The sequence below is a fragment of the Heteronotia binoei genome, chromosome 21 (genome assembly GCF_032191835.1).
Source record: "Heteronotia binoei isolate CCM8104 ecotype False Entrance Well chromosome 21, APGP_CSIRO_Hbin_v1, whole genome shotgun sequence".
NCBI classification, from domain to species: Eukaryota; Metazoa; Chordata; class Lepidosauria; order Squamata; family Gekkonidae; genus Heteronotia; species Heteronotia binoei.
In genome coordinates, this window is record NC_083243.1 from 52,930,401 (window position 1) to 53,193,842 (window position 263,442).

At 43.5% G+C, this 263,442-nt stretch overlaps 7 protein-coding genes and 2 long non-coding RNA genes across 13 annotated transcripts in view; 7 read left to right on the top strand and 2 right to left on the bottom strand.

The window, feature by feature from the left end:
• Window positions 1-1,606, top strand: part of LOC132590301 (uncharacterized) — a 14,603-nt gene extending 12,997 nt beyond the window's left edge. Inside the window, exons 2-3 of the long non-coding RNA XR_009556662.1 lie at window positions 322-402; window positions 1,452-1,606. This is a non-coding gene — a long non-coding RNA (uncharacterized LOC132590301). The remainder of the gene's footprint in view (window positions 1-321; window positions 403-1,451) is intronic.
• Window positions 1,607-30,604: 28,998 nt separating this feature from the next.
• TMED10 (transmembrane p24 trafficking protein 10) lies at window positions 30,605-61,067 on the top strand. The gene is made up of 5 exons (XM_060263341.1): window positions 30,605-30,979; window positions 40,184-40,304; window positions 46,311-46,384; window positions 59,319-59,445; window positions 60,680-61,067. The coding sequence occupies exons 1-5, from the start codon at window positions 30,740-30,742 to the stop codon at window positions 60,799-60,801; spliced, it is 684 nt and encodes a 227-aa protein (XP_060119324.1). The 5' UTR covers window positions 30,605-30,739; the 3' UTR covers window positions 60,802-61,067.
• Window positions 61,068-82,361: 21,294 nt separating this feature from the next.
• On the top strand, window positions 82,362-132,186 carry NEK9 (NIMA related kinase 9). Of its 2 annotated transcripts, XM_060261405.1 has the most exons (22): window positions 82,364-82,817; window positions 91,456-91,633; window positions 92,642-92,697; window positions 93,778-93,848; window positions 95,878-95,983; window positions 100,772-100,903; window positions 102,264-102,374; window positions 102,784-102,848; window positions 104,728-104,778; window positions 107,818-108,010; window positions 109,443-109,587; window positions 110,254-110,454; window positions 110,853-110,899; window positions 111,308-111,463; window positions 112,285-112,393; window positions 112,978-113,139; window positions 113,509-113,679; window positions 113,851-113,913; window positions 122,973-123,166; window positions 127,592-127,756; window positions 128,812-129,021; window positions 129,706-132,186. In XM_060261405.1, the coding sequence occupies exons 1-22, from the start codon at window positions 82,626-82,628 to the stop codon at window positions 129,829-129,831; spliced, it is 2,904 nt and encodes a 967-aa protein (XP_060117388.1). In that variant the 5' UTR covers window positions 82,364-82,625; the 3' UTR covers window positions 129,832-132,186. The 2 variants fall into 2 exon arrangements, with proteins under 2 accessions (XP_060117389.1, XP_060117388.1); XM_060261406.1 differs by lacking the exons at window positions 127,592-127,756; window positions 128,812-129,021; window positions 129,706-132,186 and adding an exon at window positions 124,173-124,303 and having other exon boundaries at window positions 82,362-82,817.
• Window positions 132,187-144,730: 12,544 nt separating this feature from the next.
• On the bottom strand, window positions 144,731-154,150 carry ZC2HC1C (zinc finger C2HC-type containing 1C). Of its 2 annotated transcripts, none has more exons than XM_060261263.1 (3): window positions 153,653-154,150; window positions 147,230-148,494; window positions 144,731-146,191 (listed from the first exon to the last, which is right to left on the bottom strand). In XM_060261263.1, the coding sequence occupies exons 2-3, from the start codon at window positions 148,484-148,486 to the stop codon at window positions 145,880-145,882; spliced, it is 1,569 nt and encodes a 522-aa protein (XP_060117246.1). In that variant the 5' UTR covers window positions 148,487-148,494; window positions 153,653-154,150; the 3' UTR covers window positions 144,731-145,879. The 2 variants fall into 2 exon arrangements, with proteins under 2 accessions (XP_060117246.1, XP_060117245.1); XM_060261262.1 differs by having other exon boundaries at window positions 153,538-154,105.
• Window positions 154,147-155,606, top strand: ACYP1 (acylphosphatase 1). Its single transcript, XM_060261264.1, has 2 exons — window positions 154,147-154,504; window positions 154,943-155,606. The coding sequence occupies exons 1-2, from the start codon at window positions 154,265-154,267 to the stop codon at window positions 155,156-155,158; spliced, it is 456 nt and encodes a 151-aa protein (XP_060117247.1). The 5' UTR covers window positions 154,147-154,264; the 3' UTR covers window positions 155,159-155,606.
• A 5,932-nt stretch (window positions 155,607-161,538) lies between these two features.
• Window positions 161,539-195,714, top strand: MLH3 (mutL homolog 3). Its single transcript, XM_060263170.1, has 12 exons — window positions 161,539-164,817; window positions 167,280-167,378; window positions 173,927-173,997; window positions 175,140-175,244; window positions 177,969-178,041; window positions 184,559-184,630; window positions 185,435-185,543; window positions 190,360-190,519; window positions 191,014-191,037; window positions 192,045-192,123; window positions 192,626-192,777; window positions 194,841-195,714. The coding sequence occupies exons 1-12, from the start codon at window positions 161,604-161,606 to the stop codon at window positions 194,925-194,927; spliced, it is 4,245 nt and encodes a 1,414-aa protein (XP_060119153.1). The 5' UTR covers window positions 161,539-161,603; the 3' UTR covers window positions 194,928-195,714.
• Window positions 195,715-195,720: 6 nt separating this feature from the next.
• On the bottom strand, window positions 195,721-206,528 carry EIF2B2 (eukaryotic translation initiation factor 2B subunit beta). Its single transcript, XM_060263169.1, has 8 exons — window positions 206,186-206,528; window positions 202,738-202,858; window positions 201,138-201,286; window positions 200,041-200,204; window positions 199,224-199,319; window positions 198,334-198,471; window positions 197,853-197,919; window positions 195,721-196,011 (listed from the first exon to the last, which is right to left on the bottom strand). Exons 1-8 carry the CDS (start codon window positions 206,346-206,348, stop codon window positions 195,854-195,856), a joined length of 1,056 nt encoding a protein of 351 aa, XP_060119152.1. The 5' UTR covers window positions 206,349-206,528; the 3' UTR covers window positions 195,721-195,853.
• A 13,679-nt stretch (window positions 206,529-220,207) lies between these two features.
• LOC132590210 (uncharacterized) lies at window positions 220,208-220,753 on the top strand. Its single transcript, XR_009556648.1, has 2 exons — window positions 220,208-220,313; window positions 220,448-220,753. It is a non-coding gene; the product is annotated as an uncharacterized LOC132590210 (long non-coding RNA).
• Window positions 220,754-238,406: 17,653 nt separating this feature from the next.
• Window positions 238,407-249,096, top strand: PGF (placental growth factor). Of its 3 annotated transcripts, none has more exons than XM_060261930.1 (7): window positions 238,407-238,488; window positions 243,653-243,695; window positions 245,101-245,297; window positions 246,013-246,089; window positions 247,290-247,319; window positions 247,408-247,488; window positions 248,727-249,096. In XM_060261930.1, the coding sequence occupies exons 1-6, from the start codon at window positions 238,432-238,434 to the stop codon at window positions 247,475-247,477; spliced, it is 474 nt and encodes a 157-aa protein (XP_060117913.1). In that variant the 5' UTR covers window positions 238,407-238,431; the 3' UTR covers window positions 247,478-247,488; window positions 248,727-249,096. The 3 variants fall into 3 exon arrangements, with proteins under 3 accessions (XP_060117913.1, XP_060117912.1, XP_060117915.1); XM_060261929.1 differs by having other exon boundaries at window positions 247,408-247,484; XM_060261932.1 differs by having other exon boundaries at window positions 238,409-238,488; window positions 243,656-243,695; window positions 247,408-247,484.
• Window positions 249,097-263,442: the final 14,346 nt, after the last annotated feature.

The window sequence follows — 263,442 nt, forward strand, 5'->3', positions numbered from 1 at the left end:
ACATATGTATAAGAACTCAGTACAAAAAAAATGGGATAGATAACTGTCTAAACAGGAACACTGTGCTACTCAATAGGTGGGATCTGTGATGGGCTTCTGTTTGTTCACTCACCACCATCTTTTCAGAATTGCTAGCAAACTTCCCTCCTTGTTTCTTAATTATATTGTACTGCATGTTTAATTTTTTTAAAAAGGCCACTGTACAGAAGGAATTCGTTTTTGTGAGTGTGTGTGTGTTGAAGCCAATTTTAAAACTGTGTGTGCAGCACAGAGAGCTCTGGTGTTTTAGTCATTAGAAACAATTCTTGATTCTTCCATCAGGACTCTTGATATGGCTTCCTACAGTAATTGCCTGGCTAGATAGATACTTCTCAGAGCTCACTGTCTCCTAGCAATTCCCTGGTAAGTTTCTTCCCAGCCGCTGGCTGTGTGTGACATAACCTTCCCAAGGTAAATTACCTGTTGTTCCGGAAAAAATAGACAGGAACCTCAGTACACTTAAATAGTAATAATTTGTATTATAATCTAGCCTGATCTTTCTGTGTCATAAATATGTGACTAGGAGAGCCAGTTTGGTGTAGTGGTTAAGTGTGCGGACTCTTACCTGGGAGAACCAGGTTTGATTCCCCACTCCTCCACTTGCACCTGCTGGCATGGCCTTGGGTTAGCCATAGCTCTGGCAGAGGTTGTCCTTGAAAGGACAGCTGCTGTGAGAGCCCTCTCCAGCCCCACCCACCTCACAGGGTGTCTGTTGTGTGGGAGGAAGGTAAAGGAGATTGTGAGCCGCTCTGAGACTCTTCGGAGTGGAGGGCGGGATATAAATCCAATATCTTCTTCTTCTTTCTCATAAGTAGGAGTTTGACAAGAATAAAATTGTCCTGTGTTATACCAAAGTTTCCCAGTTTGTATGGAAAGTATGATATTACAGTTATGGCCCCTTTAAAACACCTAAATGGTATTATATTATGTGCCCTTAAATATCTCATGAGGGAATATGGGTTTTGTCAGGGAAATTACTGGAACTGTAATAGGGACAAGAGTGATCTTAGCCAGAGATGAAATCTAAGAAGCTCCTGTGCTCAGAGGGAAAGTACATTGACAGAATTAAAGCTTTTAAATATATACTGCATTTTGTTTGTAATGTGCTTGTTTTAGCTTCAGAGAGGCTGCTGTGTTTTTACTTGAATAGAATATGGCTCATTCACTCCTAGCATTAAAGCAACATCATACTATTGCCACTGATTAATGTAATTGCTCCTTTACTGTGATTCACAAAGGCTGTTTGATACCATAGAAACCATTTGGAGCCATAATGGTATTTTGTGTATGGGAAATTTATTCAGTGAAGATTTGTAAATTGTGTTTTTGGTAGCTGGGCAGAACTTGAGCTTCTTTTAAAAACGCAGATCTTTCCATTTGGGTTGATATGACAAATCTTTATGTCTTTTCAGATGTTGCTTGGAATTTCACTGTGGAAATGATTGGATTTTTATAGAACCTGGTGTTCATCTTCCTGCTTTCTCTGCAGTCCCACATGGAAACTGTGTTTCCACAGGCCCACAACACAAAAGTGCTAGCAAGCTTTTAAAAGAATTTTCTAGAGTTCCAAGAGTACTCTTCCTCTTCACTATGTAGCGAGCGCTCTTTCCCATCCAAATGTCATGTGATGTGGGAGGGGCAAGAACTCTTCCCTCACTTCTCTTTTTGCTGCTGGTAAGACATCTCAGCAAGAATTGAGTTTTTTCTCTGAGGATTTAAAATTTTTTTTCCTCAGAAATCACTTCAGATGGCTTTATTTAAAAAGTGTGGTCAATGTGGAGACAAAATGGCTCTAAACAATGAGTATTTATCTTGCTTATTATGCCTCGGAGAAGGCAATAACACTGCCATGCCGGGCTTGCTGCCACCTCACACTCAAGGTGAGAGAAGGCAGAGTGGCATGTTTAAAAGCAGCTCTTTGGGAAAAAGCTCTAGCTGTGTTGGAGAAAACACCTAGAAAAAGATGAGCAAAAAACATCCAAGGGCACCATCGGTGAACTCTGCTCTGACCTTATTACTTTAGCCTACAGGATATTCCTCTGTATCCTGTTGACTTCCAAACCACTGGCAAAAAAAAATCTAAAAATAAATCCAAACACACAACCTGCACCTTGCCACACAGATCTATGTCTCCAGAAGGCAGGCTGCCTCCTCAGTGCTAGCAATCTCCATTGATGCTGGCAATCAGTATCGCCTTGGTGCCAATCCAAATTACTGGCTCAACATCAGCCTCATTTGATGACTCGGAAATGTGCATCACTGCTGTCCAAAACAGCATCAATTTCACCATTGTTCACCAATGATGCACTTTGACTTCAGCATTTATTTATTTATTTTTCGCACTTATATCCCGCCCTCCCCGCCGAAGCAGGCTCAGGGCAGCTAACAACATTTTAACATCAATAAAACAGTAAACAAGCAATTAAAATAATCAATTATCATTAGGGTTTGTAGAATCTTTTGGGCTCAAGTGCCGTGTTCTACTGGAGAAAGTTTTTCTTCCAGACGTTTCGTTCTCAGCTGTGGAGAACATCCTCAGTGGCGTTGCAGCCGGAGCAGGCGCTCTGACCTTCTTGGCTGCTGTGCATTGAGTGAGGAGAAGGTCAGAGCGCCTGCTCCGGCTGCAACGCCACTGAGGATGTTCTCCACAGCTGAGAACGAAACATCTGAAAGAAAAACTTTCTCCAGTAGAACACGGCACTCGAGCCCGAAAGATTCTACAAACCCTAATGATGTTACCAGCCGTGAAAACCTGAAATCTTTGATAATTATCAGTTAAGCAGTTAAAACAATTTAAAATAGTTTAAAAGTATTAATACAATTTTAAAACAATTTTTGGTGCTAAGGTTAATACAGTGCATTCAGTAGAGTTGGCCATCTATATAGTTTGGCTGAAGGCCAGTCGAAATAATGTTGTTTTGCAGGACTTGCGGAACTGGGTGAGGTCCCGCAAGGCCGTGACATCTTCTGGGAGTTGGTTCCACCAGTGGAGGTCCACTATTGAGAAGGCTCTTTCTCTGGTAGCCTTTAATCTCGCCTCCCTCAGCCCGGGGATTGACAATAGGTTTTGCGATCCAGATCTAAGTACCCTCTGGGGAACATGTGGGGAGAGACGGTCCCTAAAGTAGGCAGGTCCTCGGCCATATAGGGCTTTAAAGGTAATAACCAACACCTTGTAGCGAATCCGGAATACTATTGGCAGCCAGTGCAGCCTCTGCAGCCCCGGCTATATGTGGTCCCGCATAGAGAAACCCAATAACAGCCTGGCTGCCGCATTCTGCACCAGCGGCAGTTTCCAGATTCGGGACATGGGCAGCCCCATGTAGAGGGCATTACAGTAGTCTAGTCTTGAGGTGACTGTTGCATGGATGACCATTGCTAAGTCGCTGTGTTCTAGGAAAGGGACCAACTGTCGTGCCCGCCTAAGGTGGAAAAAGGTGGATCTCACAGTGGCTGCTATCTGGGCCTCCATAGCCAATGTGGGCTCCAGTAGCACCCCCAAGCTTCTGACTTTGGGTGCCGATATCAATGGCGCCCCATCAAAAGCTGGTAAAGGGATTTCCCTTCCCAGGCCACTGCAGCTCAGACAAAGGACCTCTGTTTTCATTGGATTCAGCTTCAGACGACTCAACCTGAGCCACCCTGCCACAGCTTGCAGCGCCAGGGCTGGATTTTCTGGGGCAGAGGTAGGCCGGCCATCCATCAGCAGATAGAGCTGAGCGTACTGATGGCAACCCAGTCCAAATCTCCGGACAATCTGGGCAAGGGGGCATATATAGATATTAAACAACATCGGGGGAGCACCGCCCCCTGAGGCACCCCACAGTTAAGTGGATATCTCTGGGATGATTGTCCCCCAATCGCCACCCTTTGTCCCTGACCATGGAGGAAAGAGGAGAGCCATTGCAGGGCCAACCCCTGAATCCCTGCGTCAGCGAGGCAGTGAACCAGCAACTGATGGTCGACCATGTCGAATGCTGCCAACAGGTCCAACAACAACAGTACTGCTGACCCACCTCGATCCAGTTGTCACTGAAGATCCACTAAGACGACCAGCACTGTCTCCATCCCATGGCCTTGGCGAAAGCCGAACTGGTGTGGGTCTAGGATGGAAGCGTCCTCCAGAAAGCTCCGTAACTGCAGCGCTACTGCCCTCTCAATGATTTTACCCCAAAAGGGTAAATTTGAGACCGGCCAATAGTATGCCAATTCGGCCGGGTCTAATGTTGGTTTCTTCAAGAGGGGATGGACTATTGCCTCTTTGAGGGGCCTTGGGAAAAGCCCCTCCGAGAGGGACCTATTTACAATATCCCGCACAGGATATTGAAGCTCCATCTGGCACGCTTTAATCAGCCAGGATGGGCAAGGGTCCAGATCACATGTTGTTGGACGTACAGTTGCGAGGATTCTGTCAGCTTCCTCCAAGCTGAGTGTTGTAAAACTGTCTAAAGCTGATCTGGAAAACAGGCGCGGAGCCTCGAACTCACATACTGTTTCAATTGTGGCAGGGAGGTTGCGGCGGAGTGACAAGACTTTATCCGCGAAGAAAGTTGCAAAAGCCTCACAGCTAATATCCAATTCCCTACAATTTGGTCTGCCTTGTGGCAGAGTTGTAAGAGTCCGAATAATACTAAATAATTGGACCGGGCATGAGTTCGCAGATGCAATCTTGACTTCATTCTTTGTGGCTTTGACTGCCATCTCATAGGATCTCATATACTCTCTATAAGATGTTCTGGTTGCTTCATCATGAGTCCGCCGCCACTGCCTCTCTAGCTGTCTGAGCCTCCGTTTCATCATCCACAGATCCGTGTTATACCATGGTGCCATCTTTGAATGGGGGCACAGAGGGCACCGGGGAGTGATCTCATCAATGTCCATGGTGAGCTGATTTTGTCATGACTCAACCATGTCATCGAGCAAGTCGCCAGGGGGCCAGGGATCCCACAGTTCCTTCTGGAACCATATTGGGTCCATTAGGTTCCGTGTGTGAGCTAAAATATGCTCATCGCCTAAACGGGTTTGGGGAGGCACATCCACACGGGCCTTCAGGACATAGTGATCCAACCATGGCACTGCATCAGCAGCAATTCGGGTCACTGTAACCTCCGACGCAAAGATCAAATCCAGCATGTGCCCGGCCTGGTGTGTGGGTGTAGTTACAAATTGAGAGAGTCCTAGCATAGCCATGAATGACACTAGGTCCGTCGCCTGATTAGAATTCAAGTCATCGGCATGGACGTTGAAATCAACCAGGATTAAAAGCCTTGGGTGTTCCAACGCCCAGCCTGTTGCGGCCTCCATCAGGGACGATAAGGCTCTGGCTGGTGAGTTAGGCGATCGGTAATCCAGCCAGATCGCCAAACCCTCTCCAACATCCCACTTCAGACCTGCACATTCAATGCCGTCGATCTCTGGAGTCGGGAGAGCCCAGAAGGAGTAAGCCTCCCGTATGAATAGTGCCATTCCTCCCCCCCCCGCCCCCCAGTCTGTGGCTGGTGGAAGACTGAGTACCCTTGGGGGGCCACTTGGGAGAGGGCTACCGTCTCCCCATCACGTACCCAGGTCTCAGTCACGCATGCCAGGTCCATATCCTGTTCACTCAGGAAATCACGAAGGATTGAGGCCTTATTGTTTATGGACCTGGCATTGCATAGCACCAGTGACGGAGGCGAGTAATTCAACCTGGCCCCACCCCCTGTCACCCTTGGGATGGGACACAGACTGGAAGGGGGTCGAGCACCCGCATGTCTCAGCCACCTTTCATCACCGAGGCCCCAATGCCCTCTCCATCGAAGAGGTGTCATTGATCACCGACATCCTCAGATGTCAACATTTTAGATGAGCCAACATTGAAATGGGATAGAAGGAAAAACACAACAACCAATCAGAGCCCGTCATGGTTCCTGTTCCTAATTGTGTTTTTCCTTCAGTGGGGTACATGAGACACATCCCATCCTCTACCATGGTATGCTTCCCAGTCTTCCAGATGCAGCAGTTGGAAGTGTGCCTCGTCTAAGCATCTCTTTACTGCAGATGCTCCATCACACTTCACTGGTTCCAAGGTTGATGCTGATGGGGACTCTGATTCTGAATCTGAAAAACCTCCATGCCATCTCAGATGACATTGTTGGGGAGCCTTCAGCACTCTTGGCAACAGATGATCTAAAACTCTATTCTGATCAAATCACAGAACCCCAGTCCAAGGACCCGATTATGCAGGTTCTGTTCAATTCAGAGTGTGGTCCAGTAGCCCCTCCTACATACCTGCTTGGTCTAAGCCAACATCAACTCTAGCTTCCTCCTAAAACTGTGAGATCCTGTATAAAGTAAAAGATTACTGGATCTACCTGTTCCATCATCCTAAAGTGAACTCTTTGGCAACCAAGGTCCTTCCCACAAGCCAGCTCTTGTTCCTCACCCATAGATAAAGAAGGCTGCAAGCTTGACTACACTGGACAAAAAGTCTCTTCATCAGGGGCAATGGACTGAGGGTAGTGAATTTAATGGCCATCATGGGCTGTAATCGGATGCTTCTCTGGAAGAGAATGGCCCAAGTTGTAGGTCTAACCCATGATTAAAATAAACCTTTAGCTAAGGTGCTAATTGCAGAAGACCAAAAATTGGGGAAGCAGCAATGCTTCCAGGCATGATATTGACTGCCATAATAGGGCTATGGGCTACGGCCTAGTGATGAGAAGATATTCCTGGTTGAAGTCCTCAGCACTTCCACCAGTTACAAAAGCTAAAATAGAAGATCTGCCTTTTGACAGGAAAGATCAAACAGATTATCAGTTTCAGTGATCAAACAGATGAGGTCCTAGAGTGTATACATAAATATAATCTCACTGCTAAATCCTTGGGCACCGCTTCTGGTATCACTTCCAGCCCTTAATATAAGCAAAGGTAACTGGCCAAGGGCAACACAGAAGTTTAACTATGCCAGGCCATTGAGGCAGACAGAGTTTAAATACCAAAATCAATGGTGTCAACACTCATCCAGGTCCCCAGCACAACCAGGGGAGGAGACAAACTACACAGAGGGGGAATCAACCTCCCAAGCCCTCTGGGGAACAACAGGTTCTGACCTACCCTGACTAGCAGGGGAGAATGTGTTTTACAAGTTACAGTTTGGATTTATCGATGACAACTGGGTGTTATCAATAATAAAGCATAGTTGTTTATTGGAATTCCAATGATTACCTCCTTGCCAACTGCCTTCTATCCTACCACCGTACTCTGTCTTGGTAACTTCCAGTGAAATTGCTGCCTTGCCGCAAAAATGTGCAATCTCAAAGGCTGCCCCAGACTCCAATCTCTGGGGATTCTACTCCAAATATGATAGATAAGAAAGGAGGTAGAAAGAGACCTGTTTTAGATCTCAGGGCATTTAATAAATATTTACATGTGCCAAAGTTTAGGATGCTTTCCTTGCAGGATGTTATCCCCTTATTGTAAAATGATCTTTGGTTTGCCATTATTGACCTAAAGGACATGTACTTCCATATTGCTATTCATATTGTCTGTAGAAAATATATTAGGTTTATACATGAGGGCGCAGTGTATGAGTACTACACGGCATTGCCCTTTGGATTAGAATCAGCCTCAAAAGTATTCACAAAATGTATGTCTGTGGTGGTCTCATATTTAAGACTACAGGGATGTAGTCTGTACCCTTATTTAGATGACTGCCTTTTTGTTTCCAACTCACTGGAGAGTCTTCAGTCCTCTGGATCTTGCTCTGCAGACATGACTAAAATTCTTTGACTCCTTATTAATGAGAACAAATCCTATTCTATGCCTAATCAACGTATAGGATTTATAGGTGCATTTCTAAATTTCAAGAAAGGGAAGGCATTCTTATCCTTTGCAAAGGCAAAACAAATTCAGGTTCTGGTCCAGAGAGTCAAGGCGTGTAGAGTTCAGTCAGTGAAGACTATCCATAGGTGGCTTACATGGCCTCTACCATTGCAGTTACTACGTATTCTAGGCTTTTCATGAGGCCTCTTCAAAACTGGTTTATCAGGGCACACCATCCCCAAATGGATGCAGATTGGTAAAACTCTTGATTCGCAGGTCAGTTATACAATCCCTGACATGGTGGTCGAAACTCAAACTTCCTTGGGATCCCAACCTTATGAGTTACAAGTCTATACAGACAGCTCACTAACATGTTGGGGAGCACATTGTGGCTGTCATACAGTACAGGGCCTATGGTCCTGAAATGAATCAAGGTTACATATGAAAGTTTTGGAACTTAGAACGGTGGGACATGCTCTTTCTTCTTTTACAGACTTACTCCAGGGTGATTAAGTTCTTCTTGCTAAGACAATACCACTGCAAAATACTACATAAACAAACAGGGAGGCACAGGGTCCACCCAGTTATGTGGGGAGGCAAGGCACATCTGGACATAGGCTATCCAGCACAAAGTACACCTTACAGCTATTCATAGAGCAGGATACTACAACACTGTAGTGGACAGAGATCTCAGATTCCAGAGGTTTACTAAATTTGTACCTGCCCAATATATTCCCCATTCCTCAATGGAGCTTATCGTACTGTCAAAACATATAGACAAACATTTGAGCCTATGGCAACTTGCAACCTGTCTTTTCCAGGGGTCATTTTGTAGAAAAAAAGATGCCAGAACTCATTAGCATAACTGAGTTGCATATGCTACACACCCCTGACATCACCATAACATGAGGGATGTTCTGGGGATGTGATGAGCTTATTACCTTGAGAAATGCACTTCATTTCTAAAACCAGCCATTGTCAGGAATAATCCAGGGTGAGTTAATGGCTATGATTATTCAATGGAAGGAGGGATGAGGGGGGCAGTTCACCTTCTGTAGTGAGATACTTTTTTCAGGCAGGGGAAAGAGCAATAGATGAAGAGCGTGTTTCTTCCCCCCACCCCCAATTTACCTCAAACAGCCAGCCCCTTTCCTGTTCACAGCAGCAGCCCCTGTGCCCAAGGCGGCACTTGTGACCTGTGGCCGCCACTCTAAACTGGACAAAGGTGGAGACAGGGCTGGTAGTACCCACCCCCCCAGCAACAATCGGCTTTCCTGACACCCCATCCACCAGCTCACACACCCATGCACCTGCTGCCACCTCCAGACAGTGCTGGCCTGGTGAAGAGTATCATACTGCTGATGGGGAGACAGCTCTCAAACACACATGCGCATGAAGACACACACGCAGATCCTCCTCCATGGTAAGTGAACTTGCTATTCTCCCTTGTGGGACTGCACAGAAACCACCAAGATGAAAAAGGGGTTGCACTTACCAGTAACCTTTATTCATCTAGTAGTTTTATGTGCAGGCACATATCCCTCTTTCCTGTCCCTGCTTTGGGTTTCTCATTGTCTGTGCTTATTGCTTATGGCAGCACAAGAAGAACTGAGGGAAGAGAACTCACCCCTAGTCCCACATCATGCAACTTTTGGGTGGGAAACATCACTCTAAGTACTGAAGGGAGGGGAATCTAGCTCCTCTCCATGGCAGGCTTGTGGAGGTACAGTTCCCATGTGTGCCTACACAGAAGACCACTTGATGAATAAAGGTTACAGGTAAGTGCAACACCTTTTAAAATATCTTGCCTTGCTTGCTTGTAAAAGCTCAAAACCTTTGGTAATGCTCTTAACATGTGTGTTTTCATGGAGTATTTTTTAGGTTTACATATTTAACTGGTAAGGTGTACTTCTTGGTCTGAGTAGCAAATTGATGCTTTGTGCAATTTGTGGGACTTCTTCCCCAGTTAAATACTAATATGTTTTCTATGCAGCTTCATTTTAATTGGCATTTCATCATGTCTTTATATTGTAACTTACTCCCAAAAAGTACAGATGGTAGTAGATTGCACCTAACAAAAAGCCAGGACAAAAGACCATCTGCAAAATGCTGCTTTTCTGTCTGTAAAGAGAATGGATAATCCAAATGATACACATTCAGCACTCCAGTATGCATACACGCATTTCGTACTATTCAGCCTCTATGAGAAAAAACAGGTGGAAATATTTGGTGCTGATTGACTGCATATAAGCCAAAGAGAGAAAGCATACAGAGCAATGTGGGTCATGGCTAGATGCTTTATATAACCCAGAGCCACAGAGAAAACCAAAATAGCTACCTCCCTGCTGCTCAGCTAGTCTCCTCCATCAAATGTGGATAAAATTAGAGCAGGCAGTGACGCTTACCTACGTCTGCACAGGGACTCCAGGGAGATAGAGAAAGTCAGGCTCAGAGCTCTGCCATTAGTGGCATAGGCTGCCAGAGTATTGAAGCTGAAACTGCCAGTAGGGCAAATGTATGTGAACCTTTGTGGTGATGGGGAAGGTTAAGAGAACATGTAAATGGCTGCTAGTGATTTATTTTTGAAAAATTCAGGAGATATACTCCATTTGTATGAAATCATATCTATTAAATGTTCCCTTCTGGAGATATTTTTGAATTACTGCTATAATTTTGTATTAAACCTACATTTGCAATACTTGTCTCAATACAACACACAGATTTCTTAGATGGTGAAGTAGATAGGGAGGTAGTGTAAATCAGCAGAAGCCCCTCATCTGTGCTCCAGAAAAGTGATCCATGGAACTGGGTAAAGGTTCTGACTAGTTCAGGCCTTGAAACTTTAAATTGTATAATTTTGAAAAAGGCCAGAGTGCACTGAATATAAGAGAACAAAATGTCCAGGCTGGAACGAAGATTAGATATTCAGATCCATATTTAGGCATGTAAATAAGCTTCAGGCTGATTTTCCCCCCAGAGATATTGGTCGCAGTTCTCATTGACTTGAAAAGGGCAATGATCAGTGCTTTGGAAAATGAGGCCAAAGCATATTTAAGGACCTATATATGGCTTTTAAGTGTCTAACATCAAGCTTATACTTTGCATATTTTGGTATTAGTGTCCTTTGAATAGCCTTGTAGTCTCAGAATGGAATGTGAAGTTTGTAGGGCTGCCAGGTCAAACTCAGAAAATATCTGGGGTCTTTGGAGGTGGAGCTAGGAGACTTTCCCATCCCCTAAATTAAATAAAAATACAGCAGTGCAGTTCCCCTGAATACAGTCTTCATTTCCTCAGCCCCAGCAGCTGGCTACACTTTCACTAAATGAAAGTGAACACACACACACAAAACAGCCAAAATAAACACAGTTTGTGAGCATACACTTTTATGATCTCACTGGGGCAATTTACTCACAAGCTGTTGAATGTAACCTGCTGTATTTCCACCAACTTCAGCAAACTAACACAGGAAAACAAAAGGTTCTAGTTTACCCTTTACTATGCAAGCGACTTCTAAAAGAAATGTAAAACAAATTAAATGACTGGGCTGGCTTCCCCTCTATTCTCCCAGCTTCACTGGCTCTGGGAACAGCCACTTGGCTCTGCCAGCTCATCCTGCCCCTATCCAGCCTTGCTTCTAGTGAAATTTAAAGACACACACACCTAAGTTTCCAGGCTTCTTCTAAGCCTTTCAAAATGGAAAGGCACATTGTGGTTGTTGGGGCTCTGCCAGCCAGCTAGCTGGCTATGGAGAGGAGTCTGCAAACCCGTGGGATCCCCTGCTGGGACCTGGGGACTGGCAAGCCTAGCTGTGGTACAGATCTGAATTTGATAAGGTTGCCAGGTGTGACTCAGGAAATATCTGGATGCTTTGGGGGTGGAGCCAGGAGCAAGGTTGTGACAAGCACGATTGAACTCTGAAGGAGTACTCCTTTTAAATGCATTCCCTCTATTAGAAATAATGGTGGATGGTGGCACCTTCTTTTGGGGCTCATAGAATTGGGCCACCTGGTCCAATCTTTTGAAACCAGATGCTGTGCTGAACATTTGGTGCCTCTACCCCCAGAGCCCCAGATATCCATGGATTGATTCTCCATTAGACAGTATGGGGACCTGCCTTCAAGGGATATAATGGAGAGCCCAGCAAGACATTTAACACACCCACGCCCACACACTTTCTTTCAAATACATTTTATTGTAATTTTACATAATATATAGAATACAGATATGACATGAAGAACTGGTGTATAATATCACATTATACTTATTGCAGATAACCCAAAAACATTTACAAATAATATGAGACAACTGAACCATAAATACAATCAAATTTAGAAATGAGAAATGAAAATAAAATAGTACTGAAAATCCCTGTGTTTTTGACCTCTAATCACTTTGTTAGCCAAAATGTAAACTCTACCACAAAGAAAGGTCATTAACTATATCTGGAATAACTTCTTGTGAAATGTGATATTCTAGAATAGGAAACCATATAGCATAGAAGCTGGAAGAATAGAGAGGACTTTCTAGTTGGTTAATATTGTCAGAGATTTTGGCCATTATATAAGTGCTCCAGAGTTTCTTGTGCCAGAGGTTTAGATCAGGAGATTTAGTAGATTTCCATCTGATGGCCACAGCAGAGCGAGCAGCTGATAAAAAGAAGGAGACTGTCTCTTTTTTATGCAATGGATGTGTAGAATCAAGCCCCCCAGTTATCAGTAGTTGATCAGGAGTATAGGCAATAGTTACATTAGTAATTTCTTTATTTTTTTTCCAAAATTTTCTCCCCAAAGCCACGTAATTTAGGGCAGAGAGCCCAACAATGAAGGCAATCACCCTGAGATCCACAGTTTTTCCAACAGAGGTTTCACTGTGGGTAGCATATGTGCCAACTTTGTTGCTGTTAAGTACCAAAAAGAAAGCAGCTTAAATGATTGTATTTTTATTTCTGCCACAGTAGATTTGAAAGGTGGTGAGGACCAAACTTCTTCCCATTGATCCTTTGTGATTTTGCACTCACAGTATTTATCCCAAAAAGATTAATCTTAGATTAAGAATCTTAGATTCGTCCCAGGAGTTCATAGCTGAATATATTAATGAGACCAGATGTTTTTTTTCAGTGACTGAGCATGCTTAATAACTAGTTTGAGGTTTGTCATAGGCTGTTCAGCAATAGTTGTGAGTTTGATTTGGGCACACATGTGATTTAATTGGAGGTATTACCACCATGGGATTGTAGCCCCTAATTTAGTTTCAAGATCAGCTTTAGATATTAATAAGTTCTTGGAAAGAAGATAATGTAAAGAAGCTACTCCCTTGGTTTTCCATTGATGAAAGTGATTGTTATTGAAAGCAAGAGGTTAATAAAAGTCTGAAATCTCGAGATGGGTGGAAGTAACTTGGCTCTGTATCGATCCCAGATTGCTAGCATTGTTGTTAAGAATGGGTTGGAGTAAGAAGATTTGGGACGTTCTGATGCTTTTTGCTAGATTATTTCTTGGATGCTAAAGTTCTCTGTAAATGATTTCGGCATTGTAATCCAGTCCATGTGAAAATGTGGAATTAGCATTTTAATCACATTGGAGAGATGCACAGCAGAGTAATATGCAGCAAGATCCGGGAAACTGACACCCACACACTTTCTGATAACCCTGAAGCCTCCAAACCAGGGGATCCCCAACTGGGGTTAGCAATCTTAAATTAGATTTTTTGGGGGGTGGGGGGTGGGGGGAACAGATAAATAAGAGTACAAAACTGTCAAAGTGCACTGTTAGAGCTCAAATATTCAGGGGGATCAGACACAACCATACCCAACAAGTCTGCCTCTGTGCCTACCACATTTTTTAACATCTCTCCCTGCCTCTAATCTTGGATGTGGGTGTCCCTTTCAGACCCTGACAAACTGGCTCTATAAATCAGCCCCAAAATTTAGGAGCCAGACCCCTATCAGCCTTCAGGATTTTGTAATTTAATCTTCACATTTTTCATAATTTTATTAAAACTATGACATAAGGATTGCAGCATATAAATAAAAGGTGCCATCACCACAACAAAAAGTGAACCTTTATCTCTTAATTTCTCCCCAATTTCTCATAATTTCATTATTGCTTTATAAAGCTGTGTCTAATGGAATATCGGAAACAATCTGGAAAGCAGCTGTTTAAGAAATGAATTCATGTATCACCTTTGAATAATGTAAAATTAAAATGCCAACAAGCATGGAGTGTGGACAAAGACAAGTGAGGAGTAGCTTTGCTATTGCTCTGCTTGGAACCATGGTGGGATTGCCCCTGTGTTTGTAAGCCCATTACAAGTGTTCAGAATAGGGTTGCCAAGTCCAATTCAATAAATATCTGGGGGCTTTGGAGGTGGAGCCAGGAAACTTTGGGGGTGGAGCCAGGAGCAAGGGTGTGACAAGCGTAATTGAACTCCAAAGGAAGTTCTGGCCATCACATTTAAAGGGACCACACACCTTTTAAATGCCTTCCTTCCAAAGGAAATGATGAATGATAGGGTCACTTTTGGGGGGGGGGGCTCATAGAATTGGACCCCCCAGTCCAAACTTTTTGAAACTTAGGGGGTATTTTGGGGAGAGGCACTGGATGCTATACTGAAAATTTGGTCCATCTACCTCAAAAAAACAGCCCCCCCCGAGCCCCAGATACCCACAGATCAATTCTCCATTATTTCCTATGGGAATAAGTCTCCAAAGGGAATAATGGAGTGCCCAGCAGACATTTCCTTTCCCTCCTCTTGCTTTCTGATGACCTGAAGTGGGGGGGCCTCCAAACCTCTCCTCTAGAGTACTGACAACTGTGTAATGATGAACTGATTTTGCCACACTTTCGGAAAAAATTAAATGCTTGGACTACATGTGCCATTAAGAGAATAGTGTACATAATAAATGTGCATGCTGCAAGCTGTACATCAGATCCTCGATAAGGGCAGTCCATACAAGAATATGTGAGCATCGGTCTCGTCTGAAAAATCAAAAAATTGGGGCTCCCCTCTGCCAACATTTTATTGATGCCCATCATTCCGCTAATGATTTCTCTTTCTTAGTGTTGGAAAAATTTGATGCCCACCCTTTGGACGAACAGATATTCAGAAACACTTACCTAAGTTTTGACTTAGCAGTATTTTTGTAAAGTATAGTTTTGGGTTCTATTAATATTTGAAGTATATCACCTCTTTTGTCATTATAATGATATGATAAGGAATTGTAGCAAGGAAATTATCTTGCATTTGTAAAAGACCATGTCATATTGTTGATTGTTATATGAGAAATTGTAACAAAAAATTGTACCTCTTTAAAACAAAGTAATAGGGACAGCTGCAACCATTTGAGTATGTAACCTTTAAGAAGGGTGATTCTAGTAAGTTTCAACAGAGGGACGTTTCCAGCTGAGAAACTTTGATGCAAGTTCAATAGCAGAAATAATTAGACTGGAGTCCCCATTGATTAAAATACGATGTTTTAGGTGAGTAGCTGGGTAATGGTAGGGTTGATTTTTGTAAGAAGGTCAGAGTTTGACATTAGCTATTTTATGTTGCGTCAGGAGGAGCCGTTAAGCAGTAAAATGCTAAGAGATGTGTGATTGACAAAGAAGAAGCCTCGGATAAGGGCTTCTTCACAGGGGGCAATTGCAATTAAAGTAAATGTATGGCATAAAAATGCAACAAAACAAATTCTGATGTGGAATGATAAATAAGTTTTATATTTCTACTGAGGGTTGCTAAGAGGCACTACAGTAAAATAATTGCTGAAAATACCAAGTAGCCCCGTGACGGCTCTGGTTTAGGAGTGCTGACAACCCAATAGTCAGACTCCTGTGTAAAATCAGAACATCATACACACACTGATAGCTGAGGGGTTGAAGTTTGGTTATCAGAGGGGAGATCCAGGACAGACAAAGGCTTCAAACAAAAAGGGGCTTGACTCTGAAGCTGTGTGTTAGTGATAGAACCCTGAGGGAGAATCAGAGTCCAGGGGTCTGGAAGCAGGGTCTGAGGTGGACCTTCAGGGAAAACCAGTACCTCAGGGCTTGAAGTGCTTTTGAGTGTGTGAGACAGTATAGTACCAACCAAATTTATACTGGGCACAGCTGATTTTTGATTTTATTTTGTTTTTTTCCAAACTTAGGATAACCTAAGCTTCAGTTCATTCGTTTGAAGGCTCGGCCAGCCTTGATAAGCACCCAGTGGAAGCTCTGTGGTTTTCTTTGTATACTGTTAAGTTCTGCCAACTGATTTACTTTATTCCTTCATTTTATTTCTGTAAATACATTCCTATCCCCTGCCTTTGAAAAACCAATAAACCTTTTCTTTTGGTTTTAAAAATTAAAAACTTGTGTGTGCGCCACTTTCTGCTCAGGGTGTTTCTGTCAGTCGGCCAGGCTGATCTATGAGGAGAAACATTTTTATTAAGTGACTGCCTGGGCTGGGAAGAAGCCTCGGATAAGGGGGCAATTACAATTAAAGTACATGTATGGCATAAAAATGCAACAAAACAAATTCTGATGTGGAATGATAAATAAGTTTTGTATTTCTACTGAGGGTTGCTAAGAGGCACTACAGTAAAATAATTGCTGAAAATACCAAGTAGCACCGTGAAAATTTTGAAATGCCATGGCAGCCTGTCAGCTAGGGTTGCCAATCCCCAGTTGGGGGCAGGGGATTTCCTGGTTTGGAGACCTTCCCCCCACTTCAGAGTTATCAGAAAGTGGGGGGGAGGGAAATGTCTGCTGGGCACGCCATTATACCTTATGGAGACCGGTTCCCATAGGGCATAATGGAGAATTGATCTGGGGCTGAGGGGGGCGGGGGTTACTGGTTTGTTTATTTTTTTGGTAGAGGCACCAAATTTTCAGCATAGTATCTGGTGCCTCTCCTCAAAAATACCCTCCAAGTTTCAAAAAGATTGGACCACGGGATCCAATTATATGAGCCCCAAAAGAAGGTGTCTCTATCCTTCATTATTTCCAAATGAAGGGAAGGAATTTAAAAGACATGCAGTCCCTTTAAATATAATGGCTAGAATTCCCTTTGGAGTTCAATCGTGTTTGTCACACCCTTCCTTCTAGCTCCAACCCTAAACTCTCCCAGCTCTACCCCCAAAGTCCCCAGATATTTCCTGAATCAGACCTGGCAACCCTACCATCACCTGGGATTTGCTAAGTCCAACCTTGTTTATTTCTGCTAGTTGTTTTCTTTCCTTTGGAATCAGTGCTGTCTCAACTACAGCATAAGATCAGATGTTTGGCTGGAACTCTTAAGGATGGCTTAAGTAACCACAACCAGCTTGTTGCCTTGGACTGAGCCAGCTAGAGCCTCTGTTGTGTTTATCTGTTTGGCTTAAGGCTTCTGTTGGTAGAGAACCAGATACTCCCATAGGAAGCTCACAAATGGATGAAGATAAACATCCTAATTTCTATTCAATGAAAGATTAAAGAAGTTGGGGTTTTTAGGAATATGTATTTATTTGTTTATTTATCTATACACACATACCTAATTTTTCTATTCAATGGGGACCCAAAGCAACTTACAGTATTGTTCTTCTCTCCCCACTTTTTACGCTTAGAACAATTGCCTTATGAAGAAGGTCAGTCTGAAAGAACGAACCTGACTGGCTCAAGGTCACCCAGTGAGCTTCCATGGCAGAGTAGGGCTTCAGACATGGCTATTCCAGATCCTAGTCAACATTCCTCAACAGCATACCACTTTGGCTTTGATGATGAAGTGGAGGCCTGATAGAGAATTAAACAATTATGAACATGGGGAGCGGGGGGAGAACTCTCTCTTCTTTTTACACACATGAGAATTTGGAGTCATCTAGGATTGTATTCCCAGCATCTAGTAATCTATTGAGCTTCTGAATAAAGAATTTTTGTTGTTGGGTATCTGCCTCATAACAAAGTTGACATGGTGATCATGGAGACCATTTACTGTGCCAACTTTATCCCAGTGTTGGGCCTTGCAGCATGGTTACCTTCCAAGTCAGTATTCCTGGAAGGGCTGCCAATTCCAGATTGTGAAATTTCTGGAGATTTGGAAGTGGCACCTGGGGAGGGGAGGGAGCTCAAAGTGGATATGATACCATCCTGCAAAGCTGCCGTTTTGTCTGGGGTAAATAATCTCTGTGTTCTGGAGATTGCTTGTAATTTGCTCCACTTGGAGATTGGCAACCCTAATTACTGCCCCACACAGCAAGCTAGCATTGAAGTGGAAATCAGAATGACAGCTTCCAGGTTGTAGGTTCAGGTATCAGGTGCTTGACATAGCCACACTGTTTGTCCACAGGTACACTGAAGTTCTTCTATAATTTCAACTGATCCCTTACACTAAAAAGATTGGTTTCCCTGGAGAAAATGACAGCTCCAGAGGGTAGATCCTGTAGGCATCACAGCGCTGCTGAGCTTCTTCCCCTTTTCAAACTCCAGAATCTTCAGGCTGAGTCCCCAAATCTCCAGAAATGTCTCAACCTGGATCTGGCAACCCTAGCTGAAAACTATCTCACCAGCCACATCTGTTTGGTTGCTGTTGACAACATTCCAACATGGCAGTCTGGCAGCAATCAGGCATCAATAATGGCCTGAGAGCTGGAGTGCTGTAAGGTTAGGAGAGGCCCAAATTCAGATCAGCCCAAACTACCTGACAGGGGTGTTGTGAGGATGAAATGGGTGAGAGAAAAATCATATACACTGCCCTGGACTTCTTGGAGGAATGGTGGACAAAGTGAGTATAATTGCAGTTTCACAATGCTGTTTGCAATATATTTACCAGACTAGCTAATAGCTATTGATAAATCCACCCTCCAGTATTTTTCTTTATGTGTACCTACTGAACCTAGCAGCCATCATTGTACTTTGGTGGAATCAAGTGGATGACTCCAAGTTATCAGGTCTCTGAGAGAAGAGAGTTATTTCTTTTTCCTCATAGTATACATTTTGTATAAGCCTCTTTTTATATCCCCATCTTGTGTCTTTCTTGCTCTCTTTCTTTCTTTCTAACAAAAAGCCCCCAAATCTCATTGAAGAAAAGGCGCTTGGAAAGGCATTGATTTCTGTGCCTAACTTATTTTCTTTAGCCCTATAGTGTACTACATGTGCTCAAATGGATTTTGCAGATTTTTCAAGTACTACAAAAAAACCTCCATATCTGTTTTACCAGAGGTGAAAATTGGATGAGTCTCTATAGCAGTGGTGGCGAACCTATGGCACGGGTGCCAGAGGCGGCACTCGGAGCCCTCTCTGTAGGCACGCCCACTCCCTCCCCTCTCCCCCGTGCATGAGGCTCTGGAGTCATATCTCATTGAAGCTTCTCCTCTCCCCAAACTCAGGCTCCTTCCCTCCTGATCCAAGGTTTCCCAGCAAGCTGCCAGGGCAGAGTAGGCATATAAATCAGGACCTTTCAGATCTGATTTGGACACCCTAACCACCAGCTCCTACTAAGCATGCTATATTTTAATGTATTCTTTTTTCCTAATGGCAAACTAGAATGATGTTTATAATGTATGTTACATGTTCAAAAGTAAATTAGGTGGACAGGAACACCTCTGGGAAAGGCATGTTCTCAGTTTAACCCAGATCTGCAAGCAACAGAGCAATGAACAGCCTCCATTTATTGCCTTATGACACTCTCACCATCATGCTCCCATTCTGACATGTTACTATTTTGTTGGTTTCCTAATCAAATGCTATCCAGACCAAATGTTCTTTCAGTTTGTTAATTTCACTGTGAGTTGTTTTTTCTAAACTAAAACCTCAGTATTCAGGTTAACTTGCTGTGTTGGCACTTTGCGATAAATAAGTGGGTTTTGGGTTGCAGTTTGGGGACTCGGTCTCTAAAAGGTTCGCCATCACTGCTCTATAGTATATACTACCAGCAGCAACCCCTCTTTCAAACAGCCATCAACCCTCTGGGGCAAAATCCCCCAAGCCCTCATGTCCCTCTCAAAACACAAGGAAGTCTCTGACTAGTTTCTATTATTCCAAGTGCTAAACTATATTTGTTGGTGGAAAAAGTAGCAAGAGGATTATTCATACAGTACAGCCTAATTTAGTGGAGGGTCTTTCCAGACAATGTGGTTTTTGGGGAGGGGTGGCTGTCAATGCCACTCAGCATGTTCTTCCATTGTGGAGGGATTACTGCTACCTAGCATTCAATCCACAAAATGCAGTTGCTTAGAAACAGCTAATTCTTGTTAAAGTGTGAAAATCACACTTGTTCTGTGAGGATGGTGGCTGAACCTATTTATTTATTTTGGGAATGTGCATCTCCACAGGGTCTCATGGACATTCAAAGTGGCTTACAACAAATAATAATATTTAATAAATCATGATATCACAACTGCCAAAAATAGGTACCAAGAGCTCAAAGCATTGAAACAGCCTAAAAATAGCATATCAGCAGTAGCTAAAATAGCCTCACAATTTCAGCCTCCTCACCCCATGCTTGCTGGAATACAAAAGTCTTTACCAGTTCTGAAAGATAAAAATAGGCCTGACCCGCTAAACCTTTGTAAAGAAGATTCCATTGCAAAAAGTGCCATTGTAATAATTAGTTCTGTTAATCTGACTTTAGATGGAAAATCATTTTGGAATGACGCCCCTTCAAAGATCTGTGGGAACAGGGAGTCCCACAAGCACTTAATGGATGATGTATGCAACAAGGTGTATCATGTGTTCCTCCCAGGCTTTTTGAATGCTCTACCATTGCAAAAAGGCTTTTTGTATTTTGTGTTATTTCAAAAGCATGCAAGCAAGGTTTTACTTTCTCTCATAAGTATCAAGTATCAGGTGCTTGATGTAGCCACACTGTCTGTTCACAGATACACTAGAGTTTCCTGAGGCTAATTTGCAAACATCCTTAAGCAGTTCCCAGGGACACCATGGTTCAGTTAAGATTCCCAGGTGTATGCATATGCATATGAGTGCTTAAAGATGTGGAATTATCATTGAACTTTAAATGGGAAGCATTAGTGTACCTGCACAAATAGTTAACTGTGTGAAGAGGCCCTCCAGACTCCAGATCCTCTGAGCTGCAAGTAGCCTACTGTTTGACTTCTGCCAGAGTTCCCTCCTTCCCCACAGTAGTGTCTGTCCCAAGCCTACAGCCATTCAAGATTCACACCATTTTTTTTTACAAAATGGATTGCTGCCACAGAAAAGTCAGTGACCTATTGTGAATTTACTTGTCCAATCCAGCAATAATGCAGCACCATGAAGGCCCAAAAATATTAGCTCATCCCTAGAGTTGCCTGTGGATGATGATCAGATAGACTATAAAGGTGATAATTAGCGCATGTTTTAAGGGAAGGAAGATCTATTTTTATCTTGACGTTCCTCCAAGGAACTCAGGGTGGTATACATAGTTCTCACCACTTCATCTTTTTTGAATAATTTAGATTTATATCCCACCCTTCTCTCCGAATCAGAGTCTCAGAGCAGCTCACAATCTCCTTTATCTTCTTCCCCCACAACAGACACCCTGTGATGTGGGTGGGTCTGAGAGGGCTCTCACAGCAGCTGCCCTCTCAAGGACAACTCCTACAGAGCTATGGCTGACCCAAGGCCATTCCAGCAGCTGCAAGTGGAGGAGTGAGGAATCAAACCCAGTTCTCCCAGATAAGAGTCTGCACACTTAACCACTACACCACACTACATCTTCTTAGCAGCCTTTTAAGGTAAGTTAGGCTGAGAGACAGTGACTTGCCTAAGGTCACCCAGTGAGTTTTATGGCTGAGTGGTGATCTGATCACAGGTCTTCCAGGTCCTAGTCCATTCACTGAAGCACACAGGCACTCTCTACATTTGTGGTTATGCTTTTTGTGCAATTGAAGTTTAGGAAACGATAATCTCATGTTTTTGGAGAAGCAAACAATTATTGTATCATGATCACATTGGAAGCCATGCTGTTTCCCTGGTGGAACTATCTTCTGAGAAGCTAGCAGTGGTCCAGCCTAGGCAGCAGCAGTCTCCTGGGACACCCTGATGGGTGAGACAGCTGCCAGGAGAAACAGACATCACAGTCACAGAAACCAAGTCCCAGTATGAGTTGCCAGCATGTCCTACATCTGTCTGAAAATATGGAGGGAAGGTAAATGTAGGGATGCCAGCCTCCAGGAGGGACCAGGGTATCCCCCTGAATTACAGCTCACCTCCAGACTACATAGATCAGTTGCCCTGGAGAAAATGAATGCTTTGGAGGGTGAACTCTGTGGCATTGTACCCCTTTTGAGGTCCCTGCCCTCCTCAGGCTCCAAATCTCCAGGATATTCCCAACCTGAATCTGGCAGCCTTCTTCCCCCCATCCCCTGCCAGTGTTCAAGGGGAGGTGGCAACCTTAGGTGAATGACAGGGTCAGATCGACAAGAGGGGTGCAGTGGGTGGCAGGAAGGGAGCAGGGTATGTCTTTCTATACAACATCTCTGCCCGCATGCAGACAGGTCTTGCAGAGCTCAGCTAGGCTAGCATTTGGTGTTATGACAAATGATGATTTAGCAGCTCATGGCCTTGTTCAGCAATACGGTTGTCTGTCCCATTGTCAAAAAGGAGGGTTTAATTGGTTGAGATTTGAATGTAAGCAAGGCCTGTGGTTGGATCAGAATTTTTTCCACCAACACCAAGTATGTTTCCCCAATTCATAGTGTTTCCAGGTGTTTCCCCTCCCCCATTATATAGGGGGAAAGGGTTTTTGGTCCCTTAGTAACCTAAAGAGGAACTGGAGAGTGTGAATGCCTCACTCTTCAAGGCTGGTGCATATTTCTTCTTCCCAAATTTGGTCCTTAAACCCTCAAAATAACTCCCTATGGCATCTGGTGCTTCCTGCACAAAGAGGAAGTAGAGGCCCTGATAGATTCAGCCAGAATAGCACTCTGTCTGCCATCCAAGGGGATTTCAATGTTGATAATTCTCTTGGAAATCCCCCTTACCCCCTCCTGCTGCCCCACTAGTCTGGGTGACTAAGTGCAATCTGCAGACATGTCTGCAAAGCACCTTCAAGTGCCATTGTGCCATGCTTTGCCCCTCCTCGTCAGTGGCACTGGTAACTTGAGGTGCTTCTCCTTGCCATCCCACATCATAACTCCCTCTTACATCTTACTCCTGTTTGTCTGCCATGGCCACTACTGCTTGTCAGACTTCAGGTAAGATAATCTCCATTGATGCACCTGTGATATGCCTGTTGTTTTAGAATTAATCTGAAAGGTCTTCCCCTTCCTGTTGTCTCTGAGGATCCTTCAGATACATTTTTTGCCTCAAGAGAAAATGCATTCCAAGTACACAGACAAAATAAGATCCAGTTCTAGGTTCCGTTGAAGCACTGGATCTGCTTCAAAGTTATGACCTTCAAGTAGGGTTGCCAGGTTTGTGTTGGAAAATACCTGGAGACTTTGGGGGTGGATCTGGGAGAGGGGAGGGGAGGGGCCTCAGCATGGTAGAATGCCATAGAGTCTGCCCTTCAAAGCAGCCATTTTCTCCAGGGGAGCTGATATCTGACAGCTGAAGATCAGTTGTAAAAGCGGGAGATCTCCAGGCCCCACCTTCAAGGCCCTTAGCAGTCAGGGACCCACATATCTTTAGGACTGCCTCTCTCAGTATGCCCCTGGAAGAGCATTACACTCTGTGAATAAGAACCACCTGTTGGTCCCCAGCCCAAGAGAGATCTGGCCTTGTTGGCCCTGGCACCTACCTGATGGAACTCCCTGCCTGAAGACATTTGCACCCTACAGGATTTATTACCTTTCCATAGGACTTGCAAGGCAGAGATGTTCTGCCAGGCATCGAGGACAGCAGTAGTCTGGCACACTCACATCCTGGCCTCCTCCCATCACCTCCCCACATTCCCTCTACCCCAGTGGGTGCTGAAATTTTATATCACTATCTTGGACGGCATATTGTTTTATTATTGATGCTTAATATTTTTTGTTATTTATTGTATTTTTCCCTGATGTAAGCCATCATGAGTCCTTGTCACAGGCAAGGGCAGTTGACAAATTGAATTCAATAAACAAACAAACAAACAAGACAGTTCTGAAACAGTGGACAATCTGTTGATAGGCTGAAAGCTTTATTGGGACTTGTGTGACAGGAGTGCCTTCCAGATTTAATCCAGAGAACCTTCTCCAACATGGGGAAGGCCAGTAATCCTTGCCCCTGCCCTGAAACCTCCAAAGATTTGCAGATGGGGTTGCAAGAAATATTAGCTCTTCCAAGTAGTTATTGTCACCAGAAGAAGCAAGACAGAGATGCAATTCGGTGCTTCTCCCCATCTAAATTTAATTCAGTTTACCTCCCTCTGCACATATCTGTATTGTATGTATATGAGTGTAAAGCTAATTTCTAGGCAATAGCTAAGGATTACGTTTTGGGGGAGGGAAAAGGCTGGTTTGAATGCCATCACTCAATAGAACTACCAGCTGTAAATTTTTGAGAGGGCTCGTATCCCCTTAAGGGTTGACTAGGCTAGAATAAGCCAGAGGTCAGTGTTGCCACCAGGCCTTGAATTCAGCAGGAGCTCACAGGAGCACAGTTCCTGAACTTTTCTGATGGCACCCCTCCTCCCCACCTACCTACCTTGTCCATTGAATAGTAGGTGCAGCTGAATAACAGGTGCAGTCCATTGAATAGTAGGTGCAGCTCTCCTTTCTTGCATCAGGTTGCTTTTGGCTGGTTGGGGGGGTGGCATATGTTAATGAGTTATGCTAATGAGCTCCGCCACCTATTTTTCTACAAAATGACCCCTGGTTGCCACTAAATTTACTCATTTGTTTTGGGGCCTAGGGGCAAAGCATTTTATTGCTTGCTAGGTGGGCTTCACAAATCTCTCTAAAGAGGCTTCATTCCAGAACACCATGCTAACAATAGCTGGTATGCATTAATTTTCTCACTTGTTCTCTTTTCAGTGTTCTGTTGTTTTAAAGGCATTTGGGAGCAAACCTGGTTTGGCTGGTGGTCAGTAATTGGATGGGAGACCACCAAAGAAGACCAGGGTTGCTATGAGGAGGAAGACAATGGCAAACCACCTCTGCTCATCTCTAAGCTGCAATGTCACATGGATGGGGTTGCCATAAGTTGGTTGCAGCTCAATAGCACAGTCTTCTTTTTACCTCAAACCAATTTAGCTGGTGTCTGGCTCTCCTTACGGAACTTCAGAATGCAGAAGTACCCCATCTGGTCTAAGTCACACTTATTGTGGTTTGGATGAGGCACCAAATGCTAGAGAAGTCTTACTTTAGAAAGGATATTAATACTGCTTCTCTCCATGTGCCACCCCAGTTTTCTGTGCCTTCCTCATGTGCGCTGGGGGGGGGGGAGACTTCCTGTGCTTGTTCAGTGCTTCCCATTCCTTCCTTTCACATACTGATCTCTTTAGCGTATGAATACAGTCTGCTGACTCATCAGTATTCATCAAGTTAACTTCTCTTTTCCCTAGAGGAATATTTAAAATAACTGGACATTCAGACTGCCACACTTACTGTTTGTGAAAAAACATCTAATAGATACCCTGTTTTCAAGTCTCCTAAAGCACCAGTGAGACCCCAGACACCAGATCTGCCCTGATTTTGAAAGTGCAAAATGTTATTTTCCTCTCTCTGTCTAGACAAAGCACAAGTTGTTAAAAAGGGAATATTAACTAACATACCCCTCCACCTCTTGGTTGGTGGATGCAATATAGAATGTAGCCCTTCAGTACTACCTGTAGTATAGTCTATCTTGGTATGTGATGTCGAAGTGTACTGTCTATGCATGATTATTTGTATCCTGTGAGTGATTTCAGTTAGATTGCTGAGGTTTTAATCTAATATACATTTATTGTGAGTTTCATTAAACTCATTTGGGACTTCTAATTAAATATCATCAGGAACGAACTGCATAGATTGTAATGCCGAACTGTGGCTTGGATTTCCATCCATGGAGCACACTTTCTCGCCTCACCCATCCCATAGAAGCCCCCAATCTTGTTGCTAGGGGACATGGGATCCCCAAGAATAGCATTTTGGAGGGCATTTTGGGACCGACTGGGAGGGAGGAAATGAGATAGTCAAACACACTTTGTTGGTTCCAAGCCTATGTCTGCCTAGTAGAGCAGTCCTAAGCAAAGTCCCCTGTGTAAGCACCAGTCGTTTCCGACTCTGGGGTGATGTAGCTTTCACGTTTTCACAGCAGACCTTTACCGGGTGGTTTGCCAGTCATCTACACTTTCCCCCCAGCAAAGTGACACCCTTCTAATGGACTTATTGCACTGCACACCAGTGTGCACTGAAACTGGGCAGAATGGGCTAATGAATTCAGATTCATGACAATAGCCATTATAACTGAAGGGTGTCCTTACAAGCTGTTTTGGGTACAGTAACTTTAAAATGCATATAATTTTTCTGAAGTTTTTTGCTGTTAAGTTGCAGTGAACTTAAGGCAACATCATAGTGTTTTCAAGGCAAGAGATGTTCAGAGGTGGTTTGCCATTGCCTGCCTCTGCATAGTGACCCTGATATTCCTGGATGGTCTCACATCCAAATACAGATAAAGGCTGAGATCTGATGAGATTGGGCTAGCCTGGACTATCAAGGTCAGGGCAAAGTCATGATAGGTGCTGGGAAAAGCGTGGTGGCTGTGTTGGAAGTTAGAAAGTGAAGCCTGATAGAGCGGCAAACCCCACTGGATACCTAGATGGTGATGTTTCCGTAAGATGTGTGCTTGGGATCTGAACCTGCTGAAGAATCTTGAACATCTAGTAAGGGATCCTTACAGTTGGAAGCACAATGGGAGTCATAATCTGAAGTATTCCATGCCTTCCTGTGCTATGAAAGCTTGTTCTGAGGGTCAGATAACACATGCCTGTTATTTCCTTTGATATTAAAAAGCTGCTTGTGGGGAGTTTAGATCAGGGTTAACATACTGGTATCTCTACTGTAATTTGGTCATAAAGTGGAGATAATAAAACTGAAACCTTGTATTTTATCATTCCAGATCATTTAATCAATGGCTATATTTGTGAATTTAATCACTTATTATATGTTCATTTGAGACATGGTGGTAAATTGTGTAGTATTGCATCCCCGAGCAATTAGATGCTGACTATGCTGAGAAGTATACTTCATTTTTGTAATTCCAGAGCAGTTTAGTTTCCATTATGTTGACCTACCTGGAAGAATCAATCTAACCTTACAGGAAACAAATCAGTCATTTAGTATTCAGTGCAGAAATTCTTTTTGAAGTTAACTTTTGGTTGATTTGGGTCAGAATCCTACAAAATAATGTATATCCACAGCCAGATGTGGCTTTGAAGTTCACATGGCTGAGTAGGCAAGCTAATATTAAACTGCTTAGAAATTTGCTTGTTTAGCAATGAGTATGGCAGCAGTTTAAAACCAAAACCAGTTTAGGCTGCAGATCCTATGTGCCAATACAACTTTGCAGGATGGCATAACCTTTTGGATTTTTCAGGGTTGGCTTTAGGTTTTTATGAGCATAGAATGTCCATGCTTCCCTCCCTCCACCAATTATGGCTACACTGAAAGGAGCAGAGTACAACTTAATCACACTCTTTTGAACACTATTAGTGCTGGCAGATCTAAAATGAACATGAAAGAAGTATAAGTGCCAAGTTCTACATCTCAATAACAGAAATGAGAAACACACATATTGGGTGGGGGATGCTTTTCTGGGTAGCAGTGTGTGAACAGGATCTTGGGGTATGGGTGGACCATAAGTTAAATATGAACAGCCAATGTAATGCGACAAAAAAGGTAAATGCCATCTTGGGTTGTATCAACAGAGGCGTAACTTCCAGATCGCAAGATGTCATCGTTCTGCTGTACTCTGCACTGGTCAGGCCATACCTGGAGTGTTGTATGCAGTTCTGGAGGCCTCACTTCAAGAAGGACATGGACAGAATGGAGTGGGTACAAAGGAGAGGATTATCAGGGGCCTGGAGACCAAGCCCTATGAGGAAAGGCTGAGGGACTTGGGAATGTTAAATCTGGAGAAGAGGAGGTTGAGGGGGAACATGATTGCTCTCTGTAAGTATTTGAAGGACTGTCACTTAGAGGAGGGCAGGGAGCTGTTCCTGTTGGCAGCAGAGGAGAGGACTCGTAATAATGGATTTAAATTAAGTGTGGGAAGGTATCGACTGGATATTAGGAACTGTTTTAATTGTAAGAGTTGTTTGGCAGTGGAATCAGCTACTGAGGGAGATGGTGAACTCCTCCTCACTGGCAATCTTTAAGTAGCAACTGGATGAACACTGGTCAGGGATGCTCTAGGCTGATCCTGCATTGAGCAGGGGGTTGGATTAGATGGCCTGTATGGCCCCTTCCAGTTCTGTGATTCTATGCCCTCTCCATCACTCCTTCCATCAGAAATCTGGAAGGTATGATATGGAAACAATAGAGCCAATAGGCTGCAAAAGAGCTGTGTAACTTCAGAAGTCCCTTCCAAAGGGAAGTGGGAGATCACTGGAGTCTCTTGGTTGATTTCCCACTTCCTGATGAGAGGGGTGCCTGGTGAGACTCAAAACAAGACTGATGCTTCTTTCCTGCTACCAAATCTGAGATTGCTGAAGTGGCCCCTGTGATACAACAGGGTTCTATTGGATGATCTGGGAGGAGCAGCAACTTGACTTCAAGGTGAATTTTCTCTGAGCTGCCCTGACCAGTGTCTAGACTATGCCAATTCCTGACAATGGACCTGTGATTCCCCTCACTACCAAATGCTAAAGTCAAGGCAGATCTCCTAGCTAAAGAGGTTATCTGTAGCATCCTTAACAAACTAAGATATAAACTGAATGCCTGTGCAGCTCGTCTATATCAGTCTTTTTTTCTCTTTGCTATTGTGAAGGCTGTTTCACAAAAGCTTCTAAGCTCATAGATTTGTTTACGGACAGATGTGAGCCTCAGACTTGGATTTCCTCCCCCATAACTTATTAACATTCTTGAATGAGCAAAATAATATGTACATTGCAAAAAACAGTGAAAAGATGATGGGGGAGGGTCCTGACTGACATAAGCATTTAGCTGCATAGACTGGTTTATATTAAAGGTCCTATACTTGGTAAAGGCAAGAGTTATGAGCACAGGACTGCTTCCTCTCATGCTTCATCTATAATTCATATCCCTACACTGTGAGTGAACTGATCCAGAGCCACTACAAAATTCACAAGATAAATAAGAAAACAGCATAAATCTTCAGTTTAATTTTCTGAATTATAGTTTAGTTTAATTTTAAACACACAGACTGCACGTACAAAATGAGAGAACACCACGTGCAAGGTAAAAGTAATGATGCAGCATTGCACATTAAAAACTTAGATGAAGGATGAAAATTGGTAGTGGTGTATATTTTACCAAACAGTCTTCCAAAGGAAAGACCACCAGGTCAGATACTAATCAAGAACAGTGATTCCTGTCTTCATTTTGTGGCCTGCCTTTCCTGTAGTGCCTTCTTCTGCCTGCTGTAATAAGTAGCACTTCAAGTTGGCTTTTCTGGTGGTAGGGCAAGCTTGCTGTAGCATTAGGCACTTGTTTAAACAACAGGTGCTGTGGTCTCTTAAGTTGACAACTACTAATTACATATTATTTATTTAACTGCCAACAGTATTACAGCTTATATTATCTCTGTGTGTGGTTCCCAGAATATTAGATCTTTTATGTTTAACAGGAGCACAAAATGTCACAAAACCACTAATGTTAAGAATGATAATACTTCCATTATAAATGCAACTGTGAACTCTCTCAGCCACAGAAATCAGGCAGTTACCAATATGCTGTTGGTTGCCACAAGGAAACTTTGCTGGCTGTACTGCAAAGGGAATTGCAAGCTTAGCTAGGATACACCTATATCTGTATAAATAAGAATCAACAAATAGCAAATGCTGGATCAGACCAATGGTCCACTCCATGTAATCTAGCAGTGTTTCAAACAGTGGCCCACACAGGACTGGCAGACAACAGCCTTCACCTGATGACTGCTCCCTAGTATCTGTCAATTAGAGGTTGAACCTCTCTGTTTGCCCTAAACACATTTACTGTTGCAACTAGACAACAGCTAGTGGACAAAGCCCCATTGATACCAAACTAATTTTAGAATTTAAGTTGGTCTGAAGCAACAGAACAAAGTTTGAGTCCCGTTGTGGCACCTTTAAGACCAACCAAGTTTAATTCCAAGTATAAGGTTTTGTGTGCATCTGATGAAGTGTGCATACACACAAAAGCTTATATCCAGAATTAAACTTTGTTGGTCTTAAAAGGTGCCACAATGGGACTCACTCTAGGATTTCAAATCCAGAAGAGTAGCCAGAATAGGCTGCATCCACACATAGTTGCATATTTGTGCTCTCTACCAAAACAATTCATAACTGGACTTGCCTTGTCTAAAAGGAACATAATCGCTCTACTGCAAGAAGAGCTCAGTATGCAAATGTGTGAATGCATAGTCTGATTAAACAGATAATCAGCGTCACCTTAAAGGAATAATTTTCTCAAATACTTTAGTCAACATGCCACTGGATTTTTAGATTCGCATATTTAGGCGCAGGCTCCTGTAGCTGACAGTTTTAGTTCGGTTACTCTAAAGAACGTGCAATCTTTTACTGAGATTTGGTTTCACTTAGCGTGTACTCCACTACCCCGATTTCCGAAAAGAGGCATATTCTTTCATTCTTGTCGCCTCTCTTCAGGGCTCGGGTCTGGACGTCAAAAGAGCAATGTCCTGATTGCTACACCTTTCCCCACAGAGGTGAGGGAGGAGGCCTAATGCAATCCCCCCCTGCTCAGCCACCCTCACATTCCGCGCAGAGGCCTACCCGGCCTCCTTCCCTTCCTCGCGCAAGCCACGCCGGGTCACGTGGTACGGGCCGGGGCGGAGACAGAAAGCCCGGCCTGCGTCGGTCTGTCGGACCAGCCGCCATGCTGTTGCTCTCGGAGCCCGGCGGCCGCCCCCGTGCCAGGCCGGCCTTCGTCCCGCTCCTCTTGCCTTTCGTCCTTCTCTTACTGCTGCCGGGGCCTGTGCGGCCTATCTCTTTTCAGCTGCCGGGCAAAGCCCGCAAATGCCTACGGGAGGAGATCCACCGCGACACGCTAGTCACCGGCGAGTACGAAGTCGCCCCGCCACCGGGATCCGCTACCGGCCCGTCTGCCGATCTAAAGGTGCAAGGCAGCGAGCGGCGGGGGGGGGGGAGTGGGGAGAGGGGGGTGGGAGAGGCATGCCTTTTCTCTCAGAAGAGGCGGCAGCGGTTCTGTTGTGCTCATCGTGCGCCGTCCCGCGTTTCCCCGCCGCCGGTGGGCGTGGAGTCGTGTCTGGAGGCGGTGCGTGGGCTTCTTCAGCCGTTTGTTATCGACCACAGTTTGGCCTTCCCGGACCTTCCGCTTCTTGGGACACGTCAGCCTGACTTGCATCTCCTGATAAGGCTGCCATACGGAAGGAGGAAATAGGCCCAGCCCTCGCTTGTGTGTGTGTTCGCGGGGATTGAATGGGGTGCAGAATGACGCCAGGCGCCCACTCGGGCTGCTTTCCCTTGTCTCCTGTGCAACAGGTTGCCTTCCATGTTTGGAGCGCTCTCAGTGAATCTCGCTGTCGCCTCTACTCATTTGTCCATCTTGATTCCCCCACCGCACTCGCTTGTTCTCCACAGGATGCTCTCACTTCCGCGTAACAGCTACAACGTCAGAGTTTTTAACACGCCCGAACAGAAAGAGGGTCTAAGGTTAACCCTCAGAATAAGTGGCCTGGGGAGTTTCGACCCAGATAGAAGATAGTGGGAGTTTGTTCACATCAAAGAGAATACAGGAGAACGATTGTGGGGTTGCTTGATGAGTAATAATGCTTAGCATTTATACAGCCCTTTTTAGTGCTACAGGAACACTGTTGAAATGGTCGTAAAAAATATTACAATGGGGCATAATGCTGATGAGGGACTGGGAATTTGCATAAAGCCACCTAGTGCTCTGAGAGGCAATATGTGCCCCAGGAGCTTTCGGCTTTGTAAAGGAGTGGGTAGGAATTTCTAGTGATAAGAATATGAAATGGAGGCAATACTACAAAGACACTGCCATCTGCTTTATGAAAATCTGGAGCAGTTACCTGTGCCCTTGTATATAAGGACAAAACACCTAGTTACAAAGAACAAGGGCTGGTGGTAGGGTTGCCAAGTCCAATTCAAGACATATTTGGGGGTGGAGCCAGGAGACATTGGGGGTGGAGCCAGGAGCAAGGGTGTGACAAGCATAATTGAACTTCAAGGGAGTTCTGGCCATCACATTTAAAGGGATCACACATCTTTTAAATCCCTTCCCTCCATAGGAAATATGAAGGATAGGGGCACCTTCTTTTGGGGCTCACAGAATTGGACCCCCTGGTCCAGTCTTTTTGAAACTTGGGGGGTATTTTGGGGAGAGGTACTGGATGCTATGCTGCAAATCTGGTGCCTCAACCTCAAAAAACAGCCCCCCCCAGATACCCACGGATCAATTCTCTATTATTTCCTATGAGAATAAGTCTCCATAGGGAATAATAGAGTTCCCTCCCCTCCCCCCGTTTTCTCTCTCTCACTTACACACAGGCTTAACTGTCTCTGGTGCAAGTGGGCAGCCTGTTGGTCTGAAGCAATAGAACAAAGCAGGAGTCTCTGGTGCCTCCACAACGAGGTCGGGAAAGTACACACACACTCACTTGTCGGAAAGGAAAGCAAAACAAACGGGCTGCGCTCTCACGTGCTAACCCTTCCCAATGAAGTACTTCCTGCTCCAATTTAAAGGCACACACACGTTTTAAAACTGGACCCTTTTGCAGGTCTTGCCCAAGATGTACAGGGTGGCTGTGGGGGAGGAGCTTCCCTGCCGGCCGCTTGTCTGGGGACAGGGGAAAGCCTATAAAACTGGGGAATCTCCCTCTGGGACCTGGGGATTGGGAAGCCTAGCTGGTGGGACTGAAAATTGTAGCTCCATTTTAAGCCTTCATCCCTCCTGTTAACAGTTCAATTTACCCCATTTCATATCATTAGTATGTTGTATGTTCCCTTGCTAGAAGCCAGTAATGTGAAATGGAAAAGAAAATCCTGAGTGCATGTTGGTGGAGGGGAAGACTAAATTAGGCTGCTTTTAAAAACAGATTTCCTGTGTTCTTTGTGGTGTATAACTTTGCCATTTTAATTTTAAATAAATTATATTCTCTGTTTCTCTTTGCTTAAGGCTGCTTTCAATTTTTAAAAAAGTTGTAGCTCTTCTCAGTGGGCTGTGTACTTTGCAACTCATTCATCCCCTGAGTAATTCTGTAGAGAAGTTTTAAGTTTAGAGGTAGTGGTCCTTGATGCCCCTGAGGAGCTTCTCAACCAGAAAGATAATTCCAGATGAGGGTAGCTAGTTAGTTTGTGGCAGCAAAATGGAACAAGAGTCCAGCAACATCCTAAAGACCAACAAAATTTATACCACTATAAGTTTCATGAGTCAGATTGCATGTTCAGTTCTGAAGTGCTCATAGATAATGGAATGGGCAATGGTTGAACTAGCGATCATCAGGAAGTTCAGACCACCTCTCTGCGAGGCCTCAACAGGGATGTGGCATTTCTTACTTAGTATAGATTCTAATACTAAGTATATCTTTACAGATGTTAATTAGTTTGGCTATACTTGGGATAGGCAACCCCTGGCATGTGTGCTGTTTTGTTTGCTGGCATATCACCATCTTTCCAGAGAGCCATTACCAGTTTTTCAGAACTTGGTCCAGAAAGGTTGCCTACCCCAAGTCTAGTCCTACCTTTCACGGTTTGATATCAGTCCTTCTTCTTTGTGTATCTGTCAGTGCTTTGGAGGGATCCTCGTCCACTCTGAGTAGATTAGTTACTTGTTTGATTGGATATTGTTTTAAATTGGACTTATTTCTTAATACCTAATATGCACACACTTTTGTCCTCTCTGTAGTTCAGAGTATGAATACATCTGCTTAAATGGCTAAACTTTTGTGCATCTCATTAAGTAAGTTCTGACTCATGGAAGCATATGCTGAAATCGATTTTGTCAATCTTTAAGGTCCTACTGGACTACAGTTTTATTTTGCCTAAAAAAAAACATTAATTGAACCATACTATTTTAGGACCAACCTGACATCCTGTTTTGTGTTGCTACGCATGGGTCCCATATACTGTCAGAGTTCAGGTAATGACTGTCTGATGCATGCCATCCCTTCCTGCCTGTCTCTTCCCCCCACCCATGGCATTTCTTCTCTTAATAATTGAAAGAAAGTCCAAACTAGACAAGTGTCAGATCAGTGACAGGTTTCTTGTGCACTCTTCTGTTCATAAAGGTTGATTCTAATCTTAAAAAGTAGAGGTGCTTCTCATTCTGGACCCAGAGTGGCCAAACTGCAGCTTGGGAGGCACATGCGGCTCTTTCACACACATTGTGTGACTCCCAGAGGTTGAGGAGGAACTTAATGCAGGCTTACTCTCAAGTAAGCGTGCTTAGCATCATGATCTCAGTCAGCCTCTTGAGTGCTGACCTAGACACAGGCAACTGTTTCTGCCAAAGCAGGGAAGGAGGAGGAAATAGGCAGACTTGCAAGCTTTTCACCACCACTGAGGTCGCCTGGAGACTTAGAGCGGGCAAAGTGAGTGCATGAACTGAGGGATCCACTGGAAGAAAGGAGGAACAGAATTAAAGAACAGTTCTTGTAGGAGCTGCATTTACTAACCTTGGTGTCAAGGCATAATGATGCAAACTTTGGTCAGTGATTTATATGGTACAGATGTGTTTCCTTCTCCCACTGATGCCAAAAATAATCCCCTAACCTTTCCCTATGCCAGTCTTATGGGGACTGTTATTCCCAGCTTTTGTTTTTTTTTTTAAAGTGTCCTTCTAGCATAGTCATGTTGTAAAGTGCATTCATATATAATTTATTTTTCTGTGCAAAGAAAGTATCAAGCGTTTAATGAAGACGTGTGTAATATTTGTTCATATTTTTGGCTCTCAAACATCTGATGTTTATTCTATGTGGTTCTTAGATTAAGCAAGTTTTGCCACTCCTGTTCTGGACAGTATTAGGGCAGGGGTCCCCAACCTTTATAGGCCTGTGGGCACCTTTGGAGTTCTGACTCTTGTGGGTGCTACCACAAAGTCGCTGCTATAGAAAATGGAGGCAGCCACAAAATGGCTGATACAGCTTACCTTCACTCACACAGTGAAGATTCTTGTGCTGTAGGATCTCCAACAGTTACCTTGTGGTTTTCCTCCCAATTTTTATAATTTTATTACAGATTAATTCACCTTTCAGTTACAAACAATAAAATGTCAAGCTGTCTTAATACAAGAGTGATAATTGTCATTTAGAAGAAGAAGAAGATATTGGATTTATATCCCGCCCTATACTCCGAATCTCAGAGTGGCTTACAATCTCCTTTATCTTCTTCCCCCACAACAGACACCCTGTGTGAGGTGGCTGGAGCTGAGAGAGTTCTCACAGCAGCTGCCCTTTCAAGGACAACTCCTATGAGAGCCATGGCTGACCCAAGGCCATTCCAGCAGCTGCAAGTGGAGGAGTGGGGAATCAAACCCGGTTCTCACAGATAAGAGTCTGCGCACTTAACCACTACACCAACTGGCTCTCAAAGTTATTATTTACAAAGTTAATAAGAAAAAAGCATTACAACAATTAACCAGTCTGTAATTTACTTTGCTAAATTATCATAACTTAAAAGGGATAACTCCCTATCCCAATATTATCAAGTGTACAGTCAATATAAATCAAAACAAATCAAATCCAAACAAATCCCGGGGAAACATAATACTAGATGTTGAAGCACAGCTTCTATATTATCGTAAGGAATTTAAACATTATGCTATAAAAACAAGTCAAAGTAACAAAATGTCTTTATAAATTCTATGTTTGGTAATAGAATTAACAAAAAGCGGGTCATTATCTAGTTTTTCAAGAACTGGAAGCCATACAGCGACATAGTCAGAATATGCTTGGTAGGGATCTGGCTGATTCAAACCTGTGGAGATCTTATCCATTACTATATTATCCCAGATTTTAGAAAACCAGGAGTCTAATAGTTAATTTATGAGCTGGCTGCTGAAACTGAGTAGCTCATGTAATCTCTAGATTCAGAAGATTCAAGCAAATATCACCAAAATGTCTGCTCTGTCGTCCCCCCCCCCCCCCGTGCTTTTTAGTTGATGGCTTCATTTCTTGTCCACTTCCTATTCCATATTCTGTTCCTAGGACAGAACCAAACTTGGTAATTTGCTGGGAGAATAGTTCAGTAAATTATTCAGAAGCAGTCTTATTAAAGAAAAGTTTGCTAACCTCTATTCCATACTCTGATTTTAGAGCCCAAGAAACACTGAAAATAAAATGGTTTAATGTTTATAAAATGCTTTCAGCTGTGTGTGTTTTAAAGTGACAATAGCTTGGTGGTGATAGATTGATTTCCCCACCCCTCAGTTTTTGTTGAGTTAGTTTCCTGAAGTTTCTATACCCACCTCTCATATTCTCCAAAATTGACACCAACCTCCTTCCAGAACCTTAGATAGCAGTAGGGTGTGTGTGTGACTGAATGGTATTAAGGTTGTTTATTCTTTGCAATTTAGGTTCAGTAATAACCTAATTTTTAGGATTGTTGTGGCACTTTAAGGACATATTTTTATTTTTGTTTATTTGGAACATTTTTATGCAGCTTTTCCAGAAACCTGCCAGAGGCAGCTTACACAATAAAAGTAATAAAAACAAAACATTAAAAGAAGGTAAAATCCAACATTAAAAACCCTCATCCCATCTTAGAAACATAATCATAGGAACAGACCCAGACAGTTTAAAATGGTTTCCAAGCCAAAGTGGTGTTAAAAAAACAACCACCAGTCAATCAATTTTGACATAAACTTTCTAGATTAGAGCTCACTTCACCAAATTTACATTTTTTAATTTAAAACATTATACTGTTTTCCACCCAGTTTAAGGTCCCTGAGGCAGTGAATAATCAAAATGTTAAAGCAGCACGCGCACACACAGGGCTTTTCTTGAGCAGGAACACAGTTCCAGCTGGCTTGGCACTAGTGGGTGTGGCCTAATATGCAAAAGAGTTCCTGCTGGGCTTTTTCTACAGAAAAGCCCTGCATGAAGCAATGGTGATGTCAGGGGGTGATGCCTAATATGCAAATGAGTTCCTGTTGGACTTTTTCTACAAAAAAGCCCTGTGTGGAACAGTAGTGATGTCAGGGGGTGTGGTCTAATATGGAAATGAGTTCCTGCTGGGCTTTTTCTGCAAAAAAAAGCTGTGTGTATGTATACATACACGTATATATGACAGATGGTCTCACATTCTAGCTGTATCAGACATTCTAGTCTTTAAGGCACTACTGGACTCTTACTCTTTTCTGTTGCTACAGACAAGCACAGCTACCCATCTTGATCTATACATACATATGTATCTGAAGCAAATCCTCTGCAGGTCCGTAGCTACGATGGGCCCCCCAGAGTCCTGGCCCCACCACTTTAACACCAGTTCAAGGGTTCCAGCCCCACCACTTTTTAAAAAGAAAGGGAGAAGGCAAGTAGCCATGCTGCCCCCACTACCACAAATCCTGAAGAAAATCATCCAACAGAGCCTCCCCCCACACACACCCTGAGTTTGACCAGGCCTCAGAGCAAAAAGCTAGAGGAGGAGGAGGAGGGTGGACTCAGGAGCCAAGAGCTAGTCACAGCTTTTCTCTAGCCTTCAAAAGCAGCACCAGCGACTGAGGCTTGGTGGCAACAAGCTGGGGCTGCCCAGAGCTGCTCTCAGTCCTTCCTTCTGCTTGAAGATGGGGCTCTGGGGAAAGCTGGCAAAGCACAGTCAGGCAGGAGCTGCTGGAAGGTTTCCATTCATCCATACAGGAAGTAACACAGGAGCCTGGATTTTTCCTTCCTGGATTATTTATTATGTATTTATTATTTCTAAGTAAGTATAATTGGTGCCCTATACAAAAAATGTGCCCTATTAAAAAAATCCTGTCCATGGCCCTGGTCCTCTGAAGATGAACAGATGTTGGGTAGGTTTGTATGGGAGCAGGCAGCCCTTCAGGTATTCTGGCACCTGGTGTAACAAGACTGGAGTGATATGGTACCTACAACCCAATCCAGTCAACATTCTGGCCACCACATTCTGTACCAATTGTAGCTTCTAGACCAGAAGTCCATTCTTCTAGACCAGAAGTGGCCAAACTTGCTTAAAGTAAGAGTCACATAGAATAAGCATCAGATAGTTGAGAACTGCAAGGCATGAATGTCAGATATTTGATAGCCGGGAGGGAGGAAGGCAGGTGAATAGACTGGGGGGGGGGAGAAGTGGAAAGGAAGCAACTTTAACTTTAAATGCGTTCTCCAAGCTGCAGGCTGGCTTGGCGTGGATAAGTGATTTAAAGAGAGAAATTCCTTCTCCAAGCCAGCCAATAGGGCGGAGAGGGCTTTGAGAGCCACACACTATGTATGAAAGAGCCACATGTGACTCCTGAGCCATAGTTTGGCCACACTTGTTCTACTCTCTACATAAGAGAGCTGGTTTGGTGTAGTGGTTAAGTGCATTGGCTCTAATATGGGACAACTGGGTTTGATTCCCCACTCCTCTACTTGCAGCTGCTGGATGGAATGACTTTGGGTTAGCCACAGTTCTCGCAGAGCTGTTCTCTCAAGAGCAGTTACTGAAAGAGCTCTCTCAGCCTCACCTACCTCACAGGGTGTCTGTTGTGGAGAGAGGAAGGGAAGGAGATTGTAAGGTGCTCTGAGACTCTGTGTGAAAGGTGGGGTATAAATCCAGTCTCCTCTTCATCATGCATCTCTAGTTCATAGACTTCTATACAAAAATGAAAATGTGTTTGTCTTTTTAAGACGTGGCATTACTCCTCCTGTTTGTTTCTGCTGCATAAGCCTAACAGGGCTGCCCCTGAGAATTTATAATCTAAATCATTACCATGGCAGTACATCATCCCTGCTTAAATACACATAGCCTAGGGGTGCTCCGTAATGCTGGTAGGTGAAAGCTTAGTCTTGTTTTAAAATTCACTTCCTGCAGATGGCTACACTGTTACATTGAGTTCTGTACACCACAGGTTAGGAACCTGTGGTTGGATCTTGACTTCGGTATCTACTTACTAGTATCTCCAGAGCATCAATTGTGCTTGTTCACCAGGAATGACATATCTCAAGGCAGATGAATTGAGGACAACTCACGCAGGTGCTTGTCTGTCAGAGCTAAGTACCCTAGTTAACCTAGTGATTACAACTAGTCCCCTCCCCCAAACAACCGCTGTATGAATTCTCTTGTCCAGAACAGCATTTGTTTGGCACAGCTTCTGGCTGGGATAAAAATTTTCATAATTGTTCTTTGTTAGCATGCCATTTTTGTTGTCTTCATGGTAGCTCATCGCTGTGTTGTCTGCTCTCTGATTGTGACATATTGGCACTAACAGTTGCGCTTTCTGTTCTGGAGGAATGTACCAAATGTGCCAGTTGACTTCATACCGGAGGTTCTTTAATGGCTTTCGTCCCACTTGATCCCAGTCACATGTGGGCTCTTATTGTTCAAGCCAACAGTGTGGGGAAGAGAGTTGCACTTGTGGAGGAGGATGTTACTGCACATAATGCTGAAAGCATTGTAGAACATCTTTCAGGCTGGTTGCTCCCCCACAATTGTGTAGGCTGACTCTTCACAATTTGCCCTTCATGTGCTTAGTTTTGTGGCAGTGTTCCTGGCTGTATATCAGCTAGTCATTTGTTGCCAAAAGAAAAAGGAAATAGAGCTGACCTGATCTAAGATCTGCTTCTGAGCATATTTCAGCTGATGTTGGGAAAGAATTTGCTGCATCTGATTGATGCCTTCTCTGTACAAAAAGCATAGTGATCCTCTAATAAATGAGATTTATGCTATTAATATGCTTCCAGTGATCCTGTAAAGCCTGCTTTGTTTGTAAAAGTGCAAACGTAGCATCTCCTTGAATGATTGGTTTCAATTATGCAATTATTGCCTGGCTACTGTAACTCAAAGCTTGCTGTCCTTAGAACCTGCTGTTAATTTTCAGTTAGTTGAGTAAATTTTGTGACAGAGTTCTCTTTAGCTTCTTTTAAAAGAAGGCAGAGGTTCCCTTCTGTTTCAGTGAATGCTTGTATGGGAATGCTTTCAAGTTAATTTGTAAGAAGCAAATGTGGCAGAGACATTTTTGACAACCTTAATTGATCTGAAATTTAAAATTGAAGTGAAAAATCACATCTTCAGCTATAATTGGGGCAAGGGAAGCACAGAAATGAAATGTCCCCAGTGTTTTAGAAATGCCTTATTGCTGTTCTATTAACCAGGTTGCTTTTCCCACTCTTTATTGCTGCTGCAGATTACTGACTCGGCTGGGCATACACTCTATGCCAAGGAGGATGCTACTAAAGGCAAATTTGCTTTCACCACAGAGGACTATGACATGTTTGAAGTCTGCTTCGAGAGCAAGCTTCCTGTGGGTGAGTGTGAAAAGGCCCCAGTTAGATGCTCCTGGTCTGCTTTATTTCTTCTTTCTCTTTGGCCTTCATTTAGTACATTTTAAGAGAGTAAAGGTTGACTCTGGCTGAGGGTATTCATTTTTGCCAAGTGCTTTGGCATCTTTTGGATTGTAAGAGAGCATTTAATCCCAGGAGATTCATTTCCTAATGTTACTGGTGAAAGCCAGTTGCTGCATTCCTTCCCAGAAGTGCTTGCCTTTTGAGCAGTGGAGAAATCAGAATTGGACTGTAATGTAGGGTGAGGAGCAAGGTGATCCCAGAAGGGCACTTGTGGCTGTGACAGGAACATAAATCTCTGGATGAAGGAAACCCCTTGATGTCTTTCACATCAGATGAAGATATGCAGTCCTGCTGGAATTTTATTGAAAAGAGTGCCTGGAATCACAAAAGATCTGCCTGCACACATTTAAAATGACATGGGGTGGGCACAGCCAATTTGCTCCATATTCTCAGTCAGCAAACAGTGGAGGCGAAAAGGGGCATCATTCGCTGTGCTAATTATGATTTATTCTGAAGCCTTTGATCCTTTTGTTCATGCCATGCACAGATGGGATCTCTCCCTCTTTACATTGATCCTTCAGTACTTGAGACTGGGAAGATCCTGTTTTCCCCTTGCCATTCATTCTTTTGCTGTGTGGGACCTCAGTCTGGAGGTTAGTCTGTGTCATGTTGTCTGGAGTCACTAACTGTTGTGCTCATGCTCTGGTGGGCCAAAGTGTCCCTATTCCAGCACTGGTGCAGTGCCTACTCCTTGAAGGCAGAACATGATCTCTTAATTGTTTGCTAGCACACATGGCTGTAGCAGCTAAAGATGCCTTGCATTGGTGCACTCTGTCTTCACAGAAAGGGGGAAGTGTGCAATATGTTTGTGGCATACGAAACGGTGGGGACAATTGCCTAACAAACCCTGTAGCTGACATTTCCTGTGGAAGTGACGCATTTGCCCTTCTTCCTTCTGCATATTTAAGTTGAAGTTCAGGGTAAATATTCCATACTATGTTGTTAATGGGCAGCCTTTGCTTTTTTGCTGAGGCTTTGCCAAAAATGACTTTTTCTCTATGTATCATCTCAAACTCCCATGCCACATGATTTTTGTGTTGTGACCCCACAAAGTGGGGTAGTGACACTGAATGCCTTAAACAATGTACAGTGTACTCCATTGGTGTGCAATGCATTATGGCCCTTTGGAGGATAGTAACCTCCTTGACTGAGATTGCATATTCCTTGGGGACAGAATCTGGATTTAATGGGAATACTCGTTTGAGTGTGCTTTGCCATTTGAAGGGGTATCACTGAATTGTCCATTCTCCAAGTGTACATTTGTGTTTCATGCATTAGTAATTTCTATATCATTGTAGTGCCACATAATAGAGCCTGTATAAGTTGGGATGTTCTTCAATTACATAACAGTTTTTTTTGCCATCTGGATTGTCATGGATGATTTACTGAGAGAATTAGGTATGGTTCAGAGCCTGTGTTGATCAGCATCAGTGCTATTTCTCCCTAAATATAGGTATTTCTACAGCTAACAGAAATTACAGATATCCCAATCCTCATAAATTCTTCTTTGCTGGCCATAATTGCTTGTTTATGGGGCCAATTAACCACTTGATTGCTGCTTACCAACTTTATCTATTAAATCTCCTCAGAGGTGATCAAGTTGAGTTGAGCACCCATTGCCTCAAAGCTGTGCAGGTAATTTATGCTGTGGTTTATACTCAGTGCCATTTATACTGGCTTTTTCTTCCCTGCAGCTTCTATGCCTGTATACGGAGGAACTCTTCTATGCGGCAGGGTTTTGGCACTGAGCATAGCCTGTGCATATAGCACATTATACTGTTAGCTACATGATTTCTGTACTTGAAAGTTTGCTTCTCGAAAGCTTTAAACCAAGCTTTTTTGCCATAAATTCAGACTGATCCTTTCTGTGGAGCTGACCTTCTAAAAAGAAGGTCAAGTTGATGAAGAGTGTCATGTTCTGAGGAATTTAATCCCAAGCAGTTTACTCATTCACCTCTTCGTGGTGCTGCAAAGTTTTTGACCTGCTGCTGAGAAGATGCTGTGGCAGCAATAGTTGTACAGTTGCATCTGCCTTGGAGAAGGCATTTGGGCCGTTGGGCCAGGTGGGACCAGAGTAACTGAGGTTTCTCAAGCACTTAGCCACAGAAATGGGGAAGAGGAAGTGAAAGGCACTGTGTTTTGCTCAGAGCCCTCTGCAAAGGGAAAAGTCAGCATGCCAGACTGTGGGAGTGCCTCTTAATGAGTTTACGGCTAGCAGAGAGCTGTTCTCTTGCATTATTTTGCTCTTGGAACCCAAGTGCATTAGCAGTTCTCCAATTGTAGGTTTTCCAGCTTCTTGCAAGTATGTGTAGAAGACCCAAGTATGAAGGTAGCATATGCCTGATACTTTTGTTGGGTCATCTGCTAATTACAGTTTTATATCATTTAGACCAGATTCTTTTTAAAGTTAGCTGATGTGTAAAAATTTGTTTTTAATAGCAACCACATTTTTGGAGTTAAATATAGAGCATTCCTTTATTTGTATTTCTCCCAGTTTGGGCTTGCCTGAAGTTGTATGAATCTTTCTTAAAGGTCTGTCCCACATAATGTGAAATCGTTTTGTACTTTTCAACAAATCTTGACCTAAGTTATTTATAAAAGGGTCAAGCACCTTTTATCACTAGATCCAATTTTCATCTGTGAATTTCAGTCCTCCAATTTTGCTGAATTCCTGGGTCAAATTAGAGTTAAGGGGAAGCAGATTCACCACTAAAGTGGCAAGTTCAGATTGCCTCATCAGTCTGTACTCATTGGCCCTGTTTTTACACCGCCCATTGCCTTCAGATTAGCTGCAGGCAGGGTTTGTGCAAGAAAGTTATGCAAACTAGTTTTCATATAAATCCTGTGTTCAAATTGTAGGGCAGCTCATTTTGCAATGATGGTAGAACTTGTTCAGACAAGAGAGGGGCTTTGTTCAGATGTCACAGTAGACTCTAATTAACCTGAGGTTGTGCAGGAGCAGAGGCTCACATGAACCCCCCCCCCCCCCGCCGCCAATCATGCAATGCATGATTAAGGATTTCTTGTTTGAAAGAAGCTCTGGCTTCATGAGACCCAGGAAAGCAGGAATCCAGCTGAATCAGTTTATTTACTTGTCATTATGGTTGCCAAGTCCAATTCAAGAAACACCTGGTAACTTTGGGGGTGGAGCCAGGAGACATTAGGAGTGGAGCCAGGAGCAAGGTTGTGAAAAGCATAATTGAACACCGAAGGGAATTCTGGCCATCACATTTAAAGGGACCACACACCTTTTAAATGCCTTCCCTCCATTGGAAATAATGGATAGGGGCGCCTTCTTTGGGGGCTCATGGAAGTGAACCCCTGGTTCAATCCTTTTGAAACTTGGAGGGCATTTTGGGAAGAGGCACCAGATGCTATGCTGAAAATTTGGTGCCTCTACCTCAAAAGACAACCGCCACAGAGCCCCAGATACCTGCAGATAAATTCTCCATTAAACTCTGAGAATCGGTTTCCATAGGGAATAATGGAGTTTGCAGCAGGCATTTCCCTCCCCTCCCCCCTTTTCCTGATGACCCTGAAGTGGGGGGAGGGCCTCCAAACCAGTGGATCCCCTGCCCCCACCTGGGGATTGGCAACTCTACTTGACGTAGGCTATATTAACATGGGTTACAATCCTAGCGATGAGAGGGTGGTATAGTTTCAAACCAAGAACCCTTAATTGTGCTTTGCATGAGAAGAGAAAGGCAGCACAGGGTTGCCAACAAGCCATGTTTAAGCACATTTCAACTTTAGTGGACTTTGTTGTGATACCTGACTGCAGCTACTGTTATAAATGCTTCTCTTTTGAAGTGTCAGGGAACATTGGTGTGTTATACTAGGCACTTTCCTGCCAAGCGCAGCTTGCTTGTTTATCCATGTTTTAATTGATTGTTTTTGCTGAGTCAGCCTCACATTAGAAAGTTTCTGAAGTGATGGCATATGCTTCTGAGGCTTCTTGTTATTTTATCTTTTTAAAATCTATTTCCAGTCAGTTCTTGCTATTGTTGCCATGAGTTTGGCAACAGTATAGCTCAAATGCAATTCTTTATATCAGTTTCCTCCATCTCAGCCTGAAAACCCAAAGCTTTATCAAAGTTTTGCCTGTGTCATTTGTAAGTGTATTACTTGTCAGTAAAATGAAAATGTCCAGATGTTCTATAGACTACATAGCCTGCTTAGCTGTAATGGTCATTTAAAGCTAGCATAGAAACTGATGGTTGTGAAGTGTGGTGGCTGGAGTGTTCAACAGTTATGAAAACTACACCTTGGATGTTGGAGCAGCACCATGGGAAGTTCTCCCTCACACACACTAAACACTGGCATTTCTTTTCCCTCCCCCAACACTGGATCTACTGTACTGTGCTGCCACCTTCCTGTGAAAACAAATCCTTCTTGGTTTGGGGAAGGAGAGGAGTGGCTGGGTATTACGTGAGACATCAGCATGGACCTAATTTGTGTGGGTGGAGGGGTGCCAGGTCAGTTTACATTATGCTCAGTGTGATTTGCTTCTTAGTAAATATACATAGGATCAGGCTGCAATTGAGACTTCTAAAAAGTTGCTCTCTTTTAATTTAGACCTTTTGTTTGTTCTCTTTTAATTTAGACCTTCTTGTTTGACTGGTGGAGAGCCACAGTCACAATTACTATCAAGGAAAAGAGCCATAGTTATTGGCACAAGACCTGCAACTCAGAAAAGTTTGCAGTTTACCCGTTGCATTCGAACCACCCGCCAACCGCAAGCTGCATCAGGCAAGAGTCTTGCCCACTTTCCTGAGAGATGGGGCTGGTGCCACTCTGGGGAGCACTGGTCAGGAGAGCCTGCACCATTGAGTATCACTGCCCTAAAACTTACTTTCAGAGGCAGGATTAAATCTTAAAGAACAATAACTGAGCTAACATATTTTAGAATGGAGTATCTGGGAATAAACCAAGTCCAAGGAGCATTTGTTTAATTTACAAAGGAAGGATGAACAGAGGTAATACGAATTGATAAAGACTTTGGGGCATAAAAGAACTGGTAAACAGCAGGAGGAAAGATAAGCCCACAGTACAAGACCAGGACAGGTAATACTACCAGCTCAGTCATTCAGGCATGAGCACTGAAAAACTCATTTTGTGTTGAAATGAGGCAGTTCAGTGAAATTCTTTCCTCAGAGCACCGTAATAGGAAACTATTCATTCAAAACATTTTTATGCCACCTTTCCACCAGAAACATAAAAACAAATTGCTGATCTGGCTTGGTAGCCTGGAGGCAAGCCATTGGTAGGGAAGGAAGAAATCGGGAGGAGGAAAGGGACAAATGGAAAAGGTGAGAGTTCAGGCAGCCAATACTGGCACTACAGCAGTGACACAATTTTTTCCCATTCCTAGATCCTATCCCACTCTGTATTCTATATATAGGTCTTGGTACATTGTCGCTAAATGCTAGTTTAGTCTGCTGGCTGACATCTAACTTAATAATTCATCTGTGGCTACTTCTTTCATCTCTTCAATTCAGTCTTCCTTTCTGGAGTTCTGTGTGCATTTCCATTTGAATAGAATTAATCTTTTAGCTTCCTCCAACTGTTCTGAATCCAAATAGTTTGTATATTTCCTTATTACTGGTGAGGGGAAGGGGAGGGCACTAGGAAATCACAGGGCTTTGTGTCCAACACACTTCACATGGTTAGTTGCGGGCGGCTTGTTCTTATTAGTTTTGGGAGCTCTTCCTTCAGCCAATTCTGTCTGCAGATTTTTTCCTCCCTATGATTTTTAGGCACAGCTGGGCTGTCTTTCCAGCCATCCAGGGACTTGTATGGGAGGAGAACTGCAAATCCTTCCCTAATGCGGTGGGGTGGGGTGAGGGGCTGGGAATTTCCTGGCAGGCTGAGTGCTACATACAATGAATCCTTTCATTGCACTTCCAGGAACCGGGCGGATGCCAGACCAGCTCGTGACCTTGAACATGAAGCACGGAGTGGAAGCAAAAAACTATGAGGAGGTACATCCCTGCTTGCTGCCTGTGATCTTTTCCTAGCACTCACGTGATACTGTATGTGGCCCTGGGGCTCACAGTGAGAAAGCTGCTTTCTCAGCCATTATGACAGCCTGCCTACACTCTAATTTAGATCTCATCTGGTGGAGCTTTAAGAAGTCACTACTCCATTGAGGGGACAGGGTCATGCTCAAGGAGATATTTTTCAGCAGGAAGCAGATTTATATAGAAAATGGTTATTTATTCCATTGTGCAGTCAGAAAGCTTAAATCGGAAAGAGGATAATAATGTAGATTCAGCACACACTTTGCTATAGAAATATTAAAATCGTTTCAGTGGCACTTCTGTGTTTTAAAAAAAGTAAGTCACACAAACATTACTGGGAAGCAGGTTCTTGTATTACAAAGTTATGTGTAACATCCACCAGCACTTTTAAAAGATTAGATCTCTAATGCAATTAAAGCACAATATTTGGTAGGAATTATCTCTAAGCTATTTCTTGAACTCAAAGGCAGCCTATCCTTTAGCCCCTCCCCCGTTTCTTGACACATTGGACATCTTACTATTTTGAGATGCTGAACTTGTTTCCATATGAACATACTGTGAGTCAGTCTAGTAGCTTACCTTGTCCAGTGTTGGCTACTCTGATTGTGGCTAAGCGTTCAGGCCAAGGATTTTCCTTATTCGACTAAGATTCTTTAACAAGAAATACCAGGGGTTGTTCTTGGGACTTTGTGCATGCAGCGTGAGTGCTGCATCAGTGCACTTTCCCCCCTTTTATTCTTTTTTTAAAAACTTAATTTGTATTAATGGAATATATATACTTATTATGCTATACAAAACAAGAAAACCAGAAGTGAAATCAAAACTGACAGTTCTCCATAACACATTTCTACAAGCCTCTCCAACAGTTCCAGCTTGATATGAGATTACTGTGAAATAATTTATAAGTTAAGTACCACCTTGCAAACATTTTAGAATTCTGCATCTTTAAGATAGTTGACCTAGTTTTATATAATGACATCTTTTATTTAGATTTCCCACAATATTTCTTTCATTTGTGTTGCACATTCCTTTTGCCATATTTGTTGTTGGTGAGTTGGCTGCAACCATAAGTTAGGATTAAACTCCATATATAATTTAGATACTACCCCTTTTGTATTTATGATTCTGTTTTTAATAAGATTTCAAAATTAGTGTTAATCCTTAAATATCACTGGGATTATATTGTGTAGAGCAGAGGTGTCAAACGTATGGCCTGTGGGCCTAATCTGGCCCATTCAGGGGTCTTATCTGATCCACCAGCAGCCTCTCCCGCCCCCTTGTTGGTGCTCTGCTGTACAACCACTGAGCTTTCAACGGTTTTTCTTCCCAACCTCAGCTTACTTTTATCGTTCCCATTTCCATCATGCCCCTCTCCTTTTTCTGTCATTAGCTTCCTTCCCATATCAGCTTCTGACCTGAAGATGAGCAGCCAATTGGGCAAAGGCTAGGAGGGGAAGGGAGGGTTGGCTGGGAACATCCCAGCCAATCCCCATGCAGAAGGAGCTGCAGTGCTGGATGAGGAGTGGCCGAGGTGCACATGGAGTGCCTAAGGCCAGCAGAGATTGTTGTGGTGCCCCCCCTCGCCTCCTGACCCGGGGAAGGGATGGAGCCCAGCTCAACCGCGCCACACACTGGATGCACCTCCCTCCCTCAGCCCAGACAGTCCTCCACCATGGGAGGGAGGGAGAGAAGAAGGCTGGCTGGATTGGCTGGCTGCTGCATGGATGCCCTGGGAAGGTTTCTCCAAGCTGGATCTTGTGCCCTCACCAGGCAGCCAGCTTCCCCCAAATTGAGCCTGCCCCCCCACTATTTTATGGGCACTCTGACTGGGGACTGATTAGGTGAGGTATAAACGCCTTGATAAATAAATCCGACTCATATGCATAGCATTGCTTTGTAGCTTGCTTCTGTTGGTCTTGAGATGGTTGAAAGGCACTGAAGCCCCCCTGCTTGGCTTCAAGAAAAATATCCTCCGCTTCTTTTAGACACAAGTATAAAGAGAAAAGGGAGAGAAAGCTAGTCCTAGAAAGCTGGAAACTTCTTGGAGATGTGGGGGGGGTAGAGACTAATGCAAGAGAGTCCACTCTCCAAAGTAGCCATTTACTCCAGGTTGATGCTCTGTATTCCTGGGGCTTGGAGGGCAATAATAATAATAATAATAATATAATAATAAAATTTTATTTATATCCCGCCCTCCCCGCCAAGGCAGGCTCAGGGCGGCTGTGGGAGAGTTTCTGGAGTTCTGGTCCCATTGGGGAACCTCCTGATGGCACTGGGACACAAAGGCCTGGACTAGATGGGCTATTGGCCTGATCCAGCTTGGGTTCTTTTATGTTCTAACCCAATTTACTGCAGCAGTGGGGGAGAAAATAGAAAACTTTTAAATTAGGGATGATTAGGAAAGGGATTGAGAATGAAAAAACTGATATTGTAATGTCCGTGTATATAGGGTGGCCTCATTTAGACTCAGGGAACCTGGTTGGCCACTGTGTGAGACAGAATGCTGGACTAGATGGACCTGATCGAGCAGGGCTTATGCTTTTATGTTTAAGGCATGTTTGTATTTTGAGTAAAAAAGATTGTGAAATAGGTTTACCTGTGTCTTATAAAATTTATATGTCTGGTACCCCATGCGGAAGCTGGGTTTCAGGTAGCCAGCTTGAAGTTGACTCAGCCTTCCATCATTCCGAGGTTGGTAAAATGAGTACCCAGTTTGCTTGGGGGGGGGGGGAAGTGTAGATGACTGGGGAAGTCAATGGCAAACCACCCCGTAAAAAGTCTGCCTTGAAAACGTGAAAGCAGCGTCACCCCAGAGTCAGAAATGACTGGTGCTTGCACAGGGGACTACCTTTACCTTTACCTCATGTTACATTTTATGGCACACATGGCCCAGCCCAACAAAGTGACATTTATGTCAGAACTGGCCCTCATAACAAATAAGTTTGACACCCTGCACTGTGATGTAATTGGCTGTGAGCCATGAGATTTGTATTTTATGTTGACTTTCTAGTTGAGAAATTGTACTCAACTTGCCGTTAATAGTAACATCTATGAGTCTAAAAATGTTATTGTCTCTCCATATTCTAAATTCCGATATGGATTCTCCCGGGACAAACCATCATTGGCTCAGGAATGCCATTACAGGTAAGGTGGAGGGGCTGAACATTTCCTGTATTTATCCCACAGAGACAGTGTATGTCACACACAAAAAAGGATTTGATAGGTTGTGTTTGAGGCTGTCAGTTTGTCCCACCCATCCAGAGGTATTCATGCAAGAAAACCTTAGATCTATAAGATTATTTAATTTGAATCCATGGTTTTTCTTTTGTTGGTGCTGCATATAAAATTATGTATTTTAACTGAGATGTAAAATATTTTTTTTCCAGAATAGGTGCTTCCAAACCACCCAACTTTGAGGATCTTGACAATGAATTAGATTCTAGGTTTCTCCCACATTTTCTAAAATCTTTTTGTTGTATTGATATGGGGAGGTTTTGAAAAAAACCCCAAAAATGTTGGAAGCAGAAAAGATTTAATCAAATTAGTTTTTTCTAAAAAGGACAATTTAAGTTTTGACCAATCTAAAATTTCATTTTTCAGTTCATTGTATAATGGGGTATAATCAGGGCCTTTTTTGTAGAGTAGAATAGGGCTTGTTCTAGAAGGGTTCTGCCAACTTCAATATTTCCAACCTTATATAGAGTTCCATTTCTGTAGAGAAGTAGGTCGGAAGACTGACTCCATCTATACCTTCATTGTGAAGATTTTTAGATGTTTTATTTATTCAAGTGTGTCAGTTGAAAAATCAAGTAGGATAAGGACCCTGTGACCATTGTATTGCAGTGAGCCTCTCAGTCTTGCCTCTTTAAGTATTCTGTGTACGTGGATAAATGAACTGGGCAAGAATATCTCAAGGTCTCCCTTTACGAGCCGGTCCAAGTGGTCCCAAACGTGTTGCCCTCACAATTGGCGGTGCCATACTTTCTTCCAATGAAAGTTCTCTTGCCAGCCATGAGGACACAAATATAGCCAAGTCCTTATTCTCTTTCACACCCTCTTCCACACCGCAAAATTTCAAATTTAGACTCCGCCATCTGGTCTCTAAAGCAGTAATCCAGTTCATCATTGAAGAGTCAGTGTCCTTTTTTTTAATGCCTGTTTGTAACGAGAGGCTCAATTCTGCTGTTTTTTCAGCCATCTCAGAAGTCACAGTCAGTTCTTCACTCATTTCAGCCAGTTTGGTATTAATAAGCAGTATATAGTCATTAATTGCATCTTTGAAGTATTTATGTGTGTCCTGATAAAGTAAGATAAGATAATCAGATAAATAATAAAAGCCCAAGCATGGTGGCAATTCTCAGGATTTTTATTGGATGGATGTGGCTTGAGCAGGATTGGCTCACACACTCTCTGTCGTGCCAGTCTGCTCTCATTGCAAACTTCATACACTGTACTTCATAGATGATGGTGTGTGTGTGTGTCTATGATATAATCTCTGTTAGAGAAGAAATCATATATAAAGCATTCCTAAAGTATTCCTAAGCATTTATCACATCTTGGATAGCTTGGATCCCTTTGTGTCTGCTCAGACCTACATGTGCATAAGGAACGTAGAGATATATTTAGATTTGAGTCCAGTAGGACAGAGACCAACAAGAGTTTCAGGATATAAGCTTTCAAGAGTCAAAGTTCCCTTTGTCAGACACAGTGGAGAGAAAGGGAGCATTGACTTTCGAAGCCTTATACCCTGAAACTGTTGTTGGTCACTAAGGTCCTACCAGACTTCAGTCTCTACACTCTGAAACTGCCCTTTTCCCCTGAATGAAATGGTTTATTCAAGTAAGGTTTCAACAAATTATACAGATTTTCAAGAATGTTTCAAAATTAAACTTCTGAAGTAATGGAAAAGGAAAGGTCCCCTGTGCAAGAAGCACCAGTTGTTTCTGACTCTGGGGTGACGTTGCTTTCACGTTTTCATGACAGACTTTTTACAGGGTGGTTTGCCGTTGCCTTTCCGAGTCATCTACACTTTCCCCCAGTAAGCTGGGTACTCATTTTACCAACCTCGGAAAAATGGAAGGCTGAGTCAACCTCAAGCCGGCTACCTGAAAACCCAACTTCCGCTGGGGATCGAACTCAGGTCGTGAGCAGAGTTTAGGACTGCAGTACTGCAGTTTTAACACTCTGCGCACTTCTGTGTTACTCTGAAACTATTTTCATAAAGATATATTGTTGCTAGCTCTTTATTATTAACCCTATCAAGGTTCCAATTGCACTAAACCACTAAATACAGATGCTTGTGTAGGGTAACCTATGGTAGCTTGAATTTGTACGATTTTGTTTCTAGTTCATCCCAGACCCACATTCCTGTTTCATTACTGGCTGTCTTGGTGCTAAAACTTCCTATGTGCACAAACACTAGGAACATACATAATGAAACATGAGTTCACTGGCACCTTAAATTTCATCCAGCATAAATTTTCGTGAGTCAGAGCTCATTTAATTAGAGGCATGAAATGTTCAGCCAGTAGGCGGATGTATGCAGACGATGAAATATCAGTTCCATAGTGTACTTGTAAAGAGTTGCAGTGCCTTGCTGTCTACCTATACTGGATGGAAGGAACTAGTCAGATCAGTTTGGCTACATTTATTAAACCTGTCCACAGTTGCTAGTACCAAAGGGTGATGATTTGTGAACATATGAAGCTGCCTTATACTGAATCAGACCACTGATCTATCAAAATTAGTATTATCTACTCAGACTAGGAGTGATGAGGAAGACTCCAGAGTCTTTCTCATAACTACCCAAACTGATCCCTCTAACTTAGAGATGCTGGAGATTGAGCCCAGGACCTTCTGCATGTAAAGCAGATGCTCTATTGCTGAGCCATGGCCCTTCCCTGCACTACAGCCTTGTCCTAAAGTTTTCCTCCTTTTTTCTCATTGCTGTTAAGAACTCTTTAAATGAGGAGCAGTGCTGAGGCCACAAAGAAGAAAGAGAGAGCCCCTTGCACATCCATCCGGGAGATGGATGGGAGAGGCTGGAAGGGAGAGTGAGAGACTTGGCACTCTCACGACAGCACAGTTTTTTAACTTGCCAGAGAGAAGAATAACTTGTGCAGAGTCAGCAGGCTGGCATGTATGCTTTGTTATGAAATTGAATTTTGTTTGTGTTCTAGTCGTATGCTGAGACTTGTAGGGCTCTCCAGAAACAATCAGATTTTGCTTGCCACAGTTATGGCTGTGTAGCTGCTTAGGCAGTTTTCTTATTCTTTGGCACTAAAATGTAAGGGCTGTTATTGAGAAGATGTACTGTAAAATTGCTGAAGTATAAAAGCCTGTAACTTTTGTGATTGCTGAGGTTTGGTTGCCCCCTTGTGGACCTACAACAAACAGTCACTACTGTTATAAATTTACTGTCTTGTGTTTCTTTTACATATTTATTTTATTTGTTATTTCTAGTCTACTTTGGGTGGATCATGAAAAGTTATGGTTGGTTTTAAATGAGTGTGCCACTTTTTATTGTTTTGATGTGCAGCCTGTATTCTGGACAAGAGGCTACTGTTAGGACAGAATATGTAAAAACAGACTGGCAGGGGTATCGGATAAAGATAGATATATCTGTATGCACAATGTATCATAAGGAAAGCTTGATTAGATTTAAATGAAACTGGAGTGAAAATCGATTGAAGGAACAATGAAATATGCAGATGATACCACATTACTGACTGAAAACAGTGAAAACTTGAAATAACAATTACTGAAGGTTAAACAGAAAGTGTCAGAGTAGAATTGCAGAGAAGACAAAAAGTAATGATTGCTGAGGAATTACACAACTTTAAGGTTGACAATAAAGAAATTGAAATTGTTCATTTTTTTGTTCCTTGGCTTAATCATCGAACAAAAGAGGAGACTGCAACCAAGAAATTGGAAGGCAGTTGAGACTAGGCTCCTCAAGCGTGTGTCACCGGTGACCAAGATAATTCATACTATAGTTTTCACATACTATGGATGTGAAAGTTGGACAGTAAGGAAAGTTTATAGGAAGAAAGTGAATTCCTTTGAAATGTGGTGCTGACTGAGAGTAGTTTTATGTAGACACAGACTGCCAGAAAGACAAATAAGTGGGCTGTAGACCAATTCAGGTCTGAACTCTCCCTAGAAGCTAAAATGACCAAACTGAGGCTATTGTACTTTGCTTACTGAAAAATATAACAATGCTAGGAAAAGTTGAAGGCAGCAAGAAAAGAGAAAGACCAAACATGAGATGGACTGACTCAATCAAGGAAGCCATGTGGGGCCCTCAGTCTGATGACCTGAGCAAGGCTGTTAATGATAGGTTGTTTTAATTCATAGGGTTGCTATAAGTCTGAATTAACTTGACAGCACTTAACCAGGCCCATAGCCAGGAAATCTTCAGTTGGGGGGCCCTGGGGAAAGTGTTTGGGCACCCCCCCCCCAAAAAAGAGATCAAGTGCACTGACTTCACAAAAATAAAAGGGGGTGGGATTCTCTGCACTTACAATGCTTTCATTCATGCAGTAAGAGCAGTGCATCATGGCCAGCTCAGGCAGCTGGGGTGAACTGCAAGCCTGTCACTCCACTGAACCTGCTCCCTTCCTGAAAGTGACGGTGCCACTGTGGCCCCTGACTGCCTACTGCCAGCTCCACTGCCTTCCATCTGAGAGGCCGTGTAGGAGACTGAGAGAGTGGGGCAGAGGAGGTGAAAGACTGATTGGCAACTCTGCATGGAGATGTGTCTCAAGCCAAGGCTGTTGGAGCCCTGGCGAGAGAGAAAAAAGCCCCGAGGCTGCTGCTGGTCTTGAGAGGGCACCTGGCAGTGCAAGGCTTGGCAGTGGCTGTTGGTGAGAGAGAGGGCTCAGGACAGAGTGAGGAGATGAAGAAGTGCAAGACTTGGTGGCAGCAGAGGCCATTGGTGAATGAGGGCAGAGTGCGAGCCTACAGGGCAGCCAGTAGTGTGAGGCTTGGAGGCAATGACAGCTCAGGGCAGAGTGAGAGCCTAGAGGGTGGGCAGCAGTGTGAGGCTTGGTGGCAGCCACTTCAGGCGAGTGAAAGAGAGCTCAGGGCAGAGTGAGAGGGTGGCCGGCCGTACAAGGCCTGGTGGTGCAACGCTTGGTGGTGGAAAAAAATTGATTGGAAAGTTGGGGGGCTGGGGAGGCCTTGGATGTGAGGCAAGGGGCGTAACTACAAGCTTGCACTTAACATACACATATAGTCCACCTTTCTCACTGGAACTCACGAAAGATTACACAGAGAAAATCAGTATAGTTAACAGGATGGGACATCCAGTAAACAATGAAATGAGATTTGGATGGTAGACATCTGAAATCAACCAGAAATCTGAAACAGAACTGAAGCATAGCATAAGTTTTAACATGATTCATTAAATGGTGCAAAAATTGCATAGTAGGACCCTATTTACAGCAACAGGCAGTATCAAGTATCTTTCTGAGCCATTTTGTTACATTTTGGATGGCGGCCTGATTACCTGTTGTAGAAAAGCCCCTTTGAATAATTCCGTGTTGCATACTTTGCAAAAAGCCAGGATAGTGGGAGCCTGACCTCCTCATGCAGGCTATTCCATAAGCTGGGGGCCAAAATGGAAAATGCATGTGTGTGGGCAGTTGTTGATTTTGCCCATTTCCAGGAGGCCTTGCTCAGATGGGCAAAGCTGTTGTCTTGGAAAATTGGGGAGAGGCAGTCTTGCAGATACAAGGGACCAAGGTTGTGAAAGGCTCTGTATATGATGGCCAATTCCTTTTTCTTCTGTTTCTTTGCTCTGGATCCTGTCCTCTGTTTTGAATCTGAACATTCTAAACCCACTGCTGTATTATCATGTTGGCTCACCAGTGGGTTTTTTTTAGGCATATGAAACTGACTTTTTCTATGACTGTTGATGTAAACACTTCATTCATGGACCATTTTTCTCACTGAGACTCAAGATAGATTACAGAGTAAGAGGACAGTGCAATAAAGCAGTATTAAATATGTACAGCAAATAGCAATAAAATGTGTACTACATGTTAAAAACAGTGCAAACAAAAAATTTGTATTGTTAAACTAGAAAACAGTGTTGCACGGATAGTATGAGTGGTGGATCTGACATGTCACTTCGTTGGGCTGAGTCATTATGTGCTATAAAATGTAACAAGGTACCAGAGTTAATAAACTTTATAAAGGTGATTTCAGATGTAGAATGGAAATAGCAGAGGAACGACAATAGCAGGCTTGATTGGATTAAGTGGATATATAGAGGGGTAGTAGGCATGGAGATACCAGCATTGGTAATGAGATAGGAAACCTAGGTCTCAGTTCCATCCAGGAGGATGCAAATAATAGACGAAAGTCTGGCATTAGAAACTACAATATTCAGTTGCTGACCTAAGAGTAGCAGTGCTCTAACAAAGGAGTTTCAAAGGTAGATTAGAAAGTGAGACTGCTGAATTGCAGTTGATAATGCATCCCCCTGGACTGAAGCAAGAGCTAGTTTTCCCTGTCTTATTACCAATGTGTACTGTTATCATTTGGCATCTGAAATCATTCCACTCTCCAAGATCCAATCCAAGTGTTCTAATTCCTAATCAGGGTCTTTTTGAAAGAAAATAAGTTGAGATAGAGAACAGAAGACAGAAAAAGCAAGGTTTTAAAAAACAACTTTTCAGAATAAGCCAAAATAATTCTCAGTGGAGATTGTACTTGTCAGAAGACTCCATCCTTCCACTCTGCCACCCTCCCTCCAAAGAAGTGTGCTTGCACACAAAAGCTTATACCTGGAATAAAATGTTGTCTTTAATCTGCCAAGGGAGTCCAACATTGTTTATTTGTTCTCTCTCTCCCCCTGTCTCCCCCCACCTTTTGTTCCCAAATGAGAAGCAGCCCTGGAGAAGCAAACAGAAGGGGTGTAGGGGAGGCAAGGAGGGAGGGAGAGAGAGAGAGACAGAGGCAGTCTTGTCTTTATATTTTCCCCACACAAAGTGGCCACGGAGCTCTGTGTGTGTGTGTGTGTGTGTGCACGCAAATGTGAGGGGGGGGGGGTGTCAGGAAGCAAAGAGCCACAGAGGGAGTTGGGGGGAAAGCAAATTACCGTGGCTGCAGCAGCAGCAGCCCAGGAAAGGAGGAAGAAAGTTGCTTGGGGGAGAGATTTGAGCCCTGTGTGGGCTGGCTATAGCCCATGGGCCACATGTTTGACACCTCTGTTTAATACATATAATAAACAATACAAGAATAAAGGAAAATGCAAACATTTTCAGACATTAAAATTAGAATATTTTATAAAAAAAATCTCCTCTTCAGTAATCTGTTTTACTGCCACCCTGTTCCTTTCGTTCAAAAACGTTCCATTCTGACTAATTCTGTTTTGCCACAACCTTTTTACCCTTTGTAAAAATGCCCTTCTGCATTATTTCACTTTACTTATTCTCTTGGAAAATAAAGGTGGGGGGAGCCTTCTGGACCTTATTTGGTAAAGTGGGAGCCACAATAGAGAAGGCATCGGTATGGGCCACTGTTGATCTTTGCCCTTTATAAGGAGGGCTTTGCTTTGATGATCAAAGCTGTTGCAGTGGAGCAAGAGCCATATGCAAAATGTTTTCTTGGACTGATAGCCACATCTTGCAACACTGATTCAAATATATGTATGTTTATTAAGTGATAAATAACATTTGAATTAGAATAAAAAGTGCCCACCAAAGAGTCTTTAATGTAGAAAAATAAATGCAGTGTGCCCACAACTCCAGAAGATTACTGCCCACTCCTCTAGATAAGTAATGATGTAGCCATGGCAACCTGAAGCAAACCAACTTTGACAAAGGAGGGACGTACACATCCTCCCTCTTCTCCTTTAATGGTTAGCACATGCAATAGAGGTAAATGAATGAGGAAATCACTCAATACTTTGCTTGTGAATCATCTCTGTGCCTTTTTACCCATTAGAAAGACACCAGATGATGGAATTAGGTTAATCAAGTAGAATACTTACTCTGTACTGTAGAAGATTTGGGGACTTGGCTGTAATTTCCAAGCAGCGGTCTTGAACCTTTTCAAACTTGGGGCCATCTTTAATCCATATAATCAACACAAGATCCACTTTTGATGTTATCATATTTGTCCATCCTCTACCTTCTCTAGTGGTATCAGTTGTAAAAGAGATTAGTGCACAAGTGGCTGCCCAGTTTTGGCAGGTGTAACTTGTTCAGACATGAACATCTTTTTTCTGCTTTCAACAAACCTACAATAATGGCCATTATTATTCTCTCCCCCCACCCAGTGGCCATTGCTTCTGTTATCATAGCTTGGTGCTTAGGTGGGCATCAGTGGGAGAGGGCTTCTGGAGTTCTGAGCCTGTTGGTATCCCTTCTGATTGCACTTGGGTTTTAGCCGCTGTGTGACACAGAGTGTTGAACTGGATGGGCCATTAGCTCAATCCAACATGGCTTCTCTTATGTTTGAACTTCTAGCACTTACTAGCATTCCTACCAAAGTAAGATTCCTACCTGCCTACTTGAGGAACCTTCTCTCCCCATATGAACCCCAGAGAGCGCTGAGGTCAGCTGGAAAGAACCAGCTGAATATCCCTGGGCCAAGGGAGGCCAGATTGAAGACTACTTGGGAACGGGCCTTCTGTATTGCAGCTCCACTACTGTGGAACCAGCTCCCGGAGGAGGTGCAGTCCCTGCAGTGTTTGGACCATTTCCGCAGGGCCTGCAAGACCTTCCTCTTTAAAATGGCCTTCACTTAATGCTGAGCCAAGATAGATTCGCTGGAAATGTTTTAGCCACTGAATTTTATAGAAGATCTGAGTTATAGCACCATAATGTTAATTTTAATATAAGTTGACTTAATGATGGTTTTATCTGATTGTAATTGTGTATTATGGTTTTACTGTGTATTGTATTTATACGTTGTGAGCCGCCCTGAGCCTGCCTCGGCGGGGAGGGCAGGATATAAATAAAAAGTTATTATTATTATAAGATTCAGGACCTTGGCTGCTTCCTTCGTCATGATCATCATCATAATATTTAATTTGTATCCCGGCGTCCCTGCCCGAGCAGGCTCAGAGTGGCTCACATAACATAAAATAATATACAAACATTACAACAGTTAAAAACAAACTGTTTACACAACATATTACAACTCACTTATATATACTATTATCATACATTCATAGTAGATGGGAAAGGGTGGAGAGGAAAGGAAGACCTTAATAGTGTTGTTATAGGGTTATGGTAACAAGCAACACTAGGAGCATCTTCAGGATATCTGAGCTAATGTTTGTTTCAGGTCCTTGCATATGACATATTTAGAGGAAAAAGTGGAATCTTTAGGTTTCATAAATACCTTCTTCCCAGATATCTTTTTGAAGGAAGTCTGTGATTGTTCACAATCATTATATTTCCTGTATTCCTGGCACTATTTTTGGAGGCATACAGAAGATCCCAGGCTCAGCACCTCTTACAGGTGTCTTCTTGGGTGGCAAGGGCTGAGAAAGACCTTTCTCTGACAGAGACTCTACTGTGCTGCTGCCAATCAGAGTAGACAATATTGAATTGAATGATCTATCTTAATATAAGGCAAGTTCATAATGTTAACTGATTTGTGTTGTGTACTACTTTGTCCCAGTGATGTAGGATTTCGGGTCACAATCCTGTCATGGCATCACGTTAGACTGAGTTTAATACAGCAAAAGGGGAGTGTTGGCCCATTGTACCTATTGAGAGTGAGGGCAAAAAAAAGGGTGTGTGTGATTGGCTACATATAATACGAAGTCGTTATACTATACCTGATTGTCATACCATAGAGAAAGGGACATCAGGGAAGGTGCTAGTGGTTGGTACCTTCTGCCTCAGTTATCTCTCTCTCTTTTTTTTTTTGCCAGATTGCTAAAGTGGAGAAGCTGAAGCCTCTGGAGCTGGAGCTACGGCGCCTAGAAGATCTTTCAGAGTCTATTGTGAATGACTTTGCCTACATGAAGCAGCGAGAGGAGGAAATGCGGGACACCAATGGTAAGTATTTATGTGCATCCCAGCTGGGGATAGGAACTTTTGTCATAATGCACACTGGATGTTAGGTCTGTTGTCTAGATGAGTGGAATAATCCACCTGCCTTTAGATATATCAACTTTCAACTTTTTAAAATACTTTCACCACTGTAAATATTTGATAACAACTTGGCTACTATGCTGATTGGCTCTAACATGTTTTACCTAACCACCTGCAGACTGCTCAGTTCCCTCTCTCTGTCTGCAGTTGAATTCTGATGTCTTCCTCTTACTGCACACAGTCAAAGCTGATCATACAAGAGAATTCAAATTCTGTATTTGGCAAAAAAAATTGGCAAAGTAGTAGATTTTATAAATATATTCATTTGCATAAATATTTTTGCTGTGAATGAATACTATTGGTAAAGTTTGGGGTGTGTGCTTCTCCTGAGTATTATGATGGGCAAAGGGTAGTATTATCCCTGGAGAATGAGAACATGAGCCTGGGAAGGAAGTATCTCCACCAGGGCTTTCTTCCATACTCTAAGCAGGGGGGTAGGGTAGTCTATAAATTTGAATTATAAATTAGAGGTGCTATAAGGGCCCTGCGGGATTTGTCGGCGTTCCGCAGGGCCTGTAAGACCGAACTGTTTAAACAGGCTTTTGTGGTTGATTGAAAATGGGCTGCCACCGGACATCCCACAGAATGCTAGCGAGCATAGGCAGAAGTCAATACCGCCTAGATTGGACTGAGACAGCGCTAATAGTTTTAAATTGATAAGTAAATTATGGTTTTATATGTTTTATTGAATTGATTGTTTTTATGATGTGAGCCGCCCTGAGTCCGCTTGCGGAGAGGGCGGGATATAAATGCAAAGTAATAAATAAATAAATAATGTATGAGAGTGGTGACAGGAATTGCATAATGGAGTTGGGTGTCATAAAGGAGGGGGCAGGTTGTCAAGCAAGGCAGAGAGGCTGTGCACATCTGAACCCTGAGGCCTTTTGTAGACACTGTCTGCTTTAGCTAGAAGAGCTAGGATTTTGACTTGCAGATTTTGTTGAATGAAAGCAAAGTGTTTTTGGATTCCATTGTGTCCATAATGCATAGAGAGCTTTCTCTATTCATTACCACCTTTTTTGGTGCCTGTTTGTTCTTATGTCAGTGCTTCAAGTGAAGAATCTGTAGAATTGAGGTGAAGGGGCTTGAGATTCTTGATGTTACTTTCAAGTGATGAGTTTTTGTTTTTTTGTTTCAGAATCAACCAACATCCGGGTATTGTACTTCAGCATCTTCTCAATGTTCTGCCTCATTGGACTGGCTACTTGGCAGGTCTTCTATCTGCGTCGCTTCTTCAAAGCCAAGAAGCTGATTGAGTAAGGGGAGAGGGCGAGTTTCTTGTCTTCGAAACCCCAGCAGAACAACACAGAGACCCAATGATGACTGTTCAGAACCACTTCAGAGTTGACCTGCCAAATGAAGCTTTCTTGCAGGAATTGGCCCCTAAGGGAAGGGAGGGAAGTACAGCACACAAAACAACAAAGAGGTTTCTGAACTGTTATTGGATACAGATGGAAGGGGGTGGGAGTTGCGGTTTTAAGTGACTGTTGGGCAAGGATGAAATAAAACATTCTTGGAGATGGTGACAGTTGGCATTTGCACTGTCTTTTCTCTCCCTTACAGGAAAAGTTAGGTGACCTTTTTCCGTATGTCACCAAACTGATTCTAGCCTCCTGAACACATTGAAGTTGTTATACTTGCAGCAATCTATTAGTTGCCACAGAGTTTTGGGAGGGAATGGCTCAGATGAATGGGAAACCAGCCTTCAGTGAAACACAACTTGTTGCAGATGTTCAGTAGCTACATTCCTGGAGAGGGGATGAAGTGGAATAAATTATTGGTTGTCAGGATATTTGATGTTTTGGTTAGGTGCAGGAAGGGCACTTAACGTGTCATATTGCTTGGAGTATGGAAGAAAACCTTGATGGAGAGACTTCGCAGGCTCTTGTTCTCATTCTCTGGGGATAATACTTCTCTTGTTCTGAAATGGTGGTACAGTGCTTGAAAGCACTTTGGATACTGTGTACAACTCTTCCCTCAATGGTAAGAAGCATCTATCTGCCAGATGCATACTTGAAATGCATGCTCAGGTTTATCCCTGTGCTTGGAAGGGGCTTGGGGGAGATGGCAACTCTCTGCTGTAATGGCCAATGTAAAATCTGCTAGAGATAGGAACAAGACTGTTTTATGGTCAGTTAAAAAACTGCATTGTATAACAAGACGTTAAATCAAGTTGCAACCAGGTAATGCAATGCATAACGGTATAAAAGAGTTGGATAGTCTGTAGATAATTTTACTATGAAACTTTAGCATGGGGAAGGGGAAGATGTGCATCTTTCTTGGGCTGTATAAGTTTCAGGGCTCGTAGCAGTGTGCCCAAATATTTTGAACATGGCATTTCTGAATCTTAAGTTGTCTTTTCCCTTGGCCCCATACAATTTACACTATAAGTTAAATAGGGGTTTTTCTGTTAAAATGTTGTGCAGTTGTCAGCAAGGTGAAACTTTTCTTAATTGCCAGCTGCATGACACCCATTTATGTGGGTAGCTTTCTGTTAGTTTCTTAAACTCTCAACAGCTCAGTGGTTCAAGAACACTGGGTCAGATGAATAGTAATAGAGGAGAAATAATTCCTTTTTTTTTTTTTGAGCTCATAATACTAACAAATATTTTAGCTGCATCATCCCCTCCCCACCCACCAACCAAGTAGCATCTTTTTCTGGAAACATTCATTTCTTGTTCTCCCTCTGAAGCTGAGGACATCTTGGTGGATTATTCCCATCATCGTTTAGGGAGGCAGGAACAATTTTTTTCCTCTTCCTGCTTGTGTCGCAGGAGTCAGCCACCTGGTCAGTTCTGTTCCTGTCTCAACAAGGAGAGCTGCTCTACTACAGCCTTCTCCTTCTAAAAGCCTTCATTTGCCTCTTTCTACTTTTTCTTATTGCCTTTTCTCTACAGTTCCTACCACTGTCCTCATACTGTCTCCTCTAAATAATTTCACTCCTTGATTTTTCATTCCTTGAAGCCTAATGACCATCTATCAGAACTGCTAGATTTGCGGTGGCCATTTTGACAGCCTGCTAGTAACCTCCACTTTAAATTTCCTCATGTCGTCAAAGTAGCCCTCAGATGGCTTTCTCTTGGAGGGAGAAATGGAAGCTCTACTCACAGTCAATGTCATCGAGCAGGACATTGGAGGAGCCAACATGTACCAAAATCAGCTTGCCCAGGCTACCTTAATAGAATCCACAGCACTGGTGGTTCAAAAGCACAAGAAAAAACACCAACTTTTGAAGCTTGTTCTAGCCCTGCAGTTTTGAGCAGCAGCCATCTTGAGCACTTGAGTTCAGAGGATGGAGGCACCTTACAGGCTCCTAGCAGCTGCTTTAAGGCCAGGGAACCCAAGGACAGTTATTTTCAACAGGAGATGGATCCAGGTTTGCCACCATCGCATCAGTTCTTAGCAGCTGAACAAAGTACCACTCTGGATGGGTAACATACCCAACCTTGAGACCCTTACTGTTCCCTCTGATTTTATGGTAGTGTTAAGGCATGGATTTCTGCCACAGCAAGGGAATGAGACCAAGCACGGCCCTTTGTGACTCTTCTTCCCCATTTCCCCAACCAGGCAGAATATTAGACCTTACGGCAAGAGCTCTCAATGGCCAACTAAGGCAGCCCAGAAAGAACCTATTAGAAAAAAAGAGATAGAGAGACCCACTGGGAGGGCTATTCAGGTAGCGTCCTGGAGGATAGAGAAGAATGGGAATTTTTGTCAGACGAGGAACAAGAAATCAGTGTTCCTGAACAAACTATTCATTTTTTCAAGACAAAGGATTAGCAATGTCTACTGGCCAAAACCTTATCAGCCTTAGAACAGAATTCTCAAGGCCAGTTCTTTTACAGCAAATGCCACTTTAGATGCCTTAACCTTCTCATCAAAGCTGATACCATGGCCTCTGCAGCAGCAGCAAGGGAAATCTTATGGCTGCACATATGGCAAACTGACCTTCATTCCAAATCTGCAGTTACTGCTTACCCATTCCAGAGTGATAGGTTATTCAGTCAGGCCCTTGACAAAATTCTAATGGAGACCAGGGATGAGAAAAGGTCAATGCCCAGGACACTCAGGCGCACCAACAGAAAGACCCTTTGGTAACAATTCCTTTTACAGGAATGGTTTTTACAGATTCCCCAGTTTGGTGTAGTGGTTAAGTGTGTGAACTCTTATCTGGTAGAGCTGGGTTTGATTCCCCACTCCTCCACTTGCAGCTGCTGGAATGGCCTTGGGTCAGCCATAGCTATTGCAGGAGTTGTCCTTGAAAGGGCAGCTGCTGTGAGAGCCCTCTCAGCCCCACCTACCTCACAGGGTGTCTGTTGTGGGTGGGGAGAAGATATAGGAAATTGTAAGCCACTCTGAGTCTCTGATTCGGAGAGAAGAGCAGGGTATAAATCTGCAGTCTTCTTATTTTGTTCTTAACGTATATTACCCAGATAACAAACATGATGCCAAAAGACCAAATTGGGGAGCCTCAAGACAAACCTTTAGCAGAGGACCATTCAATGCCTGGTTCAACAAACAGGAATGATTGGGCCAATTGTGATGGCAAATCCCCAAAGGCATGACTGTCCACTTCCAGCAGGGGAGACAGCTCCTCCAAGACTCCTGGATTGCCTTCCAAGCAGACTCCTGGGCAACAGAAGTAATCTCCATGGTGTAACCTTTGCCAGAATTCTACCTGAACAATTTCTGATTTCTCCAATCCACAAGAGCCAAGTAAAACAACAGATAATGTTCAAGGCGATCCAACACCTATTCAGTATCCAAGCAGTAGAGTTTGTACTGCAATGGGAAAAGAGGTGTGGAGTACACTCGGTCTCAAAGTCCCGCCATCCATCATGAGAAGCATTCTATTCACCAGAAACAAGAAACCCCCTTGGGAGAAACAAACCAAATTAAACACAAAATGGAGACTGATCTATAACTTATTTGATGGGACTCTCACAGATCAGAAAGAATGTGTTTTAAATAGAGGCTTGTCTGTTGTACCCGCACCATATCATGATCCAGTAGAAATTTTCATTAGAAATTTGAGATTAAGAACTTTTTTGGCAGGGTGGGGGAGGCATTAGGAAATTGTTCTTTTACCAGCTTCCACCCTGTTTCATGTTTTATACCCATGGGACCAGTGCCTCTTTCTGTTCAGGAATTTGAAAACAAACTAATGCAGGATATGGAGAAACTTGAAAAAAATACCAAACCCTATTGGTATAATTTAAACCATTTGGAAAGGGCAGCACTGAGCAGTCTAACGAAAGAACATATCGTATGAGACAACTCAACAATCAAACTTATTACATCCCATGTAGTCAGGACTAGGCATGGGCATGAACTGAACCATGAATCGTGATTCATGCACAAATTGGCCAATTTGTGGTTCAATCTGAACTGGTTCAGAATGTGGTGCTATTTCTGGTCCATTTTTCCAGACAGCCTAGCACAGATTCAATCAGTTCCTAGGCAATGTTGGGAGTGGGCTTCTGGGAGTCATAGAAATAACCCACAGCAGTTGTTGATAGCTTTATTGGCAGCTCCAGGAGCCAATCACAGAGCTTGCATTCTGCAGCACGAAGAAAAAAGAGTTAGTTGTGAGACCGGAAGCTGAGCTTTTCTGGGGGCATCTGCTTTGGGGGGGCTATAACTCGGACATTCCAAATCCACCTGAGGGCAGGTGGAGGAGATCCTGCTGATGAAGTTTCTCAGTGAGTTTGACACCAAACAAACCATGAACGCTGAACCAGGTCATAAATCCAATGAATCATGAAATGAAATTAACCATGTTTTCCCCCGGTTCATGCCCATCCCTAGTGCCCAGCCCCAGTCCATCCAAGAAGAGATTATATTTCTACTGGAGGAAGGTGAGATTATAGTTACATCCCAGCAAGAGAGAGTAAACATATTTATATAACACAAGCCCTAGAACATCTGTATTCTATTACCTTCAAGTCATAAAAGCATAAATCTTCCCCCAGGGTGACCTCCCCATTGTCTCAGGGAGCAATTCTGTGTTGAAACCCATTTTGAAGAATGTGGCCCACTTTCTTGGACTCCTTGTTTCTAACATTCCTTCTTATAATAAAGACACTACAGATATTCTCAATAAGCTAACCAATGTATCGTGTAGATGAAATAACTGATTTGCTAGATTTGATGTGACTTTCTTATACACCAGCATTCCTCCTGTAGAAGCTATAACAACCATAAAGTACTGAATAGAAACAACTACCCTCACACACATGCACACACTTCTTTCCTAATAGCTTTATCTGAAATTGTGCTTTTAAAAAATTACTTCCATGGTATAGCTATGGGATCTTGAATGGCTCCAGAGGTGGCAAATTTATACATGAGTTATTTTGAAGACAGGAAAATATATTCTTCAAGCAATCCTTTTCAGAATATATTATAAAATGGAGCTGTTATATTAACGACATTTTGTGTTATGGAAGGGAACCTTAGACCAATTACATACGTTTCACAATTGACTTGATAATAGACATACAAATGTAAAATTCGAACTACACGCAAGTAAAAAACATAAAACTTTTTGGACATCATAGTTTTCAAGGAAAACAACCAAATATTTACAAATTTATATTTAAAAAACAAACTTAAAAATTTCCTCAGATATGACAGCTGCTACCTACCATATGTGATAAATAATTTACCATTCAGTCAATTTCTCAGAATTAGGAGGAATTGTATCAAATCACAGGATTTTCAGAGTGAGACTTTAACACAGAAAATTTTGGCAGACAAAGGATACCCACAGCAAATTTTACAAACGTCTCTTATCAAGACCATGGCTAAAGATAGAAGGGAGCTTTTAAGAGATAAGAAAGTGACCTTGGAAGTAGCTTAGCATACAGTTCTATGAATGCAACTTTTAAAAAACCATTAATAAGAACTTGGAACATCCTGGATGATATTTCTGTGTGTAGTAAAAAAAAAATTGTTGCCTTTATAAAAGCAACCAGTCTAAAATATCTTTTAATACATAGCAACGCTCACCAGAAGAAGAATCTACATTCTTCTTCAGTGGGGGAAAGTCATCCATGGATTGGTTAGGTCACGCCTCCACTTGCTTGGATAGGGCTATGCAAATTTCTTTATTGTGTGGCTCTTATAGGAGGGGCCTGGGCTGACCTTCTCCAGTTTTGTATAGCCCTTCACTCAGTAGGCTGCTTGAGCTCCACTCATCAGAAAATCCACAATCTGTTTTACCAGGATCTAGTTCTCCATTAGGTCACTTTCCCTGTGGGCATTGCTGCTTCTGCAAAAATACACAATCTTAAAACATTTTAGCTATCTTATAGACAATAAACAATAAAGAATTCACAACCTGCAATCATGTGAACATGTGGTCTATGCCATCTCAGATGGATGTGGAAAACTTTACATAGGCAAAACAAACAGGCTACTTAAATTGAGACTCTGAACACAAAAGCAATATATTACATAAAAGAATTTGTGCCCTTCTGATGGAACATTTATTGGAGCACGATCGCAAACTCAGACTTTTTGGTCTGGGTTATATTTAAATGTAACAGGCAGGATGATAGAATTCTATTGAGAAAAGAAGCTGAATGGATTTTGAAACTGAAAACTGCACCCTAATGGTTAAATGAGAACATTTCCTGGCAGGTGCTCATGTAATGAGTCAAGACAAGGCCAGGCAGCTCACTTTGCTATAGCGTATATTGGGAACAGAACTTTAAGAATCCAAAAGGTAGGTATGATCAGGGGCAGCCCGACACCCCATGGCGCCCTAGGCAGACTCACTGCCTGGCGCCCCCCAAGCACTGCCGTGCCTCCCCCCTTGGCTCTGCAGCTCCCCCCCTCCCCATCGCGCCTCCTCCTCCCTCCCTTTGGACCCTTCCCCACCCCATATCAATTTCAGTGTCGGAACGGGCTCTAGCACCATGTTCCGGCTATCTAAAGCCCCCCCCCCCAAGCCAATCACTAAATCCCGGGTAAAACTGCAGCGTGGCCCCACAACTGAGTGATTGGGGAGGGGGGCTTTAGATAGCCGGAATGCGGCACTAGACCCGATTTCGGCATTGAAACACATGGGGTGGGGAAGGGTCCGAAGGGAGGGAGGAGGAGGAGGCACGGCAGGGAGGGGGGGTGGCAAAGGGAAGGGAATGGAGGGGTGGGCAGGGGAGGCATGCAAACTAGGTCTGGGGGCACCTGGGGGGAGCCCAATTTGGTGCCCCCACCCTCCCGGCGCCCTAGGCAACTGCCTAGTTTGCCTAGTGGGTGAGCCGGCCCTAGGTATGATTCTTAAACTATTTAAACAATGGATTTATTGTGATTATATAATATTTAGCAAATGTTTTCTTAATTGCACTCTGTGCATGCTCTGTTATCCTGTTTTATTAATATGTTTTAATTGCTTTTGAAATGAGATATTACACCTCAGATTTCTGAACAGTTACATCAAGTTGAAACATTTCAGAATGAAAACTCTCAGATCAATAACCAAGCCCTTCAGACCGAGGAATACCTCGCCTCGATAGATTTAACAGAAGCATATCTTCCCACAACACAGATTTCTACCATTCTGCATAGGGAAATTCCCATCTACAATACAGAGCTCTCCCATTCGAACTCTCCACTCCCTCAAGAGTTTTTCCAAAGATCTTGATTAATCCAGTCATTTGTTTAAGGGAAAAGGCATCCACATCCACCCTTACTTGGTTGATTTGTTGATCAGATTGAGTTCCAGGACCAAATCACATCAGGACATGGAGGTAACTCCATTGCTTACAAGCCCATGGATTCATCATCCATTTACAAAAAAAGCTTCTTAGCAACCAGCTCAGAGATTATAACATCTGGGGATCACAATAGGTACCAGAACGAACTGTCTTTTCCTTACAGAAAAGAATGCAAGGAAAACTAAAGGGATTTCAGAGTCCATCATCAGACACAATCCTCACGGATTATGCTGGCCATATTAACAGTTACTTCTCAAGCCCTTTCAATTTTAGATTATGAGGAAAGATCTTTCCACCCACTTACCATTATCAGTAAAATTCAGTCTGGTTTTGTGGGCAAGTATGGACAACTTTCTACAAGGAAAAAAAATACTACATCCCAGACATGAAACAAATCTTCACAGATATTAGTGTCACAGGATGGGAAGCAGTGTTAGACGAGATACCAGTTCAGGGCCTCTGGTCCAAGAACAAGACACATTTGTCCATCAGTCTAATGGAGCTCCAAGACAAAAGACTTGTCTTACTCTACACATCAGCATGTCTTGATAAGAACAAGCAACATCTTGGCCACAGCTTACCTCAACAAGCAAGGAGGGTCAAGATCATCAGTACTTCACAATGAGTCGATCAAGACTCTAGCATAGTCAGAGGAGAACTTGGCATCAATAAAAACCGAACAGATCAAGGGCTCCATAAATGTTCAGGCGGACTGCTTCAGCAGACAGACCATACAAGAGCAAGAATGGTCCCTCAGGAAGGAACCGTTTTGGCTAATCACGTCTTGCTATGGTCTTCCACTAGTGGATCTGTTTGCATCACCATCCAACCAGTAACTTGCTTGGTACTTTACAAGGTTCTTTATCCCAAGGCTGAAGTAATGGATGCCCTAAAATCTCAATGGCTGAAAGGTCTCCTCTTTGCCTTCCTTCCTGTGCTGATCATTGCCAAATCAATAGGAACAGAAGGTGAATGTAATTGTAGTGGCTCCACTGTGGCCTCACCATCCATAGTTCTCAGCCCTTCAAGAAATGGCGATCTCTCCACTTCTAACTCCCCCAATATCTCTAGACATACTTCAGTAGAGTCCTGTCTGGTACTCCCATCCAGAGTGGTTGCATTTGACTGCTTGGAGATTGAACACAACTTCCTTCAGTTAAGAGACTCTCAGAGTGTGATGAATATGCTACTAGCTTCTAGGAAACAGTCAACTATTAGAATCTATAACACTTCCTGGAAAGTGCTTAGTAGATGGAGTAGCAGACAAGGAATCAATCCAATTAACTCTCCAATTGAATCATTATTGCCCTTTTTACAAGACAGGTTGACCACTGGTCTCAAATAATTACTCTCAGAAGACAGGCTGCGGCATTATCTACAGTGTTACCACAATTTGAAGGTAACAATCTTTTTAATAATTCCTTAAGGGTGCAGCTCTCAAAAATCCTCCCCAGATACATAGATTTTCTACATGGAAGTTGCACACAGTTCTGTCTGCACTTGCCTCTCTTCAAACCAATCAGGGAGATTCCTATAAAATGGTTGAGGATTAAGATCCTTACAATATCAGTTAGAAGGATATTGGAGCTGGGTGCTTTATCAGTCAAACCAGAATTGTGCACATTTCATAAAGTGGTTATGAGAACAGACCTGACCTTTCAACCAAAGGTTAATTTGGTCTTCCACAGGTCTCAGGAAATCTGCCTTCCATCCTTTTGTCAGAAAACCAAATATCTGAAGGAAAGGTTGTGGCATACCCTGGACGTGAGAAGAGCACAAAAAACTTTCATGTGTAGGACTGAGCACATCAGAAAAAGTCAAAATTTGTCATCAGTGCTACTCAAAGCCTGCATCATCAAGCTTTACAAGTTACACAAAACTGAAGTTCCATCTGGGATTACAGCCCACTCAGTGAGGAGCACATCTGCGAACGTGGCCTTTGCTAAACATGCATCAGTAGAAGAAGTGCATAAGGGGGTAACATGGTCATCCATTTTCACCTTTGTTGGACACTATGAAATGTACACATACGATTCAGCTGATGTTGCCTTCAGCTGAAGGGTACTGCAGCATGTCCTATCTACAGAAGACAATGACTCATCCAGAACATTAGGACACTGCTTTGGTAGGTCCCACCAAGATGTCCTTCACCTCAGAGAGAGAATAGATCAATGTTCATTACTTTTTTATCTTTTGGAACATTTGGAAGCTGTTACAATTTTTTAAAAACAAAACTATGTAATAGCAATAATAGTGATGCTAGAGCAGGGATCCCCAACCCCTGGGCCGTGGACCGGTACTGGGCCGTGGCCTGTTAGCAACCGGGGCATGAGTTATATAATTATTTCATTATATATTACAATGTAGTAATAATAATAATAAGACATTAGATTTATATCCTGCCCTCCACTCCAAATTTCAGAGTCTCAGAGCGGCTCACAATCTCCTTTCCTTCCCCACAACAGTGGGGCTGAGTGAGCTCTCCCAGAAGCTGCCCTTTCAAGGACAACTCCTGCGAGAGCGATGGCTAACCCAAGGCCATTCCAGCAGGTGCAAGTGGAGGAGTGGGGAATCAAACCCGGTTCTCCCAGATAAGAGTCCGCACACTTAACCACCAAAGTGCGCAATTGTATCATCCTGAAACGATTCCCCCCCCCCCCCCCCCGGTCTGTGGAAAATTTGTCTTCCTCAAAACTGGTTCCTGGTGCCAAAAAGGTTGGAGACCACTGTGCTAGAGGGTTGTACTACATAAGACACAATTATAACTTAGATTCCTTATTTGGATCCAGTTGCAAATTGCAGTAGCTGAAGAGGGCAGGGGAAGTCTGTTTTGGAGTGGTATCCTTCCCGTTAACTACTTCGTTGCCAATCAAGAATGATGGCTTGGGTTGGTAAAGTGAGACAGTTTTGCCTCAGCTACATTGGTGTAACTTGATTCTCTCCTAACTTTTGTGGTATAATTGCTGACAAGTAGAATAGGCACTGAAAACCTGTACAGATTTATCTACAAGTATAGGATTGGGGATTTATCACTTTCCCCCTCAATAATTTTTTGGAGGGGGGGGGGATTCCTTAGAATGTGTATCTGTGAATCTCTCAAATTCTTATACCTTAATTCAGTTAACCATCCTTCCTGCATCTGTGACTTAAGCTACTTACCATTTCTACATCACTTTTCAGTGTACAAAATATGCAAAAAATTCTTAATCTATTTATTCCCCCCCACACCAGAGGTCACCAGCGTTTTAATGAGAGCTGCTTATCACCATGTTTTGTTCTGGTGCAAAAACAAGAGGGACTAGGGGGAAAAAAGGAGCAATCCACTAAGTGACAGAGAGGGGAATGTTATGAAATAAAAGCTTTAAAAATACCCAGCAGGGGGGTGCCAAATGCTCCCTCCCCAGCTTCTTCTCTTTCTGCACAACACCCCTGCACAGTAGGCTAGTGAGGGCAGGTGCCTCTCCTCCGCCTCTTGGGCTGGCAGGGGGCAACACAGGCTGTTCCCCCCTCCATCCCTCTGGCCCAGCTGGCTCTGCCCTGGCCAGCTCCAAGCAATTTCAGGGGCCAGTGGTAGTGTTGGAGGCGCTACAGGAAGATGAACTGCCTGGGGTAAGGCGGGCAGGTGGAGGAGGGCCGGAGAGGCTCTAGGCTGGGGGTTGGCTGTACCTGACAGGATGTGCTGGGATCTGGCTGCTCACTGAGGGACTAGGGGGAGGGGCAGCTGAGGTCCACATTGGGGGGGGGTGCTTTGTCTGCAAGGGCCAGCTGGCTCCTTCCCCCCACCACTCTATTGGGCACTGGTCCTGGCTTCCCCCCCTCACCCCCAGCACCACCTGCCCCGACAACTGGCATGCTTTCTGGATGGCAGTGGTCCTCTCACTGGAAGAAATGCTCTTCTCCCGAGGAAGAGGGCTGGAGTGAGAGAACTTTGCCCAGGCAAAGGAACAGCTGTGCACGCCTCATGGCCTTTCATGCCAGGTCAGCCACTTAGTTCTTCAATTAAATGACCTCCCAGTTTGTGTACCCAGTGTAACAACCTCTTTGCTAATGAATCAGGGCCAAACTATGTAACCATGGCATTTTAGAGGAGAATTTGGCCATTTAAAAATTGCTGCAAGCAGCGCTGGCAGCACTTGTTTCTCCCCTCAGTGTATTTTAAAGCAGTGAAACAGGAGGGGCTGGTTCAGCTCTTGAAAAGGCATGCACAAGGGAAACAAGATCACCAGGTGCCATTGTAGCACAGGCCCAATCAGGATCAGTGATTTTTAAAAAGGTACATTTTCCTCAATGGTATCAACAGGAACAGGCTGGACTCATGGCTGCTGATACATGTTTGGCTCTCAATTGTCATTCAAGAGCAGAATGCTATTCTAGAATCCATTTCAGAGAATAGTGCAAAAGTGGTAAAACTGTTAACTAGAAGTAAAGATGCATAGAAACTTTATGGGTGAGACAATTACGCAGCCAATGTTTCTGATCTCACAGTTAAATTAAAAGTTGCTTTTACCAGAAACCTCTAAAGATTTCTGTACATTTTTGGAAAAGGTAAATTATATGTTCATGTCTTCCAGAGTTTACATAGAGGAGCTGTGATCAGTTAGGGTTCTGCATAATAAATTGTGAAGCTCACTTCACAAGTCTGTTTGCTGTTTCCTTCATCCAACCTGCATATGGCACTTTTGTTGCTGTGTTCATTTAACACACATACAGAGGCAGCTACCAGTGCTAGGAGACAACATCAGAAGAAGATCTTGGCCCCTGTGTGACTTGGAATGTTGGACTACATTGGGCCCTGACCCAGCAGGGCTCTCATATTAATACTCCTGTTTGCAGGAACATGATCCACTTACAAGCACCATGTGATTGCAGGTATCTCCACTGAATGTTGCCCTACAACAGGGGTGGGGAACCTTTTTTCTGCCAAGGGCCATTTAGAAATTTATAACATCATTTGCAGGCCAGCAGGAACTCATTAGCATATTAGGCCACACCAATCTCCCAATTTACAGCTTAAAAAAACATGCACCACTTTAACAAATTATGTGTTTTCTTAAACTGATGTTTCTTGAGACTGAGAAATAATTCTTGAAGGAACTCTTAACCCTTCCAGAGGGATTGTGATAACTAGATACATGCTTCATCAGCCTGATAATACTATCTTTAAAGATATGTATGAATTGGACATGGGCATGGTAGATACCATTTCATCATCATACCATTCCCAATCACAATGAATGTCCCTAAAGAGAAAGAAAATGCTAACAAAGTAGTTTACGTAAGAACATAAGAGAAGCCATGTTAGATCAGGCCAATGGCCCATCCAGTGCAATACGCAGTGGCAAAAAACAAACAGGTGCCATCAGGAGGTCCACTAGTGGAGCCAGGACACTAGAAGCCCTCCCACTGTTGCCCTCTCAAACACCAATCATCTGCTAACAGACAGCTAGAGTTAGTAAATCCACACACCTGTATCAGTTCAGTCTTATTGCAGTGCAAGCTCCAACTAGCCCACTTCAGATTCCTCTTCCTGTGTTTTCATTAGCACGCAATGAATTATGCTGCAGGCGGTGTTTGATTAGATGAAGTCTAAAACCAAACCTGTCATCTTTACGAAGGGAAATTCCCAGAACCTTTATGTATGACTAGGAGTAAGGCCTGTTGTGGGGGGGGGGGGAAATAAAACGGGCTCTAGAAGGAAGCTCTGGGCAATTGCCTGCCACCCTTGCTGTCTTCCCACCCACCCAAGTGAAGGCATTAACTTCCCCCCACCTCAAGGGAAGCTTATCTCTGCTATCTAGAGAGCAGTTGTAAATCTGAATAATCTCCAGTGGTTCCCTAGGAGGAAATGGCATTGTACCTGTCTGAGGTTCCACCCCTCCTCAAACCCCACTTCTTAAATATCCACGAATTCCCTAACCTGGAGTTGGCAACCTGTGTCCTTCCCTTTATCTGCTCCTCTGACTTCAGCTTTCCATCTCCTTCCCCCTCCCTGCAGCTTCTACATAGGCTGTCTTTCTCCACAGTGGGGGGGGGAGGAACCAAATCAGCTTACATAATTCTCTTTTGCCCCCTTTGATCTGAACAACAACCCTGCAAGGCAGGTTAGGCTGGAAGTCTGTGACTGGTCTGAAATCAGTCAGCTTCCACAGCAAGGACTTGGGTCCGGCAGACCCCATGCTGAAGCCCAAACTCCTATGCCCTCCTCAAAGTCTACCACAGAATCTCCAGGAATCTCCCATCAACATGGAAAGATACCACTGAAGGCCTCTGGGCAAGTGTCTGGCATCCTTGCTGTCTTCCCAGCCACCAAAGTGAAGGCATTCACTCCCCCCCACACACACACACACCTCAAGGGGAGCTGATCTCTGGCATCTGGAGAGCAGTTGTAGTTCTGAATGATCTCCAGCCCTCACCTGGAGATTGGCAACAGTGGTTCCCATGGGGAAATTGTTGGTTTGGAGTCTATGGCATTGTACCTCTCTGAGGTCCCATACCTCCTCAAACCCTGCCCTCTCCAGGCCCAGCCCTTTAAATCTCCAGGAATTTTCTAACCTGGAGATGGCAAGCCTATATCCTTCCCCTTTATCTGCCCCTCTGACTTCAGCTTTCCATCACCTGTGCCCTCCCTGCAGCCTCTATATATAGGAAAATTAGTATTTGTTCACAGGGGGGGACCGAAGCAGTTTACAACATTCTCTCACCCGACCATCTGATCTGAACAACAACCCTGTGAGGCAGGTTAGGATGGAAGTCTATGACTGGTCTGAAATCAGTCAGCTTCTACAGCAAGGACCTGGGTCCGGCAGACCCCACTCTGAAGCCCTAACTCCTATGCCCTCCTCAAAGTCCACCACAGAATCTCCAGGAATTTCTCACCAACCTGGAACTGGCAGCCATAACCAGCACTGGGCCCAGTGAGTTCTGCCTTAGAGGCCTGTAGTGAGATCTTTCCATCCAACAGACTCTCTCTGACAAACTGTTTAATAGGGAGGAGTCATCAGTCATTACATCACCTTACAGCATTCCCCTCTCCTCTCCCTCCCTCCCTTTTATCTGAACAACAACCCGGTGAGGCAGGTTAGCTTGGTTTGAAATCACCCAGTCAAGCTTCTACAGCCCTCACTTGGAAATTGGCAACAGTGGTTTCCCAGGAGGAAAGGCCTCCCTCAGAGGCCTGTAGTGATACCTTTCATACCAACAGTCTCTCTCTGACAGACTGTTTAATAGGGAGGAGTCCTCAGCCATTATATCAGTTTACGTCATTCTCCTCTCCCCTCCCCCCTTTGATCTGAACAACAGCCCCGTGAGACGTTTTAGGCTGGTTTGAAATCCCCCAGTCAGCTTCTACAGCCCTCACCTGGAGATTGGCAACAGTGGTTCTCCAGGAGGAAAGGCCTCTCCCTCAGAGTCCATTCTGTCATATGAGCCCACTGTAGCCTAATTGGAATAGAAAGAGTGAAGAGTATTGGCAAACGGAAAGGGCCCCTCCCTGCTGTGAATTAATATTCCTTTTGCCTTAGTTGAAGAGAAGGAACCCTACTGTTTTCTCAAGAACACAGGCCCATAGCTGGGGGAGGGGGGCTGGGGGGCCGGGCACCACAAATCATTCTTCTGTTTTACACCCTCACACCTCCTTGCCTGCTCTCAGATGGACTGTCCTGGGCTTCCTATAACAGGCTCTGAGGAGAAGCAGTCCTGCTCAGTAAGCTCCCTTGTCAGGAGAGAACTGTCTCCGTCGAAGGTTAGTGGCCTTCTGCTGGGGGTTTTGCCTGATGGGGCTGGTGGTGGACGGGGGAGAGCAGACTGAGCCAATGGCATGGCAGAGACAGTGTGAGCCAATCCTGCTCAAGCCACATCCATCCAATAAAAATCCTGAGAATTGCCACCACACTTGGGCTTTTATTATTTACCTATGCTCTTCACAAGCCCTTGCTTGAAAGTTTTCAAGTAGGTAAATACTGCCATGTTCTACCTCTGGTAAACTGAAGCACAGAAGTGTGAATTAGGAATATGACTCAAGCTACGAGGAGTATACATTGTTTTATATTGCTTTTCCTCACCTATGAAAAATAAAATGAACTAGAGTTACTCAGCTAGAAAATGATTATATGCCTTACAGCTTGCTATCAAACAGACTAAAAAGTTCTCACTCATGCAAGGTGGAATAGCATTTATTTAAAAATCTTGTCCTGATATAGCAGTGGGTTCATGCTGGCATTTTTCTGTGGATATACTGCCCTTGGGTGTGCATTTGACCAACAATATCCTCAAGCTATAGGTTTAGAAGGTTTTTTTGGGGGGGGGCATTGCTATTTCCTCGTGAGATGCTTGAAGGAGAAATGGGAGGAAGGGGGATTGTAAAAGCTACTTTCTCATTGAGCAGAGAGAAATTGATAACAGTACCTTTTTAAAAAGCATTCTTCACAAATTTTGCTTGGGAATATGGAATAACTTCTTCCTATATTGGGCCACAGCAGGAAGAGCCAGCAGCAGCTTATTCCCCTATGAGGTGACAATATAATCTGTATAGAAATGAAGTATTTTACTCCCACAAGGAGCAAATTGAAAAGAGTTGTCTGTGCACCCATATATATTGAGACTTTTTGTTTCATCTACCCTGTTAGGGCAAACTGTCTTTCATGTAAAGGTTTTTGCTTCATATCTACTATCCTGTATAATTTCAGATGTCTCTTGCACAATATTATATGAACAAATGCCTCAAATTCAGGATCTTTTGTTGCAATTTGTATGGAAACAGAATGGACTAGTGATACTTTTGTTCACTGCAAATCAAGTCTGAATGATGTATTTTTGTGCAATTAAAGCTTAAGAAAAGACTTGCTGTCTATTTTGGTTCTGTTAAAGGATGTAAATCCTGATTACTTTGAACTTGTGGAAAAGATGTTAATGATGATGAGGCCTGTAGTTGTGGAAAAATGATGTGAGGGATATAATGTACATGAATTAATTTGTGACATCTTAAAGAATACATAGCAGCCTTTGAGAATACATTTTAACACATTCAGAGAAACTAAATGTTAATTGCATTTTGTTGCTTCATAGGGATTGGGTGCTTATTTTTAAATGAATTGTGTGGAATAGTCTTTTTTAAAGAAACTGTCTGACCAGCATTATTTTAAAGTGCTAATCCAGAGGACAGCTGGAACACTCAATTATTTCTATATAAAAATTTTGGAAATTTTCTGTGTGCTGTAGGTAGTGTAAGATGAATATTTGCTCAGATAACACTGGGCAAGCCTCCAGATAATTTTCAGGGGACATTTATGCTATTTAACTGAACACAATATAATATGCCTTTAATGCTTATAAAGGCCTGGGGTATTTATTTCAAATATTTATACCATATCTTTTTACAATACAAACCTTAATGTGCTGAGCAGGTTTGTGTATGTTGATGAAGCTAAGAGCAATACTGTAAAGGTACGTATTTAGACTCTTTCAAGAGGTTAAACTGTTTCAAGAGGCTAAACTCTTATTAGAGTCACTCAAGGCAGAATGGTCACAGCTGAGAATCTTTTGTAGACAACAGCAGCAGCACTTCAGTTAACTGTGATCAGTAGAAGGCAATGGTAAACCACTTCCAACCAACTCTTATCTTGAAAACCCTATCATGAGACAATCCAAAATTATAAAAGATATAGTCCTGGAAGACAGGAGCCCGAGGTTGGATGGCACTCAATCAGCTATGGGGGAAGAGCTGAGGACTAGTTATTCTTAACGATGCAGCTGGACTAAAACCAAAAGTATGTTCACTTGTTGACATGAAGAATTGCAGATTTATACCCTGCCCTGAATCAGAGACTCAGAGTGGCTTACAATCTCCTATATCTTCTACCCCCACAACAGACACCCTGTGAGGTGGGTGGGGCTGAGAGGGATGTACAGATCTGAGCCAGAATATTACAATTTCCTTCATTTTTGGCACTGCCATTATCATACTGAATCTGGTGGACAACTCTGAGGCAACCAGCTTCATTTTCTGTTGAGTTATGTCTGCCATAAACTGCCTTAGCTTCTGTTGTAAAGAGGATGGTGGGGGGAATGTTCTGGACACAATCTGGGCCAGGAAGTTCCAATTCTCATCATTTTTAACAGTGCAACTCCTATTATCATCCTGAAGCTGGTGGCCCATTTATAGAAAGCAGGGTCTTTTCCAGGCCTATTTTTGTCAGACAGACAGACATAACCTTTATTGGCATAACGTCTATTTTTGTTTTTGAGAGAGGACTCATTGGGGCCAGGGTTGCCAGCTCCAGGTTGGGAAATTCATGAAGCTTTTGTGGTAGAGTCTGAGGAGGGCAGGGTTTGGAGAGGTCCACCTTCCAAAGCAGTCATTTTCTTCAGGAGACAGATCTGTCATTTGGAGTTCAGTTGTAATTCTGGGAGATCTCCAGATGCCACCTGGAAGCTGGCAACCCTAGTTTACCTTGAAATAAATGGCTGCTTTGGAGAGTGAAGTCAATGGCATTATACCCTTTTGAGGTCTTTCTCCTCCTCAAAACCCACCCTCCTGAGGCTGCAAAATCTCCTAACCTGGAGTTGGCATTATATCATGCTGAGGCTGTTTCTGTCCCCAAACCTCATCTTCCCAAGGCACTACCCCCAAATCTCCAGGAATTTCCCAACGTGGAGCTTGCAACCCTAAGGCGGATCTGATCTCTGTAGCTGGGAGATCTGTTGTGATTTCAGGAGATCTCCAGGCCCCACCTGGAAGTCGGTAAACCTAAAAGGAGAGAAGGAAGCAGGAAAAGAGGAGAGGCTATGGGGATTTTCTGGAAAGAGGAAATAGTGGGGGAGGGGAAAATGAAATGCCTTCTGGAAGTCTTTGCAGGTTCCTTGTTATTATTTACTTCCTTTATATACAGCCTTCTTCCCCAATAGGGCCCCAAAGCAGCTTTACATCATTCTTGTATTATCCATTTTATCCTCAAAATTACCTTGTGAGGCAGGACTGTGTGTATATGACTTCCATAGCAGACCAGGGATTCAGCTCCATCTGACCCTCCCAGATCTTTTTTTTTTTTTTAACTTTAAACATTTTATTAAGGCATAAAAGTAGCTTACAATCCATAACGCAAGAAGTTTACCGTCAAGATTAACAGAAATAACATCGTAAGCTTAATAGACAGAATACAGAGCAAAAATAACCTTTAAAAACAAAATACAAACTGAAGGTAATAGTAATTATAATTATAATAACACAGTATTTGAAAATAAAATAAGATCAGGGAAAGGAAAAAGGAAGATATAATACACTTTAAATAACTTGAAATTAGCTTGTTAAGAGAATTTTATAGCAAAAGGAAATCCTTATACATTTTATTTTTAGAATAAGAGTTAGCATAAAATGGATCGGTGTCAAGCTTTTCTAGAATGGGAAGCCAAGTTGCCAGATATTTAGCGTAGGCTTGGTATGGGTCTTTGTGGTCTATGGCTGCCTGAATTTTATCCATTAAATGTGCTCCCAGACTTTAAGTAGCCAGTTGTCAAGTGTCAAATTCAATGAGTTTTTCCAGGACTGCGCAATCATGGTTTTAGCAGCTGTCAGGAGTTTAACTATCAAGGATTTTTTAGAAGATGAAAGACGGGTATCGGACCAATGATTGAGAAGTATCCTTGTTGGTTCATCTGGGATCAAGACCCCAGTTAGGGAGGAGAGATGGGCACAAATTGAGGTCCAGAATGGTCTGATTTTGGGGCAGTCCCACCAGCAATGAAAATAAGAGGCTTTGAGCCCACAGTTTCTCCAGCAGTCTGAAGAGCCTAACTGGGTCATATGGGAGAACCCCTCCCAGATCTTAATCACTTTATTTCACTGGCTCTTTGTGTGGTCACACATATGTTAATTGTGCCTGAACCCAACTCCATTAAGAGGCATAGACTGAGGATTTCTTAATTTTTATGTAAAACTCTCTAGTAACATAGAAAGCTACCTTCTCCAGTCCTCCAAGGCAACTGGCTGGCCACAGTGGGAAACACAGGCTGCAACCACACACACTAAACAATGCACTTTCCAACTGGATTTTGCCAGTTTACACAGTAAAATCCAGTTGGAAAGTGCATTGTTTAGTTTGTGTGATCACAGCCATATATAGATCACCAGTCTGAACCAGCAGGGCTCTTCCTTTGCAACACTTCTATAAAGCCTGTAGCATAAAGCATCTTCAGTGGAAGCAAACTAGTCCCATATATTTCTTTACAAATAACAACTAATTCAATTATTGTTTGTTGTTCAGTCACACAGTCGAGTCCGACTCTTTGCGACCCCATGGACAAAGTCACACCAGGCCCTCCTGTCTTCCTCCGAACCCTGCTCAAATTCGTGTTTGTTACATCAGTAACGCTGTCCAGCCATCACATCTTTTGCTGTCCCTTTCTTCTTTTGCCTTGTCTTTCCCAGCATCAGGATCTTCAGTGAGTGCTCCCTTCTCATTTGGTGGTCAAAGTATTTGAGCTTCAGCTTCATCATCTGACCTTCCAGGGAACAGTCTTGGTTGATTTCCCCTAGGACTGACTGATTGGATCTTCTTGCAATCCAAGGGACTCTCAAGATTCTTCTCCAGCACCATATTATTGTAGATTCATGCTAATTTCCCTTTTTAGTAAAAAGAATTTAGTGCTTGAATGGAGATCACAACATGTTATCACTGGCCAGTGTTTAAATTGCAAGCTGCCCTGAGTTCCTATAAGGTAGAAAGGTAGTTAATAAATGCTTTAAATAAATAAAAGAGTGTACATCAGTTATTTTAAACATTTCTATCCTGTCTCTCCCTTGAAAGGCCTGACGGAGGCTACAACACATGGACAACATTTAAAACATGCAAACCTGAATTAAAAACAAGCTGTTCTATCTTACTTTAAGCTTACATTTTATTCCCAAGCATGTGACTTGCTACAAAAAAGCAACAAATATTAAAAAGTCATTAAACAAGACAGGGAGTGTTGCTTATCCTTTGCCTGGAAACAATCATATTAACTAACACACTCACAAGAAAAAGTCAGGGAAAATTTTCAGGCCTTTTCCAGCATCTATTTATAGTTCTTTCAGAGTCTGGGATTGAATGAGTTAAGGTTCAAATTCCCTAAGAAGATCTGGGTAATTTACAGTGCCACCCAAAGCAGCAGGCATCCTATTTAATTCTGCTGCTGCTGCTGTTCACACTAACAGGGCTAGGCATCTGAAATTATACACCCCTAAATCAATCAGCTAAGAAGGGAATGACTGTGTTAAGGATACCACAGAAAAACCTGGTCCCAGCACCATGTTAAATCTACACACCTGTCAGGATTGCATACAGGATGCTTACAAGATAAAGTCTTATTGTGAGCAGAGGCCTCTTTTTCTATGAGGGTTCCGGACATTTCAAAAGCTTACATGCTGGTTTGTGTATGGGTGTGTAATTTTCATTAGTCTTAATAAAAAGATATTATGTGGCTTTTGGGTTTAGATTTCGCTGTAAACCAAGACACTCTGACTTGGATAGCCTAGGCTACCACGATCTCCTCGCATCTCAGAAACTAAGTAGCGTCGGCCGGCCCTGGTTAGTTCTTGGTTGAGAGACCACCAAAAGTCCAGGGCTGCTGACCCAGAGATGCAGGCGTGACAAACCATCTCTGAAGATCTCTTGCCTTGAAAACCCTATGGCAGGGGTGGCCAACAGTAGCTCTCCAGAAGTTTTTTGCCTACAACTCCCATCAGTCCCAGCCAGCATGGGAGTTGTAGGCAAAAAACATCTGGAGAGCTACTGTTGGCCACCCCTGCCCTACGGGGTTGCCATAAGCCAGCTGCTGCAGCTTGATGACAAAAAGAAGAACAAGAAGATCCAAGACAGCCGGCTACCTGCAGTCTAGCACTAGTTCTGTGTCACAAATACAGTGGCGACAGGCTCTGTGAGGAAGGGGCGCCTTCGCTACGAACTAAAAAACCCTCTGGTGTCCAACTCTTCCCACCAACCTTTCTCAGCCCAAAATAAAACCTCCCACCTCCCGCGCGCAACCAGCCCGTGCGGGCGTCAGCGGGGGTGGCAGGAACATTGACGTAATGGCGGTGTCGACGAAGTGGTTCCGGGTCATCGGAAGAAGCCGCCAACATGGAGCACTTGGGGGCTGAGGGGCCTCAGGGAGGCCGGTGAAGGGGTAGTACAGGGGACCCTTTTCCTGCTTTGTCTGAGGCCGGGGAAGGGGGTGCGCGCGCATGCGCACAGAATCTCTGGCGGCGACACCAGCTGGAGGAAGCTGTTCTCAGTCCGCAGCCCATCGAGGTGTCTCGTGTCCCCTGGATCCCCAGCAGGGCTGCCGACCCTCCTCACCCGTCCCAGGCAGGCAGGCTGCGCAGGAGCAGTCATGTCTTTGGGCGAGTACGAGAGGCACTGCGACTCCATCAACTCCGACTTCGGCAACGATTCGTCCAGCAGGAGCGGCCCCCGGCCTGCGCCTCCTGTCCTGGGCGGCGAGCAGGAGGAGTTGCATTATGCCCCCATCCGCATTCTGGGCCGGGGGGCCTTCGGCGAGGCCACTCTGTATCGCCGGACTGAGGTATTCGTCCCCCGTCCCTTAAAAGCATTTATCGAAGTTAGGGTGACTGCAGTCCTGGTGCACGCTTCCATGGGAGCATGTGAAGAAGTTGGGTTTTAGTTCGTGAAAGTTTATGCAAAACTGTAGATCTGAGCTTTCTGAACTTTGGCGCAGATCGGCTTCGAATGCTTATGCTGGAACAAAATGTTGTTAGTCTTTTAAGGTGCTACCGGAACTCCTGTTTATTTTTTGCAGCAACGTTGCTGCTCACCTGTAATTATTAGGTGAAAGTACACTCGGTTGAATAAAGTGAGACTTTGCTTTAAATATGCATTTTGTTGTAAACCTCTTTCATAATAATACATTTCCTTGCTACAATCCTAAATCAGACCTACCAAGACTGATGCTGTGAGATGGATAGGAGAATGGGGTTGTCACTTCTCTGTTCGAATATTTTCTCAGATGGATGGTGAACACTGCACACTTTTAATTTTTGCCTATCTTGTAGTTGATTAAACTGCAGACATTCAGGAAAATGGTGATAGTATGGTTAAGAATAATTTTACTGACCAGTTTTGGGATAAACCAAAATGTCCTTCTACAGGGACTGTTTTCCAATGCTATGTGACCTGAGTTGGGTAGCCCAGGCTAGCCTGATGTCATCAGATCTTAGAAACAAGCTAAGTGGGACCTGCCATGGTTAGTACTTGGATGGGAGACCACTGAAGTCCTGGGTTGCTATGCAGATGGCAAATCACTTCTGTTCATCTTTTGACTTGAAAACTTTACAGGGTGGCCATAAATTGGCTGTGACTTGATGGCACTTTCTACCATCACCATGTGTGCATAACTCTGGGAAGTAAGAAAGCACTTCTTGGCTCTGGAAAATGGGTACTAGAGAGAGTGAATGATACATCTTGCACAAAATTTGTGGCTGTCTCAAATATTTTGATAAAACCTTGTTGTTAAAGGGAGGTAAGGCGAGCAACATAAAAAGATTCCTGTTTGTAGAGCATCTGTGAACTTTTGCTAAGTTTCTTTGTTTGAATTTCATGAGAGGCTCCAATTTCACCCACCTTGCAGTTAGTTTTCAGTTCTAGCTTTACATTTCATAGAATCATAGAACTGGGAAACAGTGGAATTTGGATGTTTTGGGGAAAATATTGGACAAAAATGGAGGAACATTGTTTCCTGTGCTGGCAGCAAAAGAATGTCAAAATGGGAAAAGAAACAAAGAAGGCAGCTGTACAGCTGCATTATATTTCTTCAAGAATTTGCAGGCATATCACTTACAGTTCATATAGACTAATAACAAAGAATTCTCAGACTCTTGAAGTGAGCACAAATGTTAGGAAGAGAATTCAGACAAGTTTGTTAGTATAGTCTTTTTATGGCATACCCAGTTGGCTCTGTTGGATTTCGAAGAAATTCAGGTGCCAATTGGATTTGCTTTACCACAACCAATCCCTTCATTTATCTCGTTTAGTTTTTTGATGGCTTTGAGATGGTTGTATGTTGCCAAACTGCCAAATCTATAAGTGAGACTTTGCTTTAAATATGCATTTTGTTGTAAACCTCTTTCATAATAATACATTTCCTTGCTACAATCCTAAATCAGACCTACCAAGACTGATGCTGTGAGATGGATAGGAGAATGGGGTTGTCACTTCTCTGTTCGAATATTTTCTCAGATGGATGTCAGCACAAATGAAACAGTTTTCAGAGGAGGTCTCACATTTCTCCCTTGCTTACTGTTACTACCATTCATCTTCCATCTTCTTGTGCAGCCCTACATTGGGACTACACCTGTGCAGGCTGGCTGCGGATATTTTCTTTCTAGCTGAAAAACTCTAAAGAGGGGATGCCCCATCTCTTCTGAAGCTGGCACATGCATGAGATTCCCACTCAATGCACCACATGCCCCAAGAGCAGGTGCCCCCATCCCTTTACCCCATGGTCATCCAAGGGCCCCACTGCCTCCCTGGCTGGTTTCCTACTTCTAATATATTAGAAGAAATTTTTATTGTTGGTCTTTATGTTTTTTGCAATATGCTCCTCATAGTCCCTTTTTGCCTGCCTGATCACAGTCTTGCATTTGATTTGCCACAGCCTGTGTTCCCTTTTACTAATCTCACTTGGAATGGTTTTCCACCGCTTAAAGGAGTCCTTTTTACCTTTTACAGCTTCCATTACTTTGTTTGTTAACCACGCAGGCCTTTTCTTATGCCTGTTTGTGCCTTTCCTAACTTGTGGTATGTATTTTATCTGAGCTTCTAGGATTATAGTTTTAAACAGTGTCCAAGCTTCCCCAAGGGTTTTGACCGTATGTACCTTTCCTTTCAGTTTCCTCCTCACATGCCTCCTCATCTCAGTGTATTTACCCCTTTTAAAGTTAAACGTGGTTGTGGCGGTCTTTTTGGACAACTCCCTATTTATACAAACGGTGAAATCAATAACATTATGGTCACTGCTCCCAAGAGGCGCAATCACTTTTACATCTCTCACCAAGTCTTGGGCATTACTTAGGACCAAATCCAGGATCGCCCCACCCCTGCTAGGTTCTGAGACCATCTGCTCCATAGCACAGTCATTGAGAGCATCAAGAAACTCAATCTCTTTCTCTCTACCAGAACACATATTGACCCAATCAATCTGTGGGTAGTTAAAATCACCTATTACGACACAGTTTTTACGTTTAGCCGCTATCTTTAAGCCTTCCATCATATTATAATCGTCCTCTCTCTTTTGATTTGGTGGGCGATAACAAACTCCCATAGTTAAATTTCCTTTTGGGCCCTCTATTTCAACCCAAAGCATTTCTAAAAGTGAATCTAATTCTCTGACCTCAGTCTTGCTGGACCATATATCCTCTCTGACATACAGAGCCACCCCACCTCCAACCCTTCCCTCCCTATCCTTCCGATATAACTTATATCCAGGAATCACCGTGTACCACTTATTCTCCTCATCCCACCAAGTTTCTGAAATTCCCACAATGTCTATGTTTTCTCCCAACACTAAACATTCCAATTCACCAATTTTACTTCGAACACTTCTAGCATTTGCATACAAACATCTATAATTTCCCAGGCAAGCTAGGCCCGCCACCTTCCTCCTGCCACCTCTAGACTCTGGCAAACAGTCCATACTGTTTGTTACCTTCACAGTGGACAACTCTGGTCCGTTACCCGGTAGAACAACAGCAGCCAACCCTTCATCTCTTTGAGACGAGTCCTCCCGAACCAGAGACATTTCATCTCCTGTCGGCTTTCCCCCAAGATTGAGTTTAAAAACTGCTCTGCCACCTTTTTGATTTTAAGCTTTGGGAAGAAAGTTTTATGCTTTATGCACTCTAAATTTTCAAGTAATGAAGTATCAGGTGATTATGGAAAGGTACCAGCTTTTCCTTTGGAATAATGTTTCCCAGTACCTGGACAGATTGCCTGATGAATTCAAGTCCTTAGCTAAACTGATCCAGTCTAAGACCATAAAACTCTTTAAAATGAGATTAATGTGGCAGGCATGCCCCTGAGGTAGTAGCCACAGATAATTCTTCTCTGAAAGGCAGCACAACTTTGCTTCCCCTTTCTACAGGTCAGGTTGGGGTGCTTACTGTGAAAGTTTTCCAGTGCAAGGCTGATAGCCTTCATTGCGGACTACGCTCCATATTACTCTCTTGGAACTTTGTGCGGTGAAATTTGCCCATACCTACTTTTCAGATATTCTCAGGGGCAAGAGGGTGTTGATACAAACGGACAACACCACAACAGAATTTTATTTCAACAAACAAGGAGGCACAGGGTCTTGGGGGCTTTGCTTAGAAGCAGTAGCAGCTTGGGAAATAGCTATTAATATTGGAGCCCTTCCCAGGGCCATCCACATAGCAGAAACTTCAAATATAGAATCAGGGCCTATCAGACCAACTATGAATGGTCTGTTCAGTACAGATACTTTAAGGTGATTTTTGACACATGGAGATACTCAGGCAGACCTGTTTGCTATGACTGAGTCCAGGAAACCAGTCTTCTGCTTCCTAGCAGGCAGTGACCTGACTCACCTGGGGGGGGGCGCATTCCAGATCCCTTGGTCAGGTGCACTCTTTTATGTATTTCCTCCCTTCACCCTCCTAAACAGAGTTACAGGAAAGATGGTGGCCAAGCAGACTGGTGGCATCCCTTCTGATCCCACCAGATCTGGCTCTCAGAGCCATTCTGCTTAGTAGGCACAGATTGCATACCACTTCCTCCCACCCCGGACCTACTGACACACAATCCATTGCTGTATCATGATTTAACATGCTTCTTTTGATGACATGGAGGATTCGGCCATAGAGCACTCCTTTTCTCAAGGAGTAAGAGATATCTTGCTTCAGGCCTGTAAACCATCAACAAGATATTCTTATGACAGAAAATGGGCTCGTTTTAAGTCCTGGATGTCTGCTAGGGGTGAATGCCCTTTTACCTACCCATTAACATTGGTGTTGGAACACTTGTGAGCACAGACTGGTTTAGCAGTGTCTTCAGTAAAGACCCACCTAGTGGCCATTGCTGCTTTTCATTAAGAGGTACAGGGAAGTACTGTTCCTGCCCATAAGTTGGCTCAATGTTCTTTAAAGGGGATAACCAGTGTTTTCCCTCCCTACACCCCTTATTATCCCTCAATGGTCATTGTCTTTAGTATTAACCAGACTGGCGAAATCGCCCTTCAAGCCTCTAGCTTCCTGCTCTTTAGCTTTACTCTCAAGGAAGGTAGTGTTCTTAGTGACCATTACATCAGCCAGAAGAGTCAGTGAACTGGCGCCTCTGAGGGTTGGCCCACCTTTTCTCAAGATGTTTACTGAGTGTATTAAACCTGGGTTTATACTTCCTTCCTAGGGTAGTCTCCAATTTCCACTTAGCACAGAAAATTGTCCTACTAGTATTTTTCTTCCACTCCAAGCTCTGAAGCAGAAAAAGCCCTGCATACTCTGTATGTTAGGAGGCCCTCCTTTACTATATAAATAGAACCAAACTATTTCATAAAAACAAAGCACTATTTATTTGTTATTGGGGCCCCAAGAAGGGCAAAGCTGCTTCAACACAGTTCATGTCCAGATGGCTAGTTGCTGTCATTCACTCATGCTACATTGCTTCCAGAGAACTGTGTACACTTGATATGAAATCACACTCCACTCGAGCACCAAGGTTGTCTGCTGCTTTTCATTGATGAGTTCCCCTCCTGGACATCTGCAAGGCAGCATCCTGGTCAGCAGAGGACACATTCATGAAACACTATGCTGTAGACCTTCAGGCAAGGAAAGAGGCAGATATGGGATAGGCTATTCTTCTGGCTCTGTTCCAGTGAGAGGCACACCCTGCCTCCTCTAGTGAGTAGTTCACTAATGGTCCCAATGTGGAACTGCACAAGAAGACAGAAGATGAAAACAGAGTTGTGCTTACCTGTAACTGTTGTTCATTGATGTCTTCTGTGCAGACAAACATTCCTTACATCCTGCCTTGCTGTGAGCTCTCACAGGGCCTATTGTGTCATGAAAAAGGGTCTTGTGGCTTAGCAGGAACTGAGGGAAGGGGTGTCTGCCCACAGAGCATGTGATATGTTGGGCAGGCATCTCACGCATGCACTGGCTCTGAGAGGAGTCGGGCACCCCCTGGAGTTTTTTAGCTAGAAAGATAATGTCCTTGGCTGGTCTGCGGAGGTGCAGTCCTAATGTGTATCTGCACAGAAGACGTCAATGAACAACAGTTACAGGTAAGTGCGACTCTGTTTTCTGTTAAATTCTTATCGGCTGTGCTAAGTTATTACTTCAACATTTCTTATAAGGAAAGAGAATCTTGAAATATTGCTTCTCAAATAATGGTATCTTTAATATGTTATCAAAGAAAAGCTACAGAACTCTGATACAGCTCCAGGGATTTGCTGGATAAAATCGTAGAATGATGTGAAATATGAACAGTAGGGATGAAATATGGGAAAATATTGTTCTCCTTGGCCGGTGTGATATAGTTAAGAGTGGCAGACTCAGTTCTCAGTTCTGTTTCTGTTTTAACAGGGAGAGTAGCTCTACTACAGGCTTCACTTTCTCTTTGTCCTTCTAAAACTCTTCATTTGCCTCTTCCTACCAGAGCAGTGCAGTGGTTAAGAGTGGCAGATGCTAATCTGGAGAACCAGGTTTGATTTCTCACTCCACATAAAGCCAGCTGGGTTACCTTGGATCAGTCACAGTTCTCTCAGAGCTCTGTCAGATCCACCTACTTTGTGGAGTGTATGTTGTGACGAGAGGAAGGGAAGGCGATTGTAAGCCACTTTGAGATTCCTTTGGGTAGTGAAAAGTAGGGTATAAAAACCAACTCTTCTTCCTGTTTATATAAATGAGTAGCAATAGTATCTAGCACAGGGGTGTCAAACATGCGGTCCGTGGGATGTATCCAGCCCCTGCAGGGCTGGTACTTGGTCTGTGAGCAGCTGACTGTCTCCTGTGTCTTTCTTCTGGCCACTACTGCTGCTGTGTCAAAAAGCCTCTCTGAGGGGGAAGGAAAAAGACAGCACATGCACGTGCATCAGAGAAAAGCTCTCTCTAGTCTCACCTGCTTCCTCTACTGGTGCTGCTCTCTTCGAAGCCTTTCTTTCCTTCTTTGGGGAGGAAGTGAGGGGGAAGGAAAAAGATCATTCATATCCACACACCAAAGAAAAGCTCCCTCTGCTCTTTCCTTCTTCCTCCACTGGGGCTGCTGCTGTGTTGTCAAGCCTGTCTTTTGTCATTTGGAGAGAATAGTATAAGTTTTTCTGTGCATGCACAATTCTTGGGGTGGGGGGTGGAGGAGGAGGCTCCTTCAGACAAGCCCTGCTCTGCTGTTTACTTTGAGACCTGATCTCTCTCTCTCTCTCTCTCTCACTTACACACACACACACACACACACACACACACATGTTTAAAAAAAAAGGAAGGGGGCAGGAAAGAGATACATCTGGGATAAGGGTTAAATGGAAATTACTTTGACTTATTCTGAAAGGTTTTTTAAAAAAATATTAGATTTCTGTGTGCCTATCTGGGACTTAATTTTCTTTTAAAAAAAGACCCTGATTAGGAATTACAACCCTTGGATTGGATTCCATGGCTAAGTATTTAAAAATACATTTATGGTTCCATATATTCCAGTTCAACATGTGATCTCCCTCTCTCCCCTCTCACCTCCTTGACTGCCTTTCTGCACATTAACTTCACCCCCCTTTAAAAACTTTTTTATTATCATCACTAGCAGTTAAGAAATGTCCAGTCTGAAAGCAACATGCTATTTCACTTGGCGAGATCCCCCCTTTCCAATTCTAACAGATTAAAAAATAATACTAAAAGAAACCTAACAGCACAGTTTGCAATTTTTATTAGTAGAAGGAAGGAAGTGTCCAGTAGCACCTTAATGACTAACAAAATTTGTGACAAGGCATGTGATTTCATGAGTCACTGCTCACTTCTTCAGATACAGCTAGAATGTGAGCCCATCTCTTACTTGGAGAGTGAAATGATTTTAGAAGCCAAATAACAATAGCAGACTTCACAGTAAGTGAAACAAATATTACGTTCTCCAGTGGTCCCAGGAGTGGTCAGTCGTTGACTCCTGGGGCATAAAAAAGCAGTACCCCAGGGTGGGTCCAAAAGCTTCCCAGTATAAAGAGCAGCATTGGTAATGAGAGAAGAAACCTAGGTCTCCATTCAGCCCAGGAAGATGCATTGAGCCTTATCATCAGTTGCAATACAGGAGTCTCTCTTTCTAACCTCCTTCTGAAATTCCTTTGTAAGAGAGCTGCTACTCTTAGGTCAGAAACTGAATTTCTTGGAAGGTTAAAATGTCCCCTCACTGGTTTTTGAATATAGTAGTTTCTTATAGCTTTACAAAGAATAAGAATCCAGTAGCACAACATTCATGGCAGGATATGAGTTTTTGTGAGTCACTGATCACTTCTTCAGATTTATGTCCGTTTATTCTTTGCATCCTCGTGGACCAAATTGAGACCAGGTTTCCTGATTACCAATGATGTTATCTCCATTTGCCATTCAAAATCATCTGAAATATCTTTCTTTGGAGGTTTTTAAACTGAGGCTATATGGCCATCTGACAGGAATGGTGAGTTTGTAAACTTAGAAGGAGGTATTTGTGAATTTCCTGCATTGTGCAGAGGGTTGGACTAGATGACCCTGGAGGTCCCTTCCAACTCTGTAATTCTGTAATCCTTATAAAGTTTATATCTCTGGTATCTCGTGCCACGTTTTATGATACACATGGTCCAGCCTGACAAAGTGACATTTATGTCACATCTGGCCCTTGTAACAAATGAGTTTGATACCTCTGATTTAGCAACTCCAATGAGTAAAGTTTTCTGTTGTTATGGAATATAAGCTATGCCTGGATAGAGTTGTGTGAAATAACACTGTAATCTTTTTTTTAAAAGCTTATTCTGTTTGGTGATTGTTGAAAAGAAGGAGGATGCTAGTTGCAAATAGTGCATCAGAAATAGTAAAAATTTACAATCTGAACTCCATATAAATATTTTGCCAGATCTAAAGAGAATTTTTAGAGAAGTTTCTTGCAAGACATGGGTATCTCGCCTTGTGGAGCTGTGTAAGGAACAATACATTTAGCTAACCAGGGTTCTTGTATTCCAGGATGACTCACTCGTGGTGTGGAAGGAAGTGGATCTGACCAGACTCTCAGAAAAAGAGCGGCGTGATGCTTTGAATGAGATTGTTATTCTTGCTCTGCTGCAGCATGACAACATCATTGCATATTACAATCATTTCATGGATAATACCACACTGCTGATTGAACTTGAATACTGTAATGGTGAGCGCTTTCTCTCATAAACAGCAAACACCTCTTCCATCTTGGGTTCTCTGGGAAAGACAGAGCACAGAGAAAGGCTGTGTCTTGTTTATAGCTGTAGTGGCAGATCTAGAAACATAAACCAGATTAATCATGGAAGACTGTAATTTATGGTTTGTGGATAAGTAACCTAAAACATACTTGATGGGAAGCAGAAATAGCTGAAAGAGAAATGAAGCAAAAATTGGTCAGTGTCAAATACTAATAAGAGTATTTGCAGAGTAAATAAAATAGAGATTGCATTATATGAATGCTCTATTGCTCTGCAAATATTCTTTTGTTTGAAAATAAGCTTTCAATCATTGCCTAGCATCCTACACAAACTGTTGGGTATTGGTGTGGTTGGATTTGCAGTGTATGTTGCACATATATGCTTTTAGTGATCACAAAAAGACCTCGAATATATTTGAGAAAATAAAGCATAGAATTTGTGATGTAACTACTGTTCTTGAAGTTTACCTATTGAATGTGGGTTTTCCACCCCTTTTTTTTAATTCATGGTTGATTTGGGTGTTGTTTTTAGCCTACTACAGAACCTTCTAGTCTGCTTTCCTAACGAAGGGTACAAATGTTAATTAAGTGTCAATTCTTGTTATTTTGAATCTGAATTGCCTTCAAATACAGAAGACATTATAATGGGTAACATCAGAGTAGCACATTTCCTTCTTCTTAAAGGTCTTCCCTGTGAAGACAAATCTAAAAGAGAGAAGTTACTTTAAAAGTTACATATGTGTCTTGAAGAATAGCTGTTGCTGATACTGGAAGGTACATTTTTTTAAAAAAAATTATCTTCATATCTCCTCGTGCTCAGATTAGGTTACAGTCAGCAGCAGTTGAAGAACATGAGGGAAGATGGGCTTGTTTTTCACACAGAAGAGGTTTTAGGAATACAGTAAATTCTTGGAAGAATTTCTGCTAATATTGATAGAGCAATTACAATCAGTAACAAAATATTTCTCTGAATTACAGGGGGAAACCTCTATGATAAGATCTTGCGGCAGAAAGACAAGTTGTTTGATGAAGAGGTAACTTGAATGGTAGTGGGGATTATCATATATCTAGTTTGTTGTTGTGGAATTTTGCAACTTTTATGCCTTTTCAGTTTTTCTTTTCCCTTGGCCTTCAGACTGCGTTCTTTGAACAGTGCAGTCCTATGCTGTGGTGCATCTTTCTCAGTCCATTCAGGTTAGTGGACTTAGAAATGTGAAACTATGTTTAGGGTTGAACCAAAGAATAAAATTCATTGGACAGAGAAAGGTGTACCTCTGCATAGAATTGCACTGTGAATGTGCAATTACGTTTTGATGCTTGTATCCTTGTTACCAAGGGATTTATGAATCTTCCTGACTGTGATCATATAGCAAATAAGAAGTACCAGCTGTAATGTAGAATTTTGTCATTCCTACCAGAACCCTGACCTTTCTCCTTCACTTTTTATTAAAGAATAACAAAATACCTACACTCTTCAATCCAACTTTAAAACTAGTAAGCAGACAAATGCATGTTTTGTTTATTTGTCACTTTTACAGTAATTTGGTACTCAAGGCAACTTAACATTTTAAAAGCCTTCATACTGAAATGGCTAAATACAGCAGAATAAAACAAGTGTCTTTAGCTTCTAGCAAAATCCTGTGCACAAAAAAGTTTTTCATTTGCTGGTGGAAAGGAACTATATCATAAGGAAGTAAAGGGGTTCCACAAGTCAGGTGTCACAACAGAGAAGGATCTGTGCTGTACCATCTCAGATCTGGCTATAATAAGTGATAGAATATGAAACAAAGCTTCTTCAGAAGCAACTATAGAAATGCACTTTTTAAACATATGCAGGACACACACTTTATAAAGATCTCCTTGCTTTCCAACTGTCCTGGAAAGTTAGTAGCTGTCACTCCTAATTATTTTTAATATTAAGTTACCAATTTATTTAGCACTTCTCATCCTGTGTTTTGCTGACCACATGAGCAAATTTTTTTGGTAAGATTATTCTTGGAAAAAGATCACAGCACTGAGATGTTTCTAAGGGATCAGTCCCAACAGCCTGTTGATTTTCCTAGGAAAGATGCATATTTTTGTTTTGTTCATATATGAATATCCTTTCTTTGCAGATGGTGGTGTGGTACCTATTTCAGATTGTATCAGCAGTAAGCTGCATCCACAGAGAAGGAATACTTCACAGGTAATGAAGCTAGGGCTAATAGGTGTCTGGTTTCTGAAAGTAAAACCTGCCTGAAAGCCTCATTTCTCCTCATGATGCAGCACTTTACTTTGGTAAAAGCAAAGTCCGTGTTCTTGTGTTCGTGTTCTTTGAAGGACTGTCATTTTCTTCAGTTTGCCTCAGTGTTAAATGCAGTTGCTTGAGTTCCTTATTCACTGCATGCATTTACAACAGACAGGAAACTCAGAACATGGCTGCTGCAGTGTCAATAGGCCAAATATGATTTACTGAGAAAATGTTTATGCAGATGAGATCCTGGTTTTCTGTTTAAAGAACTTACAAGAAATATAAAAGCAGATGAAACAACAGCATAGAAAAGGAAATAATCTGATGGCAGCTTTTCTGTCTGAAGAATGTAGGAGCATTCCTGAGTCACTTTCCTATGAAACTCTATATAGCAAGACCATATAATGCTGAGGGAGACTGAACCCTAAGAAAATACAGACCTATTGTGAGTGAAATGATTCTCACTCCAGCTCCCCCTAGCTGCGTTTCACTCTTCAGTATTCTGATAATGCCCTGTTTTGCTTTGATCAACCCAAGTGGAAAGTGGAATTTCACAGCCGTAACTGCAAAGCAGTTTTCCTCATAAAGATGTTGTGGATATATGTTTCTTTTCTCAGTAGTAATGGAGCTTACCATAATGTTGGTAACCATTTCATTTATATTTAGCTTCTTTATAACAAGATAATAATAGCATTTAGTACAGGTAGCTTACCTCCTATCAAAGGCATATTGTTTGTAGTTAGCTCTCTGTTGACAAGGTGTACACTGTTCATATTTTAGCTTGTTCTCTTGAAAGAGTCCTACCTTTTCATAATTCTTTAGGCTAAGAGTGTCTTTTACTTTGAAGTACTTTATTGACAAAAGGCAGGCAGAAGTTCAGACCTCAGATATTCTTGTATCCTGGAGGCTCCTAGTTCTCTAAACCACTGCTGCCATTTCTTCCTCTTAAAGAAAGACTGAAGAAGTTACTATTCAAAGGCAATTTAAAACTGTTTTTTTAATTTATGTGGGCTATACTAATATTGGATTTCATTTAGATATGCATTCTTTTTTTTTATTGCTGCAGCAGAAATCTTGACAAAATACCAGCAGTATATTCTAATGGCTATGAATCAAAACAGACTAAAGCAGAATTCCAATGGCCAGAGAGCAGATCTTTTGTTGCATGAGTTCACCTTATTTTTCTACTCAAGCACACATACATTGCAATTTCAAACAGAGTTGCACATTTCTAAACCCTTTTACTGTCATGGAATGGTGTAATAGGATTGCCCTGTTAGTGTTTTTATTCTCTTTTTGATTTACTATGCACACACACACACTTTTTAAAAAGCCAGGGTAGATTAAATGATGCAAATGATTTGCTCCACATATCTGAGCATAGAAATCAAACTTCCTAATGCAGATTATGTATAGTAACACCCAAGCAGAGGAGTGTAAAGCAGTTATCCAGTCTGCCCACTATTCTAATGGTGATAGAGCATATTGCAGTGGCTTCTTTACAGAAGGTCCCAGTTAAAAAGAATCTTGGGTAGCAGTTGTTGGGAAAATCCTTTCTCTAGAGGTGCCTTATATGGAGTCAGACAATTGGTCCATGTAGCTCAATATTATCCTCTCTGCCTGGCTGTGGCTTTCCAGAATTTCAGGTAGAGAACCAACACTTGTTAATTTTAACAGGAAATAGCAAGGACAGCCTCTGGATTGGCCTGTATCTTTTAAAAAATCCTGGAAAATGTAGCTATTAATTGATATAAAATTACATGTATAGAAACATGAGTTTTATTTTTGTTTCTGTTCACATGATGTAATACAACTTGATTGTTGGGTGTTGCAGTGAAACTCAGAGAGGCTCTAAGCATGGAAAGGAATTCAGTGAAACCTGTAAGAGTAAAATTAATGAAAGATGAAGTAGCAATATGCAAGTCCTACGCATGGTGAACTGAAGAATTGCATCAAACATTACATTCTTTTTTTTCTTCTGTAGAGATATAAAGACATTGAATATCTTCCTCACTAAAGCGAACCTCATAAAACTAGGTGATTATGGTCTCGCGAAAAAGTTGAACTCTGAGTATTCCATGGCTGAGACTGTAAGTATCTGCTGTCTTGAGATATTTTTTTCCTTTTTCCATTTAGGAAGTTATATGTGTTACCAAAATTTGGGAGTCATGATGTTGGTTACTTTCCGTACTTTTCTTTTGGATTCTCTCATCAATATTTACAGACTATTTTATTGCTCAGAAGGTGCTGTTGAGAAATGTATCTTCATCATCTGCTCAGTAGATTTTTTTCTTGGTATTTGTATCTTCTTTCTAAAATTATAAATGGTTGGTTATTCTTCCTAAATATCTGTTTCTATTTTACAATCTACCTTGCTATATTTCAACAAAGGACTTTAAAGACAGACAAAACTTTATTTCCAAGTTCTTGTGGTCAAACAAAAAACCAAGATTTCATTTTAATTTAATGACGAGACCAACAAAACAGGGGGGGTTGAGTTTACCTAATTTTGAATCATATTATTTAGCTGCAAATCTAAAAAACATCTTAATGTATGCAATAAAGGATTGCACGAAAGCATGGGTAAAAATTGAAGCATCATATTTAACAGATGACCATCTATGGGAAGCCATTTGGAACACTCCTAAAGACAGATACCTTACTGTACATAATAACCCTTACTTGGCCTTGACATTAAAAATATGGGATAAGTACAAAAAAATCTTAATACCATCCACTTCCCCGATGGCAAGCTTCCTGGGGCAAGCGTGGTTTAAACCAGGACGTGCACTTGGGGATTTTAGGGTTTGGAGAGAGGCAGGAATATACCAATTCCAAAATATCATTAAGAATGGTCAAATGCTTACTAAAACACAATTGGAGACTCAATTTAAAATATTAATCCCATGGTTTCAATACCAACAAATACATTATACCCTGCACAACCCCAGAATTACAGAACTAATTGATAGGCCGCTAACAACCTTTGAAAACCTGCTGAGAAGGAACACAGAGCGAATCAAAACACTAACGTCAACTATATATAACTTAATTAACGATAAAGAGTGGTCTGGCATTACAAACCAACAGAAAGCTTGGGAAAAAGACTGTGGCATAGCTTTTTCTCGGGAACAATGGCAATCTATATGGGAATCCCCACTCTACACCACATACTCTTTAAATCTGAAACTTCAAAACTATAAACTGTATGCAAGATGGTATTTGACGCCTAAGAAACTGTTTTTGGCTCATATAAAACCAACTTCAGAATGTTGGAAAAATTGCAAGCAGGAAGGGTCGTTCATTCATTGTTGGTGGCTGTGCCCAGGAATTAACAAATTTTGGAGAGAAATTAAACTTATAATTGATAAGATTGCAGCAGATGATATACCATTTACACCTGAATCTTTTCTTTTAAATTATTGGCCTACTTTGAAACTCTCGAAACTGAGAAAGGAATTAATAACTCTCTTGTTAATGGCGGCAAAGCTACTGATTGCACAATTTTGGAAAAGAGATGCGTCCCCTACGGCACAACAATGGCTAACAAAAGTTTGGGAGGTAGCAGCTCTGGATAAATTAGCAATACAAATAAAAGCAATGGAGACACAAAGGAAAAACAACAATTTTATTGAAAAATGGTTTCCGTTCTTTAAATACATAAATTCAGAAGAAGAGCCTCAGAAATATATTCCAAAGAAATATATTGATTTTTCATATTATTGAAAACCTTATGTAACAGTTAAATTGCATATTGTTTCATCCATTGACAACCAACGCTATAAAGACTTAGAGGTAGCTTAAGGAAATTTATTTACTAATGTAATATGGATGATGTTTATTTTTTACGTTTTTAAGTTTTGTTTGTTAGTTAAAAATATAATGATAACATTGATTGTCATTGAAAAATTAATAAAAATTTAAAGTTTAAAAAAAAAAATAAATGGTTGGTTAGACTGAGATTATTTTTCTTTTTTTATATATATATATAATTTTTATTGGTTTTAAGTATAAAAGAAAAAGCATAAGCACAGATAGAAAAAAGGAAAACAAAAGGGGAGAGGGGGAGAGCATATACAGAATGGGAAAGGCGAGGGGGGAAAGGAAAAGTACAAGTATATCAATTTTAAGTCTACCTCCAAATAAAATATCCAATTCGTTCTACCTGTAAGTATAAAATTCTCCATATATTTTGCCATCTTAATCTTCCATTATAAAACATTTTTTACCAAACTATTACTGACAATACAGGTCTAGACAGTTCTTCAGCACATATAAATCTGAACAAGTCAGAGCAGTCTCAGCACAAAACTTACTACTTTGGCTTAACCTTGTTAAAAAAAACATACAAACTAATTTACCAGTTTATCACTATTCTCTTTAACAGAGACACGAAAAATTCATATCTTTATCCTTAAAAAGAAACTAAAAAGAAATACAACCTGGTATTATGTCCATTTCAATATAAACAGTTTCTCCTGACATTATTAACAAAAACAAATCTAGCAGTTTACATAACATCTGTATTGTCTACCTTTTTAACAATTAATCCGTCTCTTGTATCCCTATTGGGCTAGGAAAAACAACTTTTTATGACCCAAAAATGAAAATCTCAAACCTGTTCTTATTTAGCGTTACCTACCCAACTATCCAAAATAAAAACATTTCAGGAAACCCTTCTTACTAGAAAAAAATCAATCTCCTGAGTATGGATTAACTAGTAAAATTACCCATATCTATAACAAACATAGAAACTAATATCATTATCTACTAAAAACAAGTTCAGCAATTTGTCAAGAAATTACGTTATCTGTCTTAAAAATTAATCTAAAAAGATTATTTTGCATAAAATTCTTTTCAAAACCTTTTTGGCCCTTTAACTTTTAAATCCATATTGTTTTAAGCAAGACAGCTTCTTATAGCCAAAAAACAAACAAAAACAAAAGGGGAAAAAAAAGAAATTTCACTTAACCTTGTAATTTCACATATCAGAATTTCTTACAGAGTGCATGTCCAGCTATTCACTGAGAAAAGTCTAATTCAGGAGAGTCTTCTTTCTGAAAGATTTCCACATCATGATTTCTCACTTCTTAAAGCAGTCATCCTTCTCAAAGGAGATAAGAAAAATTCCACAGCCTTTGTTCCTCTCAACCTAGCTTGAGGCAGTCTCCATTTCTGGTCCTCTTTTTTAAATGCGCCACAAGATTCCATTTTAATTTTCTTTTGTTGATTTCCCAACAGCTCAGTCTCCCATTTCGATTCCACAGACATCACCAGGTTCTCTTTAGCACTTTGCTCATGTAAATTTAAGATTTCGCTAACTTTCAGCAAAAAAGCTGCCGTTTGCTTCTCAACCAAATCAGCCAATAAACCAAGATCTTGCCTCAGAGATTTTAAATTGCTCAAAATGACTTTTTTATAAGAAATTTCACCATTTTTCTCTGTCAGCAAACTCAGTCCATTAATCCTAATTAAACAATAGCTCAAAGTCCCAGACAGCCCGTCCTTCTCAGTCACCTCCAGCTGAAGTTTTAGATGTTAACGTGTGAATTTCAGATCAGACAGCAAGGAAAAATCACTCTAACAGGTATCTCATTTTGTTCAGACCATATTGCAGCCAAATAATAGTCTCTTTAGGAAATATCCAATTATGATCTGGGTCAATTTACATGGCCATATTCTGATTAATTCAAATTGTTTCCAGTGTTTAAAGATGTTCTTTGACTTTCCACGGTCTCATTCACAGGGAAATTAGAGACATCGATTTCTTTCCCTTCTTTTGAACTACTAAGTCAATTAGAATATAAGAAAGACCCATTAGCGTTTGACAATTGAAAGCAAACTTACTTGCATTGCAGATTTATCGTGCTTGAGATAGGAAGTTGATAGATCAAAGACTTGTTAGAGAAAAGAAAGACAAGCAGTCGAGCGTTAGTCTCTTGTTGCTGTATTAGTGGTCACGATGGGAAGAGCTTCAGAGCATGCAGGAGCAACAGCCGTTGCACCCCTGCTCCACTGTGAAAGCTTCATGCCTAAGAGACCCTTTCAGGGTCTCTTTGGGGGTGTCAGATCCGTGACACCCCTCCCCCTGCCCGATCAGGGGGAGTCGCAAGCAGGAGAGCTCACGAATCCACCTGCTAGCAAGATGACGTAGCCCAGAAGTTCTCGACTGAGATTATTTTTCACATGATGTTTCAAAACATCATAAATAGCAATATTAATTATTTCTTCCTTTTAGTATTTAATTCAGTTTTTGTGGCCTCTGCAATTTCTTGAGTCTCTCAGTCTTGGCTCCAGAAATCATTTAGTTCTCTCTCTTTAATTTGGTTAAAGTTGTAACCTGACCCCTCAGAAAGGCACAGCTGCATCATAGGTCACCTTTTGTTTCTCACAGGCCCATATTTCCTTAAAACAGCGACCCTGCTCCCTGACAGATATACCGATGTACACTTACAAATCTCTACATATCTTACATCTCTGCATAATCCGTCCTCATTGTGTCACTGGTTTCCTGTCATTTTTTGTTTACTTTGACTCATTCCTTACTCTTCATTATCTTTCCTTTTTCATGCATTCCTGTATTTATTTTAATTTTAATATTATTTAAAATGCATCTCTAGTTGGTTGAGCAAATTTGATAACTGAAAGGCAATTTGCTAGCCATCTCCCAGTCGTTAATAGGATGGTAGAACCCAGTAGTTGGTTATAACACCACACTCTTAAAATCTAAGCATGATACTTTGGAGTTGGGTGGGGGTTATATTTAAAACAGAAAACTTGCCACTCGCAGTAGTAATCTAACTCCTGCAACATAAACTATGTCTGATGATATGATAAGGATCTGGATAGCATATCTAATATTTTTTGCTTTTGTGTAGTTGGTAGGAACCCCATACTACATGTCTCCTGAGCTCTGCCAGGGAGTAAAATACAACTTCAAATCTGACATCTGGGCAGTTGGCTGTGTTGCTTTTGAGCTCCTCACACTGAAAAGAACTTTTGATGCTACAGTAAGTCACAATTATGATGCTGCATACCTTTCTTCTCGCTTAATTTTGTCTCTTGCTGTTTATGTTGGTTGGGAGAGACTAACTCAATGTTGAGAATTTATGAAGTGAGAGATCTAGATCAGGGGTATGAATCGTTCAGCCCACAGGCCTAGTCCCTAGGTCATTGCCTACTTCCTTCTCCCTCGCCTGCTTCCTTCAGTCACTATTTTTTATTTCTTCTCTGTGATGAGGCAGCTAAGCAAAGCAGCCTCTCGCCAGTTTGGTGTAGTGATGAAGTGCGTGGACTCTAATCTGGGAGAACCTGGTTTGATTCCCCACTCTTCCACTTGCAGCTGCTGGAATGGCCTTGGGTCAGCCATAGCTCTCTTAGGAATTGTCCTTGAAAGATGAGTGTGTTTTGTTGGCTTGTTATACCAGGGGCTTTCATGATCCAGTCTTTCTCAGCAGGAAAGCATGTGAACTATTTAGAAGAAGAGTAACAACAGGCCAGGATTAGGCTGAGAGTGTGTATCCAGACCAGGTTTACCGAGCACATTTCCTTTGATTTTTCTTTCACATTTTCCTTTGATTTTCTTTGGTTGATTGGGAACTTTGAATATAGACTTCCCAGATAGTAAGCTGATACTGACCCCTACGCATGGCTGTCTCTCTATTCTTGCACTGCCTCATAGAAGTTGTAATGATTTCTCTGGGGAGGATTATAGTTTTGTAGACAAACACATAGCCCTGTGCCATGGTGCCTTCACATGTTCTTGAGCAGCACATGAAGCAGCTTATGTACAATTGCTCACAATGCCCAGCCATTTAATGTTTCCTCTGAGTCTTCGGCTCAAAGCATTGGCCATGAGATTTCTGTAATGAATGTCAATAAATCAGAAGTAGGTTCGCAACTTACAGATGCACGCCTAAACAGCATACTCAAGATTGCTACAGCGCAGACATTGTCTCCAGTTTTTGATGCAATAATTCAGAGCAAAAGGTGTCAGTTATCAGAGACTGTTAAACAAAATATTACAAGCGTGCTAATGTTTTAAGCATGTTTTATTTTAAGTTTTAAAAATTCTTTAATTGTGTTTGTGCCCTTTATAAAGTTTATATCTATGTTACCTGGCATTACATTTTATGACACATGGCCCAGCCTGACAAGGTCTCATTTATGTCAAATCTGGCCCTCATAACAAATGAGTTTGACACCCTTGATCTAGATATACTAGGCATCTTTAGGGATATTGGTGCCTTTTATTGTGGTCCTGAACTCCCTTGCCACTGTCCTGCTTGCCTACTTAGAATGGTGGGTAATAGCTTGCCTTTTCAGGCAGGATTTCAGCTCCACTCAGCTTATTTCATTATTTCCTTTTAGAATCCATTGAACCTCTGTGTGAAGATTGTGCAAGGGAACCGGGCAATTGAGGTTGATTCTAGTGTGTATTCTCTGGATCTCATTCAGATGGTGCATTCCTGCCTTGATCAGGTTGGTGAGATAACTGCTCTTTGCTTTGCTTTGGTGCTGTTGCTTTGGTGTCCATAATACATGTCTGTAGTGTGGAGACTGATCTTGTATAGGCCTCAAAGATTGGGAATGTAAATTTCTTGGCATTCTGTGCCTCTGAACTCTTAATGCCTTGATTTAGTATTTTTGACTGGCCAGGAATTCTAGTAACATGGAGGCAGCTACCCCAGTGCCCTTGACTTTGGAGGCTCAATCTACAGTTTAAATATTCTAGTTAACTCTTCATTTTCTGCCTAATAGTTTAATTCTTCAGTTTTGGGGAAATGGAAAGAGATCACAAGGCTGTGATTAGCTGGTTTGCCCTAAGACTTCATTGTTAAAAAAAATGATCCCTTTCCTTAGGGAGTGACCTGTCCCTCACCTCTTTCAGGATCCTGAGAAGAGGCCTGCAGCAGATGAGCTCCTTGATTGTCCCCTTCTCAGCCAACGCAGGAGGTGAGCAATCATATATGTGTTGAACATCATGAGTATTATTTTTATCTTTAAAATTTATTTACATCATTTATATCCCATATTTCTCCCTAGTGAGGACCCAAAGCTCTATTATACCTTAGAGTCTGAAATGCTTTTTTTTTTTTACAGAAGTTAAAGGAGGGCTGTCATTAAATACTCCCCCAGAGAATGTATCTGGAAAAAGTCAGGTCTTACAATAAAAAGGGGGCTTTCTAATGGTAGTTAAAAATCTAAACACAGAATTTCAACCTTGTCTTACATTATATAAGTACAATAAGTCTCAGGCCCGTAGCCACATGGGGGAGGAGCTGTGAGAGCCCTGCCCCCTGACTTCCTGTGAGGTGTCCCTACTCAGGGCCCCCAGCCTTCCCTCCCCCACCCCTACTGCTGCTTGATGGACTGTGAGGGTGAAAAATTGGGCTGGAGGAGTGCCCAGCAGCTGCTGCTCCTCCCATGCCAACGGGTCCTTTAAATCATGCGGGAGGCTGGCACCTGCTCCTGGGCGCTCTCCCACTCGGTTTAAATCACCCAGGAGGGGGGAGATGGTCCCCACCTTTTTAGCTTTTGCTCTTGTGTCCCCTCAGGAGAAGGAGGCAGTGGGAGTGGGGGGGAGGGCTGTTTAAAACATGTGGGAGAGCACCCAGGAGCAGGCACTGGCCTCCAGTGCCCAGGAGCAGCTGCAGGCCTCCCACTGGGGGGAGAGGGCTGCTAACTTTTGTTCATGCCCCCTGAGGTCAGAAATCCTGGCTATAGGGCTGATAAGCTTTCATATGAGGATAATGCTGACCTACTTTACAGGGTTGTTGTGAGAATTACAGCAAAGTACTGTATGTGAAGTGCTTTAGAGTAGTTAGAACAATCAAAAATTCAAACTGTTTCTAATAATTGATATGTATGAGGATTTGTTAAGAACACCTTTTCAAGGTGCTAATGCATGCAAATAATAAAGTTGTAAAAAACCCCTCTCTTCCACTGCTATAATGTTAGAATTCTGTCTGGGAAACTATACATCTCTTGTAGATTCACAGTACCAAATGATGTATTCTATGATATAAATGAAAATCCATGAAATATCACTTTTGACATGAAAATTATCCAAAAGGGCAATTGTGCTGGAGCTGCATGCTGGGCAGAAAGCACAGAATTTGACACTCAGTGTTTGCTGTCAAATGGTGGGGATAGAGCATTTACAGGAGAACAGGTGTATAGGTGTGTGTTTGTTTGTGTGTGTAACTTTCCTCATTTGCCACTCCTCCTGTGTTCTCCCCAAATTGTTTTCCCAACTATATTTTCTGGAGGTAAGAAATAGATGGGGGGATGGGAATTCGAAGGACAAGTAAGGGAGGGCTAAGCACTCTTCTCCCCATCTATGCGTATCCGCTGCAAACACACTCTGGAGATCCATTGGGAGTCTGTTGTTTCCCCTAACATGTCCTTCCACTATTAGCGTACTGAAAGGAGTGTCTTGGATGACTTCTGCAAGTTAAGGGGAACATCACATGGGGCTTTTAAACTTTTTCACTCATATATCTGTACACCCTTTTCTTTAAGAGTAAAAACTTGACAGCTTATGTAAGAAACATAAATAAATGTGCTGTGTTGCACTTACACAATTTCTGCTGCTTTCTCATTCCCACTTTGTTTTCACTGACCCTCTGGGAGCAGGATTTCAGGGAGCATTGCAGGCTATAGTGGGATGGTACTGGCACTGAGGTTTGATCATATCACACCGCTGATGGTGGTGCACCAGTTTGGTTGGAGTGATTTCTCTGTGCAGCTTGTGTTGGCAAAGCATTTTCTGATCTCCAAGAAGCACAGTAGTAATAGATGGTTGTTGTTCTTTTATTCTTTCTTTTGGCAGGGAGATGGAGGAGAAAGTTGCACTGCTTAATGGCCCAAACAAGCGACCAAGGTAAGGTAGGAGGTGTTTGTCAAGTGGCACTGAAAAAAATCAGTCTCTAGTAGGGTTGCCAGCGTCTGGGTGGTGATTGGAGATTTCCTGGGATTACAGTTTATCTCCAGGCAACAGATCAGTTCCCATGGTGAAAATGGCTGCTTTGGAACGTGGACTCTATGGCATTATATTCCACTGAATTCTCTTCCCTTCCCACAGCCCACCCTCCCCAGATTCCACCCCCCAAATCTCTGCAAATTTCCCAGCAACCCTAGTTTCTAGACTTCACCCCTCACTTAATTGGAAGTGACAGTGAAATGGTGTTAGGTTTAATGATGTTTTCATTGTATGATGTTATAGGATGTGATAATTATCATTTCATAGAATTTAAGGATGTCCTGTTTACCATTCACTATTAGCCTGAAATGACTTCCCACCAAATTGCATTCTGTTTGCTTTGCCTATTAATTCAACAACTGTATGGTTTTAAAATAAATTATGTTGTAATCTGCAGTCATCCGTTATTTTTTACTTGTCTCAGGTACAAATGCTGTTGTGGTGTTTGATTTTTTTTCACCCTTTGAGGTGACAGATACTGGGAGAGAACACTTAACAATGGAGAGAGTGAAATGTGTGTAAACATTTAAAATATTCTGGATGAGGTTGCCAGACCATGTATGCTATTTCATTTGCTGTGAACGTCATTTGCCACATTGTCACCCACTTTGTGGAGATCTTCTTGGAGCTCTTCACAGTCAACCTTGGTTTTCACCATCCTGAATAATTTTGTGTCATCTGCAAACTTGGCCAATGTGCTACTCACCCCCAGTTCCAGATCATTTATGAATAAATTAAATAGTACCTGCCCCAACACCAATCCTAGTGGGACCACACTGCTTACTTCCCTCCATTGTGAGTACTGTCCATTGATTCATACTCTTTGTTTCCTGTCATTTAACCAATTTTAATCCATAAGAGAACCCATCCTCTTATCCTATAATTGCTAAGTTTACTCAGGAGTCTTTGGTGATGTACCTTGTCAAAAAGCCTTTTGAAAGTTCAAATATATAATGTCTACTGGATCACCATTGTCAATATGCTTGTTCACTTTCTTGAAGAGCTCCAAATGGTTGGTGAGGCAGGACTTCCCTTTGCAAAAGCTATGCTGATTTTCCCTCAGCAAGCTTTGTTTATCCATGTGTCCAACAATTCTTTGTTTGATTACAGTTTCTACTAATTTGCCTGGGGGAGACATTAGACTGACTGGTCTGTTATTTCCTAGTTCCCCTCTGGATACCTTTTTAAAAATTGATATAACATTTGATACTCTCCAGTCTTCTGGTACAGCAGCTGAATTTAATGATTCATATACGGGTTAGTAGATCAACTATCTCCAATTTGAGTTCCTAAGAACTCTAGGATGTATGCCATCTGGACCTAGAGATTTATTTATTAGGAATAAGACGCATTGTAGGGAAAAATGCAACAGGCTCTAGAAAGAGACTCTGGGTGAGTGCCATCCTTTGCTGTCTTCCCAGCCACCCAAGGTTATGGCCCAGTGTGGACCAAAGCATGAGGGAAGCAACTTCAGCAGGATATAATAATACAGACTCCACCCTGCAAAGCAGCCATTTTCTCCCATTGCCATCTGGAGAGCAGTTGTAATCCTAAGTGATCTCAAGCCCTCACCTGGAGATTGGCAACAATGGTTCTCCAGTAGAAAATGGCTAGTTTGGAGGGTGGAGTCTATGACATTGTACCTGAGGTCCCACCCCTCCTCAAACACCACCCTTTCCAGGCTCCAACCCTCAGATCTCCAGGAATTTCCCAACCTGGAATTGGCAACCCTATCTCCTTCCCAGTCAACCATCAGCCTACCTTTATCTGCCCCTCTGACTTCAGCTTTCCATCTCCTAACTCCTGCTAGCGGCCTCTATCTAGGAAAAAGTGCATTCTTTCTCCACAGTGGGGACCAAAGCAGCTTATATCATTCTCCTCTCCCCCTTTTGATCTGCACAACAACACTGTAAGGTAGGTTAGGCCAAAAGTCTGTGACTGATCAGAAATCACCCAGTCAGTTTCCACAGCTTCTGGGCCTGGCAGATCCTGCTCTGAAGCATTAACTGCTACATCACACTGGCTGTCATAGGGGGGACTGCTGCTGAACAGTAGCAAGCAGCCAGGCCTAGGGTAGCTAGCCTCCAAATGGAGCCTAAAGATTTGGTAGCACAACTGAACTCCAGACAACAGATCCCTCTCCCCCTGGAGAAAAAAACTGCATTGGAGGATGGACTCTATAGCATTATATTCAGCGGAGGCTCCTGCCTTCCTTAAACTCCACCACAAAATCTCTAGGAATTTCCCACCAACCTTGAACTGGCAGCCCTAGTCAGGACTGGGCCCACTGAGTTCTCCCTAAAAGGCCAAAATAGGCCTGGAAAGGGCCTCTGCCCCCACCTTTTACTGACAGAACCAAGCTTGGTTGCTTTTTTACTGAGAGAACCAAGGTTGGTTGTCTAGCAACAGCTGCTGCCTAGCATTTCCCCAGTGGCCCAATCCTCATTGTCCTGGGGCTGTTAGTGGGTGGGGAGAGGAGCAGAGTCAGCCAATGCCACGCAAATGCACTTGAGTGATGTTTGACAGACCAACCACTGATGCACACTCCATAGCCAATGGGAGAGCTGGATTGGTTATTATATTATAGATGATATCCTCAATAAGTCTAGATTTTCATCTCTGGTCACCTCAATTTGGCTCAGTTCTTAACACTCCCTGAATATAGTGACTGTGGCATGGGTACATGGCCCACACTTTCCACAGTAAACCTGGAAGCAAAAAAGTCATTGCACTTTCCTACCATCTCCCCTCTTTCTTTAGCAATCCCTTTATTCCTTTGTCATCAAAGGCCCAATTGTTTCTCTGGCTAGTTTTCCTGCTCCAGATATATTTAAAAATCTGATCTCTTAATTCTCTTCTAGCATATCTGCTGTTGTAGAACCTGGAATGGGATTTATGCTGAACAGTCTTGACTATTCCCTACTCCCTCTTGTTTTATAGATCAAGCACTATGAATGAGGCTCCCATTGCAGTGGTGACTTCGCGCAGTAGTGAAGTGTATGTGTGGGGGGGTGGAAAGTCCACTCCTCAAAAGCTGGATGTCATCAAGGGTGGCTGCAGTGCACGACAGGTCTGTGCAGGAAACACTCACTTTGCGGTGGTGACAGTGGAGAAGGAGCTCTATACATGGGTGGTAAGTAAAATGTGTTGGAAGAACTTGGGAAGCTTGGGATGGAGTGGTAGAATGAGCAGCTTTGTTTGAACCCCCTCCCAGTTTGTTAATCTAATAAGGGAAGCATTTGGGTGCATGAAGATGGTGAATGCAAGCATAAGAACATATGCATTGCATTGCACAGCTGTCCAAGCATTGTTGCACAGTCCTGAGTGGGGCTGGCTATTTGATCAGTAAATAAGATTTAACTCACTGAACAAATATTGTCAAATCATTGAGTTTATTAGAACAACTCAAAAAAAGATGCTAGCGTTATCAGCGTTGATGTTTCTAGTTATTACATAAAATGAATTGTGAAATTTTTAAGAAACGTTGCCGTGAATTATTGTAATGCTAATAAAGTTTCTGTAAATGTGAACTTAAGCATCCTTTTTGCTTTATTTCTGTACTGTTTTCATATAACTGAGATATAATTTCACATAATAGGAATTGTATGGTAACCTTATTGTCCCAGATAAAGCCAAAGTAAAAATTGCTTTTTTAAAAGTAAGGTTTTTTTTAAAAAAAGGGAAATTTTGAGGCAGACAGAAGGCCAATTCTTCCTGTTTAGAGATGGCCATATTTATGGATGTTGCTAGAGAGAGAAGCTTTACAGTGTTGCTTGCTGAAGAGTTAGGGGGCAAGCAGTCCTCTGTCCTGCCCCGGTAACAAATGAAGCCATAATGAAATAAAACGATTCAGTGGCATCCTCGGCTTCATGGAATATTTGACTGTAACCGAGAGATAGCCAGCAATCAACTGGTCAGTTGACTGGCATGTCAGCACCAGTCATAAACTGACATGTGGCCTGCCAGGCATCTCACGCCCCTTTTTTGCAACCTGTTGGCATATAAGTGATCCTAATAACATTAATGCATTCTGAGAGTCCTGTTATTTTCTGCTTAAGATTAGGCTTTTCTGTTCCCGCCTTTCAATGATAACCCCTACCTTCTGAAAATCCTCCCCCTCAAAGGTTGACCATCTGGAACAGAATCCCATGGGACACAAGGATTTTATTTATTTATTCTCCTCATTTCTACCTCACCTTTCTCCTTAGTGGAATCCCTAGATGGCTTATGCTGTTCTCCTCTCTGCCACTTTATCCTCACAGCAAAACCCAGTGAGGTATGTTTGGTTGAGAGAAAGCAAGTGATTGGTCTGAGGGCACCCAGCAATCTTCCATGACTGAGTGGGGATTTGAACCTGGGCCTCCCAGATCTTAATCCAACACGCTGACCATTACACTGCCCTGGCCATATTCACCTGCAGGTGTGTGCATGGAAGGGCATTGCAAGTATTTGCAGCCCTTTCCAGATCTCTGCAAATCCTCTATATTGTTCTTTTATTTGGTTCTGACTGGGATTTCAGGTATATGTCCTTCCGTATCCTTCACCCATACTTCTGTATTTTGCAGAACATGCAGGGAGGCACCAAGTTGCATGGCCAACTGGGGCATGGAGACAGAGCCTCATACAGGCAACCAAAGCATGTGGAAAAACTGCAGGGCAAGGCTATCCGCCAAGTGTCTTGTGGAGATGACTTTACTGTGTGCATCACAGGTGAGATGCAAATATACAGCAAAGTATATAGATTGTGGTAGAATTGAAATCTTGCATTAACTGTGAAAAAAAAGAAAACTTTTGCTAGTGAGAGAGCATAAAACATAATGACAGTGGCAAAATGACAGCCACCCTAAGCCCATTAGGGGAGGGCAGAATATAAACATGATAAAATAAATAAATAAAATGAGACAATACGTACTGAGTTATAAAGGAGCTCAGAGCTCTTTGGAGAAAGGACAGGATAAAAATGCTACATAAACATTGGTCCATCAAGGTCAGCATTGTCTGGCATCATCTCTCCAGGGTCCTAGGAGTCTCCAAGGTCACATCACTTGCCACCTGATCCTTATAGTTGGAGATGCGGGAGGTTGAACCTGGATGCCAAACAGATGCTCTACTATTGTGGCATAGCCTCATCCCATCATAGAAATAGAATCCACATATATATAGAATCCGCTAGTCCCAGCATGTAGCTGACCTAATTTGAGCTAAATGATTAGGTTATTCTAGATAATGATAGAATTAGGTTACATTATTTTTTAACTTAGCTGTGTTAAAGATGCAAATAACCTTGGGCAGCCTTTGATTTTTAGTTAAGCACATCTATTAAGTAAACTGAGGTACACTTCCTATCTAATTCATCTGGTCCTTCTTTTTTTGCAGATGAAGGTCAGGTCTTTGCCTTTGGCTCAGACTATGATGGCTGTATAGGAGTTAACAAGGCTTTTGGCTCTGAGGTTCTAGAACCTGAGCAGCTGACCTTCTTTCGGAACAATCCTGTGGAGCAGGTATCTTGTGGAAATAATCATGTGGCTGTGCTGACCCGAAACCGAGAGGTCTACACATGGGGCTGTGGAGAATACGGTTTGTGATTTCTTTTCTCTTCAGCCTTTAGTGCTGGGGGTGGAGGAATGGAACAAAGTAAATAAATAGAGACTTCAAAAGACACATACCAACGTCTCAAATTTCTGGATGGGTGTAGCTGCATAGCAATGCAATTGAAATATACTAGTTGTTGGTGACAGGATTATTTTCTGTGGAGCTGAGGTTGTAGATTTCCATCCATTCTTTAAAAATGAGCACTAGAATGGTTTTCCATCAAACATGGAATGTTGTGTCTCTGACTTTAAGAAACGTGTCAGTCCTGTTTCCTCAGAACCGGGAAGAATTGCTTGGAATTTAAATAACAGTCATTTCTCCATAATCTTGTTATTTAGCATGAGAAATAAGGGCTATGTCTGATTGTGTCTTTCCAAACACAGGACGCCTAGGGCTGGATTCAGAAGATGATTATTCCCTCCCACAGAAGGTAATACTGACTGGCCCTTTGTTATAACTTACAAGCTTTAGGCAGGTTCGCTGTATCTCCTTTCTAGAGCATTTTTCCTCTGATGGGACAGCAAAATGGCAGCTATCATATTTATATTGTTCCCTACATATTTTTGTAACTATAGAACAGTTATTTCTACAAACTTGGTAGGATAGATAGTTAAAAGTGATAAACCAATGAAAAAATAATTCTAAGATCAGTTCATTACAGTGTACTGCAAGTGTACCTTCTGAAGTATTAAGTGCATCAGTCTGTGTCTCTGCAGCTGCTGCTGTATTCTGGCTGAAGCTTTGATTTCTGCTTTACTACCATACAATATCTGGTATTCAGTTTGTGTTTTGATGTCCACTCTCTCTCTCTCATGATGTTTGATGTTGCTCTTTATAGGTGGAAATTCAGAAGACCTCCAATATTGTCTCAGTCCAGTGTGGCAGTGATGGAACTTTTCTGCTCACACAGACCGGCAAGGTCTTAGCTTGTGGTCTGAATGAATTCAACAAGCTGGGCCTGAACCAGTGCACTTCAGGGATTATTAATCATGATGTAAGCAGCACTTCTGGGATGACACTAAGAATGAGAGAGTTGTTCTCTTTGAGGGGGTTATGGGATCATTCTATCCATGAATTGTATCTTTGGAGGAAGTATGGATAGGATGGGCACAGACCTGAGCCAAACCCAAACCACAGTTTGAAAAATCGCCTCTGCCCAAACACTCACCGAGCTTTGGTTCAGTTCAGGTGTTTGGCCCTCAGTGTGCCCATGCCACTTCCAGGTGGTGTCAAGCACCGCCACAGCATGTGTGTATCATCTGGAAGTGATGCAAACACATTGCCCCAACATGTTCTCGTCACTCTAGGTGACATGGGGGTGGCGCCTAATGCCACCCAAAAGTAACACAAGTGCTTCTGGGGGCAGCATGCTTGCATCACTTCTGGATTATGTGATGTTTGGTTCAGTTTGGGCAGGGTTTTTGGCTCAGGGGTTCAGTACAGGGTCACCCGATACACAAGCCCCAAAGCAAACTGGGCTTTCCCAGTCTGTGCCTATCCCTATTATAGGATATAAATAAATGGAAAAGGCAAGGAAGTTAAAATGTGTCTGTTTTGCTTAGGATCCTGTCAGAACAATAAAAGGAAATCAGAGAGGGGAACAATTGTAATTTACCGATTCTCAGAAAGTTTATTTTAGTTTCATTTCAGTATTACTGCACACTTCTAGACAAGAAGTCTAGAATTTGATCCAAGCAGTTGAAAGGACTGATTTATATGATATCTGTTTCTGTGTGGCTAACTGAAGCATTGCACATTAACTAAAGTATTGGGTCTTGACATTAGATGTGTCATGCTGATTTCTCTCATCCTTAGGCTTACCAAGAAATTCCCTACACCACCACCTTCACTTTGGCCAAGAAGCTCTCTTTCTACAAGATCCGCACCATTGCCCCAGGAAAGACACACACAGCTGCTATAGATGGTGAGATATGCTCAAACTGCATTCATCCCTGCAATACAGTCCTACTTCCAGATAAGAGTATACTAATTTTCTGTACAGCAGATTCTGTGAAATCAGCTCCATCTTAACTTGCATATATTCAATCTGCTATGTAGCCTAGTTCTATAAACCATTGTTGATAGAATGTTCTAATTTTTACCACTGTGTCTAGAACCATCAATATTGACATTTTTTGCAGTGAGGCATACTAGGGGGTGTGATAATGTCTGCTTCTGACTGTGCCTTCTGTTCCCTTGGGTGATAAGGAATTATGTATATAGTATCACTTACTAGGCAATCTACAGTAATGGAGCTTCAGAATTTTTCAGGCACAGACCTATGTGTTCATGGAAGAGTTTCTGAAAAGACTGACACTTTAAAACATACAGTACACTTAAACTACCAGTGATGTAGCATTAATTGACACTGCAATGTAACAGGTAGTTTTTTCACTAACTTACTATGACATACACTGATGTTCCTATGGTCCAACTGATTCTCCAGCAGAGTTTAGCACCTTCCTGTCTTGATTCCTGCAATGACTCTGCGTTTGGTTTTGTTTTCAGAACGGGGCCGCCTGCTTACTTTTGGTTCCAACAAGTGTGGACAACTGGGTGTTGGAGACTATAAGAAACGTCTGGGTATTAATCTGCTTGGAGGACCCCTTGGGGGAAAGCAAGTTATCAGGGTTTCCTGTGGTGATGAGTTCACTATAGCTGCTACTGATGGTGAGTATGGCTGCTGTTGGGCTGATTTAATTTAATTTATACTCTTCCCTATCCCGCAAGAAGGCTCTGGGCAAATTACAACAAAATAGTATGCCACATAAAATATTTCTGTGGCTTGAGTTTGTAGTGTCCTAAAAATGGTTGGTTCCCTGCCTTCTTGGAGAATGGTAGCACAAAAGGGGAGCTGATTCCAGAAAACTTCTCTGACAGTGAGACCTTCCTTATACTGACAGTTTGTATTGTCAAAGTGCATATACAGTGGATGTGGACTTAATTATTAACATTTCAGAATCTAGCCATTCAAACAAAAGGAGCCTGAAACTGTATAAACTGTTAGACTTAGACTGAAAGATGTCTTCTCTTCTTTAGATAACCATATCTTTGCCTGGGGGAATGGTGGCAATGGTCGCTTAGCAATGACCCCAACAGAGAGAGCTCACAGTTCTGATATTTGCACATCGTGGCCTCGACCCATTTTTGGCTCCCTGCATTACGTTCCCGATCTGTCTTGCCGTGGCTGGCACACTATCATAATTGTTGGTAAGTAGAAGAAGCCCTGGGATCAGGAGCCTGTCCATGGATATGTGACTTCTTTAACTAAAGGTTACTTGGAAGAGTGGCCATATTCTGTCAGAGGAAATATGTCAGCACTCCCAGCTTCTTCTGAAACCTCTTCCTTTAAAAAACAACACAACCTTTCTTTCTCTACAGAAAAAGTGATAAATTCTAAAACCATCCTTCGTTCAAGTAGCAGTGGCCTGTCCATTGGGACTGGTAAGTAATCACTTTTTTTGTCCCTTTAAAGGTTCTTCTTCAATTAAGAACCCCAGGTTTTTCTTGATCTCTCCACATGCTCCAGATTACTTTGGATGTTGGAAGCTTTGGGCATCTTGTCTGTTCAAATCTAGGCAGGAGTCACCCTGTTTCTTCTCTTTGTACTTTGGCATGCATGCCAAATTAGGCTTTATGCAGGTGCATGTGGAGCACTATAACTCCATTCATTAAAAAAAAATTATTTGTATTTGCAGTCCTTAATTGCAAAAAGGAATGGCATGTAGTTTAGAAAACGCCGTCAAATTATTGAAGAGCAAAGGGAAAACAAAAGCAATAAGTACTGTGCTCTGTCTTCCTAGGTTTAAAGCTCTTGTTTTTCTTTTATGTGCTTATTTTAAGATTCTGCTCAACATTTACTTCATCCTTTTGTGCTCTCTAGGCATTCTTATGAAGGCACTTAATTTCAGCTAGGTCACATCTTAGCAGCCTGATTAGACCAGTTTGACCTGCGCTCACCTGAGTATGTGAGCTTTGCAGGGTCAGCCACAGATCTTTCACCAAGAAGAAAGACTGGGGTTGCTGCACAGAGGAAAGCAATGGCAGACCACCTTTGCTTGTCTTAGGCCCAGAATGCCTTGTGATAGGGGTTACCGTGAGTCAGTTGCAACTCAAGAGTGCATTCTTTTTCTTCATATTTTCCCAGCTGAATGTCTTTTCTCTTTTTAAATCAAAGGAGCCTTTCTCATTTAAACCCAGCAGATCCTTCTACGTATGGGGGAATGTTAATTTCCAGACTTCAGAATTTTTTTTTCATATATATGTATATATAAATTTTTATTAAATTCCAGAAAAAATTATAACAATTCCAAAATAAAAATCACATCTATGCAGAACATTACTGAAATACATCTAACAATACAAAACAAAAAAACTTTTACATCAAGTTGGTTGATAAAATGAAAATATAAACTAAAATATAAAATATAAACAAACAACCATACACATAATCAGGGTTTTTTTGAGCAGGAATGCACAGGAACACAGTTCCGGCTGGTTCTCTGTCAGGGGGTGTGGCTTAATAGGCAAATGAGTTCCTGCTGGGCCTTTTCTAGCAAAAAAGCCCTACACATAATGATTTCCAACCTGTACCTGGAGATGAAGTAAAGTCAGTAAATAGTGTTAACAGCTTTGAGTAAAGAACTTCTAGGCTTCAGAATTTGTGGGTTAAGTATTCAGTGCAGGGCTGCCTGTACAAAAATTCCTTCCCCCTCATTGCGACGCCCCTGCTCAAAACCAAATATTATCAACTTGCTGCTACTATCCACGAATAAGAAACATTAAAAAAAAGGGACAAGAGGATTGTTAAAGAACAGATTTTACTTACTTCATAATACCTATTGAAATAAGATATGGTGCAAGAAAACAACAACAAACCTGCTTCCAAATAACAACCATCTAAAACATGTCAACATTAAATGAAAAGAGACAGTTTTGAAGAAATCTAGCTCATAGTATTCTGTGAGCTTTTTGGCTACCAAACAGTTCAGTAACACTACGAAAGTCAAGTTTTGGGGCAAGTTATGCCTCTACTGCTAAGATTCCTAAAGCTGACAGATGACTTTGGCTCATTGAGGATCTTGGGGCAGTTTTGAAGTCTTGAAGTCTTATCTGCAAATCTTGCTTCACCAGTCATCTTGTAGCAATCAACAAATTCCAGGAACCTTTCCTGTATTTCATATGGACCTATTTCATTTTTGAAGTGGACATAACACAGAATGAACACAGTGTGAAAAGGGGTTCAGAGTAAGAAAAAGAGCAAGGACATGGTAGGCCCATTACGAGGGCAAGAAAGAAATTGTAACAGATAATGAAGAGAGGGCGGAACTGCTCAATTCCTACTTTTTCTCAGTCTTCTCTTCTGAGAGGAACAGTGCTCAACATGGCAAAAACAGAACATATAAGGAGGGTATGAAGTTCCAACCTAGGATCAGCATAGGGGTAGTACATAAACACCTAGTTTCTTTAAATGAAACTAAGTCCTCAGGGCCAGATGAATTGCATCCAAGGGTTCTAAAAGAGCTTGCGGATGTAATTTCTGAGCCTCTGGCTATTTTTTTTTTAAAGTCTTGGAGAACAGGAGAGGTGCCGGAAGATTGGAGGCAGGCGAATGTTGTCCCCATCTTCAAGAAGGGGAAAAAAGAGGATCTGGGTAACTACTGACCCGTCAGCTTGACATCTATACCTGGAAAAGTTTTGGAACAAATCATCAAACAGTTGGTCCTGAAACATTTAGAAAGAATGAATGTGATTACTAAGAGCCAGCATGGTTTTCTCAGGAGCAAGTCATGTCAGACTAACCTGATCTCTGTTTTTGAGAAAGTGACTACCTCGCTGGATCTGGGGGATGCTGTAGACATCGTTTATCTCGATTTCAGTAAGGCTTTTGATAAGGTTCTACATACTATCCTTGTTGACAAGTTGGTAAAATATCGTTTGGATCCTGTTACCGTTAGGTGGATCTGTAACTGGTTGACAGATCGCACCCAAAGAGTGCTTGTGAATGGTTCCTCATCCTCTTGGAGAGGAGTGACAAGTAGAGTGCCTCAGGGATCTGTACTGGGACCTGTTTTGTTCAACATCTTTATCAATGATTTGGATGAAGGAATAGAGGGAATGCTTATTAAATTTGCAGATGATACTAAATTGGGAGGGGTTGCAAACACAGAAGAAGACAGAAACAGGACACAGGATGACCTTGACAGGCTGGAAAACTGGGCTAAAACCAATATAATGAATTTTAACAGGGATAAATGTAAAGTTCTGCATTTAAGTAGGGAAAATCCAATGCATGGTTATAGAATGGGGGAGACTTGTCTTAGCAGTAGTATGTGCGAAAAGAATCTAGGGGTCTTAGTGGATCATACGCTAAACATGAGTCAACAGTGTGATGCAGTGGCTAAAAAGACAAATGCAATTTTGGACTGTATCAACAGAAGTATAGTGTCCAGATCACGTGATGTGATGATATCACTTTACTCTGCTCTGGTAAGACCTCATCTGGAGTATTGTGTTCAGTTTTGGGCACCAAAATTTAAGAAAGATATAGACAGGCAGGAACGGGTCCAGGGGAGGGCGACGAAGATAGTGAGGGGTCTGGAGACCAAGTCCTATGAGGAAAGGTTGAAGGAGCTGGGGATGTTTAGACTGGAGAGGAGGAGGCTGAGAGGTGATATGATCACCATCTTCAAGTACTTGAAGGACTTTCATATAGAGGATGGTGTGGAATTGTTTTCTGTGGCCCCAGAAGGTAGGACCAGGACCAATGGATTGAAATTAAATCAAAAGTTTCCGGCTCAACATTAGGAAGAACTTCCTGACCGTTAGATCGATTCCTCAGGGGAACAGGCTTTCTCGGGAGGTGGTGGGCTCTCCTTCCTTGGAGGTTTTTAAACAGAGGCTAGATGGCCATCTGACAGCAATGAAAATCCTGTGAATTTAGGGGGAGGTGTTTGTGAGTTTCCTGCATTGTGCAGGGGGTTGGACTAGATGACCCTAGAGGTCCCTTCCAACTCTGATTCTATGATTCTATGATTCATAGTGTGCTGAGTCTGGGGTGGCATCAACAATTATAGTATAGTATTTGGATATCTCTTTCTTTTAGGATGACCTTTTGCACATATGCAGCACAACATTCTGTACATTCATTTTGTATAGCAGCGAACAAGTAATGATACTGTAAGTGTTGATGGGCCAATTGAGAGTCTCACTCTGCTGATGTGTTCTTGAAGTATGGGATCATATTGGGTTATCAATTAAAGAATCCCAAGAAAGTTTCCATTGTTAAGATGTGCAATTTATTGAGTTTCACCCCTGATTGTTAGGCCTGTCTCCAAGAAACAATGTAACATCTAATATTCTGCACAGGATTTGTTTCCACACTGCTGCTTCAGTTTGAATTTTCTTTTGCAGTGTTGATAAACTGTATCATCACATCCCAAGCATTTCCCCAAGGTTTGCCAAGTAATTTAACAGATTTTGTGCCGTTTGGTTTCTTTTTTCTTTTCTTTTTTTTTCCAAAAGCTTTTTATTGAGCTTAATAAATGTATATACAAAGCAATCAATGACCGTATCTCCAATCATTCTTTGTGAATAAGCAAAAACAGCAGAGAGGTAATATACACAAAATACAAACAAAACACAAAAATACATAATTGGCAGCTAAATGAAAGAATAACTACTTTGTCCATATCTTGATTACATCAAATTGATAACGTCATAATATCTACCAGGTATACATGTATGCATTTGTTCTACAGGACCAAAAGAAAATTTAAGAAATGGAAGCCACTTCTTCAACAGAGATTCGTTACCCTGTGAATCGTTTGTATTGCGTAAACTATCTGCTATCTTGTCCATAGCATAGACCTCCCAGATATTGGCATACCAAGCTTTAATCGGAGGAATATTGGGAGATTTCCAAAATTGGGCCAATATCATTTTAGCAGCAGTTAGTAAAAAGGATATCAGGGATTTATTGAGAGAAGTAATAGGAATATCTTTCCAACAGTCAAGCAAAATGAGTTCTGATCTTAGGGGTAAACTATAGCCCGTGATATCCTTGATTTTTGCCGCTATTACTGCCCAAAACGACTGCACCACCGGGCATGACCATCAGCAGTGTATAAATGTGCCCTCCTTTCCACAATTTTTCCAACATTTGAAGGATTGATTTGTCACAATATGGCTTAATCTCTGAGGTGTTAAATACCACCAAAACAAAAAAATTTTAGTTTGTAATTGTATATTCAACGATTTTGAAACAAACGAAGGAGAAGACCAGATTTGTTGCCAAACATCCTCCTGAAAATAAATTGAACTATTCCTTTGCCAAATATCTTGATAGGATAACAAATCAACGGCATCAGTGCCAAGCAAACCCTTATAAATAAATGAAATCAGTCCCTTCCGCTTTAAAGGAGAAGAATATAGCAAGTGTTCAAAGAAAGTAAGAGGTCAATTGAAATTATATTTCATCGAAAGTGATGTCACTAAATTGTTAGTTTGCAAGTATTCAACCCACAGGATTTTAGTTCCACCAGTTTTTCCCTCCAAAGATTTTTTGTCAAGCATTTTTCCTTTGGACAAAATGTCCACAAACCTGTATAGGTTGTATTGTTTCCAAGTTGGAAAAGACTTGTAAAAAAACCCCGGTTGAAACCAAGAAACATCTAATAAATGAGATAGTGGAGACACTGGAGGGGCTAAAGAGAGGCGACGTTTGTCCCAAATCTGAAAAATAGCTTTAAGAAAAAGGTTGGAGAAGATATTTGGAGGTCTGTCCTTCAGAGATTCCCATAGTGTAGAATGAAATGATTTGTTATTTAGATAGGTATCTTCTAGGGCCTTCCAATCTGAATTTAAGTCAGCATCATAGTATCTAATAAGGCCACCTAAAATGGCAGCTTCATAAAATTTATGCAGATCTGGAAGAGCCAAACCACCTGAGTATTTAGAACAAATGAGAGTTGCATACCCTATTCTAGATAAGCCCTTGTTCCAAATATAACTTAAGAGTGAACAATGCCAACCCACAAATAAGTCCTCAGGAATAAGGATCCATGGCTCGAAATAAGAACAGAAATCCTTTTGGTTTCTTGATGTTGGATTTTTTTATATGACTTGATCCACTTAAGTTGACTGCAGTATCCATTAACAGAAAAAGTAGAGGTGTGCATTGGACCCAACATTTTTTTTAGTATTTTTGAAAACTCTCAGATCCCAATTCCTGGGGCAGGCTTGGCTTCTGCATTGCTTTTAAACCAAGCTGTGAGAAGAGCCAGGCCAGCTGCAGCTGAGGTGGCATGGAGCTCTCAGCTCCCGCTTCCTCAGTGGATCCTCTCTTGCGGCTCGAACTCTGTACTACCTTGGCTGGGGCTGACCCTCCCCCCAGCCGCGCCCCCCCCCCCCCCCGCTTTTATTTGGGCTCAGTTATACTGGTAGCAGTCAGATTCTCTGAATTTGTATTCAACTTAAATAATATCCCAAAAGTACTGGTAAGGTATTTTTGGGGGGTAATTTTTTTTCAGCTCAGTTTATGCTGAATGCACACCCCTAGATGAAAGTGAGGAATGACTTGATGCTGGAAGAACACTAAATAGGCAATAAGCTTGTTTGCTTTTACTCCATAACTAGTCTCAAAGGACATTTTCATCATTTTGCAATATAGCATGGAGAAGAGAAACTGAAATTGAATGATTTACTGAATCATTCAGAAAAACTGTAGGATGCCTTTCAGGACCTCACTGAACTGCTTCTTCTACCTTTGTAGATGTAGGGGTTTCATTCTGTAAAAGGCCGATATCAAAATCAAACTTCTGTGTCTTTGCAAAGGTTTTTCTTGCCACAGCCTCAGATGACTTAGTGGCTATGTTTGCCATGTCTTCTGATGGATTACTGAGTAAAGTGTGGCTAATGTTATGGTCACTTTGTCAAGTCTGCAGATTCAATAACAAGTCGATGTAGATACAAAGAAGCTAGTTTATTGATACTGGATACTTGTGGCCTGAGCCAGGGTTTGAAGAAACTAAAACCATACAGTAAATACATTGCATATAAAGATCACTTCAAAAGCATTCCTACGGGCAGGGAAATTGTGCAGGGGACATTCACACATAGATGTTACTAGTACATTCTCATGTTGATTAGGCGTAGTGGCCTTGATGTTTTACTAGGCTCCTACGACTCCCACAGGCCTGGGCTGAGAAGGTTCAGATAAGACTTTTCACACATCATTTCAAAGCAGGGAGAGCTTCTAAGAAAAGTGGGGGGAACAGTGGAGAGGCACTAGCAGCATTTGGTTCTACTTTGGTTCTACCCAGCATGCTCTCTGGTTGAGCCAGAGTTATACTCAGACTTGACACACTTGACTTCCACAGGCTACATTTAACCTGGTTGAGAAGCCAAGGCATTCCAGGGTTTTCTGTCCTTCTCTGCTTTCTTTTTCTCTTGCCACTTTTTCCTTTCACTTCTGTGCCCTAGATTTGTGGTGATCAGTGCTTTTGGACCCTATTCTATCTTACTTTCTATCCGTCTGTCTTGCAGGCTCTCACTCTCTCTATCTCATTGATTTACTTTGGAAAAGAAGGGAGAAGATTATTACAGCTAATGAATTAAATTTTTTTGCAATTGGCACTCATGGGCGCCATGGCACCCATAAGTGTGTTTCTTAGCAAGCACTTTCTTCTTTCTGAAAAGTATCTCTTTTCTGAAGCAAAGAATGAGTCTTGGCAGGTCCCACATCTACACTAACTTTAGAAAGCAACTCTAGCCCTTGGATGCTGAAATCCCACTGGCTCCAGTCCTTCTCTCCCCTCCTCTTGCCTTCTCTGCTTCCTCCTTAAACAGAAAGAAAAAGCAGGTGAGAAAAGAGAGAGAGAGACCGCCCTATCCTCCTCTGTCAGCCAGTGTAAGATTTCTGATTTTTTTTAATCAAGCATGTTGTACATTCTTAAGCTTTGCTCCAGTTAGCTGGATCCTGTCCTTGTTAACTCAAAGTGTGACTGAGTGTGATTGGGCTTACTTGCATTTAAATATGCACAGGAGGACTGCAGCCTTGAATTCCCTCCTTCAGTTCTTCTCCCAGATTCCCCTGCCCCCAAATTCATCCTGTATCCATTCCTTTCCCCAGCCTCCCCACAACCCTTGCAATTATCCTCACCCAGAATAGGGGTTGTCAACTTTTTTCTTACTAGCTTCTATTGCTGTGCCTCTCACAGCAGTTTGAACTGCAGGAGCAAGCAAGTAATAAACATTTGCTCAGTTTTTGTCAAAAGTTTCCTTGCTGACTTTTATAGATCAGGCTGCCATTAAAAGCAGAGGTGCAAACCAACCCTCTTTCTTGGTCAGTTGGCAGTCTTACCTGGAACTACTACTGCTTTTTAGACACTGATCTTTTTCCTGTGATGCTCATTTTGAGCAACTGCCTGGAAAGTTTTGGCTCTCCAGCATCACAATGTGAGTCTTAACAGCCCTGCCCCCTCTATCATATTTTTCTCTGGAACATGAGAAATCCTCCCTCACCTCTTCCACTGCATCCAGCTAAGGGTTCATTTACCAGATGACAATCTTTTTCTTGGGGTAGAGAAGCTTTTCTATGCAGCTCAGGGAATGGAGCAAACAATGGACTTTTTGCAAGGCAGAAAACGCGATGACAACAGATAACAGACTGGCTGCAGCCATGCAGATCACTGTAGGGTGAGAAAGAGCACATGATGCATGTGCTGTCTTCCTAGCATGCAAAGGGTGAGGCTGGCTGGCTACATAGGTGCAGGGAGGGAGCAGACAGAGGAAACTGAGCCAGCCCTTGGCATCTGTCTCTCCATGTATCGGGAGTGTGTGTGAGAGAGAGGGAGAGAGAGATTGCCACCCGAAGAGCAGAGACATTCCAGGGGAAGCTAAATTCTGCTGTCCAAGAGACCCTGCTTGGGGTCTGAATTTTGTCCCCTTCCCAGCAGCCCTGTTTCAGTGAGCCAGTGTAGTGTGAGGGTTAGTGTGTTAGACTAGATCTGGCTTCCACTCTGCCATGGAAGCTTGCTGGGTGATCTTGGGGCCAGTCACCCTCTCTCACCCTACCTTACAGGTTTGCTATGAGAATAAAGTGGAGAAAGGGATAACAATGTTGTAAACTGACTTGGGTCCCATTGGGGAGAGAAGTGGGGTAAATATCTCAATATAATAAAATTTGTGCAGCTTCTTGAACCACAGAAAACACCTCTTATATTCTGTTGGCTACCGTGTTTTAACACAGGAATAGTTATCCTCCATATTTAGGCTTGAATACTCCTTGGAATTTATTTACATCCTTTTGCTTGCCTTTAGAAGGTGGATTTAGGTGAACCTTGTGAGTGTCAAGAGTGCAATTTTCCAGGGTTGTTATTTTTATGCAGTTAGGGTGAAGGGACACTTCAGCTCACAGATAAGTGAGATTATCTTTTTATGTGTCATGGCTATCCTGAGAATTGACTAGAAAATTCTGCTGAAATTCTGCTGTTTTCTGCTAGTGGCACAAAACTCTACAACTGAAGGAGGAGAAGATGAGGAAAGTGAGCGAGAATCTGAGACCCCTGATTCCAGCAGAGGTTTTAGAGGAACCATGGAAGCAGACCATGGAATGGGGGATCATATCAGTTCAACAGAAGACATTGGAGATAGCAGTGCTGCTGCCAGCAGCTCTTGCCCTAGCTGGCTGCGCAAGGTAACCATTTCCAAATGGACTTTTCTGTAGTCTCTGGGGTGAGAAGATAAAAGAAAAGTGACCTTTTTCCACCAAAAGACCTAGAAGATGTGGCTGAGCGGTTCATCTCTAGACATAAATGTCTTATTTGCAGTTCTTTAAATGATCACAGGAAATTTGTTTTAGAATCACTTCTTTGGAGTCAGGCCCGTAGCCACGGGGAGGCATGGCCCCCCACCCAACCTCCCCTTGGGCCTTTATGGCCCCTCCATTCCCCGGCCCCCGTTCACTCCGGTTTGGTGGCCCCACCCCACTCTGCGGGCGCCTCCCCCCTCCCTCCCAACTCACCAACACGAGGAAACAGTGAAAAGCGAGCTTCAGGAGCTATTTCAAGGCGGCCCTCCCGCCGATTACGTGACCGGCAAGAAAAATTGCTCCGAGGCTGGCGATTCATACGCCAGCTTTCTGGCGTGCTCAGCAAGGTCAGCGCTGGTGCTGAACTTGCTGAGTGCACTAGAAAGCTGGCATATGAACCGCCGTCCTCAGAGTGGTTTTTCTCACTGGTCATGTGATCGGCAGGGGCGGGGGTCGCCTTGAAATAGCCCCTGAAGCTCACTTTTCACTGTTCCCCTGCATTGGTGAGTTGGGAGGGAGGGGGAAGGCACCCGTGGAGTGGGGTGGGGGCCGCCAAACCGGAGCGGAGAGAACGGGGGCCAGGGAATGGAGGGGCCATAAAGGCCTGGGGGGGGTAGGTGGGGAGGTTTTCTCACCAGTCATGTGATCGGCAGGGGGGGGCCGCCTTGAAATAGCCCCTGAAGCTTACTTTTCACTGTTTCCCCACGTTGGTGAGTTGGGAGGGAGGGGAGGGTGCCATGCAGAGGAGGGCGGGGCCACCAGAGTGACATGGAGAGCAAGACCAGAGCAAGGGCCACCAGAGGGGGGCCTTCATCCAAAAATTTTTTCCATGGACCCCCCCATTTGGAATTTTCTGGCTACGGGCCTGTTTGGAGTCCTTATTTTTATTAAGGTAGTAGTTGGAATTGCTTGTTGGATGAAGCTTTTTGGCTAACCTGTTCAGATCAACACAAAGCAGATCTTATTTAGGAGGATGTTCTACCTGGAATTTAAACTCAGGATCAAAAAGGAGTCCAAGGAAGGAGATTTTGCAGCTGCTCCTTTAACAGCTAATATGTATTCATAACTGATTTTTCAAATATTTCAGAGAACTCACTGACTAAATAGATTTCTGTGGTAAATTAACAGTGCTGCATTTAGGAAACTTCCAATTCTGACGCTGTGTACCTAATGTTGGCATTCATGGTATGGCTGTCTTGTCAAGAGAGGCTCAAGACTTCATGGCCTCCATGATAACCGTTGGCCCGTCTCAGAAAATACCTGGACCTATACATTGACCTGGTCACACTTTTGATCTGGTATTTTGTTCTGGGTAGAATGAATGATCTGAGGAAGATTTGATGACAGTTCTTTTGTCACAAACACTATTTGCTTGGGTTCAGACTTACAAAGATACTGGGACAATAGACAAGCTCTATTAAAATAATCTGTCTCTTTAGCCAGATGGATCTGAATGGCTTTCTGACTGCTCTAGGGGTTTTTCCTGTTGACATGATTGATGCTCCTGGTGATGCCATGAGTGAACTCTGGAATGAGGAAATGACCCCTGGCATTTGACACAATCACTCTCAGGAGCCTATCTCAGATATCAGAGCCGAGGTAGCCTGTTAGTTTACTGAGGGGATGCGGGCAATGAAGAGACAAGATAGATGGCTAGAGCAATAGTAGAGGAAGACTTGGGACAAATCCTATGAGACATGGGCTAAAGTTCATTTTGAAGCATGTTCTGTGGCAGTGATGGTGGCAAAGAAAAAAATATTTTTTACTGCCATTGGAGCTGTTCCATGTGGTCAGAGGCTTGGTGGGATCTGACCTGTAGGAAGACTCCTCAGTGGTCGACTGTGACTGTTTTGCCCAACACTTTGTAGATAAAATCTCTTGCATCCATACCAACTTGGACTCTATATTAGCAGTAGCAGAGTCAGATGGTGGCTGTGTTCCAACTTGTCCAACCATTGGGAATTTTTTCAATTTATTCATTTGAGGGATGTAAACAGGATACCTGAAGGTTTAAGGCCTATTATCTGCTCGTATGTCCCTTGCCTTCTTGGCTACTTAAATTCGGGTGCGGGGGCTGACCGACTAGATCTGAGAGGTAGTGAATGCCTCCTTAAAAGAGGTTATAGTCACCCCAGTTTTGAAACAGGCTGTGGTGCATCCACTACTAAAAATGTCTACTCTGGACCCAGGAGATTTCAGATCCCCACTGAGGCCTATGTTGCCTGCAAGGCCCCATCATGCTTCTGTACTTTTGCAAGTTCTTCATTGTCCTTTTTGATATATGACCAGAACTGCACACAGTATTCCAAGTGAGACCTCACGACCAATCTATTTAGGGGTATTAAAGCACTGGCTATTTTATTTTCAATCCCTGCCCTAATAATCCCAAGCATAAAGTTTGCCTTTTTCACTTCTGTGGCACACTTCTGTGATGTTTTCATTGAGTTATCCACTGTGATTCTAAGGTCTCTTTCAGTCTCAGCAAGTTCAGAACCCTGTAACATAAAGTTGGGATTTCTGTTCTAGTGTCCATCACCATCCACTTACCGTACCTCCCTTGAATCTTCATGCCCCATTGTTGCTCGCTTACCAATTTATGGAGATCCTCCTGGAGCTCTTCAGTCATCCTTGGTTTTCATCAGTCTGAATTTTGTGTCCTCTGCAAATATGGCTAATATACTGCTCATCTCACATTTTGAGATAATTTATGAACAAATTAGCACTGGCCACAATGATTCTTGTGGGACTCTACTGCTTATTTCCTTCCACTAAGAAAATTATCCATATATTCCTACTCTCCTTCCTGTTGTTTAACCACTTTTTAGTCCATAAGAGGCCATGTCCTCTTATCCCATATCTGCTACACTTATGCAGGAGTCTTTTGTGAGATACCTTGTCAAAAGGGTTTTGGAAGTCCAGGTACTGGGTCGCTGTTATGTACATGTTTGTTCATTTTCTCAGAGCTCCAAGTGTTTGGTGAAGCAACACTTCCCTTTGCAAAAGCCATGCTAATTTTACCTCAGTAGACTTTGTTCCTCTGTGCTTAATAATTCTATGTTTGATTACAGTTTCTACTAATTTGCCTGCGACAGGTAATTAAGGTAACTGGCCTGTGATTTCTTGGTTCTCTGCAGACCCCTTTTTAAAAAATGGTGGTGATGTAATGTTTGCTACTCTCCAGTCTTCTGGCCCAGTGGCTGAACTTACATGTACTTGTTAATAGATCAACAGTCTCACCTTAAGAAACCCTGGGTGTATGCCTTGAAGACCTGGAGACATAGAGGGTTTTCTCTATGTAGAGGGCATCTCTAGAACTTCATTGTTTTTCATCTTATTTTGACTTCTTTCTTCAGTCTTCCTTCCTGAAAATAGTGACTGCAGCCTGGGTACATGACCCACCCTTTCCACAGTGAAAATAGATGCAAGGTATTCATTTATTATTTATTTTATTGGTGGGATTTATATCCACCCATCCTGCCAAGGCAGGTTCAAATTAGCTTCTCTTTAACAGTCCTTTTATCCCTTGATCCTTCAAAGGCCCAGCTGCTTCTCTGGTTGGTCTCCTGTACTGGATATATTGAAAGTAATGCTTATTGGTTTTCTTGATGCTTTTAAAGCAGTCTGTTCCTCAAATTCTCTTTCCGCAAGCCTGATCATTGACTTACATTGCTTTTGCCAGGCCCTGTACCCCATTCCCATGCATTTAATTTCAGCAAAACTTTCATGGCTTTCTTGACATGGATTGTTACTATGTAGGCATCCTTTCAGATTTGGCAGTACCTTTCTTAACCTGGGAAATACATTCTACCAGGGTTTCAATTAGTATGGTTTTAAGCAGCTTCCAAAAACCCACAAGGGATTTGATTTTCTTGCGTTTCCTTTTCAGCTTCCTTCTGACTAGTTCCCTCATTTTTGCAAAGTTCCCTCCTTCGGAATCAAATGTTACTGTTTTGGCTTTTATGGGTAACTTACCATTGACAGGAATGCTGGACTTAATAGCACTATGGTCACTGCTCCTAGTTTGTGCAGCAACAACCTCTTGCAATTAGTAGGAAGAGAGAAAAAGGAGTCGTGAGCCAAACCTGGACTGAGGCTCAGTTTACTTCGCTATGCTCTCTATCTGCTGGTACATATACTGACTTTCAGTGTATTTATACACAGAGAGTGACTGCAGCCCTCTCAGCATTCATGGAAAGGTTTTCCAGCTTCTAGCCAGAAATCTTCATGTAACTTTGATTCTTATTCTTCAGGTAGTAGTTAACAGTGTAAAGAAATGCTGATACAGAAATCTCACACTTTCTTTATGACCAGGAGCTGGAGAATGCAGAGTTCATCCCCATGCCTGAAACACCTTCTCTTGTGAGTCTAGCCTCTTCAGGATCTGAGAAGGAGACACTTCCCTACAATGAGCTGAAGGGACTCCACTTGGCATCTCCTCCTCCTGTTGATACCAACAAGTCCACAACAGAGTCCTGGGTATTTATTTATTTATTTAGATTTATTTCCTCCCCTCCCCTCAAACTGGCTCAAGGCAGGTCACATCAATACATTAAAGCAAATAAATATCAGATAATAAAACAGTTAATTTAAATTAACAATATACCTATCATGGGTTGGCATTGTGCTGGTTGTAATATTAATGTCTTATCTGGGAATCGTTGGACCATAACCAAGTGATGTAATCTTTGGTGGTATTCTAGCATCTGAGCTGCAACAGGGAGGCCAACTGGTAGACGCCTGCCACCTCAACCATAGGCCAGGCAGAATAGCAGAGAAAGCCCTGGTTGAGGTTAAGCGAACATCTAAAGACAACCAGCAGGTGATGGACTAGTAGATCATGGCTTGTTCTACCCTGCCCATTGGAAATTTTTGGGTTTTTTCATTCTCATTTCTCATAAGATCAGAGGGAGAGGCCCTCTTGACTTTCCCACCAATCAAAGAAGCTGATCTGGTGGGCACCTGAGAAGCATGTCTTTTCAGTGATAGTCCCATGAAACAACTTCCCCAGGGAGGTGAGCCTGGCCCCCCTCACTTTCAGTGTTCAAGAGGCAGTTGAAGACAGTTTTATTTAGGACTGATTTGACTAATTTAGTTTTTATTTATTGGCAGTCCTAATTGAGACTTTAAATTGCATTCTTTGATGTGTTTCTTAATCATCCCTTCTATTGTAATCTGCCTTGAGGTCCACAAGGTAGAAAGATGGCTAATAAATGTTTTAAAAAACAAAATAAAATAAATATTCAATAGAGCTAAACAGGGTTGATGAAGGAATTTTTTAAAAATTGCAAGAGGCATTATTTCCAAAGGAGGGAATGATTCTGGTATGTGGCTGGAGAGCTGGCAACAGTTTGTCTGTGAGCAAATATTTTAGTGTACCCATTTTTCAAGAATTCTGTTTCCAGTATTTAGTATTTTGATCTGTCCCTTCTCAGCACACATGGGTTTTTTACTATGACTTGGGGCAGTCATTGGTCTTGAAGGTTTCATGCATTTGGTACATACTGACAAATTTATTCCTGAACCCTGTGTAGCAGCACCTCTTTGATACAACAGAGGCCTGCAGTGAGGGGAAGACATCTGTGGTGCCGACAGCTTGCAAGTGCAGTTTGTTGCAGGCTGAACTAGAACGACTGAATGGTTTGGTATTAAAATGCTTGGCTGACCAGAAGAAGCTGCAGCAGGAAACAGTTCGTATCAGTGCTCAGCTTCAGAGTCTCTCTAGGATGGAAGGAACACAGCTGGTAAGGATGCCTTCTGAGGAAACTGGTGGATAATGTGTCAGATGTTAAGTGTTCTTGCAGTCCACTGAAACTGATCTGGATCCAGAGGGTAGGATGTTAACAGGCTCTATATTTCTTTTGCTTGTAAAGGTTGAGTGAGATGAGGCAATAGTGGTTTGACTGTAAAATGGAAGTTTCTCTATCAGTTGTGGTCTGGGGAGCTAATGTTAGCCTGAACTTAAAGCAAGCAGAATTTTCCTTTCCATTATTCCACATTTTTCTTCCTTGCTTTTGTGTAGACCATTGTTGGGGGAAAGTTAGTATAGTAAAATAAGAATTGCTTCTCTTTTCAGCTCTTTTTTCTTATAAAGCTTCAATTAGGGAATTTAAAAGCTGGCTATGGGAAAGGACGGAATATAAATATACAGAAATAAATAAATAAATTTATGTCTATTTAATTCATTGATGTAGAGGCAGAAAGCCCAGATGAGGGAGTTTCTGAGAAACAAAACGGTTCTTGTAATACTTCCTTGACAATCTGGGCAAATGGTTGTTAGTCTTTTACTGTTTGTACATTTTGGTGCACAATAATGGAACTCAGCAGAACTGTAACTAACACATATATCCAGTTAGTGAAGTTTGTATTGTATTATGTCAATTGCACCTTTACTTTATGAGGAATTATTTTCTTGTTTATCTGAACAGTTGGAAGCTCACACCAAAGCCACACAAACAACATCTAAAGAAGAAATAGAAGCGGATCCAAAGCCTGACTTGGATTCTGACTCCTGGTGTCTCCTGGGAACTGATTCATGCCGCTTCAGTCTTTAGTCTTTTGAGTCCACTGGAATCCATTCAATTTCACAGCACACTAACAATGCAAGAGCAGCTTTCCTGACTCCAGGTCTTTTGTGAACATGGAGATTTGATTCTCCAGGACAGCATCCCTGTATGTGTGTGTGTGTGTGTGTGTGAGTGAGGGGGGCCCTCTTAAGCTATGAGCATAGGAGGAAATTAAGAGAGTGGCAGAGCTCCAAGTTCTAGCCAGGGGCACACTCCAATATCGCAACAGCAGCAAGTCCTCATATCAGCCTGCCCTTGAGGTCAAGTCACCACACCACAGGAATTGCTGTAGGCTCTTCATTCTTTCATAGCTCCCCAATGGCAGTATTGAGCTCCCAACATTAGTTGCTTCATCTTCAGGCAAGTAAAAGGAGAAAACGATGTATCAAAACTGGCTGAGCCCCAACATTGTGGTCAGGTTGAAAATGTCCTGAAAGGTTAAGGGGCAGGACCCCTGCCTCTGTGGAAGCCAGGGAAAGAGCTTGCTCTGAATGTAGATAAGAGCTCGCAAAACAGATAAATGGTAGCACTTACATCTTTTACTTCAGATGCATTTCTAGTCCTATTTCCTCCAGTCTGTACCAAACGTGTTTAAAGCTTTAACTTAAGGGATGTTTGGAAGAGGATCTCAAGCACCCATTCTTAGCACTTCCTGCTAAGCAGAAATGAACAACAACAAAAAAAACTGGCCGAAGCTTCCTGTTATCCAAGAAGAGTTCATGACAGCTGTTTAAAAGCCAGAGAAGGAATGTGTAGAATTTTAATTTAGACAGTTATTTGTTCCATCTGTTCAGCTTGATTTGAATACCAGAACTTTTCTGATTGTGTGCCTAGTTTCTTAGAAGAGCAGCTGAACGCTTCTTACTCTACGCCCTACCCCAGTTTTTGCTTCCTGTCTAGTATTTGAGCCCAGAAGGCAGCTGTGTGGGCTTTAACAATGCACTGACCAAACTACTGGCAGTGTGTGGCCATATGTCACTTCAAAGCATTTTGTATACTATCAGTAATATACTATGAAGTAACTTTGATTGCAGGATAGTCCATTTTCCCATTAAATATTGAAACTGATTCTTTTGCTAATTAGTTTGCCCAATTGATTAAAATGTGGAGTAGACATGACTCCTGGCAGGCACATCTGTGTTCTTCTCCACAATTCCTCACAGTCTAACCTAACTCTCTGGAATAGTCTCTGTACCTTGGTATTCCTTACTTTTCTTAGGGTGGGGGTATTTTATGTACGTGTGCACGTGCACCTGGACGTCATGGCGACCTTTGGTGACTGGGGGCATGGAAGATATTCAGAAAGATGGCTAAATAAAGCCTGCTTCTGGATCTGGTATTCCAAGGAGGTCTCCCATCCAAGTACTTGCCAGAATCAACCCTTTTTAGCTTCTGAGATTGGGCTTATCTGGGCTATCCAGGTCAGGGCTAGTATTGCTTACTTTTGATCTGGTCGTGGTATATTGTGGTCTTAGCCTCCCATACGCATGTCTCTAAGATCCCTAGGTACACTTCTCTTCTAGAAGCATGTTCAGGCTGATGAAATATTCTCTGGCTGGAGATGGGTGCCAGGGCATCCTAGGAATAGCACATTTTTAAAAGCTTTACCTGGTTCAGTTTTATAACAGTAAATAGAAAAGAATTAGGCTGTCTTTTCCTGTGTTCAGGCGCAAGATCAAGGAGGCTTGACTTCTTTACTATTGGAAGGAGGAGCACAAATAACCTAATGAATTCCAAATTATTCAGTAGATTGTGACATTTGATTGTTCTTTATACACAGGATCTCCTGTAAGTATTGGATTGTATAAAAGTTATACAGTAGAAAAGAACTGGGCCATGTCCAGCAAAGATTTGCTGACCTGATGGGGGTTGCTCTCCTGCAGCGCACTGCTATCTTTATTTCACAGTGCTCCATGTTTGGGAAACAAAGTGCGGTGCTCCCCTTGGAGCTACTGGAGTAGTGGATTACTATACTGAGGGGGACCTGTGCTTCACAGCGATATGTGCCTTAATAAAGGATTCACACTGTCCAATATGTGCCTGTTACAGACCACAACTTAACGCACCAACTATTTTATGTAACCAAAGAAGCATTTTAAAACAGACCTTGTTCTGGACTTAAGAGTGAAGAACAAGTGGGCCAGGGTGCCTTGGAGCGGTTTCAGACCCACATCTCTTCTCCATTCAACAGTGCTAATTATGCAGATTTTGGTCTCTTGCTAGCATTGTTATTGATTTGTTATAGTAGAATGTCTTATATCTGCACTGTCATTATATATCTTTGAGATGTTCGATGGTGGAATGGTTTGAAGTTTTCTTTTAAATAAACATTGACACTTATTAGCTTACATGTCCTGATTCTTTTTTAAAGAAGGTGATACTTGCTTACCTGTACGCCCCTGATGGCTATGTCAGTTCTGATTTTGCTAAGATGGAACAAACTTTTTCACTTTAAGTTTACTTTGTTCTAAGCTTGCCACTATTAGAAATGCTACCATGAAAGTGCCTGCATTCTCCAGTAAGAGTGTGCCTCGTTACTGCTGTACAATGTAAGCATTGTGTACCATCAGTAATCATTGCATTAACATGACAGGAGTGGCCTGTATTGGTGAGATATGTCTGCTTTAGTTGAGTTGCTTTTGATGGGGTTTTGTCTCAGACATGTAATCGAGACAGGGTTTTCTGCTTTCTGACAATACTTGGAAGCTGGGAGTGTACACTGGAGTGCAAAATGTTCCTCCTAGCTGATAAACTCTTGGGAACAAGCTGTGTGTTTGATAGGGTTGCCAAGTCCAATTTAAGAAATATCTGGGGACTTTGGGGGTGGAGCCAGGAGACTTTGGGGGTGGAGCCAAGATCAAGTCTGTGACAAGCATCATTGAACTCCAAACGGAGTTCTGGCCATCACATTGAAAGGGCCATCACCTTTTCAATGCCTTCCTTCCATAGGAAATAATGAAGGATAGGGGCACCTTCTTTTGGGGCTCATAGAATTGGATTCCCTGGTCCAATCTTTTTGAAACTTGGGAGGTATTTTGGGGAGAGACACTAGCTGTTATACTGAAAATTTGGTGCCTCTACTCCAAAAAACATCCCCCCAGAGCCCCAGATACCTGCAGATCATTTCTCCATGATTTTCTATGGGAATAAATATCCATAGGGAATAACAGAGTTCCCAGCAGACATTTCCCTCCCCTCCCCCTGCTTTCTGACGACCCTGAAGCGGGGGGAGGGCCTCTAAACTGGGGGATCCCCTGCCCCCACCTGGGGATTGGCAACCCTAGTGTTTGACAATAAAATAAACATTATGTAGCCAAATAAATGGCAGTCAAATTTGATTGTATTATTCTATTTGTATCATGTGAAGTTGTCTTATGCTGAATCAGACCATCATTCCATCAAGATCACTATTGCCTGTTCAGACTAAAAGCAGCACTCCAGGGTCTCAGGCTGAGTGAGGACTTGCATATCACTCTTGACCTGATCCTTTCTAGAGATGCTGGGAGTTGAATCTAGGACCTTCAATTACTAGAAGTCAGTGTCTACTCATAGTCCTAATATTACTTACTTTCAAATTTTGATATTTTTTTCCCCAATTTAAAATTTTAATTGAATTTTTTTGTTAAACAACAAACAAACATCCATCTTTTAACACATTGGAATAGTGCAAAAAATTATAGCCATTTCTTCTTTACAAACATAAAAGAAATATAAACAACATGCAAACAACTAACTTAAGAAAGATCAGTGTCTTACAGGATACATATCGCAGTTATCCCACAGCAAGTGGAAAAAAGCTTTTACTATACAAAGAATTATCCCTTCCTTAGCTCCAAGGCTAAGTCTTACATGAAATTCCATTGTAGAGTATGATCTATTCTATTGTATGATCTATTATCATAATATTCAAATATTTAGAAGGTATTTTCCCAACAATCGTCTCATTATTATTTATATACTCAAGAAAGAGGAACCACTTTTCAAGGAACCAATCCCCAGCTTTAGCATTTTCTTGCAGCAATATATTAGTAGCTAACTTATCCTGAATTAATATATCCCAGACTTTGTTGAACCAACAATTTAACTTAGGCACATTCAGTTTTTTCCAGCAACTGGCAATAACTATTTTTCCTGCTAACAATAACAGGGATAGTAGTTCTTTCTTCAAAACAGACCAATCAGCATTTGTCTACAAGTTTAATAAAACCGAGTCAGGTGTAGATGGAATTGTAATCCCAGTTATTTCTGTTATTTTTTCCAGCACTTCTTTCCAGAAAACATTGATCTCTGGGCACTCCCACCAGCAATGAATGAACGTGCCCAATTGGCCACAACCCTTCCAGCAATTTGGATTTTCTTTCACTTTTCCTTTAAAAAGCCTATAGGGAGTCAAATACCGCCTTGCGAAGATTTTGTAGTTTTGCAATCGAAAATAATAAGATTTGGAGTTAAATAAAGGTGATTCCCAAATTTGTTCCCATTGGTTCTCATTTATTACAATGTGGCAATCTTTCTGCCAAGCAGATTGCTGAGTTGATTTACTTGACCACACTGATTGATTTAAAAGGGTATAGATAATGGAGATTACCCCCCTAACCAAAGTACTGCCTTTGTGAAATAATTTTTCCAGAGGATTGAGAGCTCTATTAGCCATGACAATTGGTACAATTTGATGCAGAGTGTGGTGTATTTGAGTATATTGGTACCAAGGGATAGAAATTTTGAATTTGTGTTCCAACTGACCATGGGTACTCAGTTTGCCATTGGTTGTGACATCTATCAGTCTGAAAATATTATTATCCCTCCTCACCTTGAAGTGATTTATGTTCTGACCTGAGGGAAACCAGGATTGGCCCCAGAAATGCCATCAGTGGTGAGGATGCAGGAGAGAGGGTATTTCTCCATTGATCCCATAGTTGCAGTGTGTGTTTAAGAAATTGATTAGACAAAACATACTCCCTTCTGTCAGATTTAGAATTCCAAATAAATTCCTGTAATAGTACATTAGGTAGATTATTTTTTTCAATTTGTACCCAGGCTGGAGTTTCATAAGGGGAAGCGTATAATACAATATGTCTTAATTGTGCTGCTATAAAATATTTGTCAATCAAATTGATGGCCAAACCTTCCATTTTCCGAGGTTTCGCTAGCAATGAAAAAGCAATTCTTGGTCTACGTTTATTCCATAAAAAGGAAGTCCAGAGTGATTGCCAATTTGTGAAGTCTTTTTTTGGGATAGGTATAGGGAGATTTTGAAACAAAAAAAGAAGAGGAAGTAAAAAGGATTTAATAAGATCTATTTTCTCTAGAATAGAGTTCATCTTTGACCATTCCCCTAGTGTCTGTCATAGGTTTATATAACGGTCCATAGTTAACCTTATATAAGTCTGATAGATTCAGTGGAAATAATATGCCTAGATGTCTCCACGTTTTTTCAACCCATTTAAAAGGTAATATAGACTTAATAGTCTCTTGCAACTTCTGCAGAATATTGATGGGGTATATTTCTGATTTATTAAAGTTGATGGAAAAGCCTGAGTATTTACTGAATTCATCTATTTTGTCTGTAAGAGACATTAATGAATTTAAAGGGTTACTAAGATAAAACACCATATAATCGGCAAATAAACTGGCTTTATAAACAACGTTATTGAGATACCCGAGATTTCTGACGCATTCCTGATTGCATAGGCAAAGGGTTCAATTGTTAGGGCAAATAATAGAGGGGGTAAAGGACAGCTCTGACGGGTACTTCTACCAAGATGTAATTCATCTGATCTATAAAAATTAGCATTAATTTGTGTAGAAGGGGAGCTATAAACGGCAAAGATAGACTTCAAAAAACATGGTCCAGATTTCATAAACCTGAGTAGAGTTTTTAAGTAATTTACTTCCACCTTGTCAAACGCTTTTTCCGCGTCCAGAGATAAGCTTAAAGATGGTACTTTTGAAGATTTTGCTAGGTGGATCAAATTAAGTGATTTTCGGATATTGTCTGTAATAGTACGTCCTGGCATGAAGCCGGCCTGGTCTGGATGTATATAATGTGTAATAATCCGTTTCAGTCGCTCTGCAAGTAAAGAAGAAAAAAATTTAAAATCATGATTCAAAATCGAAATAGGGCGGTAGGAGGCGGGATTAAGTTTGTCTTTTCCTTGTTTATGAATTACTATCATTCGTGATTCCAACCAGCTTGGGGGGAGGCACCCCTCTTCCATGACCGAATTACAGGTGTCTAATAATGGTGTTAACAAAGAGGATTTAAAGTGTCTATAAAATTCGATCGGGAATCCATCTCTTCCCGTAGCCTTATTGTTCTTGATTTTTGAAATCACTGATGATAACTCAGTCAAGTTAAAAGGTCTGTCCAAAAAAGATGCATGCTCTTCCAAAAGGAATGCTTTGAAATCAATGGAATTTAAATAGTTTTCAATTTGGTGTGGGTCTGGATTGTTAGATTCATAAAGTTTTTTATAGAAATTAAAAAAGGTTTCAGAGATCTTTTTAGAAGATGAATGTACAACTCCCTGAGGTGTTCTAATTGCATGCACCATATTTTGCAGTCTTTTCTGTTTTGTGCGATATTTCAAAAGTCTAATTGATTTAGAGGTTTTAGTTACATATCTTTGTTTGAGATATAAAAGGGTTTTTTTGAATAGCAGAAGATTCTAACAATTCTAGTTGTTTTCTGACCTGATTTAATTTCCTCAGAGTTTTTTTACCACCGTACTTAGAATGTTTGGCCTGCAAGAAGGCAATACGGTTGTTTAAGTCCTCTATAGATTTCCTTTTGGCTTTATTACTGGCCGAGGCAATAGAGATGAGATTGCCCCGCATCACCACATTGAAGGCATCCCATACATAAGCCTGTGATACCCCACATTGGGCATTTAAAGAAAAGTAAGATTGGATTTATTCTTCTAACTTTTTGTTTATTACCTCACTTGAGAGTAGTAGTTTGTTAAGGGACCAATTCGGGCCTTTTCCGTCTGGCTGTTGAGCAAGCAGGTCACATTGTATCAAGGAGTGATCTGAAATACTACGTACCTCAATTGTAGCATTTTCAATCAAATTGATCAATGATGGAGAAACTAATAAATAATCGATTCTAGGATAAGAATTATGGACATTAGAAAAAAAGGTATAATCTTTGCTTTTAGGATTCAAAGTTCTCCACATGTCAACCAATTTACAAGAGTTGAAAACTGAATTTAGTTCTGTCAGAGACGATGAGCTTCCTTTTGGTATATTAGTGTGTTTTGATTTATCCAGCATCATATCTGCCACAAAATTTAGGTCCCCTCCCACAAGAACATTGCCCTGCTGGAAAGATTGCAGTTCCATGAAAGTTTCCCTAAGAAAATTTAGTTGTCCACTATTAGGTGCATATATTGAGGCAATAGTGGTACTGATTCCATATAAGCATTCATACCAACATTCCTCACTCTATTTGCACTCATTCATAAACTAGCGTATCACATTCATTCAGCCACTTCTCTCTGTAATCATATCAGTCGCATTGTCACCCCCACCCTTACTTCCCGATTTAAAAGACTATTTAATCTCAAGTTTTTCCCATTCAACAATTATGCTATTTAGTTAAAAGATAATCTACTAATCAGTTATATCAATCCAACTCATTCTATTAAAGACTGAAAACAAACAAGGCTCCGGAACAAACAAGGAGCTTAAAATTTTTTTTTTAATCACGAAAGCCCACCCAAAGATTTTGCAGTTAAAACAGCAACTTGGATTGGAAAAAAAGTTTCAAAAAGACATCTAGCAATGTTAATAGAACAACTTATTTAAACTCCTGTATATTATGCTGTAGAGTCTCCAGATGGTGGGTTAGCTTTAAGTATTTCCTCTTCTTCCGTGGGTGTTAATTCTAATGACAGCACCTTGAGTAGAGCTCTGCCTGAGTCCATGTCAGCCGCATTATGCAGGTAGCCGTTTTTATAAACCAAGATGTCCAACGTGGGGCTCCATCTAAATCTTATGTTTGCAGCATGCAGTTTGGAAACAAAAGGTCTTAGCTTCCTGCGCTTTTCTAGCACTTCAGGTGGTAGATCTAAAAGCGCCAGAATTTTTTTCCCTTTGTAGATCAGGGCCCCATTTATTCGCACTTCTTTTAAAATGAAGTCTCGTGTTTTGGGGAAGACAAAATGAACTAAAACGTCTCTAGGCCTCCCTCTCCTGGCCGAAGCCATTACTCCCAGTCTTTGTGGCTATACTTTGTGGCATTACTTTGTGGCATTACTCCCAGTCTTTGTGGCTATAGACATGCTTCCCGCTTCCATTTTCAGAGCTGATTTCAACCAATTTGTTATAAACGTAGCCAAGTCCATAGACCCTCCTCGCCCTCTTCCAGGCCGCGAAATTTTAAATTTGAGGCTCTAAAACGATTTTCTAATATTAGAATTCTATTTTCTAGCATAGCCTCCTTTCTTTTAAGAGTTTTCACTTCATCTTGCAGCACAATGGCCGCTTCAGCCATTTGCTCCGCTACTTTTGTAGTAACAGTGAGTTCTTCCGACATCTCCTGTACTTTAGACTGGATGAGCTTAAGGAAAGAGTCTAAAGATTCTTTAAAGAAGCGATGGATGTCTGCTTTCAGGAGATTTAGATCTCTTTTATTTAAAGGAGCGTCCTCATCTTCTACACTGGGGCTTGGTGGGCTAGAATTATTTGCTGCCATATTTAGAGCCGATCTGGTCACAGGCCTACTAACCTCTTCCAAAACGTCCGCTTTGAAGAAGTCTAAAACAGACTTTTTTCCTTTCTGAGTGGTCTTCTTTTTAGTTCTGTTATGTTGTCCCATCGAAAGCTGAATTTTCTAAGATGCCTGGTGATGTTATATTAGTCGAAATAGGGGGAATGATCAGGAGCTCGATCAGAATGCGTCTGCCATGCTTAAGCGACGCTCCGCCTTCCCCCTCTCATTTTGATATTTTTAAATGAACTTTTCCCCCCAGGATTCTACTCAGCAGCCACAAAAAATGCTGGGCTTATTGAAAACCCGTGTGAAATGAATGAAACAGCATCCATGCAATCTGTCAAAAGGCTCATTATGGAGATTCATAGATTGCAACCCTTGTGTGTAGGGCTTTTTACCATCATCCACCTATGGATAAACTACTGCTGTATTCCCATTTTCAGATAATGTCTGCCCATTTGTGTTCAGTATGTAGCTTGCAAACTGAACAGGTGAGAAGGGAAATCGTTTCATTACATTTGAGGATAAGCATTTTTATAGGACTTAATCTGAGACAGAGGTCAGTCATAAAATGTGAGAGGCAACACTTCTGAGTATGTAAAATCTTACCTTCATGTATGCAGTACTCCATTGGGCCATGTTTCAGAGAGACCAGAAATTTAACTGGCTTTGCTGGGAAAGGAGGCAGGGGTCAGAACCAGGGATGGGCACAAACTGGGGATATGGTGGGTTCATATGATTGCCTGAACCAGTTCATTGGTTTGGGAAGTGTAAAAGTCACCTGGAGTCTTCAACAGGCTCTCTTCCACCCACCCTCCAAATTTGGCAAAGATTGGATTGGAATACGGGAGGGACGGTGGCTCAATGGTAGAGCATCTGCGTGGGAAGCAGAAGGTCCCAGGTTCAATCCCTGGCATCTCCAAAAAAGGGTCCAGGCAAATAGGTGTGAAAAACCTTAGCTTGAGACCCTGGAGAGCCGCTGCCAGTCTGAGAAGACAAGACTGACTTTGATGGACCAAGGAGGGTCTGATTCAGTATAAGGCAGCTTCATATGTCCATATGTTAGTTATAGCCCCATAAAGCAGGTGCCCCCATGAAAGCTCAGCTCTTACAATAAGTAACTCTTCATGCTGCAAAGTGAAAGCAGCTGAGCCAGGATGTCTGCTCCCTCAAATGTAATGCAACGATGTAATGCAGAATGGGAGCTCTGTGACTGGCTCCTAGAGCTGCCAATCAAGCTAAGGACAAGTGCTATGGGTGTTTATAGGGCTCTGAGAAGTCCACCCCCAGTTTGCCTAGAAATTGACTAAATCAGTGCCAGGCTGTTGGGAAAAGTGAACTGCAAAAATGAACCAAATCAATCACAAAGAGCTGAACTGGTTTGTTCAAACCATAAATTGGCCCAACTTATGCATGAATCACGATTTGTGAATTGATTCATGCTCATGCCCATCCCTAGTCAGAATTTCACTTTTCTGGAATACCACACAACCGTATAACCTAGCATGTTACCATAGCTTTCACTTTGTACAAAACATGTTTCTAGATCTTATAAGCACTGTTTTATTGAAGAAATCCTAAGTAATTTATTTATTAAAACATTTATATCCCACTGTTCCTCTTGTTTCCGAGTGGCTTACAATTATAGCTAAACATCCTAACCTAAAACCAAAAGTAAAGTACCAAGACCCCAACTTCTTTTTTAAAAGATGCCGGCTCTTCAAAGTTCTGCCAAACAAGCAGGCCATGCAACCTACTGAGGATCTCCAAGGAGGTAGGCACCTCTCAACTCTTCAGAGAGTCCATTCTGCAGAGCTGGAGCCATGCTGGAAAAGGACTGGACCCTGGTCAATGCTATAATGGCCACTCTCATTGGTGGGCTAGCCAATAGATGGCTTCCTGATGGTCCACAGGAATATATGGAAGAAGACAGTCCATCAAATATGTGGGTTGTGGGCAATGTTCCCTCTAAGCCGTGAAGTCTTGTGAGCAAAAATTCTACTTTGTGAGCTACTGGCATTAAAGTTGAGCTACTGCATAAATTAGTTTGCTTTAGGGCCATTTTTCCTGAGCTGAGACAAAAATGTGAGCTGGAGGCTAAAAAATTGTGAGCTAACTCACACTAACTCAGCTTTGAGGGAATACTGGTGGTAGGTTGTAAAGTGCTTTAAAGGTCAAAATGCACCTGGAAACAGACTGGCAGCCAATGAAGCTGTTTCAAAATAGGCAACATATATTCCCTTTGGCTAGCCTGACAGTAGTTGGACTGCCTCATTCTGAACCAGTTGTAGCTTCCAAGGCATCTTTAGGAGCAGCCCCAATCCAACTGTAAGACTGCAGAAAAATGGACCAGCATGATCAGATCAGCTGAATCTAGGTAGTGAGAAAATTGGTAAGATGCAGCAAGCAGCAAGGTGGAGTCCATGAGCACCCCAAGGTCTTAATCTGCTCTGAAAAAGCCAGCATTACTCCATCTGGTACAAAAGGATTCAGTCTCTCTAGAACAGGGGTGGGAAACCTCCGTCCCAAGGGCCATCTATGGTTCTTGAGGTCATTTGGTATGGCCCTCAGGGATTGCTGGGCCGAACCAAGCCATGTGGCAGCCTCCCTGGGGCCTGGCTGGCCAGCAAGGATTGTGGGGCCCAGCCGTACTGTGCAGCAGCCTCCCAAGGGCCAGGCAGAGATCACAGGGCCCAGATGTACTGCGCGGTAGCCTCCCTGGCTAGGGTGGCCATAATGTCTGAAGGCCAGCCAGGGACACCTTTGTGGGGGGAAGGTTGGGGTGCGCGCGCGCGAAGCGTGTGCGCCGCCAGAAACAGGAAGTGACGTCACTTCCGGTGATGTCATGCCACCGCCGGAAACAGGAAGTGACATCACTTCCTGTGACATCATTTCCCGCGCGCCGCCTGCCGGAAACAGGAAGTGACATCACTTCCTGTGACATCATTTTCCCCAAATGACATCATTTTCCCCAAATGCCACTGCCGGAAACAGGAAGTGACTTCACAGCACTTCCTGTGACGTCCCCAAAAATCCCCCAAATATCACCGCCGGAAACACCAAGATTAGTTATAGAGAGGGAAAGGGGGAAATAAAGTTAAATAAAACTCTTTTTTTACTTTTTTCAAAGTGAGAAGACTAGAGAGAACGGGTTCCACGCTGAGAAGCCAGTCAGATTCCAGTGAGACTGTGCTGCATAATGCAGCCTATTTATTTTGTCCTGTTTGCTCTGTTGGCTCTATCTGCGCCACCTTCATCACTTTCGGGGTGTGGATCCCCCAGTGGGGTGGTCTCCCGACTCCCTCCGCCGGCTGTTTCTGATAGCCCTGCGCCCCCTCTTTCATTTGATATGTGTCCCGTGCGGGTGCCACCCTCCCGCCGGGAGATGCCGCAAAATGAGCCCCCTTGAGGCTTATGGTGGCAGGGCTCGGGGGAAGCGAGCTAGACTGCTGTTCTTTTGAGGGGTTATAGAGTGTTTCGAGCCCGTCCCTGTGGCATAGGTCCCATCGTTGTGTGGCCCAGGGGGCCGGCGCAGCGGCACGCTGAAGCAGCCTGTCGGTCACTTCCAGGTTCCTGTCCTGCATCTCCGCCGGGCCCCGCGTGCGGGTGGGAAAGGCGGCGAGGGAGGGAGCGTCCCTGCGCACGCGCAGGGACGCTCCCTCACTCGCCGCCTTCCCCGCCCACGCGCGGGGCCCACCGGCTCTCTGGCTGGCTAAACCGGGACCTCTAATGGTCCCGGTATAGCCAGCCTGGGAGCCGGGAATAGGGGGCCAGAAGGAGGGAAGAAAGGAAGGAGGGAGGGAAGGAAGGGAGGAGGGAGGGGAGGAGGGAAGGAAGGGAGGAGGGAGGGAGGGAAGGAAGAAAGGGAGGAGGGAGGGAAGGAAGGGAGGAGGGAGGGAAGGAAGGAAGGGAGGAGGGAGGGAAGGAAGGAGGGAGGGAAGGAAGGAAGGAAGGAAGGAAGGAAGGAAGGAAGGAAGGAAGGAAGGAAGGAAGGAAGGAAGGAAGGAAGGGAGGAGGGAGGGAGGGAAGGAAGAAAGGAAGGGAGGAGGGAGGGAAGGAGGGAAGGAAGGAAGGAGGGAGGACGGAGGGAGGGAAGGAAGACAGGAAGGAAGGGAGGAGGGAGGGAAGGAAGGAAGAAAGGAAGGAGGGAGGGAAGGAAGAAAGGAAGGAGGGAGGGAGGAAGGAGGGAGGGAAGGAAGGGAGGAAGGGAAGGAAGGAAGGGAGGAGGGAGGGAAGGAAGGAGGGAGGAAGGAGGGAGGGAAGGAAGGAAGGCCGCCCCCCCCCCACTTTCGGCCTCCTCCTTCCCTGCCTGCCCTGCTTACCTGCTTCCAGGGCGGGTGGAGGCCCGCGCGCGGGGCCTGGCGGCGGCCGGGGAGGCGGCGGAGCGGCTGGGGAGGCGGCGGAGAGGCCGGGGAGGCGGCGGAGAGGCCGGCGCTGGTCGCTGGAGGGCCTCCAGCGCCGGCCTCTCCGCCGCCTCCCCGGCCTCCGCCTGCAGTGTAGGGCCCGCGCACGGGGCCCGGCGGCGGTCACGGAGGCGGCGGAGAGGCTGGTGCTGGTTGCTGGAGGGCCTCCAGCGACCAGTGCCGGCCTCCGCCTGCAGTGGAGGCCCGCGCACGGGGCCCGGTGGCTGAGGCCGGGAAGGCGGCGGAGAGGCCGGCGCTGGTCGCTGGAGGGCCTCCAGAGACCAGTGCCGGCCTCTCCACCGCCTCCCCGGCCTCCGCCACCGCCGCCGGGCCCCGCGCGCGGGCGGGGCCCACCGGCTCTCTGGCTGGCTAAACCGGGACCTCTAATGGTCCCGGTATAGCCAGCCCGGGAGCCAAGAATAGGGGGCCAGAACCGGGACTTTCCCGGGTGCCCGGGACGGTCTGGCCACCCTAGGCCTGGCTGACCAGCCAGAATTGCTGCAGGGCCTGGAAATTACTGTCACAGTTCAGTTTGCACGTGATTATCCCAGATGGTGTGGCCTAATATGCTAATGAGTGTGTGACCTAATATGCTAATATTAGGGGATGTGGTCTAATATGCTACTGAGTTCCTGTTGGTTTTTTTCTACAAAGAAGTCTTGGACCTATGCATTTGCCTAGGGCGATGGGCCTGGTGTGTGTGTGTGTGTGCACCAGATTAGGCTTTTCCCCACATCACTTCAAATAGAAAAATAATTATTTGCATTAATTTTGCTGGCCTGAATCATTCTCCCTCTGTGGAGCACTGTTTTTTAAGCTGATACTTTTTATGGCCCATGAATGATGTTATAAATATCCATATGGCCCTTGGCAGAAATAAGGTTCCCCACCCCTGCTCTAGAATATCAGCCTTCTCAACCAGTATTACCTCTGCCTTGTCTGGATTCATCTTCAGTTTGTTCCGCCTTAGCCTCATGACCCAAGCTGCAAACCACTGGTTCAGAACCAAGATGGATGAACCTGGAGGCTTGTTCTACATACGGGTGACACCCAACCCCAAACTCACTCAGCAGCCTTAGTTTAAGAGTATGGGTGAAAGGAGAACCCTGTGGTACCCCCACAAGACAAATTCCACCTGGTTGATTCTGCAGCTCTGGTGGAGTCTCTGTGTCTGGCTAAACAACAAAAAAAGTGAAACCAATTCCATAGTCAAGCTGAGGGATAAAAACAGAGTGGTCAACTGTATCAAAGTTCAACAGGGAAGACTCTCCAGTCCATCTTTAAATGAAGATCATCCACCAGTGCAAATCCTAAACCATTAATGAAGAGAAACAGGATCTGAATTTAGGTATTTTTCATTAATTCCTCTGGAAGTAGTGTTTTCTTAGGTGGATGTAAGACAGCCACAAAAAAACCCAAGCCTGCTACTTTGTTATCTATTCTCAACACACACAGAAAACAAGGGGCAAGAGCCCACATGCCATGGAAAAAGCTGTACCAGCTTCAACTTTTGGGGATTTTGTAACTTCAGTATTTTGCAACCATTGTCATACTCTCAAGTTTCTTAAAGGCACACACTGCCTGAATCATATATCCTAAGTTTTCTCAAAATCAAGCACTTCAATGATCTCCAACGTACTTTTACAACCAGTGAGATGAAGCAGGAGCTCGTGGACACCACCTCTTTTATACCTGCCTTCTTTAAAGCGATATCAAAAATACGCATTTGGCGTTCACCTGAAAATATGAGTCAGCGAATATCTGTAGGTATTCTTTCAAATCATAAAACTTTTAAAGCTTTGCATTATATAAAGTGAGACTGGGATTTGGGAGAATGCTATGACACAGATTTTGGCAATATGGCACACTTTATAGTCTTACATTCATTAACCTGTATTTCCCCCATTGTCTGAATTACCATCTTCCATGTATAGCAAAAGTGAATTTGTTACTGGAAAAAAGTAAATATGCAAGCATTTGTCAACCATTTAGCTTTTAACACACGTGCTCCCCTTACTTGCTTTTAACACACTTGTTCCCCTTATGCTCTCCACTAACTTGATGGCACAAACATTGCTCATTCCAATGCCTACCTTCCCATGAACTATATCATTTTCCCTTTTCCTGAGGTGAGAGCTGAACTTCTCCAAATCATGCAGCCCCATCCTACAACTTTCACTCCCATTATCTCCTACAGCTGTTTTCTTACAGACTGCCTTGAAGAAGTGTTGGTTACTAGTATTTACAGGTGATCCAAAAATGGCTTTAAAACCCTGATGTGAGAAGGCAGGTATGCTGTGTTTCAAGTAGGTATTTCCTTTTCCCAGTCCAGTTATGTTTGTGACATTCTAGATAAGAATCCTCTTTACTATGGTGGCTGACCTAGGTACTTATGAGGCCTTCATTTCAGCTCTGCTTCTGGTAATGGTATTGCATAGAAGAACAAAGGATTTTTCTTCTAAACACAAGCTAAAATGACTACAAGGATTTAATGGTCTGGTGGAATTTTGGTCTTCTGAACATTTTCAGTATTATCTATGACCCAGCACATTGATCTCATGGGGCAAGAGCCAGACAAAATTCAAGTGCTTCAGCATAAAGTGCAAGAGATTCTTGTGAAAAAATGCACAGAAGAAATAACTGGGATCAGTCAGATATGGAAGATACCACCTGAGGCCTACTATACCTCTTTTAAGAAGTATTGACCCTAGTACACAACATGAGGGATTTAATAATCTACTCACAGCTTGTGGGTTTACAGACTTTACACATTTGTGGGTTTTGGTTTTTGAAGAAAAAAAAAAGCCCAAAGCCACAGCTATTAGAATGCTCTCTCCTATTTGTCCTGTCCAACTGAGGGAAATGGCAAAGGTCCTAATGAAACTACTCCAGTTGAAGTTTCCACTTGGGTCTGTTACTAGCAACGTCTCTTTTGCTGTGGTGGTGGTGGTGGTCTATTTTTAATGTTTTTGCATTTGGGAATGTGTCTCTCGGCTACCTTAGGGGCAAACTGACGTGTGCAGTATGGGCACAATTTGTAGTCTGGATTCTCCATGGGGGGTGCTGGAAGAAGGTCTGAGGTCTTCCCCCCTTTGGAGATTACTCGTTGCACCTCACGAGCCCGACGCAATGTGTTGATGAAAGACTCATGCTTCTGCCTCCAGTTGCTTTGCTTAGATTGCATACTGCCTTGCTTGGAACCATCAGTGCTTTTGGTTGAAGTTTTTTTCTGTAGTGACAAAGGGGAGAAGGAAATCCATTAGTGTAATCATGTAAATCTTTCCTGCCAGTGTTCTTGATGTGAACCCAAACCAGCTGTCATATGTGTGAAAGTGGGACATTTCTAATGCTGTAAATTCCCAATCTTTTGAAACACTTAAACAAATAGAGCCCCATGATACATGTGTATGGCATGTGGTCCCAGGAGGTATGGAGATGGGGCTTATATAGAAAAATGCTTTTTTTAAAGTCATGGTAGCTTCCTTCCATCACATTTCAGGTGTACACTTCCTCTCTAATCCAATGCCACGACTATTTATAATACCTGAATATTGTGGCTGGAGTGCAGATGAAATTACTTCAACTGGGAAGAATTAACAGAATTAACTGTGAAATTGTACAGACTTTCTGAAAGAGCAAGCTTCCTAGCTCCTCTAGTCCGCACTATAATCATATGTGAAATTTTTCTTCATTCCTATGATCCTTTGCTGTACCCTGCTAAGCTCTCAACTCAATGCTGTTTGTAACATGGTTTTACAGATTAGTTGTGGGTGACTCACCTTGATTAATTATGGCACTATGAAAGAAGCTATACAACCTATACTTCTCTAAGCTAAGTCTTGCTGTCTTGAATCAAAACCTTACTGAGACTCCAGTTAACTTTTTCAAACACTTTACTCAACCTAATGTTTGACAGTCACTATACAGAGAGCTGCATTTAAGTGGGAAACAGCATGATATAGTCTGATCTCATCAGATCATGGGAGCTAAGCAGGGACAGTACTTGGAAGGGAGACCATCAAGGAAGACTGCAGAGAAAGGCAATGCCAAACCGTATCTGCTTCTCTTCTTCCATATGCTTTAAGGATTATTCCAAGGATCAAAGAATTGAGCTGCACCTTAGTTAGATATGATGGGAACTAGAGGGTGGTCCAAAAATCATTTGAAATTACATTTTTAAGGGTGTATCAGAGATAGTTTTGCAGAACCATGGAAATCACTGTGCTTCACAGATAAGAAATAGTATACAAGTAGGTAAGTGTTTTACCTGAGAGCCCATCAAGAGATTATAGGTCTCTAATTCAGTGCCCTTTGCTCTGGCTTTACTTGAATCAAATACTTTTCTCTTGGAGCCATGATTCTTGCTGCAGATACTCATGTGCTTCTCCAACCTGGAACAGTAAAGCTTCCGTCCACAAAAATTGCATTCACCCCAGTCTTCTACACTATTTGGTGCCTCTGTGTATGGTAGTGGTGGTGCTCCCACCATACAGTCAGTCTGTCCTAAGGGGACTGCTGTTGGAGACTGGTCATGCCTGGAAGCCACCTCTGCACAAAGAGTTGCATTTTCTTGGGAAACATTTTCTCGAATTTTACTGTTGCTAGCCATCAACCGTTGTTTTTTGAGCCTTTCCATATGGAGCTCTGAGGGAACTGGGATTGTCTCTGTGGAAGCTACACGGATATTCGGAGCAGTTTTCCCAAGACCATCATTTGGCTGGGCTGTAGGTCTGGAAAGATGCCTCCAAGAGATGTCTGCTGCTTTTCTCTCAGGCATCCATAGACCTTGCTCCTTTCTTGCTTTTGCCTCTGCCTGCTGCTTCTCCCATTGGATCCTCCGGAGCTCCTCTTCTGTTCTCCTCAATTTCTCCCTGAGTAGAGCCTCCTTCCTCTGGATCTCCTGCTCCAAATTCCTACCAGCAGCCTCCAGTTTTTGAATGTACCCTGACTCTGCCCTTCTTGGATGAGAAGTTGCTCTCTTTGATTGCTCTACTGAAAAAGGAAAAGGGACTCCAATGTGCTGGGCCTTGGCTGCATGCGCTCTTCCTTTTTTCTCTGAGCTAATGCTAGGGGAAGGAGTCTCTGTAGCTTGTGGGTTTGCCACTTGCCAAGAACTAGGTATGGAACCATTCTCAGCTTTTTGATGAAAGACTGGTTTTAGTGGGTATGCCCTGTCTACACCTCTCCGCTTGGGTCTCCAGAGGGAAGATAGAGTGCTGGCTTGTTTCTTGAGATACCAGTTGTGAGGACCAGCAGACCAGAAGCCAGCATTTTCTGAAATCAGCTGGTTACTTTCTGCAGGTTCAGAACAGGAAGCACTCCGGCCTTTTTTGATACAAACATCTTTCAACTTCTTATCTTTGTTAGACAGGAGTTGTTGCTGGATATTAGTCCTCAGGTGTTCTAATCGTGGCTGTTCTCTAAAAGCCTCTGAATGACATTTCTCCTGGCTTGATGCAGGAAGATTGGGATTGGACACTATTGGATCCACACGGGAACACACAGCCAGTTGCAATTGAGCCATAGCAAATCCTGGGGAAACAGCAAAAGTCAAGTATACTGTGATTAGGTCTCTCATTCTACTGTCTTATTTCCCCCACTATATTAGGAAAATGAGATGCAAAGACTCATCAGTCCCAGGGGGGATTTATAAAAGCGTAGAGGTTGCCCCTGGCCTCCAAGAGTGATTCACAAAATACAATAATTCGGCAAGCACGGCAGCTGGCCCCTTACCTGGACCGCAGCGACCTAGCGACGGTAATCCATGCTACGGTCACCTCAAGAATAGATCACTGTAATGCTCTCTACATGGGGCTACCCCTGACGCTAACCCGGAGACTACAACTAGTGCAGAACGCTGCGGCACGGCTGTTAATGGGGCTACCACGATGGGAGCACATTCGGCCAGTGCTGAGAGAGCTGCACTGGTTGCCTGTTGTGTTCCGAGTTCGCTTCAAGGTGTTGGTATTAACCTTTAAAGCCCTTTATGGTCAGGGACCTGCCTATCTACGGGACCGCCTTTCCCCATATATCCCCCAGAGAGCACTGCGATCAGGGACAAAAAATCTGCTGTCCGCCCCTGGCCCAAAAGAAGCCAGGCTATCCGCAACAAGATCTAGGGCCTTCTCGGTGGCAGCACCAGAACTCTGGAACACCCTCCCAGAAGCTATAAGGGCCCTGCGGGATTTGTCGGCGTTCCGCAGGGCCTGTAAGACCGAACTGTTTAGGCAGGCTTTTCTGGTTGACTGAAAATGGGCTGCCACCGGACATCCTACAGAAGCTGGTGGTCATAGTCAGAACCTAATACCGCCAGACTAGACTGAGATAGCGTAATAGTTTTTAACCTATAAATGTATTATGGTTTTATATGTTTTTATGGAATTGATTGTTTTTATGATATTGTAAGCCGCCCTGAGTCCGCTTGCGGAGAGGGCGGGATATAAATATAAAGTAATAAATAAATAAATAAATAAATAAATAACTGACATATTGGAAAGATATTGAACCAGGATACCAAAGTTTGCCCAGGTGTTATTCTATCCATATCCACTCATGTGATATGACCCCGTGTAGGATCTCTCTTTATCCAGCAGGCTCTGCCCCTCCCTTCATGCACCAGATACTCAAAACAACAGAAGTAGAGACCTGCTGGATCATGTTAGTAGTAGTCCTTCTAGCCCAGCATCTTATTTTCTTCAGTGAAACACCAGGTGCCCAGAAGACCCACAGCAAGAGCACACAGGCCAAAGCCTCCATCTGTGCAGCACAAAGGAACAGGCATTCAGAAGTGTTCTGTCTTCAAGCTTAAAGATCACGTTCAGCATCTAAGACTTACAGCCATTGATGGACATATTTTCCTTGCATTTTGCCTACTCTTCTCTATGCCAGAAAACATAAACCTATGCTACAGAAGCAAGTTCCACAAGTTAGTTCCTCTTCTCAAGATTTTTCCTACACCCCAAAAATCCTTAAGCTGTCCTAAAATCTATACAAACCACGTAGAAAGTATCCCATTAGCTCTAAAAACATTGTTATGATCATATGAGACAGGTCAGATGCTGAATTTAATTTTTTGTACGAACAGATATACGGTGATCTTGTAAGAGGTTTAGTTATTGAACCCGTGCTATGACCTGATTGTTATCTGTTGAAGGCATAGTTTATGGAACTTCCCCCATTCTGGAAGGTTGGCAGTTCAATTAGAGTGGTTGGCTCTGAGAGGCTGATGGATCCAGTTGGATTCCAATTTATTTATTTATTTGATTTATATCCCGCCTTCCCCACCGAAGCAGGCTCAGGGCAGCTCACAACATAAAATCCCACAAAATTAAATTAATGAGTATTAAAATTACACATTGGATAATGAAATAGATATAAAATGATTAAAACAGTTAAAACAAAGTAAAACAGAATATTGAGTTGCTGCTATTCTGGTGGCGATGGCCTTCTTCCACTTCTCCTAAATACCGGTGCCGAGTCAATTGAATGCCAGCTGGAAGAGGACAGTCTTGCAGGCCCTGCAGAACTGCACAAGGTTCCCCAAGGACCTCACAATCTGGCAGTTGGTTCCACCAGCAGGGGGCTACAATTGAGAAGGCCCTGTCTCCTTTGGCCCAGGGATTACTAATAGATTTTGTGATCCCGATCTAAGTACTCTCTGGGGAACATGTGGGGAGAGACGGTCCCTAAGGTAGGCAGGTCCTAGGCCATACAGGGCTTTAATGGTAACAACAAGCACCTTGTAACAAATCCGGTATACTACTGGCAGCCAGTGCAGTTCCCGCAGTCCCGGCTGAATGTGCTCCCATCTGGGGAGTCCCAATAACAGCCGGGCGGCTGCATTCTGCACTAGCTGCAGCTTCTGGGTTTGGCACAAGGGCAGCCCCATGTAGAGGGCATTACAGTAGTCCAGCCTTGAGGTGACCGTTGCATGGATCACTGTTGCCAGGTCGCCGTGCTCTAGGAAGGGGACCAACTGCCTTGCCCGCCTAAGGTGGAAAAACGTGGATTTAGCAGTGGCTGCTATCTGGGCCTCCACTGTCAAGGCAGGCTCCAGTAGCACCCCCAGGCACTTGACCTTGTGCACCATTCCCAGTGGCACACCGTCAAACGCCAGTAGGGGAATTTCTCTTCCCAGACCACCACGACTCAGGCAAAGGACCTCTGCCTTCGCTGGATTGAGCTTCAATCTACTCAGCCTAAGCCATCCAACCACAGCTTGTAGTGCCAGGTCCAGATTTTCTGGGACACAATCAGGCCGGCCATCCATCAGTAGATAGAGCTGGGTGTCATCAGCATACTGGTGACAACCCAACCCATACCTCCAGGCAATCTGGGCAAGGGGGCGCATGTAGATGTTGAACAACATCGGGGAGAGCACCACCCAAGGCACCCCGCAGTCAAGCGCATGCCTCCAGGACAGTTCACCACCAATCGCCACCCTTTGTCCCCGACCATCAAGGAAGGAGGAAAGCCATTCCAAGGCCAACCCTTGAATCCCTGCGTCGGCGAGACGGCGGGTCAGCAACCAATGGTCGACCATATCAAACACTGCTGATAGGTCCAACAACATCAGTACCGCCGAGCCGCCTCGATCCAGATGCCACTGGAGGTCATCCACCATGGCAACCAGCACTGTCTCCGTCCCGTGACCTGGGTGGAAGCGTCATCCAGAAAGCTCTATAACTGTAGCGCTACTGCCCTCTCAATAATTTTACCCAAAAAGGGTAACTTTGAGACCGGCCGGTAATGTGCCAATTCGGCCAGGTCTAATGTCAATTTTTTCAGGAGAGGGAGGACCACAGCCTCTTTAAGATACCCTGAAAACATTTGAGGCCCAACAGCAGTTGTACAAACACCTTGGAATACTAGTCATATGAGGCAATCAACAAGATTGTTCTTCAATGTCCTCTTCTTCCTTCTGGGAGGAAGCCAGCCCCAAAATATGCTGTTATGCTGGGTGTCTTCAAGATGGGAAGATGGCTACACTGTTGTTGGCAGAAGACATGCCAGATCTCACAGAACCCATCTAAAAGATTATGAGGTGGCCATGTGTGTGGTATTACTGCTATCACTGCACTAGCAGAATTTTGGCCAGCTCAATTATTTAAGATAATTTTGTTGTTGAAGACCCCTAGACTGGAGTCCCATAATAAGAGAGAACTAGTAATTCGATGTTATACTTTTACATGATGATTTTTCTGACATCATCAGATATGAACCAGCTTGGATGCTAGTTTGAAACAGTACAGGTAGCAGAGGGGGTCTGGAGTCCCACTCCCATATGGTCCTTTCTGTTTGCTGTCCCTGTGAAGGTAACCACTTGCAGTCTGTTTCATTGACCCTCCTAGTCAATAAAAGTTTGCCAGGCTATACTGCCTAGATGAGGAAACCTCCAATGAAAATCATTAACATCTTATTATCTGAGGGTGTTTCTCAAGTGTGTTAATGGAGGCAGTAATATATCTTTTGTTAAGGAATCCTTTGTTCAGAAAATTCAGTCTCATTATAGGCTAGTTTTGAACCTGCCTTTTGGGGATAAGTTTATAGACACTGGTACAGAGAAACTCCAGGTCTTTCTTCAGGACCAGTTATGGAACGGAGACCGCTTTAGTGACTCTGGTGGATGATCTCTGTTTACAAGATGAGGAAAATATATGAGTGGGATAGAACTGGAGCTGTTTAATTCTATCTAGTCATAGTCTAAAGGTTGTGGCAAAAGATTCAGAATCAGCATTCTTGGAGTTACCCTGCAGAATGTCACAGTGTTCTCTGCTATCTCCATATTGTTTAATATGTATGTGAGATCATCGCTGTCTTTGGAGCTGGGCATCATCAGTGTGCTATGATAACTAGCTGTACATACCTAAGTCTCCTCAGCCACTACCTGTCTGCTGTGGTCAAGTAGCTACCAGGGAACAGACTGCAGTTTAATCCATACAAGAGAATGGTAATTCTGGTTGGCTAAACTGAAACTTTGGACAGGGCTGTGCTGCTTGCCCTTGGGAGATGAAAACTTGGAAGTGACTTTAGACAGATCCCTCTCAGTTAAAATGTAATACTCACCTTGCCCATTCTCATATCACAAAACTGAAAATATACAGCACCCATATATAATTTTATTTTGAAAACTACTGACCCCAAATGAAGTTTTTAATATAACATAAAGCTGATACTTGGTTTAAAAACCAACAAGCAATGATACAGTAACCTGAAGACAATTGCAGCAGATGTTTAAGCTACAGAAGAAGGCACAATACATTTTATTTTAAAGAGTAACATTTGGATTAATGCCTCTCAGACCCCAGTTTTAAACATTCCTAACTCTCAGTGAATGCTTCTGCAAATAAATTTGCTTCATTTATAACCTGACTCTCACCCTAGAGGGTATCTTCCCTATTGTAGCCATAAAATAACCTTGTGAAGTAGTGCATAACTGGTCCAAGGTCACCAAGCAAGCTTCCATGGCAAAGTGGGGATTCTAACATGGGTCTCTAACCACGACCCCCAAACTGGTAGAGAAGGCTACGGCTTCATTAGATATACAATCAAAACATTTCACGAAATAATGCTCACCGCAAGCACTTGGCCGTTCGGTTCTGTACAATGACCTTCCGCCCAGAAACTGAAGGATGAGATGGAGGCTCGGTAGCTATAGCAATCCTGTTTCACGACGCTGCTCCAAACATACCTTCCTCTAGTCTGTCCAACAACTGCTGCCCCGCCTGCCTGCCTGTTCTTATCCAAGCCTCGAGCCCAAGAGGGGTGACTGTTTACCGTAGTCGCCTAGCAACAAGCATGCGGGTGCTACATCCGGTTCCGCGACAATATTTCCCTCGGCTTTCGCTTTTTCCTGAACGTAATTATTCAGCCTCCATGACTCGGAATAATTCGCGGTTCTCGCCCGCATTTTACCCAAGGGGAGCCCCCCCCCCCCGGCAACTGGGCTCTATTATCACCACAGACGCCGAGGCCTCTCTAGCCTCTGGAGAAGATCGCAGCTCTATGATGACAGGAGCTAAGTGCTGAGCCGTTAGTGGCAGTTAGGCTCGTTCCGCGTGGTGGCCCTTGACTGGCTGGGAAAAGAACCACAGCTTTGTGCTGTTGGATACAGCTTGGAGCAGCCATTCATTCGGCAGGTCTCAAGGCTCCCACCCTTTATTCCGTTTATGGGGCTGCAACTATGGGCGGGGTCTAAAGGATTGTCCCACCTACACTTATTTCCTCCTCCCCCCGCTTTGCCCTTCAACCTTTCCCACCTTCTCCATGCCTGGCCTTATAGGGGGAGGCAGTCCAGAGCCTTATGTCGCCTTGGGGCTACTCAGCTGGCGTCTTTATGCCGCAATCGGTGGAGAGTGGTCGCGGGCATTCCCTGTTCCTGCACTGGAAATGGAGTTGGTCTCTGCAAGCCTTAGTCTGTCTAACTGTGGTTTTGCTTTTGATCCAGGTGGTACCTGCTATGGCTGAGGGAGACGGCCTCATTTCAGTGGATTATCAAGTGTTTGGGAAAGTCCAAGGAGTGTTTTTCCGCAAATACACACAGGTATGTGTATTCTGCCCATAGTGTTTCCAGGGCAGCCTTTCTTGCTTGGCATATGCTGCTCAACAGTGAGAATCTAACTTTGAGAGCTCTGGAGGCTTTATATGATGATTTATTTAAAACAGGGCTTTTTTTGTAGAAAAAGCCCAGCAGGAATTCGTTTGCATATTAGGCCACACCCTTGACACCAAGCCAACCGGAACGGCATTCCTGCTCAAAGAAGCCCTGATTTAAAATATTTATAGATTGTCTTTCCACAAACCACTACTACAAATATAAAATATAATGTTTTTTAAAAAGCACCAGTAAAAACAAAAATGATAGGTACAGCTTATTTACCTTGTGGTGGTTGCTGTCAAACAGAAGTTGTAGGTTGTTGCCAGTTCAGACTAATTGCAGTGTCTATTGTGTTGTACGCACCTCTGCTTTTCTTTCATTCAGGCTCAAGGGAAAAAGTTAGGTGTAGTTGGCTGGGTCCAGAATACGGACTATGGCACTGTGCAAGGACAGATCCAAGGCCCTGCTTTCAAAGTACGTCAGCTTCAAGAATGGCTTCGGAAGACGGGAAGTCCCAAGTCCAGCATTGAAAAAGCAGATTTCCGTAATGAGAAGAAAATAACCAAGTTAGAACATAATGACTTTTACATTGTAAAATAATTAAAGAACATTAAATATATGAGAAAGCATGAAACCCCATTTTCTTTTGCTATTAGCTGTAACATTCAGAGATTGCTTTAGTGTAGTGCTATATATTTTTGTTACATTGTTATTAAGTTGACTGAGCTGATATAAAGGCAAATTTGCTGTCCTGAGGATGTAATGTGCTAATATTTTTGGTATTAATAAAGACATTGCTTAAATATACATAGCCCCAATATATGTACAAAAATGAATTTGAAACACTGGGAGTGAGTCACCTGGGAGGACACAAGAGGGTTGGGATTTATTGTCATGCCATCTAAATTATGGTGTTTTTATTGTATACTATTGTTCATCCATGTTCATATATTTATTGTTTTTAGTTTTGTTTCTGTGTTCTAGTTTCAGGTTCTACGTGAGTGAGTAGTATGGCATATAAATAAATGGACGGAGGAAAAAAGAAAAATGGCCTATTCTTTACAGTGAATTTTGTCTCTAATCTGTTTATAAAAATCAGTCAACATTTTATCATGCTCATAATGACCAACAAATAGAATCAAGAGAGATAATGTTATGAAAGGGATGGGCTTAATTCTCAGTGATTGAGGGCTCATGGGACAGATGGCAGGTTTAATCTTCATTTCAGCAGTGTCCCTTTTGCTTTCTCTTGCATGAATATTTAACAGTCATTCCTAGGGCTGAAATAAAGCTCTATACATGGGAATATTCTTCTCCCTTTTGACAGTGCATGCTGCTGGGCCTATACAATATATACATAAGTGAAGCCACATTGGATCAGGCCAATTCAACACTGTCACACAGTTGCCAACCCCTCCCCCCCCAAAAAAACCAGGTGCCATCAGGAGGTCCATTAGTTGGGCTAGAACTCCAGAAGCCCTCCCACTGTTGCCCCCCCCCAAGCACCAAGAATACAGAGCATCACTGCCCCAGACATAATGTTCCATCTATACCTTGTGGCATTATTTTATTACTTTCAGTTTTCAACTATTGATGGACCTTGCTCCATATAGTTATGTAATTCCCCTCTTAAAGCTGTCTGTGCTTGTAGTTGCCACCACTTCCTATGGTAGAAAATTCCATGTGTTAATTACTCTTTGGGTGAAGAAGTACTTTATCTGTTCTAAACCTACTGCTCATGAATTTCATTGAGTGCCCAAGAGCTTTTCTATGTAAGAAAGGAACAAGTGCTTATTTCTCTATCTTCTCTATCCCATGTATAATTTTGTAAGCCTCTATCATGTTACACCTCAGTCATCATTTCTCCAAGCTAAAGAACCCTAATCTCTTTAATCTTTCTTCAAAGGGAAAGTGTTCCATTCCCTTAATAATTTTAGTTGCCCTTTTCTACACTTTTTAAAATGCTATAATGTGTTTTTTGACGTGTAACCAGAGAGCCAGTTTGGTGTAGTGGTTGAGTGCGTGGACTCTAATCTGGGAGAAGCAGATTTGATTCCCTACTCCTTCACATATGGACATTTACTCTGTGTGAATCATGCAACAGTGTTCCTTGCCAATCTCCAGCCAGCTCCCTGCTTGTGCCTATTTGTACATGCCCTGCAAAGAAGGACTCTAGATCATGTTTCTCTCCTGAGCTGCTCAGCCATGCAGATCCTGACTGCATTCCTGTCCATGGAAGCCATTAAACAGTCTCTCTGCAGGAGCCATTTTCCTATGACATCCTAAAACAATATTACTTCAGGTCTCACTGGACGCCATGAGAGTAAGGCGGGAGCCCCATGCACCTAGGACATGCCATGGAGATGCAAATGTGAAGACGGCCAAGGTTGACAATAGGCTTACTAATTTCATCTTCTCACCTACACAAAGACTTTTCCTGCCAGCCAAGGCAGTTCTTACACAATACAACTTCAGCTAGAAGAATTGTCTTGCGAAGACCAGTTCCTGTCACACAGATCATCCCATTGTGTTAGCTATGATGCTAAAGTAAATCACAATTTGGATCTAGATTGACCAATTCTTTTTCTTTGTTTAGGCTGGTTTACACTAGGTAAACCCATCATGACTTGCTAATCTTGTCAAACTCCTGGAAGCCTCCCCCTTCTGGCCCTTCTGTGACATCAGAGGTCACATGTAGTTGTGTCATGCAGTGTAATAAGTCACCTGACATCTGTCATGAGTCACCTGATACCATTGCCTGGGGACACAAATTTGGTAATAAGACCATGTGATTGGCCAGTTCAGTGTCTCGTCTTGTCCTGCCAGAGACTTGCACCCCTGAACTCTGTTTTGGACCCTTCCATACTCACCCCTCCCCTTACTGTTTTCACTGCTGGACCATTCCTTTTTCAGTCTTCAATATAGGTATAATATAAGCCCTGTATGTCTTTTCCTTATATGTTTCTCTATGTAATTTTCATCTCTATTTTTCTTAGGAATTGTGTGATTGATGAGTGATTTTATTTTCTTGTATGTTTGAATAATTTTCTAGTATGTTCCCCAGAGAGCACTGAGATCCAGCTCTCAAAATCTTTTAACAATCCCTGGGCCAAGAGAGGCTAGATTGAAGACAACCAGGGAGCAAGCCTTCTCAGCAATGGCCCCTCGATGGTGGAACCAACTTCCAGAGATGGTGCGAGCCCTGCGGGACCTGAACCAATTCCGCAGGGCTTGCAAAACATTTCTTTTTCAGCTTGCTTTTAAGACAGAACCTGGCTAAACTGATTTGTAGCCATCTAGCCATCTTATGTATGATTATGACGTATAGTATTTTATAGCACCTATTTTATCTATTTTTAACTAATTTATTTATGTAATTGATTGTATTTAAAATTGTCGTTTATATTGTTTTATTTGAATCATGGAATTCCATGTCTGTGAGCCGCCCTGAGCCCGCCTTTGACGGGGGAGGGCGGGATACAAAAATAAAGTTGTTGTTGTTGTTATTATTATTATTATTATTATTATTATTATTATTATTATTATTAATAAAACCAATTATAGTTTACCAAAATTCTCATTATTTAAAAGGAAAATTCTTGGGAGTCCACCTCCTGTATATACAGATTTTGACTCCGCTTAGTTGGTCATCTTGCCCACCAGACTAATTCCCCTACCTCATTTGAGGGCAATTTGACTTGCAATAAGGTTTTCCAATAGGTTATCTCAAGTTAATAAAAGGCTATTGAGTAACAACAGTATGTGTGTAGCAATACAGTAGTTGAACAAATTTGACTGCAACAGCACCTTTAAAGACCAAAAATATTTTTCTGGGGTAAATGTTTTTGTGAGTCTAAGCTCACTTTGTCAGATACAAACAGAATACCTTTATATCTAGGTCAGAATTTGGAGGTTGTTGCAAAGGAGGACATGTTGGAATCAGAATGCAAAGGTACAATGCAAACAATAATCAGCTTGATTAAAACTGGAGAAATACATAGAGGTGGGAACACTTAGTGTATGTCATGAGATAATACTCCTGTGTCCCTATTGAGCTAGTGTTCCGAACTTGTTAATAAATTGTAAATTTGACAATCTCGCCATTGAAATCTCCCTTTGAAGCTTCTCTGTAGGAAAACTATTACTCTTAGGTCAGCAATGGAATGTTCTGGAAAATTAATGTTTTCCCACTGGTTTCTGAGTATTGTGATTTTTAATGTCAGATTTATGCCAGTTTATTCATTCATGTAGGGAATGGCCTGTCTCTTAGATATAGAGATTAGAAGGGCATCGTTAATAACTCAAAGGAAAATGAGCAAATCCATGAATTTGAGATTATGCAGCTGGTTTTGTAAGGTCTGATTATTGTGTTGTTAAGAGTGTATATGGAGACAAAGCTGGCATCTTATTACTGCAACCCCTGGTCCCAGTCTATGTCAGTTTTAAGTGAGAAGTTGTTTAACGTTAAGGGGTAGTCTCTGTGTGGACAAGAAATGGTATAAGTAACCAATGCAGTTCTGCTAACTGCTTTCCAGTTGAAACACGCAAGGACACCACTGAATGTCCAACTTATCCTCTATTTAATAATGGTTTATAAATACATTGGGCGTATGACAGGGCTCAGTGGTATGAACTGACTCCGAGTATAAAAAGACGCAAGCAAAGATTCCACAACTTCCGTAAACAATGTATTTCATTGCTTAGCTAAAGGAACGCTGCTGTTCTACCCCAATTAGTGCATTCCACTTAAGAGCAGCTAAGTATAAGCTTCTTATCGTTGAGTGGCAACCCACCACTGTGGTGGTGTGGCTTGTAGCAGTAGCAAGATTCCGTCAAGGCATACTGACATCCCACAGAAGAAACTTTGAAGACCTCGCAGCTTTACAGTTCCCATAGTGCATTGCAAGAACACTTCAGCGCAGGCTGGGAATTGAAGTCCATCGTTGCACCTAAGCTCATTGCGCGGGTCTTTCTCCTTTCACTACACTGCAGTCCGGTGATTTACACCGTTAATAGCGCAAGCGCGTGCGTGTTTGTGGGGAGAAGCGGTCGGCTTCGTTACGGTTGGTGGGACGGTGCCCTTTTTTCCCTTGAGGAAAGCGGAGTGCAAAAGGAAAACGGGAGTTGCTGTGACTGGCTGCGCCTGGCATGAAAGGAAGGAGGAGACAGAGACCGTAACTGCTTCGACAGTAGCACAGGGTGAGCGGCTGATGGTTACCTTCCTAGCCGGTAAAGGGTGACTGTCTCAGCAGTGACTTGCTACTTCTAAGCCAGAACGAAGTTTGATGAGCATTACCCATTTTTCCTTTGGAATGGTTCCTTATCCTAACAAAGAGGAGGTGCTAATTGTGTGTGTATACAGTACTATATATATATATTCCCTTATATTTATGTTTCAACCTTTGTCATCAGGCATTAATAAATGTCCTTCTAATCTCTATATCTATCTATATATACACACATTCCAACTAACTGGAGGCACTCAATAGTTCCTTCTTTCCATGTTTCCTCCAAGGAGCTCAGGACCTTAAAGGAACTCAGGTGGGTAGCAGGTTGTTTATCCCTTTATCACAAAAACCCTGAGATCATTTACCAAGGATCACCTAGTAAGTTTAGAGTTGAAGGGGATTTGAGCCTCAGTAGCCTGCAGTACACCATTCCACAGTGGCATATCTTCTGCTCTTCCTGTTTTCTGGTCCCTGAGCCAATCACTTGTACCTTGTTATTTTTTATTTATGGGTATTGAGAGTTGTCAATATGGTGGCTCTTCAGTCGATGCATCTTATCTCTAGTGCTCCTGTTTATAAATGTGTGCACATGTACATGAATACATACAGCACATAGTCTGCCACTTCACACACTAATGAGGTATGTTTTGAATTGTTAATAACACGTGGTATGACAGTTTGCAGCACCTGAGCAAGGCTGTTAACAATAGGACATTTTGGAGGTCATTAATTCATAGGGTTGACATGCGTAGGCAGCAACTTGATGCCATATAACACACATATACACAAGACAGTTACTTCTTCCCCCCGCCCCATCCAAGTTAATCTTTTAACCTTCCTGAATTAAAACAATAGAGGATATACTGTTGCAAAGTGAAGGAATATAGCAGACAGGATGTGAAGTAAAGCCTTCTTTTATATGTAACTTTGGTAAATGTGGATGGCTCAGGCAGAACTCTTTGACATGAGAATGTTGCAAGTTGTAGTTTTCGTCTGTGAAATGTAAGGAGGCGGGCACTGGCTGTATAGGCAGGCTGCGGTTAAAACAAAATCACAATGAGGTTTGCATTGTGCTTGTCAGAAATAAGTGGGCTATTTTAACTTTAACACAAACTCTGGAAACTCTAGACACAATGGATCTGAGGAGCATAAGGCAGAATGAATTTAGTGAAATAATATCATATATTTCCCAGAACCATCCATGTACCAGCTCAATTCTTGTGGCATTCTGCATATTGCAATTATAGGTACTAGTGCTGGGTAGAAAAGGTCAAGGAGAGCATCCTCCTGAATAGATTTGGGTAAAAATAAAGGAAGTTATAGATAGTAGTGAGATGCATCAACTGATTTCTTTTGGCAGCTCATAAGGGTTATAATATTGGAAATATTCATGTTTAAATATTCATGTTGCAAATATTCAATATTTGCAATTTCAATATTGCAAATATTTATGTTGCAAATATTCATGTTTATCACTCTTAATGGTGCCATTGGACTCTAATTTTATTCTAATATTTATCACAGTTTACTTCAGAAACTGATCATTCATGGTTTCTTCATGTTCTGAAGATGATCAAGTTAGATAGAACATACAGAAATGATGGTCATCTTAGAAATGAAGAGTATTATTCTGTAGCTGTTTAACTGTTTACAGAAATGCCCATTGAAGTACTATAGAGTAAATGTTAAAGGGTTTATGAGGGCTCTGGTTAAAAATAATGTGTTTTTTTCTGTGTTTTTTTTAACAGGGGATTCATAGCATGAGAAAGCACAATGTATATCCAGTCTCCTGAGTTGTTCATCCCTCTGCTTTTGTCATGATCAAACAGTTGACTGAAAAAGTGCAAACCAGTTTGCGTTCTGGAGTGGCCATCACTTCTCTGGGGCAGTGTGTTGAAGAGCTTGTCTTCAACAGCATAGATGCCAAAGCAACATGTGTGGCCATTAGATTGGATTTGGAAACCTTTAAAATCCAGGTTGTAGATAATGGCTCTGGGATGGGAAGAGAAGACCTCTGCAAAGCAGGAAACAGATACTTTACAAGTAAATGCTACTCTGTGGAAGACCTAGAAAATTTAACATTTTATGGCTTCCGTGGAGAGGCTTTGGCAAGCATTGCAAATATGGCCAGCATAGTAGAAATCTCATCCAAGACAAATAAAATTGCAAAAACTTTTTTGAAATTATTTCATAATGGGAAAGGACTGGAAGTTTCTGAAGCAGAGTTGAATAGACCAAGTCCTGGAACAACAGTGACTGTGTACAACTTATTCCACCAATTACCTGTGCGGAGGAAATGCATGGATTCCTTACTGGAATTTGAGAGAGTAAGGCATAAAGTAGAGGCTCTTTCACTTATGCATCCCTCTGTCTCTTTTTCATTAAGAAATTATGCTTCCTGTTCTATGGCACTTCAGCTGCCCAAGACAAAAGATGTGTGCTCTCGGTTTTCTCAAATTTATGGTCTAGGTAAATCACAGAAATTGCGAGGAATATATTATAAGTCTGGAGGATTTGAGATAAGTGGCTATATCAGTTCTGAAGGGCATTACAATAAAAATATTCAGTTTTTGTATGTGAATAATAGACTGGTATTAAAAACAAGACTGCATAAGCTAATTGATTTTTTATTAAGAAAACAAAGTGTTATATGTAAAACAAAAAGTGTACCTGTCACTTCAAGTCCTGCTCATCATCGTTCTGGTCCAGAGCTGTATGGAATCTTTGTTCTGAATATAAAGTGCCAGCATGATGAATATGATGTGTGTTTGGAACCTGCAAAAACTCTAATAGAGTTTCGCAGTTGGGATGCTCTTCTACTTTTCATTGAAGAGGGAGTGAAAGCTTTCTTAAAACGAGAACATCTGTTTATTGAGCCATGTGGTGAAGATGTTAAAGAATTTAATGAAAACAATGGCTTTTGTTTGGGTTCTGCTATGGCTTTACATCCTTCTTTTCCTGAGGAGAAATACACGCAGGAGAATTTCAAGAAAGCTTGTGATAATATTGTGGATTCTTATGAAATGTTTAATCTGCAGTCAAAGTCTGTTAGAAGGAAAATATCTCTTGAAAAGGAGACATCAGATCACAGAGGACCCACTAACAATATGAAAGAAACAGGTGCTTTCCCAGATTTGGCTATCAGTGAGCCAGTACATGAAAGCAGCAGTAAAGTGGCAAATCCTCTGCCCAGCAAAAATGGCACCACTCTTGATCTTCCAAAATTGAGTCACCTGCACAAAGAGCCAAATGTATGTGTTGATCCACAGACTGAGGTCATAAATTCCAAGTGTGGGCAGAACTTGTCAGATGCTGTAGAAATAGACAGTAATAGTAGGATGGTGCTTTGTTCTGAGAAGTCTGGCAAAAACACAAACAACCTGCATGATCCAGCCTTTCAGGAAACTAGCCCCAGCTCTGCAGCTGTTGGACACTTTGTTAACATGAGAGATATTAACGTATGCAAACATCAGTTTCCCTTTAAATGTGCTTTGGTGGGAAAATACAGGATGGCAGAAGAGGAAAGAGAGCCTCCTATGGGGTTAAATTCTCATGGGTTAAATTCCCATGAAGCAGCAGCAATGGAACAAGAATCTTTAAAGTTATGTTCTACAGGCCTTATAGTGCACCTGATGCAAAGTCAGCCACCAGATAAAACAGTGGACATTAACCACTCATCTAACATACTGCCTGTACTAGGTCCAGTGAGTGCCAGGGATGTATTTGACAAAAAACTCACATTTCCAAGTCCTAAAGAATGTTTTAGGATAACTAAAGGAGGTATGTACACAGAAAATGGCTATGAAAGCAAGGCAATTGAGCATATGTCAGACCAAAAGAATTTGATGGATTTATTTCCTGAAGTTGGCAGTGGTGACTTTGCGACACATTCTGTCAAAGAACTGAGTTCCATTACTCCATCCAGTTCTGTTCATAATGTGGATGGTGCAACCTCAAGAAAGCAAATGCCTGAGAATTTAACTAGATTTGGGCACTGTGCCATTGCAAAACTAAGCTTGCATCCAAAATTAGGTTCATTAGATAGATTCAGGCGACATTATGGGAACATAAAGAATACACAGTCAGAAAAGGCAGATGAGTTTGCAGCCCCAGGCTGCGTTGGGTCTCTCATTGATAAAAATAAAAATATTGAACACTCAGGTATTTGTGACATCCCAGCTAAAGAGCATGTTGGATGTAATAATAAAGACCACAATTGCCATCTTCCCATGGAAAAGTCTCAGTTCTGCTCTGAAGAAAGCAGAAAAACATATGTAAGAGAGAGCCCTCTGACCCTGACAGATTACTCTCAAAGCAGAACAAAAGCTCCAAGAAGCTCTGGATTCACAGGAACACTTGCCTCCAAAGTGTCAAAAATGAAGGGAAGCCTTAAAGAAACTATACATTTAGAACCCAGAGGGCAACCTTTTGAACAAACCCAATTGTATTCAAGCCCCCCAAATGAAGGCAGCTGTGGTCTCACATCTGAAAATAACCTTTTGCAAAGTAACTATTCTATATCTCAATTATCCACAAGAGAAGTAGGGACAAAGAGCCAGAGTTTTGCTCCATGCTTTCCTGTGCAAAGTAATCCTATGGAGATCTCTAACACAAGAGCAGTGGATATGGAAAGTACTGTCAGCCTTTGTTTCATTGACACCGATGGAGACTATGTAGTTTCCCAAAAGAGAAAACTGGCATCGACCAATGAAGAGGTATGTCCTGAAGACACCTGTGAAGATACAAGTGTTATGGATGAATCTTCACTGCAAAATGTGAACACCTGTGATCGTATAGTGGTCCTCTCAAGTAGCAGTGAAGGTGCTGTAGATGATGCAAATCCATCTGAGAATGTGGAGTTACAGAGTCATCTTTCTGAGTGGTTTGATCAGTTCGATACATCCTTGGGTAGGACAGTATACGTCAACAGAATGACTGGACTGAGCACCTACAGCGCTCCTCCTAGTGAGGAACCTAAAGCTGTATGTACTAAAGATATAAGTACAATGGCTGTAAATGTCATGGAGAATGGTAAGTTCACAGCATAATTGTGGGAGCAATTCTAAGCAGGCCTCCTCAGAACAAAGTCTCATTTTTTTCAATGGGGTTTACTCTCAGGGAAAAGATTTTAGAATTGCAGCTTTTGTGTTTCATCTGCTGGATTGTCTTCTCTGGTAGGTCCCTGGAAGAGCCTTGTGTTCCACTGGTAACAACACTCTGGTGATCCCTGGTGGTCTGGCTGTCATTGACCAGGTGGAGCTTTCTGCCAGATGATATCATGCCCCTGTAGGACTTGATGCAATTCCACAAGGCCTGTAAGGCAGAGATGATCCATCAGGTTTTTAGATGAGGGCAGCAACAGTTTATTAACTGACTGGCACCTTTCTCTTTCCCCCCCTATCCCCAAGACACTTTGTAAGTTTCTTTCTCCCCCCCCCCCCCCCCCGCAGCCCCACAGGATGCCCTGGTAGTTCAGGATTCAAAGAAAGCCCATAGGGCTCCATCTGAATTTTTACAATTTTAGCTAATTTGTGTGTTTTTAATTTTATGTGCTTTAACTATGTTGTAAATTGCTCAGAGCCTGGTCTGAGCTGGGATGTGGCAATTAATTAAGTACAAATAATAATAATAATCTACCACATATAGAATGTTCTTGCAGACTTCAAGTGGTTAAGGGCAATAGCATAAACTGGGTATCCTATAGAACTGTTTAGTACATTTTTATCCCGCTCTTCATCCAAGGAGCTGAGGGCAGTATACATAATTTCCCCCCTCTTCATGATCATGAGATGTAGTTAAAGCTTAAAGAGAGTGACTGGCCCGGTCACCCAATGAACTTCCATGGCAGAGGCAATTCAAACCTGGGTTGCCTAGATCCTAGTCCAACATCCTAGCCACTTCACCACAGAGGCTCTAAATCCTGTGGGGTTCATGCTGTAAGTTTCTACTAGTAAAAGTGTCATTTTGTGCTTTTGTTTCAAGAACTCTTTAGCCCTCCCATGGAAGATAACAAAGTCAGTTTAAATACACAGGAATTTTGGGCACTGGGATTCTATTGTAGTGTTTCTTAAACTTCCCAAGCTTGCTTCTAAACTTGCTCTGCATTTTGCCCCCCATCTCTTCAGTAAGCAAGCATATATACGTGGGTGTGTGTGTAAAGATGTGGAGCACTAATCCAATATTGGCGTTAGTTAGGATTGCCAACCTCCTGTTGGAGTCTGGAGTTCTTCCAGCATTACAACTAATCTCCAAGCTACAGAAATCAGTTCTCCTGGAGAAAACAGCAACTTTGGAGGGTGGGATTTATGATATTATACTCAGGGCTTTTTTTGCAGCAGGAACTCCTTTGCTTATTAGGCCACACACCCCTGATGTAGCCAATCCCTCCTGGATAACAGTAGGCCCTGTAAGAACAGCCCTGTAAATCTTGGAGGATTCACTACATAAGGAGGGTGTGGCCTAATATGCAAAGGAGTTCCTGCTACAAAAAAAGCCCTGATTCCCCAAATCCCACCCTCTCCGCAGCACTGCCCCCAAATCTCCAGGAATTTCCCAGGCCAGAGCTGGCGACCAACATTAATAGAGGCCATAGTATCTCTCACCATTTGAAAGCAATGGAGGTGGAAACTGCCATCAAGTCATGATTAACAAATGTTCACTGCATTGCTAAATCTCTGCTGCTAGGAGGAAAATAACTCCATGTTTGAAGAACTGCAGATTTATACCCCACCCTTCTCCCTGAATCAGAGACTCAAAGCAGCTTACAATCTTCCATGTCTTTTCTCCCCATAACAGACACCCTGTGAGGTGGGTGGGGCTGAGAGGGCTCTCCCAGCAGCTGTCCTTTCAAGGACAACTGCTGCCAGAGCTATGGCTGACTCAAGGCCATACCAGCAGCTGCAAGTGGAGGAGTGGGGAATCAAACCCGGTTCTCCCAGATAAGAGCCTGCGCGCTTAACCACTACACCAAACTGGTTTGCCAGTTTCAAACCATGGTATTGGAAACTACTAGGGCTGCCAGGTCTGTGCTGGAAATACCTGGAGACTTTGGGGGGTGGAGCCAGGAGAGGGTGGGGTTTGGGAAGGGGAGGGGCCTCAGCATGGTACAATCCCATAGAGGCCACCCTTCAAAGCAGCCATTTTCTCCAGGGGAGCTGATCTCTGCCAGTTGGAGATCAGTTGTAAAAGTGGGAGATCTCCAGGCCCCACTTGGATGTCGGCAGCCCTAGAAACTACTGTCCTATTTCATATGAACATTTAATGTGCACTTTTCCTTTGTAACTGTTTGATAATTTATAACACATTGCCTGTAACTTTATTTCTTCATTGTAAGGCATTGAAATAGGTGTAATTCTGTTCTGGGTCTTTTAGGGTTTTTTTTTTTCCAGAGCTAACCACAGTTTGATCTTTTAATAGTAAGAATAACAGGATGAATTTGCAGACTTGTGTCTGTAAGAGCATATACAGAAGTAATTCTTTCATTGGCTATTTAGGGTTCCAGTACACATGTCATCCTTTTAGAAGTGAGTTTATTGTTCCTTTCCTTCCGAGACCTCAGAAAGAGAGGCATTTGCAGAGCCAAGACTTCAGAGGTAGGCCCAGTTTGCCAGGACATAGAGTACTATGTTAAATAAAAACAAATTAAAGAAGGCTGCCAGCTGTCCCAACAGGAACTTGGAATTACTCTAGGTCTGTTAACAATGAGACTTATATGATTCACTTAATGTGTGAAATTGGAAATAACTCTCTTAGGTCAAAGTCAATTATTGATTGAGCGTGGATAGTGTGAGATGCCCAGTTCTATGTAAAACGCTATCTGTGGTTTGAAGAGAAATGACTTAATCTCCTCTTCTGATTGTTCTTTCATTCTAGGCTGAAAATGGCAACAGATGTAATTTTTAAGATCCAAGCAAAATTGAATTATTGTTCTGGTATGCTCTTTTTTCCAGTGGGAACAGAATGGGCAGCTGACTTTGAGTCCTGTTAGGGCATGATGAGTTGTACTAAAACACAGACTGGTCAAAGAACCAGATGCCATTTTAACAACCCTCTCCAAAGCTTACTGATTCCAAAGATGTAGTCATATTAGCCTACTTTAGGCATAATAACAGAGACTCTTGTGGCACCTGAAAGACAGCAAAGTTGGCAAAGAGACTTGTGAGCCAGAGCCCAGTTCATCAAATGCATGAAGTGTCACATTCAGTTGGCAACAAGATTTCATCCCAAAGCTGCAAACAACACGAGGCAGTGGTTGTGATAGGGAGTTATTACAAAGAATGCCCGGAAGGCCAGGTTTCCTAAGGTAAGGGCATGGTCTGTTACATTGCAGAGCTCACATTAAAATGAAACCCAGTGGAAAGAGTAAATGATTTACACATAATGGGCATGGTCCTTGCTTAGTAAAAGGTAAAGGTAGTCCCCTATGCAAGCACCAGTCATTTCTGACTCTGGGGTCGCATCACAACGTTTTCACAGCAGACTTTTTATGGGGTGGTTTGCCATTGTTTTCCCCTGTCATCTACACCCCCAGCAAGCTGGGTACTCATTTTACTGATCTCGGAAGGATGGAAGACTGAGTTAACCTTGAGCCAGCTATCTGAACCCAGCTTCTGCTGGGATCAAACTCAGGTTGTGAGCAGGGCTTGGACTGCAGTATTACAGCTTACTACTCTGCACCACAGGGCTGTCTCTTACCTGTTGATAAATTGGATTTATTTATTTTATTTTATTTTATTTATTTAGAATTTATATCCCGCCCTTCCCACCAGTGGCTCAGGGCGGCTTCCAACAGATCCCACATAAAATTAACAATATTTAAACATATAAGGGAATGACGATTTAAAACAGGTAAAACAGGTAAAACCATAAATATTAATAAATATTCAGAATATATATAAAAAAGAAATCTGGCAAGTTGTATTAAATTCTCAAGCTAGGTATGGGCTAGCCGGAAGAGGGTCGTCTTACAGGCCCTGCGGAACTGAACAAGGTCCCGCAGGGCCCTCACCTCTTCCGGCAACTGATTCCACCATGTAGGGGCCATAACAGAGAAAGCCCTTTCTCTGGTGGATTTCAAGCGGGCTTCTTTCGGCCCAGGGACAGTAAGGAGATTTTGTGTTCCCGACCTCAGTACTCTCTGGGGTACATGCGGGGAAAGACGGTCCTTCAGGTAGACAGGTCCCAAGCCATATAGGGCTTTAAAGGTGATAACCAGCACCTTGTACCGGACTCGGTATGTCACTGTAAGCCAGTGCAGGGTCCGGAGACCCGGCTGAATGTGTCCCCACTTTGGGAGACCCAGTAACAGCCGGGCCGCGGCGTTCTGCACCAGCTGCAATTTCCGAGTTCGTGACAGGGGCAGCCCCATGTAGAGGGCATTACAGTAGTCCAACCTCGAGGTGACCGTAGCATGGATCACTGTTGCTAGGTCGTCGCGCTCCAGGAAGGGGGCCAACTGCCTTGCCCGCCTAAGGTGAAAAAACGCGGACTTGGCAACGGCTGCTATCTGAGCCTCCATCTTTAAGGACGGCTCCAATAACACCCCCAAGCTCTTGACCCTGTCTGCCGCTACCAGCGGCGCACCGTCAAAGGCTGGTAGGGGGATTCCCCTTCCCAGGCTGCGGCGACCCAGGCAAAGGACCTCTGTCTTCGTGGGATTAAGCTTCAGCCCGCTCAGTCTGAGCCACTCAGCCACGGCATGTAATGCCCGATCTAGATTTTCTGGGGCGTGGGTCGGCTGGCCGTCCATCAGTAGATAGAGCTGGGTGTCATCAGCGTACTGGTGACACCCTAGCCCGTGCCTTCGGGCAATCTGGGCAAGAGGCTTCATATAGACGTTAAATAACATCGGGGAGAGGACTGCCCCTTGGGGCACACCACAGTCGAGAGTGCACCTCTGGGACAGCTCCCCCCCAACTGCGACCCTTTGTCCCCGACCTTCCAGGAAAGAGGAGAGCCACTGTAAGGCCAACCCCTGAATCCCTGCGTCGGCGAGGCAGCCCTTCAGTAGCCGATGGTCGACCGTGTCGAACGCAGCCGACAGGTCTAACAGCATCAGCACCGCCGAGCCGCCCCGATCCAGATGCCGTTGAAGGTCATCTACTAGGGCGACCAGCACCGTCTCCGTCCCGTATCCCGGGCGAAAGCCGGACTGAAATGGGTCAAGGACGGAAGCATCCTCCAGGAAAGTCTGTAGCTGCATCGCCACTGCCCTCTCAATAAGTTTGCCCAGAAAGGGCAAATTTGAGACTGGCCGATAGTGTGCCAATTGGGTCGGATCTAAAGATGGTTTCTTTAAGAGGGGGCGGACCACTGCCTCTTTGAGCGGCGTTGGAAAATGCCCTTCCGTCAGGGATCTATTTATGATATCCCGTATAAGATATCTAAGGTCACCCTGGCAGGATTTAATAAGGCAGGAAGGGCATGGGTCCAATTTACAAGTAGTTGGGCGAGCAGATAAGAGAATCCTGTCAACTTCCTCCAGGCTGAGGGGGTCGAAGCCATCCAGCGTATAATCCGAAGACAGGCTTGGGGCCTCGATTTCGCTAACTGTCTCAAAGTTGGCAGGGGGGTCGGGGCGGAGTGACGCGATTTTGTCCACAAAAAATTTCGCAAAAGCCTCACAGCCTATTTCCAATTCAATAGAATTTAGTCTGCCTTGCGGCAGCATTATAAGTCCTCTAATTATATCGAACAATTGTGCCGGGCACGAAGTTGCAGACGCAATCTTAGCCCCAAAGAACGCTTTCTTTGCGGCTTTGATTGCCATCTCGTAGGCTTTTAAATTCTCTCTTTAAGATGTTCGGGTCACTTCATCTCGAGTACGCCGCCATTGCCTCTCCAGTCGTCTGAGTCCTCGCTTTTGTTGCTGCAGCTCCTGGTTGAACCAGGGCGACGGCTTCGAGCGGGGACGCAGAGGGCGCTTTTGTGCGACCTCCTCAATAGCCCTGGCGAGCCCATCGTTCCAGGACTCTACCAGATCATCCAGGGAGTCGCCAGTAGGCCAGGTGTTCCGAAGGGCCGTTAGGAACCGTTCCGGGTCCATCAGGCTCCGCGGGTGAGCTAAAATTCGCTCTCCGCCTAAACAGGTTTTGGGTGACACCCCCATACGAGCCTTAAGGGCAAAGTGATCTGACCATGGCACTGCTTCCATTGCAATATCAGTCACTGATATTCCGGCTGCAAAGACCAGGTCCAACATGTGCCCCGCCTGATGAGTGGGCGTTGTAATAACCTGGGAGAGTCCTAGTGTCGCCATGGATGACACCAGGTCCGTCGCCTGGCTGGAGGCCGCGTCGTCAGCATGGACATTGAAGTCACCCAAGACCAAAAGCCTTGGGTGCTCCAACGCCCAGCCCGCCGCAGCCTCCACCAGGGACGGTAAGGCGCTGGCCGGTGCGTTAGGCGGTCGGTACACTAGCCAGATCGCCAACCCCTCCCCAACATCCCACATCAGGACGACACATTCTATGCCTGGAATCTCTGGGGCCGGAAGAGCCCTGAAGGAGTAAGCCTCTCGTATGAGAAGTGCCACCCCTCCCCCCCGCCCGCTAGTCCGTGACTGGTGGAAGACCGAGTATCCCGGGGGAACGGTCTGGGAGAGAGCTACCGTCTCCCCCTCACGCACCCAGGTCTCGGTCACGCAAGCCAGGTCCATGTCCTGCTCAGCCAAAAATTCTCGCAGGACAGCGGTCTTATTATTAATGGACCTGGCGTTGCATAGCACCAGTGACGGAGGCGAGTAATTCAACCTGGCCTTACTACTTGTCACCGTCGGGATGGGACGGAGGCTGGAAGGGGGTCGATCACTATTATGTCTCGATCTCCTTCCCTTATAATTCTGCCTCGTCCCACCGTCGTATCTTCCCCTCCCCAGGAGTACTGGAATCCCTAGGCCTGTCATCTTTTGTTAATGTTCCCTAGTCCGGTGGAACCGTTAAAGCTACCCTCTTCTCCTCACCTCTCCTTCCAGTCGATCTATCTATTTATCTAAATTAATTAAACTACTCTACCAATTACTATATAGCTATTTAATTAACTCATATCTTACTTCTCAATCATTAGCTAAAAATCAAATTAATTTAATCTAAAAGCTCATTAATTGTAAAAACCCTCCTTATAAATCTTTCCTTAATTAATTTGCCACCAATTAATTTTCAGATCCCCAGCTCGTTAATTATAAAACCCTCCCAGTAAATTCTACCCTAATTAACTTGCTGCTAATCAACTTTCCCTTTAGCCAATAATCAACCTCTTAAATAGCCTATAGAACCAAACCAATCATGCCATTAAGTTGGCAATTTAGATCTGCTGGGGTGAGGGGTTAGTGCAGGGGATGTAAACAATTGAGTAAAGTGCAGTAGTTTTAAAGTGCTGAAGTCTATAAAGTGCTGTGATCTTATTTTCGAGTCTTTGTCTTTATCTTCGGGCGTGCTGAACTCCATGTGGAGCTTGTTCTTTAAAGTGGTGCAGGAGGAGTAGACAGCTCAATAGGAGGGACGTTGGGATGGTCTTATAATGACTATGTGGCCGGTCGGTGGACCCGGGCGACCACTGCGCAATCTCAGGGGGCCCGGAGGGGTGTTAGCCCCCCCGCGTCTTCTTCGTCACGCAGGCTCCGCCCCGGTCAGCAATCAGTTCGGCCCCTTTCGATATTATCTGGGCCCTTCGGCCACCCGTCGAGTCCCAACGCAATGCCCCACAACCACTCCCACACTGGGAAGGGAGGGGGGACACGTCCCAAACTTCGTCGCCACACACGGCTCGTCCAAAGCTGACTGTGGTCTCCTCCGGCCCCCAGCTCAAGTCTGCGGCTCGGCTCCCCAGTTTCTGCCTCCGCCTCACAGCCTCCGCCACGTTCGGCCACGGCCGGCTCGGCTCGCTCCTCCTCCCGCCCGCGGCAGTCCACGCCGCCCACCGCTCTCCGCCCAGTTCCCCGGCGCGGTGCGGCTCGGCCCGGCCCCACAGCAGGTCAGCAAGCCGCTGCAGCTCACGTTGCCCGCCGCCGCTCCCCGCTCACTCCGCGGCCCAGCGTGGCCCGACTCCGCGGCCCTGGCGTGGCCCGGCTCAGTCCGGCACCGTAGCTGGCTAGGAGCACCGTCCCCTGTCAGTCACGCAGTTCGCCTCGCCCGCCGCCGCTCTCCACTCCACTCCACGGCTCGGAGCGGCGCGGCGCGGCCCAGCACCACAGCACCCGGGAAGGTTTTCGATAGAAAAGCGGGATGCTAGGACTTGAAATTTCCCCTCACTTTCCTCAGCTGCAACTGTAACTGCAAGTCACTCACAGGTAGCTTAGCTTGTTTATTTGTGTGGCGGTGAAAAGCTGTTGTCTCGAGGAGCTCCGGCGTTAGGGCTCCTCCACCGCCGCCATCTTGCCAGCAAAAAAAATGGATTAATAGGATAACCGAATAACCTACATAAAAACCTGTAAGGAAGAACAACTATTGTTTGTAATGAACTAACCATCTCAAGTTAAGCCCAAATTTGATAGTATCAGAGAATTGCAGCAGTTTTGTTTTGGTCTATTTTGTTCTATTATTAAGTGTCCATGGAGAATCAAATGCTCACTTGTTCTTTTTTAATGTCTGATATGTTCATCTGTTCTCTTGCATAGAGACTGTCCAGTTTGACAATGTAAATGACAGAAAGCATTACTGTCACATGATAGCAGGTATCGCATTATGGAATGTGTTGGTCAATGAGCCCTTGATGGTATACCTAATGTTATGGTGTCATGTGATGTTACTTCAATGAAGATAGACGTGGCTTTGCAGTTTATTGTAGGAGAGGTTGCTTTAGAATAGGTAGGGGTGTAACTTTAAGCAAGGATCAGCAGCCCCCAAAGCTTGTGAAAAGGGATGTCATCTTCCAGATATAGATCCAAAATGATGCACCAGACAAGTTTTACCAGTGACATTCTGAGTTGTAAGGTGTCTGGTGAGATAACCAAAAATCTAATTAAACACTTCTCCCCTCCCCTCTCTAAAGTACAATGTGTGCCTAGTCTGTATATTTGCAATGAAAAAAATTTTGTAGATGCATTTCAAACTTGATAGCATAATCAGTTTTCTTTTATGCAAGAGAACATGTCAGGTGTGAAGCAGCCTTAAAAAGTTAAGATTGTATGTGTGTTCTATTCTAGATGCACAAGGAGAATCTCTCCAGTCTGTGTTTTCAGAGTGGGACAATCCTGTGTTTGCTCACTGCCCAGAGGTGAGTTGTATTAGGTAGTCATGATTTGGGGGGAACTATTTAATGTTTGTATTATGTTGTGACTTGTGTGCCAAGGGATTCTCCCCCCTCTCCCATGAATCGTATACAAGCCTTTTTTAATGATGATCACTGTATTTTTAAAGTTATTTTAAGTTAAGTTAGTGCTATTTTGCTTAGAGGGTTTTTTTTAAAACGGGGAAGTCAAAGTGCTTGTGTAAGCCCCACTTACATTGTTGAGCCAACACTCTTAAGTTGAAGAGAAAGCACTGCCCTCTAAAATATTTTTCCCCCATCTGGAAATTAAAAAGTTCAGAGTAGTGTGTTGCTACCTTTTGACATTACATGGGAATGTGGTTACTACTGCATGTCAGTTCATACTGCTGACACTGGTGTGTTCCTCTGGTTTACAGAATATTTAGCCAACATTAGAGCCTTCTCTGCTTTCAGAAGAGCTTTTTGCATTGGAGGAAGTTCCTTGCACTACAGGAACACAAAATTCAGGCACAGCAGAATGAGCTGTAGGATCCAACTAACTAATGACTATGTACTGTAATTTTAAATTATGTTCCTTTTACTCATGAGAGATACTGTCTTTATTTTTATTATATTTACAGTATTTGCTGCTGAATCAAATTGAGATTAATGGAACTCATTCCCAAACAACTTTAATATAGATGTGCTTGTAAATGTACAACATTTGTGTTTATGTGCACATTAATATTTTTTACTTGACGACATTGATTTTTCTTTTAAAAAGATTTTAGTATTCAAGTAACTTCACCCTCAATAGGTGTTACCTTTAATATGCTTACCTTCATTAAGTGAGAATGTAGAGTAACAGCTAAGTATCCAACCACTATGGTTATTTTTGAAGCCCTGCTTTGGGTAACCATGCCATCTGAGGCTAGACAGTTGACAACCCAAGAAAGGGACTTTTTTGTTGTGGCACCAAGATTATGGAATTCCCTCTCCAAGGAGATTTGTCCCCTTCTGCCCCCTTCTATTATGGTCTTCTACCAGCAGGCGAAAACTAGACCATTTCTCCTGTTCATGTTCTTGAGTCTTTTGTGTGTGTGTGTGTATGTACACACACACATACATATCTGTGGGCATCCTAAGATGATTTTTTACATTCTTTATAGGTTGCTCTTGATGTGAGCAGTGGGCAGGCTGATAACCTTGCTGTGAAAATCCATAATATCTTGTATCCTTACCGGTTCACCAAGGACATGATTGAGTCAATGCAGGTAAGCTTCCTAGCATATGCTTAAATGGTACTACTGCAGCTGTCACTAGAAAAATAACATTGTCTTCATTGTTGTTGAGCTGTAGATTGGTACAGCCACAGATCTTCTCATTCACTTGCACATCCTCTGTGATAAATGCTATCATGTACCAGAAATTTTGCCATTTATACTGGCAAAACTCGACTGTGTCTATGGAAGAAAAGAAATGGACACAAATCAGACCTTACTAAGGAAAACACAGAAACAAGTGAATGAACATTTCACAGTGCAATCCTAACAAGGGTTGTGCACTTATAAATCCATTGTGAGCTTAGAGGGGGGTGTTTATGGTTAAGGTTGTGCTGTCTGTTCTCCTGGATATTCAGTAACAGATTTAAAAGTTGCCATATTTAAGCAAAGAAATTTCCAAGGGCAGCTTCAGTGTGAAGCTGCTGAATTGGTATTGATATGCAGATTTGACACTATCAGACTTGAGCTCAGTAAGAACTAGGAATGAGTAATTCACTACAAAAGTTACTGAAGCTCTTTAGAGTTTTAAATATACTGTTCATATTATTTGCCAGCTTGTCACAGGTGATCTGTACCCACTCTCAGTGGGTTGTTCTTTTGACTGGTACTTGTTCTTTGTTCTGCAAAATAATGCAACATGCTGATGTCCTGTTGCTGGGTCTTCTGGCTTTGCTATTCAGTTACGCTTTCCTCTGCCCCTTTCGTTTCTTCTTTGCCTCCTAACTGCTTATGCCATAATCAGTTGTTCATATCCTGGACGGTTTCAGCCCCCTCAGCCTGGAGGAAGTCGACAGGATTCTCTCATCTGCCCGCCCAACAACTTGCAAATTGGACCCATGCCCTTCCTGGCTTATTAAATCTTGCCAGGGGGATCTCAGATATCCTATACGGGATATCATAAACAGATCCCTAACGGAAGGGCTTTTTCCGGCGCCCCTTAAAGAGACCGTGGTCCGGCCCCTCTTTAAAAAACCATCTTTAGACCCGGCCCAATTGGCACACTATAGGCCGGTCTCAAACCTGCCCTTTTTGGGCAAACTTATTGAGAGGGCAGTGGCGAGGCAGCTACAGACTTTCCTGGAGGACGCTTCCATCCTTGACCCACTTCAGTCCGGCTTCCGCCCAGGTCACGGGACGGAGACGGTGTTGGTTGCCCTGGTGGATGACCTTCAACGGCATCTGGATCGGGGTGGCTCGGCAGTACTGATGTTGTTGGACCTATCGGCGGCGTTCGATACGGTCGACCATCGGCTGCTGACTTGCCGCCTTGCTGACGCGGGGATTCAGGGGTTGGCCTTGCAGTGGCTTTCCTCCTTCCTTGAAGGTCGGGGACAAAGGGTCGCGATTGGGGGGGAACTGTCCCAGAGGCGCTCACTTAACTGTGGGGTGCCCCAGGGAGCGGTTCTCTCCCCGATGTTGTTTAACATCTATATGCGACCTCTTGCCCAGATTGCCCGAAGGTATGGGCTGGGGTGTCACCAGTATGCTGATGACACCCAGCTCTATCTACTTATGGACGGCCGACCGGTCTGCGCCCCAGAAAACCTGGACCGGGCACTACAGGCCATGGCTGAGTGGCTCAGACTGAGTGGACTGACATTGAATCCTGCGAAGACAGAGGTCCTTTGTTTGGGCCGTCGGGGACCGGGAGGGGAAATCCCTCTGCCAGCTTTTGACGGTGTACCGCTGAGGCCAGCGGACAGGGTCAGGAGCCTGGGGGTGCTATTGGAGCCGTCCCTAAAGATGGAGGCTCAGATAGCGGCCACTGCCAAGTCCGCGTTTTTTCATCTTAGACGGGCAAGGCAGTTGGCCCCCTTCCTGGCCCCCGACGACCTAGCAACAGTGATCCATGCCACGGTCACCTCGAGGTTGGATTACTGCAATGCCCTCTACATGGGGCTGCCCCTGTGCCGGACCCGGAAATTGCAGCTAGTGCAGAATGCCGCGGCCCGGCTGTTACTGGGCCTCCCAAGGTGGGGGCACATCCGGCCGGGCCTTCGGGCTCTGCACTGGCTTCCAATAATATACCGAGTCCGGTACAAGGTGCTGGTCATCACCTTTAAAGCCCTATATGGCCTGGGACCTGCCTACCTGAGGGACCGTCTCCCCCCACACGTTCCCCAGAGAGCACTGAGGTCTGGCACTCAAAATCTGCTCATCATCCCCGGGCCCAAGGAAGTGCGTCTCAAGGCAACTAGAGACAGGGCCTTTTCCACAATGGCCCCTATGTGGTGGAACCAGCTACCGGAAGAGGTGAGGGCCCTGCGGGACCTTGCTCAGTTCCGCGGGGCCTGTAAGACAGCCCTCTTCCGGTTAGCCTATGCCTGATGAGATAATGTAGCTACCAGATCTTTGTGTTTATACTGTATAGTTTAATGTTTAATTTTAAGGTTTTTAGGTTTTAATTGTCTGATTTTAGAGGTAATAACTTGCTCTGATTTTACTGTTTTATTGTTTTATTGTTGTTGTAAGCCGCCCTGAGCCACTTGTGGGAAGGGCGGGATAGAAGTCACCAAATAAATAAATAAATAAATAAATAAAATATCTAAGGTACCACAAGACTTTTTGTTGTTTTGACTGCAGCAGGCTAGCCCAACTATCTCTACACAACAAATTGTTAGATATTTAGACAGCTTTAAAGTCTTTTTGTTGAATGATTATATCGTTAATATTTGGAAATTTTAATCAATAATGATTAATTTTCATGTTTTACAGGTCCTTAATCAAGTGGACAATAAATTTATTGCTTGTTTAATCAACACTAGGCCAGGTGAAAACAAGGAGATGGGTAAGAGTTCTATCCCCTTAAAATTAATAGGGATTAAACTTTTTAAATTAAACTTTTAATATCAAATCAGCCCAATGGTCCATCTTCCTTAATATTTTTGTTTCTTTGCCATTTTAGCCCATGCCATTTGCTTTGGATGTGCTAGTATGCACAAGATTTGAATTGTGATTTGTGATCTTTAAAAAAGAGTACTTAACTAAAAACCCCAACAATGTGAATTGTGCTATACAAATTGCAAAATATGTTGCTTCCAAAGCTCTAAAAATGTTATTAAAAATAACCAGTGCCATCCAGCAAATGCACTGTTGGTGTCAGTTCAGAACTGGATAAGTAGAGCAGGACCATGTAAAGTAGCTTGAGAAGCTGTGTAAATTCATTTATCATGTCGAGTGGTAAAATGTTGGCTAACATTGAGTAGATGGTGTAGTGGATAGAGTGCTGGACTGGGAAATCTCTTGTTCAGTTCTCCAGTCAACAAAAGAATTATTTGGGTAACCATGACCAAGTCTCTGTCTTGAAGCCCCTGGGGCCCTCAACCCCTGAGGACTCCACTTTTTGGCATGGCTTGTTTCCCCGTTTTGTATATGCATTCACTTCTGTGTAGGCCTAGGTTTGGTAAAAGGAGCCTGAATTAAACTAGTTTCAAAAAGGTAGTGAGTCACTCCAAGAAAAGAATGCAGGGCAGACCCGTAGCTATTCGGCCTGTGGGGGCACTGCCCCCAAATTCCATTAGCTCTCCCCCAAATTCCAGGGGGGCCTCTGGGGTGCAGTCTGCTTTTTTCCTTTTTTTTTGCCATGGCTGAGCTGGCAAAGCATCATCAGTGGCAGCCGAAGCCAGGAGATCTGGGCAGGGCACAGTGCACTGCAGCTGCAAAAGCAGCAGACAGAGAGGAGGGAGGCAGAGAAAGCTGTGTGGAATGTGGAGGGGGGCTGCTGGAAGTCAGGGGCAGTGCCCCCACAGACCCCAATGGCTATGGGCCTGCCCTCCACTCTCCACTTTCCCAGCATGTGCTTAGAAACTGCATTGTCTTTCCATAATACTGACACCCCTCCTCAGGTTCGTATAGCACATAGCTGTAACATATTTTAACATTGCATATCACACATGTTCCACAGTAACATTAATACACAGTTTACATTTACATATTGCTTTCACATTTTTCATTGCTTTCAGATGTACAGTTATTACCATTCATATTATTACTTCCTTTTATTATTATATTGCCTCAGTGACTCTGTGTTAGCACACACATTTAGTTCTGCACTTTAATTTTGTTCCAGTAGTTGCATTCTTATCAGTTTGGCAGTTTGCTTATGTGGCCTCCCCCGGCTCATCCTTTTTCCTCTGGCCGCTCCATGGGAGCACATACCGTATAGTTTATAGTATAATAGCACACTCTTTTTTCCCAACTTTGAGCTTACCAGCACTCACATCATTCTTTGGTGCTTATACATTAGTTTGACACTCTGAATTTATTTATTGCAGTTACATTCTCAGTTTAGTTCTTTAATTAATACATTTGTAGCAGCCAGCATTGCCTTTTTCTGTAGTTGCCCATCAGTTAAACGCTTAATTTTGTATAGCCATTTGCACCCGATTACATGCTTCCCGGCTGGCAACTCTGCAGGTGTAAACACATTGTTTTCAGTCAGAGAATTAAACTCATTTTGCATGGCTTGTAGCCACCCTGTGCGCTCCTGACTGTTTAAAGCTAATACATCTTCATAGCATTGAGGTTCTATAGTATGCACGTGGTTTATGTCAGTGTTATAGCCATACCGTTTCGGTGGTATACCTTTGTTTTCTCTAGCAGACACTCTGACCTCAGGCGTTTTGCACCTTACATTTTCAGAGCTTTCCTGCTTTATAATGTCTGAACTGCCAACTATTTCCTCTCTCTGTCTCAGTGAGGGAGCTTCTCTATTTGCATCCCTTTGCCCCTCCTCACTTTGTAGAGATAGCTGTAACTCAACACTCTTAGGCATTTCATTGGCATGAATTCTAGACCAGTTTTCATCCTCACAGAATGAAGCTGCTCTACTCAGCCTTACCATATCATTTGTGTCCACAAACCAATATGCTTTCATGCCATTCTGATAGCCTACAAATAATAGCTTTCTGGCTCTGGCTCCCCCTTTCCTCCTCTTGTCTAGAGGAATATTCACCCACGCCTTAGACCCAAAGATTCTAAGGTAGTCAAGGTTTGGCTTTTTTCCATACAGTACTCTGTATGGTATATCATCCAGAGCCTGAGTCCATAATCTATTAGTAACAAAACAAGCTGTTTTCAATGCTTCTCCCCAATATGCCAATTTGAGTGCACTGTCTGCCAGTAGGGATGACACATGGTTTGTAAAGTGCCTCCTTTTTGCTCCACAACACCATTTTCGGCTGGAGAGGAGACGTTGGCAACTCGGTGATTAATGCCTTCCTCTCTTAGCCAAGCTTCAAACTGCTTGCCAATAAATTCACCTCCCCATATCACTTTGGAGAGCTGCTATTTTGCAGTTTAACTGCCTTTGTACTCTTTTTGCCCAGTACCGGAAGGTTGGAAACACATCACATTTTTGCTTAATTGCATACACCCACGCAAAGCGACTGTAGTCGTCCACTATGATTAAACCATATCTATTCTTCGATACACTGGGTGCATACGGCCCCACCACATCTGCATGCACTAATTGGAGTGGCCTCTCGGACACGCAGTCATCTTTTTAGCTACTGGGAATGCTTTGGACTTTGCCTCTTTACATATATTGCAGTCTAGGAACACATTACATGCATCAACCTTTTCCCCTTGCAATATGGCTAGTGTCTTATTGATGGTATTAAATCTTGCATGACCCAGATGTCTGTGCCATCTATGAATGCACCTACTGTGGGGTTGCTTATTCCACACTGTCTGTGCCCTTCCCACCGTCTGGTCTAATACATAAACATTTTCATTCAATACGCCCTTTTCCAACAGTTTACCTTCTTTCAGTATCTTACAGCCATTAACATCAAAGAATACTGTGAAACCAGCTGCTGCTAACACTGAGACGCTTAACAAGCTTGTCTCCAAAGCTGGCACACACAGTACATTAGCAAAGGTATGCTTTAGTCCTGAAAAATGCACCGTGCCTTGGCAAAGCGCGTCAGCCTCCCAGCCGTCTGCTAGGCTTACAGTTTTTAGACTTGCCAGCTAAGTGTCCTGCAACAGTTCCTCCTTGCAACAAAACATCTGCATTGCTCCAGAGTCTATAATCCATGGCACACTCTGTAGCCCTGAGCCAGTTCTCACCAGAGTTGCTTGCTGCGTCCTTGAAGACGGCTGCTGGCCTCTCCTTTGCTGGGGACAACTCCTCCGCAAATGCCTGGCTTGCCCGCAGATGTAACATTTTTTATTTTTAACTTGTAAAGCTCTCTCCTCTGGCTCTGCCTGCCAGCTGGAAACGACTCTCCCAGGCTTCTGCTTACACTCCGTCGGCTTTTCCCTCCGGTCATGGTCAGCCTGCTCTTTGCATTACAGCTGCCTCTGGTCTTCAGCCAGGAGCTTTCCCATTATGTACGGCAAAGTCAGTATCTGCATCCTGGCCCTCAAACGCCATTAAGAGCATGTCAAACCTCTCATGCAGAGAGCTGAGGATTAGGTAGACCTTGTCCTCATCAGGCATAGCTCTCCTCCACTGCTCTAACTCCTGGAAACACAGAGACATACCGTCGAGGTGGTCCCTCATCGACTCCCTGGCCAGCATTCGTTTCCTGTACAGCTTCCGAGTTAGAGATATCAGCAAGCCTGCTGACTTCTGGACATACACGGCCTTGAGGGCTTCCCAAGCCTCCTTCGCATTCTGGTGCCCTTGAACATGCACCAGCTGGTCGTCAGACACACTCAGGATGATTGTGGCAAGAGCCTTCTGGTCCTGGACGGTCTCTGCCGGTGTGGGATCCTTGGGAGGAGCAGACACACAGTCCCATAGCCCCTCTCGCCTGAGGAAATGCTCAAGCCTCAACGACCAAACATTGTAGTTGGTGGTAGTTAGTTTATACACCAGGACAGTAGCTGCTGCTGTAGCCATCCTGCTCAGCCTCCGATGTTCAGCCACTGCTGGTCCTCTCCTCCAAGACAGCTTCTGGAGCACCTCAGCGTCCTTCTTCACCACCTCTCTCAGAGCTTACAGGCGCAGCGGAAGCGTGCTGGGCCCATAACCCTGTTGATGCGCCTGTGTTTGGCGAGGGTGGTCTTAGGTGACGCAAAGAATGAAGGCTTGCACACAGCAGTGGTAAAACTACTATATACAATTTATTTACACCTCCACTCTCCAAACTGACAGAATGCTCCGCTGCAACTCCACCATACATAACCCACACACAGTAAAGTGTCTCTGTACATTTATACAATTCATCTCCCCAGGTGACCAATCAGCTTGCTGCTGAGTCATGCTGACATTGTCCAGGCTGATGCAATCTGGCAAGCAGCCACCTCCTGTCACCTAGATGATCTATCTGACAGATCAGTTACTTTCACTTTTCCAGCATGTGCTTAGAAACTGCATTGTCTTTCCATAATACTGACACCCTTCTGGCTGCAAAGTGCCAGGGTGGGGGAGAGGGAAGTGGAAGGAAACCCCCCTGTTTGCACACAAAGCGCAGTCCCTTTTTGACTCCAAAGTTTTAGGGTTGGCTGCTTCAACTTGGCCACTTTCAGAGCCTCCGGCTTTTGCTCCTACCCCAGAAAGCTTTTGAGAAGTGGCAAGCCCTGTAGTGGATGGGAAAGGGTGTCCCCGACTTTTTAAAAAGCCCCAACTTTTAAAATCCTGACTGTGCCTCTGATGCAGGGCAACTCCTATATCAGTCATGCAAATACCCACCCTAAAAGAGGTTCATTAGGGGACCATTTTCCACCAAGGCCCTTGGAGCCTCTTCCCATCTGAAGAACAGAGCAGTGGCTCATGAAAGTTCATTACGTGCCACAAATTTTGTTAGTCTTTTAGGTGCTACTCAGGGCCAGTGTGCCCACTAGATGATCTTACGCCACCCCACCCCCACTGGCAATTCAAATCATATGAGAAGAGCAGCAGGAGCAGCCACACATGCCTTCCTGCAGGATTTAAAGACCCCACAGACCAGCTGGTCGGTGGGCTCTTTAAATGGAGGGGGAGGCCAGCACAGCTGCTTCAGCTGGTGCCTCTGCATGATTGGGAGAGTGCCTACAAGCAGGTGCAGGTCTCCCGGGTGATGTAAAGACCCTGTGATCAGCTGATTGGCGGGACCTTTCACTGGCACAGGGAAGGCAGTGGCTGCTCTTGGGTGCCCTCTCACATGAATTAAATTGCCCAGGAGGGAGGGGGCAGCCCCTGCCCTCCCAGCCTACAGTACCAGAAAGCCTAGCACCGGCCCTGGTGCTACTGGACTTTGCTACTGCTACAAACACACTAACTTGGTTACCCATCTTTATCTGTCTTCCCAGATAATTTGATCCTAACTAATGACTCAAACTTTCCAAACACCCAAACTTTCCAAACAATAAGCAATGGACCTATTCTGACAATTTCTCAGCTGTCTCAGTGACTGGACAGGAAGATTCCTGCCCTTCCTCAATCATGATAAGTGCCCAGTCACAGATAGTTACCTATTTAACTTTCAGATCTCATCAAGGGAACATTTTTGATATTCTCATGGCACAAGGGGAATACTGCTTTCCACAATACAGATATGAATTTCCTTTCAGGCTGGCTCATCTTTAAAACATTGAATTTTTATTTTTTCCACATTCCAATGCAAACATCCCATCCCCTCATTAATCCTGGCAAAAGTGTAAAGAATAACCCGCAGTTCATTTATGTAGCTGGTTTGGAATGCATCCTGTTGCCTCAGCCTCTCGGTTGGCCTCTCACTTTCTCTGCTTCACAGACCTGCCTCCATGTTGTGTTCCCCTGCCCGGTCAGTGTATTCCCCTAACACTCCTTCCTCACTGCTGAGGACAAACTCCACCCCCACTTCTCTCCAGGAGTAGGCTCATATTTCTTGTTTTCCTTCTTTTAATTTTATTCTCCACTAGGTTGACAGTTTTTACTAGGGAAAGATTCTTGTGTGTAACTTACTGCATTGCTCTTTCCTTTCTGTGTTTTTCATTGCCATTTTTCTATTTGCATAGATTAATTTAGTCTCTTTTGTTGTTAATAAAAACCCTTTCTGATTAAGAGTTTTTTCCCTTGTTTCCCTTGTTTAAGAGTCCTTTTCCCCTTGTTTTTCCTGGCATTGATCTGAATTTGGACCTTGTTATACACAGGTTTAAGATCCCAAATATATTAAAAAACCCTAAATACATGGGTTTTTTTCCTGTACTAGTAGAGGGGGGTAGCTTTGCACATTACATCCCTGACATGTGGAGTTTGATTTGGATAACTCTCTCTCTTTCATCCTAGCATAACCTCACAAGGTGGGAATAAAGTAAAATGAAAACTGTAATACATTTGTACAAAAAAGTATAGTAGAAATAAAGGTGATGATCTCCTTTTTTCACATTTCCAGATGGAAAACTACTTGTGCTGGTGGATCAACATGCCATCCATGAGCGCATCCGTCTTGAGCAGCTTATCACAGGTACAGGTTCAGTTAAGGGAGCATAGTGTCTTCATTCCTGAGAAAAGCACATGGTGGAAGTACAAACTATCTGATTAGTTGTGAGGACCATGTAATTAATTGCAGAGAATGGAAATATGGCATTAGTTTGATTTAGTACTTGCTCAGGGATGACCAGTGCACCCTCCCCCCAGCGACAGCAAAGTGTCTACTGGTTTCTTTTGTTCCCTCTTTATGCATCATATTTTTAGCATAATGCAAATTGCTTAAACTGCCTACAAGGGATGCAGCTGCTTCAAGCCTTAGGAAATTCTGGCCAGAACTTTATAATACTCAGCAGCAGTCCATTGTGCATGTAACAGTTCATTGACCTCTTTGTCAACAAGAGCTATGAATTTCCAACAGAGAAGAGTCCAAGAGAAACTGCTCTGAGTTGTGACTTGGCAGCATAACTGCTAAAGAATGTGAAATGCCCTCTGGGACTGAGGGAAGTGTTTGTTGAAGAGTTTAGTAAGAGAGTCACACACTTCTAATAGTTCACACTGTTGTATTGTGAGGTGGTCATTTGTTGAAGGAAATGTTGTAATAAATGTTGCTTATTAGGATGACTGCAATTGACACTGGCTGGGAATCTGTGTGTGTTACTGAAGGCAGAGAATATTTCTATTTCTGTTTCTTATTATCAGTTGCCAGAGAATGTGACTATTTCTTATTGCATACATGTGCTGTGTTCCCAACTTAAGAGATATGCTGGGGACAGACATTGAGGATGATTCCTGTATGCTTGTTAAAAAAAAAAACCCAATGCATTTGTTCTGCCCTCAGATTCCTATGAGAAGCAATCTGAAGCACCAGGTAAGAAGAAGTTGCTGACTTCCACTGTGTGCCCACCACTGGAGATTGAGATAACAGAGGAGCAGCGAAGGCTCTTATGGTTAGTACTAGCCACAGTGTTAAATATATTGGCTGTATCTTCAGTTCCAGTGCTGGAGTTTTTCCTAGTGCTGGAGTTTTTCCCAGTATGTGCTGGAAAGATTAGGCGGTTCATCAGTTGCAGTGTGAAAGAGAAAAACGAAGGGCCAAGAGAGTTAGTCGTTGGAAAGAAGCTCTGGAAAGCCGACTGAAAAGAAGGGTCGGGGAGCATGTTGTCAGCTTTCTAATGTTTAAATGGATGTCAGGAAAAAAGAGGGGGGATTAATTGTTCATTCTGCCTTCCGAAGATAGTACAATAAGTTCACGTGGGCAGAGGGATGTCTAGTTAAGCACTAGAGAAAAGGCTTTAAATAAGAGCACCTAGAGATTTTCCTGTTATTTGGGTGCCAATTGCCATGATTCTTCTCTGAACTACCTTACAACATGATTTCCATTTGCTGTCTTTCTGTGGTTTCTTTGTTATTCCTTTGTGTTTCTCAGATCAGATCAAAAATTGTTTACGAATTCATGGAGAAACAATGAGGAAACCACAGAAGGGACAACAAATGGAAAAAAGACGTTGTAAAGAAGACTAGAGAAATGCCCCTTCATTTCAGCACCCAACCTGTGGGAAAATCTTCATGTGAAATGCCCCAATATATTTAACAGCCCAAGGAAAATGTAAAATCCTGTTATTCAGAGATTTTCCCAAAAAATGAGAATCCTTAAATTATGCGTTGTGAATATTGGGGTAATTGATTTTTGACAAGTTTTTTTACTGGGAGAAAAACAGTGTGGTATAGCCCAGTCTTCCTGGGTCTTGGAAGCTAAGTAGAAGCTAAGTAGAGCCTAAGTTGGTACTTGGATGGGAGACTACCAAGGAAGACTCTACAGGGATGGTAATGACAAACCAAAGCTGCTTCTTACTTCCCTTGAAAGCCATTGCTGGGGTCACCATAAATCAGTTACAACTTGTTGGCATGTACATACATAAGCATTTTCTTCCTCAACCCTGAATATAAGTTTGAATGCTTTTCTCCCATTTCATTGTATCTGAAGAAGTGTGTGTGTGCCCACAAAAGCATATACCTTGCATGCCAGGTCCATTAATAATAAGACCTCTGTCCTCCGAGAGTTTTTACTCAAGCAGGACATGGATCTGGCTTGCGTGACTGAGACCTGGGTTCAAGAGGGAGATACGGTGGCCCTCTCACAAACAGCTCCCCCGGATTACTCAGTCTTTCACCAATCGCGGATTAGCGGGCGGGGGGAGGAGTGGCGTTCATACGAGAGGCTTACTCCTCTAGGGTGCTCCCGGCCCCAAAGATCGAAGGCATTGAATGTGCCGGTCTGGCGTGGGAAGTTGGCGATTTGGCTGGTGTACCATTCGCCTAGCGCACCAGCCAGCGCCTTACTGTCCCTGCTCGAGGCTGTGGCAGGCTGGGCATTGGAGCACCCAAGGCTGGTGATCCTGGGTGACTTCAACGTCCATGCTGATGACCCGGCCTCCAGTTTGGCGACGGACCTAGTGTCATCCATGGCGACGCTAGGGCTCTCTCAATTTGTTACATCTTCCACGCACCAGGCCGGGCACATGTTAGACCTGATCTTTGCGGCCGGGGTTATGGTGGACGATATAATCGCAGAAGTGGTGCCATGGTCGGACCACCTCACCCTCAGGGCTCGTGTGGATGCTCCATGCCAAACCTGTCTAGGCAACGAGCGCATTATGGCTTGCCCGCGGAACCAGATGGATCCGGAACGGTTCCAAATGGCTCTGCGGGATCTCTGACCCTCTGGTGATTCCCTCGATGACCTGGTTGAGACCTGGCATAGCCGGCTCTCCAGGGCCATTGATGAGATCACAACTCGATGCCCTTTGCAACCTCGGACTAAGCTGGCGCCGTGGTATACCCCAGAACTACGCCAGCTGAAACAGGGCCTCAGACGGCTAGAGAGGCAATGGCGGCGTACTCGTGACGAAGCGACTAGAGCATCTTATAGGAAGTTTATGAGGTCCTATGAGATGGCAGTCAAGGCCACAAAGAAAACGTACTTTGCGGCTAAGATTGCGTCTGCAAATTCGTGCCCGGCACAATTGTTTAGGACAATTCGGAACATTACTACATTGTCACAAGGCAAACCAAATGTTAAGGAATTAGAGATAGGCTGTGAGGCATTTGCGAAATTTTTTGCAGACAAAGTCCAGTCGCTCCGCCGCGACTGCCCTGCCATATTAGATACAGTATGCGAACTCGAGGCTCCGTGCCTGTCTTCTGGTTTGACTATGGACCATTTTGACCTGCTCGGCCTAGAGGAAGTTGACAGAATCCTCTCTACTGCACGCCCAACAACTTGCGATCTGGACCCGTGCCCCTCCTGGCTAATTAAAGCTTGCCAGGAGGAGCTGAGATGTCCTATACGGGACATCATAAATAGATCTCTTTCGGGGGGTTCTTTTCCAATCCCTCTGAAAGAGGCAGTGGTCCGCCCCCTCCTGAAAAAAGCTACATCAGATCCGGCCGAATTGGCTCATTACCGGCCAGTCTCAAACTTGGCCTTTTTGGGCAAAGTCATAGAGAAGGCTGTGGCGTTGCAGCTACAGAGTTTCCTGGATGACACTTCCACTTTAGATCCATTCCAGTCCGGCTTCCGCCCGGGCCATGGGACAGAGACAGTATTGGTCGCCCTCATGGATGATCTCCGGCGACATCTGGACCGAGGCGGTGCGGCAGTATTGCTGTTGTTAGCCCTTTCGACTGCGTTCGATATGGTCGACTACCGGCTGCTGACCCGCCGCCTCGCCGACACAGGGATTCAGGGGTTAGCCTTGCAGTGGCTTTCCTCTTTCCTGGAGGGCCGGGGACAAAGGGTGGGGATTGGGGGAGAGCTGTCCCAGAGACACCTACTTAATTGTGGGGTGCCTCAGGGGGCAGTTCTCTCCCCGATGTTATTTAACATCTATATGCGCCCCCTTGCCCAGATTGCCCGGATGACACCCAGCTCTATCTATTGATGGGCGGCCAAGCTGCCGATGTCCCTACAAATTTGGACCGGGCATTGCAAGCTGTGGCAGATTGGATTAGGTCGAGTGGGCTGAAATTGAATCCAGCGAAGACAGAGGTCCTTTGCCTAGGCCTCTGTGGTCCGGGGATCTCCCTTCCAGCTTTTGACGGTGCGTCACTGCACAGGGTCAGGAGCTTAGGAGTGCTACTGGAATGTTCCCTGACAATGGAGGCCCAGATAGCAGCCATTGCCAAATCCGCCTTCTTTCATTTTAGGTGGGTGAGGCAGTTGGCTCCCTTCCTGGAACGCAATGACCTGGCAACAGTGATCCATGCAATGGTCACCTCGAGGCTAGACTACTGTAATGTCCTCTACATGGGGCTGCCCCTGTGCCGAACTCGGAAACTGCAGCTAGTGCAGAATGCAGCAGCCAGACTGCTATTGGGCCTACCCCGGTGTGTGCAGCCTAGGCTGCGGGAGCTGCATTGGCTGCCAATTGTATACCGAGTTCGTTGCAAGGTGCTGGTTATTACCTTTAAAGCCCTATATGGCCAAGAACCTGCCTACCTTAGGGACCGCCTCTCTCCATATGTTCCCCAGAGAGCACTACGATCCAGCTCACAAAACCTTCTGGAAGTACCTGGGCCAAAGGAGGCCAAATTAAAAATAACTAGAGAACAGGCCTTCTCTATAAAGGCACCCCAATGGTGGAACCAGCTGCTGGAAGAGGTGTGGGCCCTACAGGATTTTAGTGAATTCCGTAGGGCATGCAAAACCGCTCTCTTCCGGCTAGCTTTCTAAGATGGAACTTGGAATAAACATCACGCCATCATTAATATAACTGAGATAGTAGCACTATTAGATTAGACTAAATATTTAATTGTTAATTGTATTGAATTGTATTATCTTGTTTTATTGTTTTAACATGGCTTTTGCCATGTTCTGTAAGCCGCCCTGAGCCTGCCTCGGCAGGGAGGGCGGGGTATAAATAAAATTTATTATTATTATTATTATTATTATTATTATTATTATTATTATTATTATTATTATTATTATTATTATTATTATTATTATTAAAACTTTGTTGGTCTTAAAAGTATTACTGGACTCTAACTTTCTTCCTCATACTGTTATTGTATAGGCCTTGGGCAAATACTTCTCAACCTAGTTTCAGATTTATCAATAAGATCCTTGTATTCTTTGCTTTATAGCAAAACTGCAATCCGTCCAAATCAACACATTTTTCTTTCTTACTCTGTTTATTTGTTTAGACTGTATTGTAATACAATTGTAATTAAAATGGCAAATGCACATTAATTTATTATTCTGCTATATTAGTTTCAAAATATTTCTATGATACATGGGCCACCACAGAAGCAGACACCACCTTTCAAGGGAGAACAGTTTGATCTGTAAACAAGTTCTGTGCACCCTATGTAGTCTCTGCTGTGGACGTGCTTCCTCTTCCACCAAGACTTCTGTTTGTGCATGATGGTTTTCAGTAGGTCCTTTAACAAACAGAAGTTTTAGCAGAAGAGGAATCACACTCCACAGCAGAGACTATCCCACACAGGCAGAACTCATTCATTGTGATCAAAGCCAGTATCCAAATTAGCAAGAATCCTTTCTCTGTAAAATAAGCTCAGGGCATTTGTATTCCATCTCCTTGTGAATAAAGAATTCAACAGATGTGGGAAATCCTTTTCTATAGCCTGTTTTGTTTTTGAGAAAGTGTAGTAACTATGGCTTGCGATTTTGAACACCCAGAGAAGAGGAAATGTCAGGGGCTGATCTTCCATTTTGGGGGCTTATGCTTAAATTTTAATTTGCAGGTTCTGCCACAAAAGTCTAGAGGAATGGGGCCTTGAAGTATCCTTTCCAGAGAATAGTCCCTTGCAGATTCTGGTAGGAAAAGTGCCACTGTGTTTTGTAGAGAGAGAAGCCAATGAATTGCGCCGTGGAAGACAGACTGTGGCTAAGAGCATTGTGCAGGTGAGATGGAGATGCAAGAAATCTGTTGGATAGGATCCAGTGATGCTTAAGTGGAAAGTGTACTTAGTGCAATTCCACTTGTGCAAGCAGTAATGCAGCAGTAGCAGCTCTTAGCGCTTTCCAATTTATTCAAGCTAGCTGAAGGCAACTGCTTTGAACTACAAGGAAAGCTGGGATATAAATGTTGTATTAAATAAATAATGTAAGATTTCACATATTTCCTTTGAGATGCTGGTTACACTCACTTGAAGGGGACAAGCACTTTAATATTGTGTTTGTGAGCTCTTCTTGATTTCATCCACATACTTTCCCCTGATATTGTCTGCTGGTATATTATAGTATATCTTCCATGTGACATATACAGATTGATTATATCCTGAAATGCTTGTTATCTGAGGTTATGATAACCACTGTTATGGATGGATGACTGATAATTGTGAAGATGAACACACCTGCATTAGACTGATTTGCATCTTTTTGCCATTTTATTTTAGGAGTTCATTCGAGAACAAGTTGAGGTATGTTATCTTTTAAAGAAGAGCTCTGAATTGGATAGACTTCCACATTACCTTCCTATTGCAGGAATACATATTTGAGTTTGTGTTTAGAATCTTTCAGACAAGACTGAATCTCCAGCATGTTTTTCCTTTGTGAATAGCAGCAACAGGAGTCTTCAGTCCAGACTTGGACTATAGTTTGAAAAAAGGGGGCAGGGAAGTAATCCTCCCCATCATTTTGTTTCGCCGATCTCATTTGACACATTCCTGGAGCTGGAATTTGCACTGTTGGAGAATCCATTCCAGCACCTTACAGACAACCTCCTTGCTACCCCGATCCAGGCAGATAGCACTTGTCTTTTCACCTTGTAAAGATTACAACAAAATAATATGTGTGAAATATCTGAATGCTGAAAGCACTATATAAATGTTAAGTGTTGTTATTGTTGGGCAAGAGGATCTAGATATTTCAAAGCTAATGTTTACTCTGGCCCACTGATAGCAGGAAGTTTACTGCCTTCTTTAGGATTGTAAAATGTAGTCAGGCAGGAGAGAAGCTTCCAAAACAAGTACAATAAAGAACAATCAACAGAAAGGAGTAAAAAGAGTAAAATGATAAAATAGTTCTTACAAACTGGCTAGAGAAAGTAAAATAAACATTCTTCATGCCACATGAATTGTTGTGACTCTAAATCAGGTGGGCATAGGATTCAGATTTATGTTTCCATATTTGACGGATGACATGTATATGCTCTCTTAGTCTGTGTAACAGAATCACTGATAGAGACGAGACAGCCGCAGGATGTTTGGGGGATTGTAGACAAGACAGCAATGGTGAGCCCCACTCCCTCCTCCCTAGCTTTCACCAAGGAAAGAGACAGAAGCCTATTAGTTCAGCTGCTTCCACAGGGGGTGCTAAAAACAGTACTGCCACAGTAGCCGCAGTGTGTGGCACAGGAACTATCTCTAATTGTTGGATGCTTTATTAATAATTTTTGAGAAGTGCAATGATGTCTTTCTGCTTTCAGTTACTACAGACCACAGGAGGAGCACGAGGAACACTACCTCTAACAATTCAGAAGGTTTTGGCTTCCCAGGCTTGCCATGGTAAGGAATATACTTGACTTTTTTCACAGCACACTTTCTAGCCCTTTCAGACAGCTCAAGGATAACTTTGTTAAATGCAGTGGTATAGATTGTGGCAAAATAGGTACCCCAAACATCATTCTACCATTAGGGTCAAGCAGTTTGGAACCTGGGCCAGCTCAGTAAATTCCATGTTCCCTGTGGTAAATCCAACAAAGCTGCCTGTGGGGACTGTTTCACCACAGGCATTTCTGACACAGAAGAATCTGGAAGTATAACATCATGATTTTGTTGTGTTTTCGTTATGTGGATCTTCCATTATTTTTGGAATGTATCTCTGAATACCAGACATTGGGAAAGGAGATATCTAAGTCTGACTTATAAATCTGATCTGGCAAGACAACTCTTGTGTTTTTAAGTGTGGGAAGGCCAGGCTCCTCTCCTTTTATTCAGCTTCATAGCTAGGAGGGAACCTCCCCTGCTTGCAGAACTTCAGTTTCCGTGTTTTCCCCCTCTCTTGCAGGTGCTATTAAGTTTAATGACACATTGACTTTTGAGGAGAGCTGCCAGCTAATGAAAACTCTGTCCTGTTGTCAGTTGCCCTTCCAGTGTGCTCACGGGAGACCCTCCATGCTACCTCTTGCAGACACAGCTCACTTGCAGCAGGAAAGTCAGGTACATGCTGTGAAGCTGATAAAAATGCACAGGATGCTTTAACTGAGTGTGTTTGTCATGTGCAGATCCCATACTTCCCAACAACTGAACGTTTAAAAGCAACATGTTCTTCATGCCGCAGAGATAATAGTTAACTGAGGGCCTTTCCCATATTTTTTAAACTTGTAGGAGTGCAGAAACAGAGAATACTGTTTTTTTGGCTTACTGAAAATGTTTAATTAAGTTGAAAAGGATAATGAAGTATGATGTTTCCTGAAAAGATCTTTTTTCCAAGTGGACCATCTAAGTTGGTAAGGATATCGTGCAGGCAAGACCCTAGTTGAAAAATGTCTCTGTACTTATGTGGTATAAAAAGATCCTCACCTTATTTCTTATAGGATAACTTACAAGTAAGTAAACTAGAAGATGCATAGTGTCATGGCGGACAATATGACTCAGTAGGGTTTGTAGAGTCTTTCAGGATCAAGTGCCGTGTTCTACTGGAGAAAGTTTTCCTTCCAGACGTTTCATTCTCAGCTGCAGAGAACATCCTCAGTGGCGTTGCAGCCGGAGCAGGCGCTCAGACCTTCTTGGCTGCTGTGCATTGAGTGGGGCCAGGGCTGCTGGAGAGCTGCTATTTCTAGGCTGGAGGGGGTGTGATGAAAGGGCAATTGGTTTGTGGATGTGCCCATTGTTTGGTGGGGCTTCCTGGAAGGGTAGTGATAAGGAAACTGGCTGTTGAATGTGACCATTGTTCTGTGTTAATTGCTGGGAGGGTTGGAAGGGGTGTGAAGATAAGGAAGATGGTTGTTGACTGTGCTGATTGTTCTGTGGAATTTGCTGGTTGTTCTGAGACTTTCTACAATTTATAGTCTGTAGGGTGTTTTCATCCACCAATCTTGGTACCCAGTTCTGCAAAACAACTGGTAATACAGTTGCTGCCTTCAAGCCTTGGTTTTTGTCAGCAAAAGGCAGGGGGAGGTGCAGGGCCATTTTCAGGGCTGTTTTGACGTTTGAGGAAGGACTCATTGAGCCAGGCCTGGCAGCAACCAGCAAATGCCTTGATACCACCCACACTGCATGACTTAGCCAGGAATAACTGCTTGTTACCATTCCACAGCAGCCACCCCACTGAAGTCAGTGTGGTATAGTGGTTAGAGTTACAGACTAGGATTTGGAGATCCAGGTTTGAGCCCTGACTCTGTTGTGTATGTTTACTTGGTGAGTTTAGGCCAGTCACACACACTCAACCTAACCTACCTCACAAGGTTGTTTTGAGGACAAAATAGAGGAGAGGAAACCAATGTAAGCCGTTTTGAGTCCTCAGGGGGGAGAATAAAAATTGAACATATGGGTGGTTGCCAAAAAGAAAGAGGAATTTGTGTGGGAAAGGAGATATACATGAAAATGAGATGTCCCCAGCAAGTCTTTGCAGGTTCCCCACTGTGTAAGTTTTCCTTGGTACAGGCTGTTGGAGCAGGGAAGGAGAGAACACTGAAGATAAATGGAGGCTGGCTGGCTAGGGGGAAGTAGAGAAGGAAGCAGAAAAAGGAGAGAGGCTATGGGGCTTACAGAAGCGAAAAAACGGAGTAAGGGAAAATGAGGTGCCTCCCCCAAGTCCTTGTGGGTTCTCTGCTTTTGCTTTAATTTTGTATGTGCAAGAAATCAATGTGTAGTGGTTAAGTGTGTAGACTCTTATCTAGAAGAACAGGGTTTGATTCCCCACTCCTCCACTTGCACCTGCTGGAATGGCCTTGGGTCAGCTATAACTCTTGCAGAGCTTGTCCTTGAAAGGGCAGCTGCTGGGAGAGTGGGGGACAAAGATAAAGGAGATTGTGAGCCACTCTGAGATTCAGAGTGAAGGGCGGGATATAAATCCAATATCTTCTAAATTATCACCTGTACAAATTATTTTTGGGAAGGAATATATTTGTATGGCACAGATTCTCATTTATTGTGCATAAACTCTGATTGTGTTCTTAGCATGAATATCCGTTTGTATAGAAACACAATCACAGTCATTGGATTATATTCTCTCAATTGAGGCCTATGGTGTATCATTAAATGTTCTTTTCTTCCTCCAGCCTAAACCTAATCTGGCTAAACTAAGAAGAATGGCTAAAGCCTGGCAGCGCTTTAGGAAAGAAAAGGATCTCACTGGGAAAACATAAGTCCTGTCTCAGTGCTGCTTTAGTTCCAAGCATCTCTTCTCTAGCAGCGCTTCCTCTGGAACACAAACTGGTGGGGCCCAGCTTGCAGCCTTGAAAGCACAGCAGCAGAAAGGACTTCAGCAATTCTGATAGAAGAAGCAGCCCAAATGCCCTTATTGGAGGCAAAAACTAAATTCTTTTTTCCTGGGGAACAAGGAAGGTCTCCATCTTGCACTAAAACTGTGTAAGTAAAAGCTTTGGAATGACTTTTAATCATTTACTCTGAGGAAGCAGCAGCTGTCATAAAAGGGGACCACATACTTGGCCACAATTTTGATTGCAGCTGTTGCACAGACCAAGCAATATTACAGCCTATTCTAGTGTTCTGATATCACTTGCAGCATGAGTTGTACTCAAATCGGAAAACATAGAATGCAGGCTAAAGCTTCTGTGTGAATTGTCATGAATCAAAAAGGGCTTATTATCACAACAGTTTGCTCTGCACGTTGAGATAATCTGTGTTGCCATTTCTGAAGGTATAAAATACCCTCCCTAAGTGAAACAAAAACCTCTGTTTATAGGTCCTGCTGGTGTTGCTGTTTCAAAAAGTATAAAGTGGATAACTCAGAGCAGCCTCTCACTAGGGCATTTAACAGACTGAAGGTAGCTTTAACTTCCAGTAATTCCTTCTACAGTTAGACTGTTACTGAGTTGTATCTGCTGTTGAATGCTATACAGTGATGTTTTCCCAGAATATCTGCAGGGAAATAAATGATCTTCTGTGGTTTAATAAAGTTAAACAAACACATATAGCTTGAGAGGAGAGCTTTTGCTGACTGAAAAGCATAGTCAGAGGGCAGCAAGTTTTTTTGCTGCCTAATGTTTATTTACCTACTTATTCATGAAAACAAATGTATAAATGCATTATGTGAAATTATGTCCATAGTTCAGAGTTCACGGTCATCTGGGTGATAGAGCTCACTCATGAGTCGATAAATGTAGGAAGGAGCATTGCCTCCAATGTTTGAGATGAAGAGAGTGATAAGTTCAGGAGGAACATAGTCAAAGACTGGACAATGAACGTTGACCTTAGACAGAATCTCTCCTGAAAGATAAAAAACATTGAAAATAATGTTGAAAAGTAGGAGAGAACACAAAAATAACCTCACTTTTTCATTGGCAGTGGTCGCCATATGATATGCAAAGAGAAAACCACCCTGTATGTAGCAGCAAGATGGCAGGACAAGCACCTTGTCAATTGTGCTCTAGTGTTTGTTCATACAGCATAGAACAGTTGAGCAGCAGAATTCTAGGCATGTGTACACATAAGGACGTAAGAGTCCACTGGATCAGACCCAGGGCTTTTTTGGTAGAGAAAGCCCAGCAGGAATTAATTTGCATATTAGGTCACACCCCCTGATGCCAAGCCAGCCGGAACTGCATTCCTGTTCAAAAAAAGCCCTGATCAGACCAATGGTCTGTCTATTCCAGCATCCTGTCTCACAGAGTGGCCAACTATGGAGGGTCAACAACAGGGCATAGAGGGCAAGGCCTTTCCCTGATGTTGCCTCCTGGCTCTGGGATTTAGAGACTTAGTCTTCTAAATGTGAAGGTTACCCTCAGTCACCATGGCTAGTAGCCACTGATAGACTTATCCTCCATAAATCTATCTAATTGTCTTTTTAAAGCTATTTATTCCTTTGAACATCACTATATCCTCTGGAAGCAAATTCCACATTTTAATCACTATCTGTGTAAAGCAGGATTTTTTTTTTGTTCATCCTGAACCTACTGCCCATCAGTTTAAGTGGATGTCCTTGAGTTCTAGTTTTGGGAGAAGGGGGGAAAATGTATCTTTATGAACTCGCTTCACCCTGTGCATACTTTTATAAATCTCTATCATGTCCCTCCTTAGTTGTCTCTTTTCTAAACTGAAAAGTCCCAGGCTCTTTGGCCTTTCCTCCTAGGGAACCCACCTAATCACCTTGGTTCCCCTCCTCCATATGTTTTCTAGCTCTGCAATGCCTTTGTTAAGATACGGTGATGAGAAGTGTACATGATACTCCAAATGACGCTGCACCATAGGTCTAGACAGGGACATTACAGTATAGGTTGCTTTATTCTCAATCCCTTTCCTAATAATCCCTAATATAGAGTTTGCCTTTTTCACTGCTGCAGGACACTGGGTTGACACTTGCACTGAGCTATCCACTACAGCCCCACGATCTTTCCCCCTCTCAATCTCAGCAAGTTCAGACCCCATTAGCCTATACTTGAAGTTTGTCCCAGTGTGCTCAGAAGAATTCTCATTGGCCCATGTATAGATTAGCTGCACTGTAAGCATGCTTATGACTGCAGTTATTAATTCTGCCAATCTGGGTGAATAAACTAGTCCTTTCAAGTGGTGGACAGTGCTGTCAGGTCACAGTCAACGTATGGTGGCCCCACAGAGTTTTCAAGGGAAGAGATGCCATTGATTTACCATTGCCTGCCTCTACATAGCAACTCTGGACTTCCTTAGTAGTCTTCCATCTAAGTATTAAACAGGGCCTGCTCAGTGTGGCATATCACTGGTCAGATTGGTCCTTTATATGGAAGCTGACATTTTCCCAAAAGAATTTGGAATAAGAAAACTTACAAAAACAAGCTAATTGTTTATAACCAGGTGTATGATATTTCATTAAAATCATGTACCAGTGTGTATTAGAGACTTAGCATAATTTACTTATACTACACTCATATTCCCTTATATACTACACAGGTGAATGTGCAGAGAAGGGCAAACTCTTTGCTATTTTTCAAACAATAATCAGTGGAAGGTCAAACTAGTTGCTGAAATAAGCAACGAAGTATTTACTAAAACACAAAAATCCCTTGAGAATTCCAGAATCATGACATCATGTGTACATCTTCTCAAAAATATTTTTTAAATCAAAGGATCTTTACCTTCTGTGAAAGGCAATACTTCCTGCGGAGAGACAAATTTATGGAATGAATCTTCTTCATTAAGGAACTGAAAGAGAGAACATCAAAATAAACATCATTGTTATCTTGTATTTGACACCTCTCCCACAGAGCCTATCTTCATAGTTTTAAAAAGCTTTTAATTTTTTTATTTTTAAAAAAATTGCAGGTTTTGAGACTCCAAATTTACTACCACTCTCCACATATACAGGGCAACAGAATACACGTATAACCCTAGTTTATACAATAAGCTCTATTCCAATTACAATGGCATCCACAAATTTTAGGATAGACTGTAGAGCATTGACACGGCTATCTTGGAGTCTTTTCAGATCTAACTGGAAAACTACCTTGCTTGCACTAACAAATAGATAGATTTCTCCTCCTCCTGCACCTCTTGTTTGTTTTGAACATGACGGTTTCTCTGCATTAGAAATACTTTCTCATAGGTCAAGGCACCTACCTGTGGTGTGAGCTTGAACATGGGTGCACAGACAATCAGAGGAGTAGAGTGGTGTTTGGCAGCTAATGCCAAGGTGTGAGTCCCACTGACAGCTATCAATGCACCATTGGCCAATATAGTCTTTGTCCCAATAATGACCTACAAAATAAAAATGAGTATATGAAAGAGTGCATGAAAATGAATTAGAATGAAGGGGAAAGTGAGTTTAAAATGCTATGGCATGACATGTTGTCATGATGATGGTATGGTATTCGTATCCATACCTAGCATCCATATATGCTAGAACAATCTACTAGGGCAAAAAAAACCCACCTCACTTCATTGCAGTAGTAAGACTAAGGCTAGTCTTCAGTCATCTTAACAAACTTTCCCCTTGATTATGGGATCACAGCACATCATGCAGACAAGCAGCCCACCCTGTTCTCCTATTTTAATATATCCAAAAGTAGGAGAAGCTGTCTGTGAGGTTGCCAGGTTGCTGAAATGCTGTCACTAATGAAATATACATATTCCAGGTAAGAAAAGCAACAACTTTTCCAACAGCGGCAACTTTGTGTTCTTTGCAAAACAGACACTCTCTTTACTCAGTGGCCTAAATCAGCATCCTTGTTCCAGCATGTTCCTTAAACCTGTTTAAGGGGATACAGTGTCTTTTAACATATGTGCTGAGAAGTATAGTCTTGGGTGTTCTTGGCCATTGCAAGATGTGCAAAACAGATGTCTCCCTTTTTAGGGATTTGTAGCATCTAATGGATGGTAAGAGTTCACTTGGACCAGAGCCCCTCCTTCTTGTATTACCTCTTTTCAAACTGCCAGTGAGGCTTAACACACATGACACTCTTGGTTTTCACTTGGGAAGAAGAAGCACAAAGCAGCCTGCTCATGCCTACCTTGTTGACTCGAGACATAACAGCAAAGATGGCTGCATCACTTGTGACTGTGGTTTCTATATCCTCTTTGGCCAAACGGACAGCCATTTCATGGCCCTGCTTCCAAAAAAGAGAAAGAGAAAACTGAAGACTGTAAAGGGATAGGCTGGGCAAGTAAAGTTTGTGCCTGTTTGCCTTGCAAAGTCACACCAATAGTCCCTCCAAACTTAGCATTTCTTCAGTCAGCTGGTAGCCAGATAGATGCCTTAGCACAGTGGCAATAGCCATCTCCTCTTAATCCTAACATCAGGAAGCCAGATGTCTGAAAATGGAGATACACTTTCAGCTTCAGCTGTCACTACTGATCAGCGACTTCTTTAAAAAATAATGCTACCATTACAAAGCCACATGACAGTGATTTCCACTGATACTTGTGTTTTGTATAAGGAAGTCCTTTCTTGCATCTGAAAAGTGCTCTATCAGTTCTCAGAATTTTTTGTTTTTTACTGTATTATCTAATATTTAATTTCCCTACATGGCTCGAGTTTAAATGAATTTACTGTTATTCTTTATCCTGCTTCCTGCATCAAGCTGTTTGACACTGTCTTTATAAGAATATTGTCCTGCCTGCCCATTAACACAGCAAAACACAGTACTTTCTCTGAGAAATACTTGCTTGAATCAGCATTTCCTGCTGTAAAAGGTGGGCAGCTCTCGAAGCCTACTTTCTGTTTATGTGGCCTGTACATGCCGTCATAGGAAAGATACAAGGATAACCGAGGTAGCATTCTGTAGTCAGCACCAAATAGCAAACTCATGAATCCCAGACAAGCTTTACCTGGCAGAAGGGTGCACATTCAGCCACAATTACATGGAATTTCCTTTTCCGTGCCGCCTCCTTGAGGAATGCCTCTACTGTGTGTGAATAGCCAATGGTCATGATCACCTCATTGGAGTGGATGTGCTCCAGTGCTTGCATGGCAATGTTGTCAGTTGTACCCTCTGCAATGTAGAGAAGTCAATCCTTGAGAGGAAACCCAGGTCCTATACATCTCCGCTGAACTAACTAGAAACTAGGACCACAGTTAAAATAGCATGCACACTCCCACCTTTTCCATATCTAAATCTATAACCCAATATACTGATTGGGTCTTCTGGGCCTAAGAAGAGAGAGCATGTGCACTGAATACATAGTACTTGCTCAGCGAAAGTCTTCAGGTCTGCAATCACAGCATGTCCATTCTAGCTTTAATAAGCCCTGCAAGGCACAGTTATGATTCCTTCCAAGAAAACAGTATTTCCCTGTGACAAGTATTGAATAAATTCCTTTGCTTTCACAAGTCAGCCCCAAAATGCAGGAGATAGGCTCATGTTTCAGTTTCCATTGTTTTGTATTTTTATTACCATATTTTCTAATCCTAAGTGCCACAATGAAATTTCAAGGCGCCATGGCAAGCTGGCGCCTCGGATTTGTCAAGCCTTGCCCTACAATGCTGTCCTTGCTGCCTGCATCTGTGCCACTTATGATTAATGAGCCCCAGTGTCCTCTAATAATTTTAATTGTCTCATTTCACTGCTGATCTGGCAGGTATGAAGACAGCCCCTTGTAGTTATCTGGGATGCAGAATTTCAGCAAGATTCACTGCTGGAATTGTGCCTCTCTCACTGAATAGCAACTATCTAGTTTCCAAATTCCCAGCTGAACATATGAACCTGCTGTATACAGACTCTTGGTCCATCTAGTTCAGTATTGCCTGCTTAGATTGTGAGTGGCTGTAGGATCTCCAGCCGAGAACGATCTTTCTGAAACACTTCATACCTGAAATCTTTTAATGGCAGATGCTAGTGGTTAAATCTAGGACCTTTGGCATCTAACAGTTATGTTCTACTTCTACAGTACAGTCCTTACCTTTTATTTCTGCTAGCATCTCTTACCTAATTCAATTAACAGCTCACTAATAGCTTCAATTACATTGGCCCTGAGTGGGCTATAATGGGTGTTGAAGTCCTCATTGAGACCTCCTGAGGTCAGAAGTTTGTGCAGTGACTCCTGCTGGTCACTCTCCTCACTGCGCCCTCGGAGCCTGTGGAACCAACAGAACCTATCAAATCAGGAAAAACCAAGAAAATACTAACGTTCTGGAAGAGAAGAGTATCCCATGCATGGTTAGGAGCATGTGGCTTCCTACCTAGGTAAGAAGTCATAAGCTATCATAAGAACATAAGAGAAGCCATGTTGGATCAGGCCAATGGCCCATCCAGTCCAACACTCTGTGTCACCCTACCCCTTAGGTTGTCAAAGTAAAAAAGAAAACACGAAATATTTTAGAAAGAGCTGTTCTGCCCACTCTTCAGGTGTTAAAAAAAATCAATCTAGTTTCAAAACAGTTTTTAAAATCTACCTCTCTGAACAAAGTGAGGGGAAAAACAATGATTGTATAGAGAAGAAAAATATACTGCATGTGTCATATGCAGGAGACCAGGGAGGGCCTTTAGTGGCTGCCACCACTCTGGTATCAGTCAGTCTGGGAGGGCCCAAAGCATCCACCCAACCCCTGTGTCTTCTTTCTTAACGAACACCTTCTATCCGAAATGGAAAAGACATGAGGACCTGGGCAGTATAACAATAAATTTATTGTAAGTTCTCAAACAACAAGTGGTTTTAATTATTAGTGCAACAATGAAAGTGAAAAAAACCCCAACAAAGGTGGTGCAAAGAAAAGCCCTGATGCAACTAACTATACGTTCCCTTCCTTCTGATTCCAACTGATCCACCACTCGTTGGTTGAGGGAACCCTCATGACTACAACCTTCTCTCCAGCCCAGCCTTTCCAGAGAGAACTCTACTGACTGCAGCCTCTCCAGAGAGAACCTTCCTCACTAGCTAGTCTTTTTATTATTTCCTCCCAGATGCCACCTCTCTATTCTTCACTGAGCAAGTTTTCCCTCCAAAACTTCTGCCCACCCAATCAGAGAGACAGAAGGCATTCTGGGAAATGTAGGCTTGGTTACTACTCCAATATAGGCTTCCCTAGACCTAGGATCATGACAAACTGTTTTGAGGGTTTGGAGACTGTTTTTAAGAGGTAATGCTGTCTAGTGGTTACAGTGTTGGGCTAAAGCCTGAGATCAAATCCCCATTGTTATAAAGCTCACTGGGTGACTTTAGACCAGTCGCCTATTTGTTGTTAGAGGTTGTGGGAGTGGTAAGGGACAAGTTGAATTAAAGCTCCTTAAAGAAAAAGGCAAGATAAAAATGTGTAGACAGAGAGACATAGGCAGAGCTCAAGAGAAGCCTTCTGCCATTGTTAACCAATTGAAGTGAACAGGACCAGTGCCAGGGTTTCTGGTGCCCTAGGACCCGGGCCCTTCTGGCCCCTGCATCAGCAAGGGTGACGGGGTGGCTATTTTTTTTAGTTGTTGGTGAACTCATCTTTATTAGAAGGTATGGGTGGATTATGAACACAAAAGGCCAACATGGAACATGTGAAGCTCAAAGGACAAGGACATATGTAGCCAACACAAGTGGCTTCACCTGCCATACTCCTCACGAATTATCTTCAGCACCCGTCTCACCATATTGCCCACAGTGGTCTCAGATGGTTGCGCTGTAATCATTCTCCTGCCTTCCTTACGAATCAACTCCATCAGCTCTCCTAAAAAAAGTAAGGATGATGACCTGATAATTCCCTTTCAAAGTGCAGCATTTGCCCATTTAGTTCTAACAGTATACATTCATAAAAGATTTCCATACAATCTGTTGCTCTGTCTGTCCACAAAATTAGCAGGGAACTGCATGGATAGTGGCATGCTCCTTCACCTTACCACTTTTCACATCAGTTGGTCATGAAGCAAATGTATCTACCTTTGCCAGGGATACACTTCTTGAGCTCCCAGTTGTATGCTATAGCCCTAACCTGGAAATTGGCATTATGGTAGTCATCTTATGAACCTTAAAATAAATAAGTACCAACTTTGTCCTTGCTTTATTTTCTAACAAAACATGTTATTTTTGTAGACAATGCCCTTTGTGCCTATAAAGTCTTGTAAGCAAAAGATTTACTACTGAAGCTACAAAGAACTGTTCATATCAAAGTGAACTTTCAAATTGGTCCTATATTTAGTCTTTCTGCAAAATCAGAATCATAAGAACATAAGAGAAGCCATGTTGGATCAGGCCAACGGCCCATCCAGTCCAACACTCTGTGTCACACAGTGACAAAAATTTTTATATATACACACACACTGTGGCTAATAGCCACTGATGGACCTGTGCTTCATATTTTTATCTAAACCCCTCTTGAAGGTGGCTATACTTGTGGCCACCACCACCTCCTGTGGCAGTGAATTCCACATGTTAATCACCCTTTGGGTGAAGAAGTACTTCCTTTTATCCGTTTTAACCTGTCTGCTCAGCAATTTCATCGAATGCCCACGAGTTCTTGTATTGTGAGAAAGGGAGAAAAGTACTTCTTTCTCTACTTTCTCCATCCCATGCATTATCTTGTAAACCTCTATCATGTCACCCCGCAGTCGACGTTTCTCCAAGCTAAAGAGTCCCAAGCGTTTCAACCTTTCTTCATAGGGAAAGTGCTCCAGCCCTTTAATCATTCTAGTTGCCCTTCTCTGGACTTTCTCCAATGCTATAATATCCTTTTTGAGGTGCGGCGACCAGAACTGCACACAGTACTCCAAATGAGACCGCACCATTGATTTATACAGGGGCATTATGATACTGGCTGATTTGTTTTCAATTCCCTTCCTAATAATTCCCAGCATGGCGTTGGCCTTTTTTATTGCAAACGCACACTGTCTTGACATTTTCAGTGAGTTATCTACCAATCTCTCTCTTGGTCAATCTCTGCCAGTTCACACCCCATCAACTTGTATTTGTAGCTGGGATTCTTGGTCCCAATGTGCATTACTTTGCACTTGGCCACATTGAACTGCATCTGCCACGTTGACGCCCACTCACCCAGCCTCAACAGATCCCTTTGGAGTTCCTCACAATCCTCTCTGGTTCTCACCACCCTGAACAATTTAGTGTCATCCGCAAACTTGGCCACTTCACTGCTCACTCCCAACTCTAAATCATTTATGAACAAGTTAAAGAGCATGGGACCCAGTACCGAGCCCTGCGGCACCCCACTGCTTACTGTCCTCCACTGCGAAGACTGCCCATTTATACTCACTCTCTGCTTCCTATTACTCAGCCAGTTTTTGATCCACAAGAGAACCTGTCCTTTTACTCCATGACTCTCAAGCTTTCTAAGGAGCCTTTGATGAGGAACTTTATCAAAAGCTTTCTGGAAGTCAAGGTAAACAACATCTATTGGGTGTTTTATTCAGTGGAAAATAGTTTTTATTTACAGTTTACCTTTTTTGCTGAGACTCAAGGAGCATTACAGGATATAAACAGTGTGATCAAGTAGCATAAAACAACCAATGAACAATGCAATAGGACTAGAATTACAGCTTTAGAGAACAATGCGAACAACAAGCTATCTAAGATAAGGTATACTATAAACAATACAGGAAGTGAATTGCAAGATAAAAGTGGTGCCAAACACATAAAACCTTTCCAGTAACTCAAAATGCTAGTAAAGGATGATGGGTCAGTTTTCTCTCATGACAGGAGAGAAAGAGGGAGAAATGAGAATTTTTTTGCAGATAAACTAGACTGTGAAGCTTTTGGCCACAGCCCCTATGGTGACTTATAACCAACATAGCAGAGAAATCTGGACTGCAATTGCTTTCCATCTCTAGATATACCATGTCCACACACACAGGCTGGAATCTTAATCACACAGGTTGGAATCTTAATCAAGATGGTGCTCAAAGTCACTATAACATGACTGACTTTCTACATCAGAAGAAAGGTAGATCAAATCAAGTTCTGCTAAGCAATACAAAGGTCTATTGTCCTGTTATTGCTTGCAATTTGTGAAGCACTTTAGACTGCTTGTTAATTATGGTAAATTTCCTCTTTATTTGACCACTGACCACTCAGCTGTGTCTGCACCCCTACCCAACTAACAGTGAGGAGTTACACTAAGCAAAGATACACTCTTCTAAGTCCACTGAAATCAATGGTATCTTTTCCTAGGATGGCATTTTAAGTCTCCAGGTTGGTACACCACTCCAGTGATTTTGAGGCCAAAGTACTCCTTTCATGTGTGTCACAGTGAGCCAAATACATCTGTGATCATCTCAATTATTGTCTGGGTTTTCTCACCCTATGTGACAAGTTGTAACCTGCCAACATTCCCTCTTTGGCTACACAATGCTTAAAAGGCACAAACTTCCATTATGATCTTTCAAGAATGGGTAGTGATGTTAGTCTGTTGAAGTGAAATTAGTCCAGTGACATCTTAAAGACTTAATGCCTGTCAGAGCTCTTTTCAACAGACATATGAAGAAGCATACAAGGAAAGATATATGAGTTGGCTTTTATACCCTGCTTTTCTCTACCTTGTGGTGTCTCAAAACGGCTTACAATCTCCTTCCATCATGACACAAAAAGACCCACACTCTCTACCAAGTCAAGTTAACTTTGTGAAAAATAATAAAAATGAAAGCCACACATATAAAAGGCCACTTACAACACAATCCTATCCAGAGTTGCTCCAGTCTCAATCCATTTTGAGCTTAGACAGGAGCAACTGCATAAAATCGCACTAGACTCCTATTTAAAAGCACAGAAGTCTTATACCTCCAATGTGGCCTTCCTAAGGCGAAAAGCAAACTATTTGTAGGGAAACAGGTTTAAGAGATTCGTGTGTGTGTTACATACACAAATATATATATGGCAAGCACAAGTCTTGCCAATAATATATACTTGTGGAAGCTGAACCAACTGAAATAAGGTCCACCGTGAAAAAATTATGGGGGTGGGGGTGAAGTCACGACTGCGAAGAAAGTCTTTCCACGAGACAGGAGCTTGTGTGCGCCGCGGAGGAAGCTCAGCCCTGGCTCGTTCTCACCTGCATTGTCCCAGCGCCCGTGAGCCACGATCCTCCGAAGCAGCCCCACGGTTTGCCGGGCAGCCTCCTCCGAGCGCGGCCGCTCCCCGCCCCGCTTCAGCAGCGCCACAAAGTCCTCGATTTGGCCGGATAGTTCCGACTCCTTCTTCGTCACTACCGACATTTCGCCGACTCGGAGGGAGGGAAGGAAGGAGGAACTGTTCAGTGGCAGGACTGGAAAAAAAGGGATCCAGAACAGGCCGGAATGCCTTCGAGAGATGGACGCCTTTCCGGTTCAGAACCGTTCCTATTGGCCGACAGAACACATGGGCCCTGGCTGATTACAAGTGGTATGTCCAGTTGTATCATGGGCGGAGTCTTTTTGCGCAGGATTTATGTATTATGAGGCGCTGAGGCGGGGGGAGAGGTATGGCGGGTTTCTGTTGCTGTTTGGGTTTGCATTGCTATAAATTGGATCACATCAGGTGGTATAAGGTTTCGTATCTGAATTCACACATGCTTAAGCTACAAGTAATCTGTTCTGTAAATGCCATAAAGACTGCGCGCACATCCCTTCACTTTCAAAACTACCACTTTTTGTTTCGTAGGGGCCAAGTAATCCTTGCTGCATTTTGTTTTGTTTCTGGCTACTACACAGTTATAAAAGCCTTTCCAAATTATGGCTCTTGTTTTAAAGGCTGGAAGAAAAAAAAACTACACTTTCGTAAGGGATGCACTAAAAGGAATGACGGGATTGCCTCCTAGAAACAGACATTCGCTTTCTTAAACATTGCCTCGTTTGTGAAACGTAGGTTAATCCCAGACTGACTGTTTTATGTGAACTGTACGCCTTTCACTCACCCAGTTATTTCAAAGTTGTAATATCACTCCCGAACATTTTCTGTCCTGTGTTTTTCCATTGTTCTTCCATTTCTCCCCTCAAATGTTGATGATGATGATATTGGATTTATATCCCACCCTCCACTCCAAATCTCAGAGTCTCAGTGGCTCACAATCTCCTTTACCTTCTCCCCCTACAACAGGCACCCTGTAAAGTGGGTGGGGCTGAGAGGACTCTCACAGCTGCTGCCCTTTCAAGACAAACTCTGCCAGAGCCATGGCTGACCCAAGGCCATTCCAGCAGCTGCAAGTGGAGGAGTGGGGAATCAAACCAGGTTCTCCCAGATAAGAGTCCGCACACTTTACCACTACACCAAACTGGCGCTCTCAAATGTTGATTTATTATCCCTCCCCTTGCAGGTATAAGACTGTTGTGAAGTCCTTGCATATGTGTAATAGTATGCTGGATTAGGATCTGAGAGACCTAGATTCAAATTTCTGGTCTGATATGACTTGTGCTGGTTGACTTTGGGGTGGTCATCCAGTGCAATGTCAATAGGGCAATGGACTCAGATGCGTGATGCTCTGTTTATTCTCTTTCAGCCTAACCTGTCTCACAGGACAAAGCAGAACCATGTGCAATGCTCTGAGCTTGTTAGAAAACAGGCAGAATTAAAATAGATACGTGGACTTACATTATAAATTTTCAGTTGTGGAAGGATATCAGGTAAGGTATTGCTCCGTGATAAAAATTAAAAATCAATTCCCTTCTTTCTACCAAATGGTTTCAAAGAAGAATCTTCAATATCATGCAGTTGCTTTGTTATTTATTTATTTATTAATTCATTCAATTTAATGAATCGCCCCATCCCAGTGAGGCTGGGCTCTGGGCGATACAGGGCTTTTTTTGAGCAGGAACACACAGGAACGCAGTTTTGGCTGGCTTGGTGTCAGCAGGTGTAGCCTAATATGCAAATGAGTACTTGCTGGGCTTTTTCTACCAAAAAAAGCCCTGGAGTGATGTACAATAGATAAAAATACATACATTTAGACAATAAAATCAATTAGACTAACAAACAAAATACAACCCCCCAGTGGCATCTTCTCATTCAAATTTCCAGATACTGCATGGGTGGGGGGGGGGGGAGGAAAGAGGTGCCAGCTCAGCAACCATCGCTGTCCTCAAGCAAAAGCCTGGCAGAACATCTCTGCTTTACAGGCCCTGTAGAACTGTTAAAGATCCCACAGGGCACTGGTTTCTTCTGGTAGAGTGTTCCACCATGTTGGGGCCAGAACGGAAAAAGTCCTGGCCTTCGTTGAGGACAGCCAGACCTCTTTAGGACCAGGGATCACCAGCAAGTTCCAACCAATAGAGCATAATGCCCTTCCAAGAACATAGTGGAGGAGGCAGTCCCATAGATATATTGGTCTCAGACCGCTCAAGGCCTTAAAGGTCATAACCAAAATCTTGAACACATATTACGTGTTTTGGATGGATGCAGATTGGTCTCCTCTCTTCATTGATAAGAGTGCCTTTTCTTCAGGTGAGGCCAGGGTTCCTCCAGAACATATGTACTGCTTGCACATAAATATGCCAATTTTACTGAATAGGACTTCAAATAAAATCCTGGAAGGCATATTTTCTTCTCTGTGGTTTTATAGAAAGTACTAAAAGGTAAGCAACATGTTATAGTATTTCTTTTTACCAGAGTAACTAAATTGAAATGGAAAATGGGGCGATTAAAGAAGGAAGGGTAGAGGCAAAGGGGAGGGTCAAATGGAGGGAGTGTGATTAGGGGAGAAAGAGGCTGTACCAAAGGATCCTGTTGTATTCTGTTGCCCAGGGCCCACAGAAATCTGGAACCAGCCTGGGCTGCACACATGAATCTGCTGATTCATGCTACAGTTGGATTACACTGTAATGAAGTTCTCAAACTGCAGTCCTACCATGCACGGTTCTATGTATTTTACTTGTATGAAATGGCATTGTTCAATGATACTTTTGTACATATAATAATAATATATAATAATAATAATAAATTTTATTTGTACCCCGCCCTCCCCTGCCGAAGCAGGCTCAGGGCGGCTAACAGTGCGGTGACCAATGGTGCACCAAGCAATAAAACAGTTACATTATGAACAGTTACGTTATAAACATTAAAATTAAGCATTAATTAACCTTAAAACCCATTAAATCAATTAACTAAAACAAGTATAATACTATGTCAACCATGTCATTAGGGGGTTGAAAAGGATGTTGGGTTACCGCTCACCTGCATGGTTCTGGATTAAAGTGACTTGTTCACACCCCCACATCTGGCTGCTGTTCCTCAGTCATACTCACCCTGTCATAAGATTAGTTGGAGATGGAGTAAACAGGCAGCAAATGAATTCCAACACTTTCAGATCCCCGTGCGTTCATCCTGCTTTGCCATATGGTCCTGGATATGCCAACCAGTGCTGTGCTACCCATCATGCATTTGCAGTATGGGTGGAGGCTAGGGTTGCCAACTCCAGGTTTGAAAATACCTAGAAATTTAAGGGAGGAGCCTGGTTGAGCGGGGTTTAAGGATGGGAGGAACTTTGGTAGGGTATAATGTCATGCTGGAGAAGAATCTTGAGAGTCCCTTGAACTGCAAGAAGATCAAATCAGTCAGTCCTAAGGGAAATCAACCCAGACTGTTCCCTGGAAGGTCAGATGCTGAAGCTGAAGCTCAAATACTTTGGCCACCAAATGAGAAGGGAGCACTCACTGGAGAAGATCCTGATGCTGAGAAAGACAGAAGGCAAAAGAAGAAGGGGACGGCAAAAGATGAGATGGCTGGACAGCGTTACTGATGTAACAAATATGAATTTGAGCAGACTTTGGAGGATGGTGGAAGACAGGAGGGCCTGGCGTGACTTTGTCCATGGGGTCACAAAGAGTTGAACTCAACTGTGTGACTGAACAACAATAATGTTATGCAGTCCACCTTCCAAAGCATCCATTTTCTCCAGGAGAAGTAGAATAAATGCTTTAAATTATTTATTTATGTAGCCTGGAGATAAGTTGTAATTCCATGAGATCTTTAGCCCACACCTGGAGTTTGAGCAACCAAAAAAGTCCCACGGAGAAATGGAATTGAGGAAAATAACCAAAAGGTTCCGTATATAAACCAGCCTCCAAAATATCTTTCAAAAATAAAGTCCACAACTGTGTCCATAAACAAACTCGAATTTATTTAAAGGAAGCCATAAGCTTTAGAAAAGTGTGGATTGTTCCAAATCAACATGTAACTTTTCCACAGACAAAACTTTTTTGTGTGTTCTTCCTCTTTAGCCATATGCATTATTATTTATAGCAGATTAATCATACATGCAACAGGATTAATTGATTTAATTTTCCTGTTTTGCTTCCATGCTTTATCCCAGCCAAAGCTTATTTCTGCAATTCCAGGCTTCCTCTCTTCTATTTGGTTTTCCATGCTTTTTTTTCCTGGGGGCTGCAGAATGTTAGTTAGAAAACCAACAATGTATAAATTCACAATTCTAATTCTACATCCAGTTGATTGTACAAAAGCATTGACTATATAGTGTTGAAGAGCCTTAGTGCTCAGACATATTACGCAATAGGCCTTATTCTCAGGAACATGTCCTTGGGAATTCACAGAAAGACACACAAAAGTAGCCATGGTCAGAATAGGCCAGACAATATTTTCTAATCCAACAAGCCCCTACAGATCACCTCATGCACCATAAGCCTCAGTGTACACATAAGCCCCAGAGTGTCACACAAGCCTGGAAATACCACTGTTTGTTCACTCAGTTTTAACAGAATCAAAACGGTATCAGTGGCTGCAGTTAGGCAGTTTGGCCCGATATAGTTGCTTTACCCTAATGCAGGGGTGGCCAATGGTAGCTCTCCAGATGTTTTTTTGCCTACAACCCCCATTAGCCCCAGCCAGCATGGCCAATGGCTGGGGCTGATGGGAGTTGTAGGCAAAAAACATCTGGAGAGCTACCGTTGGCCACCTCTGCCCTAATGGATTAAACTGACTTGTTCACACACCCTCATATGGCTGCAGTTCCCCAGTTGTACTCACCCTGTCATAAGACAAGTTGGAGATAGAGTAAATAGACAGCAGATGTATTCCAGTACTTTCAGATCCCTGCAGTCATCCCACTTTGCCAGATGTCTGAACTCCCCTGGTCATGTTCAAACCAGTTCAGAAGTGTGAATCTTCCAGTTTTGCCATTCTGTTTTTTTAAATGGTAGAGCATGGGCGCACATACACACCCAAGGTCAAAGGTCAAAACAACTGACAATATGGGATAAGGTACTTAGAAACTGGGAAGATAGTATAAATAAAGGAGAAGGTAGATTTGGCATATTTACACAAGAAATAAAAAAGACATAAAAATACAATAGGACCAAGACAAGTGGGATTAAAAATATGGGGGGGGGGAGAAGGCAATGTGGATGCCTACAATTTCAAAATGGGCACTACTAGGGAGTCAAAACAAATTGAGAGAACCTTTTGGGAGAAACTGAAGGAAAATTATATAAGGAAAGTGAAAGATATATATGATACCTGGGGTACTTAAATACCAATGCAAGATTTATTAAGAATAGTAGGGAGTCAATATTGGTTAGGTGTTAATGGTTTATATAGTATGTTGAAACAACAGAAATATTCTGGAATATTTAAGGATGATACCCTGATGGAAGAACTGTATAGAAGTAGGAAAGATGACAGAAAAGGTTTAACAAGAAAGATATATAATATTATGAGGGGAAGCAAAGATCATATGATAAGTATAATACAGTCAAAGTGGGAGAAAGATGTGGAATTATCGGAACAGGAGATAAAGTAATGAGAAATATTAATGATATCAAATTGGAAAACTTTAGAGAATTAGAAATGAAATTAATTTGGAAATGGTATAGAACACCAGCTCAATTAGCATATATGATTAAGGGATTGAGATCCAATTGTTGGCATTGCAAAAAGGAGAAGGGACATTATGTGCATTTATGGTGGGAGTGTTCAAAAGTGGCTGAATTTTGGCAGATGATTTTGGGAAAGGTGCAAGAAGTGTGTAAAGTTAAAGTGAAACTTTCAGGAAAGGTGTTATTTATGGGAATACTGGGGAACCCTACAAAAGATAAGCCTTCCAGGCGATATTTAAGGCTATGATTCTGGCAGCCCAGGCTGTCATAGCATTTGGTTGGAAAGATGCCATGAAATGGACTTTGGATAAATGAAACAGTTATTTATACGAATGGATTCAGTCAGATATATTATCTATACTAAAACAAGGAAAGCAAGGAGAGGACAAGATTGAAGAAATTAAGGAAAGGTGGTATAAATATATAGGATGGGTAAAAACAGGAGGGGGCTATAATGAAATAAGGCTCAGGCTCCAAAGATGTGCATGTGGTTGAAAATATAAATGAGTTCTATAATGGTCAATTTGGGAGAAGTGGGAGAAGGGAGGTAATTGATGGATCTGTAATATGAGTGTAAGATACTGTAGGAATGTAAGATGGAGAAATAGCATGAGTTATATTACAAAATTAAAATTTTTAAAGTTGTTTTTTTTAAAAATACCAGACCGTGCTGTCTGTGGTTGACATGCAGCACTAATTTGAATGGTGAACCACGGAAGAAGCACATGGTGCAGCAGTATCAGGGTGGGAGTCTGAAAATCTCTATCACAAGCTGTGCTGAAGGCAAAAAATTGGCAAGTCTGCCCAGTCATGCAGATATAGGGGTGAGGGAGACAGGATCAAATCCTTGCTCTCTCTCTCAGTCTAAGCTACCTCAGAGGGGTTGTTGTGGTGGTATAAAATAAGGTGAAAGAGATTCAGGTTCCTTGGAGCATGGCTGCGATATATGTAATAAATAAAAGCCTTAAAACCACAGGGATCCTGTCTTTTCAAACTCCTTGGGCAAGCCACTGTCGGACCTTTCCCCCCTCCTCCAGCCCCATCATATTTGTTTTCAACAATATTCCAGTATTTTCCCCTTACATGCATGCTAAAACCCAAATCTAAGATTAGAATATGTGGTACAGTACACAGGACCTCTGGTTGCCAACCTCCAGGTGGGGGGGGGGGCTGGAATTCTCATGGAATGACAATAGATCTGCAGAATAAAGAGATCAGTTACCCTGGATGAAATGGTAGCTTTGGCAGGTGGACTGTGTGGCATCAAGCCCTGCTAAGCTCCCTCCCCACTGCTCCTCAAATCTACAACAAAATTGCAAGATGGATTTGGCAACCCAACAGAGAAAATGCTTTCGGTAGACTTGAGTGGTACACTTCAGTGATAGTAAACAATCAGATTTTGCCTCTTGGAGTCACAAAACCAGATTATTGCAAAAGAAACAAATTACTTGTGCCTTCCTCTTGGATCCTCCCCCCTCCCTCCCAGTCACATGGGATAAGGTTGTTGCAAGCTTATTTGGAAAGGGCAGGATGAACTTTGAATTGCATCTTCCACCCACAGCTTCATCTGGGCATTTCTCAGGAACTTTGTGTTTTTTTAACCCAGAAATCCCTTTGGTGTTCCCTGATTCAAATAGTAACAATCCCACGATTTCTCATCTGAAGGAGACGTTCCTGAGGTCATGCTCCTTCCGAGATACATTCATGGAGAGCTGCCTTCTGAGCGCCTGGGCAGCTCCAGCTTGGTTCTGATTGGCTGGGCCGGTTCCAAGCTAGCCTGGTTTCAGTCTTGTCTGTCAGTTTCTCTCGGGCCTGCAAGAGGTGATGCTCCTTGCAGTTGTCTCCAGGCCTGGTCTGCATTTCTCTCCTTTGCCCTGAGTCTGGCGTCTTTCTGATTGGCTGCAATATCAAAGTTTTGGGTTAAGGCTGTTGTTATTTCAGCTGGGGGAGGCCAGTTCCAGCACAAATTGTCTGAGAAAGCCCATCTGGCGCATTCCCAGGGAAGGTTACTGGAGACTTGGCATCAAATGCCCTCAAGAAAGAGAGGAGGGGAGAGGTGATGGGATGAGGGGAAGTACATTCCTTCTGTCCAGACCCGACAATTCTCTGCTCTCCCCTTTCTGCCATCCATCTTCTTGGGACCACAGAGACCAGAGTACAATATAAATGGGGTTAAGTAACTGATGTATTTTTCTTACCAGTGTGAAAAAAACACCATGGCTGTTAGTTTTGTTTTGATGTGATTATTCCTATTAATTTTATATAGTACTCAACGTGAATACTGAACTTTACATGGTCAAGAGAAAGGTCAGTGTGTATCCAAGGTATCTGCAATCTAAATTTAAACAGTTGGGTGGGATTGCCAACCTCCAGGTGGGGCCTGGAGGTCTCTGGGAATTACAACTGATCTCCAGACTACAGAGATTGATTTCTCTGGAGAAAATTACTGCTTTGTGGCATTATAACCTGCTGAGGTCCCTGTTGTCTGCTCCCCGAACCCTACCTACCCAGCCTCCACCCCCCCCCCCCAAAATCCTGGAATTTCCCAACCCAGAGCTGGCAACCCCAAACCAGGGCTGCAATCCAGAGTGGGGGGAAAGGGGAGGGATGGATAACAAGGAAGGAATGAGAGCAAATATTTTGGCTTTGTTTCAGCTGGAGATAAGGAGAAGTGAGTCAGGACATTTCCTCACTTTCTCAGTTCAACAGCTGGCACCAAATGTGGCTGTCAACCATTAACTGATCCTGAGTGCCAGAAATGTATTAATTCAGTGTCAGAGGATGCCCACTGACTTCTAGTTTGTCTCCAGGTGCAATTCAAAGCACAGATTCTGCTTGGAAAGACTTAAATGACATACATATGAGAAGGACTGCCTTGTGCCTTCTCCCATATGAACTTGTCTCTCCAGCCAGGTCATCTTTGGAGGCCTTTCTCTAAGTGTCTTTGGCTTCAAAGGTGAGATGCCCAGACTTCTGTTTTATTTTACCAAAGGCAAGGCCTTTTCTGTTGTGACACCCTAGTTATGAAACTCTCTCCCTAACACTATAATATACCAGTATTTGAACCTATTTTAATGTGGCTTTTTCTTGTGGTTTTAGCTGTGCATTAATGGTTTTAAAAATTCACATCATATTTTATAGTGTTTGTAATGTACTGAGTTGAAAGACGGTTTGAAAGCAACATGCTTTATTCAGTGGTACGTTACAAGAGAGTGAACACGCGGGCCGGGTCCCGCTTATATACATTACCCGGAACTGCCCCCCAGTCTGACTAGTCCAATCCTGGCCAGTCAAGCTTCCCGCCACAGATCTTGATGGGCGGGGCGTCTGGCGAGCTACATCTGGGGACCCGCGGGGTCGCCTCTGAAGCGATCGCCATGCGGTACATCAGCTTATGTTTCAAGACATAACAGTGTTTTAGGTTGCGTAGATTTGTTTTGTAAACTGAACCCTGTTGTTGTTTTTTAAGACAATGTAAAAATGCCTACAGAAGTAAATACAGGATGAAGTCTTTAATGAGAAGGTGAGGTTGTAGCCTCAGATGGCTGATTTGGGGAGGCAGCAACCTCTGCCTCCTCTGCTGCTACCACCATCTCACCCCCATTCTACCATATCTCATCCCCTGCTGCTGCCTGCCCCCATTCCTCTCCTCCCCCAGAACTAGAGTAGCCCTGTTCACATTACAGTGAACGCAAATATATCCTGCCTATACGTCCATATATCTAAGAAGTAGCCAACAGGCATTTCCTTTACCCAGTGAACCAGGGATTGGAACCTGGATAAATATAGGATTTGTGACATATGTTCAGCTGTACACATATTGGCTGTAATATGAGAAATACCACACATACAAAGAGCAATTAAATGTACACTGTACATGGGCTGTACCACACTCAATGTAATTTATGGAAAGGGCTAGTGGCTGAGATTATGTCTCTCATCCTTCTAGTACCTTGAAACACAAACTCACTGCAGCAAGCTGTGCATGTCCCTTAAGGCTCTTCCAGCTTTCACAAGATACAAGAGTTTGGGAAGCCCGATAAGGCATGTGCTGCTAATGGACTAGAAGGCTGTAACTCTGTTGAGGACCGTGCTGCTAACTACTAAAGATCATTGGGTGGGAAAACACAGGTTGGGGGGAGGCAAAGATGTTCACTCCCTGATAATACCCCCCATTGAGCCACCACCATATAAATAAAATATAGAAAAGGATTGTCTCCCATTTGTCTCTGCATTGCACTCTAATAATTCTGCTTCTTTCCCGCTGGGTTTATTTGGTCCATCCCACCTCAGCCCGTGTACCACCCACCTCTTTCCCAGATCACTTTATGCATTCAATGAAGTCTGCCCTTGCTTATGAAAACTTGTGCCATAATTAACTAGCTAGTTCTAAAGTACTATGATACTTTTTAATGCCTGTTCATCATGCATGTTAATTGGGCCAGGAGTGGGAGTGGTGAATTTTGCCCAAGACAGGAGGTTTGACTTTCACACATTAATTGAAAATAATCAGCCATCATCACATTGTTTGCATGACTAAAGTGGGGAGAAGGCTCTGTGTGCCAAGCAGCAGAAACAGAAGCAGTAGGGGAGGGGAGGGGAGGGGAGGGGGGTCATAGAAAGAAGCAAGAGGCGTCTGCATGACGAGCACATGGAGGCTGTAGGGAGTGATGCCAGGATCCAGCACCAGGCAGAGGCTTACTGGGGGAAACACTGGATTTATTTTGGAGAGTGCAACATAAATGCAGTGCCAAAGCAAATGAGGTGGGACAGCAGCCATTCCTGGCAGCTCAAAGGGTTGGGCAGGCAAAGCAAAAGCCAAGGCAGCCCCTTCCTTTCTATGCCATTGCTGGAAGTCAGAGGATATTGCTCAGGCAGCGGCAGAAGCCAAACTGTTCTCGCCAGGGAGAGTCTCTGGCCCCCAGCCTCCCTCCCCCATGGGTGCCCCAATCAAACTTCCTTTCACTAGAAGCCCTGGCTAAATCCAAATTTTTAATAGAGGACCTTGGAGTTCAGGCCATCAAACAGGAGGCCATGATCTGCAGATAAATAATAGCTACAAATAAGCAAATGGGAGAATGTTTGGGCTCCTAAATGTTTGTTTTTCTTTGTGGAAGTCATGGCACCACCATCCTTTTTTCAGCCACTGCACAAGCAATTGCCTTCCCACAGCTGGAGCCTGTGTGTCCCTGGAGCCTCCCTCTAACTGGTTATATTGGCAATAGCAGCAAAGGTCAGTTTAAGTGGGTCCCACTCTTTTCCCAGGCTGCAGAGTCTGCTGTGCTGGCATGGCCTAGAAAAAATTCCCAACCGTGGCACTGGGAGGTCTAATGATATGATGTTGACAGCATTCAATCACTTCTGTGTTGCTCTGTACAGGCATCTGCTTCACGCTTTTGAATGTGTGTGTTTTAGGGTTGCCAACTCTAAGTGTTTTGCCAGAGGGTATTTTGCTTGAGGCAGGAATTCTTAAATGGATTTAGATGGTCCAAGAAGCTCAGTGAGACAAGGTACTGTGGCAACACAAATGTATTTTAGTTACAGAAAAGAAAGATCCAGGTAGGCAGCCATGTTGGTCTGAAGCAGCAGAACAAAGTCTGAGTCCAGTGGCACCTTTAAGGCCAACAAAGTGTTATTCTGGGCATAAGCTTTTGTGTGCATGCACACTTCTTCAGATACAATGAAACAAAATTTATGATTGAAGAAGTTTTGTTTCACTGTATCTGAAGTCATGTGCATGCACTCAAGAGCTTATACCCAAAATAAAACACTGTTGGTCTTAAAGGTGCCATGGGTGACTAGACTCAAATTTTGTTCTACTGAAAAGAAAGTAAGCCACAGTATGAACAAAGCTGTTAGTTATAGCCCCTTGGTCACTGAGAGCTTCCTATAGTAGCCAGCTGTTCTAGGGCTGCCAGATCTGGATTGGAGATTTGGGGGGTAGAGCCTGAGAAGGCTGGGTTTGGGGAGGGGAAAAACTTCAGTGGTGTATAATGCCATAGATTCCACCTTCCAAAGCAGCCATTTTCTTCAGCTGAACTGATCTGTGTCACCTGGAGATGTAAATATAATTGTGGGAGATCTCCAGACACCACCTAGAAGTTGGCAACCCCTAAGCTGATCCCAGCAACTCCAGTGAAGCCTGCCCTCTCATTCGTCCTCTTCTGCAGTGGCACTACACTATGTTCTGGGAGATTCCTGGATATTTGGGGGTGGAGTCTGGGGAGGGACTCCAGCAGGTTATAGTGCTATGGAGTCTCTCCAGCAAAAGCATCCATTTTCTCCAGGGGAAATTATCTGTCATCTGGAGATTTCCAGATATCTAGAGCCTGGCAACTCTTGTGTTTGATCTAGGGCATTTCAGTGATTGCTCGCATCCTACTGTTAAACTCTGTTTCTACCACAGCCACAACTTTTAGTGCAGTCCAGATTTGTTCTTGTGAGTGGCACACGATGTGGCATAATTTATCCTTGTGGAAAACAACCTGAAAAATTGCAATTGAAGTCTGGAGATTCTCTAATTTTATTTTACTTGCCTTTAAATTAAAAGGAACAGGCTCAGAGAAATAAGGAAGAGAGAATCAGAGATGTCAAACCCTGAAGGCCTTTTCAAGGAGAAGAAGTGCACAGACTGACCAAGTCTATTTTTCTGCAGATCTATTTTTCAAACGTATTCAGGCCTCATCTGTCTTTGAAACATTGGTCAATCATACATTAACATCACGCCGCTGCACAGGAACCCTAAGTTTGGAAGTAAAAGTTCTTATCTCATTCATACTTATAGCAGTCCTGCATAGCAAATTAGGCTGAGGATGATTTGCCCAAGGCCACCCAGTGAGTTTCCAAAGGCCAAATCAAATACTTCCTTGGTTGTGCCACACAGACACCTGTTTTAACTCAAACAGATGTTCCCCCTCCCATCTGCATCCTTTCTGCTTCCTTCTTGCACACGTTCCATGTTATCTCACTTTGGGTCAATATTACTACGATTGTCAAAGCCAGCTGTTTCCATATGATAAGTACAGATGCTTGATTGAGAACATAGACCACTGAAGTTTCTGCAGCCTATGCTGGGAATTATGGAAGGAAAGGGCAGAATGCCTACCCAGTCAATCCAGATAGTGGGAAATCCTTGGCTACCTTCCTCTCTTGCTAGATGAGACTCTGAAGACCCAACGTCCACAGGGGACAGCAGGCATTTCTCTAGCCCTTGTATAGCAGACCGTCCCACCCTATAGATACGTCTGCTGGTGAAATGAGAGCGTTCTCCTCCTTTAAGTATTTCTCTGTCTTCTAATAAAGTGGACACTGTCCACTAATAATACCATAATAATAGATCCCAGTAGGCAGCCGTGCTGGTTTGAAGCAACAGAACAAAGCAGTAGACAAGTGCACCTTTAAGACCAACTATGTTTTATTCAGAATGTATGTTCTTAAGCAGACTTCATCAGACAAAAATCCCATTTTATCTGATGAAGTCTGCTTAAGAGCATGCGAAAGCTTACATTCGGAATAAAATTTAGTTGGTCTTAAAGGTGCACTTGTCTACTGCTTTGTTCTAATACCATAATAAATCTGCCTTTAAGGTGCCACAGTATTTTCTTGTTTTTGTTGTACTAGAATTTGGCTTTGTAGCTAGTAACTTGAATATACTCAGAGCTGCAATTCTACACAAACACAGGAAAAGCACGGCAAGTGGTATAGGGTGCAGAATTCAACTTCCTGAGAATCTTAGCTTTTCACACAAAAGGAAAATTGTGAATATGTGGGCAAGACTTAATGAAATGTCCTAAAGAGTACCTAAGATTTCCATCTCACATTGCTCCTTACCCCTCCTAATGACTACCCCTCCCAAATTATACATATAGCAAAATAACAACTCATGCAAAAGAAAGTACATAGATTTGTGAAGAACTTACGCAGGCTGCAAGCTGCAGCTTCTCTTGGGGAAGGAGGGCTAGAATTCAGAGTGACTGAGTTCAGAGTCTGCTTACACACAGAGTACATCCGGCACTTGTCCCAACTTCACAAGCCTGCACCATCTGGGGAGAAGGATTGTCCCTTTTGGTCATGGAGTGGACCTATTTTATCAAAATGCATTATACCTATTGCACAGTTTTTATACTGAAATGAATTAGTAGAATGATTTTTACAAAATTTACTGGTTTTCCCTTTTTCTATTTAGCATGAGATCATTTGAATAATAATATTTATATTTAATGTTGTACTATATGGGAGATGTGCCTTTAAATAGTGAATACAATGGATGAGCAGGTGTGTATGATTAAGAACAAAGATAGTGAACGCCATTTCAGAAGGATATGAAGATAATTTGCAGGCGTTCCAAGGAGAAATGAAAACAAAGCTATGAAAGTGAAAGTGAGTTAATAATGTGACACATTTTATTTACATATAATTGGTTGCCTAGTATGTAATATTTGTGGCTGAATTTTATGTAGAAATGCTTGTTCAGTTTACATGAGACTATCACAAATGTTTGGTATACTTTACAGCAAAAATTAAAAGAAGCACCACTTACCTACTGAATCAACAATAAAGGCAACGGTCCCAAGAAGAGTCTGCACTCGAAACAATATTGGACTGGTCTTGGATATTGTCGGACTTGTATTACAGCTCCATATTTTTTCTATAGGACATTGATCCATCATACAGTAGGAGCAGTGTGTGCTTTCGGTTCCGGAGGGATTTTGTGTTGTATAAATATGTTTGTTTGTATTATGTTTGGCTATCACTGTAAGCACAGTGTTTGTTACTAGTTAATACTGGTTAAGTAGGAATAATGAGTATTATTTTTGTTACATGGAGAGGCTTTGAGGTGTTTTCTTTTCCTCCCTCACCCAGCTGCTTTTTCAATTGCTGCCCTGTGCGTCATTATGACAGCTGCCCTCCTGCACATGCTGCAGGATGTGTGCGTGCATGCATGCACATGCAATATAAACAGTGTTCGGATGGCAGCACAAACACAGCCCTGCCAGACACCCTAAAGCTTGCTCTCGCTATGGTAACAGTTGTGCTCTGTTAGCTGGCATCTGGAGCCTGCTGTTTGTTTTTGTCCAGGATCAAGACTCTGCAGGCGATTAAGCACAATCACCATGGGAACCAGGATTTCTCAGGCTGCCCAGCTCCGTTCATGGGGTCTGCAATCGTGGTGAGACCTTTGTCTGCTGCAGTTCTGACTCATGCTAAACAGGAAGAAGTGACTCTCCCTGCGACACTGCTCTCCCTCTCTCTTTTTGGCATTCCCAAACTTGTAAGATAGTGAACTAGGATTGCCAATTAATTGGAAGAAATAAAAATCACACCTGGCCTGCAGGTTTATTTGCAGAAATCAGTAGATGGATGCAGATATTATCATGGATGCAAATAGTATCACTCTGTTAATGTCTGTCCATTGAGCTGTTACTATAGAGGTCGGCTGGAGTCTTCAGGCTGCCACTCCAGATGCTGAAAGACCTTTGTCCATAAAACACAGAAGTTCAAACAGCTGTGGCTTTTCATAGGAGGAAAGCAGCTGCGCAGCTCCTGAAGGTTCAGGAACTCTCTCAGGGTCCGGATCTGGTCATTCTGCTTAGGCTTGGGACCTTCACTGGCCAACCATCTAGGATATGTTTTGAAGCATTTGTTGTCCTACTTTTCCTCCAAGGAATTTAGGGCAACAGAATTAGCTGTCCCATCCTAGGGAGATCTAGGGTTGCTGTCTTTTAACCTGGCAGTGAAAACTGGTTTGCAATTCTGCAGTCTGCTGTGCTAGCGGAATGAACAAGTGGCACATGAAGGGGGCTTACTGTAAGCCTAGTACTTAGTAATATCGTTTGCATGACGTAATTCAGAGGCAGAAAACAGGTCAGCAATGTTTCATGATCATTGTGTAGTTCATGTTATCTTACAGAACAATTTCAGGTTCTGAAGTAGTAAAAAAATAACAATTCTATGCTGATATATCACTGAAAATTCATAAAATTAATAAAACAAGACACCCATAATCATAAGCAATAACAAAACTATTGAGAAGACACATTTTTTTTCCTGTTGGAGATTGCCATTGCCTGGACTGCATTTTCCAAAGGAAGATCAGGGACAGGAGCTTTTTAACCTTTCCAGATAACCCATATATTCCAAGTGGAGATAAAAGCAGTTTATGTATGTACATAAGTGCCATCAAGTTGCAACTAACTTATAGTAACCCCAGCAGGGGCCTTTCAAGGTAAGTGAGAAGCAGAGGTGGTTTATTGTTGCCTTCTTTTGCAGACCCTGGAAAGTACTTGGAAGGGAGACCATCAAGGAATACCAGAGCCAGGATGCAGAGGCAGGCAACAGAGCCACCTCTCTGAATGTCCAAACCTCAGTAGGGGTTTCCAGAAGTCAACCATGACTTCCAGGCATGCATACACATGCACACACAATACCAAACAAAAAAGAAAGAATCCAGCTGCAAGACACTCATGAGGCACTGGTAAGTTGATACTGGGTCGTTTCATACAGAGGTTTTCTCCATGGTTTGGATGCCGAAGTACAAGAACTATGGAAACTCTGTCCATGTGCTGCTTCTGCATGTTCCCCCTCATAAGAACATAAGAGAAGCTGTTACATATGGGAATACATATGTGACCAAATGATGTTCTGGCCTGGCTCACTGAAGTCTGAAGGATGAGCTTGGGGACTTAGGAACAATGGGGAAGAGGATCCAAATCCTAACTGCTCTGCTCCAGTCACAGGCCCCCGGCTGGCCCAATCATGCACTAGCACAGGAACACAGTACTGTATATAGTTTGTTCTGCAGGGCCTGTTCATCAGTTACATAGTGCAGCCATCCACCATGCTGTACTCAATAAAGAGCTTGTTATCACTACCGCCTCAATGCCTAGAACCCACTACATTATAGTGGCGACGAAGGTGGGATCCTGGTGAGCAAGAAGTCCCGGCCATCGGCCCCGCGCCACGCATCACAGCACTCCGCATCCAGCCCTACACATCGCATCACCACCACTGGATGACATGGCTGCCGCTCCAGGACACTTTGATGAGTTCAAAGCCACCTCAGAGGACTGGGAGTCCTATGCCTCCTGTTTCACTTTCATCCTGGAGTCCTTCGACATCACAGAGGATGCGAAGAAGCAGGCTACTTTCTTCCAGGTCTGCAGTTGCTCGACGTTCAAGATCGCCCGTTCCTTGATGGCTCCAGCCAACCTCAAAGACACAATGTGCCAGAACATCATGAACAGGCTGTAGGAGCACTTTGCTCCCAAGCCCCCCATCATTGTGGCCCGCCACGTGTTCTGCAGAAGGAACCAGGCAGCAGGGGAGTCGATCACCGGGTTTGTGATGGGCCTTTGAAGGGCAGCCCAGCATTGCAATTTCAGCAACCTGGAAGAAGCCCTCCGGGACTGGCTGGTGTGTGGCCTCAGGGACGAGAGAATCTAACAGAGGCTCCTCACCAAGAAGGACCCCTCGTTCCAGGTCACGATAGGTCGCGATGGAGGAGGCCCTCGCTGTGGAGGTGGCAGACCAGTTCACTGCCGAAGTCCACCAAGCACCAAGCCTGCCGGCTTCCCAGAGGCCGACCGCTGTGGCCCACCATGTGGAACCAGCCGACAAGGTTGAGGAGGTTCTGCAGGTGCCCTGAGCGACTCACCACACTACATGCCCTCACCCTCCGGGTCCTCCCACGTCCTCTCCGCATCCTTGCGCCAGCTGCGATCTACACGAGCGAAGGTCCTGCAGGTTCCGTGATGCGACTTGTTGGAACTGTGGGAAGATCAGTCACATCACCAGAGTCTGCTGATCCAAGGGGACCCTGAGACACCAAAACGCGCACCAAGAGGCAATACAAGAGATGGAGCTCCATCCCACATCACTCCACTCATTACAGGTACTGCATCTGCCCCAGGACACCCCTGATAAATTCAAGGTGACTGTGCTTTTAGGCGAGTGTCCCTGGCTTTGAGACCTAAAATCAAAGAGGAACTGTCTGATGGACAAAGGGGTTCTGGAGCCGGTAGCAAATGTGAGGCGGGAGACCCCCATTATAACCCTGGTCAAGCCCAATGGAAGCGTTCGCATTTGTGCAGACTACAAATGCACGATTAACAAGGCGCTGCGAGGCCACGGTTATCCTGTTCTCATCGTCAGTCATGTGCTGGCTTCCCAGGCAGGCACAACATTTTTTGGGAAGCTGGATCTGGCACAGGCCTACCAGCAGCTTCCCATGGATGCCACCATGGCAGAGGCCCAAACCATCGTAACACAGGGGGGGGCTTTCCGGGTTAAGTGATTGCAATTTGGGGTCAGCGTGGCCCTGGGGATCTTTCAGAACTTAATGGACTCTCTCCGTAAAGGTATCCCCAGGGTCCAGCCATTCTTCGATGATGTGCTGATCTCCACAGCCACCAAAGAGGAGTTTGCCCTTCACCTCTGGGTGGCGTTACAGCATTTTGATGGGGCGGGTCTCAAAGTCAAACGATTTCTTGGGTTAAACGGTGGATGCACTCAGCTAAGGACTAATCCACCCGGCTAAGGACATTAGGGCCATTTGCGAGGCCCTTGCCCCCACAAACAAGGCTGAATTACAGACTTTCTTGGGCCTCTTGAATTTCTACCACACCTTCCTCCCCCACAAGGCGGTGGAAGTGGAGCCCCTTCACAGGCTTCTGGACAAAAAGGCTCCGTGGATTTGGGGTTGCTGGCAAGCCACCGCTTTTCAGGCAGTTAAGGACATATTGACATCAAGCAGCTTGCTGGTGCATTTTGATGAGTGGCCCATCATTTTGGCCTGCAATGCATCCCTGTATGGGGTGAGTGCTGTCCTGGCCCACATGCTGCCAGATGGCAGGGAGGTTCCGGTTGCCTACTATGCCTGGACATTGCAAGAACCAAAGCGCAATTATGCTCAAATTGATAAGGAGGGCCTGGCCATTGTAGCGAGGGTTAAATTTCATGATTATCTGTATGGCCGGCCCTTCACCATCCAGACGGACCACAAGCCCCTCCTAAGTCTGTTTGCCTCCGACTGTCAAACGTCGCAAATGCTCTCCCTGCAGGTCTTGTGCTGGTCCATTTTCCTTGCAGGATACCAGTACGACCTCCAATACCGCCCGGGGAAGGCCATGGAACATGCTGACGCTCTGAGTCACCTGCCGCTGCCTTCAATGGACTCTGATCCGGCTCCTGCACACCTGATCATAGCACTGGATTCCCTACCGGACCACCTGGTGCATGCCAAGGACATTGCCCCGTTGCTCCAGGAAGGACAAAATCCTCTCCTGCGTTTTGGACTGGGTGTGGAGGGGATGGCCCATGGACCGGGTGGGGTCAGAATTTGTTGCTTTTGCATCCTGCAGGAATGAATTGTTGGTTCATAAGGATGTCTGTTGTGGGGGAACAGGGTGGTGGTGCCCCCAGTACTGCGGCAGCAAGTTCTCACAGCGCTGCACGAAACCCATTCGGGGATTGTGCACATGAAGGTGCTGGTCAGCAGCTGCATATAGTGGCCATGTCATTGTCATTATAGAAGCCCTGTTGGATCTGGCCAATGGCCCATCCAGTCCAACACTGTCACACAGTGGCCAAAAAACCCAGATGCCATCAGGAGGTCCATCAGTGGGGCCAGGACACTAGAAGCCCTCACACTGTCCCCCTGCTCCCCCAGTACCAAGAATACAGAGCATCACTGCCCCAGACAGAGTTCCATCAACATACCATGGCTAATATCCACTGATACACCTCTGCTCCATGTTTATCCAGTCCCCTCTTGAAGCTGGCTATGCTTGTAGCTGCCATCACCTCCTGTGGCAGTGAATTCCATGTGTTAATCACCCTTTGGATGAAGTACTTCCTTTTATCTGTTCTAACCTGACTGCTCAGCAATTTCATTGAGTGCCCACAAGTTCTTGTATTGTAAGAAAGGGAGAAAAGTACTTCCCACCGCTGGGCTTATTCATGTGTTTCTATACCACCGTTCTAGTGAACCTGCTTATGGTGGCTTCCAATCTGGAGCTCTTTTTTGGAGCTTCTATGCAGTATCATGCTATAACAGAACTATTCCCAGGATTTGCCAGTCCTCCACATGCCCTTTCCCTAACTTATTTACTCTGGTCTTTTTGGAAAGAACACAGTGCAGGCAAGCATTCCAAAAGGAATGGTGCAAATTTTCCTGCTCTGCAAAAGCCCTGCCCAGATTAGTACCACCTCTCCACTGTGAGCCTTGTGTCACTTGAAGATTTTTTGAAGATTTTTAAAACATCAGTAATTGCTGCAGTGCAGTGATATAGCTTTATAACAATCTATTGCCATTAATCTGTTTTGAATTTTAATAGACCCATTATAACACATTCTTGTTTGCCCATATATCTCCAAGCACTTAGAAGCTACAGAGGCGGCACTTCCTGGTTTTGCTTTCTTTTGGGTGGGAGATCACTGGAGACTTGAGGCATAATCTAAAGTTAATCTCCTGTTTTGCTGATACAATGTCTTTCCCCTCTGCTCTTTGCCTTTTAAGGGACCTGCATGTTCCATTTGGCAATAGAGAGACATTTGAGCAACTGCAGTTTTTTATTTTGAGTTGAAAGCTGCCACCACCTCTATTAAAACCCAGCCTGATGAAGAGTTCTGAGAGTCAAAAGCACAATAAAAGGTATTTTGTGACTTTTGTGTTTGGATTATGGCATCTTTGTAACATGTTTTATTTACAAGTAGTGTGTAGATGACTGGGGAAGGCAATGGCATACCACACTGTAAGAAGTCTGCCAAGAAAACATCATGATGTGACATCACCCCCTGGGTCATTAACAACTTGGTGCTTGTACAGGGGACAACCTTTACATTTTTAGTGCTTAGGGCAGCAGATCCACATCAGATATCTCAGAAAAGAGTCAGATTCTGCACTACCAAGTGCTTTATGTTCAGCCAGCTCACAACTTTCTCTCTGCTTGCTTCTTTCAAGCCAGCCCGTGTCATGCATACCTCTTATCCCACCCCCTTCCATCCGCTGGAAGTGAGTTGGGTGGATGTTCTCTTTTCCAAGTCTGAAGGATAAATCACTCAAAAATACAGATGCTCCAGCAGCCCGCCTATTAGAAACAATCTCCTAACCCTGACTTAGCTCACATACCACCTGACCATATTAGGTGAAGTATTATTTTTTCTTGCTGTAATTCTATGCTGGGAAAAGATCCATACCTTTGAATACAGTTGTTAAAAGAACAGGAGACTTGGGGAGTGGTCGGGTTTATTTGTTTGTTTAAAGAAATAAACTTGGGGAGTGGTTGGGTTTGTTTGTTTAAATATGATATCCCTACTAGGATGTGCCATGGTATTCAAGGAAGAGATAGGGCACATACATAAATTTAGCAGAGTGGCCAAGACTGGTAGCCATGGTGGGGCCAAACAAAAGCACAAAAATGACTGAGATTCTATTACTCAGGGGACAAAGCTGATGCTGCTCCTGTGTAGAAGCTAAACCATATACCTTAGGGCTCTAAGCAAAAAACAAACAGCCATGTTCCGGCCATGTGCAGCAGCTGGAGGTGACTAACTGCCTGGAGCTTCCTGCTATTGCCGAGAGCAACAAACAGCAGTGCCTGTGGCAATAGAGGTGAATAACATCAGATCACTTCCCCCAATTGTCAGCTTCCTCAGCAAACAGTGCCACAGTCCACCTGGCCTGGAGGAACCTTCCATGGTGTAGGAATTTACACTTTAAAGAACATGAATGTTCTGACATCATTGGCAGAGTTGGCAGACATACATAATTCAAGTCTTTGAATTAGATAGACACGTGAAAGGAAGCCTGAATTTCCGCCTTACCCAAAGAGCTGAAAATTATTTGAGGAATTGCTAGTAATTCACCCCTTTTTAATTTTGTAAACAACTGTAATGATTTTTTGGTACTGTTTCAGACACCTGCAAAATCTGTTTAACTGGATGCAAATTTGAAATCGTAGGAATGTGTGTGCGCTCTATAGACAATGCTTCTCTATTCAGTTAATCTGCTGTCTCTTAAAACCATTGCCAGTTAAAGACTTCAGTTAGCCCTGGTGGGTGATACACTGCCCTCTTCCAGTTTTGATCTTCAAAACTCACCTTTTAACTTCTTTCCTCTGTGGCCTTCTTTTGATCTGTTGTGGAGCTTCAAACAATCTCAGCATGGTCAATCCACTTTAAACTGGAAACATCCAACAGTATTTCGGAAAGCTGAGAAGGGTTTGGAAGAGGCTTCACTTCTCAATGCATACAGAACTCTGTGATCACTGTGTTCCTTCCCCCCATCTGAAAATGGAACACCAAATGTTTGAAAAAATAATAGCAATAGGAATGTAAGAGAGGAACATCTAAAATGCGAAATTATCAAGACCATCTCATTTATAGATAATACAAGCAAGGATATAATACAAATCTTTTGGAATCTGGCCCTGAATGTGTCCTGAACGCGACATATAAACGTAATTATTCCAGAATGCTTAAACTCCTATCACAGAAATAATTAACACAGGGACCATTAAGATTATAAGGTAAACCAGTGTTATTATGTGTACATATATGATAAAGCTGTGATCCAGGACGTCTGATTCAAATCTCATCTCTTGCAAGCTCTCTTGCAAATCTCATCTCTTGCCTCTCACTAGATAGGCAAGCCATGGCTAGGGATGGGCACAAGCCTGTTTATGAACTAAAGTTCACAATTAATTTTGGCCAGTTTGTGGTTCATGAACTGACATTCTTGGCAGATGAAATGACATGTACTTTCCATGAACTTTCAAGCAATTTGTGGAGATTTGTGTCCCTTGGTGAACTGATACATTTCCAGTCTCTGCACAAACAAAATGTTTACTTACAAGGGTGTGTGTGTGGAACTTTCTAACCTTGGAAACATTGTTGTCAGTTTCAAACTAGTCATATCAGTTTCAAGACCCTCCCCACCCCTTCCTGGCCTTTGTGTTAACTTTCCATTTTCTTGCTTTGTGACTGTGCTTTGAGAGCAGTCCTTTCAGGCTTGCAATGCCAATGCTACTGGGTGCTGCTGGGCGCACTGTGATTGCACTGGTACTACTGGGTACTCTGCACATTCTACTGGTTCTGCTGGGTTTGCAAAAATGCCCCCCTTGCTTGGAGTGTAATTGAGTTGGCATTGCTACATTGGCACTGAGTTCTGCTGGACAGTAGTACTTTGTACTGGTTCTACTGGGCTTGCAACCACCGATTGTTTGGAGTGTAGTTCTGTGCTAGACATCAGTCCTGCTGAGCTGGCATTGCCACAATGGCACTAGGTTCTGCTGGGCACTAATACATTGCACTGGTTCTGCTGGGCTTGCAAAAATGCCACTCCACTTCAGTTTCTGTTGAAGAGATTCTCTGGTTTGACCTTAGTCCTGTTGGGTTTGCACTACCACAGTGGCTCCAGTTCTGCTGGCCAGATTACACTCATTCCACTGGGCTTACAAAAATGTTCCCCACCTTCAATTTCTACTGCAGATATTATCTGGGATTCTGAGATTGTTCTGCTAGGCTTCTATTGCCCTTGCTTTTTTGCTATTCCCCCCTTCTTTGAAACAATGGAGGATGGGGGTACCAACTGTAGTTTGGGAAATTCCTGGAGATTGGGAGGCTGAGACAGAGGGCGGAGTATGGGCCGGAGAAAGCTTTAACAGGGATATGTTTCCATAGTCTGCCCTTTGAAGCTGCCATCTTATTCAGGGGAACTGATCTCTGTAGTGTGGTCAGTTATAATTCCAGGAGAAGTCCAGCTATCACCTGGAAGTTAAACCACAAAAGAACTGCATCATGAGTATGTTGCAAGTTATGTGCATGAACTAATGAATTTATTTATAATGGTCATAGACCAGCAAACAATAAAAGCAATTCATAACCAATAAAAGGTGATATAATTATACAATAAAATATACGATACCATGTAAAATATACATAAAATATTAATACAAAAAATAAAAATAAATTGTAACAGTGTGTAACTTATAATAAACAATATAAATGTTACAAGCACAGAAGGTTGCAATATAAATTCAGCTGGACAGACTATGGAAGGTCAATCTTGCTTCCCCATTTTCAACTCTCTTCTTTGGGTCCTGAGCTGATTGATATCACTTACAAATGTTTACATCCTCAAATGGTAACTTGACTGTAACACTCAATGGCAAGGGCAATTTCAAAGATTACATTTCCATTCTTCAGAATCTTCTCTTAAATTTCTATATATGATTGTGACTATAGCACCTTATATCACCTGTTTTTATCTATTTTAATTAATTTATGTAATTGAATTGTATTTTTAAATTTTATTTACATTGTATTTTACTTAAATCATGGCTTCCATGTCTGTGAGCCGCCCTGAGCCTGCCTTTGGCGGGGGAGGGCGGGATATAAAAATAAACTTGACTTGACTTGACTATATGTAACAGCAGATTACAGGTTACCATTTTCACCTGAAAGTTGGCAACACTAGTTTGTCCATATGCTGTTATTACTTGGTTTACTTAGTTGTTTACAGAATTTATGCTATGCCTTTTGGCCCTCATCAGGGCCACCAAGGTAGCTAACAGATTAAAACTTACATTATAAAACCATATCTTAAAAAACCATTACAACCGGTAAATTACATTATTAAAGCAATTAAAACAAAAGCTAAAATATAAAAACAACAATTAAAACACAGAGCAGCAATGAGAAATCACTGAGGGAACATTAAACTAAACAAAGAAGTCTTCACACACTGGGCAAAGGTAGGGTATATAGGGGAACAGATGAGTTTCCCTGGGGAGAGAGTTCCAGAATTTTGGCATCGCAGTGTAGAAGTGCTGCCACTCACTGGAGGCGGGAACACCCAAAGCAGGGCTTCAGAAGATAGCCACAATGGTCAGATAGGTTCATAAGGGAAGTAGGCATTCCTTCAGGTGTGTTGGTCTCAATATAGGGCTTTAAAGGTCAACACTAGCCCCTTGAATTGTGCCTGGGAAGAGACTGAAAGCCAGTGTAGATGGGCCAAGAACTTAGTGATGTTGTCCCTATAACCAGTGGAAGACTCACCATCCTGATGAAGCCTTAGTGCCAACAGAGTCCCCACTGGAGACCTGTAGCAGCTTACATTTTACAGCAATTATGGGAAGTAGGTTAGGCTGAGAGTATGTGCCTGGTCCAAGTCACCCAGCAAGCTTCCATGGCAGAGTGAGGATTCAGCCCAGAATTTGCCAGATCCTAGTCTAACATTCTGTCTGTTATACCACAATTCCTGCAAGAACCACTTTCTTGTATGAGTTGCAAGTTCACCTTTGTGCTCTCTTAAAGGAGGTGCTGGAATATAGGAAGAAGGAAGTGCCCATATGCACTGTCACTCAGTAACATGAACTGTCATATAATTCCAAAGAGACCTCCCAGAATAAGCATTTCCACTCTTTTCTCTCCAGGGAGTATGCATTAGTAAGTTCTTAAACTGCTACTAAATCTCCAGTGAGTTTTGTGTTGGTTTCTGTTTCCAAATGCTTCTAAAGAATGTTAATGGAATGGAAGTTATTCAGAAAGGATTAACATGCTCAAGTTTCACCATTGAAAGAAGACAGGATACTCAGTAAAGAAAAAGAAGAAGATGGCTATATCCTTATCGCACATACCTACATACATACATAACCAGATCTACAGATAACATTCCATAGGACTGAGGGCTTTCTCTCCATGACATTTGTACAACAACAATCCTACATCTGAAGTACTGGTTTTCTCTTTTGTTGTGATTCCCAAGTTTTGTATTTTCCCACTCTTGCAATTTCCCCAATGGCAGCTACTTTTGAAACCTGAATTTTAAAATATTTAAAAAATATTCAGAATTAATCAGTAATACTTTAAACTGAAGGAAGCTACAGAGTTGTGTGTGGAGGAATAAGGGATATACCTGGAAATTTCATCCCTCTAGGATCCTGTATGCCCTCATGGTCTTATAGGATTTTGTTTTCTCAGTGGCTGTCTGCAGTCCACATCTCCTGGAATATGCTCAGTCCTCATCAGTCCTTTTCTTGGGGGAAAGGGGTCTTTCAAATTCTTTAAAATCATATTTTTTCCATACCTGGGGCATGCTTTGAACAAATAGGGACTCATGCCTCTTCTGTGAGAAGTATCCTTTTATGAGGGGCACAAGCTGCCCTGTTTGCTATTTGATGTGTTGATTTTGCCTACCTATTATTCAGATTACTTTTTTTTAGTTATTCACCTTCCTGCCATCCCAAATTGCTTTTGGCTTCGAAAAGTGGTTAACTGTGGGGCATTGCATCCCGCCACCTTTTTTGAAAAGAAGCAAGCTTCTACACCTCTTCCGAAAACAGTTACCTTTGTAGTTCTTTCGTTTCTGGTCATAATGAATTAATTTAATTACTCACTCACACACTCTGAGGGGTCCCTGGGTGGGGCATGAAGTGATGGAACCTGAGAACAGACCCAAGAGAGGTTGCTCACTAGCTAACAGGAGGAGAGAAAGACAGGAGGACTGGGTCCTGAGAACACCTCAAAAAAGGAGTGGGTAGGCTGCCAGCCTCTCCCAGAATTACAACTGATCTCCAGACTACAGGGATCAGTTCCACTGGAGGAAATGGCAGCTTCACAGGGTGGACTTTATGGCATTATACCCTGCTGAGGTCCTTCCACCCACTACCCACCTCCAGGAATTTCTGAGCCCAGAGCTGGCAATGCAGAAGAGCAGTGAGTTGCTCTCTTGGAGACCTAGTCACCTTAGAGTCTAGCCCTGTGGGGAGGGTATGGTGGCTGCAGGCCTCAGTCAAGGAACTCTAGGCAGGAATCCAGGCCTGGGAACAGGACCAGAGTCTTAATGTAAACAGGCTGTAATCAGGTATTTCAACCCAGGAGTCTGTTATTGGGGGAAACAATAAATGCAACCAAACCTCTCCTCCTGTTGTCATCCTGTTATTAGAAAGTAACCATGTTGAAAAGCAGCCCCTGGCTCTGGGGGCGTCACACTCATCCCATCTATACTTTACATTATATCTATTATATTTTTCATACATTTCTATAAATATATGTGTGTGTTGTTTTGCTTTTAAAAACCTATGAACTGTTAGTGGATGAGCCTGCCTCCTTTTGAAAGCAACATTATGGAGCTTGTTACTAATTATTAATATTGCTCACAGTTGATTCTAGCACTTCTGTATTGGGCTGCTTTGGAGGAGGGGGTTGGCTGGTGGTAGGCAGGGGAGGCAGTTCCTGGCATCCATTAGGTGTTTCCCTCCATGCAGACATCTGTGAAGTTTTGATATGCATGTCATGATTTTGAATTGAATTTGAGAGACTAGAATCCATTAATCTTTTTTTTTTTTTTTGCATTAGCCAGGCAGTGATGACTTTTGTGCACATTACGTGTGATTCTGTGCATATAGCTGAGAGCCTTCTTCCTTAAAATTTTGCTGACTGCCATCAGTTTCTCTGCTTGGTCTGCCATATCTGTGTCCTAAATCATCATTTGTCTTCCTGTTGCTGTCATCTACACCACTCCTGGAGGCTTTTGTGTTTCCCAAGGATATTACCGTATATCTTGAAGTACCATCTATCTAACTAGATTTCAAAGTCATATCTGACACACCAATCGTGATATCCATGTTTTTGGTCCCTGAAACCATATTGGAAATGGTCAGGCTCAGATTCAAGAGCTCCTTCAAATAATCAGCAGAACATGTGGCATAGATCCTTTCTTTTGTCCAATAAAAGCTCTGTAACTCAATGTCTTGAGCTGTAGAACGATCAGCAATTTCATTTATAATCTCTGTTTCCCAAAAGACAAAAGGAATAATTTTTTTTGCAACATCTAAGTTTATATTAGGATTTTGATCTGAGAATAGGAAGGGGATCACCCTGTATGGATTAAAACCATTGAAATTCACCAGTCATGGTAGAATAAAATTGTATCTTAGAATAGAATTTAGTAAAATATGAGAGACTGAATCTGTTTTACCAAGGGAGCAAGAGCAAATTCTGCTGGAGTAGGGAAGATGCAAAAAATGGTTTATCAGAACCACCACTGAATGGGCATTCTTCATTCTAGCAAGAGTAAAAGCCCTGAGTAGACCTGATGAGGTCAGATGATAAGCATAAGAAGGAAGAGAATCAGGGGGAAATATTAAAAAGGAGTGAGGAGCAAACTTGTTGAGCACGAAGAATAGAACTATTGTAATCAATCTACCTAATCTGTTTTTTATTGTAATTGGTGATTCAGCAAGCCCAAATTCCTTGATAAATCCAGCGGCAAAAACAATAGCTGACAATTTCTTGTCCATGAACCTAAGGCATGATGATTTATAAGAATCCTCCTTCAATATGGCCATATAACTGTTGACAAAGAAAAGTTTTTTCATAGAATTGTGACATTGCAGAATGCACAGACTTGTTTGAGAAAAATCTCAAGCCAAAATTTCCCTGCACATGTAGAACTAACGACACATGAAGAGGAAGGCAAGAATAAACATTTTGCACACAGCCTGAGATGACGCAGTTGCATTAATGGGTATTAAAAACAGCACCTTGGAACTAAATTCCCTTTACAAGCCCCAGCTCCATTTCTGATCTCCTGAAGAAAGTGCACAAGTTTGCTACCATAAATCTGACCCACCCACTGGCCGAATCTGTGCAATGCTCAAGAGAAACATGCCCATTAAATGTGTGGAATTTAATGCTACAGCCACAGGCTTGAGAAATTTCAAACCACAATTGAGATACATATTGTGATCAGTAGCAAAGAACATTTTTTGAATATATTTGGGGCCAAGACAATCCATTCATCTATGTTTGTGCACCACAGAGCACAATAAAACCCTAATCCAGATCTGGCCCATGTGCAACTGCTTTTTAAAGATAATTAGTAACAATAAATATATATAAAAAAGAATTAGCTCAAGGCACATGTCCAAGGGCAGCAAAACTGACATTCAAGCTGACTTCTGTGAGCTTGATTTCTTAATCTTAAGGATGTGTAGCAGAAAAGAGATGCCAAGAAGAAAAATATGGTCACCAAGAGACATTGAAAAAGAGTTGTAAAAGTTATAAACTTAAACCCCTTATATGGTCTCCTGCTGCAGTCAATTATCAAGCATTAGGCTAGGCTGTTTATTTCCAAGGTTTAATCTTAAAATTTGGAGTATTTTTAAATGTCCTGAATTCCCACATTTCTATTGAATACAACCAGCTACATAGCACTCTGAGCTACAGATGAAATATTAAACCCTGAACTGAACAGCCATACTTTACATCTATACTCAACAGTTAGCATCATCTGTTAAGGACAGGACAGAATCACTCTGTCTAGCCTGCCTCATCGGAATGTTGTGAGGCTGAAAGAGGAAACAGGTAGACTGCTGTGAGTTCCTTAGAACAAGGGTCAGCTTAGGGTTCAGGGCCGGTGATTGGGGGGTGGGCAAAGTAGGCAGTTGCCTAGGGTGCCCCCTCCCTGACGCATGACTCTGGCTCCTGACCACTGTCACCTTGTCCTCTCCCATCACCAAGCTCCCCTCAACAAAGCCAAGCCAGCCCCTCTTCCCAATGTTTGACTTGGCCTCCCACCTCATCCTATCCTGCCACCCTCCTTCCTGACATGGCCGGCAAGCACTTATTCTAATATTTTTTAATAACATCACATTTTGGGGGGGGAATTAAAATTAAAAATCAGTAAATTAAAAATGTGAAGTTTCAAGTTTGGCGCTTTTCAATTTTCCTATATTTTTTAATAATGGGGGGGGCCCGCTAGTGGGTGATTCGCCTAGGGCGCCAGAAAGCCCAGCACCGGCCCTATTAGGGTTACTAACCTCAAGGTGGAACCTGGAGTTCTCCTGGAATTACAGCTGATCTTGAGATGACAGAGATCAGTTCCCCTGGAGGAAATGGTAAGTTTGGATGGAGGACTATATGGCATCATGTCCATGCTGAGCTCCCTCCCCTCCCCAAACTCTGCCCTCCCCTCTGCCCTTAAAAGTAACTTCAGCAACAATTGCCACCACAACACAAGGGTCTTCAATGTATTACAGTGTCTTTGATTTTAAAAGGGATCCTGTTAAACAGAGCCTCTGCCTGAAATATAGGCAATTTGCTGTTAAAGTTCTGCATAACCTCACTCCAACATTTTGTGGCTGGCTCTGCCTCTTAAAGCAGTGATTTTGTGGCTAGTTCCACCTCCTGCTGCAGCCATTTTGTAGAGATACCCACCAGTCTGTGTCAGAATTCCAAAGGTGCCCACAGGCTGGAGCCCTAGAGCACAGTCAAAGTACACAAGTCAACTATGAGGCACTTTGAGAGGATACCATGGGACACTTCTCAGAATCCTCTGCAGGGAGTCCATGTGCTCTTCCTTAGCACAGTACATGCACTGATGTGGAAAGACAGGAAATTTGAAAAACCCTGGTCTACTGTGATTGGCAGCAGACCTCTAAGTGTCCAGCAGGATCCTTAAATTGGAGATTAAAATGACTGAATCAGGGATTTTATACATGTAAAGCATGTGCTCTATAGTGGCATGGCTCTTCTCCAAGTTTGTTTTTTTACTACACCAGTGTATCATGTGATATACTGTGAAATAGAGGTTAAAAGTGTAGTTGAGAATCATAGAGAATGTTCACCAACTGATTAAACGAATTGCAGAGTTGCTCCAGCTAGTCCGAGCTTGTCATAATGCCCCACAGTAGCCCTGTAGATTAAAACTGCATTTGATGTACATCGTGTTTTATATTCAGTGTGGACCTTTTGCTGACTCCCTACATTACTTCATTTATACTTCACTTTTGTCCCCAATGAGGACCCAGAATGGCTCACAACATTCTCCCTTTTGTTTTATCCTCACAACAATCCTGTCAGGTAGGTAAGGCTGAATGTGGGACTGGCCGAAGGTCACCCAGCAAGTTTTCATGACAGAGCAGAGATTTGAACCTGGGTCTCCTCCTTGATTCTAATCTATCACTCTAACCATTGCATAACACTAGATCTCAATGCGGGACACCTGTTCCACTCCTAGTCCTCCTTTGCTTGCTGTAATTTGAAATTTAAAATACAAATTTCTTTGAGGGGTTCTGAACTATTATTGCAGGGCAGGATAAAAATTGAAGCAAATAAATAAAAATAATAAATAAAATATTAATAATTCAAGTATTCTTGAGTTTCTTTTCTTCACAGGATCAAGAAATCCCTATGACTTTGGACTCATCCTAAATGCCTGGGGTTTGCAATGTGCACTTTATTACAGGGATGGGTAGTCCAAGTGAAATCAATTAGCCCAAGAAGTTTTTCAAGACGAAGAAGCACTCATGTCAGTGTTGGGGTTGAAAAGAATTACTTTGGAGACATGGGCACTAATGGATGCACCAACATATGACTGTGTCCATGCACCATCAAAAGCATACAGGTCCACATCCTTGATCTAATATTGTTCAAGTGCACAAGAAACCCTCCGGGCCACTTTATACACTTAAGAAGTTTCTACAGTGTAGGATGTGAATCCTTTGGATGGAACACCATCTGTGCAAATAGTCTCTAGCTGCTTGACCAAGCCCTGGGAAGCTGTATTTGGGCACAGCGTCCCAGTACACCATGTGTACACAAGATGTACCTCTCCACCTGCAATCAAAGCCGAAGTTTCAACTTACACAGACATGCCTTCCTGCCAGGGTTTCGAAAGGTGTTAAGAGGCCCCTGGCATCAGGTTGCACAGGGACACAGCTCTGCACGCACAGGAAGCTGGCGCTGTGCCTCAATCATCCCGCATGCCACATAACTGATAACAGCGCACATAAACCCACAGTCACACACCCACACACACCATGTTCCTTCTCATCCGCCCTGTCACTTTCTCACACCTGGACAAAGAGGATTACCAGTTGGGACAGGCCCAGCATACACACAACAGTCCTGCAAGCCGTACAGCGCGAAGGCAGGGAACACTGAAGGCTCTGGCGGGACGCGCCCAGGCGCAGCCGAACTGGCTTCGGTGACCCCCTCCCCAAGGCCTGCTTTCCGGCCTGAGGTCACCGACTCGCTGGCACAAGGTTTGTCTCCTCCAGACACGTGAGGCGCGGCTAAGGGAACCGCCGGGCTGGCCCCGGGGCCTGGGGGCCCCAGAGCAAGGGCGGGAAGCCGACTGGGAGGTGGGAGGAGCTGGAAGTTGGAAGGCGGGCACGTGGCCCTGGGGCAGCTGGAGGTGCAGCCGGGAGCCTGCCTCAGAGCAGCCGGAGGAGCTAGAGCAGCAGCCTGCCGCTCTGTCCTCTTCATTTCTGGGCACCAAGTTGGAAGGCTGCCTGCCTGCTGCCGCTGCTGCTGCTTCGGGGCACAAGAGGCTCTCCTGGCTGGCGCCGGGCGGCTACTGCTCCTGGGATCTACGTGTGCCCCGCTAAGGGGCCCCGAAGACGCGACGTCCGGGCAGACTCGGGGGCGGCTGTGCCCGCTCTTGTGGTCTCCGTTCGCAATCGGGACGTCCAAAAGTGCGGAGCCCACCGCGATGCCAACTCTCGGCGGCTTCCTCGTGGCTCTCGCCTTGCAGATGGTGGGCGCGAAGGTGAGGGATGCAGCTTTCGGTGTTTCAGTCCTCCGCTTCCCGCAGTGGCAGGTGGGATCTGGTTCAAGCTCTGGTGGGGCTACTACCCGGCCCCCGAAAGACGCCCGAAGCCGGCGCCGCTGCTGGGCGGGGTGGGTGGGTGGGTGGAAGGGCGAGCGGGTTCTTCTGGCTGGCGGCTCAAAAGAGCCAGCGAAGTGTAAGCCGTCACTGTCCCGCTTCCGAACAAGAAGCGCCTGGGCTGAAGCCCTGAAGAGACGCCTCTCCTCTGTCCCTGCAGCCTTGTCCCGACGGGTGGCGGCCGCCTGAGAACTTTCCCAGGGGAACTCTACCCGAAGAAGGCAGGCAGGCAGGCAGACCTTTGAGAACTAGCCTGAAAAGAGGTTCCGGGGGCCGGGGCTAAGCCCTGGTGAGTCCCGGCATGATTTAAAAGCCCTGCTGTCTTCATGGTATTTCATATTACACTTAAAGGTGCTCAAGCCCCCTAAACACAATATCCCCCGGCCCCCATCTCAGGAGGTGTAGGGCCAAGGCAGGATTGTTATTAGTCCGAGGAAGATCTCCTGTACCTTTTCAGAGCCACTGTCTGTCATGATTTTCCATGTTCCAAAGCAGAGCCTTGTCATGGAATAAATCACTTCCAGGGCTTTAAGCCCAGCCTCAGTGAAGTCTGCAGAGCAGAGACCTGAGGGGCAAAGTAGGGTCCACAGCGGCTCAGCGGAAGGGCAGCTGCTTGGCATGCAGAAGGCCTGGAGTTGAGTCTCTTGCATTTCATAATCAGACAGTGGGTGATGTGAGAGACCCCTCCTTGAGACCCCATAGAACAGTGGCCCCCAGCCTTTTTGGCACCAGGGACTGGTTTTGTGAAAGACAGTTTTTCCACAGACTGGTGTGGCAGGGTGCTGGGGGTTTTGCTGCCCCAGGCTGCCCCCAAGCCCACACCCCATCCCTGCCCCCCACGGGGGTCTTTAAAAAAGGAGTAGGCAAAGGTCTCTGCCTCACTCCGCAGCCCAATTGCTAACAGGCCATGAACCGGTACCAGTTTGCGGCCTGGGGTTGAGGACCCCTGCCGAAGAATGGACTGGCTCAGTAGAAAAGCAGCTTCATGGTTATTAATTCATATCTGTGGATGATTAGAGAAGCGTAATCTCCAGCAATGTCTGGATCCAGCAAGTTGCCCACAATGCAGCCTTGTGGAGTGTTTTGTTTGCTTTTAAGATACACCTCACCCCTGTCACAAAGATTCCTCTGGTTTGGGGCGGGGAGGGGACAAAGAGGGTCTTGGACAAGAGAAGTGCAAGAGATACTTTCTGGGATTCTGCTCAGCCCCAGTGAAGTCTGCAGAGCAGAGACCTGGGACTTGTTTCCCAGGTTTCTTTTGCAGAGGGGAGAGGGAACTTCTCCTGTGAATGGATAATCTCTCCCATCTCCTGACCCCAGCTTGGGGGGAGCTTGTAGGGCAAGAAGCCAATCCTTGTTTCACAAGCTTCCTTGGCGATCAGTGTAGAGGGAGATTCCCTCTCTCCTTCTGGTTCTGGAGAAGCTTTTCTTTCTCACATGAGTCACATCCCCCCCCCCCCCCCCCCCGCTGAAGGGAAGCAAATAGCAAGCTGCAGGGGAGAGAGCAAGGGCTTGCACCTGCCCTCTTCCTGTAAGCATGCCCCCAGTCCATGGTAGCAGGAGGCACACATACACACATGGTCCTGTTGTTACCTATTTTGTGGGATTTTCCTCTCTTGTGAAGGTAAAAGGGGTGGGCAGGCAGTCAAGAAAGAAACCTCCCTAATGGAGGGGGGGGCGGGACAAGGCACTTTGCTATTAAGAGACAGAGAGAGAACAGATTGGATTTATACCCTGCCCTTCACTACCTGGAGTCTCAGAGCAGTTTACAATCTCCTTTCTCTTCCCCTCCCCTAAACAGACACCCTGTGAGGTAGGTGAGGCTGAGAGAGCTCTCCCAGAACTGCTCTTGAGCAGAACAGCTCTGAGAGTTATAACTGACCCAAGGTCATTCCAGTAGGTGCATATGGAGGAGTGGGGAATCAAACCCAATTCTCCCAGATAAGAGTCCATGCACTTAACCACTACACCAAACTGGCCCTCTCTAAGGGTCTGATGTGATGTGTTTGGGGAAGGGGGATTTCTGGGAGGCATATCGGTTCAGAGCCAGTTTGGTGTAGTGGTTAAGCGTGCTGACTCTTATCTGGGAGAACCAGGTTTGATTCCCCACTCCTCCACTTGCACCTGCTGGAATGGCCTTGGGTCAGCCATAAGTCTCGCAGCAAGAGTTGTCCTTGAAAGGGCAGCTTCTGTGAGAGCTCTCTCAGCCCTACCTACCTCACAGGGTGTCTGTTGGGGAGGATAAAGATAAAGGAGATTGTGAGCCACTCTGAGACTCTTGAGATTTGGAGTGGAGGGCGGGGTATAAATCCAATATCATCTTCTTCTTGGTTGATTGGCAGTGTAGTGTAGTTGTTAAAAGTGTTGAACTAGTATCTGGGAGACCTGGGTTCAAAACTCCATTCATGCCATGAAAGCTTGCTGGGTGATCTTGAGCCAGTTATACTCTCCCAGCCTAACCTACCTCACAGGGTTGTTGTGAGGATAAAATGGAGGAGAAGAGAATGATGTAAACTGCTTAGTGTCCCCATTTGGAAGAAAGGCGGGGTATAAATGAATAAAATAAATTTTGTGAAGGATGTATGTGGTCATATTGTAAGAGAAGATATCAAAGTTCTCCTATCCAAAATCCTTTAAGCTCATTCAGCGCCCCCGCCCCCCATTGCACAATTCTGCTTGTGGCCAGGATGATTTTTCTCTTGGGTGCTTCCGTTTCCTCTGGAAGCAACATCATTAATTCACTGAGTTGTTGCAGAGAATCTAGATGACATCACTGTCAAGCCTTTGCAACCCATATCCACCCCCTTGTTGTTCTCCTGCTTCTTTTGCTTCTAACACTAGCAGTTTTCTCTGCAATCAAAACCATCCATTTGCTTAGCTGTGCCAGAGGCTCATCTGGTTTAGAGAAGTTGGTGATGTAAACCTCCACCCTTTCTGAATTGCTTGCCCTGCATTTCCTAGTTGTTCTGTCACTGTTTTTTCTCCTATATCCCTGGAGCTCTTTTAGAAAAGTTAAAATTCTGTAGATTAGCAGGTCAGGAGACTGAGTGTATTACTAGATTCCTCCCATCTTCCTGCCAAACAGCTTTGTATACTAACAATGAATAAATGAACAGATGGTTGGTGGGATTTTAATTTGCATTGGTTGCTTGTACCCAAGTATGGACCAAAGTTCAGTGCTAAAATCTGTCCTGCATAAAGACGACCTCATCAGGTAGTGATTCGCAGTCCCTCATTTTATTTGTGAGGGGAACCTCCACAATCAGAGGCATTAAACTCTGAACCCCAGAGCTGGGAGGCAACATCAGAGGTCTCAGCCTCTATGCCCTGTTGTTGGTCCCCCAGATGAACTGGTTGGCTACTGTCTGAGACAGAATGCTTAGATAAACCACAGGTCTGATCCAGGAGGGCTCTTCTTATGTGCTTCAATGGAGACCCAGAGCAGCTTGCATCAATCTTCTCACAACAACGCAGTGAGGTAGATTAGGCTGAGAAAGTATAACTGTTGCAAGGTCACCCAGCAAATTTCCGTGGTAGAGTGGGGATTCAAACCTGCCTCCCAGATCCTAGTCTCACACTCAAATTACTGCACAGCACTACTCCATTCTTTCTCCCTTCCCCAGTAGTGCTGACAGAAGAAAGAGGCACAGGGGACTTGAATATGGTCCAAAATGGGGTACCCTTGTCCTTTAATCTGCCCCTCTCTCATGTTCACCTCTTTCCTTCTATTTTGGATCACTGAACATCTTAGGTGATTAAGCTTTTGAAACAAAATTCTATATCAGCCCAACAAAAGATAACTCCTAAAGTTTACCCAATGTCTCTGAATAAGTGTATCAGATATATGTGTAGTTAAAAAAACAAAATGCAGGGATTTAGTCAAATTAGATACTATTTTAGCAATCACTTTTCAGCACATAAAAAGGACAGTGCTGTGCAAGCAGGGGCAAGGTATAGGGTTCAAGCTGGCATTTTTAGTGCTTCTTGTTACTTGCTTATCTAGTTCATCTTGGTTGTGAAAATTGATTCTCAGATGCTGCATTGATACTTCCATGATCAAATCCATCTTCGGCTGGAATAAGTTTTGAGTTTCTTGTTTCCAGTCAAATGCACTAATGATAATGGTCCTGCAAAAGGTTCCCTTTGACTTCAAGAACTAAGTTAGAGTCTAATGGCACCTTTAAGACCAACAATATTTTATTCAGAGTAACGTTTCACATGCAGGCACACTTCGGCATGCCATTAGACTCTTTGTTCTGCTGCTTCAGACCAACACAGCTGCCCAGCTGGATCTATCATCCTAGAACTATTCTTTAAAAACTTTTGTTTAACATGGCTATTTTTTTCAAACATCGATTTATACCAGTCATCAAACGCACAGAGACCACTCCTGTTTGGAGCACCTTATTCACTCCTTTTCCATTCTGTTTCTCAGTTCAAAGGGCATCACTGTCTCATCATCTCGGATCTGTACTAGTTTCATCCTTCCCTGCTCAATCCTCTATTATATTTTCAAGGCACAGAGATCTGTGCATTAGAGTGACAGCTGATGGTCAGAAGCCGAACTGCAGTTTCTTTCTGTAATTCAGTAAATTGTATATTGCTGCATGGGGCATGAAGGAAGGCATGACAACATCACTGTGAGTCAAAGCGGAACTGGAAAAGTGCTTCATTTTTTAAACAAGAGTTGCTGCAACTAAAGCTTGCTTGGAAATAAGATCCTTTTACTTGGGAACCTTTCCCTCCTCGACTCTCAGATATGTGTAGATTGATTGTATTTAGTCCCTGGTGAAGCAAAAATGCTTGGTACATGCTCAAAGGGATTGTCTCCATTTGTATTTCACATATTCCTTCTCTGGTTCTAGTATAAAAATGGTCCCCCCCCACCAGAACTGTTTTAATGTAGTATTTATTTTATATTTATATTGTGAAAGAGCTTGAAACTCCTGATGTGCAGAAAGGCGGAATATGAATTTATTAGTGAAATTAATATGTTGAGTTACTTTTTACTGTACTAGATTTCTCCCCCCCCCCTTTCTCTTTCTAGCAGGAAGACTTGTTTCCTCAAAACAGCACCCCTGAAGTGGGAGGTGAGTGTGAAGCTTGCCTGTCTCGTGCAATGTTTTCTAATTGTGTGATGCCACTAGCTGCTTTGTTTTAGGCTTTGTTTCAAATTTCTGTAATCCTAGTCCTATTACATTGCTTATTAGATATTTAACCCTACTGATTGCATTGACTTGCACTGTGTAATCCAAATGGTGCATATTTCTCTTTCTTTGAGCATGTCAGAAAGTTGTTAGTTGGTTCAAACAGGTAGGGAACCTTTTTCTGTAGTTATTAAGATTTCTAAAGATATGACTACACATTACTCAGAACAAAGTTTGAGTCCAGTGGCATCTTTAGGAGTGACAAAATTTTATTCAAGGTGTAAGCTTTTATGTGCAAGCACACTAATTCAGAATTCTGTTTCATTGTATCTGAAGAAGTGTGGAAGTTTATACTTTGAATAATTTTTTTTTGCTTTTAAAGGTGCCACTAGACTCAAACTTTGTTCTGCTACTTCAGACCAACGTGGCTACTGACCTGAATCTAGACATTACACAGTCCTTGTGTCATGTCCTCCATAAGGACATACTATCAGACGTGTGCTAAAATGTCCTCTAAGTGCATGAAGGCTAAGTTGGGATCAGAATCACTATGTGCTATTTTTGGGCTTAAAACAGCTCTAGTGGGATGCTGTTTGTCCTACTGAACAAACCAGTACATGTAGAGTCCCAGTGGGAGGAAACAGCACCCTCTGGGGCTGTGTTGCTGGTTGGCTAAATGGTGCATGGGGAAAAGCTTAAGTACCCTCTTGGGAGTCCTGATCTAAATTGGACTCCTGTGTGCCTGATAAATGAATTTGTAATAGGGAATTCAGCACATGTCCAAGAGAAAGTCCTTGTAACCCTGACACAACAGAAGGACTGTGCAACGTTTAGTGAAGCCTTACGAGTCGTGGACAAGAAAGGAAAGATGGAAGAGTATACCTTGGAAATGTGTTGCTAAATGAACCCCTAATACCATGAAACTAGTTCTTCATCCAGGTTTCTTTATGTAGAAGACATGCATCCCACCATGGCTGCAATCTGGATTAATTGGAGCCACCAATGGAATGCATGCCTAGCCTTTGAGACATTTTTGCAACATAGTAGGATATCACTCCCCTCTGCCAACTGCTATTCTTTATTCCTTTTCATTTTTTTGCTATCAAGTCACAATTGACTTATGGTAACCCTCTGGGGTTTTTAGACAAGAGACATTCAGAGGGAGTTTGCCATTACCTGCCTCTGCATAGCAGCCCTGGTATTTCTTGGTGGTCTCCCATCCAAATACTGACCATGGCCAACCCTGCTTAACTTCCAAGATCTGATGAGATTGGGCTAGCCTGGGCCATCCAGGTCAGGGCATAACATGACTGCTGAAATCATGATCTCTTTCTGGCATCTTTTCCAGTCCTATCATTTTATGATGTTTGGAATCGCAGCTCCTGTCAGCCCATGGAAAAACTGGTTAATATTGTGTCTGAGTACCCCTGTGAGGTGGAGCACATGTTCAGCCCTTCCTGTGTCTCCCTGCATCGCTGCAGTGGATGCTGCGGAGATGAGACCCTTCAGTGTGTACCAACAGAGATTACTAACGTCACCATGCAAGTAAGAGATTGTTCTATGCATTCCTGGTTGTCATGAAGCCACAACTCAAATATTTTGTTTCCTGTCCCACCTTGCAACAATACAGTCTGTTCTTCTTGACTGCACACCTTCACTGAGCTGTGCACATTTGGGGAAAGAGCAGCTCATCTTGGTTGAATTAGGAGTTATTTTAAACATTTGGTTTAAATGGGTCTGGAGGTTCATTTCCCAGATGTTCCAAAGCTTTCGAAACCCACAATCCTGGCAGGACAGAGGCAGGCAGCCCTGCTATGAACACAAATGAGGCAATTGGCTCAGAAAACAGGTGCTGAGGATCCTTCTGGGAGACAGAGGGGTTTGACACATGGGGCACAAACTACTGAGAAGTTCTCCTCCACAAGCAGCACTAAAATGAATGGAAGTTCCTTTGGTCCCCATATTAACTAGTGCAGGGGTGGCCAACAGTAGCTCTCCAGATGTTTTTTGCCTACAACTCCCATCAACCCCAGCCAGCATGGCCAATGGCTGGGGCTGATGGGAGTTGTAGGCAGAAAACATCTGGAGAGCTACCGTTGGCCACCCCTGAACTAGTGGAATAGTGGAGAGAGGGTGGCTGCTGCTTGGAATTTCTGACTAATGCAGCAGAATGTCTTTGGCTGGAGCTAGCAGGAATAGATAGTGACAGTAGAGAAAGAAATAAATACGTGGGGGAGTGACACATGTTTTGCCCTTTCAGCTCCTAAGGATGAAATCCGGGGAGCAGGCATCCTACGTGGAGATGTCATTTGCTGAACACAAGAAATGTTCGTGCAGGTATGGATCTTGATTGTGGCCGATTTGAGTATCCTGTTCTTTGGGCATCCTGCTAACATGGTTGAATTCCTGCTGGATCAAGCAATCTCAACAAGCCTTTCACCATGTCACCTAGTGACTTTTCTCTTACAAGCAGAGTTAGGGCTTTCCAAGACAATTTATGCTTTAGATTTATCCAGTATCTTGCTTGTAGAATAATACCAGTTGTCTGGAATCCTAAACATGGAGTGAGGCTTGATAACATTTGGATCCTGATATTGAAAGATACTGGGAGGGTCGATGGCTCAGTGGTAGAGCATTTGCTTGGCATGCAGAAGGTTCCAGGTTCAATCCCCAGCACCTCCAGCTAAGGATCAGATAATGTGAAAGACCTTGGTCTGAGGCCTTTGTTCAGTCAGCCAAAGTTTTTGCTTCTTTAGTCATGGCACCATCCCAATAGAATGGCCAGCTAAAGGGCCATTGGTTTTTCCATAAAGTTGCAAAGCTGTTTTATTTTGGAGGGCTTTTCATTAATGTCCATGATTTTTCAGATATTCTAATGTTTTGTGTGTCAGTGTACTGGTGTGTTTTTAACTGGCATTAGGCTTTAATGTTGATCTTACCTGGTTTTAGAGCCATTATGTATTTCTTTTGGGAGTCTCCTTGAGATCTTTTGTGGAACTGTGTGATGTACATCTTTCAAATAAACAAATTAATTTTCACAGAGTCTGAAAGTCACTTAGCACTCTCTTTTATCTCTAACCACCATGTTTTCCCTAGGCATATGGGCAATTGATTCATGTTGGTTAAAATGGAGGAGAGGAGAATTATGTAAGATGCTTTAGGTCCCCATTGGGGAAGAAAGTAGAGTATAAATTAAGTAAACAAATGAACGAATGTTGCTCAAAGGTTGTTAGTGAGACTTAACTTGGGTTTTGAGGCCCAGGTAGAAATTATTATAAGCAGATGTATAGTTCAATTGTAGACTAACATGGGATCGGTGAGCAATGAAAAGTGACAAAAGATGGAGACACAAGTCCGTTAATGTAAGACAGAAAGGGACCTGCAGTAACTGTTCCTCATGAGGATGAGATCCTCATTTTACTGACAAGTAAAAGTGCAAGCTCTTGTGATCATTTCTGTAGCTTCAGATCCCTTGATACCTATGATTTTTGTAGATATCATATCTTTAACGTGACTGTGTAACTTTTTTCTCCATAGGCTTCGCCAAGAGGTTCCAAAGCCAGGGAGGTAAGTAGAATTTATAGGGGTTTTGGATTGAAGGACTCTCTGCAGGGTTATGTTCTACCCACTCTTTTCCCCCCCTCTCATTGTAAAGGAGGAGGAAACCCAAAGGAAAAGGAAGAGGAATCAAGATGAAGCGTGCAAGACACAGACTGAAAGACTGATCTCTATGTGAGTGAATATCAACACCAGCAAGAGAGGGAGGAATAATACTCTGAGTCATGGATAGAGAAAGATAGCTACTTCTAGCAATGGCTGGTTCCAGGTTGCAGGCAAATCTTTTTATGGATGATGTGCAGCTAGTGGATTCCACTGCACAGAATAAAAAAATCACAGCTATTACCAATCTGAAAATATTTTTTTGTTTTTGGCAAAAAATATGAATAATATACACATGGCTTTTGTGCACAATAATTAACATCCCCATAGTTCTGGATTATGCCTTTAGTTTGGTCATGCAGCAAGAGGTTCCAGGACCAAACAAACATGATTTATGTGACTTCTGCTACTGGGAATAATTTCTGAAGTGCACTTTGTCTTCATTGCAATTTCCAGTCAGCCATCTAATACCATAAAGTACAAGTCAGGAGTATAAAGGCGATTGGCTTAGTGGCAGAAACATGCTTGACATGTATGAGCTGATGATTGGCACTAAGCAAATGATGTATGGAAGCTTCTGTGAACAGAAAACAAGAAGAATATCCTCATCCAACGTCTAAGTCCCATTGAAATCTATGGGGCTTAAATTAGTGGTGGCTAATTTATCCCATTTATTTCAGGTGGACTTGAGAACAGTGTTCCAAAGATTAATTTTTTATACCAAATGTCCTTGAACACCAAATGTGTTTCATCCCCACAGACTCCCTCCAAAATTTGGGAGAAGGAAAATACCATAATAGCATTCTTCTGCTAAAATTCTTTGGGTCTCAGAATGCTCAAGGATATATTGTATTTGAGATCTTTGCTTAATACCACTTTGGGGGTTGTCTTCCCACAGAGTTTTGCTAGGATCAACATGCAACCATCTTCATTTTTAGATAACAGATCAAGTTATAGACCACACTGGCATATATTAAACATAGAGGCTTTTGATTGACTAATGATTTTTTATTGATTGAACGTAGGTTCTTAAAGAGATGAATGGATTATGTTTGACTAGATTGCAAAGTATCAGTGAGAAGAGGCCTTTTGGAGGGCCCCAGGAGATAAAAGAGCAATCCTAGGCGGGTCTACTCTGAATTCTTCTTTGGTCTACTCAGTAGGGCTTACTCCCATGAAAATATCTTTAGGATTGTGCTATACAACATTTTTAATTAAGGGAGAGGTAATTTACTGTTTCAAGCTGTCTGCTAGCTTTGTATGCAGAACAGAAAGAAAAGCCATCTTCAAATCTCTTTTTCATTAAATCTGCAGCAAAGAGGGCGATGATGATGCACTTCTGTGGTCCCTCAAGATTCCCACGACCCAAGAGATTTTGCTTGGTTGCTGGCCTCACCAATTAATCAGGGCTAGGGTGAAACTTTAATCTGCAACTAAGTCTTTTTTTGTGGACAGTTTGCACTGGCTTATCAGCTAAAGGTTGCACCCTTAATTAAAATGCATTTTATTTGCTATATATATCTTTAGAGCTCGCCATAAAATATTTCCATTTAATAAAGGATTCATAGCCTTGATATTTAGAAAGAACCAACAGGAAAGGGCTGAATGACTTGTTTGCTTTTGCTGTCCAGAAAGTAACCTTTAACCTCTCAGGAGGAAAAATTAAAATAATTGTTTGTTTTAATGGACTTCAAAGTTCTTAAGTGCAAGACAAACAACAAAGAATCCTGTGGCACTGGTAAAGCCTAGGAGATTTATTACGGGATAAGTTTTCTTGGACTAGAAGTCACATGCCACAATAAATGTTTGTAAGGAGCTGCAGCAAGCAGTTTGTAAGCAGTTACAGCAAAAACTTGCTATTTTTGCTGTAACTGAGTAATCCCACTACCCCTCTGAAAGTTATCTACAGAGAACGAGAGGTTTGTGGAAGGAACTGATGATCCTTGGAAGTTTTTCAAGGCAGCATATTGATAAGGGCACAAACCATTTTTGAAGGCACAACTTTGTTTCTCCAGCTCTGAGGTTCCTCTTTTAAATCTGTGCCCTGCCATTGTAGTGTCTTTGAACTCCTTTGCCTAGAAGAAGAAGAGCACATATTAAGAAAACATGTTGCCTAATGAAGGCTGCTGGTGGTAGTAAGGCCAGATATTCAGAATCAGTCTGGATAGAAAACACTGATGTAAATTCAGTGGTAAGGTGGCTTTTTGTTTAAGTACAGAGTTAAGGTGTAAGGGCCAGGGTACAAAGGGCTGCTTTAGGTGCACACAGTGGGCTGGGTTTGCCCAGTGGGATTTTTAGCTTTTTCTCTTCAAGCAGCAGACTCTGAAACCATATTACAAACTACTTCTTGAAAATGTCTTGATTCAAAAAGGATATGAGTATGACTGGGGGAGGGGGGTTGCTGCTAGTCAAGCCTTAACCCCCAAGATGAAGGTTAGAATCTCCTTCCACACTGGGAGACATCTGCAGAGTTTATTTGTTCCTTTTTTTTGCAGAAAGCTGCAAGACGAATTAAAAATGTGATCCCATATCAGTTAATATAGCACTATATTCCACATAAAAATCTAGCAGTGTCCATGCCTACTACATTTTTATTTGTAAATGCTCCGTTCAGCAAAGGTGCTGCTTCTCACAAATTCCATTTAAATGTTGGTTCTTCCATCTTTGCATTGTATAGTTACCTCTGCTTCTCGGTTTAATTAGGTATTTTCTGTTCACTCACGGTTGCTGCAGCATTTATAAATCAGTCCTTAATCAGTTTGTATGTTCTTATGTTTTAATTACTGCATTTTTGTGCAGCTAAAATGATAATAAAATATTTTTTTCTGTAATTTTTTGTTATTGAAGTGCTGTAATTGCACGATCATAAAAATTTAATTAGCAATTAATTGCCTGGGCTACAAAGAGAAAAACAAGGATCCAAAACTGATTAATGATAGATTCAGGAGTGCCTTGGCTTCTGCAAGTAAACAGAAAATAACTAAGCTGATAAACAAAAGCAACAGTAACTTAAGATAAAGAGGGAATGGGCAGCATTTACAGAGACAGCAGCCCTAGGAAGCCTCACAGTTTGCCAGACTATGGTGAACTGACTTGTTCTGCAATTGCACTGTAAGTTTTAAAAGAATGGCCACAAATCAGATTTGAAAAAGACAACACAGTAGACACTGAAATGCAACTGTCTGGCACAATGTTATCTAGATTGTCCATAAAATTTGAGTGTATGGACAATGTCCAATAACTAATGTGGAAGCAACTAAACCAATTAAATGTAGAACAGAGCAATTTCTGCCTTTAGTGAACAATAGCCTTAAACTCTCTTCTTGCAGCTATCTTTAGCGGCTTTGTGCTTTATTTACTGTGTTCTTTTCCCAGCTCTAGTTATACTGATATTTTGTTAGTTCAACAAAAGCTGTAATTCTGTGTACACTTACTTGAACTTCTTTAGACTTACTTCTGTGTAAACATGGACAGGATTTGGCTGCCATCTCTGAAAAGTGTTCCACATCCTTTTATGAACTCAGTAGTGTATCCAAAGCCCTTCAATATGCAAACCAAATTGTGCATCCAGGAGATGGTTAACTGGAGGAATGCTATTTTCATTTTTTGTTCAGATGTTAGTGTTGGATTTACAGAGTGTTTTGTAATGTGTTTTTGTATTTATGTTATTGTTATTTATTGCTTTATTGTTAACCACATCAGGATTGTTGTAAAGAAGTGACATATAACTTTAATAAATAAATTTTGACACTGTGAAGCTTGTTAAATTCTCAGCTGAAATTGCTTGCATTCTAGGGCTGATAGACTTGTCTTTTGTAATGGACAAATTATTAAATTTGATCATTTTATTGATAAAATATATTTAATCTCCACAGTTCAACACTGTGCCAATGCTCATAGCCTGGGAAAGAGGAATCAGCCAACATCTAATATTTACAGAGCTTTCAAACACAGAATGACATGTCATTTATTTTTTATATTTGTTTTGTGGCCAATCCCATCTTTAGGATACATTAGAAGCATTATGAAATACAAGCCCAGCTGTTGTCTTTATCCCTGATGCATTGCAAAGAATCAGGAAGGAAGTACAGCATGAGAAGTACATGAAGCTACTGTATAAAGGGTTATACCACTGGAGTTGTTGTTTTTTTGTCAGCATTGCCTAACCTGACTGGCAAAGGCTGTCCAGGGTTTTTGGCAGAAGTCTTTCACATCATCAGCTACCTGATCTTGTTAGCTGGAGATGCTGGGGATTGAACCTGGGACCTTTGGTTGCAAAGCAGGTGCTCTGCCTCTGAGACAGGGCTGCACCTTCTACTTTCTCTGCCTGTAAACTTTAGGTATAAATTTTTTGTTCTGTTTAGTCTGTTCTCTTGTAAGGAATGCCATTTGAGGAAGGTTAGCTGTTTTGTCAGCAAAAGGCAAAACCTCATTGCTTCTTTGTTTTTTTACTCTGTGACACTCCTGTACACATGAGAAAGCATTGTCTGCCATCCACCTTCTCATCACTAATTTTTTTTTCTCATCTACATGTTTCAATAGGTATCCCATCATATCACATTTGGCCATGTTGGCTTTTGCCAGTGCATTGGTGCTCATCTGTTTTAATGCATAAGCTCAGCTGTCCAAGTCAGCATGCCAGTCACACACTCTCAGACTAACCTAACTCACAAGGTAGTTGTGTGGATAAAATGAAGAAGAACAGAATTATAGGAACATGTAACCAGAAACTCAGGACAGATCTTTACAAAACGATAAGTATAATAATCACTGTTGAATTCTCAGTTAGCTCTCACTGGTCAGCAAAGAAACTTTCATTCCTTGGATCCAGTGATTTGTCAGTTGAAAATACTAATTACTAATGGATCCAGATTTTTGCCAAGTTTCTCACCCACATGGTCTTTTCTGATCCCTGGAAAGTTTATTCCTGGGATTATGGGACCTGAATTGACAAAGTGTGGGGCTGGAGTGAGGAAGGAGAAAAGGTGCTAATAGAAGATGGAGGAATGGTGATTTTTGTCCCCATCCCCCTTCTCCTTGCAGCCCCCAACCCATCTTGGCTGTTTTTTCACATGTGTTCTGTGATCCAAAGAATCAACTTTCCAGGGACTGGAACAGATTGCTGGGGAAGAGGGAAATGTGGCAAAAATCTGCACACAGACAGTCCTGCTGAAATCCTACTAGCTATACTTTAGTATCATTGTGCCACTATCACAGAAAACTTCATTTTAGAGCACTGCAGCTGTTTCAAAAGTATAACAGCATGCTTGGATCTCTTCCAGAAAGAATAGAAAACAACATAAAATAATATAGTTACATACTGAGCATCTTGCAAATTCTGGATTCTTGACCTTGGAAATGTGATGACACAATGATGAACTGTCTGATAAGAAAGTGCTTGTGATTTGAAGACTAAGAGAGAATGCCCTGTTTATTCTTTCACATAAAGAACTAAAAGACATCAGATGAAATTAACAACTAGTTGGTTTAAAATAAACTTAATTATTTCTGCAAACAACATAGTTGGCCTGTGGAACTCTGCTGTGGGGTGTGAAGAAAGCAGCAAGGGTGTGTTCAAAATGGTAGAGACTAAGAGTCCCCCATAGGGATGGGCACAAACCAAACCATGAACTGCAGTTCAAGGTTCCTGGACCAGGTTTCAGAAAAAACATGCCTACCACAAACCCCTCCAAAGCATTCATTTTCTGCAAGGAAACTGATCTCTGTAGTCTGGAGATGAGCTATAATTCCAGGGGACATCCAGGTCCCTCTTGGAGGCTGGCATGCCTAGACAAGGGCACCATTCTAGATGGGGGACTGGAGTCCATGGCTGGTTAGCTATGACAGAGTTGGTTGAAACTAAATCAAATGAAGCCAGAGGTCCTGTATTTGAGTTGTGGGGGTCTGGGATTGGGAATTCATCTCCCAGCTCTTGATAGGGCACCACTAATACTGGTGCTGAGGGTAAGGAGCCTAGGGGTGATCCTGGATGCCTTGCTCTCTATAGAGACCCAGGTCACCATGGTTGCCAGATTAGCCTTCTGTTAACTGGCTGGTCAGGCAACTGGTTCTCTATCTCACTTCCTGGGACTTGGCTGCAGTGATCCACACAATGATCACTTTTAGGTTAGATTACTGTAATTCACTGTATGTGGGGCTGCCCTTGAACCTGACCCAGAAACTGCAGCTTGTGCAAAAAAGGCAGCATACCTGTTGACTGTGACATCTGTGCAGGCAAGCATTCAACCAGTGTTAAACCAATTGCATTGGCTTTCAACTGAGTACTGGATTTGATTCAAGGTTATGATAATGATCTTTAAAGCTTTAGATGGCCAGGAACCAACACCTATGGGACTGACTCCATATGTGACCCAAAGAGCTTTATCCTCACCTGACCAACACCTTCTGGTAGTCCCTGGCCTGAAAGATGTCCATTTAGCCTGCTACCACTGGAGATTATGGCCCTGCAGGATTTACTACTGCAGGGCTTGTAAAATGGAGCTGTTCCACCAGGCCTTTGGTTGAGGTGGTGGATGTCTAATTGATCTTGGCCTCCCATGCTCCCCCTGCCCACTTAGACTGTACTGTTGCAGCATTATAGTGCCCATTCTGTTCTGCCCAGCTAAGAGACCAATAAGCATCACCAAGTTGCTACAAATGACCACCTACGTAGCTTCCTTCAAGTGGCACCTGAACTCCCAGAATTAGGCTGCCATCTTTAGAATTTATTAGAATTTTATTTTTATTTGTTAACTATTGTGCTTTCATGTTTTGATTGTTTTAAGTATTATATATGACTGTTGCAATCCACCTTGAGCCCTCAGATATGTTGGTCTCAGGCTGTACAAGGGTTTGAAAGTCAGTACCAAGACCATGAAGTAAAGTCAGTATAGCTGGCTAGTGTAAGTAATGTGGCACTTGTGGGGGAAGGCGGGATCAAAATTAAATAAATATTTAAAACCATGGAAAAGTTCTATTTAAGGAGTTCCTGACTGTTTTTCTCTTCTATAACTCCCCCCCCCAAACAGGAATAACGTGTGATAAAACTGGTTGCTATGACATCAGATATATTTTGCAATATACATAGCTGCATCCCAGAGAAATCTGTGTTAACTTGCTAGGTAACTTCAAGTCTGAAAAAATATTTGTTGGCAGAAAGTGTCATCAAGCTGCAGCTGACTTATATAGTGACTCAGTAGGGTTTTCAAGGCAAGAAGCATTCATAGGGGGGTTGCCATTGCTTGCCTCTGCATACAAGCTGGACTTGCTTGGTGGTCTCCCATCCACAGTGGTCTTCCATCCCAACCATGGCTGACCCTCCTTAGTTTCCAAGATCTGACAAAATTGGACTAGCCTGGGCTATCCAGGTTAGGGTGGCTATTTATGCAGCCATTCCTGTATTTCAGATGATGTAATAGTTAATCATGGCTATTATAATAATATAATGGTTATTATGTCAGAACAAGGAACTTCATTCAGAACTTCCCCTTCATTACCCATCTGACAACCTCTCCCCTTCTTATCTATCTGACCTCTTCCCTGTGTATCTCCCCCCACACCCCGCTTCAGTCCAATCATAACCATGTTGTCTCAGATTTACTGGCATTTTACTAGGATTTATTTCCTGGTAAACACATTTAGGATTACAACCTTGTGGAACCATATTTCAGTGTCCCACAGTAATGGAACCAGGTGTTTGTATTGTACCCCAAAACTTTGCCTTCATCAGCATCTTAATTTATGCAGCTCAATCTCATGTATGTTTACTTGGGGCAAACATCATAGGATTAAAAGCTTGGTCCACATCCAGATGCACAAATGGAATTTCCACTTCCTGAAGCGTACTGTTAAATCTCTACCCAACGATAATTGCCCCCCCCCCCTTCATGCACTCTCTTTGTACGCAAGGCTCTCACTATCCCCAAATCACTAACTATAAGTGAAAAACATATTTTTATGGAGGAAAGTTACCTCTGTTTTTCACTACTTTAAAACTGGCAGTTATTATAAAAAGGCTATGCTGACTGGGCAGAAAGTGTCACCCCTCACAGGGAATCCACCCCCCTGGAAATCCTCACTGCAGGGCATCCAGTGTTGTCTCCTAATTCCTAATGCAAAAACACAACAAGGACGAAAGTGACAGAAGAAAAATATGTTGAAAACAGCCAGATTAAAGACTCCCAATATCATTGGCACTCCTCATGCCTCTGACCAACAGGCTACACTCTTTTATTTAATTAAGTGAATCTCTATTCTGCCCTACCCTGAGAACAGGCTCAGGGTGGATTACCGCACAGTCAAACAGTTCAAATTATTACATTAAGATCAATAAAATCAGTACATTAAAACAATTATACCTCCTAGTTGAGAAGCAGGAGACAGAAGTAATTCAAATCAGTACAGTTTCCAACTGGCCAATAAATCAGCGATGTCATATTTCAAATGGGCCATTGAAGATAAAACACTTCAGCACTTCAGTAAGGGAGGCAGATTTACTTCGTTTGGATGCCCGCTGCCTCATTTGAAGGCCTGGCGGAACAGCTCCATCTTGCAGGCCCTACAAAAACGTAGACAATCTGGCACGGTCCTAACCTCTAACAGGAGCATGTTCCACCAGGCCATGGCCAGGACAGAAAAGGCCCTGGCCCTAGTTGAGGCTAAGTGGACAACCAGCAGATGTTGATTTTCTAAGCGTAAAGCCCTTTGGGGCACATATGGAGACAGGTGGTCCCTCAGATATTTCATTCTCAGGCTGCCCTTGCAAGGCCTTGAAAGTCAATACCAAGACCTTGAAGCAAATCCAGTACTCAATAGGTAGCCAGTGTAAATGGTATAGCACCAGCCAAATACATGCTCATACAGGCACTGCCATCAGCAGGTGCACCACCACATTTTACACCAGCTGGAGTTTCTGGATTAGCCTCAGGGCAAGCCCGCATAGAATAAGTTACAGTACTCCAGTCTGGAAGAGACCATTGCATGGGTCACTTTAGCTAAGTCCTGAGGGAGGAGGTAGGGTGCCAGCTGCCTGATCTGCTGAAGATAATAAAAGGCTGACCTGGCAACTGTGGTGACCTGGGCCTCCATAGAGAGTGAGGTATCCAGGATCACTCCCCAGGCTCTTTGCCTTGTAGACTGGCACAAGTGGTGTGCCATCCAGAGCTGGGAGCCTGATACTGATTCTGAACCACTCCAGCTCAGGTACAGGACCTCCATCTTAGTTGGATTAAGCTTCAGCTGGCTTTGCTGCAGCCACCCAGCAATGGCCCCCGATGCTTCTGATGACTGTCCATCAACAAATAGAGCAGAGTGTCATCTGTATACTGGTGATAACCCAGCCCAAACTCCTGGACTAGCTGGATGAAGGGACACATGTAGATGTTAAACATCATTGGAAAGAGAATTGCCCCCTGGAGCACACCACATTCAAGTGTCATGAGAGCTACTTGCCAAGTGCCACCCTCTGTCCCTGACTATGGAGAAAGGAGGAAAATCACTGTAAGGCAACCCCCTGGACTCTTATGTCAGTGAGGCAGTGCGTCATAAGATCATAATGAGCCTGCTTCGGCGGGGAGGGCAGGATATAAATAAAATTGATATGATATGATAATCCACAGTATCTAATGTTGCTGTCATAGGTGTAAAGTACGTGGGGGCTGGGGGGCTCCAGCCCCCCTCCCAGGGATTTTCCCACCCGGGGCTAAGCCCCTGCTGGGCAATGAACACAGGACCTGGGGCTTTAAAGGCATGAATGGATTTTTCCCTCTGAGCTTCAAAGTCAGTGAATGACTTATGAATGACTTAATTATTTTACAACCCAAGTTCAGCTCCTTAGAAATGCTAATTGAGCTTCTGCTTCTCTTGTCTTGAAAGTCTCATGAGGTGGAAAAGACATGAACCAATCAGCCTTGGATAGGGCAGCAATTGTCAAGATAATAGTGACACTCCTTCCCCCTCCACTTTTAATGCACCAACAGTCAGACTGCAGGCTCTCTTTGGTGGACAGTGTTCTCTTTAAGCTGAGTTAGCGTGAGTTAGCTCACAGATTTTTAGCCTCCAGCTCACACATTTTTGTCTTAACTCAGTAAAAATGGCCGTAGAGCACAATAATTTATGCAATAGTTCACAACTTTAATGCCAGTAGCTCACAAAGTAGAGTTTTTGCTCACAAGACTGCAGCTTAGAGGGAACATTGTTGGTAGGGTGACCATAATGTCTGAAGGCCAGCCAGGGACACCGGGGGGGGGGGGGGGGGGTCGCGTGCGCGCTCCGCGCGCGCGCCGCCAGAAACAGGAAGTGACGTCACTTCCGGTGACGTCACTTCCGGTGATGTCATGCCACCACCGGAAACAGGAAGTGGCATCACTTCCTGTGACATCATTTCCCCCGCGTCACCTGCCGGAAACAGGAAGTGACTTCACAGCACTTCCTGTGACGTCCCCAAAAATTCCCCAAATATCACCGCCGGAAACAATTTTGTTCTCAAATCCTGTATATACTTCATCAGTATATGGGATAAGGCACTTTCTCAACTGTGCTGCATAATGCAGCCTATTTATTTTGTCCTGTTGGCTCTGTTGGCTCTATCTGCGCCACCTTCATCACTTTCGGGGTGTGGATCCCCCAGTGGGGTGGTCTCCCGACTCCCTCCGCTGACTGTTTCTGATAGCCCTGCGCCCCCTCTTTCATTTGATATGTGTCCCGTGCGGGTGCTACCCTCCCGCCGGGAGATGCCGCAAAATGAGCCCCCTTGAGGCTTATGGCGGCAGGGCTCGGGGGAAGCGAGCTAGACTGCTGTTCTTTTGAGGGGTTATAGAGTGTTTCGAGCCCGTCCCTGTGGCATCGGTCCCATCGTTGTGGGACCAAGGGGGCCGGCGCAGCGGCACGCCGAAGCAGCCTGTCACTAATAACACCGGTCAAGATGCAGGACAGGAACCTGGAAGTGACCGACAGGCTGCTTCAGCGTGCCGCTGCGCCGGCCCCCTGGGCCCCACAATGATGGGACCGATGCCACAGGGACGGGCTCGAAACACTCTATAACCCCTCAAAAGAACAGCAGTCTAGCTCGCTTCCCCCGAGCCCTGCCGCCATAAGCCTCAAGGGGGCTCATTTTGCGGCATCTCCCGGCGGGAGGGTGGCACCCGCACGGGACACATATCAAATGAAAGAGGGGGCGCAGGGCTATCAGAAACAGCCGGCGGAGGGAGTCGGGAGACCACTCCACTGGGGGATCCACACCCCGAAAGTGATGAAGGTGGCGCAGATAGAGCCAACAGAGCCAACAGGACAAAATAAATAGGCTGCATTATGCAGCACAGTTGAGAAAGTGCCTTATCCCATATACTGATGAAGTAAATACAGGATCTGAGAACAAAATTGCACTAGAAGACACAAACACAAAGCTCCCTTACACTGAATCAGTGCTTGGGTCCACCAAAGTCAGTATTGTCACATAAGAGAAGCCCTGTTGGATCAGGCCAGTGGCCCATCCAGTCCAACACTCTGCATCACATAAGAACATAAGAGAAGCCCTGTTGGATCAGGCCAGTGGCCCATCCAGTCCAACACTCTGCATCACATAACAACATAAGGAGGGAGGGAGGGAAGGAAGGAAGGAAGGGAGAAAGGGAGGAAGGGAAGAAGGGAAGAAAGGAAGAAGGGAGGGAGGGAAGGAAGGAAGGAAGGGAGGGAAGGGAAGGAAGGAAGGAAGGAAGGAAGGAAGGAAGGAAGGAAGGAAGGAAGGAAGGAAGGAAGGAAGGAAGGAAGGAAGGAAGGGGGAGGGAGGGAGGGAAGGAAGGAAGGAAGGAAGGAAGGGGGAGGGAGGGAGGGAGGGAAGGAAGGAAGGAAGGAAGGGGGGAGGGAGGGAAGGAAGAAAGGAAGGGAGGAGGGAGGGAAGGAAGGAAGGCAAGGGAGGGAGGGAAGGAAGGAAGAAAGGAAGGGAGGGAGGAGGGAGGGAAGGAAGGAAGGGAAGGGAGTGAGGGAAGGAAGGAAGAAAGGAAGAAAGGGAGGAGGGAGGGAGGGAGGGAAGGAAGGGAAGGGAGTGAGGGAAGGAAGGAAGGAAGGAAGAAAGAAAGGAAGGAAGGAAGGGAGGGAGGGAGGAGGGAGGGAAGAAAGGAAGGCCCCCCCCCCGCCCCCCCCCCGCTTTCGGCCCCCTTACCTTATTCCAGGGCGGCGGATCCAGCGGCGGCGGCGGCGGGGAGTCCTCGGGCGGCGGCCTCGCGGCGAGGGAGGGAGGGAGCTGCCGGGGCTGGCCTCTGGAGGCCTCCAGGGACCAGCGCCGGGCCTCTCCGCTACCGGCGCTGGCCTCTGGAGGCCTCCAGGGACCAGCGCCGGCTGCTCCGCGGCTTCCCCGCGGCCTCCGCTGGTCCCTGGAGGCCCTCCAGAGACTCTGGAGGCCCTCCAGAGACTCTGGAGGGCCTCCAGGGACCAGCGGAGGCCGCGGGGAAGCCTTCGCTGGCCGGCGCTGGTCCCCGAAGGCCTTCCAGAGGCTCTGGAAGGCCTTCCGGGACCAGCGCCGGGTGCCCCGCGGCTTCCCCGCGGCCTCCGCTGGTCCCTGGAGGCCCTCCAGAGACTCTGGAGGGCCTCCAGGGACCAGCGGAGGCCGCGGGGAAGCCTTCGCTGGCCGGCGCTGGTCCCGGAAGGCCTTCCAGAGCCTCTGGAAGGCCTTCCGGGACCAGCGCCGGGTGCCCCGCGGCTTCCCCGCGGCCTCCGCTGGTCCCTGGAGGCCCTCCAGAGACTCTGGAGGGCCTCCAGGGACAAGCGGAGGCCGCGGGGAAGCCTTCGCTGGCCGGCGCTGGTCCCCGAAGGCCTTCCAGAGGCTCTGGAAGGCCTTCCGGGACCAGCGCCGGGTGCCCCGCGGCTTCCCCGCGGCCTCCGCTGGTCCCTGGAGGCCCTCCAGAGACTCTGGAGGGCCTCCAGGGACCAGCGGAGGCCGCGGGGAAGCCTTCGCTGGCCGGCGCTGGTCCCGGAAGGCCTTCCAGAGTTTCTGGAAGGCCTTCCGGGACCAGCGCCGGGTGCCCCGCGGCTTCCCCCGCGGCCTCCGCTGGTCCCTGGAGGCCCTCCAGAGACTCTGGAGGGCCTCCAGGGACCAGCGGAGGCCGCGGGGAAGCCTTCGCTGGCCGGCGCTGGTCCCCGAAGGCCTTCCAGAGGCTCTGGAAGGCCTTCCGGGACCAGCGCCGGGTGCCCCGCGGCTTCCCCGCGGCCTCCGCTGGTCCCTGGAGGCCCTCCAGAGACTCTGGAGGGCCTCTAGGGACCAGCGGAGGCCGCGGGGAAGCCTTCGCTGGCCGGCGCTGGTCCCGGAAGGCCTTCCAGAGCCTCTGGAAGGCCTTCCGGGACCAGCGCCGGGTGCCCCGCGGCTTCCCCGCGGCCTCCGCTGGTCCCTGGAGGCCCTCCAGAGACTCTGGAGGGCCTCCAGGGACCAGCGGAGGCCGCGGGGAAGCCTTCGCTGGCCGGCGCTGGTCCCGGAAGGCCTTCCAGAGCCTCTGGAAGGCCTTCCGGGACCAGCGCCGGGTGCCCCGCGGCTTCCCCGCGGCCTCCGCTGGTCCCTGGAGGCCCTCCAGAGACTCTGGAGGGCCTCCAGGGACCAGCGGAGGCCGCGGGGAAGCCTTCGCTGGCCGGCGCTGGTCCCGGAAGGCCTTCCAGAGGCTCTGGAAGGCCTTCCGGGACCAGCGCCGGGTGCCCCGCGGCCTCTCCGCGGCCTCCGCTGGTCGCTGGAGGCCCTCCAGAGTCTCTGGAGGGCTTCCAGCGACCAGCGGACGCCACGGAGAGGCCTCCACCACTGCCGCCGGGCCCCGCGCGCGGGCGGGGAAGGCGGGGAGTGAGGGTGGGAGCGTCCCTGCGCGTGCGCAGGGGCCCTGCGCAGGCGCAGGGACGCTCCCTCCCTCACTCCCCGCCTTCCCCGCCCGCGCCCGCGGCCCACCGGCTCCGGGGCTGCCTAAACCGGGACCTTTAATGGTCCCGGTATAGGCAGCCCGGGATCCGGGATTGGGTGGCCAGATCCGGGAATGTCCCGGGAGACCGGGACGGTCTGGCCACCCTAATTGTTGGTGGGTTCAAAATACTTGCTTGGTTCCAATTTACATTTGGAGGGAAAGTGAGACTGAGTGTGGCCATGAAGATCAGAGGCCAATGGCATCTTTAAGAACCAACCAAGATTTATTCTGGGCATCAGCTTTTGTGTGCATGTACACTGTTTCATTTAGATTCCACACATACTTATTATCTGACATGAGCCTTTTTTTTTGCTATTAATCATTGATCTTATTTATTGTTTTGCTGCTGTTGATTTTATGATGTGAGCCATCCTGAGCCCATTTTGTGGGTAGGGCAGGATATGTTGAATACATGAAATGAAATGAAATGAAAGTTTGATTTCTGAGTATAAGTGAAAACTGAATGATTTAGGTGTCAAGCCCCGGTATCAGCAGCAGCTGTAAACTGTAGCATATACTGAACCCAACATATAGTTGGTGATGGCCAGTTTGGTGCAGTAGTTAAGTGCGCGGATGCTTTTCTGGGAGAACCGGGTTTGATTCCCCACTCCTCCACTTGCAGCTGCTGGAATGGCCTTGGGTCAATCATCATTTTTGTAGGATTTGTCCTTGAAAGGGCAGCTGCTATAAGAGCTCTCTTAGCCCAACTTACCTCACAGGGTGTCTGTTGTGGGGGGGGGGGGCGGGGCAGGTAGAGATTGTGCTTCAGGGTCATCAGAAAACAGCGGGAGGAAGGGAAATGTTCCCCTAAATATTTTCTGTATTGCCTTTTACTGTCATATTTGTGACCATTAGTTTGTCCTATGCACATATATATTTGTATATTTGCAGCTCTTAGAGTGACTATGGGACCAACATACCTGCAGGACCATCTTTTTCCATATATGCCCAGGAGGTCGTTACGTTCGGCCTCCCAACATCTGTTGGCCATCCCCGGCCCAAGAGATACCCACCTCACCTGAACTAGGGCCAGGGCTTTTTCAGTCCTGGCCCCAACCTGGTGGAATCAGCTCCCTATTGAGATCTGGGCTCTACCTGGCTTATTAGCCTCCCGTAGGGCCTGTAAATTGCAGCTGTTCTGCCAGGCTTTTAGCTGAAGCTGTGGGCATCTATTCTTGATCTGGTTGGCCTCCCCGGCCAGCACTATCGTCTGGGCTAGGAATTGGAATAAAAACTGCCATTCCTATTGGATATCATGATGTGAGATGGCTAGGCTGGGCAATATGTGATGTCATGGTAATCTGAGTGCTGTTGAGTTCTCTGTTTTAAAATGTTTTTATTGTATTTTATTGTTTTGTTATATGTTGTGCTCTTCCCTAAGCCCCGCAGGGAATGGGCAGAATAGAAATTTACTAAAATAAATAATAAATAAATATTCTAAAAGTGAATTTCAAAAACAGGACACCGCAAGAGACCTCTGAGATACCACTATAACAATTGGCCAACTCCCACCTTTTTCTGGGTTTGGCCCGGTCCATGGGCATTGTTGGGGGGGGGTTGCTGTTGCTCCCTAAATTTATGGGGAGGGAGCTTCTCCATAAATTCATAGGTAGTGATAATGGGGATTCCTCCCTGTGATGTCACTGGCTCCTCCCTATTATGTCACTGGATCAAATGTCTCTGGATGGCTCCCCCCCACCCCGGAAATTGAAAAGTCTATGTCCCTGGTTGCTGTCAGATCTAAAAGCAACAGTAGCACTGACCTGCATCAGTCCGGATGCCACATGATAAAATTATTAGCATAACCATTAAGGATACATGAATCTCAAATTCTGACGTCCTCCCCACTGAGCCCAAGCAGATTATGGCCTTAAAGCCAAGCATGTTATTCTTTTAATCTGTTAAAACCATCTTCACTGCTTTGCGTGCTCATTTGCTGCCCACCCTCTGTATGTACGACTGCTATTTATAATTCCATTTCAATGTATCTAATGAAGGGTGCTTGCACACAAAAGCTCACCTTGAATAAAACTTTATTGGTTTTAAAGATGCCACTGGACTTTAACTTTCTCCTAAAATAAAAAAGATAACAGTTAAAT

What these genes read in the sequence shown, in the direction of transcription:
- PGF (XM_060261930.1), top strand. Translation starts at nt 238,432, where the DNA reads ATGCCAACTCTCGGCGGCTTCCTCGTGGCTCTCGCCTTGCAGATGGTG. An exon ending in TGCAGATGGTGGGCGCGAAG is followed by an intron (nt 238,489 to 243,652) that starts GTGAGGGATGCA and finishes TTCTCTTTCTAG; the next exon opens with CAGGAAGACTTGTTTCCTCA. An exon ending in GAGGTTCCAAAGCCAGGGAG is followed by an intron (nt 247,320 to 247,407) that starts GTAAGTAGAATT and finishes CTCATTGTAAAG; the next exon opens with GAGGAGGAAACCCAAAGGAA.
- NEK9 (XM_060261405.1), top strand. Translation starts at nt 82,626, where the DNA reads ATGTCTTTGGGCGAGTACGAGAGGCACTGCGACTCCATCAACTCCGAC. An exon ending in TGCATTCCTGCCTTGATCAG is followed by an intron (nt 102,375 to 102,783) that starts GTTGGTGAGATA and finishes CACCTCTTTCAG; the next exon opens with GATCCTGAGAAGAGGCCTGC. An exon ending in ATTATTCCCTCCCACAGAAG is followed by an intron (nt 110,900 to 111,307) that starts GTAATACTGACT and finishes TGCTCTTTATAG; the next exon opens with GTGGAAATTCAGAAGACCTC.
- MLH3 (XM_060263170.1), top strand. Translation starts at nt 161,604, where the DNA reads ATGATCAAACAGTTGACTGAAAAAGTGCAAACCAGTTTGCGTTCTGGA. An exon ending in TGGCTAAGAGCATTGTGCAG is followed by an intron (nt 190,520 to 191,013) that starts GTGAGATGGAGA and finishes ATTTTATTTTAG; the next exon opens with GAGTTCATTCGAGAACAAGT. An exon ending in ACTTGCAGCAGGAAAGTCAG is followed by an intron (nt 192,778 to 194,840) that starts GTACATGCTGTG and finishes TTCTTCCTCCAG; the next exon opens with CCTAAACCTAATCTGGCTAA.
- TMED10 (XM_060263341.1), top strand. Translation starts at nt 30,740, where the DNA reads ATGCTGTTGCTCTCGGAGCCCGGCGGCCGCCCCCGTGCCAGGCCGGCC. An exon ending in GCCCGTCTGCCGATCTAAAG is followed by an intron (nt 30,980 to 40,183) that starts GTGCAAGGCAGC and finishes TTGCTGCTGCAG; the next exon opens with ATTACTGACTCGGCTGGGCA. An exon ending in AAGCAAAAAACTATGAGGAG is followed by an intron (nt 46,385 to 59,318) that starts GTACATCCCTGC and finishes TTTTTTTGCCAG; the next exon opens with ATTGCTAAAGTGGAGAAGCT.
- EIF2B2 (XM_060263169.1), bottom strand. Translation starts at nt 206,348, where the DNA reads ATGTCGGTAGTGACGAAGAAGGAGTCGGAACTATCCGGCCAAATCGAG. An exon ending in CGGGCGCTGGGACAATGCAG is followed by an intron (nt 202,859 to 206,185) that starts GTGAGAACGAGC and finishes TACTTTTTTTAG; the next exon opens with GAGAGCTGATGGAGTTGATT. An exon ending in ATTCGTGAGGAGTATGGCAG is followed by an intron (nt 201,287 to 202,737) that starts GTGAAGCCACTT and finishes TTGGTTCCACAG; the next exon opens with GCTCCGAGGGCGCAGTGAGG.
- ZC2HC1C (XM_060261263.1), bottom strand. Translation starts at nt 148,486, where the DNA reads ATGGCTCAATTGCAACTGGCTGTGTGTTCCCGTGTGGATCCAATAGTG. An exon ending in ATCTCTTGATGGGCTCTCAG is followed by an intron (nt 146,192 to 147,229) that starts GTAAAACACTTA and finishes TTGTCACTACAG; the next exon opens with AAAAAAACTTCAACCAAAAG.
- ACYP1 (XM_060261264.1), top strand. Translation starts at nt 154,265, where the DNA reads ATGTCGCCTTGGGGCTACTCAGCTGGCGTCTTTATGCCGCAATCGGTG. An exon ending in TTTTCCGCAAATACACACAG is followed by an intron (nt 154,505 to 154,942) that starts GTATGTGTATTC and finishes TCTTTCATTCAG; the next exon opens with GCTCAAGGGAAAAAGTTAGG.